This window comes from Entelurus aequoreus, linkage group LG02, assembly GCF_033978785.1.
Source record: "Entelurus aequoreus isolate RoL-2023_Sb linkage group LG02, RoL_Eaeq_v1.1, whole genome shotgun sequence".
In the NCBI taxonomy this organism is placed as follows: domain Eukaryota; kingdom Metazoa; phylum Chordata; class Actinopteri; order Syngnathiformes; family Syngnathidae; genus Entelurus; species Entelurus aequoreus.
In genome coordinates, this window is record NC_084732.1 from 44470284 (window position 1) to 44742783 (window position 272500).

At 40.0% G+C, this 272500-nt stretch overlaps 8 protein-coding genes across 14 annotated transcripts in view; 1 reads left to right on the top strand and 7 right to left on the bottom strand.

Annotated features, from left to right (window-relative positions):
- The window catches only part of LOC133642017 (stereocilin), a 69415-nt gene extending 35728 nt beyond the window's left edge, over positions 1–33687 (bottom strand). The window contains exons 1-14 of the mRNA XM_062036225.1: positions 33615–33687; positions 32418–33536; positions 27677–27701; positions 27043–27595; positions 24261–25145; positions 24128–24190; positions 23926–24051; positions 15171–15337; positions 14914–15100; positions 14717–14832; positions 14341–14473; positions 14088–14270; positions 2884–2922; positions 2624–2800 (exon numbers count right to left, since the gene is read on the bottom strand). Coding sequence (XP_061892209.1) covers positions 2624–2800; positions 2884–2922; positions 14088–14270; positions 14341–14473; positions 14717–14832; positions 14914–15100; positions 15171–15337; positions 23926–24051; positions 24128–24190; positions 24261–25145; positions 27043–27595; positions 27677–27701; positions 32418–33536; positions 33615–33687 — 3846 coding nt within the window. The remainder of the gene's footprint in view (positions 1–2623; positions 2801–2883; positions 2923–14087; positions 14271–14340; positions 14474–14716; positions 14833–14913; positions 15101–15170; positions 15338–23925; positions 24052–24127; positions 24191–24260; positions 25146–27042; positions 27596–27676; positions 27702–32417; positions 33537–33614) is intronic.
- A 15146-nt stretch (positions 33688–48833) lies between these two features.
- Positions 48834–70442, bottom strand: LOC133634313 (dynein regulatory complex subunit 4-like). Its single transcript, XM_062027416.1, has 11 exons — positions 70326–70442; positions 70156–70251; positions 61157–61354; positions 59979–60179; positions 59409–59463; positions 55576–55781; positions 50541–50696; positions 50374–50454; positions 50079–50288; positions 49916–49981; positions 48834–49850 (listed from the first exon to the last, which is right to left on the bottom strand). The coding sequence occupies exons 1-11, from the start codon at positions 70326–70328 to the stop codon at positions 49764–49766; spliced, it is 1359 nt and encodes a 452-aa protein (XP_061883400.1). The 5' UTR covers positions 70329–70442; the 3' UTR covers positions 48834–49763.
- A 256-nt stretch (positions 70443–70698) lies between these two features.
- LOC133634329 (transcription factor E2F5-like) lies at positions 70699–81087 on the bottom strand. 3 transcript variants are annotated; one of them, XM_062027419.1, is made up of 11 exons: positions 80960–81087; positions 74205–74370; positions 73724–73830; positions 73513–73638; positions 73311–73354; positions 71438–71502; positions 71336–71355; positions 71190–71266; positions 71070–71111; positions 70955–70999; positions 70699–70872 (listed from the first exon to the last, which is right to left on the bottom strand). In XM_062027419.1, the coding sequence occupies exons 2-11, from the start codon at positions 74367–74369 to the stop codon at positions 70784–70786; spliced, it is 780 nt and encodes a 259-aa protein (XP_061883403.1). In that variant the 5' UTR covers position 74370; positions 80960–81087; the 3' UTR covers positions 70699–70783. The 3 variants fall into 3 exon arrangements, with proteins under 3 accessions (XP_061883403.1, XP_061883402.1, XP_061883401.1); XM_062027418.1 differs by having other exon boundaries at positions 71070–71113; positions 71198–71355; positions 80960–81073; XM_062027417.1 differs by having other exon boundaries at positions 71190–71355; positions 80960–81073.
- si:ch211-122f10.4 (cathepsin A-like) lies at positions 81042–101466 on the top strand. 2 transcript variants are annotated; one of them, XM_062027401.1, is made up of 11 exons: positions 81042–81333; positions 87765–87876; positions 87946–88083; positions 88160–88318; positions 91743–91834; positions 92207–92291; positions 92386–92532; positions 92590–92735; positions 97815–97977; positions 98041–98141; positions 98198–101466. In XM_062027401.1, the coding sequence occupies exons 1-10, from the start codon at positions 81164–81166 to the stop codon at positions 98131–98133; spliced, it is 1305 nt and encodes a 434-aa protein (XP_061883385.1). In that variant the 5' UTR covers positions 81042–81163; the 3' UTR covers positions 98134–98141; positions 98198–101466. The 2 variants fall into 2 exon arrangements, with proteins under 2 accessions (XP_061883385.1, XP_061883380.1); XM_062027396.1 differs by having other exon boundaries at positions 81043–81333; positions 98052–98141; positions 98198–101463.
- Positions 98588–109246, bottom strand: slc38a7 (solute carrier family 38 member 7). 3 transcript variants are annotated; one of them, XM_062027411.1, is made up of 12 exons: positions 109092–109246; positions 107594–107934; positions 107386–107439; positions 106821–106965; positions 105893–106037; positions 103530–103628; positions 103339–103396; positions 103129–103243; positions 102870–103017; positions 101783–101982; positions 101652–101703; positions 98588–99562 (listed from the first exon to the last, which is right to left on the bottom strand). In XM_062027411.1, exons 2-12 carry the CDS (start codon positions 107846–107848, stop codon positions 99460–99462), a joined length of 1374 nt encoding a protein of 457 aa, XP_061883395.1. In that variant the 5' UTR covers positions 107849–107934; positions 109092–109246; the 3' UTR covers positions 98588–99459. The 3 variants fall into 3 exon arrangements, with proteins under 3 accessions (XP_061883395.1, XP_061883399.1, XP_061883398.1); XM_062027415.1 differs by having other exon boundaries at positions 107594–107911; positions 109092–109240; XM_062027414.1 differs by having other exon boundaries at positions 107594–108022; positions 109092–109237.
- A 2241-nt stretch (positions 109247–111487) lies between these two features.
- Positions 111488–124035, bottom strand: got2b (glutamic-oxaloacetic transaminase 2b, mitochondrial). Its single transcript, XM_062027420.1, has 10 exons — positions 123870–124035; positions 119660–119816; positions 119428–119556; positions 118243–118302; positions 118017–118178; positions 117682–117786; positions 117380–117530; positions 114430–114595; positions 114204–114354; positions 111488–111801 (listed from the first exon to the last, which is right to left on the bottom strand). Exons 1-10 carry the CDS (start codon positions 123950–123952, stop codon positions 111679–111681), a joined length of 1287 nt encoding a protein of 428 aa, XP_061883404.1. The 5' UTR covers positions 123953–124035; the 3' UTR covers positions 111488–111678.
- An 8196-nt stretch (positions 124036–132231) lies between these two features.
- LOC133634381 (calretinin-like) lies at positions 132232–178225 on the bottom strand. Its single transcript, XM_062027421.1, has 11 exons — positions 178039–178225; positions 152713–152789; positions 150273–150362; positions 150070–150150; positions 144590–144646; positions 143297–143374; positions 140285–140340; positions 140177–140216; positions 138060–138113; positions 133321–133392; positions 132232–133253 (listed from the first exon to the last, which is right to left on the bottom strand). Exons 1-11 carry the CDS (start codon positions 178127–178129, stop codon positions 133137–133139), a joined length of 813 nt encoding a protein of 270 aa, XP_061883405.1. The 5' UTR covers positions 178130–178225; the 3' UTR covers positions 132232–133136.
- Positions 178226–244836: 66611 nt separating this feature from the next.
- Positions 244837–253460, bottom strand: cmtr2 (cap methyltransferase 2). Of its 2 annotated transcripts, XM_062027423.1 has the most exons (3): positions 253394–253460; positions 251373–252650; positions 244837–249130 (listed from the first exon to the last, which is right to left on the bottom strand). In XM_062027423.1, the coding sequence occupies exons 1-3, from the start codon at positions 253400–253402 to the stop codon at positions 248066–248068; spliced, it is 2352 nt and encodes a 783-aa protein (XP_061883407.1). In that variant the 5' UTR covers positions 253403–253460; the 3' UTR covers positions 244837–248065. The 2 variants fall into 2 exon arrangements, with proteins under 2 accessions (XP_061883407.1, XP_061883406.1); XM_062027422.1 differs by lacking the exon at positions 253394–253460 and having other exon boundaries at positions 251373–253381.
- Between the last annotated feature and the right edge of the window lie 19040 nt (positions 253461–272500).

The following is a 272500-nucleotide window of genomic DNA, read 5'->3' on the forward strand; positions in this document are numbered from 1 at the left end:
ATGAGCATATATGAATGCAGTATGAACAAGAATGTTTTAATGTAGACACATAGAATCATCATACTGGTGTGATTATATGCATCAAGTGTTAATTCAAGGCTAAGGCAAAATATCGAGATATATATCGTGTATCGTGACATGGCCTAAAAATATTGCGATATTAAAAAAAAGTCCATATCGCCCAGCCCTAATGCGAAGGATGAACTCCTGCTTCTGGAAGCGAGCACGAAGAGAGGGTGAAACATTTGAGCAGACGGAAGCCGAGGGATTGAGGTCGGCGTGACTTTGACGCTGAAAATGTGGAACTTGGAGCCAAGCTATTTTGACATAAATGGAGTGCTTAACTAAAATCAACTGGAAACGTCCCGGCAAACTGTCAATCAAGTGAGTCACTTTAAAATTGTTCATGATATACGCAGCACGTCATGCGTGTTATTACAACTACATACGCTGCGGAGCTAGCTGTGTACAAACAAAACATTAAATAATACTTTACAGATACTGTAATATGGATGTTCATGTTTTTCAGTCAGTACAGATTGGTGTCCTATCGCATTGTGTTGTGCATTACAAACTCAAACACGATTCGGGTGCTGACGTAGAAGCTAGCTAATCTCTCACCGTAGCTACCTCAAGACTAATACCATAGCACGCTAGAAAAACAGTTCCTCAGTGTTAGCTCTTACATTAACTATGTCGCTACAGCTTGGTTATTATACAGGTTACGGAATGTAAACAAAGTATTGTTGGCGGGTTTTGGATGCATTTTCAAAGTGATTTAGAGGTAGAATTGATTGCTCCCGTTAGCTGCATTGCTAGCCACCTAGAATGAGCCGATGTTTACATGTAAGAATGCAAAAAAACAACCTTTTGTCTACTTGTCATTCATAAGTATCGTGAACAAATTTCCCAAAAAAGTGCAGTTCCCCTTAAAAGCTGAACAGTTAAATAATGTAGAGCAGTGATTCTCAAACTGCGGTAGGAAGCAGTATCATCATATAACAATAGTATTAAAAGCGCTATTGTCTGACAAATTCATATAATTTATATCAGTGATTCTCAAAATGTGGTACGAGTGCCACTAGAGGTACGCAGGCTCCATCTAGTAGTATCCCAAGTAAGTCGGTAAAATATTTACTGTATATGGTGTGGATCTAGAGCAATGATCTCAAATTGTGGTACGTGTGCTTAGTGGTACACCAAAGAAGTTAGTAAATATGTGTTGTATATGGAGTATTGTTGTTGATGTTTGTGCATTGTGTCTCATGTTACAATGGACAAAAATATGAAATATACTTAAACCTTCTGCCGTGTTTTAATGAATACTTAGGCCTACCACACTACAGTATTTTAATGTTGGTATTTATGGTGGGACTCGGCAAGCCAAGATTTTTCTGAGGTGGTACTTGGTAAAAAAAAGTTTAAGAACCACTGATCTAGAGACTTAAGCGTTGAAAGTAAAAACATGTGTGTCTTATTTTTAATACTATTATGAGTGGAGCCCTTTGGGATTCCCACACATTTTAGTCAGATGTTTTTTTTCGCAAAAAATGATAATGAAATAAAATCAATGGTATTTTGAATTATTGACCTATTAAAGGGTCCAATTACTTCAAATCAAATATTCCACTTTAAATTTTTTGGGAGGAAAATATTGCATATTTTGTATATTTGACAAACAAAAACAAAGTTTTCTTTGACAAAAAGGGAATAAAACAAACAAATAAAAAACATTTAAAAAAATAATAAAAGCTTATAATCAACGGATCGATCGGAAGTGGATCTAGAGCAGGGATTCTCAAACTGTGGCTCGCGTGCTTAGTGATACGCCGAAGAATCAAATCAAATCAAATCAACTTTATTTATAAAGAGTCTGTAAATATGTATTGTATATGGAGTATCATTGTTGATGTATGTTCACAGCCTGTAATATTACAGTGGCCCAAAATATAAATTTATTTGTTAAATAAAACTTCTGCCTTACTTTGATGATTTAGGCCTACCACGCTACTGTATTTTAATGTTGGTAATTATAGTGGTACTTGGAGGACCAAGTCTTTTCTGACATGCTACTTGGTGAAAAAAGTTTGAGAACCACTGATCTAAAGACTTAAGCGTTGGAAGTAAAAATATGTATGATTTATTTTTAACACTTTTATGAGCGTCGTCCTTTTGGATCCATCCATCCATCCATTTTCTACCGCTTGTCCCTTTTGGGGTCCCGCGGGGGGTGCTGGTGCCTATCTCAGCTGCATTCGGGCGGAAGGCGGTGTACACCCTGGACAAGTCACCACCTCATCGCAGGGCCAACATAGATAGACAGACAACATTCACACTCGCATTCACACACTAGGGCCAATTCAATAATTTGTGTGGTATTTTTGTTTGTCATATACAAAATCTAAGCTTTCATTGATAAAAAGGGCATTAAAAAAACATATTTAAAAAACCTCTGTCTTGTTTTTAATGAATATTGAGGCCTACTACGCTACTGTATTTTCTTCTTTCAGAAGTCTTTTTTTATTATTCAACAATACGCTACTGTTTCAATGTTGGTCATTATAGTGGTACTTGGCGAAAAAAGTTTGAGAAGCACTGATGTAGAGAAAGTAAATAGCATCACCTCCTGCATTGCATTGTACAGCATTGCTTTATGGCCAGGCTTCAGGTCAGTCAGCATGCTTTTCCAACACTGGCAGTGGGGACTTTCATTGATCTCAGACCAGTGGAGGTTGCTCAGCACAGCAGGGGACAGACCAGAGTGTAAAGGCTTCAGTTTACACAAAGTTTCCACTGTCAGCTGCCGGGGAGGAAAACACACTTGACACTCCGAGGGAAGCTGACCAGTGTTCAGCAAACACATTCTCTAAAATGTATACTTACATTAGTGTCTTTGGAAATCTTGGACAGTATTCGAAAAGCCTGGAAAGATGTTACAAATAGGGATCAAACCAGAAAGAAAAGTCTTCATCCAAAATGCCTTCATCATCTTTAGTCAGGATTACTTCAAGTGAAAGCCAAAGGACAGACTTTTAGTCCTCAAACATAGTTTATTGACTTACATAAAATACATTACTGTAAAAGCTGCATACAATTAGGAATGGGTACCCATTCCATACCGGATTCACATCAAAAGAAATGGTGCCATTTTTCGATACCTTTGTTGTACGTGACGTCACAACCAGTTTCAGACTCGGCACAAGCTCAAGCATTTGGCCGGGAAATATTTAATGAAGCACTCAAAGTGGACTTAGCCGCACTGCCTCTAGTTTATGTTACACTTTTTCATGTCAACCAACTAGAAGAAGGTGCTTAAAAGTACAGTAAGGCCCAAGGTTGCTAACTGTCCTTTGAAAAACGGAATCATCCCATATTGAGCTGTCAAGGGACGCCCTGTGTCCCGTATTTTTATGACCATAAGAATAATTAATTATCTGACAAATATAGGCTGACCATATTCTGAAATCCCAAAAAGAGGACACATATATGTGTGCCAAGGCGGGCAGCACACCAAGGCTGGGACTAGGTGAAAATTTGCCAATGATACTCGAACTTGCTTCATAAGTAATATATTTATTTAAATAAAGCATTTTTTCTCCTATGTTGACAGTAGTGTTGGCGCTAGGAATTTTCAAAATGGGGTCCCGGGGACCCTATCAAGTCATAAAAATGGGGTGCCACTTTTTTGTAAGCGTTTTGAAAATAAATGACAAATGTATGCATTATCCAGTTATATCTCACATTCTATGTTGTGTTTTGGAAAAAGGTTGTCATAAACGTTACTTCATTCATTTAAAAAAATAATACAAAAGAAAACAAATGTGTATACATATGTAAATGTATTCAGTTATAAACATTCATTCACTTTCTTCTTTCCTTCATGGATCTAAACTTTACCGCTGCTGCTAGTTTTTTCTATCTTTTTATTGAATAAATTGTAGGTGTATTTATTTCAGTATAAAAGTGTAAAAAGTGTTTTGCTTGGGTCATGAAATGATGATAATGGTGTGCCAGGGCATACATACATTTTATATTTAACGCTTAAATCTCTGGAGTCTACATCAACTTCACATCTATTCCTCATTTCAAAATGTTTTAGTTTTTTTATGTTGTGTTTTTTGTTTGTTTGTTCTCCGCCCTTTTTTGTCAAAAATATGCAAAATCTTCCACCAAAAATATTTTTCTTAGTGGAATATTTGATGTGAAGTAATCGGAACCTTTGATAGGTCAATAATTCATAATAACATTGATTTTGATTATTATTATGTTTTGAGCAATGACCGTTTGAAAGAAAAAAAAACATTTTTGTTTTATTAGTCAACATTGTAACTGTTTCTAAATTACATTTCACCTGTAAGCTTTTTTATTTCACTTTTGTTATGTTTTTGTTTATTTTAATAGTATTTTTAGAATGTGCCGTGGGCCTTTAAAACATTAGCTGTGGTCCGCAAATGGTAAAATAAAAAAAATCTGCGTCCTTTCTGATTTCAATGCGTTAAAAAGACACAAAAAGTGTGTTAACGCCAACACTGCTTGACAGTATAACAAAATAAGTCACACTTATATTCTGTAACATTCACAGTTTTGGAAAAAAAAGTGCAGAGGTAGAAATATTCAAAATAACCTCTTGTATATAATGTAAACATAAATAATGCCTCAAAACAAGTTAATTACATTTAAACAAAAAACAGCAGACGAGCTCTCGCCCTGCACAGCTGTTTTGTGCTTTGTAGTGTCGATATGGGCATGTAGATCGTTGGCCCCTTTATTTGCCACGGATACATACGTTCCTGCTTTGCACACAGTGCATTCTGCTTCCCATGTGTCACGGCCAGGACGAAAACACAAATACTTTTTCCGCAAATCATCCGTGAAGTTGCATTTACTTTTCGGCATTTCTTGTTTTCATGTCTGTCTCTCCACTCACTAGCTCTCTCGCTCTGTGTCTCTGCCCCTCCCTCACGAATGTTTCTGCGTGCGCACCTTCACAGTTTGTTTTGTTTAACCCCTTCTAAACTTAACCCTGGACATACATTGAAAATACACGCAACCCTAACTCAAAATGCCGGACATTTGAGGCATTTAAGAAACCCAGCAAAAGAGGACATGTCCGGGGAAAAGAGGACGTATGGTCAGCCTAGACAAATATCAATAAATACTATAAAATGACAACAGCTTCAAAAAAGTAAGCCAATCGCGTGTCTCATTGCAGTTTGACTTTTCCGACATCTTTGAGCAATAGCTTTGTCTTGGCTGTCGATCTGTCTTTGCTAGGCGTCAGCTAGGAAGAGTTGTCCGCCTAACGGGCAATCAATTAAATCATTCCAAATGTGACTTTATACCTCAGTGACATAAAAAAAAGGAACAAGTGCGGATGTTCAGAGATCGTTTTTGTTCAACGACAAAGCTACATGTGGCTATCATGTATGTTAGGCTGACCATACGTCCTCTTTTCCCCGCACATGTCCTCTTTTGCGGGTGTGTCCGGTAGGGATGTGCGTATCGATCCTGTGGTATCGATATATCGATACTCACACGCTACTCATTTGGCATCACTTTTCTGAAAAAAGTATCAATATAAACCAAAAAACGGCGTGTGGGGGGTGCAAGCATCACTTTCAGATGTTTTTGATGACTTACTTAACTTACTATGTGCTGGGACACCCCTGTACCTGGCAGAGTATAGAGCTGGCCCAGTCACGTGACAGGAGACAGCGAATGAGCGTCGTCAACGTGCAACACACACACACAGCCAGCCGACAGCGATGCAGCCAGGCATATCCAGTGTTGTCCAATTGTTGACTTAAAACAGGCATTGTTTTTTTTTTTTTAGTAATGTTTACTGAATTATTTTTTTTTAATGATTACCCTAAATTCAAATAATTTCCACACAGGGGAATTTACTGTTAGTTGAAAATTGCTTGAGTATTTAAAACAAGATAAGAAAGAGATACAATTTGGAGATTCTTCATCTTTGCATTACAGTTTTATTTTTTTCCAAGAAAATCTTGAATATATGATTGAATGTGATTTTGGTTTTAATCTCTAACATGATTTCTTACATTTCGAAAACATTAGCCTATTTCATATTTCATTAATTGCTAATTATATCACAAACCTTAAAAAATAACTGCAGCTTCTTGCAATTCAGATTTGACTGTTAATTGGAAAGCCCTAATATTTAATTATTATTATATATAATATATAGTTATTATTATATATAATATTTAATTTATTTTTCATATTTATACACGCATTTTAATTTTACTTTTATTATATATTGACCATAATAAATGTGGTATAAATGGTCTGTATTTGTCTTGTGATTTGTCTTAAATAATAACAATAGTAATAATATTTTTGACTGACAAAAAATTGCCAATAAGAAATTATTGGTATCGGTATCGGTATCGATGAAAATGCAAGAAAAAGTATCGGTATCGTATCGAATCCTAAAAGTGTGGTATCGCCCATCCCTAGTGTCCGGGGTGTCCGGGTGGGGTTTTTTAAATGCCTCAAATGTCCTGCATTTTGAGTTAGAATTGCGTGTATTTTCAATGTACGTCTTGGGCAGGGATGTCTTGGGCAGGGATCGGCAACCCCTAAGTGCCGTGATGGCATTGCATATATTATCCTCTATTACTTGCACAAACAGCATGCCAGTCCGGTCTCATGTTGTATGGAGCTTTAACTTGCACACGTGGGAGACAGCAAGGCTTACTTGGTCAACAGCCACACAGCTTACACTGTTGGTGTGGGTTCACAGTGTGGCGCATATTTGTAACGTAACAGTGTTAAAGTTGTTATTTACGGCCACCGTCAGTGTAAGCTGTGTGGCTGCTGAGCAAGTAAGCTTTGCTGTCATATTCGAGTGCAAGCAGAAGATGCATTCAACATGTGTCCGAGCAGGTAAGCTGTTAAAGCAGGCTGTAGAGGGCGCTAAAGGCAGTGCCATCACGCCCAAATTTCGGGTGTTTCCCGGGAAAAGTGGTAGGATCGGCAACTATGACGCTGTTGAACGCCATTCATGTAAATCTCGCGGGCCGCACTAACTTAAACTGTCATATTAAAGTGCGGGCCAGGGCGCGTCTCTGATACCCCTGGGTTAAACATAGCACAAAGCAATAAAAAGCTTTGTATACAGTGTTATTTCATTTTAAATTTAAAAAGAGTTTTGAGGCTCCCATTGTTTTCTTTCAATTGTGAAACTTGTCAAAATGGCTCTTTGAGTGATAAAGGTTGCCGACCCTAGACTCTAGGGTTAAGTTAAGAAGGGGTTAAACAAAACAAGCTGTGAAGGTGCGCACGCAGAAACATTGGTGAGGGAGGGGCAGAGAATCATAGCGAGAGAGCTAGTGAGTGGAGACAGACATGAAAACAAGAAATGCCGAAAAGTAAATGAAACTTCACGGATGATTTGCGGAAAAAGTATTTGTGTTTTGGTCCTGGCCGTGACACATGGGAAGCAGAATGCACTGTGTGCAAAGCAGGAACGTGTATATCTGTGGCAAATAAAGATCTACAAGCCCATATCGACACTACAAAGCACAAAACAGCTGTACAGGGCGAGAGCTCGTTTATGACAACCTTTTTCCAAAACACAACATAGAATGTGAGATATAACCGGATAATGCATACATTTGTTTTCAAAACGCTTACAAAAAAGTGGTACCCCAAAAATTTACTGTGGGACCCCATTTGTATGATTTGATGGGGTCCCTGGGACCCCATTTTGAAAATTCCTAGCGCCAACACTACTGTCAACATAGGAGAAAAATGCTTTGTTTAAATAAATATATTACTTATGAAGCAAGTTCGAGTATCATTGGCAAATTTTCACCTAGTCCCGGCCTTGGCGTGCTGCCCGCCTTGGCACGCATATATGTGTCCTCTTTTTGGGATTTCAGAATATGGTCAGCCTAATGTATGTGCTAGCTCGCTTTTTAAAAGTGTCATTTAGCAAACCTTCTCTTTTGTTGTCATAATGTCTTGTCCTCAAAACTCTAGTTGTGTACCTAAGTTGTTGAACATAAACATAGTGTGTCCAGCTTTATGATAATGACCCTACACTTTATGATAGTGACACAACTTTTTATGATAGTGACACAACTTTTTATGATACTGACACTACACTTTATGATAGTGACACTACTTTTTATGATAGTGACACAACTTTTTATGATACTGACACTACACTTTATGATAGTGACACTACTTTTTATGATAGTGACACAACTTTTTATGATACTGATACTACACTTTATGATAGTGACACTACTTTTTATGATAGTGACACTACTTTTTATGATACTGACAATACACTTTATGATAGTGACACTACACTTTATGATACTGACACTACATTTCATGATTGTGACACTACACTTTATGATAGTGACACTACAGGTAACTGGTGATACAGTAACTCACCAAAAGGTCAAATAATATGTCCTTCTACTTTTTGTATTTTTACAAGTGTTAAGTTTAGACATGATGATTTTATTTAATGTAATAATTACCACGATTTAGCATAAACACAATGAGTGGAGATCTGCTTCATGAATAAAGCACAAGTGAAATACAGTGTAATCAAAAGACATATAGCTCACCTCACCTTTGTTTTTGTCAAAGTAGCTCTCATACTGATGAACGTAGGAGATATGTTCTTTCATAAAGATGAACATTGAATTTGTTCGGTTTTAAGTTAAGCAGGACACATTTTTGTTTATTTTATTCTGTTAACTTTGTTATTTTTGCAGGCAAAAATTGATAATTTAACTTTTTACCACTTACTTATTATTATGTGTTTCTCATGTATTTATATTGCTCCAAGACTTATGCATCTATTTAGATTATGTCAAATAAAATAAAAAATATGTCTGTGTAGATTGTCAGTCATAATGCCATGTAATCCACAAAAATTGAATCAATGCAACTGGACTCATCTGAAACATATTCAACAGAGAGTCCAGTTGCATCCATTCAACATTTTGTGGATAAAATAAAAAATAATTTACCAAAGGGAACAATCAAAAAAATGTAGATCCCTTTTTTCAGGTAGTTGGCAACTCTAGGCTCCACTTTTCACTAGGGGTTATATAACAAATAAAGGATAAATGGGTTATACTTGTATAGCGCTTTTCTAGCTTCAAGGTACTCAAAGCGCTTTGACAGTATTTCCACATTTACCCATTCACACACACATTCACACACTGATGGCGGGAGCTGCCATGCAAGGCGCTAACCAGCAGCCATCAGAGGCAAAGGGTGAAGTGTCTTGCCCAAGGACACAACGGACGTGACTAGGAAGGTAGAGGGTGGGAATTGAACCCCAGTAACCAGCAACACTCCGATTGCTGGCACAGCCACTCTACCAACTTCGCCATGATACTTGTACCAATTCGATATTTGCAAAAAACAATGTCGGTGCTAAAAACTGTGCATGAACCGGTACTTGGAAAACGTGCACGTGATTGTGTAAAAGAAAACGAAATGCAAGAGCCTTTTCACTCTCATGGAATTTTGTGACATTAAAGTTGAACAGACCAGTTATTTAAATATTTCAATTATGATTAAGTAATACATTCAAAAATATGTAATATTCACAACAAATATTCATAATTACTGCAGCAATACAGAACATAGATAACGTGCTAAAGTGACTTTTGTAATGTTGATGCTCATAGTTCCAGGGGTTCGTGAATGCAACCTTGCTCGCTGGAACCTTCATTGGTGTATAATGAGGAAGTGCTGTGTTGTTGTGGCTACTACCTAGCTTTCTGTCGGGACGCTATATTACTTACAAAATGTTACTTGTACAATATCATCGCCAAACGCTTGTTGCAGGTGTTTAAGTCTGCATTCATTTAGCACTGAAATGACGCACCGATAGTTTCTTCTTTTTTTGGTAAGTGTACTACCGCTAATGCAGGCACAGGTGTCATTATGGAACCGAGTTTCGATGCCAATCCTTAATAACAACTGGACAGCACAGTTATCAATATTAGCTCACTGTTAAATATATATATATTTTTTAATTATTAAACAGTTAAGATGTAATAACACATTGAATACACATATAATTGGTACTGCTTAATACCGGTATCTATTGCCAGGTACCAGGAATTGGTACCGTGTCAATTCAAATGTGAAAGTTACCCATCCCGACATACAACAGCATTATATCAATGTTCATTGTTTTCTTTTCTTTAATTTGGTTTATATTTTTGATTGATTGACGATCAGCAAAGTGTAGTCTGCTGTTTGCCAATCCTTTACGGGAGAAACTATAGAAAGAAGCTGGGTGGACAGTTGTCAAAGTTAGCGTTAGGTAGCATTAAAGCGGGACCAGGTGACACACACACACCCATTGCTGCTCATGTCACCTTCATGGCCTCACAGACTGTAGGGAATGGTAAACTCTAACACTACGCATAACTGTCAGGTCGCTCCAGTATATAATTGATGGTTTGTATAATTGATAACGGTGACCAGTATTAAAAGGCCTGCCCCTGCATATTTGAACACACCTGTTTTTTTTCTCACATGACTGTAGATCAGGGGTGTCAAACGTACGGCCCGCAGGTTTTATCCGGCCCGCATGATAAGTTTGCCAAGTATAAAAATGAGCGGCTTTTTTTTTAACGAAAGAAACTGCTGTTCTAAATGTGTCCACTGGATGTCACAATAGCAATTCTGTTAGGCAAGCAAGCGGTTTATACCGGTGCCAAGCAGGAGGTACACAGTAAAGGGAGACTGTGGCTCCTCCTCCTCGACCCACATGAAACTTAAAACCTGCCGTTTTATGTCTTCTGCTTCGAGCACATTGTTATTTGGCACCCGCGTTGCCCCAAAATGTCTCTGTCAAACACAAAAGGTAACTTAACCCTTTTGAATAGTTTTTATCTCTGTTTTTTACAGTTTGTTGACATGATAAAGGAGGTATTTGATCACTCAAAGATTTTACAAGTTGTGCTTTGTTCAATCCCAGAAAAACTGTGATTTAAAGTTTAATCCTAGCTTTTTAAATACACTGAGACGAAGTCTAAGCTCATAGTGTTTTTGAAACTGCACCAATTTCCTCAGAATTTACAACACATTTGAAATGTTTTGGGGGGACGGTGTGGCGCTGCGTGGCGCAGTTGGGAGAGTGGCCGTGCCAGCAACCTGAGGGTTCCTGGTTTGATCCCCATCTTCTACCAACCTCGTCACGTCCGTTGTGTCCTTGAGCAAGACACTTCACCCTTGCTCCTGATGGGTCGTGGTTAGGGCCTTGCATGGCAGCTTTCACACACCATCAGTGTGTGAATGTGTGTGTGAATGGGTGAATGTGGAAATAGTGTCAAAGCGCTTTGAGTACCTTGAAGGTAGAAAAGCGCTATACAAGTATAACCCATTTATCGTTTACCATTTTCTCCCGAGGATTATTTGTGATTTGTACGTTTTCAGAACGTGCTTGTTCTATTTTTGGCCAAAGTAAAACAAAGAAAACAACCTAAGTTGTCTTTATAGTACAAGAGGTTAGTTCCAAAATATAAAGGAATTGTGCATTTTGTGATAAAAGCATGACATTTGGTACACTTATAGCCAAAGGCATTCTCAAAAGATTTGGATGTGGAGCCATCATGAATTTTCAACATGGCGCCCATGGCAGCCATTTTTCAAAATGTCCGCCAGCAACAACTGTTTTCTTATGAATGATGGATTTAATATGATATTTCAGACCTATTTACCATTCATACTACTTGGTAAATGTCTTTTGGATAGTGGAACATTTTCATTGAAAATTCAAAATGGCCGCCAACTGGTTAGATATGGATGATCTCTATGTTCAATTATACATGTATCAAGATGCAGAATTTGAATTGGGAACTTTGGAATTTCTAAGAATCTTCTTTCTATCTCAAAATACTCATGTTAAGCAAGGGAAACCTAGGGTCTATCACAGGGAAGACTAGTCACACTCGCCTTCACAGACACAAAGGACTGTGCACTGTAAGTGGGATTTGTTGCACTTACACTGCCCAACACAACCCTTCTTGCATTTGCATGAGACAAGTTCATAACTTGACTGGCCTGCAACTGGTGGGCATGTCCAGAAGGGTTCATAGTCCCCCTCAGGTGACTTTGGCCAGCCCCATTCGCACGGTGAAGGTAGTTCTGGTGTTGACACCAGGACTGTACCCCACACGTGCCCTCATTGGTATACATCTCTCTTAACATGCTCTTCTAGGGCAGCCTTGGTAGGGGGGATTGTTTGCACATTGTGCCTCTTTGCAAATAACTTCCTCCTTGCCGTATTGATTTCTGTACATGTGCTGGTTCGGTCATAGACTAAGATAACAAACCTCTCAATTGTGGCCATTACCTCCTGTGGTATGTCATCTGGGGCTGAAGACACTTTCAACAGGGCATGTGTAAGTTCTAGAAGCACAGACCATACAGCCCATGCAGTCTTTTTCCCATGGCCAACAAAGCTTGACACAGTGTCACAACCCGTCAATGCATGGAACACTGGTAGTGCACATGCTTTCTCGGGCCCGAGCCCTGCTGCAATTTCATGGGCTGCCAAATATCGAAAATTCTTACCAGTACCGAAAGCCAACCAAAGCTCATCCTCTGGTTGTAGAGTCTGAGCCACTGCCACAGCCAGCACCACAACATCAGTATCAACTGTTTGAATCATAATTTTGTGGTGGCCGTTTCTTGCTGCATGGGCTACGTGCAATAACATGCGACTATCCACTTCCTCATGCGTGCAAGGAGCAATCGATTTCCTATCTGGGAGAGGTGGCTTGCTAAGGACTTCCATGTCACTTGTGATGACAAGCTGTTTATCCTCCTGCACAAACCATCTGAGCAGAGCCTCCGAGAGAAAGGCAAACAACTCAGTCTTATTGCTGTCAACTCTAAGAAAGTTTTGCCAGTTCCTGGGAATGGCTGCATCACCTACCACACGTCTCTGAATTCCAGTGCCACGTTTTGCTCTCGTAGCAGCTTTCAGAGAGTCAGACAAGTAGCGGTCCCACACCAGATCAAGCCTGGACACAGTTTCAAACTTTCTGGTCAGATATGGAATGAAGATCACATGAGCATAGTCATTGAAGGTTTTTACTGAACTTGGTTTCAGCATCTGGATGATGGCTGCCCCATCTACAATGGTGCAGGTAACATTTGGACTGTCAGATTATGCACTGTGAACTTGTTCCAGGCATGGAAGCAGATCACTCTTCACTCCCAGTCGGAGACCTCCCCCATCAGAAAGCGCTGGTGGACATGGTTGGTTTTCATGTCGAAAGAACTCCTCTAAGTTTCCATCTCGGGTCTGGCAAGCAATGAATAACCTTGAAAAGAGCTCCATGTCCTGTTTGAGAGAGACCATTTTCTGTTTCGGTTTTGATACTCTCCTCACGGTTGAAGTACCAAACACCAGAAGCGTATTTCTTGGTATGGTGTTGTCCACTGTCTTTGTTCTCTCAACAAGGCGTTCTTTGGTGAAAGCTTCAAATTGGTGCTCTCATATCTGCTTCACCTTTCTGACTACCTCAGCAGCTGAAGGTCCAGCAAGTTCCTTTGAGTGGAGAACAATCAGGTCTTTGCTTTCCTCTTCAAATGGATTTCCAAAGTGTAAATAAGTCTGAAACATCATATTATATCCATCATTCATAAGCCATTTTGAAAGATGGCTGACATGGGCGCCATTTTGAAAATTCATGGTGGCTCCATATCCAAATCTTTTGAGAATGCCTTTGGCTATAAGTGTACCAAATTTCATGCTTTTATCACAAAATGCACAATCGTTATGGTTACCAGCTGCACTATTACTTTTAAATTATCATGCCATGATTTTACCATTCCGGCCCACTTTGGAATTTTCCTCCATGCTGCTCCTAGCTGAAATGAGTTTGACACCCCTGCTGTAGATGTTGCTCAATGTGTACAAATTGATGAACGTAAATATACCTAGTCCTATACATAATTTCTTCCTTGGCGATTCAGTTAATTTTGACACAGTTACACTAAGATCCTGTAAAGGTGGGAAATGGTAAAAAACAACAACACAGGGAATAAACAACCTTCCTGCTGACCTGTGCTGAAGAATATCTGTGTATTCCAGGTTGGGAGAGGAGCTCCAGGAGTTGTTGGGAGGGAAGCGATAGTGAAAAGGAGGCTCCTAACTTGGGGAGAAGAGCACTGAGACCAGTCAAGTCTGCAGGAGCCATACTGCTGGCATTCAGCCTCTGCACTGTCGGTATCAACCAGGACGAAAGCTATCCAAATGGCAAAGACAAAAAGGTAATAACATTCAGAGGATGTTTTTTTTTCTGCAGATGCACTCACCCTGCCACTGGCACTAATGATGCCCTCAGAGAGGCACTGGAGCAGCTGCCTCTGGAGAGTGGACGACACAGCTGACTCGTGAAGAAATGAATGCAGGTCAGGTGGATCTAGGTAGCATGCAAGGACGCCAAGTCTGCAAGACAACATTCAAACTATGACCATGACATACTGGAGGTATGATGCAAGCTAATTGCTGTATTGCACTTAAATGTTACCATGTATTCATTTTCCAGGAACCATTCATTACAAACTGTAAAAGTGTCATAGGTAGAAAAGCAGTACTTTTGTTTTGAAGACATTAACAAGGACATACTCAACAAAATAGTCGTTCTGTAACTTGTAACCATGGAAATGTGCAAACACTGAACTGCCTCACCTCATGACATCATTATCTGTGAGATTTTTATTCTTGGTAAAAATGGTCCGAACAACATGGCGTCCTCTCACACCATCCAGGCTACTGTTGCCTAGCAACTCCACCAAAGGGGTGAGCTGAGATAGAAAATAGTTCATATTACTTTGAAATGGCTGATGCTAAAGGAACATATGGAAAGAGTGCTAGCATCCCCCAACCTGTTGTGAGGTCAGTTGCTGAAAACAACTGATAGGAAGGTAAGGCAGAAGAGGGAGGATGGAACTGAGGAAGTATGGTGGCCAGGTGGGGACATCACCCAACACACTAGACTGCAGGAGTCTTTTCACAAATGCCTTTTTCTGTGGCGACTTCAGCCCTGAGCTGTGGTCACGAATAGCAGTCAGCCTTCAAAACAAAGACAAAAAAGTCTATCAGGAGGACACTGATTTCAACCTTTGCATAGTCAGCAACTTACACGCTGTCGTTGGCCATCAGAGAGGCTGGGAAGCTCATGATGTCAGAGACAGACATGAATGGGATGAACTGGGACAGGTCCACAAAGAGTTCTGGGGTCACTTTTTGGAATTTATGGATAAAAGCAGCAGTCATTGTTTCCAAGGCCTGCAGCTCTTTTTGAGAATCCTGGCAGGGGAAAATTAACAGGACAAAACAGATGTAGGTTCAAAAAAGATCACTGGTTATACAATCAAATTTGATTAACCACTTGAGAGTCTAAAGTTCAGCCCAGATGTATTTGGACAATTTTAACTTTATATACCACCACAATAACAAAAGAGGAGAAATATAATCTTAGAGAAAAATGTAATTTAAAACATTTGTACATATGTACAACACTTAAGACCTTCAGTATATCAGTATGTGGAATTAAATTATGGAATGGATTAAGCAAAGCAATCAAACAATGTAGTAATATGATCCACTTCAAGAAACTCTTCAAACTTAAAATGTTTACAAAGTACAAAGAAGAAGAACCATGATAAACATTCTGAATTTATCTCATCCATCCATTCATTTTCAAGATAATCTCACTATATGAAATATAACTATCTTACTTCACCAATTATTATGTATTTTATTAATTTATTTTTATTGCTTATGGAGTATATTGTGAATAAATTGAGAACAGGAAGTGAGCAAAAGTTTTAGCAACTGCTATGTAAAGGAAAAGGGGTAGGATAAAATAAGCTTTGCTTCTTCCTACTCCTTTTCGAACATGTTGAATAGAGGAATTGGAAATTGTGATGTATCATGTTGTATGCATGCATGTTCGAAATTAACTCAAACTCAACTCCACTCAACAATGTAATTTAAAAACCTCTCTAATGTGGATTTCTATTTTTGTTTTGATTTTTGTTTTAAGAGGTTTCACAAAAAGTGATCTACACAGTTGGGCATGTTCCATTGTGCAAAGTCGAATTGAAAAAGATGACGTTTTATGTCCCTTGTAAATTTGTCAAGTATGTTAGAAATAAACAGAATTCAAATAACAAATATATTAAAGTTAAGTTAAAGTTAAAGTACCAATGATTGTCACACACACACTAGGTGTGGTGAAATTTGTCCTCTGCATTTGACCCATCCCCTTGGGGAGCAGTGGGCAGCAGCGGCGCCGCGCCCGGGAATCATTTTGGTGATTTAACCCCCAATTCCAACCCTTGATGCTGAGTGCCAAGCAGGGAGGTAATGGGTCCCATTTTTATAGTCTTTGGTATGACTCGGCTGGGATTTGAACTTCAACCTACCGATCTCAGGGCGGACACTCTAACCACTATAAACTGCAATGGAAAAAACTTGTCTTTTTCCAGGAGATTAAATGTGAAAAAAGGTATCATAATTGTAAAAATAACATAATCCACCATACCAAATATAACATACCGGTATTTGTCGATACACAATTCTTATATTACACAAGAAGACAGACGTATTTATATTAAAAAATGTTCATGCATTCTAACTGGTGAATAAACGCAAATAAAGGTCCGCTTATAATGTAATCAATGGGAGGTCCTCTATTCCGCTCTTTAGACCCTCTAAAAAAACATCCAAAAAGCGACAACAATACTTCATTAACCAAGTATTAGCAATAGGGGTCTGAAAATAAATAAATCTTCGAATAAATCATGATTCTTACTTGCAACAATTCTTAACCATTTAAAAAAAAAAAATCTAAAATATATATATTTTGTTCCAAGCTGTCCTGTGCAGCCACTCAGGCAAATCATATTGTCGATGGAGATGCCAATATTTGCTGTACAGATTTACTTTAGAAATGAGAAGGAATACTTCTTGTGTTGCTTTATTTGTATTTGACTTTATTAAATGTTTGAGTAGAATTTTATTAAACTATCATTATTTTAAGTAATATAGAAATGTATCAGAGATGTTATTTATTTTAAGGAGAAATGTAGTTATAAATAGAACTGGTACCCGATGTTATTGAAAAAGTATGGATTTTGAATCAAAGGTCGTTTTGATCGAGAATCGATTCTGAATCAAATCGCTATCCCTAAGAATTAGTTAGCCAGTTAGTTTCAGTTTATTTTGAACATGCATACAATACAATTACAATGTAATGCATCACATATTTCCAGTTGTTTCATTACAGCATATAGGAAGAAGCAGAGTGTATTTAATCCTACTCATTTTCATATCATGGCAGTTTTATCCCATTTCTTTTTTCTCTGTAACAGAACAGTGAATAAATAAATTAGCAATACATTAATATACAATAAGAAAGTAAACACATATTAAATAAATAAATAAATAGATATCAGACATACAAATACATATGCAATAATTAAAGTACTCATAAATAAATAGTTAAGTAATTTATGGTTTGCCTAAATGAGTTATGTATTTTTATTTGTATTTTTTCAAAGGTTCAAGATGTTTATCATAATTGTTCTTCTTTGTACTTTGTGAACACTTGTAGTTTGAACAGTCTCTTAAACTTAATCATATTTAATCCAATTTAGACTCAGAAAGGGTGAGAAAGACACAAAAAGACGCTTCATCTGCGCTTAGCTCCACACCCTTTTTTCTTTGTGAGTATTATGAGTCATTTTTCATCTAAATGGAAATATATGAACATCCTAGCAGTCGGCTTCGTAATGACAGCAGACATTGTACAGTAAGTGATGTTTTATTATGTTTGTTGTCACTCATGATGCCCGTAATGACTGGTAATCAGTGATTACCAGTCATGAAGGAAAATGCGAACGTTGTGATGTTTTTGTGTTTTTTATGAATACGCCACTAAATTCTTAAACTGATCAAAATATGTCAATATTACATGTTATTATGACTTTGCCTTTTATTACATTACATATATACCGTATTTTTCGGACTATAAGTCACAGTTTTTTCCATAGTTTGGCCGGGGGTGCGACTTATACTCAGGAGCGACTTATGTGAATAATGGCAAAATGGCGGCGCACGGGAATGCAGCGGCTCTGCTAACGCTCTTGGGAGTGTAGTGCGATTTGGCAAAAAACACCCGTCATTTCTGTCAATTTCATGGCTGGCTCAAAGCGTGAACACTCTGTGATCACATACGACTGACAGAGAATTCTGGATGTGGATGGATCGGGTCGTTATAGACTGAAAGATGCATGTACGGTGGACCTCCTCGCTAGCATGGGAATACTTCGCGGGCTACATCGAGCGGCCTTTGTAGCAGCGGAGTCAAGTGCTAGCGGTGACCGCCAATGGAGACGACATAAGCGGTGCGAGCAGAAGCAGAAGCGGGGATGCCGAGCTGGGCTAACAACAAAGAGAAAAGCTAACCAAAGAAACGTGGAGTCTCCGGGTAAGAAGCCATTTAAACTAGAACTAGCCGGCGTCAGGCTGGATAATCCCTGCACACATAGCAATTCTCTTAGAATAAAACACAACTCACATAATGTTTTTTCTTTTGTGACCGTGTCAGAGGCAGACATACATTGTACTGAGGTAGCTAACTATGATGCGTTCAGTTTATCGCAACATCAAGCAAACAATCTGAATATCCCCGTCGTATCAATTCCTAGATATGGTCGAAACTATTTAAAGTGCTATACGCATAATAAACGCAACATTATTAATATTGCTACTTCGGATAATTTCAACAAACAATCCTCAAAACAGCCCACTACCTATAATATGGGCTTTTTAAACATAAGATCATTATCTTCCAAAACGTTATTAGTTAATGAAGTCATTAGAGACAACAAACTTGACGTCGTTGGTCTCGCCGAGACCTGGCTCAAACCAGACGATTTTTTTGCGCTAAATGAAGCATCTCCTCCTGGCTATACCAATACACATGTTGCCAGACCTCTTAAAAGGGGATGGGGTGTCGCACTAATATACAATGAAAACTATAATCTTACACCTAACCTAAATAATAAATATAACTCGTTTGAGGTGCTCACTTTGAGGTTTGTCACACCGCTGCCTCTCCACCTGGCTGTTATCTACCGCCCCCCTGGGCCCTATTCGGACTTCATCAGTGAATTCTCAGAGTTTGTTGCCGATCTAGTGACGCACGCCGACAATATAATCATAATGGGGGACTTTAATATCCATATGAATACCCCATCGGACCCTCCATGCGTGGCGCTCCAGACTATAATTGATAGCTGTGGTCTTACACAAATAATAAATGAACCCACGCATCGCAACGGTAATACGATAGATCTAGTGCTTGTCAGGGGTGTCACCACCTCTAAAGTTACGATATTCCCGTACACTAAAGTAATGTCCGACCATTACCTTATAAAATTCGAAGTTCTGACTCATTGTCAACAAACTAATAATAATAATAATAACTACTATAGCACCCGCAACATTAATGCTGCCACAACGACGACTCTTACTGACCTACTGCCTTCGGTAATGGCACCATTCCCAAATTATGTGGGCTCTATTGATAACCTCACTAACAACTTTAATGACGCCCTGCGCGACACCATTGATATTGTAGCACCGCTAAAGCTAAAAAGGGCCCCTAAAAGGCGTACCCCATGGTTTACAGAAGAAACTAAAGCCCAGAAATTATCATGTAGAAAGCTGGAACGCAAATGGCGTGCGACTAAACTTGAGGTTTTCCATCAAGCATGGTGTGATAGTTTAATAACTTATAAACGCATGCTTACCTCAGCTAAAGCTAAATATTACTCAAATCTCATCCACCTCAACAAAAATTATCCTAAATTTCTGTTTAGTACGGTAGCATCGCTAACCCAACAAGGGACTTCTCCCAGTAGCTCCACCCACTCAGCAGGTGACTTTATGAATTTCTTTAATAAGAAAATTGAAGTCATTAGAAAAGAGATTAAAGACAATGCATCTCAGCTACAACTGGGTTCTATTAACACAAATACGACTGTATATACGACGGACACTGCCCTCCAAAATAGTTTCTCTCTCTTTGATGAAATAACATTGGAGGAATTGTCAAAATGTGTAAATGGGACAAAACAAACAACATGTTTACTTGACCCAATTCCTGGGAAACTTATCAAGGAGCTTTTTGTATTATTAGGTCCATCAGTATTAAATATTATAAACATAACTTTCCTCTGGCACTGTTCCCCTAGCATTCAAAAAAGCGGTTATTCATCCTCTACTCAAAAGACCTAACCTCGATCCTGATCTCCTGGTAAACTACCGGCCGGTGTCCCACCTTCCGTTTATCTCAAAAATCCTCGAAAAAATAGTAGCACAGCAGCTAAATGAACACTTAGCGTCTAACAATCTCTGTGAACCTTTTCAATCCGGTTTCAGGGCAAATCACTCTACGGAGACAGCCCTCGCAAAAATGACTAATGATCTATTGCTAACGATGGATTCTGATGCTTCATCTATGTTGCTGCTTCTTGATCTTAGCGCCGCTTTCGATACTGTTGATCATAATATTTTATTAGAGCGTATCAAAACGCGTATTGGGATGACAGACTTAGCCTTGTCTTGGTTTAACTCTTATCTTACTGACAGGATGCAGTGTGTCTCCCATAACAATGTTAAGGTAACGTGCGGAGTTCCCCAGGGTTCGGTTCTTGGCCCTGCACTCTTTAGTATTTACATGCTGCCGCTGGGTGACATCATACGCAAATACGATGTTAGCTTTCACTGTTATGCTGATGACACCCAACTCTACATGCCCCTAAAGCTGACCAACACGCCGGATTGTAGTCAGCTGGAGGCGTGTCTTAATTAAATTAAACAATGGATGTCCGCTAACTTTTTGCAACTCAACGCTAAGAAAACGGAAATGCTGATTATCGGTCCTGCTCAACACCGACATCTATTTAAAAATATCACCTTAACATTTGACAACCAAACAATTAAACAAGGTGACTCTGTAAAGAATCTGGGTATTATCTTCGACCCAACTCTCTCGTTTGAGTCGCACATTAAAAGTGTTACTAAAACGGCCTTCTTTCATCTCCGTAATATCGCTAAAATTCGTCCCATTTTGTCCACAAGCGATGCTGAGATCATTATCCATGCGTTCGTTACATCTCGTCTCGATTACTGTAACGTTTTATTTTCGGGCCTCCCTATGTCTAGCATTAAAAGATTACAGATGGTACAAAATGCGGCTGCTAGACTTTTGACAAAAACAAGAAAGTTTGATCATATTACGCCTATACTGGCTCACTTGTACTGGCTTCCTGTGCACCTAAGATGCGACTTTAAGGTTTTACTACTTACGTATAAAATACTACAGGGTCAAGCTCCTGCCTATCTTGCCGATTGTATTGTACCATATGTCCCGGCAAGAAATCTGCGTTCAAAGAACTCCGGCTTATTAGTGATTCCCAGAGCCCAAAAAAAGTCTGCGGGCTATAGAGCGTTTTCTATTCGGGCTCCAATACTATGGAATGCCCTCCCGGTAAAAGTTAGAGATGCTACCTCAGTAGAAGCATTTAAGTCTCATCTTAAAACTCATTTGTATACTCTAGCCTTTAAATAGACTCCCTGTTTAGACCAGTTGATCTGCCGTTTCTTTTCTTTTCTTTTCTACTCTGCTCCAAACCCGGGGTGGACCGCTAGCCTGTTCATCTACGCTGCTGACCCGTCTCCACTCGGGATGGTTCCTGCTTACCCCACTATGGACTGGACTCTCGCTGATGTGTTGGACTTTCACAATATTATGTCAGACCCACTCGACATCCATTGCTTTCGGTCTCCCCTAGAGGGGGGAGGGGGGGGGGGGTCATATGCGGTCCTCTCCAAGGTTTCTCATAGTCATTCACATTGACGTCCCACTGGGGTGAGTTTTCCTTGCCCGTATGTGGGCTCTGTACCGAGGATGTCGTTGTGGCTTGTACAGCCCTTTGAGACACTTGTGATTTAGGGCTATATAAATAAACATTGATTGATTGATTGATGTGTGAAATTATTAACACATTACCGTAAAATATCAAATAATATTATTTAGCTCATTCACGTAAGAGACTAGACGTATAAGATTTCATCGGATTTAGCGATTAGGAGTGACAGATTGTTTGGTAAACGTATAGCATGTTCTATATGTTATAGTTATTTGAATGACTCTTACCATAATATGTTACGTTAACATACCAGGCACGTTCTCAGTTGGTTATTTATGCGTCATATAACGTACACTTATTCAGCCTGTTGTTCACTATTCTTTATTTATTTTAAATTGCCTTTCAAATGTCTATTCTTGGTGTTGGGTTTTATCAAATAAATTTCCCCAAAAATTGCAATTTATACTCCAGTGCGACTTATATATGTTGTTTTCCTTCTTTATTGTGCATTTTCGGCAGGTGAGACTTATACTCCGGTGCGACTTATACTCCAAAAATACGGTAGTTAGTGTGTATTCAAAACTTAATGGACGAGTTTAGATGTTTTAGAGCGCTTTATAGGCAGAATAAAGTGACTCACATGTGCTCCATTGTAAGCAGACTTTTCATTGCATTTATTTACCATTTAGAATGCATTAATAAAAAACAGATGTGTTCTTGTCTTACATGATTATGAAGGATTGGCAAAATTCCCCAAAAAGTGCAATTCCCCTTTAAATTTGGATTAATCCGAATTAATCACAGGCTATTACTTGTTTGCATAATTTCAATTAACTCCAAAAAGACTGTTTGGACACAAACACAATTATATTGTCAGTATGTCATCTAGGAAAATTTTTAAATGTTTTACTTGTATGCACATCATTTGCTCAACAGTTAATCTAAAGTTCAGTAGGGGTGTACAACCCCAATCCTGGGCAGATCTCGCATGAGAGGAAGAGAAGGAGCTGCTGAAAATGAGGGAAAGCACCACTCTACATAGCAACTGATGCTGCGGTCAAAGTTGGAATTGAAACAAAACACACTTTAAGATATCTACCCGATTGTAGCTGAGATAGGCTCCAGCGCTCCCCGCGACCCCGAAGGGAATAAGCGGTAGAAAATGGATGGATGGACTCCTATAACTCTACTGCCATCTCGTGGATAAAGTGGATAGTGCACTCCCCCAAATTGTCACGTTTCATGTGTCATGTAAATCGTAAAACGATCGGGCCATTTAAAACCCCCTTCTTACTGTATTTTGGACAACCCGACGATTGGGGCCATACAAACCCCCTTCTTACTGTATTTTGGACAACCCGTGCTGCCTTTCAGGTAACCATCTGCATGTGCCGTCAAACTAAATTGTGTGATTAATCTGCATATATACATGATTAACGTGATCATTTTTGCAATAATATACATACAGTACTCTTCTTTCTTGGGTCTCTTTTAGTACACAAACAATGTATTCATATAAATTAAAAATGTATATTTAATCCCAAATTATCAAAACTAATCCACACCAACCCTGTCATTAATCTGATTTAAAAACTGTATTAGAGTTTGGTAGCACCACTTAAAACATAAGCAATATGTTTGTTTGCCAGAGCTTCTATTCACAAGCATTCTGTTGTTTTGAGCACCTACTACAAAACACTAGTTAAAGATCCTTTATATGACAGGAGAGTTCTGCTGTTATTAAGGGATGACGTAAAAAAAATCTAGTCAAAGAATTTGTTTTTGACGGGAGTGCTCTATTTTTTAGAAACTGCAACAAAAATGTTAGTCAATCCCAAATGCTTAACTAAGTTTGCAAGTTTGTCTGACTTTATTTGTGGGTAAGATTTGGCATGCGAACCAGCAGTTGAATAACATGAATTAAAAATGAACTGAAGCGTTCAAACAAACCCGACTGGTTTCAACTTGAATGTGATCCCAGCTTCGATGCATATGAGAGAGGAACCTCTTGACTGCATCTTTCTCTGCAGACATCACCAGAGTGCGAATGCTCTCTCCTGGCATCCGCAGATATTCCTATAATGAGATTGAATAATTCACCTAAACAGCAAATTCAGTGCATGGAATGTACAGTAGATTGCCATTAGTGTACCTGCAGAAGAATCCTTAGAGCAGATGAGTTGTTGTCCTGCTGAATGAGGTCCCATAAGACAGGCTGATGTGCAACGACCAAAATGAGGAAGTTAGTGCCTCCTTCAGGAAAGTGTGTGCATAGATTGTCTTACACTGAAGCAGCTTAATAGGTCCTCTTTAAGAGTTGAGTCCCGTTCCCGGCGAAGGAAGACTTCCACGGTGTGAAGGACGCTTGTGGAGGCCTCTGGCTGCAACGTGCTCCAGGATCTGTTGTCAAGAAGACTGGAGAGGAGGATGGCCTGACCCAAACCTTGTCGGGCCTCCCTCTCGCCCTCATCCAGACCAGAAGAGAGGCCTACCATGAAGTCCAGCATCCTTAACACATAACCAAGTGCCACAAAAAACCCTTGGTTCTCCGCTCCATCTACCTGGCACACACTCAGTTTGTGCAAGACTTCCATGATCAGCGGTGCTGGGTCCACACACAGCTGTGACGTGTCAAACTCATATTGTGCAGGGAGCATGTCAAAGAACCGCCGAAGTAAGCACTTGCCGTCTTCTACCTGTGCTCGTAGATCTGCACAGACGTCAAACAAGTGGGGCATCGATTCCAGCAGCTGATGGTAGAGTGATGCGTTCAGGCACATGTACTCTCTCAGTCCATGTGTGTTCCCACACACTTCCAGCATGGTTATATTGAGGAAAGTCAGCGCAGGCCACTCCTGGTATTGGCAAGTCCTGTCAGGGGTATCAGTAATGGAGGTGTTGTGTTGTCTAAAGCAGAACGCTGCAGCCCAGCTGCCTTCTGGGAAGGACCGGATGGAATCTAGTGGTTCTCTTCCACACAAAGCTGAGATAAGGGCTGAGTTGTTGGGCAAAAAGCAGCGTCTGAAAGTCTGGGCACTCACCAACCTGCTACTGCCCAACTGAGCCAGACATCCTTCCACAGGCACTCGACTTACCGCTGCACCGCTTGATAGGCGCACACACAACTGCTCTATACTCGTCTGGTTAAACAGATTGTTTGCCCTGGCAGCCTGCAATTAGTGAGGGACAAGTGTTATTGTTTGGATCCATTTGTTTCGTAGAAGAAAAGTATTTATCAGCCTATTTGCGCACAAACACATCACAACATGACATGTTGTGTTGAAAATGCTGTATTTGACCATCATTTCGAAGCAATTAGGATTACGTTTTCAACCCTAAAAATGCATATTCTTTTTTAATTTTTTAGTAAGTAATATGCTTTAGTTGTCAACTAAACCCACTTCTCTGTGAGCGCTTTGAGTATCTAACAATAGAAAAGCGCGATATAAAATCTAAGCCATTATTATTATTATTAAACCATGTGCTCAAAGGCCATAAACTAGGTACACCTGCACAATATGTAGCATCTCTTGTATCATACATTCTGCAATTATAAGATAAAAGATACAAAAGTGATAACTGCAGGTAAGTAACCATGTTTATACCTTACATTGTAAATGACAAAAATTATGAAATGATTAATTAATTGGATGATTTTTTGTATTGTTATTAATTGTAGTAGTAGCAGCAGTGGCACTATAATAATAGCAACACAGTGGTACCTCAATTTAAGAGTGTGTTGAGATAAGAGCTGTCCCTTGGCTTATTGTAAGCAAGCAAACATTTGAGTTACAAGCATCCCCGCCATTAGTTGACATAGTCAATTTCACAGTGAACCCCGTAAGATCCAACCAAACCATCTAGTTTTACTTGCTAGCATCAGCTTACAGCAACAGATGGACATAACTTAGTTTTCTAACCATGGTAAGGAATTGTGACAATCATTGGTACTTTAACTTAAAGTGAGTGTGAAGGATAGTGCTGCCAAGAAGAAGTGGATGATATCCATTGAATTTAAGAAAGAAATCATCAAAAACATGATCTAGCGTGTCACCAACTTTGCAAAAAAAGTCAAGCGTAGCACTGCTAGTCTGCACCATACTGATAAGTCTAAGTGGCTGGTGGGTTTTTTTTTTTGACTGAGAAGCAATTAAAAGGACTTTGAAGATTGCTCTCCAAGCGGTACATTACTATTAAATCACTTCAACTACTGTAGTTGTTAGAAGTACATTTTAATGTATTTTTTCATATAATATTTATTATCTCAAAGTTTGTTTTTCTCTTTAAAAGGCTTCTGTTCTGTTTTGGGCGCCAAGCACCAAATAAATTGCTTTCAATAACGTTTCAATGGCAGACATTTGAGAGACAACTGTTTGGCGTGAAGAGCCGTCACAGAACCAATTAAGCTTGTTAATTGGGGTACCACTTACTGGTTTGTACTTTTTCTACCGAGGCTGTATCATTTCCTATCCTGGTGCTCTTATTTTGGTTTTACTTTCTGTTGGACTCCTTGTTTTGCTGCACCTTCACTTTCTGTTTAGTTTCCTTCCAGCACACCTGTTTTCTATTAAAAATCAATTCTACTTAGAGCCACCCGTTGCTCCTTGCCAGTGCTGGTTTATTGCCTTTTTGTCCGGGTGCAAATAATATAATACCCTTGCACAAGCCTTTTGTTTCTGCTGTTTATTGCACTCTAAGTAAAGAAATAAATAATTTGACCTGAACGCCGGCTTCTGTCTTTGCATCCTGTGGTCATGCCATCAACCAAGACGATTGTATTACTTTTTTAAATTCTTAAAGGTAAAACATACTTTTCGCTAATAAACCAGTATACATACTGTAGTAAATGTTGAATTTGCCAGTATTTCAAATAAGTGTCCTATGAAAGGTTAATAATGTCTTTTTAGTTTCAGTAGTGATGCAAAACAGCACTTTGTCATATTGTGTTCCTAATGATTTGACTAGCAAATGGATGATATTGTTTGACAGTGTCATTCTACAGGTGTACCTCATTGTGTGGCGGCTGGGTGCATATGCATAGTAGAGTCCATATGAGGCGGTCCTTACCTGGTGTGCTCTCTGCAGCCAGAAAGAGGAGTTGGTGCACACGGTGTTGTTGAATTCATGAGCAAAGTACTCACTGCACACACGGACCCAAAATAAGTCCTCCTCGGCCGCAGACAGGTACCAAGCTGCATCAGAGCAGGTGGCGAGCAGGTCCAGACCCATCTCAGCCACAACAGGACTAACTGAGCCATTCTCTCCTTCAAACAGTTTACAGTAGAGGAATACGGTGAAGTTGGAGACACCGGTCAATCCTGGGATGGAGTCATTGCACGCCGCCTCTAAGATTTCTGCAGTGGATGAGTACTCCATCTCTCTTTGTGTTTCACTCCTTGATCGTGGCTTAGTGGGTAGGTGTTGGCGACGTGTGCCAGGGAGAACACGAAGACGTTTTTTATTACTTTTTTTGGAATATTTAAGAGTTGAGTTGGCAGTCTTTTGTCTGTAGCCGTTTCCTTCATCGGGGGGACAAGACAGGAATGGCAGCGTTGTTGGGAGACCATGGGTGCTAACACCTAAAGCCTGGGTGTTCCATGTCACATTATGTCTTATACCCCTGCATTTGCATAAACACATGAGGAGAAGCATCAGTTATCTCACTCAGACAACTTGTTGCTAAACATATGGAGAACATTACCATAAGATCAGCTGCCTCAGATTGCCTTTTGGAGAGACATGAAAAAAAAGTATAATGAGTATGAGTTGGAAAAAGCTATAGATGAGACAAATCTCTAGATTCAATTTAGTTACAACAATAAAAAGCAAAAACATTAACGTCAACAAAAGATCCTCTCAGTAATCATAAATGCCGTAGATCTCTTTTTTATACAACTACTGGAGCCCACTATCAATGACCTAAAGATGTTATGTTCCATCTAAATATATACCAAATAGACTACAATATAATCCTATGTCCATAACCAGTATTGGAGCCCAATTACCAGGCTGTGAGAAAGTACAAAGTAATTAATAATTTATTCCAAAAAAAAAAATATATATATATATATATATATATATATATATATATATATATATATATATATATATATATATATATATATATATATATATATATATATATATATATATATATATATATATCCTCAGGCTTTTTTTAATTCCAATGACTGATCCCAGCCTGTGGAGACTTTTATTTTAATACAGTAGTGTACCAATATTTATGGAGGGCCAAATGTCAAAATTAAATAAATACATTTTCAAATAATTACATAAATGTGTCATTAAGTAATTATAATTTGAATGAAATACAAAAATGTGGTAATAAATGTCAAATTTATTGTAAGATTTAATTTAATGATTCAATTATTATTTCATTATTTATTGTTTTAATTGTTTATTTATTTTATTTTATTAATTAATGATGGATTTCATTTAATTATTTAAAGATGTATTTAGTCATCCATTGATTTATGTATTTAATTTTGTCCGATTTGGCCATCGCCAGCGCTTCATGAATTTATTTTATCCGTCAAAATCAGCCGTCAAAGTCTTCAATTCTAAATTAAATCGTAAAATAATTAAATCACAATATAATTAATTGCTTCTTGCATGGTCCTAGGTGAGGGATCAGACAAAGAGCAGCTCAAAGACCTCCATGAAAAATAAAAACGAAGGACTTAGATTTCCCTCGCCCTGACGCGGGTCACCGGGGCCCCGCTCTGGAGCCAGGCCCGGAGGTGGGGCATGATGGCGAGCGCCTGGTGGCCGGGCCTGTCCCCATGGGGCCTGGCCGGGCACAGCCCGAAGAGGCAACGTGGGTCCCCCCTCCAATGGGCTCACCACTAATAGCAGGGGCCATAGAGGTCGGGTGCAGTGTGAGCTGGGCAGCAGCCGAAGGCAGAGCACTTGGCGGTCCGATCCTCGGCTACATAAGCTAGCTCATGGGACGTGGAAAGTCACCTCGCTGGGGGGGAAGGAGCCTGAGCTAGTGCGCGAGGTGGAGAAGTTCCGGCTAGATATAGTCGGACTCACTTCGACGCACAGCAAGGGCTCTGGAACCAGTTCTCTCGAGAGGGGCTGGACTCTCTTCCACTCTGGCGTTGCACGCAGTGAGAGGCGACGGGCTGGGGTGGCAATTCTTGTTCCCCCCCCCGGCTCAGAGCCTGCACGTTGGAGTTCAACCCAGTGGACGAGAGGGTAGCTTCCCTCCGCCTTCGGGTGGGGGGACGGGTCCTGACTGTCGATTGCGCTTAGGCGCCAAACAGTAGCTCAGAGTACCCACCCTTTTTGGATTCACTCCAGGGAGTACTTGAGAGTGCTCCACCGGGTGATTCCCTCATTCTACTGGGGGACTTCAACGCTCATATTGGCAACGACAGTGAAACCTGGAGAGGCGTAAGAATGGCCGCCCGGATCTGAACCCGAGTGGTGTTTTGTTATTGGACTTTTGTGCTCGTCACAGATTGTCCATAACGAACACCGTGTTCAAACATAAGGATGTCCATATGTGCACTTGGCACCATGACACCCTAGGCCGCAGTTCTATGATTGACTTTGTAGTTGTGTCATCGGATTTGCGGTCTCATGTTTTGGACACTCGTGTGAAGAGAGGGGCGGAGCTTTCTACCGATCACCACCTGGTGGTGAGATGGCTGCGATGGTGGGGGAGGATGCCGGACAGACCTGGCAGGCCCAAACGCATTGTGAGGGTCTGCTGGGAACGCCTAGCAGAGTCTCCTGTCAGAGAGTTTCAATTCCCGCCTCCGGAAGAACTTTGAACATGTCACGAGGGAGGTGCTGGACATTGAGTCCGAGTGGGCGATGTTCCATACCTCTATTGTCGAGGCAGCTGATTGGAGCTGTGGCCGCAAGGTGGTTGGTGCCTGTCGTGGCGGTAATCCTAGTACCCGCTGGTGGATACCAGCGGTGAGGGATGCCGTCAAGCTGAAGAAAGGGTCCTATCGGGTTCTTTTGGCTCATAGGACTCTGGAGGCAGCAGACAGGTACCGACAGGCCAAACGGTGTGCGGCTTCAGCAGCCGCGGAGGCAAAAACTCAGACATGGGAAGAGTTCGGGGAAGCCATGGAAAACGACTTCCAGACGGCTTCGAAGCGATTCTGGACCACCATCTGCCGCCTCAGGAAAGGGAAGCAGTGCAATGTCAACACCGTGTATGGTGGGGATGGTGTTCTGCTGACCTCGACTGCGGCTGTTGTGGATTGGTGGAAGGAATACTTCGAAGACCTCCTCAATCCCACCAACACGTCTTCATATGAGGAAGCAGTGCCTGGGGAATCTGTGGTGGGCTCTCCTATTTCTGGGGCTGAGGTTGCCGAGGTAGTTAAAAAGCTCCTCAGTGGCAAGGCCCCGGGAGTGAATGAGATCCGCCCGGAGTTCCTTAAGGCTCTGGATGCTGTGGGGCTGTCTTCGTTGACAAGACTCTGCAACATCACGTGGACATTGGGGGCAGTACATCTGGATTGACAGACCGGGGTGGTGGTTCCTCCAACTATCGTGGAATCACACTCCTCAGCCTTTCAGGTAAGGTCTATTAAGGTGTACTGGAGAGGAGGCTACACAGGATAGTCGAACCTCGGATTCAGGAGGAACAGTGTGGTTTTTGTCCTGGTCGTGGAACTGTGGACCAGCTCTATACTCTCGGCAGGGTCCTTGAGGGTGCATGGGAGTTTGCCCAACCAGTTTACATGTGTTTTGTGGACTTGGAGAAGGCATTCGACCGTGTACCCTGGGAAGTCCTGTGGGGAGTGCTCAGGGAGTATGGGGTAACGGATTGTCTGATTGTGGCGGTCCCCTCCCTGTATGATCAGTGTCAGAGCTTGGTCCGCATTGCCGGCAGTAAGTCGGACCCGTTTCCAGTGAGGGTTGCACTCTGCCAAGGCTGCCCTTTGTCACCGATTCTGTTCATAACTTTTATGGACAGAATTTCTAGGCGCAGTCAGGGCGTTGAGGAGATCCAGTTTGGTGGCTGCAGGATTAGGTCTCTGCTTTTTGCAGATGATGTGGTCCTGATGGCTTCATCTGGCCAAGATCTTCAGCTCTCACTGGATTGGTTCATAGCCGAGTGTGAAGAGACTTGGATGGGAATCAACACCTCCAAGTCTAAGTCCATTGTTCTCGCCCGGAAATGGGTGGAGTGCCATCTCCGGGTTGGGGAGGAGATCTTGCCCCAAGTGGAGGAGTTCAAGTACCTCGGAGTCTTGTTCACAAGGGAGGGAAGAGTGGATCGTGACGTCAACAGGCGGATCGGTGCGGCGTCTTCAGTGCGGACGCTGTATCGATCCGTTGTGGTGAAGAAGGAGCTGAGCCGGAAGGCAAAGCTCTCAATTTACCGGTCGAGCTATGTTCCCATCCTCACCTATGGTCATGAGCTTTGGGTTATGACCGAAAGGACAAGATCACGGGTATAAGCGGCCGAAATGAGATTCCCCCGCCGGGTGGCGGGGCTCTCCCTTAGATATAGGGTGAGAAGCTCTGTCATCCGGGAGGAGCTCAAACTAAAGCCGCTGCTCCTCCACATCGAGAGGAGCCAGATGAGGTGGTTCGGGCATCTGGTCAAGATGCCACCCGAACGCCTCCCTAGGGAGGTGTTTCAGGCAAGTCCGACCTGTAGGAGGCCACGGGGAAGACCCAGGACACGTTGGGAAGACTGTCTCCCGGCTGGCCTGGGAACGCCTCGGGATCCCCCGGGAGGACATGGACGAAATGGCTGGGGAGAGGGAAGTCTGGGCTTCCCTGCTTAGGCTGCTGCCCCCGCGACCCTACCTCGGATAAGCGGAAGAAGATGGATGGATGGATGGATGGATGGATGGATAATTAATTGAATTGTGACATAATATAAATAATGAAAATATTCAATGTAATTTTAAATGAAAGATTAATGACACATTGAATAAAATATTTATGTATTAATTAAAATTACAGTAATTATTGCCACATTTCAATAATTAAAGATGTATCTAATTATCTAATTTTGTTGCAATTAGCCCTCCCTGTCATCTTTCTAATTGACACACAACGAACTCTAGGTCAAGGGTCAATTTACTCTAATACATATTCATACTAACATCTTTCAAGCTCACAATCATTAATGGCATGTCTGCAAGGCTAACAAGTTGCCATCTATGGAATGTGACAATCTTCACTACATGGCAGTATAAAGCTAAACTACTCTGTGTTTGGCCTGTGGCCCACCAGCACATTTTCACTTTGGCCCGTAGAGGCAAAGAAATTGGGCACCCCTGCTTTAGATATTATCAATACACGCAATATATATGATTTGCACTGCACTGAGAGGCTTTCAAATAAATTGCAAACACTGCTGGTGTAAAATGCATACAACCTGAGTGGCTATAACTGTATATTCTTTTATACAGCTACTTATGAGTGCATAACCTCACCTACTGAGCATTGTCCTCTTGCATTGGACTGCGGCACATCCACCAAGCTGCTGACATCCTCAAGCATAGCCATGGTAACTTGTGACACTTTCTTTCTCAAGTTACCGTACACTGAACTGCCTACCCTGTGCAGGAGGCCTGTCCTAAGCCCATCCAAACTTTGCACAAGTGCTATATTTTTTTGTCCCAAGTTGCCTCCACTCGAACGTGACAGTGCTTGCAGGAATAAGTGCCGCATAGAATCTGGATCATCCTGCGTTCCTTTTGTGTCCTCCAAAAAAGTATTTTCTGGCAATAAATCCTGCCTCATGGCTTCAGGAGGCAAGCTGAAGGGTTTAATGCGTCCACTCGAGCCTTTCCTGTGTTCCCCATCCTCCCCAGCTGAGTGCAAACTGACCATGGGCGTCCAGTCGAGTGTTTTCAGGAGGCGCAGGACATACTGAAGCCAGTTCACTCCAAAGGGACAGTCAGTACGACCTTTCAGTTCGCAGATGAAACCCTGCAGGCCTGCGCTGGCCTGTCCGTACGTCCCACTGATCAGTGCCTGCAGAGCGGCCTCCAGCACGGCGCTCACTGTCCTCCAGTGCTGAGACAACAAAGTCAGAAGGGGCTTGTGAGGCTGACGCTGAAAGAGGCTTGTCAGGCTCTGTAGCAGCCCCAGCAGCCAGTCCCAGTGCGGGCTGCCCCTCAGGGACAGAAACCAGTCCTTCACTTGGATGCTGGGTCGAGGCGGCACTCGGCCGTTCCACTGGCTCTGTGCAGCATTTCCTTCCGATTGGAGAACAAAATACAGCACTTTTTCCCACAGTTGGTCATCATTCGTACCTACGGGAGGCTCCTCTAGTCCTGCACTCATATCTTGGAGATACTGAGAAATGTTGAAGAGGAAGCCAGAAAGACTATGCCGGTCAATTGGCTGGTTTAGGGAAGCCAAACTCTTACCAGGAAGTAGACCACTCAGTGTTTGAAGGCCCCCCAGTAGACTATTCAACCAAGGGTGCAGAAACACATCCTTGACTGCTTCTTTAGGGTTCTGTTGCAGATTCCAAGCACCGTCTTTACTAAGTTTTGATAGGAGCTCCTTCAGAATGACATCTCTCTGGAGCTCTCTTCTCCTTCCTAAAAAGATTTCCATTAAGAAATATGTAAAGGTGTTAAAAACAGAACAAAATAGATATATATTATGAATGCACTGACCTGTTTTCTCAGAGGATCCTTGTCCGAGTAAAATAGCACAAACTAGGATGCATGTGGAATGAAGAACGGCCATGCTTGGCCTTTTGTCTGCAGTCCTCATTTCATTCAGTAAATCACAGTCGCATCTTTCCCTTCATCATCTTTTTGCTTTAGATTCACTGATTAGATGAACTTGAGGCATGAAAGGGAGAGATATGCTACACCTTAATAATGACAAGCTACCATATCATTGTACCATCTACAGTCCTAGTCAGCCTCAGATTTTACATCAAATGACAGATTTTTTAAAACAAATTCCGCCTATTTGTGGCCTAAATTAAGTGTTAAATTAAATCTTATTTATGTCTTATACATATTACAATGCAGTATGTGTCTTATTTTTCTAATATTATGTCATGGCAATTGATTAAGACAGTGTTTCTTAACCATAGGGCCGGGGCCCATTGTTAGGCCGCGAGCGCCTCCTAGTGGGCCAAAAATAGAGCAACCTCAGTGTTACAAAATTTAGGATATAAATTTACAAAGCAAATTAGAAGACATACAAATATACTAAGACACAAAAGGAAAACCAAAAATGTATAAAATCAACAGTATTATTAATATTAATAATATCAATAATAGTTGTTAATGTTGTTGTTTTTAATCTAAAAATTTATTCTTAAAAAAAAAAAATATTGGTTTTTTTTCAATCCATTCTCGAAAAAGTGAATTGAGTCAGAATTGAATTGCAATTTGGAGCACCAAATATGTATGTAGGCTGTTAGATTGGGTGAAAAAGTGTTTAGATGAATATATGGCTATTATTTTATGTTTCAAGGACTCTATGTTAAAAACAAACAGTATGTAGAAGGTCATAAACCATTTTTAATGCTCGAACTATGAAAATATTTGATATTGTAATATAATGATAACAATCCTACCTCACATAAATTAATTAAACACTGCCAGGCCTGAACCCAATTAGCTGTGATAGACGAGAGACGACTGCATTAATGTTCTTAGTATAATTCAATGGACCTGGCAGGTAGCCAGCCTGGTAAACGGTATTCTTTACTGTCGTCGTTCTTGCACCTGGCTTTAGAAAATGTGGTTAAATCGCTTTTGCTTCAGGCTGGTAATGACAGGTTGCCTTTCAAAATCCATTTGATTTTGAAATGAAATGCGCTACACTTTTCTAGACTGACATTATAAGATGAAAAACAAGCTGGGTACCTTTGTACCTATGAGCATTACATGCAGTACAGATTATGCACTTTAACACTTTAATTCTTGAAATATGAAAAACATATTTTCAAAGTTTAAGTGGGCTTTGACTTATAAAGTGCAAAAATGTGCACATACTGTAGATCGAGGCACTTTACTAGAGAAATAAGCTTATTTAGTCAAGATAGCGCATGATATGTTGATAAGGGGAAGAAGAAAAAGGGGAGATGAATTACACACAACTCTTAAGTGTTTACATTTGAACAACATCACGACAAGACATGATCTGATTCTAGTAGAAATGGGTATTTGACTAGTCAATCGATCATTATCTCTTTAATGGCAAAGGACAAACTATCTCTGAATGTTCTTTTCTGATGTTTGCGCCAATTCTTACTCAGCAATATTTTACCGCTTGGAGGAGTTGTGCCCCTATTGGAGGTTAGCATGAGTGTAGCATACTGTATATAACATGGATGATGTCTTGATAGGGCTCCACAATTCATCAAATTTTAATCACGATTACGATTTTGTCTGTCACGTTTAAATGAGGGTGATCGGCAATATTAACATTTAAAGATTAGGCTTCGCTGCATATCAAAACGAGCACTCTCACAGCTGCGACGCAGAACAGCAACAGAGGCTCGTCTTGAAGACCTTGAAGTGGCCCCCACCCACGCCAGAGACCATTGTTTGCGGGCCCACAGCTCCAAGATCACACCGACCGCCTCGCCTCATGGAGCTCTTACCAAACTTTTCCTAGGCTGCTGCTTCCGTTGAGAATTCCTCATAGATTAAGGACCACAGCACTGTTATTAAACGGCAACAGGTGTGGACGCCAGCACGACACTGCTCTGCTTCTCTCTCAGGAGTCGCGGTAGAAGGATTAACGGCTAGCCATCGTCCTAAATAGAGTTTGGAGACTCTTTTCCATTGAGTGCAAACACTGGCGAGATGCATTTCCTATTGGAATTGATGCACCCCCTGCATCTGCGCATGTGAATCATGGGAATGTGCAAATGTAATTGCGCATTGAAGGACTCTTTCACGTGAGTACAATTGTTTCACTAAATAACACCCTATTTTTGTATTTTGTTATTTAATAGACATGTTTCAAACTACAAATGATCAAATGTATGGTTAGATCAAGCGGGGTTGTTTTATTATGGCCCTGAAAAAACCCAATCAAAAATGGATAACTAGGGAAAAGCATCCATCCATTGATTCATTTTCTACCGCTTGTCCCTTACGTGGTTGCGGGGGGTGCTGGAGCCTATCTCAGCTACATTCGAGCGGAAGGCGGGGTACACCCTGGACAAGTCTCCACCTCATCGCAGGGCCAACACAGATAGACAGACAACATTCACACTCACATTCACACACTAGGGCCAATTTAGTGTTGCCAATCAACCTTTCCCCAGGTGCATGTCTTTGGAGGTGGGAGGAAGCCGGAGTACCCGGAGGGAACCCACGCAGTCACGGGGAGAACATGCAAACTCCACACAGAAAGATTCCGAGCCCAGGATCGAACTCAGGACCTTTGTATTGTGAGGCACATGCACTAACCCTTGTGCACAAAAAATAAATTTTGGATCGATAATGTTTATTTGGTGTTTGGTTTATTTATTTATTAGATTATTTCATTACAAATTACATGACGACGTCACCTTCAAAAACCCCCCGCCACCCTCACCTACGGGATCCAATTACTGCAAATAATAAATAATCAGGAATTCAATATTGGTAAAAAAATAATGGGGATTATTATTTTGGCCACACATACTTCAACTACAACACCGAAATAGTGGTGGATCTGAGAATGAGGGAGGCACCAGCCCCTGTTTCTATCCGGGGGCAGGGGTCGATGTGAACATTGTTGAAGATTATAAATACCTGGGAGTTCACATTGACAATAAACTGGACTGGCCTAAGAACACACAGGCCGTCTACAAGAAGGGCCTGAGGTGGTTGAGGTCCTTTAACATCTGCAGGACGATGCTGAGGATATTTTATGAGTCCGTGGTGGTCAGTGCAATCCTGTTTGCTGTGGCAGAAGGCTGAAGGTTGCGGACTTAAACAGACTCCAACTGATGTGCAAGACCGGTGACAATGTTGCGGGGGAGATGGACTCTCTGACGACAGCGTCAAAGAGAAGGATGCTGTCGACGGTGAGTAGCATCTTGGACAATGTCCCAAACCCACTCTACCAAGTGCTAGTCAAACACAAAAGCACTTTTAGTGCTACCACGATGCAAAACAGAACGCCACAGAAGGTCATTCCTGCCTGTGGCCATCAAACTTTACAACGCATCACTTTAAGAGTCTTGGACACTAGTCTATTAAGCTGGACATAATTATTAACTGTGCAATCTTTCCACTACACTTTTATGTTTAAGACGGGCAATACCTGTTTCACACAGCTCATCTGGTTAAATCATCATGTAAATATTGTCTCTCTTAAGATAAGGAGGGCCGCTGTGTTGTGGTTTCGGGAATGTTACATAACACACCCGTGATTTTAGTCTCTGTGTACGCCTGCAACCGCTCGCCATGTCATTGCGTTAACCACTCTGTTGTCTCGGCGCACAATTCTTTTTAAATGGAAACTTGCGGCTCCGCCGAGTCATACCAGTTGGATACAAGATGTTTTGCGGTGTCTACAATTGGAGAAGCTTAGGTTCTCGCAGATAGGATTTGTGACATCTTTCCATAAAACTTGGGGCCCCCTCCTAAACCTTATTAGGGACAAGCTTGTCATCACCCCAAGCGATGTGAGTGGCACGATTTAGACAGACTTAATCGTTGGAGAAAGACCCCAGACAGGCCCGACCCCCTTTTCCTTGTGTTTTACTTATTTTATTTACTTTTATTTTATTATATATTTTATATATTTGTTTTATTATTATTTTTAAATTTATTTTACCTTATTTATTTATTCATTTTTTTTTTTTTTTTATACTTTGTTAGATTGACTCTACGTTTGCATATATTATTTTGTGTTTGTATCTGATATAGGCACTAGGGGACAATTACCTGCATGGGGAACTGAGTGGGTGGTTACTGAAAGGGTGATGTAGGTTTGTAATTGATCTTGGGTTTATTATGTTTCATATCTTAAAATGTGCAGATGCCTAAACGTTGCCATGAGACACTATACTGTACTGTCTGCAAAATTCAATAAAAGTATTTTGAAAAAAAATATATATATATATTGTCTCTCTTGTGCATACCATAGTAGTCCTACTTTGTAATTTTTGTGTATTGTATTGCTCATTTTACTATCTTTTTTTAAATTTCCTAATACTGTATACGTGAAAATCAATGATAACACCCGAATATCCTCCGGGTATTAATAAAGTAATCATGTAGCCCTAGGTCTTGTTGTGCACTAAATGGCTGCTGATTGCAAGACATGATTAAACAGTTCCCCACAATCAAACAGATTCCATACAGTTAATTATTGCGCCCATGCCTAGTTTCTACACAGGGGGTTAACCAGGCTCCTCTAAAATGCATTCATTTTCTGTTCTTATTTTTGCATTGATGTTTTCTAAATATATGTGAAAGCACCTTGTAGTATTTTTTTTATCTGTAGATCCTTTGTATTAATTATGATCAAGTCAAATATATTATTACAGATAGTCGCTAGTGCACTTAAATATTTGGATAAACAATCATGTTGGAATATCAAAAACATTACAACTGCCGACACAAGCAATGAAGTTTAAAAATCTGCAAAACTTGTTTGTATTGTGTGTTAGAAATATTTGAAATAGAAAGAACTCACCCATGTCTTGAGTTGTTGAAGTGCAAAGTTTGTTCCATGGAGGTAACAACATCTAGGAGCTGGCCTCTGTCTGAGTACACCTTCTCTGTTACACCACCACACTCGCTTTCTTTCGTCTTCTCTCCAACTCCCTCCCACTGGTGCAGGTGTTAATTGCAGGTAGCCATCTTGGTTGACTTCTTTATTCCCACGGCATGATGGATTTTGGAGAATGTACATTAATATGTCTTCAAAACGTGAATTTTTGTTTGGTTAGTCTATGCTGAATAAAGATTATAAAATGGTCAGGTTATAAGAAGATCACAGCACAGGTTAAATCTGGAGGATTTAATCTGACTCAGGACATCCATCCTTGTCTGAGGACTCCCAGCGACTAATTCTTTATTGAGCTGTCTGTCAGCAGTGGCTCGCCGTGAGAGTTGGGCTTTGTTGGGGGTGTAGACTTACTGAGTGGTCTGTGGCCAGCAGGACTGAGCAGGCTGTCACCGCTTGGACTGAGTTCTCACTTGCCCAGACAGCCTTACAATTGAGGCCTGTGCAAAAGGTAAGAGCAGCCGACTCCCCTGAGTCCGAAAGCCCGCAGGCCCCCGAAACACAAGAGGCCTGAGTAAAAGGACCCCAAACCCCCCACCCCTTGCTCGACTTGCTGTAGCTGCATGATACTGTGATGCTCAGGGACAATAACTTCCTCCTTTATTATTAATACTAAAAGGAACAGCAATCGCTCAATGCAACCGAGCTCATTTGACTGCAGGAATATTCAATGTGCAACTAGATCCACCCTCCACTGCACTCCACTAGCAACAAGATGTTGAGATTGGAATCCTTGGGTTCATTCCAAGGTTTTTGGTCCCAGTGATGTCAACCTCATCATCACTGCATTTATGACACATGACTAATTGAAGCATCTTCAAAGGACTTGTGACTGCTGTCATCTAATGTGCACCATATCCTTGGAGTCACTAACTGACTTAAGAAACATGCAGTTTTACTAAAACATGAATAGCCAACTGCTTGTGAAGAAATACTTTATTCATGACATCTACAGAGGTCAAATTAGGCTATTAGGCCAATCAGCCTCATTTTGAAGCTTTGGCAAGAATTAAAGAAACTAAATTGAATTGAGACTGTGTACTAAATTCCAATTAACTTCCATTAATTTCAATTGAGTTTTAAAACAGGAAGTCAAATTGCAATTTAAATTCAAACTGAAATTCACTGTAATTCTAATTGATGAATGTGATGTATTCACAATCATGCACTTTACTGTATATTCCATATGCATATTTAATGGACTATAATTACTATGAACCTCATATAGACATGTGTCCACTTTCTTATATTCAGACACGTTTTAGGTATAATACAGTGGTATCAAACTCGCAGCCAGCGGGCTCATATTTAGTGGCCCTTTGCTTAACTTCCTAGTTTCCCGTGAGAAAGAACACTAAATACAACTGGAACGGTGCAGACACAAAAATTATAGCACAACAAACACATAACAAGCCACTTCCTGTAAGCATCTAAAGTGTCTTTGATCATCTCCTGGGAAACTCAACATAGTTAAAATAGAACATTATTATATTCAATTTTACATGTATTATGACTTAGTGGTGCATTCCATTAACCTTGGAAATTGGAAGTCGGAGCTGGGAATGACATCAGCCGAGTTATCAGCCTTCCAGTTACGAATTCGGGAATTCAAGATGGCAACATCCACGAAAGCTATTCTTTCACTTGCCTTATCTGAATATAAAAAACTTATGGAAAAAATATGTACTCCTTCTGCAACCTTCGAATACATTTTCAAATACATTTCCAATAATACATCGTCTACAGCTGATTTAGTCCAACAAATATAGTCCAAAGTGCTAATAACGGATATTACAAAAGCATCTATTATGGTTTACATCCAGCGCAGCCATCTTTGAAGCAAATTTAGGGGAGATGAGAACTTTCCGGGTAGGAAATCTGACCATGGAGGAGCGATTTCAGTTGAAACTTGAAAATTCCAACTTCCCAGTGCAAATGTAACGCAACATAAGGCATACAATAAGTCAAGGTCACTCGAGCTGCTATAAATAGTTAAACTCAATTAACATATTTTAATCACATGAATAAATGTTTTGAGACCCCTGGTATAATAGATGGAACATTTTTTTTCCTATGTACACATTGCAGTTTGATTACAGAAATAGTAGGGGTGTCGGGGGGATATAATATATTTACTTGATTTTTTTTTCACTTCCTGTCAATCATCGTCTGGCCACAAATCACCCACAGCACATTTTTTAAATTGGCCTGCGGCATATTATAAATACTGTATTAAATTCAACACATCCTGCATTTAAACATTACAAAGAAGGATTAGAACAGGTCTAGTCAACTGGCGGCCTGCAGGCCACATCTGGCCCACCAAAGCTTTTGATTTGGCCAGCCGAACATCACCCAAAGAGGCTTGATGAAACCATTAAAACTAGGGTTGATCATGTATGCAGTACTCCCGCCACCCCGCAGGGGGCAACAGCGAGTCATGTGTCACAGTGAAGCAGCAGCGGGGTGAGTAGAAGAATACACATGGAAAAAAAATCTAAATAAATAGCAAAAATTTGACTTTTAACAACGACTGGGCAACAAAGTAGGAATGTTCTACCCGGAGCAAGTGCTCAAGTCATTGTTTTCTGGTGGACCTTTTAAGCTGACACATTGATCCTGACACGCAGCAACAATGGTAGGAATCCCAGTGTGTAAGATTAATCCCCAAACTTGGTCAAACATTTGAAAGTAGACATAATTTGTGCATAAAGATATTTAGTTTGTTTTGTATTAATATTGCTGACTTTGTGATGTCTTCTGTATTCATAATGGACATTATGTAAAATACACAATGGACGTTATACTTTTATTTTATGTTTATATTTTCAGTCTTACAAACCTAAATGAAGGAATAAATGTAAATAAATAAAACTAAAGGAAGGAAAATAATTTAAAAGAAGGAACATCAATCTTCAACAAAAACTGGAGCTTCTTTTTCTTCATACTGTGAACTCGCTGCACACGCTGGCAATGGCAAAATCATAAATGTATTACCGGGGCAGTGTGAAAGTCAATGTGTTTACTTTGCAATTAAGTAAACACAGTCTCGAAGAAATGTAACCTGCGGAGGCACTTTCTGACAAAACATCCGCATTTTGATGTCCGACCCCTGAGCCCTTGGGCTCTTGAAACTGCGGCCCTCTTCATTATAAAGTTGAATAGCCCTAGCTTATAATTTCCTGCCCCATTACACTGATGTAGTAATAATAGTTAGCTGATTTTTTGTCAATAATACAATAAATATAAGATTGTGTATAACAATATTTGGTATATAATTACAAGTGACAAAGCGCATTATTGTTAGTTATTAGTATCAAAACATTTTTTACATTTTGACTTTCTTTTTTTTTTTTGACAATATGCTGCGGGCCAACCAAACTCGAGCTTCAGGGCCGCAATTGGCCCGTGGGCCACACTTTGGACACCCCTGCTTTTGAAGCTAATTGATATTTTTTCTTGTAAGCTTGATGGGTCAATATTGGACTTTCTATGCCTACCTGGTAATCATCAATGTTTTTAAGAAGTGAAAATACTGTACATCAAAACTGAATGATGTCACTTTGATATTCTCTAGCCTTTGTACACCAAACACACTAAAACATGTATTTCCCCTTCAGTGTTGCTCAAATCCAGGGCTATTCAACTTTATAATGAAGAGGGCCGCAGTTTCAAGAGCCCGAGGGCTCAGGGGTCGGACGTCAAATTGTAGATGTTTTGTCAGAAAGTGCCTCCGCAGGTTACATTTCTTTGAGACTGTGTTTACTTAATTGCAAAGTAAACACATTAACTTTCACACTGCACTGTTAATAAATTAATGATTCTGCCCTCGCCACTCGTTTCTAGCGTGTGCAGCTAGTTAACAGTATGAAGAAAAAGAAGCTCCAGCTTTTGTTGAGGATTGATGTTCCTTCTTTTGAGTTATTTTCCTTCCTTAGTTTTATGTTTTTACACTTCTTCCTTCATTTAAGTTTGTAAGACTGAAAATATCAACATAAAATAAACATAAGTATAACTTCCGTTTTGTATTTTATACAAATAATGTCCATTGTGTATTTTAGATTAATCAAATGGAAGGATTAGTGTTAAAGGCCTACTGAAATGAATTTTTTGTATTTAAACGGGAATAGCAGATCCATTCTATGTGTCATGCTTGATCATTTCGCGATATTGCCATATTTTTGCTGAAAGGATTTAGTAGAGAAAATCGATGATAAAGTTCGCAACTTTTGGTCTCTGATAAAAAAAAGCCTTGCCCCTACCGGAAGTAGCGTGACGTTGTCAGTTGTTCACTTCCTCATATTTTCCTATTGTTTTCAACGCAGCTAGAGCTATTCGGACCGAGAAAGCGACGATTACCCCATTAATTTGAGCGAGGATGAAAGATTCGTGGATGAGGAACGTTAGAGTGACGGACTAAAATGCAGTGAAATACATATCTTTTTTCGCTCTGGCCGTAACTTAGGTACAAGCTGGCTCATTGGATTCCGCACTCTCTCCTTTTTCTATTGTGGATCACGGATTTGTATTTTAAACCACCTCGGATACTATATCCTCTTGAAAATGAGAGTCGAGAACGCGAAATGGACATTCACAGTGACTTTTATCTCCACGACAATACATCGACGAAGCTCTTTAGCTACTGAGCTAACGTGACAGCATCTGTCTCAAATGCAGATAGAAACAAAATAAATAAATCCCTGACTGGAAGGATAGACAGAAGATCAACAATACTATTAAACCATGTACATGTAACTACACGGTTAATAATTCTCAGCCTGGCAAAGCTTAACAATGCTGTTGCTAACGACGCTAAGGCTAACTTAGCAACTTAGCAACCGGACCTCACAGAGCTATGATAAAAACATTAGCGCTCCACCTACGGCAGCCAGCCCTCATCTGCTCATCAACACCTGTGCTCACCTGCGTTCCAGCGATCGACGGCGCGACGAAGGACTTCACCCCAACACAGATGCGAAGGCGGCTAGCATCGGCTGGCGCGTCTGCTATCCAAGTAAGTCCTTCTTGTTGTGTTGCTAAAGCCAGCCGCTAATACACCGATCCCACCTACTACTTTCTTCTTTGCAGTCTTCATTGTTCATTAAACAAATTGCAAAAGATTCACCAACACAGATGTCCAGAATACTGTGTAATTATGAAATGAAAACAGAGCTTTTTGTATAGGCTTCAACGGGCTACCGATACTCCTGTTTCACTGGCTACGTCACGCGCATACGTCATCATCCAAAGGCGTTTTCAACCGGAAGTTTAGCGGGAAATTTAAAATTGCTCTTTATAAGTTAACCCGGCCGTATTGGCATGTGTTGCAATGTTAAGATTTCATCATTGATATATAAACTATCAGACTGCGTGGTCGGTAGTAGTGGGTTTCAGTAGGCCTTTAATATATTCACACAACAAACCACAAATGTTTACACATATAGAAATTCGGTTATGACCGAAAGGACAAGATCACGGGTACAAGCGGCCGAAATGAGTTTCCTCCGCCGGGTGGCGGGGCTCTCCCTTAGAGATAGGGTGAGAAGCTCTGCCATCCGGGGGGAGCTCAAAGTAAAGCCGCTGCTCCTCCACATAGAGAGGAGCCAGATAAGGTGGTTCGGGCATCTGGTCAGGATGCCACGGTGTTTAGGGCACGTCCGACCGGTAGGAGGCCACGGGGAAGACCCAGGACACGTTGGGAAGACTATGTCTCCCGGCTGGCCTGGGAACGCCTCGGGATCCCCCGGGAGGAGCTGGACGAAGTGGCTGGGGAGAGGGAAGTCTGGGTTTCCCTGCTTAGGCTGCTGCCCCCGCGACCCGACCTCGGATAAGCGGAAGAAGATGGATGGGTGGATGGATGGACAACATTAACAAACCAAACATTGTATGTGATTTATCACTATCAGCATTGCCGCCCTCTAGTGGTCAAATTTAGAACTGCATATAATAAACGAGACAAAAATCAACACAACCCAGAATACAAAATACATCACGAAGTCATCAATTTCAATACAAAACATACACGGTAAATATCTTTATGCACAATTTATATCTACTTACAAATGTTTGACCAAGTTTGGGGATGAAGCTTACACGCTGGGATTGCTAGCATTGTTGCTGCTTGTCTAGATCAATGTGTCCGTTAGAGATGCGCGGATAGGCAATTACTTCATCCGCATCCGCATCACAAAAGTCGTCATCCACCCGCCATCCAACCGAACTAACATTTTATCAAAGCCACAACCGCCCGCCACCCGCTCGTTGTTATATATATAATATAGACCAGGGGTCGCACCCTAACAGCAATAATTAAGGCATGCTGTGATGGTACTGTCTTTATTACCCTCTACAACATGTACAGACAGCGTGTCAGCCCAGTCACATGTTGTGTGCGGCTTCTGCTTGTAGTGTTGTCGTTCGCGAACGATTCGTTCGAAAGAACGAATCTTTTGAGTGAGCGTACTGAACCGAATCACTTCATGAACTGATTCGTTCGTTTCTCAGTTCAGTTGAGCTCCGCCGCGACCATGCCGGTATGAGTGGAACTGGCGCATTCTGTGACTCACTGAACCCTCGACGTCGGCGAACGACGCAGCCAATGAGAGGGCAGGGGGAGGGACTGAGCGAACGATTCGTTCACCGCGGTTAACGACATGAATCACTCAGTGAATGACAACGCTCTCACTCTCTGCTCTGCTTGCCCCAATGCCGCGAGTGATTCTCCTCCTGTCGCGGGGATATGTTTCATGCCATTGGCATCCGTTCTCCATTCATTCTCCAAGCTAATGGCTAATGTTGACTCAAGCTACATGAAAACAAACACACGTCCCCATTATCTCAACACATAAAGTTATGAGAGTAGAGGAGACAGAAAGAAAGTCAGTGCAGGCTGAGCAGCAGCGATGCGAGGGGGAGGGGCGGGGGGTAAAGTGTAGGGCAGGCTGTTTTGAGAAGATTTAAAATAAAAATAATAACTAATGTATGTACACATACATAGGCTATTATTTACACAGTTATTGTAACAAGAATACATTTCTCATTGGGGATCAATTCTGATTCATATTATTATTATTATTATTATCCCTTCTACTGCAACTGTTGTTGTTGTTGTTAGATTAACACGAGTTCACCCTATTTGCTGCTTCTCCCGCGAATGTCTGCACTGTACTGCACTACACACCCCCCCCTATTTTTTTTTTTGGGGTGGGGGGGATTCAGTGAACAAATTTTATGAACGAATCAATTTGAGGAACTGATTCTAGTGATTCAGTACAGTTAAAATAACTGCCGATCCCATCACTATCTGCTTGCACACGTAAGTGACAGCAAGGCATACTTGGTCCACAGTCATACAGGTTACACTGACGGTAGCCGTATAAAACAACTTTAACACTCTTAATATGTGCCACACTGTGAACCCACACCAAACAAGAATGACAAACACATTTCGGGAGAACATCCGCACCGTGAGATAACATAAACACAACAGAACAAATACCCAGAACACCTTGCAGTCCCAACGCTTCCTGGCTGAAATATACACCCCGCTACCACCAAACCCCACCCCCCCCTACACTGCGCCCCCACTGGGTAATGGTTGTGTTGTGTTTATGTTGTGTTACGGTAGGATGTTCTCCAGAAATGTGTTTTTCATTCTTTTTTGGTTTGGGTTCACAGTGTGGCGCATATTTGTAACGTAACAATGTTAAAGCTGTTTGATACGGCTACCGTCAGTGTAAGCTGTGTGGCTGATGACTAAGTATGCTTTGCTGTCTCCTGTGTGTGCTAGTAATAACAACATGCAACATGTGGCTGGACTGGCATGCTGTATGTAAATGCTATAGAGGACAATTACTGCAGTGCAATTAGGGCACCCCCTTTATTTAGTAATTAGAGTGTAAATGGGATTATTTTTCCCCTGGGAGTAATCTATGAGGGACACTGAGATCCATAAATCTCCTGGGAAAATCGGGGGGGGGGGGGGGGGGGGGGGGGTCGGCATGTATGTAGCTGAGCCGCATCAGAGTGGTCAAGGAGCCGCATGCGGCTCCGGAGCCGCGGGTTGCCGACCCCTGGGATAGGCGATACCACACTTTTAGGATTCGATACGATACCGATACTTTTTCTTGCATTTTCATCGATACCGATACCATTAATTTTCTTATTGGCAATTTTTGTCAGTCAAAAATATTATTACTATTGTTATTATTTAAGACAACTCACAAGACAATTACAGACCATTTATACCACATTTATTATGGTCAATATATAATAAAAGTAAAATTAAAATGAATAACATAAATATGAAAAATAAATTAAATATAAACAAAAATATACACATTTTCACTTTTCTTATTCCTCAAAAAAAAAGTCTTGGTATAAAAAGGTTAAAAAAAACAATTATTCATAACAATGTTATGTTTCAAACCTCTTTGTGGAAGTAAACTTATAACAGTTCTCTGAAGTAAACTTATAACAGTTCTCTGAAGCAAAGTCAATAATTTCCTTATCACAATAAACTAGGATTTCCTTGTCCTATAAACCTGCATACGAAAGACAGTTCCCTGAGAAAATGAACTTGGAAAAATGATCTACAAAAATGTCTGACACCATCACACCTTTAGTGTACTCGAGATATGTCGTCACACGTTACACTTTACTGTGTTGCACGTTGACGACGCTCATTCGCTGTCTCCTGTGACGTGACTGGGCCAGCTCTATACTCTGCCAGGTACAGGGGTGTCCCAGCACATAGTAAGTTAAGTAAGTCATCAAAAACATCTGAAAGTGATGCTTGCACCCCCCACACGCCGTTTTTTGGTTTATATCGATACTTTTTTCAGAAAAGTGATGCCAAATGAGTAGCGTGTGAGTATCGATATATCGATACCACAGGATCGATACGCACATCCCTAGCAAGCAGATGCTGCGTACATGTGGCTGGGCTAGCACGCTGGCCTGTACATGTTGTAGAGAGTGATAAAGGCAGTACCAACACGGCACGCCCTTATTATTGTTGATTGGGTGAAAATCAGCAGACATTTGAGAGAATTGGTTCAACCGCCACCCGCCCGAATCTAATTAAAATCTATTTTTTTCGTCATGCATCCGCCCGACCCGTGGACTCCGCGGTTGTGTCCGCAAACCGCGCATCTCTAGTGTCCATGGCTTAAAAGGTCCGCCAGAAAACAATGACTCCAGCACTTGCTCGGTGTAAAACATTCCTACTTTGCTGTCCGGTCGTTGTTAAAAGTCACATTTTTGCAATTTATTCTTTGTTGGCCCTGCGATGAGCTGGCGACTTGTCCAGGGTGTACCCCGCCTTCCGCCCGAGTGCAACTGGGATAGGCTCCAGCACCTCCGAGACCCAGAGAGGGACAAGTGGTAGAAAATGGATGGATGTATGGATTTAGATTTTTTTTCCAGGGTTGAACGAGTAGTAGTCTTCTACTCACCCCACTGCTGCATCAATGTGACACATATGCCTCGCTGTTGCCCCCTGTGGGGTGGCGTGTGTACTGCATACATGATCAACCCTACTTTCAATGGTTTCATCAATCCTATTTGGGTGATGTTCGGCGGGCCAAATGAAAAGCTTTGGCGGGCCAAATGTGGCCCACGGGCCACCATTTGAATAAACCTGTCATACGCTATAAAAATAAAGTTTAACTAGACTTGACTTCTCAAAGTAGCTGAAATAGTGATGAAAGTTGGAGACTGGTTTTTCAGAATTCACCTAACATGCATTTATTTTCATTTTGTTTCCTTTCCAACACAACAAACCAAAATTACTCTCAATCTACGAAATTCAAACAAAATACCATCTCCAATACTGTCATCTGAAAAAACAATAGCAATATAAAAAAATCAAACAAACAAACACGGTGTATGTCCAAAAAGGAGCAGGATGAAGCAAAGTTATAATGACCTACCCCAACAATCAGATAAAATAACCTGATCCTATGGAGGCTACAGGTGAAACTCAAAACATTTGAATATCATGCAAAGATTGTTTATTTCAGAAATTAGATTTACAAGGTGAAACTAATATATGATATAGGTTCATTCAACTCAAGATATTTCAAGTCTTATTTTGATATAATCTTAAAGATTATGGCTTACAGTTTATAAAAAACATGATCATCAAAATTATAACAAATTAAAGGCTTGACATATCTCACTTTACATGTAATGAGTTTACACTACATTTTAGTTTTAATTTTCAAGTTGAATTGCTGGCATGAACTTTTGCACGATATTCTAATTGTTTGAGTTTCACCTGTAATTGCAGCCATGAATACTCACATTAATAAACCCATTCATAATTTCATCAAATGTAGTTTATATAAATACATTACACCCTGAAGATAGTTTGTTTCCTCCTTGTTGTACCTATTAAAAAACATGTTTTTTGTATTTCTTTTTGAATTTAATTAAGTTTTTACTTTGTTTGATTTCCTCTTCTAATTGATTTCACTGAGTCACACCACAAACCGATGGCATTTGCAGCTACGGCTGTAGGCAACCTCCTTACGTAGTTGTACCTGCTCCACAAGAGAGCAGTACCTGCATTAAAAGTGTCATGAGTGATGTGTGTACAGTAGCTTTATCTTCTTTTGTTTGTGCTTTAGATGTTTATTGTGCTAATCAGCTGTTGGTTTGACACTCATGCATGTTACATTTACTGTACTGTAGTTTGCAATATACTCATCATCAGTAGTAATAATGTTGAATAGTTTTCTGCTTATCGATATTAAAACATTTGCTTTGTGGCTGCAATACACTTGTAAATGTGGTCATAGAGAATCTTTCCACTTTCTCCTGCATCCCAAATTATTATTAATATTAAAGGTATATGTATTTTGCCAATAAAAACATTGCTTCATTAGTGCCTCCTTTTAATTAGCGCTGCATACTGTTGCAGTTAAAGCAAATAACTTACAAGAAACAAAGAATTATAGTAGTTACATTCGACTTATTAAGTCAGCAAGAGGCAAATCGGCAGGCCAAGATTGTGCCTTTTGGTGATTTGAGGCTTGACACACAGCCAATAATTGATTGCAAAATCAAGAATACGTTACACAAAGTTGCTCCACAGGGACACCGAGAGTCAATTGCTTTGTCTCAAAGTTGAGCAGTAAATCCTGACGAGCCTGCCAAAAAGAACAGTTGTTTCAATATGACATCATGACTTATTTAGGTTGAATGCAACACTAACCTTGGAAATTTGATCGATTTTACGCTGTAGATCCTTAATGGACTTATTGCTGGAGTCCATCATGTCCTGTCAGAGGAAAAAATATATAAATATTCCGTTTAAGTGCGACAGAGTATGTGTTTTGACAGTTTTACTGGCGCTTAAAAGGTGTTGATTTCAGTACCTCCACTCTTTTTGTGGCCTCGCTCAGTGCAGTTGGGTCCACGTTGGAGACCAAGATTACGGAGGAGATCTTCACTTCTGCCGCGTCTAAGCTGTCCGTCAGGTCTTTGACTTTTTCCTCCAGCTTCACGTTCTTCTCGTTATCTTCCTGTTGAAAGCGCTGAACATTCTGACTCAGGCTCTTGTGCAGCTCGTCTCTCGCCTGCTGAAGCTAAAGAAATATTCAGCACAGGCCTACAAGGTCACTGACTTACTGGATTGGCCTTGAATGCAACACTAATTTTATTTAGTTTTACCTTGCTGAATTTCTGCTGCAGTTGCTCTAATTTCAGTTTCTGATCATGCAACTCTTTTTCTTTGATCTTTTCAATGGGGTCCTGTTGAAAGGCTTAACATCAAGCCACTGGTAACAACACATAAAGCGTCTATGTATTATTAAATATCCATACAAAATAAACACAACCTCTTTCCTTATGGGGTTCTTCATTTTTCTCTGAACCTCAGAATTTTTCTCCTGGGCCTCAAAGAGTAGCTTAGTGAGGGTCTTGTTTTCTGGTACAACCCTGGCCAGGTTCTTCTCCTTTTCCTTTTGTTTTGTCTTCAGGTCTTCCATTTGTTTCTAGGGGATAAACCGTGAGGATTAAAAGGTTAATTAAGGTGGTCAATTGTTTATTTGTGAACAAACGGTACGCTCAAGTTAAAGCCTTATTTTATTTAATACTAATATTTCAAGGAGACGTTGTAGTTGATTCTGTTAAAAAAAAAAAGATCACAACATTAGGTACACCTAGTTCATGGGTCCTCTATTACATCAATTACAATAGTCCAAGGTCGAGAACATTGAGTCTCAAACTATGGTACGGGGGCTACATCTAATGGTAGGCCAAAACATCACTTGATTAAATGTTCAAACACAGTGTTACTGTTCAAACCGTGTGTAATATTACAGTGGCCAAAATATTAAACATACTTGTTAAATAAAACCTCTGCATTGTTTGTAGTAAATACTTTGGCCTACTACACGACTGTGTTTTAATGTTGGTCATGATGGTGGTACTTGGAGAGCCAAGTGTTTTCTGAGGTGGTACTTGGTGAAAAAAGTTGAGAACCACTGGTCTAGAATATGTCTTAAATATTTTTGAAATATTATTATTTTTTTATATACAGTTATAGCAGTATGTATGTATGTTTAAACATTTGTGGTATCCAACTGACATTTACATTATTTGCTATAAATGTTGTTGTAATTTGTAAACTGAGCTATAATAAGGTCCAGAAGTATTTGGAGATTGACATTTTTTAAATTATTTTACCTTTACAGCATACGCATTGTTACACAACCACAATGGATCTGACATAATAAGTCCATAAACAATTGAAGTGTAGCGTTTCAGCTTCAGTTAAAAGGTTTACCATTTAGAAATTACAACTACATATATATTATGTGGATAACATCCATTTTATTTTTTCAACAGAAACAAATTTAAATATATTAATTATGTTTAATACTCATAATTTAATGATGCCCATGGGCTTCATTTACTGCAAATGATTTACATCTACGTGTTAAAAAGGTAGTTATATAACAATGTGTTTGGGCACACAATGCTGTCTTTCACCTGTAGCTTTTATTCCTAAATGCTAAATGACATTATTTTGTCATAGATTTGAAATTATTTCAATTGCATGCTGATTTAATTACTGATTGATTTGTAAATCATTGTGTTGGTGCCATACTTGCCAATCTTGAGACCTCCTTCGGGAGATAGGGGGGGGTTAGGAGGGGGGGGGTTGGTGTTAGCGGGGGTGTATATTGTAGCGTCCCGGAAGAGTTAGTGCTGCAAGGGATTCTGGGTATTCTGTTGTGTTTATGTTGTGTTACGGTGCGGATGTTCTCCCGAAATGTGTTTGTCATTCTTGTTTGGTGTGGGTTCACAGTGTGGCGCATATTTGTAACAGTGTTAAAGTTGTTTATACGGGCACCCTCAATGTGACCTGTATGGCTGTTAATCAAGTATGCCTTGCAGTTACTCATGTGTGTGTAGAAACCGCATATATTATGTGACTGGGTCAGCACGCTGTTTGAATGTAGGCAAAGCAAACGTGACGACAGGTTGTAGAGGACGCTAAAGACAGTGTCTTTAAGGCACGCCTCCAACATTGATGGTCGGGCGGAAATCGGGAGAAATTCGGGAGAATGGTTGCCCCGGGAGATTTTCGGGAGGGGCGCTGAAATTCGGGAGTCTCCCGGGAAAATCGGGAGGGTTGGCAAGTATGGTTGGTGCTGTCCTGGCAGAAAACATTTTAAAAAAAAACTCTTATTTTCCAAACATTTGTTTTTTTTTTGTTTTTTTTAATAATGTCCTGCCCAGCTTCTCGGGCAAATCATATAGCAGATGTAGATGCCCATATCGGCTGTTCAGATTTACTTTACAAAAGAGAAGTGTAGGATACTTCTCTTGTTGCCTTACTTGTATTTTGACTTTATTAAATGTATTTATATTATCATTTGGTGCAGCCGGGCCGGAGCAGGAGGGGATAGAAAGAGAGAAAAAGGAAGACAGAGGGGGGAATTGTGGGGACAAGAGGGGGATTAGACAGAGAGACAAAAACAACAACAGCAAACACAACAACAACAAGAACAACAGAGCAACATCAGCAAATACGACATGTACAAATACGATGGTAAAAGTAATAGCAAATAAGCAGTTAGCGAAAATTTTAAAAAAATACAGAAATGACCATGAGCATTATTACACTAAAAATGGAGCAATATGAATACCAATAGAAGTAGTGCTATTGATAATAAACAATACCAATACTTTACCTTTATTATCAACAATACAATTGTTCAAATGCAACAATACATATACGTAATGATAACTTGAGATATGAAAGAATGCAGAAAATTGGAGGGGAAGAAAGAGAAGCAACCTACATTAACCTTGTAGATTGTTATAGTAACAATAGGTTAAGCTTTGTCAGTGTGCCATGTGTTATACCCAGTTTACCCTAGGGCAACAACGTTAATATATGTTTGATGAAACGTGATTATGTGCATGAGTGTATGTGTGCATATGTACTTGTATATGTACAGTATGTGTATATGTGTGCTTGTACAGTGAATGTATATGTACAGTATGTGTATATGTGTGTACAGCGAATGTATATGTACAGTATGTGTATACAGTATGTGTGTTTGAACAGTGAATGTATATGTACAGAATGTGTATATGTGTGTTTGTACAGTGAATGTATATGTACAGTATGTGTATACAGTATGTGTGTTTGAACAGTGAATGTATATGTACAGTATGTGTATATGTGTGTTTGTACAGTGAATGTATATGTACAGTATATGTATGTGTGTGTTTGTACAGTGAATGTAAATGTGTAGTATGTGTAAGTGTGTGTTTTTACAGTGAATGTATATGTACAGTATGTGTATACAGTATGTTTGTATAATGAATGTGCGTGTGGATGTACGAACTTTGGGTGTGTAAATATGTACTGTATTTATTTGTATATGTATGTGGGAGCGTAGGTACCTATGTATGTGTGTATGTATGCAAGTGAGTATATGTGAATTTGCATGTACAATACATTTGACTCCCAGTGTGTGCGGGAGCCAGAGTACGGCCCCAGCCTCCCCGAGAGCCAATCCCACAAACAGTAGGTGTGGTGCCCAGGGAACCAGGGGCCACCGCCCCCACGCAGCCAAGCCGGACAGCGACAGGAACCCCAGAGCCTGGCACACCGCGCCGCCCACATTGGCCAGCAGCAGGCCGCAGACAGACGCACCCGGCAGAGGACAAGGCACGAGAAAAGCAGGGGGCAGCCAGACCCCAAGCCAGCGAGAGACCACACCCCACACGGACAGAAAGGCGGGACGCCCCGCCCGAGGGGCCCGGAGACCCCCCGCAACCGGACGGCAAGGCCGCCCCCGCCCCACCGGCAACGGGGCCCCCACGAGCCCCCCCCCCCCCCCCCCACCCCCGGAGAGCGCGGCGAGGCCAGCCCACGGCCACCCCACCCAAGCCGGCCGCCACAGGACCACCCAGCACGGGGCCACGGGAACCACCCACCCCACCCGCAGGGACCTCAACGATGGAGATGGAACAACCAGCAACCGCCCCGCCGAGTCCCCCCCTGAGGTAGGGGAAATAAATAAATAAAATAAATAAATACATAATAATAATAATAATAATAATATTAATAAAATATTTTAAAAAATAAGAATAAATAAATAATTAAATCTATTTATAAAAAATAAAAAATAAAAAAATAAAAAAAGAATTAAAAGAAGATCACAGACATGCTGACACACAAGGTCGCTACCCCAACAACTGGCCGACTCGCAGCACCTCGGAATACCCTGCAGCACCAAGCTACCACAGTAGACGCAGGGACCAGACCCAGCAGGCCCCAACCAAGACGGGCACCCGGAAGGGATGGACGGTGGGACCCAGGAGCTCCAGACACGCAGTCCGGATGCAGTAGCCTGAGGCGCCGACCCCCACCCGACAGGCAGGCCCAGAACGTACCCCCAAAAATATACATACATATATATATATACATACACATAAACATACACATGTACACACATACACATACACATATACATACATACATACACACACACATACACATACATATACACAGTTTGTCAGCCCCGACAACCACCACGCGCGCGCTGCCACCAGTCACAACATCAGCCACCCCCCTGCACCAGACCCAGCAGCCACGGGCGCCCACACCACAAACAAACGGCAGCAGAAACAGCAGCCACAACACCCCCAGACAGCCAGCACCACCCAATCAAATCAAAGCGATCAAAAAAAAAACGCGACCGGCAACCACACGCCAACAGGATCACAGAGACCAGCCAGCGCCAGCCCGCCAGCAAGCCCAAACGCCAACACGCAAACAAGAGACACCGACTGTAAGGTTCACAAATGTTTTTCCAAACATTTGTGAACCTTACAGTCGCTGAGTTTACAGAAACGGTGGTTGTAATTTGAAGCACCAGTGAAAGTTTTGGACATACTTATCACTATAATTGAGGTGTTCTACAACTTTTGATTGATAGTGTAGTGTGTATATGATGTCGTGTAGAACTGCAGTGAGTTATCATGATGAGTTATTTCTAATATCATGGTTACCTTAGGTGCAGGGCCTAACCTAAGGGGGAGCCCTCAAATATTCCGCCGTCAAATATGGGTAGGGACCCTTGGGCTTCAGCCCAGGTAAGCCCGAGCATTAAGATCTCCCTGCTTATGTGGAAACCACTGAGTATGATGCAGTACATTTATTCACCACTGCAACCACATCACTGACAGTGGCCTACTCTTTTTCAATATTATCATGGCAAAGGAAGTTTGAACCAGCACTTGGATTATGCAGGTGTACCTAATGGTAATTTCAGGTAAATGTAATAAACCCATAATCTAAACATAATAAGTTACAAATGTCACTTCGATATGTTCCGAGTACCTCACCTTTAGTGACTCAGTGAGATCCAAATCTTGCTCCACGTTTTTATTCAGAAGAACACGTGCGTCATCAAATATGCTGCGGTGGTCTCTGTTTACAGCACTGATGTGACTGTTACACTGATGCTCTCGCTCGCTCACTTCCTTTTCCCTCATGTTGTCCAATTCCTGTTGCAACAGCTCCAGCTGTTCCTTGTACTGGGCCTCCGTTTCTACTCCAAAGGGTTTGCAGAATGATGGAAGGGCGTAAACAAGACCAATTCACAGGACTCACAGGCATTCTGTAGTAGGCCTTTCTGCCCCCACAATGACACAGTATCTTTAGAGATCATTATTTTAGCAGTTGTAATACAAACCCCGTTTCCATATGAGTTGGGAAATTGTGTTAGATGGAATACAATGATTTGCAAATAATTTTCAACCCATATTCAATCAATGAATCAATGTTTATTTATATAGCCCTAAAGAATAGCATATTTGTAGCATATTCAGTCGAATATGCTACAAAGACAACATATTTGATGTTCAAACTGATAAACTTTTTTTTTTTGCAAATAATCATTAACTTTAGAATTTGATGCCAGCAACACATGACAAAGAAGTTGGGAAAGGTGGCAATAAATACTGATAAAGTTGAGGAATGCTCATCAAACACTTATTTGGAACATCCCACAGGTGAACAGGCAAATTGGGAACAGGTGGATGCCATGATTGGGTATAAAAGTACAAACCCTGTTTCCATATGAGTTGGGAAATTGTGTTAGATGTAAATATAAACGGAATACAATGATTTGCAAATCCTTTTCAACCCATATTCAGTTGAATGCACTACAAAGACAAGATATTTGATGTTCAAACTCATAAACTTTGGGGTTTTTTTGCAAATAATAATTAACTTAGAATTTCATGGCTGCAACACGTGCCAAAGTAGTTGGGAAAGGGCATGTTCACCACTGTGTTATATGGCCTTTCCTTTTAACAACACTCAGTAAACGTTTGGGAACTGAGGAGACAAATATTTTAAGCTTCTCAGGTGGAATTCTTTCCCATTCTTGCTTGATGTACAGCTTAAGTTGTTCAACAGTCCGGGGGTCTCCGTTGTGGTATTTTAGGCTTCATAATGGGAGACAGGTCTGGACTACAGGCAGGCCAGTCTAGTACCTGCACTCTTTTACTATGAAGCCACGTTGATGTAACACGTGGCTTGGCATTGTCTTGCTGAAATAAGCAGGGGCGTCCATGGTAACGTTGCTTGGATGGCAACATATGTTGCTCCAAAACCTGTATGTACCTTTCAGCACTAATGGCGCCTTCACAGATGTGTAAGTTACCCATGCCTTGGGCACTAATACACCCCCATACCATCACAGATGCTGGCTTTTCAACTTTGCGCCTATAACAATCCGGATGGTTCTTTTCCTCTTTGGTCCGGAGGACACGACGTCCACAGTTTCCAAAAACAATTTGAAATGTGGACTCTTCAGACAACAGAACACTTTTCCACTTTGTATCAGTCCATCTTAGATGAGCTCAGGCCCAGCGAAGCCGACTGCGTTTCTGGGTGTTGTCGATAAACGGTTTTCGCCTTGCATAGGAGAGTTTTAACTTGCACTTACAGATGTAGCGACCAACTGTAATTACTGCCAGTGGGTTTCTGAAGTGTTCCTGAGCCCATGTGGTGATATCCTTTACACACTGATGTTGCTTGTTGATGCAGTACAGCCTGAGGGATCGAAGGTCACGGGCTTAGCTGCTTACGTGCAGTGATTTCTCCAGATTCTCTGAACCCTTTGATGATATTACGGACCGTGGATGGTGAAATCCCTAAATTCCTTGCAATAGCTGGTTGAGAAAGGTTTTTCTTAAACTGTTCAACAATTTGCTCACGCATTTGTTGACAAAGTGGTGACCCTCGCCCCATCCTTGTTTGTGAATGACTGAGCATGGGAATGACTGAGCAGTGAGCAGCAGCGGTGGCCGCTGAGGACTCATTTTGGTGATTTAACCCCCAATTCCAACCCAATAAAGTTGCGTCAAAAGTTGCAATGTTTTGAGTTACATTTTTTCCAATAATGTTTGATCAAACTTGTGATTTTATGAAAGTTGTTATCAAAGTTTTAAGTGTTTCTTGTAACCTTAAGCCTCAAAAAGCACAGGTATGCAACAAAAATTGAGGGAAAAAATACTGTATTGATGTTTTACTCATTATATACCACAAATACTTAAAAGTAGACATTAGATACGAGTGAAACTACATACTCAGACTTCATTGTCAAATTACTTGACTGTTTTAATTATTCATAACTAGTAATGGTAATAGTTATAAAAATGACTAATAAGAGTAATGAATTTTAATCACAGAAAAGTAACACCTTGCAACTAGTGGACAAAAAGCGGACATTCATTCTTTTTTTTTTTTTCTTAGAAAGCGTTTGTCCATCTTAAACATTCACTAATGTTCCAACACATTTGCCCCCGCACGTTAACAGCATTTAAGAACTGTTGAGCGCAATCTATAGCGGTACTTTTCTTTGGTAAATGAGAAACGATAAGAGATTATCATCACACATCAACATCTCTGTCATCTGAATGCTGCCTCTTTGCTTGGTCAGCATTGCAAATGAGAATATGTTTTTAAATGCCTTACCCTGGATAAATAAAAAGTTTAAATGAATACATAACTACATGTAAACTAAGAAGTCAGGATGCCAGTGTATTGTTAAATGTTTGCATATTACATTACCCAGAAGGCTTAGCACTGTAGACAAGAAACAGAAGTAGACATTATTAACCGTATCCACTCGGCATCCATTGCACCGGTCACCCAGGTGGGGTCCCCACATCTGCGGTGCCTTCCAAGGTTTCTCGTTGTTCCCATTGGGTTGAATTTTTCTTGCCCTGATGTGGGATCTGAGCCAAGGATGTTGTTGTGGCTTGTGCAGCCTTTTGAGACATTTGTGATTAAGAGCTGTATAGGTAAACATTGATGGATTGATGGATTGATTGATTGATTAATGGCTATTTTAGCAACAAAGAGTTGATGTTGTAACACGTTGATGTTCCTGCTTTGCGCCAAAAAATAAATGTTTTGATTACAGCAGACGTGCGCCTTTGAGGGCCGCTCAGGGACATATTAGATTGGGGAAAATTACGCTGACTGGCCAAAACGTGTGAGGAAGTTGCAGGCTTTGGACAAATTTACAAGGCCGCGCATAATTTGCAGGGATTGGTTGAATTTGTGTGAATTGGCGTGAACGCGACATAGCTAATTCTTAGGGGGACTCTAGGCTACAATTAAAAATGATGGTAGACATTTTCCTGCATCTGCATTGTTTTCACCATAGCATTACTCTTATTGACAGTTATCGTTATAGCGTTCTGTCATAACCCTGTAGTACTGTAGGTGCTCTTGCTTCCAGAGCTGGATTCTCTTACATCTGCTATAACTGTTAGCAGTAATACTGTTGATAGTTATGCTATAACAAAATACTGATTGCTATCACTACAGCAGTATTGTTTTCTTATTCCTCCTTATACCTGCCTTCTGTCCATCATATCTGTCTCTGTATCTCAACCAAACTTGATGGAGGGTGATCTAGCTCCACAAGACTACTCTCTCACTCTCTCTCTCTCTCTCTAACTCGGTCTCTCTATTGAAATCCAATTGTTTCAAACAAGACAGCCCTGATACCGTTCGAGGTTTTCCTTGATTCTGTCACCAAATACTTGTTGAGTTGCTTTAATTAATCAATAAAGAGTGTGGTTCTAGACCTGCTCTGTGTAAACTGAGAGATGATGTGTGTTCTGAATTTGTGCAATACTTGACATTAGATGTTTACCTGCTAGTTTATTCTCAAAGCTCTTTTTTGTTTCCATCACTTCTTTATTGTGTCCCTGTTGAGATTTGACAGACTTAAATATTAGCATCCCATGGCTTGATAACAATTGCCTCAAAATACACTGCATGGCCAAAAAAAGGTGACCACCCGGAGTTAACTAACAAATATCGGTAAGATTCTTCCATTGGCTGATTATGTTTCAGATGGCAACATGTCATTTAACCCTAACTATGCAGTGACTGAGTCACTTCTCATTTGTTAAAATGTCAAGACATATCCTGTGGCCGTGGAAAAACAATTCTAAGGATAGAAATATTGGCATGCATCAAACATGAGAAAACATGCAAGGAAATAGCTGAAGATACTAAAATCGGGTTTAAAACTGTCTTATGCTTTTTTTTTTTAAGTGGAGGACAGTTGGGCAGCGGTCCGAATCTCCCTGCAAGACAACTCTGGATAGAAGTGATGTGAAAAGGATGCCACATTGAATGTGTAATAAAGTTAGAGGCGGTCCAAAATGTTTTGTATTATTTTTATGGCCAGGCAGTGTATACATGCATGCATCCCCACCTGCTCCAGGTTGCCGATGAGGTATTCAATGTCAAGCTCATGTGTGTCCAACCTGATGGCGGCCATCCTCCTGTGAAGGTCGCTCTTCAGTCGGGCTTGTTCTTTTTGCATCTCCTCAATGGACGCTAGACTGTCTGCTTTCAGCTCGGAGATGTTGTTGTGGTGCTCACACAACAGGTGCTTCATCTTCTGCTTATATACCTGACCACACAAAAAGTTGCACAGAATTACAACATGTTCATTAGTGTGGCTGTAGTTGATGGTAATGGAGAACTCTACGGTGGTGTGTTAAGAGCTGTGTCTAAGCTAATTGTTTTTAGTAGTCAGCAAAAATTTGAGTTACGAGAATCCCTCCATTAGTTGGTGTAGCAAATGTCACAATGAACCATGTAATTTCTGCCCAAAACATCTGCTTTAACTTGCTAACATTAGCTTGTAGCTAGAGATGGACATAACTCTGTATTCCAACCATGGGAACAAAGAAAGTGAATGTGAAGGACAGTGCTGAGAAAAAATGTAATAAAAATGAAATAAAATAAAATAGAATAAATATGACCCAGCATGTCGCCAACTTGGCAAAGTAGTTGGAGCGTATCACTGCTTGTCTGCACCATACTGAAGCAGAATGAGTCCAACGCCAGCCAAGAATGTTGAAATAATATTAAAACAGCAGATATTTATCCATGAAAATATGGATACGCTGCTGATTGTGTGTTTGATGGAGAAGCAGCTGGAAAGAGATACCGTAGAAGTCCACTCTCCAAGGTAAATGCTGTACATTCGGATAGACAGACAGACAGACAGATAGACAGATAGATAGATAAATATATATACATGATCAAGAAGGTGGTTCACCTAGGGAGGCTCAGCCATTGCACTCCGGCTGTGCTGACCCTTACGAATTGTATATAGATATTTAATTGTATTTTTTTTTTAATCTAGAAGTGTGTTTTTCTTTTTAAAAGGCATGTTACAATCATGGTGTTTTGGGGGGAGAAGCACCAATTAAATGTATTTCAATTGATTTCAATGGGAGACGATTTGAAATACAAGTGTTTTGAGTTAAGAGCTCTGTCACAGAACCAATCAAGCTCGTAATTGAGGTACTACTGTACTTTGGGCATGATTATCTTCATAAGACCATTATTTTTGATGATGACCTGAGAGCAGTTTCCTACCTTGATTTCTACCAGGTGGCGCCCCTCATCCTCCTCTATCTTCTTTTCTATGTTTCTGAGCTGGGCAGTGACCTCCTCCAGGTGCTTCTTTGTCACATCCCAAAAGGAGTGGATCTTATCTCGCTCTAGCTGGAAGTAGTTCCTCTCTTCCCGCTCTCTGTCCAGCTCTTCTCGCAGGACGACAATGTGCTCAATCATCTGAAAATCAGAAATATTTCATACTGTTTCATAGCGCACATACACTTCATTGCCACCTCATTGGGTACCTTAAAACATCCATCCATCCATCCATTTTCTACCGCTTGTCCCTCTCACAGTGGTTCTCAAACTTTTTTCGTTTTTTTTTAACCAATTACCACCTCAGAAAACAATTGGCTCTCCAAGTACCACCATTAATGACCAACATTAAAATACAGTAGCATAGTAGGCCTTAGTATTCAATAAAAACTAAATTTAATTTAACAAGTATATTTAATATTTTTGGCCACTGTAACATTACACACAGTTTGACCCGTAACATTGTGTTTAAATAAAGGGATATTAAACACTGTACTTAAAGTAATTATTTGGGTACCACTAGATAGAGCCCACGTACCACAGCTTAAATATCTAATGAGATCCAAAGAACTAATTATCATTGTAGCTTTTGTTTGCAATGGTGTACAACTACATATTATTTGTAATGGTATACCACCAGGGGCGGATTAAGAAATTTTGGCCCCCTGGGCCTGACATGGTCTTGGCCCCTCAACCCCCCGCGCGTGTGGGCGCACACACACGCACGCACTATGCAAGAAATACTGTATACTGTGAACAGACATGCACACTGTACTGTACAGAAGAGTGCACATACTGCACACACACTATTAGGTATACCACACAGACACTGACAAGCACAGGTTTCACACAGACACAGGGGGAGGGGATAAATGGCCTAAAAATAAACATTTTTGAAAATGATTACGCCCACTTCAGTGATGGTGCATTGGGTCATTTGAGAGATATTATGTATTGGAAGTTGGTAGCTATCATGAAATAAACCCCCCAACCCACCCAAAAAACTAAATCGGACATGATTTTTGCCCCCTTTTCCTCCCTTCTATCATTAAAAATAAAATAATATCTTAGGAAAACACATTGGCATAACGGCAGCTGTGCAGCAAATTGAGGCTCAAAGTCTGTATCTATTTGTGGTTAAGCTTGAGGAGAAGGAGAAAGGTAAAATGATAACATGCATCGGAGAGCACCACAAAGAAAGGTGTAGGCCAGTTCATGGTACAAGGGCTGCATGCAGGTCAAGATAGCCCATTTCCAAGAATGCTATAGTGGCTGGACAGGCACTGGACATGTCCTGAACTCAGTGTCAGACGTGGCTGCCGAATACTTGGATGAAGTGAAGCAGCTGACAGATCTCATGCTGCCCCATCTGAAGACTGTCCTGGCCAGGCAGAGGATGGATGAGGAGACCTTCCCAATGGACCCTGTCAGTGAACAGGCTAGTAACATTGATGGCACCCCTGTGCACAACATTGGGATGGAGAGACAATGTGGCAAGGTGGACTACAAACTGAAGAAGTTGGGCACACTGAACGCAGTCAATAGGTCAATAATTTTACAGAAGAGCCAGGAGCTTCAGAGGTTTCAAGGCAGCAGCACAAGCAAAAAGGGAGGTTGAACTCAACTGGAGTAAATTCATGAAGGCAAAATTCGAGAGTAGGGCAGATGAGAAACAAGAGATGGCTCAAAGAAAGGAGAGTAAGAGACTAGACATGCTGGACACACTGAAATCTTTTGATGGCCCCTTCACGATAGTGGGGAAGTTGAAAAGTTCCTTGTGGATGAAAGTCTGCACAAGAATGCAAAGCTGCAGAGAATGAAGCTTGAGGTTCAGTTTGCCAGAGAAAGCACCAAGCTTCTGCCTAAAGTCAATCCTATCTTCACAATCCAGGTGACACTTCCCAGAAATGGCAAAAGTGCAATTCTCCAAGTCATAATGGATACTTAGAATTTTATGGTGGTGGTAAGTATTCATGAAAACAGGTAGCCTAACATTAGTGAATGGGTGAATTCTGGAAATAACCTAAAAATCTTACACAGTGCACCTTTAAGCAAGGGGTTTCTTTCGTGCTTTCAATTTTGCAAAATCATCCACCACATCATTGAAGTCCAACTCTCTTGTCAGCTCACTCTCAATTGCCATTAGAGATAACGCATTTAATCTTTTCTGAGTCATTCTTGTGCGCAGCTCATTTTTTACTCTTGACAAAAGAGAGAATGAGCGTTCTCCCTCACAGTTACTGACCGGTAGAGTGAGAAAAATCTGTAGCGCAATGTATGTATTAGGAAACGTAGGCTGTAGTCCAAAATGTATTATTGTTTTGAGCAGTCCTGAAGGGGTCCTCTCCTCATCAGTGTTGTTGAGCTGTATAAAAGATTTGAACTGTATAAGCTCCTGTCCAAGACTTTCATTGAGGTCAGATGGGTATGATTCAGTGAGAATCTTGGCCTTGTGAAGGACTGAAGCATTGGACTCTGTATCCAAAGAGAAAAGGACACTGAACAAATTGTTCAGATGTTTGTAGGCCTCCAGACGGTGATTAAGCCTTGAACTCAGTTGATCAATAGAGGCAATAAATGTCTCTATTTGAAACAGTTGCCTTCCCTCAAGCACAACATCTGGGGATGCTGATTCATCAGCAAACTTTTTACGTTTCCTCGTCCGTTCAGCCCTGTAAGATGGGGTGCCACCCAACATGTTTAAGGCTTTCTGCTCAAAATGATCAAATAGATCTCTTTGGGAGAGAACAAAGGTGCGCAGAGATTCCAGCAATCTAACTGCTGTACCAAGGTCCATGTCTGCTTTTTGAAGTTGCAGACTTGTGGCCTGAAATCTGGACAGAACAGTGTCCCAAAAGCCTGCCATGAAGGCCATCTCAAGTGAATCCAGCTTCCGCACTGGACTGTCAGCTTCAGTTCGTGTGTCTCGTTTCTCTGTGTCATCAGTGGAAATAACCTGTAGTGCTGCTTTTATTTTACTGTAGTTCTGCCACAGTGCTTTGGTAGATTCTGCACGGCAACTCCAACGCGTGTTGGATAAAGCTTTAAGTGTGAGATCTATGTTGGAATTGCCAAATACCCTGTCCCATCGGTGTGTGGATGCAGTTGTGAAGTTGTAAATAGACTGAATCAAGTCAAAATACTTAGAGACTTCATTTCCACATCTGTCAATGCTGTTGACTCCCACCAAATTCAAAGAGTGAGCTGCACATGGAATATAGTGTATTAATGGGTTGCTTTTCTTTAAGTGAGCCTGCAACCCATTATACCTCCCTGACATGTTGCTGGCATTATCATAAGCCTGCCCCCTGCAATTTGACAGCTCTAACCCTAGATTTTCCAACACAGACATGACACAGTTAGCCAAACTTTCACCTGTATGGCTAGTAATGGGCTCAAAACCCACAAAGCGTTCAACAACACTGCCCTCTTTGCTAACAAAACGGAATATGAATGTCAATTGGTCCACATGAGATAAATCTGGGGTTGAATCCACAATGATAGAGTAGTATTTGCTTGCTTGCAGTTCATCTGCTATAGCCTGTTTGGTTTTTGCACCCATCAATTCAATGAATTCCTCACAAATGGTGGAGGACAGATATGAGGTATTACCTCGACCCATCTGCCCAAACTTTCTGATGTGATCCTTTAGAAAGGGATCAAATTCAGCCAGGACCTCCAGAATACCAAGGTAGTTCCCATTGAGAGGAGACCCTAACGATTCATTTTTACCCCTAAATGCAAGGCCCCTTTCTGCAAGGAATTTAATGACTGCAACAACTCTTTGTAACACCTGCCTCCAATAGCTGCTCTCTGCCTGAAACTGTTTGAACAGGTCTGCATCAACTGTGGCACCTTTGGCGCGGTTCAAGACTGCTTGCATGCAGGTTATGTGCTCAGCACTTCGCTCATGTTCACCAAATCTTTCTGAGTGTTTCCAATCACAATAGCCTGTCACAAAAGAATGCGTTTTTGGGGAAAACAGTTTGCATGCAAAGCAGTAAACATTACCAGTAGAGGGAGAGTACATCAGCCACTCTCTTTGTACTCGTTGTCCATTGGGCAAGTGTGAAGTAAAATGTTCATTGTTTAGGCATCGGGTTTTGCCTCCTAGCCCACTGTTCCTCACAGAAGCTGGATAATGGCTGTGACGGTTGTGAAATGATTTTGCACCTCTTTGAATAAGAACTTCCTTCATTGACTCAGTGAGGGTCTCAGCCCATTTAGCGGGATCACTAGGTAGAGTTGTCACTGTAGATGGTGTTGAAGAAAGATTCAGCTCATTTTCTATGCTGTCCAGAGGTGCAGTGACCTCACATTCATCCGAGCAACTGGCTACTGCTGAATTGGTTGAATCATAAGCATCAGAAGCATTTGGTTCAGTGTCTACACTTGTAGTGGTCTCAGGATCTTGGGAGCTACATGCTAGCTCAGGTGCATTGCTAACCTTAGCTGAATTTGCAGTAGCATTTATAGAATTGCTTTCAGCAGATGTCTTTGTACTGAAGAAGCTGGAGATATTTGGAACACTCTCAAGTAAAACTGATTCCTTTTTTTTCTTTTCTTGCTGAATTTTTTTTCTAGCTCCTCCACTTAAACGTTTATGATCCATATTTCCCTTCTTTCTTTGCACATTGGCTCTTTGCCTATCACAACAGATAAACCAACTATGTGTGTGTGTGTGTGTGTGTGTGTGTGTGTGTGTGTGTGTGTGTGTGTGAGTTTGTTTGTGTGTTTATGATCGGTGCTGCTTCCTTCAAGTGTGTGAGGTGATTTAGAAAACTAGCAACCCAGCATCAACACTCCAAAGCAGAGAATAACAGCTTACTAGCATAGACAATTGAGAGCAGAGAATCAACTGATTCGTCTGATAGACAGCAGGAGAGCAGAGTGGTCAGTGATGATCGAATCAAGAAAATGTCTAAATGGCAAGGGAACAGACTGATTTGTACTGAGGAGAAAGAGAGAGAGAGCCAATTACAGTGAAATATATTCCAAAAGAGCCAAGTGACTAGCTGAAGGCAGGGACAAATGCCTTGGAGTGACCAACAAGAGTGCAAAGTACCAAATGGCAAAATGTGGAAAGACCAACAGGCAGATCTGCTTTTACCTCTTATCTTCACAACCAAAAAGTTGCTAAATGATGTTTTCAGTCGCTAGCCAGGTATGGCCAAAAGACGCGAAATCTAGCGGCAAAGTCGGTCAATCACACTGACAGTGAAACAAATATTTTGAAAAGATAATAATTGTACACCTTTGTGCACTTTAGTCTTCTATCTAAATATTTTCACAAAGGACACCAAGGCAGCTTGCTAGCTATGATGGGAGCAACAATGTCTGATAGACAGCAGGAGAGCAGAGTGGTCAGTGATGATCCAATCAAGAAAATGTCTAAATGGCAAGGGAACAGACTGATTTGTACTGAGGAGAAAGAGAGAGCCAAGTACAGTTAAATATATTCCAGAGCCAAGTGACTAACTGAAGGCAAAGACAACAGCCAGATACCTTAGCAGAGACCAACAAGAATTCAAAGTACCTAATAGCAAGATGGCGAGACCAACACAATAAATTGTATTAGGATTTAATTTATTAACGTTAATCTTAACAGCCAAAAAGTTGCTGAATAATGTTTGTAGTCGCTAGCCAGGTATGCCCAAAACAAGAGTCGCTAAACCTAGCAGCAAAGTTGCTTAATTGCAACACACTCTAGGATTCAGGGGAATTAAGGATAATAAAGATATTAATTGTACAACTTTTTGTACTTTTTTTCTAGTTTTTTGAGTCGCCAGCCATGTATGGCCAAAAGTCGCTAATTGAATGCCAACGTTGCTTAATCGCCAACACACTGGGACTCACTGAAGGACTGACTGAATAAAAAAGATAATTAAGATAATTGTGTACTTTTCTCTTCTGATATTTTCTCTAAGGACCCCAAGCTATCTGCAAGCAGCAATAATGTCTGACAGACAGGAGAGCAGAGTGGTCAGTGATGAATGGCAAGGGAACAGGCTGATTTGTACTGAGGAGAAAGAGAGAGAGAGAGCCAATTACAGTGAAATATATTCCAAAAGAGCCAAGTGACTAGCTGAAGGCAGGGACAAATGCCTTGGAGTGACCAAGAAGAGTGCAAAGTACCAAATGGCAAAATGTGGGAAGACCAACAGGAAGATCTGCTTTTACCTCTTATCTTCACAACCAAAAAGTCGCTAAATGATGTTTTTAGTCGCTAGCCAGGTATGGCCAAAAGACGCGAAATCTAGCGGCAAAGTCGGTCAATCACACAGTGAAACAAATAATTTTAAAAAGATAGTAATCGTACAATGTCTTGTACTTTTGTCTTCTTTCTTAATATTTCTCAAAGGACACCAAAATGTCGCTATCTGCAGGCAGCTTGCTAGCTATGATGGCAGCAACAATGTACCTTAGAGTGACTGACCAACAAGAGCTCAAAGTACCTAATGGCAAAATGTGGAGAGACAGACACAATAAATTGCATTAAGATGAAGAGAACTGTTGCTATTATTAATCTTAACATCAACCAGAAAGTCGCTAAATGTCACCAGCCAGGTATGGCCAAAAGTCGCTTAATTGGCCACACACAGTAACAGAGAAACTAACAAAAAAAAGATCATAAAGATAATAGTTGTACAACTGTGTGTACTTTTGTCTTCTTTCTAAATATTTTCCCAAAGGACACCAAAATGTTGCTATCTGCAGGCGGGAGCGTGCCTATGTTCCCCGGGTCCTATGTTCCCCGGGTCCTATGTTCCCCGGTTGTTCCTGGGTCTTTGTATGCGACCGGGGAACTTAGGACCCTTTTTCTAAAAAAGGGTCCTATGTTCCCTGCATTGTATCTGGCGAAATTGCGAAATTGTGCCCTGACCAAAACCATCCCTAAACCTAACCTGTCACAGGGCGTTGTGGAGCACTTTTTTTTGGCGAAATTGTGCCCTGACCAAAACTATCCCTAAACCTAACCTGTCACAGGGCGTTGTGGAGCACTTTTTTGGCGAAATTGTGCCCTGACCAAAACCATCCCTAAACCTAACCTGTCACAGGGCGTGCGGCAGCAGATAGAGCAACTCAAACGCGAACTTCCTTCCTTCGACAACTTAAACGCGTCTCTGTCATGCGTGTCTGCGTGCGTCTTACTTAGTCGCGCATTGGAAGCAGCGGGGAACATAGAACCCTTTTCTGGAAAAAGTGTTGTACGTTCCCCGCAGCGGGGAACATAGAACCCTTTTTTTTAAAAAGGGTCCTTAGTTCCCCGGTAGAGGGGAACATAGGACCCGGGTAACATAGGGACGGGGAACATAGGGATGACCCGCTGCAGGCAGCTTGCTAGCTATGATGGCAGCAACGATGTCTGCCAGACAGGAGAGAGTGGTCAGTGACGATCGAATCGAGAAAATGACAAAATGGGTCAAAGACCAAAAAGTTATTAACTGACAGCAGTGACAAATGTCAGACTGTAAACTTTCTCGAAAGAAAAGGACAAAATGGGAAGATGCTGATAATAACAGCAAAATGGAAAATATAAGAATTTCCAAGTAATGCTCAACTCAAGTGTGTGTGTGTGTGTGTGTGCGCGCGTTAAACTTCTTGTTGAATGATTTCAAATTATCTCTGAGTCTGAACTGAGGGAAAGGAAACCAAATTTTGAGCAGTCTCTCACGAGTTCAAAATACCAAATGAGGAGATTCTAAAAGAACAGACCGGTTTATGAAAGACTTGATGGGGGAGGGGCACAGCTAAGAATACTTGAGTGAGATTCTGTGATCCAAATTCGAGATAGAGCTTTTTGATAATGATAATTTGTCAGAGTAAGGTTGTGTAATCAAAATTTGAGAATGAGCTTTGTCAATCAATCAAGAATATTTGCATTAAGTTCTGTGATCAAAATTCAGAAACAACCTTTAATAATTGATAAAGAATATGTGAGTGAGGTTGTGTGATCCATCCAATTTGAGAATTAGCTTTGATAATAATGATTGAGAGCCTCTGGCCCTCTGTGGATCATGGCCGCGGGGCCAATTTTGCCTGGCCCCTTGGGGCCTCTGTGGGTCGTGGCCGCGGGGCCAAGTTGGCCTGGCCCCTTGGGGCCTCTGACCCTCTATGGATCGGGGCCAAGTTGGCCTGACCCCTCGGGGCCTCTGGCCCTCTATGGATCATGGCCGCGGGGCCAAGTTGGCCTGACCCCTTAGGACCTCAGGCCCTCTGTGGGTCGCGGCCGCGGGGCCAAGTTGACCTGGCCCCTTGGGGCCTCTTACCCTCTATGGATCGTGGCCGCGGGGCCAAGTTGACCTGGCCCCTTGGGGCCTCTGGCCTTCTGTGGCTCGCGGCCGCGGGGCCAAGTTGGCCTGGCCCTTTGGGGCCTCTGGCCTTCTGTGGGTCGTGGCCGCGGGGCCAAGTTGGCCTGGCCCCTTGGGGCCTCTGACCGTCTATGGATCGTGGCCGCGGGGCCAAGTTGACCTGGCCCCCTGGGGCCTCTGACCCTCTATGGATCGTGGCCGCGGGGCCAAGTTGGCCTGGCCCCTTGGGGCCTCTGACCGTCTATGGATCATGGCCGCGGGGCCATGTTGGCCTGGCCCCTTGGGGCCTCTGGCCCTCTGTGGGTCGCGGCCGCGGGGCCAAGTTGACCTGGCCCCTTGGGGCCTCTTACCCTCTATGGATCATGGCCGCGGGGCCAAGTTGGCCTGGCCCCTTGGGGCTTAAGATTATTATTTTTGCAAAAGTAGTTTTGCTTGGGTCGCGGCCGCGGGGCCAAGTTGGCCTGGCCCCTTGGGGCCTCTGGCCCCCTGGGCCTGGGCCCGGTAGGCCCGGTCATTAATCCACCTATGTATACCACGCAGAGAAAGTTGGTTACTTTAACTACAGCGAGGCCAGCTCGTCTTCACAGCATGAGAAGAGTCACTTTTCAGTCATGTTTGAAATATTCTGACCTGCTCTTTGGAAAGCTCCTCCTTGGTGAGACCATCTATGAGTGCAGCAGGCTTAGCCTTGGCAGACCTTTTACCCGAAGCCTTCTTTTTAGGAGGCTGGACAAAGTTTTAATACAAGGATGATTCTAGTATTTAGTCTTAAACGGGAAATAAAAAATAAACATGCTCACCATTGTTTGTATGTAGTTTGCAGATATCAGCAGAAGAGCGCAAACGCCAACCTTCTCCAAACACTTGTTGCCATAGCAACATGAGCAAGCAGCTCCTTGGCTGGCTATTTTATTTTGTGTAGCTTCCAAGTCCGCCACTAGAGGACAGTAGATGATAGGCCATTGACACATGGCCATGCCCAACTTGTAATGCAAATCATTATTTTGGGTCTTCATTAAAATGTATTGAATAATTGATTTATTGATTAACAAGTTAGTAGTATGTTAAAAGAAGATAAATACAATAAATAATTCTATACACTTTGAGAGTCCACATTTCAGTGTAATCTTTCATTCTCATGGATGAATTTGGAAGAGGTAAAGACAATATTTTCAATTGTTTTATTAGTTCTTTAAATAAACAACTATTTTTAAAAAAAAAACACAAACTTACACAATCTAAGATAACATTGGATTTGTTAGGGGTCTGACACAGGAGTAAGTCTTCCATCCAGATGAGACACACAGTTAGCTGGAGGCCGAAAGACACGCCGTAACGGAGATAAAACTGAGGAGGACAAAAGGTTCATAAAGATTAAAAGTAAACAAGCAGTAAATCAACAAATTATCAACAGGTCAAGAGAGCTTACCTTCACATTTTATGAGCTCTGCTATTAAATCTGCACTCACAATTTCTACAGAAATGACATTTAAACACAACAATGAAATGATGGAGACAAAGACATACTGTAAAAGTCTGTTTACCTTTTTTAGGGACATGTAAGTCCATAGTTTCTTTTGATAAACCTTGTATTGGAAACAAAAGGGAAACAAAAAAATAAACATTGCATTCAAAACAATGGCAGTTTAGGAACTCTGTGTCACCTGAGGTGGACATGTCCAACTTGGCTCTATGTAAAATGTCATCAGGCGGCGGTAAGGACAACACGACAGGGACGGAGCTGATGGAGCGTTTGTTAAGAAGTACAACATCAATGGGGCCGTTGATGCTTTTTATGTAAAGCTGATACTTTGCAGGGCTGTTGTGAACCTGAAAAAGTATGCTTTCGTAGACTAAATTCATCATATTTAAATAACGGGACTGTAAAATGCTCTCGTGGCAAAACACTCACTGCTTTAGGTATGGGGACATCCATGCGTGTGCCTGAAGGCGCTCGTACTGCCAACACTGTGTTGCCTATAGGCAGAAGAAGACAGTTGGTTATGTTTGTGATGACAAAAAAATGACAAAGCAAAAGTAACAATTGGGAATTGTATCACAATTTTAAGTCAAAAATGGTAAATACCCTCCAAATACAATCCATTTCAATACACCTTTTGAAAATGACATTTCCCCAGAGGATATACTGGTACTTACTTTAGTATATAAGAGTATAGAAAATGAACGTTTTCAATAACTGTGAAATAAAAAAAACAATAATAAAAAACAATATTATGGCTATTCCTTAAAGTTAAAAGTTAAAGTGAAAGTACCAATGATTGTCACACACACACGAGGTGTGGCGAAATTATTCTCTGCATTTGACCCATCACCCTTGTTCACCCCCTGGGAGGTGAGGGGAGCAGTGGGCAGCAGCGGTTTCGCACCCGGGAATCATTTTTGGTGATTTAACCCCCAATTCCAACCCTTGATGCCAAGCAGGGAGGTAATGGGTCCATTTTTATAGTCTTTGGTATGACTCAGTCGGGGTTTGAACTCACAACCTACCGATCTCAGGGCGGACACTCTAACCACTAGGCCACTGAGTAGCCTGTATAACTGTATAACTACAGTTGTTTGATGACTCTGCTTTGTTGGTCACCATTATAGTAGTACCTCAACTTATGAGATCAATTGGTTCTGTGATGGAGCGCTTAACTCAAAACACATGTATCTCAAATCAAAGTCTCCCTTTGAAAATAATTGAAATATATTTAATTGGTGCTTGGCTCTCCCAAAACATCACCATTTTAACATGTAACATGCCTTTTTAGAATAAAGACTCACTTTTTAAATAACAAATACTCTATGAAAAACAATACAACTACAATAGTTGTATGAAGACTTCCATGATAACAGTGTGTTGTATTTACCTTGGAGACAAGAATTCTACGGCATCTCCTTCAAGCTGCTTCTCCATCAAACACACAATCAGCAGCTTTTAAATATTTTAATGGCTAAACATCCATTTATATTTTATTTAACATTCTTGGCTTGCGTTAGACTAATTTTGCTTTAGTGTGGGGCAGACAAGTATCGCTACGCTCAACCTGCTTTGGCAAGTTAGCTGGCAATACGCTCGGTCAAATTTTCTGATGATTTATTTCTTAAAAACTCAATGAATGTGTTAAATATACTTGACCAATAAAACTGATTCTGAATCGTATCCACTTCTTCTCAGCCCTTTCCTTCACACTCACATTATTCCTTCCCATAGATGGAAAAACAAAGTTATGTCCATCTCTGGCTATAAGCTAATGCTAAGAGTAAGTAAGACCTGATGTTTTGGTCTGATCTTATGGGGTTCACTGTGACATTTGCTACGCCAACTTAAATGGTAGGGATGCTTGTAACTCAGATTTTTGCTTGCAACCTAAAGCTAAAAGACAGCTCTTATCTCAAAACACAACTACTGTATTTTAAAATCAGCATCCTAAATCCTCGTGTTTGCTAACATGCCCAACCTCTTTCCCAGCAGGTATTTTTGTGTCACGCTTGCATCTCTTCACTGGCTTGTGTGAGTGACAAGAAAAAAGCTCTGACTCACTTAGTCATGTAGGTTTGTACTGCAGGTACAATATTGTATAGATCTCTGGACCCTGAATATAAAACAATTTATTTTTTTAGACTTTTTTGTAGGGCGAATATATTTTGATTTATACTGTTATCTGTTTCTGGGGTAAACATTCATTAACAAAAGCAAACGTAATACAAAGTAAAGGTAGGTAGGTAAAGTATTGGTGCAACTGCTTGCATGGTAATGTGAGAAAAAAAACACAAATTACCACTGAAGACATTGCAGACATCGTCATAGTTCACATAGATGAGCGTGGAGTTGAGTTAAGGTTCATTTCAAAACCCCATTTTGTCAAAATATTTCACAATTTTAGGGCAACAAAGCAAAGCAAAAAGTAAAATGTTGCACAAACTCTTGGAGAGAATATAAGACTAGTCAACAAATGCTGGATGCAACATTAGAAAGGATATGCTCGGTACTCTTCTAAGGTGTTTCGAACGCTTTGTTCCAGCCATAGTCTCTGGATGTCCAGCATGTACTCCTGCTGCTGCAGCTCCTTCAGCTCACACTTTAAACCGAAAGTGTTCTTTCCACCTCTTCATAAGGAAGGGAACGTATTATCATCTGAACTATATTTTTCAAATATAGTTGTACAAATAAACTTTTCTGACGCTGACTTACATCCACTTTATCAAGTTTTTGGATGTTTTCACAAGGCCGATGTCCTGTAGCACGTTGGTGATGTCATAAATGTGCCTTTTCTGTTCCACAGTGCACAGTCCAGCAGCCTGAAAAAAATTAAGAGACAAACACTTTATGTTAGATTTGTATTTTCTAAACCAAAAAACCCCACAAACAACAGTCGTAGAAAAATATTGTGATCAAGTCTTTAAATATGCCTTATAATACAAACATAAAGGGCTCTATTATTTTAATAGTTACCCCTAATATTTGTATTAAATAAATTATATTAGTACAAGGAAACAGGCAATTTATTTATTTTGCTTATTGAAAACTTATCATACACTCAGATGTATTCTTTGTTCACTCTACATCTTTATAATGGCACTACTTTATGAACCTGATTCTGCTGTATTGCAGAGTGTTTGCAACAGTTTTTTTATTTAGTCAATTTAAACACAAATATCAAAATATGACTGACTTGTCTGATATCCAATTCACCGCCTTCTGCTGCTTGCAGCAATCTTACAAACTGTGTGGCAATCCTGTGAAGGCTGTCCAGACTCCTCTGATCTTGGTCATTCTCTGACATCGGATCGAGCTTGGAATCTTCTTCAGGACTCTGTGTAATAATTTCACAGTCCATGCTGCTTTGCCAGGAGGAAAAACAAACATCAGACTTTGATTCTGTTAGATTCAGCTTAGTAGAGCCTGCCTCGTAAAACTGTTTGTTTACATGTTCTTCCAATAGCAATGTGTTAATTAAGTTTATTTAATCAACAAACCCGTATCCTGTTTATAAATTTAATTTCATATACACTACAGATCTTAATGTTGACTGAGAGTTGCTCAATTCAAAAGTTAAAGTTAAAGTACCAATGATTGTCACACACACACTAGGTGTGGTGAAATGTGTCCTCTGCAAATTGACCCATCTCCTTGTTCACCCCCTGGGAGGTGAGGGGAGCAGTGGGGAGCAGTGGGCAGCAGCGGTGCCGCGCCGGGAATCATTTTTGGTGATTTAACCCCCAATTCCAACCCTTGATGCTGAGTGCCAAGCAGGGAGGTAATGGGTCCCATTTTTATAGTCTTTGGTATGATACAATTAGGGCCACTTATTTTTTATTTATGCATGTACAAAAATCTGAACTAAATTGGAGGGGTTTTCAATCTGGGACCAATGTATTACATTTACCCGAAAATATATCAACATTTGAGCAAGATATTCTGAAAGCTGTCCAATTAAAGTAATACCTCAGTTTACGAGCTTAATTGTTTCTGTGACGGAGGTTTCAACTCAAATCACTCGTATTTCGAATTAAAGTCTCCCATTGAAATGAATTGAAATCAATTTGATTTGTGCTTGCCACCCAACAAAAAAAGCACAATATTAACATGTAACAGGCCTTTTAGAAAGAAAAACACACTTTTAGAAGAATTATTGTATGAAAACAATACTATAGAACATGGGTTGTTCACTTTTTTGACCTGTGGGCCCAAATGTTCTACTACAGATGGGCCTGGGGCCCACTTAAATATAAACGGGGAATTAGAAAATTAACTCTTGATTTTAATCGTATTCAATGATTATATCTAACTTATTTAGAGTTTAAAAAGTTAAAGTACCAATGATTGTCACACACACTAGGTGTGGCAAAATTATTCTCTGCATTTGACCCATCACCCTTGATCACCCCTTGGGAGGTGAGGGGAGCAGTGAGCTTAAGCGGTGGCTGTGCCCGGGAATCATTTTTGGTGATTTAACCCCAAATTCCAACCCTTGATGCTGAGTGCCAAGCAGGGAGGTAATGGGTACCATTTTTAAAGTCTTTGGTATTAACAGGATAACCCTTGCTAAATATAAACAAGCATGTGTTACTTACAAATTGATTAAAAATAAATATCAATCCAATATACTGCAAAAGAAAGGACTCATGAAAACTGATTAAAAATAAATGTACATACAATTACACAGTGCTTAAAATAAATGGTAAATGGATTATACTTGTGTAGCGCTATTCTACCTTCAAGGTACTCAAAGTGCTTTGACACTATTTCCACATTCACCCATTCATACACATATTCACACACTGATGGTAGGAGCTGCCATGCAAGGCCCTAACCACGACACATCAGGAGCAAGGGTGAAGTGTCTTGCCCAAGGACACAGCGGACGTGACTAGGATGGCGGAAGCTGGGATCGAACCAGAAACCCTCAAGTTGCTGACACGGCCACCATTCTACCACCCGAGCCACGCCTTCCCCAGAAAAGTTTGTTAAATACATCCAAACTAAATGAATAACAAGCATGATTCTTACATAAACTGTTAATAAAATTAAAGTGCAAATGAAAATACAATGTCACTACTTTAGTCATACTTTTTGCACATAAGAAACTTCTCAATGACTTTAGCTCCAGACTTTTGTTTCACAAACAAATATTTTTCGGCGGCCCCCGAGGGAGCTCTCGCCCGAGACCTATGGTTAAGAAACACTACAATAGAATGTACTACAAAGAACTACTGTAGTTTTATGAAGTAATATAATAATAATATACAGCATTTACCTTAGAGAGTTAAACCTCTACCATATGGCATTTGTTACAATAACTAATGACAGGTAGCTTGTAAAAACAATTTTTGGTTGCAACTCAAAGCATATACTAAATTAGCCGATAGTTCTTATCTCAAAACTCTCTTAACTTAGACTTAGACAAACTTTATTGATCCACAAGGGAAATTGTTCCAAACTTAACTTAACTTGATGCACTCTTAAGTTGAGATGCTACACAATGTGTTTTTATACACTTAATTTATGCACTTAAATGTAGAGTATATGTATTATACGTAGAATATATTTATATTATTTATATGTTATATATTATATATATATTATATATATATATTATATTATTATTATTGTCTATTGTGAGCGAACTGTGGTGCTGAATTTCCCCCAGGGATCAATAAAGTACTTTTTTTTCTATTCTATCTATACCTAATTACAACCATTGTTTACATCTAGAGTTACGTACAACTGGTTAAAAGTATTGATCACATACAGTCCACAATCTTGATTTGCCTTTGAAGTTAGAACTTCTTTAGAACATCTAGCCATACAATAATGTATGTACACCGACAAAATTTACCACGCTGTAAAAGCTATTTGGTACAACATACGCTGCCGAGTACTGACTAACGTACTTCATTCAGAGAAAACTCCAAACCCTATTAGTTAGCCTCATAGGATTCATCACACCAAAGGGTATGGTCTTAATATAGCTGCAATGTAATATTGTACCTCGGTAGACCCCTGCCGTCCGATAACTGATGAAAAAACCTAAATATACATTTGTCCCATGCTCGGAATTGTTTTCATGAAATATCCACAAGTAGTGCATTAAATAGATAAAGTAGTTTGGGTACAGTTTTAAAATTTCAACTGACCTAATTCTTTCACCAATGTCTAGGAGAAGCAAAGTCTATCTGCCCATATCGCTATGAATTTTATGTGTAATATTCCCATCAATCCATCTTCTTCTGCTTATCTGAGTTTGGGTCGCGGGGGCAGCAGCCTAAGCAGGGAAGCCCAGACTTCCCTCTCCCCAGCCACTTCGTCCAGCTCTTCCCGGGGGATCCTGAGGCGTTCCCAGGCCAGCCGGGAGACATAGTCTTCCCAACGTGTCCTGGGTCTTCCCCGTGGCCTCCTACCAGTCGGACGTGCCCTAAACACCTCCCTAGGGAGATGTTCGGGTGGCATCCTGACCAGATGCCCGAACCACCACATCTGGCTCCTCTCGATGTGTAATATTCATTTACAAACCCCGTTTCCATATGAGTTGGGAAATTGTGTTAGATGTAAATATAAACGGAATACAATGATTTGCCAATCCTTTTCAGCCCATATTCAGTTGAATGCACTACAAAGACAAGATATTTGATGTTCAAACTCATAAACTTTTTTTTTTTTTTGCAAATAATAATTAACTTAGAAATTCATGGCTGCAACACGTGCCAAAGTAGTTGGGAAAGGGCATGTTCACCACTGTGTTACATGGCCTTTCCTTTTAACAACACTCAGTAAACGTTTGGGAACTGAGGAGACACATTTTTTAAGCTTCTCAGGTGGAATTCTTTCCCATTCTTGCTTGATGTACAGCTTAAGCTGTTCAACAGTCCGGGGGTCTCCATTGTGGTATTTTAGGCTTCATAATGCACCACACATTTTCAATGGGAGACAAGTCTGGACTACAGGCAGGCCAGTCTAGTACCCGCACTCTTTTACTATGAAGCCACGTTGATGTAACACGTGGCTTGGCATTGTCTTGCTGAAATAAGCAGGGGCGTCCATGGTAACGTTGCTTGGATGGTAACATATGTTGCTCCAAAACCTGTATGTAATTTTCAGCATTAATTGTGCCTTCACAGATGTGTAAGTTACCCATGTCTTGGGCACTAATACACCCCCATACCATCACACATGCTGGCTTTTACACTTTGCGCCTATAACAATCCGGATGGTTGTTTTCCTCTTTGGTCCGGAGGACACGATGTCCACAGTTTCCAAAAACAATTTGAAATGTGGACTCGTCAGACCACAAAACACTTTTCCACTTTGTATCAGTCCATCTTAGATGAGCTCAGGCCTTTCTGGGTGTTGTTGATAAACGGCTTTCGCCTTGCATAGGACAGTTTTAACTTGCACTTACAGATGTAGCGACCAACTGTAGTTACTGACAGTGGGTTTCTGAAGTGTTCCTGAGCCCATGTGATGATATCCTTTACACACTGATGTCGCTTGTTGATGCAGTACAGCCTGAGGGATCGAAGGTCACGGGCTTAGCTGCTTACGTGCAGTGATTTCTCCAGATTCTCTGAACCCTTTGATGATATTACGGGCCATAGATGGTGAAATCCCTAAATTCCTTGCAATAGCTGGTTGAGAAAGGTTTTTCTTAAACTGTTCAACAATTTGCTCACGCATTTGTTGACGAAGTGGTGAACCTCGCCCCATCCATATTTGTGAATGACTGAGCATTTCATGGAATCTACTTTTATACCCAATCATGGCACCCACCTGTTCCCAATTTGCCTGTTCACCTGTGGGATGTTCCAAATAAGTGTTTGATGAGCATTCCTCAACTTTGTCAGTATTTATTGCCACCTTTCCCAACTTCTTTGTCACGTGTTGCTGGCATCAAATTCTAAAGTTAATGACTATTTGCAAAAAAAAAAAAAGTTTATCAGTTTGAACATCAAATATGTTGTCTTTGTAGCATATTCAACTGAATATGGGTTGAAAATTATTTGCAAATCATCAGTGTTGGGACTAACGCGGTAACTAGTAATCTAACGCGTTATTTTTTATATGCAGTAACTCAGTTACCGTTACTGCATGATGCGTTACTGCGTTATTTTACGTTATTTTTATGTAGTATCGGCTAGAAACAGAAGATCTGAGTGTGTTTTATTGGAGCGCTACGGTGGAAAATAAGAGGCGTGCTTTCTGTGGGTGGGGGAAAGCACGCCTCCCCGCAGGGGAGACGTTCCTCGGGAGCCGTACTTCGGGGCTAACAACCTTCACTTTACCCGGAAGAGGGTCTTTACAGCTGAGGGTGAATGATGAGACCGGCGGTTTGTTGCAACTTTGTGACTTTATTGGACGCAGCCATCCACCAAGCTAGAACACCTGCACGCACTCACTGTCGCCGCTCCCTCACCTCTCTTGCCCACTCACTCACTGACGTCACTCACCTCACATGTTGTCATATCTTAAAGGGCCACACACACACACACATACGCTACTCTCATAACAACTAACAAGACATCATGGTGAAGCCAGAAGTCGAGTGTCTTAACATTCTCACTACTTTTTTTTTGTCGAGCACAAAGAAAATAACATTTTAGTTAAATGTAAGTTGTGTCTTGGATCAAAGATCCTATCTACTTAGAGTTAAAGTTAATGTGCCATTATATTGCAGCTATTTAAAATAGTTTTGTCAATTTTTTCTGGCCTGAAATAAATTGGCCCTTTGAAACATATCTTTGTCTTTGTGTGTTGTATGTAGACCACATTGTTTGTGTGTTGTATGTAGACCACATTGTTTGTGTGTTGGATGTAGACCACATTGCTTTCTGAGTTCAGTGATGCAAATGCATGTCAAGTTGATCAACACATTGTATTATTCTCCAGTGCAATAACAGTACTGAAATGAAGGCTAAAAGGGCATTAATGGGAGCCTTAAAAAAAAGGGGGAAAAAAAGAAGTAACTAAATAGTTACTTTTCACAGTAACGCATTACTTTTTGGTGTAAGTAACTTAGTTAGTAACTGAGTTACTTTTGAAATAAAGTAACTAGTAATTGTAACTAGTTACTGGTTTTCAGTAACTAACCTAACACTGCAAATCATTGTATTCCGTTTATATTTACATCTAACACAATTTCCCAACTCATATGGAAACGGGGTTTGTAGTTAATGGCAGAAAAAGAGAATTACCCCCAAGTAATGGATCTGTGACTAGTTGCAATCAAAGTCAGATTATGTGACTAATTCTGGGATAGAACATTTGGATAATATAGGTCTTAGGTTTTATTAAAATTGAGGGATATCCAAAAAGAGACCCAATTTGTTCAAGAGCATTCATTACAGTTATTCATTCCTTTTTCTTTCTGATCATCTGAGCAAAACGTTAAATTTAATTAAAGGGGCTATAAGGGGGCATCATATTTGGTATTTATTCAAGAGGTATCAGTTTAATTATTTTAAGCATCTAACTAATTATAATCGCAGATGCACTTTGTGTGAAATAAAAAAAAAATTTAATTCCGGAAAACAAAGAAACTTGCAAGTGATTCCAAACTATTCAAGAGTAGCAAGTTCTTGGGGAGGGGGGTTGTTATTAATGTAACGCCTTTATAATGAATGTCTGTGTAACTTTACACCACTGAGAACAAATTCAAGTAGCCGAAGGTACCCTTAATAGCTGTTGTAATGTTTTGTTTAAGAGTTTATTTGAGTATTAGTGGGCAGCGTGGGTATAACGGGAACTCGTTAGTTTAATGAGGATCAAGCTAAAGTTGTTAGAGAGGGGCGAACATCGCTGCTAAAAGTCCTGTACTCGGAAATACTGGATTGGCAATTTACGAAACGTCAAATGTGATTGACCAAGTTGTAATGTCCACTGTTCCGTTCAATGTTAGTGTTTTCTTAATTAGTAATTAGGTGTATGACTTACCTGGCGTGTGCTTTCCCGGTTGTCTACTTTTCTAACCTTCAAAATAAAAGTACCGCCACATAAATGTACTGCCTCTGTCACGTGACAATCACATGACTTACACAAGGAAGTCATAAGCTACTGCATAAAACACGCCTCTCTGTTGGCTTTCAAACGCACGGATTTTTCATTTTGTTTCGATACCTTGTCAGTGAGGTTTTGAAAATGATAGACGCTGGCCGTTTTTTGTCCTTGTTAGCCGCCGTCCAGCTCGGCTCTTGGGCTCACTACGCCCCCGACGAGGTGACCTATCTCCCCGGCATGACGTTCAAACCCGGGTACAGGCAGTGGTCGGGACACCTCCAGGCACGGCCTGGAAAGTTTTTGCATTACTGGTACGTACAATTTCACGAACATGTTAACTATTTGTAGAAGCATAGTGTGTACATGTGTGTAAAACGGCGTCGCAGAAAATCATCTTAATTCTTAAAGCAATAAAATTGTGATTTTATTTTATTTTTTATTTTTTTTGCTGAATCGTGCTGACCGAGTTTATTTTTAAGTGTGCTGTACGAGGAAATGAGCAGCAAAGCACACGCCTAACCACCTAACGTAGCACCTATACTGACCTGTAAGAGGCAGCCATGAGCTATGCATCCTGCTGGAATGTAAAACGTACTTGTGGCAACTTGATGCAAGCATCATATTCCAACCCTTATTTGCCATAACTTAACACGTTGATCTCAATTTCTAAAGTCTCTCATGACAACGTTGTGTTGCTTTATCAATCCAAAAATGTTCAAAGATTCAAGGAACTGGGCAGCACGGTGGAAATGATTGTATGTCACGCCCACAATCCAAGATGGCAGCCATGTCTATTCTGTGTTCAGTGTGTTCTTACCTGAGGTCTGAGTTTTTGTGTTTTTATGTATGAGATTTTAATTGTTTCTAGTCTGAATGAGTGGTACTCTGCAAGATAAACAAATTATCTGCAGAGTGGGATTTCTGGTGGATAGTTTCTCATCAAATGTCACTGGATTGCCATAGACTTTGGCCTACCTATAATCCACCTGTTCAGGTAGCAGTAGCAGACAGCTAGCACCCTCGGCCTGCCTGCTAGCCTTCCACCATCGGCCTTCCACCATCGGCCTGCCTGCTGCTAACCTTCCATCCTCGGCCTGCTTGCTGCTAGCCATTCCACCATCGGCCTGCTTGCTGCTAGCCATTCCACCATCAGCCTGCCTGCTGCTGGCCTTCCATCCTCGGCCTGCTTGCTGCTAGCCATTCCACCATCGGCCTGCTTGCTGCTAGCCTTTCACCATCGGCCTGCTTGCTGCTAGCCTTTCACCATCGGCCTGCTTGCTGCTAGCCTTTCACCATCGGCCTGCTTGCTGCTAGCCTTTCAGCATCGGCCTGCTTGCTGCTAGCCATTCCACCATCGGCCTACTTGCTGCTAGCCATTCCATCGGCCTGCCTGCCTGCTGCTAGCTTTCCACCATCGGCCTGCTTGCTGCTAGCCATTCCACCATCGGCCTGCTTGCTGCCAGCCATTCCACCATCGGCCTGCTTGCTGCTAGCCATTCCACCATCGGCCTGCTTGCTGCTAGCCATTCCACCATCGGCCTGCTTGCTGCTAGCCATTCCACCATCGGCCTGCCTACTGCTAGCCATTCCACCATCGGCCTGCCTACTGCTAGCCATTCCACCATCGGCCTGCCTGCTGCTAGCCATTCCACCATCGGCCTGCCTGCTGCTAGCCATTTCACCATCGGCCTGCCTGCTGCTAGCCATTCCACCATCGGCCTGCCTGCTGCTAGCCATTCCACCATCGGCCTGCTTGCTGCTAGCCTTCCACCATCGGCCTGGCTGCTAGCATTCCACCATCGGCCTGCCTGCTAACCTTCCAACATCGGCCTGCCTGCTGCTAGCCATTCCACCATTGGCCTGCCTGCTGCTGGCCCTCCACAGTCGGCCTGCTGTTTGCCTCCAGCCATTGGTTTTGTCTACGGGCTTCCACCCATCGGCCTTGGTTGCTAGCTTTCAGCCCTGTCTGCTAACGTCTTCAAAAGTGGTAAAACAAGTGGAACTTCTCCTCTCACTATGTCACAAATCATTATATTGTGTTTTATACTTTTGTGTGGTTTTACTGGTGTCCCAAATGGGTCTGGTCACCCCCCCTTACAAGCTACGCTACTTCAAGATGACAACTTTGATAATTTGACATTTCATCATAGTGGCAACTATAAAATAACCTCGGCCTTATCTCAGTTGAAGATTTCTGTGACTTTGGACAAAACAAAATGGCTGCATACTATGGTAGTGTCCATTCATTCTTATTGTTTCCTTGTTTTGAGAGATCACATCAACATTACTGCATCCTCCCCTATTATAAGCACTTACTTTCACAGATTAAAGACAGACTCAAAAGATGGTAACTTTAACTGCAAATGTTTAGTTATGTTATTGTTATTGCTCTCAGGAAATGTTGAGACTAATCCAGGCCCTGATACACCTACACAATGTTTTACACCTGCGGATTTTAAAACTAGATCTGGTCTTGGGATTATTCATATCAATGTTCGGAGTTTACTCCCTAAACTTGATATGATAAAGATCTGGATAAACTCAACAAATGCTGATATTGTAGTCTTATCTGAGACTTGGCTTAAACAATCTGTGCTTGATAAAGATATTTACATTCATGGCTATAATGTCTATCGTACTGACCGACAAAGAAAAGGTGGCGGAGTGGCCATATATATTAAGCAGAGGTTTGATGTTAAATTAGTCCTCTCTGAATCAGTAAGTAAAGAACTTGAACTGTTAGCACTTGAAATTTAATTAGCTAGAAATCACCACATTATGGTAGTGGGGTGTTATAGGCCTCCATCTGCCCCTAGTAATTCTCTATCTACTCTTGTGAAGCTTCTGTCTCAACTGAAATACAATGAAATAGTGATGGTTGGTGATCTGAACGGGGACTGGCTCACATCTGTGTCTGACTCTTTGAAAGCACAGTGTGAATCTCTAAATTTAACACAATTAAATAACTCAGCTACAAGACCTAATCCTAAATGCCCTCAAAAAGCTACACTCATTGACTTAATTCTAACAAATATGCCCTTTAAATTTGTTGCATCTGGTGTTTTCCCTAATTATGTGAGTGATCATTGTGTGATTGCAGTAGTGCGAGACACAAGGATTCCTAAAAGCAAGCCTCGTCTTGTTGAAAAACGTAATATGAAATTATTTGAGATGCAAGCTTTTTTACATGACTTGCATCTTTTTAATTAGGATAGAATTGCTCTTTTTGATAATGTTGAACTGGGTTGGAAATATTTTCACGAAAACTTCTTGAGTATAGTGAACAAACATGCCCCTTTTAGAAAATTTTGGGTTAAAGGTCGTGACAATCAGTGGTTTACATCGGACCTGTCAGATGTATTGCATGAGCGTAATGCTGCTTGGGCCAGGGCACGCAAGTCAGGGTTAGAAGCGGATTGGTTGAATTTTAGACAATTAAGAAATCAATTTACTTCTCTCATTCGGAAAGTCAAATCAGAATTTTATTTCTCCACAACAACAGAAAACCTCAAACACCCAAAGAAGTTTTGGAAAATCATCAAATCTTTGTCCGGCTGCTGTAATTCAGTCAATCTCCCACCTAGTATACTTGTTGATGGTGTCAGAGTAAGTGACAGAAGAGAAATGGGTAGTCATTTTAATAATCATTTTATTTCCTCTGGTTTTCTCTACAATTCTGACAACTCTACTGAAGTTCCGCTAACTCCGGAAAGAACCGTTGAAAATACCCAGGTTTTTAACTTTACGCCCTTTACCACAACAGAGGTCATGAGGGCTCTAAAGCAACTTAAACCTAGAAAGCCAGCTGGCTCAGATAAGTTGGAGCCGATCTTTTTAAAGTTGGCAGCTGAAATTATAGCTGAACCACTGACTCACATTTTTAACCTTACTCTAATTTCAAATGAAATCCCTTTGGATTGGAAATATGCCCTTGTAATCCCCCTATTAAAAGGAGGTGACCCTAGTAATCTAAATAATTACAGACCGATCTCTAAACTCTCTGTTCTGGCAAAAGTGCTTGAATCCCTTATCAGTGAACAGATAAAAGACTTTTTGGACACCAACTTTATCCTGTCACCATTTCAGTCAGGTTTTCGCAGAAATCACAGTACTGTTACTGCTGCTATGAAGTTTATAAATGATGTAACTGAAGCTCTTGACAAGAAGCAGTGCTGTCTGTCCCTCTTTATTGACTTTTCAAAGGCATTTGATACTGTTGATCATGTCATTTTAATCAAACGTCTTTCAGCTATTGGTTTTTCTCAGGAAGCAGTTGGATGGTTTGCAAATTACCTCACAAGTAGAACTCAGGCTGTTCAGATAGAAGGTTCCTCCTCGGACGTACTGCAAGTGAAAAAGGGTGTCCCTCAAGGTTCTGTGTTGGGCCCATTATTATTCACTATTTACATAAATAATCTTGGACAGAATATTACGAACTCAACTTTCCATTTCTATGCTGATGATACTGTCATATACTGTACAGCACCCACTCCTGCTGAGGCCTTTAAATATCTACAACATGCATTTGACAGAGTACAAGAACAACTTTGCTATCTTCAACTGGTTTTAAATGCAGAGAAAACAAAGTGTATGTTCTTTACCACATCAAAAACTGTAAGATCAGCACTGTGTGAGAACATTTTAACAAGAAATGGGCAACAAATTATGTTAGTATGTGCTTTTAAATATTTAGGATTTTTAATTGATGACCACTTGAGTTTTAAGGAGCACATTCAGTATGTTGTAAAAAAACTGAAACTTTTACTGGGATTTTATTATAGAAACAAGTCTTGCTTTTCTTTTACTGTGAAACAGAAATTGGTGGAAACAACCTTCTTACCTGTTATTGACTATGGAGATGTGTTTTACATGAATGCTACTGCTGGTTGTCTCCACAAACTGGATAGTGTGTACCACGGTGCACTGAGATTTATCACCAACTGCGCTCCCCTTACTCACCATTGCGTATTATACTCAATGGTTAACTGGACATCTTTATGTGCTCGACGCCTCAATCATTGGTCTGTTTTCATCTACAAAACCATTCTGGGTATCACTCCATCTTATCTGTCTTGTCTTTTAACAAAGAAACAAGGAAGTCACAATCTTCGTTCAATGAATGTTCTGCAATTTGTTGTCCCCAAAGTAAGAACTGAACTGGGCAAGAAAGCATTTAGGTTTTCAGCAGCGAAGGCTTGGAATAACCTACAATCGAATATTAAACTTCAAACCCTTGTTACTTTGAATGAGTTTAAAGCTTCTGTGAAAGGACTGCAGTCTACCTTGTCTGTATGCACATGTGTTATGTGAGCAAGTTTTAATGTCGTAAATTTGATGTTTTATGTATTTGTTTACTGTTTTTAATGTAACCTTGCTGCTGCCCTCTTGGCCAGGTCTCCCTTGGAAAATAGATCTTTGATCTCAATGGGATTTTACCTGGTTAAATAAAGGCTAATAATAATAAATAATAACAGGGGTTAGGGCATGTGCCTCACAATACAAAGGTCCTGAGTTCAATCCCGGGCTCGGGGTCTTTCTGTGTGGAGTTTGCATGTTTTCCCCGTGACTGGGTGGGTTCCCTCCGGGTGCTACGGCTTCCTCCCACCTCCAGAGACATGCACCTGGGGATAGGCCCCTCCCACCTCCAAAGACATGCACCTGGGGATAGGCCCCTCCCACCTCCAAAGACATGCACCTGGGGATAGGCCCCTCCCACCTCCAAAGACATGCACCTGGGGATAGGCCCCTCCCACCTCCAAAGACATGCACCTGGGGATAGGTTGATTGGCAACACTAAATTGGCCCTAGTGTGTGAATGTTGTCTATCTGTGTTGGCCCTGTGATGAGGTGGCGATTTGTCCAGGGTGTACCCCCCCTTCCGCCCGAATGCAGCAGAGATAGGCTCCAGCAACCCCCGTGACCCCGAAAGGGACAAGCGGTAGAAAATGGATGGATGGATTCAAGGAAATTTGTCATACCAGAGATGGCATATTTCCTGCCTATTGGTACCTATTTTTGTATATTTGGAATCCACATGAGTCCCAAAAATGTGAAGTCATCAAGGGTGAAGTCACCCTTGATGCATGGCAAGGATATTTCTAAGAAACAATCCAACCTTTCTTCATGCTTCCTCCAAACAAGACGTTTGGAATTTTCCCCATTTGTAATGTTTTTGCAGTGTGACATCAGCGAATATCTCCATACATGGTAGATATTTACTTTGTGTCAAAAGGTACCTAATTTTTCTCTATCCTTTTTGTTGTAGGGCAGATTGGCTTGTACATGCATCCTCCACTGCTCCCATTTCTAATACAAAGTAGCATGTTCTAACTTATATCTGTCAGGAGACTCCATATAGAAGCGCTAAAAATTAGAACATGGCTGAGGGGGAGAAGCCTCAGTTGAAGTGAAGGCATGTAAATAAGATCGCCCACAAAACGACGCATCCTGAAGTGACGGTCAGAAACCAGCTTGAAAGTCTGTAAAACATAATCTAAGCAAAATTTTGACCAGAGAACCACCATTACATGTTATGTAGAGCAAATTACGATGAAGTATTTTCCTCTGGAGGCAGCCATAACTGCGATGTGGCTTTCAAGCAAAACAAGTTTGACAACCCTGCCATAGCACTTCCAGCAGTTAGGTTGCTGTGTTACTCTGACCCTTTTACATGATACAGTGAAACCACTTCTGGTTTTGATCACAGTACAATTTAAATCTGTAGCTATTTGATCTTGTGCAGGTTTGTGACCTCTCAGAGGGACCCGGTCAAAGACCCGCTGGTGCTGTGGCTAAACGGTGGCCCAGGCTGCAGCTCGCTGGATGGATTCTTATCAGAGAATGGACCCTTCCATGTGAGCATACTCCAAGTGTGCACAAGTTAAATACACTTACATGGATTTGATCATTGATTTCCCCCTCAGGTAAAAGACGACGGAGCCACTTTGTACGAGAACGCTTTCAGCTGGAACAGGATCGCAAACGTGCTCTATATAGAGTCTCCTGCAGGGGTCGGCTACTCGTACTCCAATGATGGCAACTATACCACTGACGATGATCAGGTGACTTTAGTTACTCATTGAATCATTGTGCAAAGTAATAAACATTCTTTTAACATCTCGTACTGCCCTCTGCTAGGTCGCCGACGACAATTACAAAGCACTGCAGAGTTTCTACGCCAAATTCCCAAGCTTTACTCGAAATGATTTCTTCATATTTGGAGAAAGTTACGGGGGAATTTACGCACCGACACTCAGCTTGCGTGTCGCTTCAGGAAATACCGATATCAACTTTAAGGTGAGTATTTTCATCGGTCAGCCTTTTACATGGAGACTAAAATTTCATACGTAATGCTACTTTATGTGAGGACCCAAGTATGAGACAGTATTTCTTCCCTAAAAAGGCTGAAAAATACGTCTTATATTCTGGGTATGGATATGTATACAGTAGTACCTTAACTTACAATATTAGTTGGTTTAGAGCAGGGGTTTCAAACTCAATTTAGCTCAGGGGCCGCATGAAGGAAAATCTATTCCCACGCGGGCCGGACTGGGAAAATCATAGCATTATAATGTTCAAATTAAGGACGACTTCAGATTGTTTTCGTTGTCTTACTTTGGCAAAAAAATAGAACAAGCATATTCTGAAAATGTACATATTACAAATAATCCTCTTGGCAAAACACTTCAAGTTAGTTGAAAATTCTGAGGAAAGAATTGGTGCAGTTCCAATAACACCATGAACACAATGAACTTAGACATTGTCTCTGTGTTTTTACAAAACCATTAAACTTTAAGCACTTCCTGTTTAGAATTGTCATGTTGGTAGTTCACCATTAAAAACATTTGTAAAAGCAATCAGGTGTTTCCTCAAACCGCCGCATTGGTGATATCCGCAACTTCCACAATGCATGCGTTTATCATCATTCAAATATTACAATATAATCAAAACAATTATCAAAATAACACCATAGCTGAAATCAAGGTAACATAACTACAAACTTAACCAATGTGAACATAGTGTATTTAAGCATTAAATAAAACAGAACAAACCGCAAATATAGAAACATACATTTTACAATGGAGTTCAGGGTGCGCATCGTGCATTCAACCAATTGCAAGCGGTGCATGGAACTCTTACTAAAAAGATGATGGTCAAACTGACTTAAGTCTTTGCATCTTACAGTTTTATTTTTTATCCGTTTAGTGGATAATTTACAATGAAAAAAGGTATTGTGCCGCCATCCCCAACAGGAGCAGCCGACTGCTTGCACCTGCGCTGATTGGAGTAGCGGCAGCCAATCCAGAGGACGCTTAGTCAGCTGACATGTAATTTTTAAACACTGTCATGTGTGATGTGGGTTACACCTGAATTGCTATTGCGACATCCAGTGGACACATTTAGAACAACAGTTTCTTTCATTAGAAAAATGCAGCTCATTGTTATATTTCGCAAACTCATCTTGTGGGCCGGGTTAAACGTGAATCAGACCCGCACGTTTGACACTCTTTTTAGAGTGACCAAGCTCTTAACTCAAAACACTTGCATCTTAAATCAATGTCTGCCATTGAAATACATTCAAATCACTGTCAGGGTTTCCCCCAGATTGTCAATATACTTGTGGGGGTGTGGTCAGTGTGATGTCATCTTACAATTTGCATAATAAGCATATGATGATGCATATTTTCTTTCAAAAGGCAAATAGAATATACCTACATTAAAAAAATAAAAAGTAAAAGTATTAGTATAAACAAACATTTTTTGATATATTTTTCAATTGTTGCTGCTGTACAATGCATTTGATCAAGAATTGTTCAAGTTTCTAGAGACTTTTGCAATCCTTGGACTTTTTTTGTAATAAAAACGACTAAAAACTAATTTAGAATATTTTTCTGGTGTTATTGGAGACTGCTCGTGTTTAGAGACGCTTTACTTCTGTGGCTCGATGTCCGTGAACAGCGAGCGGAGCCTGACGTCACACTTGCTCCGCGCTGCTGCTCCAACTGCATTTTCTCTCTTTGAAAGCTGCCACTGTCATTTTAATATTTGCACTATTTGTAGATCTGTCCGCGGGTATATCTCGGCTATAATAAAGTACGTCCACATCAGATATGATGCCTCCGCTCCAGTCAATCGAGTGCGTCTTTGCTACGTCATCACAACATACGATTTCGGCAGTGCTGTTTCGGTTGTCAGTCTTTTTTGTTTTATTGTATTTTTTTCTGTGGCAGATTTTTCGGTGCATCAGTAGTGATGTAGCGATATCAAAATCTGACTGTATGATATTGTCACAGTATTAATTGTGGTATTGTCCAAAAACAAGGCTTGATAAAAATGAAGGTGCAGGAATGTTTTGGATAAACACACTTACTGTAATTGCACACAAACTTAATTCTCAAATGTTCTAATCATATTTGTTACTATACTAATATTTTTAAGTTCATAGAAATGTGCGGGAACTTCCTCTTTTAAGCAAGTATTTAAAAATAAAACACACTTGGTGTTGGGTGTCTTAAAGCGACAATGTAAACACCCAGTGTAACAGTGTAAAACAATGTACAGTTTAGTGTCTTTCAAATGTTACTTTCTGAGAAGTGTCCTCTGTAGTTAACAGTTTTTGTATCAATTTGGAAAATGCTGTTTTTTAGAAAAGTTAACAGATCATTTAACTTTTAATCTAAATACCTCACAAATTGATGTTTAGCCTCACTGGCTTGAGATTATTTTCCGGGTGATAGTTTGTCAAGTGGCTTCTCATATTACTTGTATTCCCCATTGTGTGCAGTGTCTGCACTCCCACTGGGCACTTTCCCTTCACACAGTGCTTTGCTTTGCAGTACGCAGACTTAACCTCTTTTTCAGTGGTTATTATGTTTTCGCCAGGGTGTTTGTCTGTTAGTAACATTAACTAAAAAAATGTACGGATTTTGACGAAATTGTCAGGAAATGTCCCCAAAAAAACTATTTATCTTATCTACCACGTCCCAACCTTGCCGGTCCCTGCGCTGCGCAGAGTATCGTGTGAGATGTATTTTCGCCGGGGGGGGGGGGGGATTTCAGACCGGCCAACGGTGTTTCATGTTTTTCATGGTGTTCAACCATGTTTTGGATTATTTTCTTAATTCAATAATTATCATCCACTTCTTGTTCTCAGCACTGTCCTTCAAATTCACTTTTTTCTTTACCATGGTTGGGGGGGGAAAAAAGTTTTCTCCATCTCTAGCTATAAGCTAATGCTAGCAAGTAAGACCAGATGTTTTGTGCGGATCTTACGGGGTTCACCGGGACATTAGCTAAGCCAACTACGGCAGGGATGCTCACATTTTTGCTTGCAACATAAAGCATAGCAATTAGCCGAGATACAATGCTTGTCTCAAAACAAATTGAGGTACTACGGTACATACAAACATCTTCCTGAGTGAATCAGAGCTTTTCTTCCTCACAGCTGGAGAGATTTAAGTAGAGATTGCAAACCACGCACAAGGAGTTAGGATGCCAGTTTTAAAATAATGGTCATCAAATACCTTTTGAGCAGAAATATATATTTTTTTTATTATTAGCAGCTGTTATTTAACTGATATTAAAACATTTGTAAAAATGTTGTCCTGAAAATATATTTTTAAAAGGGGTTGTTATATACTGTATTCCGGGTGGTGTTACGGTATATTGGGCTTGATACAGTGGATTACCTATCAATCTCTGACATTATTTTGTGTTTTAGGGTTTTGCAGTGGGAAACGGTCTCAGCAGCTATGCCTTCAATGACCAGGCGTTAATATATTTTGGTTACTACCACGGCCTCTTTGGAGAAGAGTAAGTTGGCTTTTTATACGATTCATAGACTGCTGAAGTAATTGAACACCAGCCTAAGCACCTTTTTTAATGTCATATTGAGAGCTGTTTCTAATTTGTCGTTTTTATAAGGTTGACAAAATATCAACAAAAGTAAGACGCAGTAGAGTAATACACCAATGAATACTGAGCATTGTTATCTTTTGTAAATGCGATTTTTTTTGCCATTTGCTGTGTTGGAAGTGTCCATAATGTTGTGCCTGATCAATGTGGATCCAAGCATCCATTATTAAATACAAAAATAACTGAAGAAAGATGCTTTATTGATTTTAGTGAGTGGTCAAATCAGGATAATGGTTGTTGCGTTAATTAGAATTTGTGCTCCATATGCAGCTTGTGGCGTGATTTGAACCATTACTGCTGTGAAAATCAACGGTGTGACTTCTACAACTCTACTTCAGACACATGTGTTTCTCTGGTACGTGTGCGTTTTTTTTATTTTTAAAAAGTGGACATGTTGCCATTTTGCTTTTACAAAGTCCTCTTCTGCTCTCCTTGTCATTTCCCTGCAGGTGAACGTGGCCTTTAACATCGTTTATGATAGCGGCCTTAACGAGTATGCGCTCTACTTGAACTGTGAGGGTCGCCGAGGGTTTCACAAAGGCTACGAGAGGGCCATGAGTCACCTGTTCAAGGGCTACAGGAAACGCATCACACAGGTGAGTTTGTCATAAAATGTGGGTACAAAAGGAATAGTGATGGGAATCTTTTTGCAGATTTCAGGCGCAGCGTCGTTTACAATTTCTTTGGAAGAAGTGCCGCCCTGCATCAACAGCACAGCTCAAGCCAACTGGCTCAACAGAGGCGACGTGAGGAAAGCTTTGCATATTCCTGACACGCTGCCACGGTGGGACCTATGCAGGTAATACATTTTTATTTTTTGGGGGGTTCATTCCTCTATGCATGCAAGACATAAGAAAGGATGGAGATATATTTCTCTCTCGCCTTTACTCTGAAACAAATCTCCCAAGGTCAGGGAGAGAGGGGCCGACAAACGGTGTCATTAAAAAAATTATGCATACTTACTAGGGCTGGGAATCTTTGGGTGTCCCACGATTCGATTCAGAATCGATTCTTGGGGTCACGATTCGATTCAAAATCGATTTTTTTTTTTCAATTCAACACGATTCTCGATTCAAAAACGATTTTTTTTTTTTTTTAAATAAACAATACACAACAATACCATAATAATGCAATACAATTTCAAAACCAAACCCAATTTTGGAGTTCTGAACTTGTGATTTCTTGCAGTGATAAGTGGTAATATTTCACATTTGTCCCAATTGACTTTATACCCTGATAAACAGCCATATTCAGTGATGACATTATTGATATAGTGTAGAGAGGAGTTAACATGTGACAGGTAGAGAATTATGTAGTCACAATACATCGATAGCTTATTATACTGAGAGCCAATTTTTATAACATGAATATTATTTTCACTTTTTATTTTTGCAGCTAAGGGTTCAATAACCAAATTAAATATCAATCAATCAATCAATGTTTATTTATATAGCCCTAAATCACAAGTGTCTCAAAGGGCTGAATAATAATCCAGATGCAGGACATCCCTGTTTTACTCCTCTTTTTAATGAAAAAGGTTCTGAAATATGATTATTGGTTTTGACTGATGCCATGGGCCTTGTATAAAGCATCTTAATCCATTGTATAAAATTATCTCCAAATCCAAATTTACGTAATGTGCAAAACATAAATGACCAGTTTATGCGGTCGAATGCCTTCTCCGCATCAACAGTATATACTTCTGTGGGATAAGGGAGACTTCTAGCATAGTAAATAACAAACAATTTCCTTGTATTGTCTGAAGATTGTCGACCTTCCATGAAGCCAGTTTGGTCCGTATGAATTAATTTTCCTATTACATTTGATAATCGTGTGGCTAAGATTTTTGCCAAGTTTCAAAAGGATTCTCTATTCATTCAATACATAGATTTCAGCAGGATCTACCCCAGTCTGCTGACATGCAAGCAGAGTAGTAGATTTTTGTAAAAAGCTTTTATAATTGTAAAGGACAATGTTTTATCAACTGATTGCAATAATGTAAATTTGTTTTAACTATTAAATTAACCAAAAATATGACTTATTTTATCTTTGTGAAAATATTGGACACAGTGTGTTGTCAAGCTTATGAGATGCGATGCAAGTGTAAGCCACTGTGACACTATTGTTCTTTTTTAATTTTTTTTTATAAATGTCTAATGATAATGTCAATGAGGGATTTTTAATCACTGCTATGTTGAAATTGTAACTAATATTGATACTGTTGTTGATAATATTCATTTTTGTTTCACTACTTTTGGTTTGTTCTGTGTCGTGTTTGTGTCTCCTCTCAATTGCTCTGTTTATTGCAGTTCTGAGTGTTGCTGGGTCGGGTTTGGTTTTGGAATTGGATTGCATTGTTATGGTATTGCTGTGTATTGTTTTGTTGGATTGATTAATTTAAAAAATATATATATATATATGTATGTATGTATGTGTGTATATATATATATATATATATATATATATATATATATATATATATATATATATATATATATATATATATATATATATATATATATATATATATATATATATATAAATCTATTTTTTTAAAAATGAGAATCGATTCTGAATCGCACAACGTGAGAATCGCGATTCAAATTCAAATCGATTTTTTCCCACACCCCTAATACTTACAGTGGAACCTCGTTTTACTTGGTTTTCGAACAGGGTTTGTAAATCGAAAAGTTCATGTCGTGAAGCAACTTTCTCCATAAGAAACAAAGTAAACATGCATTTTTGGTTCCAGTCTCAAAAGTCCATATTTTACTTATTGTTTATCAAACAAAGGTGATTAGTGTACTTTTTCTTTATTCACAAGACCAAACAAACTGCTGTCCTGAATGCGTTACTCTGCCAACACTCGCACACAGTCACTATGGTGCTCTCACAAACGATCAGAAGTCATACAAATGATTAACTTTAACAACCATATTGCTACAATAATAACCATTTAAACTAGTATAATCCTCTTACAGTACATAAAGTTATTTCTGATTATCATAGTCAAAGTCCTCTTGTAAGCTGCTCCTCACGTACCTAACAGGGAGCGTGCGTGCGTGCGCGTACGCTTGAAAGAGGCTATGCTTAACAAAAGGTAGGCTTATGTTACGTTCACCCTCCAGGGTCGGATGTCCAGTTTGGATTTTTTTGTAAAATCTGATCTTTTTAGTGGCCGTTCACATTACAAAAAAAATGTGATTCCTAATGTAAATGCAATCTGACCTAACCTGACTCTCGCCAGATCCTTGTAGTTTGCTGAGCTCCACACAAGGATCTGGGAGTTCTCAATAGGAGATGTATTTCAGAAGGCGGGGCCTTGTAAAAAAAATAATTGTATGTGATTGGATAAACCACTTGTCCGTTATCTTGAATGACGTGCTACTTCAACCACTCACAACCAAATCAACCCGTGACGCTGAGAGCGACACTGGGAAATCCAAACCTGGTCGAAAGAAGAGCCAAAACATCCTTGCCACCAATAAATGCCTTCAAAACCGTTCTCTGTTCATTTTTTTAAAGAATGAATACTTGATAGATTCGACAAAACAGTTGCAATAGCAGAATCAATGTCAGCACACGACTCCTCGCTGCGTGCCGCCATTGTTGTTTAAATCAAACAGTCGCTTCGGCGCTACGTCACATCTATGAAATCCTGCCTGTCGATCCTGATTGGTTCATTATTTTTTGCTATCTTGAAGGAGTTTGCAATGGCCTCGATCCCAGATTCTTGTGTGGAGCTCAGCGAACTAAAAGGGTCTGGCGAGAGTCAGGTTAAATCTGACCCGCACGCGGACAAGATGTCTCATGCACTGCAATGTTTACAGAAGTAAACATTGCATTTTCTGAACCAAATTATGGCCTGTAGAAAATTTAGAAGAGGGCAAATATTTTGGCTCTGGTCTTTTTACGGGATATTTTGCTTTGATGTCTGCTTGAAGAGTGTGTCCGTGGGCGAGTAGTCGGAAACAGGTGGTGGAACTTTCACGTGAGGTCCTAAAACTTTTTTTTTTCCACTTGTTTTCTGCTCCGTTGTAAACTATTTTTTAACAGTCTATTTTGGCGAATCATTTTGACGCTTATCGCTTGTTTATGACGTTCTGGTCAGATGAATGCAACCTGATCACGGGAGCGTTCACATTGAGGACACACTTATTTCCACATACGAATGAGGTTTGGGTTGGATATGAAAAAATCGGAATTGTACTGTTCACACGGACATGAAAAAATGTGATACAAGTTGAATATGGGCAAAAAAATCATAATTGACCTGCAGTGTGAAAAAAAATCTTCACACCGCTGTAAAATAAGTCCACTTTGTCTTCGTTTTCTATCCATCCATTTACTACCGCTTGTCCCTCTCAGGGTCGTTTTCATTATAATTAAAAACTAGCTGTGGTAGGAAGCCGGCTTCCTAAATCTTCTCAATACGAGCAAGCACAAAATGGCTGCCAGCGGGACTCAAAAATGAACGAATTAAGCACTCTTACTCAAAGACATGGTTTGCACACAAAGGCACATTTGGCTTCATCTAAAAGTTTAACTGAAAAGTTGCCAAATAGGGTGGTTCGCAAATCAAGGTGCACTGTAACTTAAAACATGGGCATAAAGAGGTCATTATGCAAACCCACTTTTTATTTTTTTTTATTCGCACATGCCAATTGGATTACATGCGCCAGATTGAAATACATGTTTGCAAATAATTTTGCTTCCATAATACTTCCATATGTGGCAAAGCATTTTATTTTATTTTTTTAAACAAAGCTGTCCTATGGTGGATGTATAAAAGGAGCTTATTAATTCGTGAAAACACAGAATTTCAAATGCAATTCAAGCAAACCAGTGATGGAGAATCAAGTTTGGTGTTAAAATAGGGCATACATTAGTCCAGTGTTTTTCAACTTTTTTTTGAGCCAAGGCACAATTTTTTTCATTGAAAAAACGCGGAGGCACACCACCAGCAGAAAACATAAAACAATGAAACTCAGCAGCTGATATTGACAGTAAAAAGTTGTTCTGGCAATTGTTGGATATGAATTCAAACCATAACCAAGCATGCATCACTGTAGCTCTTGTCTCAAAGGTCTTGTCACGACTTGTCACATCACGCCGCAACTTATTTAGTTTTTTGGTGTTTTCCTGTGTGTAGTGTTTTAGTTTGTCTTTTGGTGGCTTTTACTGTTTTGTTGGTATTTTCCTGTAGCAGTTTAATTTCTTCCCTGAGCGCTATTCCCCGCACCTGCTTCGTTTTAGCAATCAAGAATATTTCAGTTTTTATAATTGTCGATTGTCATGTCATGTTTGGATGTACTTTGTGGACGCCGTCTCTGCTCCACACGCTGTAAGTCTTTGCTGTCGTCCAGCATTCTGTTTTTGTTTACTTTGTAGCCAGTTCAGTTTTTGTTTCGGTTTGCATAGCCTTCCCTAAGCTTCAATGCCTTTTCTTAGCGGCACTCGCCTTCTGTTTATTTTTGGTTTAAGCATTAGGTACCTTTTTGACCTGCACGCTGCCATCTCCATATTGTGATCACGACAAATCAATTAGCTACCTCCTGATATGGTAGAGAGTATTACACGGTTACTCTGCCGAGCTCTAGACAGTACAGACAATCAACAACGGCACATTGATTGCGGATTATAATTACTTGTGTGCAAAAAATATTTTTAACCCATTTGGGTGAAATGACCATCTCCCACGGCACACCAGACTGTATCTCACGGCACACTAGTGTGCCGCGGCACAGTGGTTGAAAAACACTGCATTAGTCATTAATGTCCATTCTAGAGGACCTTTAACCTACAGTACCGAGTAATGTTTTGCTCGGGTGATGTACAGTATTAGTTTGTTTAAAGTTGCTACTTTCCTTGTCTTTAGTGATGTTGTCGGCCAGAGTTACACAAACTTGTACCCGTCAGTGAAGGAGGTCTATCTGAAACTGCTTGCTTGGGGCCTCCGAGCGCTGGTTTACAACGGGGACACAGACATGGCCTGCAACTTCCTTGGAGATCAGTGGTTTGTGGAAGACCTCGGAATGAAGGTAGCGACCTATTATTGAAGATAATGTTGCCAAGATAGATTTAAAAATAAAAATAAAAATTAGATTTTTCCCAGGCCACAACAGAGTACCAACCCTGGCACCATGACCACCAGGTTGCAGGTTTCTACCAGCAGTATGGAAACGTCACTTTCCTGACAGTTAAGGTAAGCCAGGTCAACAACGCATGGAAGTTCCAATAATGAGCATGTTACTTTTTCAGGGTGCAGGTCACATGGTTCCACAGTGGGCTCCAGGTCCAGCGCTTCACATGTTCCAGTCCTTTGTAACAAACAGCTACTACTGAGCCATCTTTGATGGAGATGTGGAGTTGTCACTTTTTCAGGGATTTTGAGGGGAAAATACAGTTTTTGTTGGACATATTTTTGGTTATGCAGATAACATACTTAACTTACATTTTATGCAGTGCAAAAAATGTCTGTACACTCAAATCACAGTTTGCACTTTATAGTGATGCAGAGGGACTTGAAGCTGGTTGCATTCAAATTGTATTTTTAAGAAACCCAAGTAATAAATGCATTCTCATGTTTGTTAGCATCCATTGGCTGTTATTTTAATCTGAACTATAGTGTGGTTAAGAACACATGATAAATGCAGCTATTTATCAATTTAATTCAATAAACCGCAGACTGCAGCACCAAAAGGAAAAAAAAAAAAATCTGACACCAATGTTTAAAATTCAAGCAATGAAAACAATTCCCTTTTTAAATGTGATCTAAAAGACATACTGTATGTTCCCTTGTCAGTCCCAAGACAAATATTGCTTTAAAAGATCCAACATGAATGCTGTAGTGTTAAGTTCAAAGAGAAGCTCAAGACAAAAGCGTCCCACTTTGGTTTGAGCCTTCACACATATTTTGTACACTGAGATACTATCTTGTACATTAATGGCTTCTTAAATGTTAGCATTTTGTACTGTCACAGCAACATTATCAAGCCAATATTGGTCTGACATTGTGCTTGTCCTGCACAGCACCTGTGATTGCATCAAGGTATCGACCCTGCACATTGATGTTTACTTGGAAGCACCTAACCAAGTTAAAACAATAGAATGATGCATATAACTCTTACATGATTTCAGCTTGGACCTTATTTAGATGGACCTGTGATTACTACACTTGTTCCTGAAGGATAAACATCCACTTTGACATGCAATATATACAATTGGTTCAATTCCATTAAAAAAAAAATGTCTTCAATACAAAGTCCCTTTTTAGGAATGATTGACTAGTATGGAACCACAGCCTAAGTTGCTGGGGGCTGACTGCATTCACAAAACCGCTTCAGTTGCAGGTATAAACCAGCACTTAAAAATAAACATGCAATTTAAACATGACCCAAAAGGAAAAAGTGTCCAGGGTGTCTTCACTTTACTCCTTGTCCTAAAGTACAGATGTGCAATGACTTGGCTCATAAGAAGCATCCATGTTCCCAAAAGCAGCGCTGGATAAACAAATGTTCCTTTTAGCGGATAACGTCCTGATAGATGGAGTTTGTCGTAGTGAGGCCAAAGATGAATGCTCCCAGCGTAACCATGATGATGCCGAACACCAACTGTCCGTGCCAGCTGGGAATGAAAAGACCAGTCCATCATCTGTACACTATTATATACCATTAACCACACAGGTGTGTGGTCTACAATAGCAAATAACCACTGAGATTTCATGACATGTTTACATGACTAGATGTGGCTGTAGGAGACCAGGATGGCAGTAGCTAAATTTGAAGTGTCATTACTGGTCAGCGTCCGGCAGACTTATCTACCTCTGCATGTTCTTTATAATGTTGGTTATGCTGCTCAGCTGTGTTACTTGCAGTATTTTTGTGAAGAATAAACGCTACTTTTACTTTGTTACTCTGACTTTCAGATGTATTTATAATCTATTGATTACTGCTTGCAAAAAAGTATCCATCTGGCTTATTAGAGATCATTCTTTAAGCGGGCACCTTAACATGACTCCAATCCAACGTAAGTACTAGTGACCTTTGACTCCTTTTCGCCACTCAACCTGAGCCTGGCAGTCACGTGACCGCACTCATGCTATACACTGTAAAAAAGGACATAACAGCAGCACAACTCTTCAGTGTTTACTTACACACTAGAAAAAAGAACATTTATATCATGCGCTGTCATCTGTCAATAAAAATTAGGGCTGGGAATCTTTGGGCACTACACTATTTGATTCGATTCTTGTGGTTAACGATGCGATTCAGGATCGAATCTCGATTTAAAATCTATACTTTTTAAATAACATTGGGTGCCACTTATATGATGAACTACATTCCTCCATATAATAGACACATATCTCTGATACATTTTTATATTACTTACAATAAAACGGGTTTTGTTTAATAGAGTTCTACCCAAAAATTTAATAAAGTCACATACAAATAAGGCAACAAGAGAAGAATCCCACACTTCTCTTTTCTAAAGTAAATTTGTACAGCAGATATGGGCATCTACATCAACAATATGATTTGGTTGAGTGGCTGGCTGGAGAGGACAGGTTAGAAATATACACATATTTTTACAATTTTTTTTTTTTTGGCAGAGGGGTTAGTGCATCTGCCTCACAATACGAAGGTCCTGAGTAGTTGTGAGTTCGATCCTGGGCTCGGAATCTTTCTGTGTGGAGTTTGCATGTTCTCCCCGTGACTGCGTGGGTTCCCTCCGGGTACTCCGGCTTCCTCCCACCTCCAAAGACATGCACCTGGGGATAGGTTGATTGGCAACACTAAATTGGCCCTAGTGTGTGAATGTGAGTGTTGTCTGTCTATCTGTGTTGGCCCTGCGATGAGGTGGCGACTTGTCCAGGGTGTACCCCGCCTTCCGCCCGATTGCAGCTGAGATAGGCTTCAGCGCCCCCCGCGACCCCGAAGGGAATAAGCGGTAGAAAATGGATGGATGAAGAATCGTGACTAATTTGATTTTAATTTTTTTTACACCCCTAAAAGAAAGGTTCACATTTCAGCCTACAAGAATTGCACTTCCAACTTGATAAGCCTTGCTAAGTTGTAGATGTTTTTATGTTTTAGCTGGTCATATGCTAACATTAGCCCTGTTATAACAATCTCTTCTAAAGTGTGCATCTTTTGCAGTACATGCTGTAGTACGGTCTTTCTGTCGCTCTTGCACACCAACTGCAGTTATATTGCAAGTACCATTAAAAAAACAGCTACTAAATAAATCAGAAGTTATTCACCAGTTACTCAGTATTTTTTCACTTTATACTAACTCTTACACAAGTAATTATTTGGATGGCTATTTTGACCTTTACTCTACAGTACTTTCACTTGAGTACAATGGGCTACTTTACCTACCTATGGCAATGTACTTGTTTAATAAATGACAAAGTGTGGGCAAAGACAGCTACATTTTGTCTTCTACTTTCTTGTGCAGTCAAATGTTTTAATATTGTGTTTTTTTTTTAAATCTGGAAATAACAGCCCCTATCCAAGTATTGCCAGCTTCCTGGAACCTTAACCTCAGCGAACAGTGTGTATATTTTATCCAAATAGTGACCGCTCCATGAGCAGCATTGTTATATTTGAGGTGATGTAAAACTTCTAAACTGTATTCTATGAGGGTATATGTCATTACAACATGTTATTGTGTATAATTGTTTACCAATGTGAAAAATGAACTAACAACTCACCTGCTAGTTCGACGATCTGTCTCTGACAGTTTGACTTGCATTAAACACAAACCTGTGAAATAAAGGAGAACTTGAACATTACTATACTGTATTTAAGATGCACACACAAATAAACAAGGAAGCGACGCAACCTGGAAAGACAAAGATAAAGCAGGCCGCCAATCCTCCGATGAGCGAGATGACGCGGCCGATGTCGGGGATGAAGAGTGCGAGAATGAGAGTGATGAAGAACCACAGGAGCGTCTGCAGGATCCTCCGCCTCTGCTCACGCCGCACGCACACCTCCACCTGCTCGCCTTGCAAGCGCAACCACAGACCCTCGATAACGGCCCTGCAAAAGACGTAATAAGTGCGCACATGAAACGATGAAGCAGCAACATGTTGACGTTAATTTGTATGTGACTATTATCAGTACTACTATACAAATTTGTATGACTATTATTAGTCCTACTATACAATCTTTGTGCCATTTACAGTGTATACATTACAACCTATAGTTGGAACTCTTGATACAAGTTAAAATGTCCAGGCAACCTAAGGACCTTCCATGGTAACTAATGGTCAATACTTATGGTTTACAGTGTAAGTTTATTTCAAACATGCATACATCACATATTTCCAGTATTCTCGGTACAACATGTCCGAAAAGGAGTAGTAACAAGCAGGGCGTATTTAATCCTATCCCCTTTCCATTTAATTGCAATTATTAACACATTTGTGTACTTCCTGTTCTGAAGTTGTACACAATTTAAAACCATAAATAATAAAATTCTCAATAGTAAAATCAGTTGTAATTCACATACTTCTCAACGTAAATGAGACTTTCAAAAGTGAACGTTTGAGCCCACTTTTGAAAAGTTTCTATTTTTCTTGTTCATTTCGATAATTATGATGCATCATGGGTGGTTTTCTTATTGTTGCTGTATGATAATATAATATCAAATTGTGAGGAAGGACACTTCATTATGCACATATACATAAGCTAATAAAACAAAACCTGCATCACATAGGCAGATGAATATGTAAAATATTAGAAACAACCCTATGTGTGATGCAGTGCATTTGCATAGTAACATACAGTGACATAAGAACAACGGTGACAGTGTCCATCAAAACAGAATTTGTATTTTTATTTTTTTTACATACAGCTCTATTTCTTGGATTTCATTAGGATCCCATAACTGCATGGTAGCCCTTCAAACAGATTTATGTTCCTACCTGCCACAGAAATGTAAAATAGGGTAGGATGTGACCACGCAGACCACAATGAAGGCTCTGGCGATGGCCACGGCGATGTCATCAGAAGGATATGACATCAGCACATCCTGGCTGACAGTGGAGCCAAACGTTAGGAAGCCGCAGACACCTGACCAAAGGGGAATAAAGCAATACTATAAGAATAAGTAAGTATGAGAAAGAATAGTTCTGCCATTTTAACTCTTTATTCTGAGCCTTAAAAAAGGTATAGTGACAGTACCTGTACCCGTGTAAACAAAGAGGCAGATGATCATGCTGAAAGTAACAACAACTCCCCAAGGTTTGATGGCTCTTTTGCTCATGCCGTTGAACACGGGCACACAGCTGACGTGGCACTGTAAAGAAGATGACATGTTATCAACTATATCGTTTAAAATTCCAGTGCCGGAAAAACTGCATGATTTTTATGAGCTTAATTGGGTTGAATTACCTGGAAACCAAAGCATATGGTGGGCATTGCATTGAACACTGCAGTCCATGACGCAGAACTACAAGCACATCGACAAAGCATGCATAACAGAAGTCAACACTGTTTTCAAAAATGGATAAAAAAAATACGTAAATAAATTGGAAAATAGTATACAGCAAGAACATTTTCATTGGTGTTAGTGGCGCCCTCACCTGGTGGGAAAAACTCCTGGCATAAACTCCTTATCAGGCCAGATGTACTTAATGATCACTACTGTGGTAACATACCAAGTTCCCATCACACTTAGAGCACTGCAAAAAGCGAGAATAACAGTTGGGATTCACCAATAAGTTGCTAGTAAAAGACATTATAGCTAGTAGAGAGCAGCAGAGCAGCCAAACAATGGTTATTTAGATCGGTAGGAAATTCTATTTTAACCTGAATAAATAACCACCCCCTGAATATGCCTGTTTTGGTGCAATCTTGACTGAGAAATGTGAGTTATTATCTGAAGTGCAAAAAAATACTTGGGAATTTTGCTAAATAAATAAAAAAGCACCCATTTTGTGCGATTTTTTTTCTAAATTGCATGATTTTTTGGTAAAATCATTTAGTCCTGCAATTTATTTTTCACCGTACCAGCTCTTTTACCTTAACTGCTAAACGTCAATTATCAGATCAATGCATACATCAATGCATGAGTGAGGAGACTCCAACTTGTGTGCTTGCTGAAAAATGTCACTCCAAAATACAGCCTAAAAGAACTTTACATAAAACTGTTAGCAAGTTTTGTGAAAATAAAGGACATACATTCAAGTAAGACATTTACACATGTTCCTGTATGACATTCAGACAATAAAATGCAAGTGAGTAATCATCTGTGATTAACACACTAAATAATAATAATAATAATAATAATAACAATAATAATAATGGATAAGATTTATATAGCGCTTTTCCAGACACCCATCATTCATTCATTCCACATGTACACTATGGTGATGGTAAGCTATATTTGTAGCCACAGCTGTACAGGGGTTGACTGACGGAAGTGTGGGTGCCAATTTGCACCTACGGCCACTCTGAGCACCACCAAACATGTATTCACATTCATAAACGAGTGTGTGTGGCATTGAGAGCAAGGTGGGTGAAGTGTCTTGCTCAATAACACAATGGCCATAACTAGGATGGCAGAAGCTGCAATCGAACCTAGAACCCTCAAGTTGGTGGCATGGCCTATTATACTATTTATTTATTCATTCCCCCCACACTCAAATCTCATAAAATTACAGAAAATGTTTGGAAAAAAAAAATACACCAAATTCCATACTATTTGAAAAATACTTTTGGAAAATTCTTACATAATTCTTGGAACTACACCTTAATCAGGGTTAGCACAAGAGTTAATTGGACTCTTCTGTGCCTTAACTCCCACCCTTCACAAAGTCCTGTTGCAATTATCAAAAAATAAATCTATTTATTTTATTTTATTTGGAAAACAAATCTGACAAAATTGTTAAAAAAAAGTTTGGAAATTTGAAGAAAATGTATGAATATTTTTTTACCCCTCCCAAAATTCCTGAATATTTTATAAAAAATCTCATTAAATTCTAGAATGTCTGAAAAGAAATGTCACAAAATTCCTTAATATTTGCACATAATTTCTGCAACTAGACCCAAAAAGAAAACACACTTGTCCATGCCTAATCACACAATAATTGATGGCAATTCGACAAGGCTACCTTGTATCTACATGGCCTTATGGGGCTTAAAGGCCTACTGAAATGATTTTTTTTTATTTAAACGGGGATAGCAGATCCATTCTATGTGTCATACTTGATCATTTCGCGATATTGCCATATTTTTGCTGAAAGGATTTAGTAGAGAACAACGACGATAAAGTTCGCAACTTTTGGTCGCTGATAAAAAAAAGCCTTGCCTGTACCGGAAGTAGCGTGACGTCACAGGAGGAAGGACTCCTCACATTTTCCCATTGTTTACAATTCAGCGAGAGAGATTCGGACCGAGAAAGCGACGATTACCCGATTAATTTGAGCGAGGATGAGAGATTTGTGGATGAGGAAAGTGAGAGTGAAGGACTAGAGAGGCAGTGCAGGACGTATCTTTTTTCGCTCTGACCGTAACTTAGGTAAGAGGGTTCATTGGATTCCACACTTTCTCCTTTTTCTATTGTGGATCACGGATTTGTATTTTAAACCACCTCGGATACTATATCCTCTTGAAAATGAGAGTCGAGAATGCGAAATGGACATTCACAGTGACTTTTATCTCCACGACAATACATCGGCGAAGCTCTTTAGCTACTGAGCTAACGTGATAGCATCGGGCTCAAATGCAGATTGAAACAAAATAAATAAACCCCTGACTGGAAGGATAGACAGAAGATCAACAATACTATTAAACCATGGACATGTAAATACACGGTTAATAATTTCCAGCTTGGCGAAGCTTAACAATGCTGTTGCTAACGACGCCATTGAAGCTAACTTAGCCACGGGACGGCGGCGGCGGCGGCGGGCGTTGTAGCTTTCGACGACACTACGAGATACAGTACCTGGCATATTTTTGGAAGCCAATCTCTTTGGGGATGGACAAAGGGAGAATGACCAGGACTGCGGTGACAACGATGGTAAACTTGCGGTCGGTGTACCAATAGTTGGTGACGGCATCATCCCCCTTGTGAGCCACACCAGCAATCACTGACAACAAAAAAGAAAACACATGAGAAGGATGAGCAGGTAAAACATCACACTGTTTTAAAGAGGCCTACAAAAGGTCACAGGCTATTTTCAGACGCAGGCAATGAGACAACTTTAGTTGCTGTCAGCATGTTAGGACGCAATGTCACATGACGTGGTCACATGAGGAACACATTTGGATGAGTGGTATCGACCTATGTTACCACATATACATATAGCTCAGCGTTAACTTCCTGTTTAAAGGAAATAGAGGCAGGATGTATGAATCCTGTTCTAAAAAAGAAAGTTGTTTTCTAACATATTGCTGGGACAAATTACAGGAGTAATACATGTTGTTATCTTTGTATGTTGGGTCACCAGCAGTGCCACTGTACTTTGGCAGTCTCAAGTAGTTTATTGCATGGTTTTAGTGTTGTAGTTGTGAAAATCACACGACCAAATTCCCATCAATCCTGATATCAGCATTGAGATGATTCATGATAGAATAAAAGGTGAGCTGTGAGCAAAAACTCTCAAGCAAATTGTGACAGTAAAGCAACAGCAGGTCACTATACAGTAGGACTGTAACAATGTCTTGGCAGACTTCACACATGCGCTCGCCCACTTATCGCCAATATGGAGATATGTTCAGTCAAGTGACCAGATTGACTGTCGCCATACTTCTGCTTCATAAAGCCAAACTGTCAAAACATTTCCTCTTTGTAATGAGAAAAAGTGTTACTGCACAGCATGGCCAAAATATATTCAATAGTACCAAATAGACGGAGAGATTAGTTTACTTACAGCGGTCCAGCTGGTCTCCAATTACGATGAAGAAAGCGATGCATGTGCCAAAGGTGTAAACGGCGATGGCAATCTCACACAGGACTCCTGTGACTTTTCCACAAGTGGCTCGAACAACCTCCTGATAGGTGCTCTCGTTGCTGACCTGAGGTACACAAAACAGATCGTGACGTCACACAGCCAGCAATGTAGTTCTGCAAAATAAACTAAGATCCGATGCAAGAGCTGTAGAGAAGAACACTGTCATACTGAATTGTTATTATGGTGGTGTGGAATTTATAATGCAGATCTTGTTTTGGCCCTAAATAGATGGTGTACCTAATGTTGTGGCCGGTGTCATCGTAACAAACCCAATCAGTTTCATACTAAAACATGAACTACTATCTACTCCACCATTAACATGCTTGAAAAACGTGACTAATTTCAGTCAATGTGCTGCTTTGTTAGTCTTGCACAATGCTGCTTTCTACATTTTACTACTAATGGTGAGGTGGGGGGAGAGTATGTGTGAAGATGTGAGGAGGATATGACAATAAAGAGGACACATTGAAAAAATTTCACTTACCTGGGAGCAGTAGGCTAAGATTACTAGCCCACTGATGATGAAGATCAGCATAAACTGATGGAAAAAAAACATGGAGAGTTGCATTATAAGGTTAGAATTTTGCCAGCTCTAATGATCGGTTTAAGTTTAAAGTGTAAAAATATGATGAATCTGTTTTTTAATTGTCCTTATGTGGAATTGCAAAAAGAGAATTAAGGGTGGGTCTCACCATTTGAAGAATCACTCCCGCCGTGACTCCTCCAGCCATATTAAAGGCTGCTGGAAAGTTAAGCAGACCTGCTCCCAAAGCTGCGTTCACCACAATGAAGACGGCTCCCCAGGACGACACTCCTCCGCTGGGCCTTCTCTCCAACTCAAGATGCTCTGCAGAGTCCACGCTGGGGCTTTGCAAAAGCCACGCTCGCTCTCCTGAATCATTATTGCCTACCTCTCTCCAGTCCTCATTACTAGTGTTTATTGCCATCAGTTAATGAGACGTAGTTTGGGTTGCAGAGTCCTTTGCGCCCCAGAAATGTAGTATCCAACTCTGTAATCCAGGTTGAAGAATAACTGTTTGGATTGACAAGTAAATCCGGAGTGTTCAAAGTCTTTCACAATACGCCTTAGTATTAGTGAGCTAGTAAATCTATTTGGTAATCTGGAATGAAATAGTTTCCATTTAGACATTAGATCATCCATCCATCCATCCATTTTCTACCGCTTGTCCCTTTCGGGGTCGCGGGGGGGTGCTGGAGCCTATCTCAGCTGCATTCGGGCGGAAGGCGGGGTACACCCTGGACAGTGATTCTCAAACTGCAGGCTCCATCTATCAGTACACCAAATAATCACTTAATTAAATATTGAAACAGTGTTACTGTTCAAACTGTGTGTATTGTTACAGTGGCCAAAAATATTAAATATAATTATTAAATGAAAACCTCTGCCTTTTTTTTTTTGTGATTACCTTGGTCTACCACGCTACTGTATTTTAATGTTGGTCATTCTGGTGGTATTTGGAGAGCCAAGTGTTTTCTGAGGTGGTACTTGGTGAAAAAGTTTGACAACCACCGCATTAAACTATCCAATCCCATGAAAGCATAACATGTACATAAAGGTAAAGAAACTAGAAGTGTTTTACCGGTACATTGATCTACATTCAGTTTCATGTGAATAGCATGTCCAATTTTAAGCAAATGTAGAAATAAAACCTTCAAAACTGCCTTCTCATCAATATGTTGATATAATGCAAATACTTCTGTATGTGCAAGAAAACCACTTTATTGCCAAATTAGTCAGGAGTGAATACCATCATGGAATTCAGAAAAACCAAGTGTTAACAATTTAACACAATAATCATTCCTGCATGCTATAGATGTATAGCACAGGTCTATATTTAAGTAACCCAGAGATAATAACCAAAAAAAGATGTTACCTACACAAACCAGTAGATGTCCAGTGACAAGATGTAGAAGTAATAGAAGTGGAGCTAACATTACAGGGGACGTGGTTATTGACTAAAGACCACCGTGATTAAATCAAAACATGAAATGTAAATTAAATGTAGCACATCACTACCGTAACAATGGAGAGCTGTCAGTCCACAAAAACCCTGATTTTAATCAGTGTTGGCTGGGAGTTAGTTAAGCTACATTGCCCTACCCCTAAACGTCAAAGTTTACGTTTATTCATTTCAAGGTATGACAAACAAAATGTTTAAAAATACTTACAATGTATATCTTTACGAATACGGGGCCTCTTCGGCGGCATGGAAGAGATGAAATTGTCAACAATTATGCAACTAGGTAACAGCTCGACTGAGCCATTGTTTAGCAGCCTGATAGCATATTGAGGGCCACGTGACACTTTCTCACGTGACCGGGGGATTATGGGTATTGTAGTCTATAAAGTATTCGTTGATACTTGACTGCAAATAAGCCGAATCTGCCACAAAAGTACAGTTAAACTCAAAATTCTTCATATACCTGGAAATTTTGTAACAACCTTTTGATATAATGTAAATACACCTTGAGAAATATTGTTACCGCAATGATGCCTCTTCATCCATCCATCCATTTTCTACCACTTGTCCCTTTCGGGGTCGCGGGCAGAGGTGGGTAGTAACGCACTACATTTACTCCGTTACATCTACTTGAGTAAATTTTGGGATAAATTGTACTTCTAAGAATGCAACATACTTTTACTTGAGTATATTTATAGAGAAGAAACGCTATTACTCCGCTCCATTTATCTACATTCAGCTCGCTACTCGCTACTGATTTTTATCGATCTGTTAATGCACGCTTTGTTTGTTTTGGTTTGTCAGACAGACGGACCTTCAAAAATAGGATCTATCACATGCCAGCGTTTCACCAATCAAATACAGTCACTGGTGACGTTTGACTCCGTTTCACCAATCAAACAGAGCCAGGCGGTCACATGATTAACAAGCTTATAAGCTTACATGAACTCAACGTCAAATTTGAGAAAGCACATCTCGGTAAGTAACTTTAGTAGATATGTTGGCTGTCACCGTAGGCTGATGTTAGCTTCCCTGCTATGAATCACTGTCATGTACATCGTGTGGGGACATGTGGACCCCGACTTAAACAAGTTGAAAAACGTATTCGGGTGTTACCATTTAGTGGTCAATTGTACGGAATATGTACTTCACTGTGCAACCTACTAATAAAAGTCTCAATCAATCAATCAAACATTTATTAACGTACTGCAGCCTCATAGACACACACACACACACAGTCGCACACACACACACACGCTTGCATAGAAACACCAATCAGTGTCCCAGGTGCAGCCCACACCTATCAGTTTATGGTTAGCATAAAGGCTAACATTTTATTTTCCTTTGTAATCTCTGCCTACTGAGCCTATGGTGCTGTTAAGTTATTGTGGCGCAATTTGCCTTAATTTTTTTTATGTTAATGTATTATTATTTAATATATATTATTGTTTTAGTTGCTTAAGAGATATTCCTGGCTCTGAATTTGCTCATTGCTATTTTTATGTTTTTGTGCATTATTTGTTGCCGTCATCATTAAACAAACAGGTTACTCATCAGTTACTCAGTACTTTTTTCACAACATACTTTTTACTTTTACTCAAGTAAATATTTGGGTGACTGATCGATCCTTACTTTTACTTGAGTAATAAATCTCTAAAGTAACAGTACTCTTACTTGAGTACAATTTCTGGCTACTCTACCCACCTCTGGTCGCGGGGGGGGGGGGGGGGGGGGAGAGAGAGAGAGAGAGAGAGAGAGAGAGAGAGAGAGAGAGAGAGAGAGAGAGAGAGAGAGAGAGAGGAGGAGCCTATCTCAGCTGCATTCGGGCCTCTTCTTCAGTCTTATTTTTGTCTGAGACACCCGTGTCAACTATATCCAATCAAGAAATACTTTGCAGGTCGAATGAAAATAGCCATTTTATAATTCTTTATTCTGAGGATATTTTGATGAAAATGTGTTTCTTCATCACTTATTGTAAAGATGAATAAATACAAAGCAATCACAAGAGCAGATACTCTACAATTATTTATTGTAGTTCTGTTATGAACATGACCAATGTTTTAATGTGCAGAATACAGAGGCGAAAGGTGACTTTCAATTATACTCTCTACATTCAAAATGACACCAAAAGGCCCGCACTGAGACACCATAACTGTACCATTATTAAATACAAAGTCCTTATAATGGAAATTATTCAGAGTAAAGAAGAAGTGAAGGCTTACATGATTTGTTTGTTTTGAGAAATAACATGAAGAAACTGAAAAACTGCTGTTCCGCCAACAACTATAATTGAAAGCCCAAGTGAATACTACTCAGGATGCAGATTACTTTCCAAAACGACAGCAATAGAGTAGTGAATGATTGATTAGTTCAAATAATGAACTAATCAAATTCCCCATAATACATTAGAGCATAGCCAATATTGAAATTCAATATTCAATATTCACCTTTTAAAGACATTTACATTTTCTCAGAGCCAAGGAGCTCTTTACTTGTTCTTGAAACTTATACAGCTGAATTGACAGTTGACATTTAAAAGAACCAGCAGAACAGCCAAGTTTTTTCCACACAATAAATAAGTACACGTTTAATTTAGCAGGGGACTTGCATTTAATGAGATTTATTTCTGAGGAAACAAGATAAGTAAACCATTTTACCAGCAACAATAGTTGGACAGTAGACAGATAAAGTCCAACAAAAATGTCTAACTGTATACTAGAAGTAAATTGGAGGAGAAAGTGATTTCAAATCTCCTTCAACCTCACTGCTTGGATGTTCTACCAACAGGATCCACTCTACTTGGAGACGGAATGGATGGCCTCTGCCAAGTATCCCACGTTCCCAGAGGACACGCCTGCCATGGAGATCCTGCCGTCCTTGGTCATGTACACTGAAAACTCTTTTGTCAGGCGCTCAACCTGCAAAATAAATAATAATATTAATATTAATAATTAGGGATGGCTGGTATGGCCTGAAATCTATTTTGTTATGTATGTATATATATATATATATATATATATATATATATATATATATATATATATATATATATATATATATATATATATATATATATATATATATATATATATATATATATATATATATATATATATATATATATATATATATATATATATATATATATATATATATATATATATATATATATTGCAGGCTTTTACGATAACAATATATATCGCAATATAAGGTTTTGGCATGTAAATTATAATAGAACTATTTCAAAATAACTTACAAAGGCTCCTAATTAGGCTGCTGACATACAGGTATGTGGTAACATACTGCGGCATTTATGGTTGTATTAATAATCTACTTGTTAATATCTTGTTTATTTCTGTTGTTAGATGGTTCTATCTACACTTATGTTAAAATGTAAAAAGCACTTACTCTTCTGTTTGGACACTTTACCGGTACATTAGTTGCGGGAGATAGGACAATTGTGGGTATCAATCCAATATTAAATAGTTGCAGGGCCAGTATTGGTCACACCAATGCTGATACTTCAAATTTTCAAGATCATTTAATGATTTTTTATCACAATTATAATCAGACAAAAACATTTACCAATTAAATATTTGAATTATTTCCTACTATTGGCTCTGATTTAAGTCCTTTGGTTTTTGTTCTTAAAAGGGGAACTGCCCTTTTTTAAAATGTTGCCTATCGGTCACAATCATAATAAAATGTGTATTTTTAAATCTTTTTTTAAATGTATTCTAACCTATAAATAAACGTAAAAAAGTCTGCTTACATTGCAGCCAAAGAGAGGTCCTCGATTCCGTCCATAAAACCCGATAAATAACCATCCAAAAACCGCCAAAAATATTCATTTTACATTTCGTGACTTGAATTTTAACCAAGTATTAATGATATTGTTATTATAAGCGGTAACGCAGACAATTTTTTTATAGCGGCGCCGTGATCACAAGCATGTGCTCCTTTTTCGACATAATCAACTGAAGAGCTGCTTCCTTGTTTCCTTGCTAGTCAAACTTTATAGTAGATCATAAATCATGCCTCTCATCTGAATAGTAGAAGTACAATGACGTATTCCATCAAGTTGGTAAATGTTGACTGCTAATTTAGAGCCGGAAATGGCGAGAACGACACGAAAAGACGCTTGGTTCCACCCCCTTTTCTTCTCAAGGATGAGTCATTCTTCATCTAAATGGGAATATATGAACATCCTAGCAGTTGGCATCCTAACGACAGCAGACATTGCACAGTAAGTGATGTTCTGTTATGTTTGTTGACTAATGAAGTCTGCAGTGAGTAATAATCAGTTATGAAGAAAAAAAAAAACGTCATGAGTTCATGAAATTAATGCATCACAGCGTATGCTTAAAATGATCAAAATACATAAATAACGTTATTATAAATGTGCCCGTTCCTACATTACATATATACTTACAGCATGTATATAAAACCCTAATGGAGGTGTTTGGATGTGCTTTTAAAAGTGTTATAGGCAGAATAGAGCAGCCCCCATAGACTCTATTGTAAGCGGACTTTTGATTGCATTTATTTAATATTTAAAATGCATTAAAAAATATGACATCCATTGTCATGTCTTTGATAATGATTGTGAACAATAGGCAAAACATTTTTTTAAAGTGCAGTTCCCCTTTAAAGGCCTCCTATGTTCAGGGAATTATTTCCTGAGTTTGTAAACAAAAACAAACAACAAAATGTTTTGATAATAAAAACTATCGCTCTAATCACTGTTGTATCAACCATGCTAATAATATGCTTGGTATTGTTACTGTTGATATTTCTCTCGATCCACCTACGGTTGTTTACATTCAAGAGCTGTAGCTTAGTAGTTATCCTGTCTTCTTGCATCCTCCTACGGTTTGTAGTGTAGCATGTTTAGCTATTCCTTTTCCTCAAATGATAAATGACTCTTGTAAAAAAAAGTAATTTATCTGACGCCATAGAGCGAAGACTGCTGACTTAAAAGTGGCTTTGCACTGTTGAGGGACGTTAGCAGCTCGTGAGGACGTTACATTGCGTTGAGGACGTGTTCAGTCTCTTGTCACTGACAAATCTGAAGGACACAGAATGTGTCATCAACATGCATTGTCACATATAACGACAGTATTAAAAGCTGTTGTCGACCGAATTTATATACTAATTTATTGCAACCATAATAATTGGACCAGAACAGTACTTTATTTGTAATCAATGTTTGGCTACCGTCATGTTGTCACAGTGTGTGACAGTACATCTACAGATTAACGCTATGTTTGGACAGTATAATTTTGGAAAGCCTAACAATGCATATTTCTAGGGTGTGTACCTGTTCAGGTTTCAGGCCCGTGAAGCAGAACATGCCAATCTGGTCGATGACATGCTGCCAGTTGTGGGAGGAGCCATGCTTTTTCAAGCCGGCCGAAAGCTGTTCTCTCATCTTGATGATGCGATTGGCCATCCCATGGACCTCCTCCAGCCTGCCACACAGACAAAGAATGTATTTAGTTTTGACATACGCTATTATTTTTGCATAGGAACATTGCAACCTTTACCAAAGTGAACGCAGGTCAGGCGTGTTGAGAATAGTTGTAGCAATTCTTGCACCATTCATTGGTGGGTTGGAGTAAATGGGTCTGATGAGAATCTTTAATTGAGACTCGACCCTCTTAGCTTCCTCATTGTCTTTACACACCACAGTGAAGCCTCCCACACGCTCACCTGTAAACGGCAGTAAGGACACAGCATATGAGAATACTACTGTGACTACTAGGGATGCATACTAAAAATTGGTGCAATGTAAAACAGTAGTAACAAGACCAAAAAAAACATTAAATATCAATACTTTACTTTAATGTATGGGCACTGAAATGAAGCATAAAGAGTATGGTTACCACTAAGATAAGTTAGTTTTCCACTTACACAGACAACTGTGTGCATCTAGCTAAGGCAGTGATTCTCAAACTGTGGTACGTGTACCATTAGTCAGAGTCGTGTATAGAGAGAGTATGGTCAACCCAGTTTCAGGAGATCTCCTCAATGGTTGGTCAAAAGGCACTCACATGACTACAGAGCACCATGTTTGCTACCAACTTTGAGCATATGCTATTCGTCCGCGGCGCTTTCTCCTTAGTTTTTCGACGTGTAAAAATGCCCAATTGTACAGCATGTGACTACTCCACCCGGGATGATTGTAGAAAGCTTTTACATCGCTTTACCAACAACTCGGGAAAAAAGCAAGTATTGGAAGTTAAGATTTGATGTCAACACTGGAGAGGTAAACACACGAAAACTGTTTTTTTCAGGAGAGAACACACATAAGCTAATACAAATAATAGAAGAAAATAATAAATTTAGGAAATGGTTTGACAAAAACAGACTGTCCTTGAATCTCAGTAAAACTAAAATAATGAAATTCGGTTACAGCAGAAGAGAAAGTCAAACAAATACAAATGAAAGGAGTAATGGTAAATGGTAAATGGGTCCTACTTGTATAGCGCTTTTCTACCTTTTTAAGGAACTCAAAGCGCTTTGACACTATCTTCCACATTCACCCATTCACACACTGATGGCGGGAGCTGCCATGCACGGCGCTAACCAGGCCCATTCAATGAGTAGACATTGTAAGAGTAAAATAAACCACATTTTAGGTGTAATAATAGATGATCAAATGAACTGGAAATCTCACGTAGAAACTATACAACATAAAGTGGCAAGAAATATGTCCAAAATAAATAAAGCAAAATATGTTCCATGATTCCATCCATTTCCTACCGCTTGTCAATTTCAGGGTCGTGGGGAGGCTGGGGCCTATCCCACTGGACCAAAATCCCTCCATATTCTTTACTGCTCACCAGTGTTACCATATCTAAGTTATTGTGCAGAAATGTGGGGAAATAACTACAAAAGTACACTTATTCACTCACCATTATACAAAATACAAAGATCAGTTCGAATAATACATCATGTTGGCTATCAAGAACATTCAAACCCTTTATTTTTTAAATCAAAAATATTGAAATTCAATGATATGGTGCATTTCCAAACAGTTTAAATTATGTACAAAGCAAAATGAGGGTATTAAGTTATTTTTTGGTACTTCTGTGTATTTTTTAAAATTTATTGTGTTGGAAAGCCTGTTGGTCACTAAACACTGCATGAATGTAGCAGCAGAATGTGTCAAATACAGAAGCAAAATTGTACTTTGACGAAATGAAAGCTGGTTTTATTGAAAGTTTATGAGCTGGAGTATGTTTAGAACTATATTTAGACGTATTATCTTGGTTTATTTAATTAGGAAAACAAAGTCAAAACAACATTAAATGCAAGCTTCCGGGCAGAGCCGCAAACGTCCTTGTTAGCAAACATGGTGTCTGTTGTTTAGTTGGCCATACTCTCACTTTAAGTTGTATTGTCATGTGACTTGAAGTGGTGGGCCACCAAACCACCATGGCTACTGAGAAGCAAACAGAGTGAACTATCCGAGTAGGCAAGGGGCCTGGATCTTAACACTTAAAGTAGATACGAGCAAAATATGTAACTATTCAATGGAATCTACCCCTATAGGTTATCAGACAAGATTTGTCGAGTGATCTCAAAGATTATTCGTTGGTCACGTTTCCAGACAAATCGAACTATCTGGTGCTCCTTCTTTCTAAATGGCAAAACAGATGAAAACTTGGGAAAAGCATGGAGGGCTACAACTTCTTTGTGTGTGGCTGGGTGAAGGAAATTGCTATCAAGACTCCAAGATAAATCATGCACTGTTTTTGCTTAGGTAAGGTTACATTTCATGATTTAACTTTGTGTCTACATCCATGTTTGTTGCCATGTTGTTGATGCACGCACAGTTTACGAGTATTCATGGTTTTCCCTATCTTTATCAAAATATAACTACAGATGTCAACATTGTGTATGTGCTGAAAGCTTCATTTATGATTGTTGCCTTTGGTAAAAGCTTAACTCTTTTTTTGGTTTTGCTCACATTTGCTTTCTTTTAGACTTGCCGAATTGGTGCTTTAAAAACACTTGTAGCAAAAATTTGCTTTAAGAACGCTGAAACAAGATAAGATACAAATAATTTAAAGATAATAATTAAATGCGAAATAATAAACGTTAAAAGTATATTAAACAAACCTTTAACAAAGTGATCACTGCAATCTTGTGCGTTCTTCAACTCTCGTTTGGACTACAATGCGTGCCACTTTCTCGTCGTCTTCCGTGAAGTCTTTTGCCCTTATTGATTTCTTCTCGAGGAACGAACATTCATCCTTTTTTGCATAAACAATACCCAACCCTAGTGAGTGCTGCTTTCAGTATAACAAGATTTCACCACTAGGTGGTGGTAAAGACCTCATCAGTCACCCATGGGGCCATTACGATTGTCTGATGATACACTTTATACAAAAAAACTGATTATGAGAAATAAAAATGATAATTTAGGTTTTCTTTTAAACAGAGTTAAAAGTATTTTGAGAAAGGTTGCCGTGGTGCATTGACACTGACCATAGAGACCCATGTTCTTAGCAAAGGACTGGGACAAAAGGATGTTGTGGCCCTGCTCAATGAAGTAGCGCACAGCCCAGGCATCGCGATCTATGTCCCCACTGGCGAAGCCCTGGTATGCCATGTCGAAGAACACCAGCAAGTTACGTTTCTGAAAGGTGGGAGTACAAAGGTACAAGGATAGAGAGACGTCAATAAATCTGATCGATCCAGTTATCTGCAGTGTGCTGCCTTTGGAACCTTCACAAAGGTGATTGTAAATATATGAATGCAGACATTTTCTACAGATAATAACTACGCACTTTCACAATGTCAGAGATTTCCTTCCACTGTTCAGGCCTGGGGTCAACACCAGTAGGGTTGTGGGCACAAGCATGCAACAGGATCACGCTTTGCTCTGGGATTTTCTGTGACAAAACAAATGAACAAATTAGTATTAGTCACACTTGAAATGGGTCATGCAGCTAATCTTGGCCGACTAATCACTTTAACATAAATAGTCTTAATAATGGAGATGCCAAACATTCACACTATGCAAAATAATTTTCAAGTATACCAAATACATAGTTCCTTATTTATTTCTGTGATAAATCATGAGATCCTGTTGCCTTAAAAATAACTGTTCTTTGTATCTTACAGAAATATCCTCCAGAGCTCCACTGAAATCAAAGCCGCATGTTGAGGGATCGTAGTAGCGGTATGCTTTGAGCTGCATGCCAGCGTCTCTGAAAATGGGTGTGTGGTTGCCCCAGGAGGGTTTGGGAAGGTAAACATCTCTGGGACCTCCATGGAACCGAGACTGAACCAGAAAAAGGAATTGTGATTTAGTTTGCCTGGGCAGGTTAAATAAACAAGTGCATTACCAGGAAGTTAGCTCCGATGCGCAGAGATCCAGTTCCTGAGATGGTCTGGACAGTGATGTTCTGTTGGAAGATGACTGGTTTGAAATATTATGATCAAATACAATTATGTTTGACTTAGATTCGTATTGCTGTAATGTTAGTGATGTCACGTCCGGCTCACATCCCACCCAATGAATATGCGTGGTGGTCAAGTTAGCTGTTTTCAATTGGGTACAACGCGCCATTGAGCCTTTCTCAAAGAAAAAAGATCCTATGGTTGTGTTTTCGGCTGTACTAATCTTTAAAATCGCGAAAAGGATAAATATTTATTCAGAGTTCCCAGAGAGGTAATTAAAAAGAGAGGAAGAGTGCAGGATTTTAAGAAATGACGACTAAAAAATAAGCCCACACTTTAGTCCAAGGTAGCAGAGTAGAAAAATGCACTAGTTCGCAGTGATCACTTTGTTACAGGTTTGTTTGATATACTTTTAATGTTTATTATTTCCCATTTAAGTATTATCTTGATATTGTTTGGATTTTTTTACCCACGTTTGGTACAAGTGTTTTGAAAAGCACCAACTCGGTGAGTCCAAATAAAAGAAAGCAAATGTCAGCAAAACCTAAAGGAGTTGAGTTTTTACCAAAGGCAGCAATCATAAATGAAGTTTTCGGCATATACACAATGTTGACATCTATAGTTATATTTTCATAAAGACGGGAAAAATACGCTATTCGTAAATGGCGCGCGCAACAGCAACAAACATCAGTAGACGCAAAGTTAAATTATGAAATGCAACCTTACCCCAGCAAAATCAATACATATTTATTCGGGAGAGTCTTGATACCAATTTCTTTGGTCCAGTCACATACAAAGAAGCTGTAGACCTCCATGTTTTTCCAAGTTTCCATGTGAGAATGGCGTCTGGAGCACAAAAGTTCGATTTGTCTGAGAACGAGAATGACGTATAATCCTTGATATCACTCGACAAATCTTTTTTTTGATAAAGTATACACATCTATTCCTTTGCATAGTTTGATATTTTGCTCCTATCTGCTTTTTGCAGGAAGATTTAGGCCTCTTATGTACTCTGATAGTTCGTTTGATGCTTGCTGTACAACAGCCATCTTAGCTTGGTTGACCACCACTGCTTTTCACTTTCGGGAAGAAGTCACATGTCGGAATACAATCAATACGCACTCACTGACCCTGCCACTCTTCAAAACCTCATTATCAGCACCAAGAGCAAGCTGGGCACAAGCTTTCGTAAAATCTCCCAAACCGCCAATGGGAAGATATTCCTTGTCCAGCTGTTTTGCTGCGATCAAAGCCTCTGCCTGAGGGACAAAATTGAAAATATACATAGAAATACATAAATATATGGAATACAAAACACTTCATAGTGAGAAGGTGCAAGCATGTGTTTATGTGCAGTGTTACCTTGCGAACACAGCTGAGAACAAAAGGCTTGCCCTGGTCATCCCTATAGGCTCCGACCCCCAGGTTCATCTTCTTGGGGTTGGTGTCCCTCTTGAAGGCCTCGGACACCCCCAGGATGGGATCGGGGGGACCCATCTGCACTCCGCCCCACCATGAGCTGCGAAGACGTAAAGATTAAAAAATATCACGCACAGAATCACTCATATGAGCTTAGAATGTGCTACCTCTTAAGTAATGCTAAGTAGACTGGTCATGCCAATGTAACAGTAATAGTAGTGTGACCAGAGCACCATGTGGACCTAATGCTTGAGCTTAACTGATCATGTGAACCACACTGACGAAGAAACTTGTGAAAAACACATGAAGAATAGTAATCAATACAAATATTGGAAACAACATTATTAGCCTATCCACTGCATTTTGATGATAGTGAACTACAAAAATGTTGAGTTTTTATTGCTAGTAATGTGTATGAAACATTTGGTTGTTCTTGAATGTTGCTACCGTGAAGCTCATGTCTTAGGTTTCATCTGCTTTGTAAACCCTCTTCACTTAGCAGCTAAAATTAGGATTGAAATATCTGCAAAGGGCAACGGTCTCCAATCACTTCCAATAAATATTATGCTTATAAATAATTAGACAAATCACAAAGATAGTTATGCATTAAATGGGGTAATTATTCAAATAGTAATAACTGCTCCAAGGAAATATACATTTCACTATTTTGCATCACTTTAATAAAATCCTAATGGCAAAGTATTTCAAACATTGACAGTTTAGCACATAGAACCTTTGAACAGATGAAACAAATGAACCTCAACTTTTAAAAACATCAGACAAGCTATCTGGGATCAACAGACCAAAGGCCAAGCTGCGGTTACCACAGCATTCATGTCTGTCAATAAAAATATCTACAAACACCACTTTTGAGGCCCAACTAAGAAAAATACTAGGTACGTGACTATCGGCCACTGACCTAATTATCTGTATTGCTACGGCGGCTTGTGATTTGCGATGTGTGTCGTAGTTTTCTCTGTTTAGGGTTATTTTTTTTACCAGTTGACGAGTACATAGGTTGATGGCGTAATTCACATTTTCCGGAAGTGCCTCAACATTGAAACTTTCGGGTCTGTATGAAGACGACAAAAAAATCAACACGTGAAATCACAAGATCGTAAATAAATATACACAAAGATAAGTTAACTTATATATCCTTTTATACTTACTTTTGTATATAGGTTTTTCTTTAAAATCCTGAAATATGAAGTAAGTCTGTAAATTACATTATCATTTTTTAATGTCCTTTCGAGGCGGCAGCCATGATGCTCGTTGCCCTCATTTGACGCTTGCTGCCGTAATTTGTTAACATTTCATTCAGAAAAGAACTCCACTATAGTCAGATAGTATCATGGTATAATGCGCAATTATTCGCTATAAATGGCATTTTATGATGTTTTTTTAATGTAAATTGGTTTTTAGATTGTCTTTTCAAAAAAGGTACCCTCTGTTGAAAACCCCATTTGGAAATTCCATGAAATATGGACGTTAAGAGCTATGTTTCTGGTAATTGTAATATTGCTACTCAACTTAATTAAATAATAAAAAATTAAACAATAAAATCTTCATTTTTTTTCCCCATCAAGTGATTTTCTACGGGTTACATAACTATCATATTTACTTTTTATTTCATGCATTTATTTTTGTGTGGAGTTTGCATGTACTCCCCGTGACTGCGTGGGTTCCCTCCGGGTAGTCCAGCTTCCTCCCACCTCCAAAGACATGCACCTGGAGATAGGTTGAATGGCAACACTAAATCGGCCCTAGTGTGTGAATGTTGTCTGTCTATCTGTGTTGGCCCTGCGATGAGATGGCGACTTGTCCTGGGTGTACCCCGCCTTCCACCCGAATGCAGTTGAGATAGGTTCCAGCACCCCCGCGACCCCGAAAGGGACAAGCGGTAGAAAATGGATGGATGAATGTTTTAATGAATGTTTTATCCAGACGCATACATTTGTCCAAATGTGGCCAAGTAGACGCATTGTGGATTTCCTGGACGTCGTCTACATTGCTAAAAGAAAAATCTAAAGAAGAGGATCCCTCCGCCATCTTTCACTCGTTTTTTAAATATATAAATCGCCCGCTTGAATATTCCCTCTTCTCTTCTACGACTCTCCCATCATCATTTGGGATGTCTGTTGTGATTTCCCTTCCTGGTTCCATGGCCCGCTCTATGTTGCCTCTGAATGGCCTGTCCCTAATGTTTTGCTCAAATCTCAACCAGTCGTGACTCATCATAGTAAACAACCAACCAATCATGGATGTTCTTATAGTACAAGCACGTCTTGGAAGGAGGAAGAGGAGGGGTTAGTAGCCCATAAAGTGTTGAGAGGGAGTGGGAAGCGGGGAAGAATCAAGGAACACAACAAATAAGTGGCGTTTGGTCATTTTAACGTGACATACATTATATCAATATTACGATATTTTCTTAATTCATATCTTCTTTAAAAATATATTGATACAACTTACAAACTCGATGTATCACCCAGCCCTTATGTAAAGGAAAAGGGGTAGGATTAAACAAGCTCTGCTTCTTCCTACTCCTTTTCGAACATCCATCCATTTTCTACCACTTGTCCCTCTCGGGGTCGCTGGAGCCTATCCCAGCTGCACTCGGGCGGAAGGCAGGGTACACCCTGGACAAGTCGCCACCTCATTGCAGGGCCAACATGTTGAAAAGAAACAACTAGGAATTGTGATGTATCATGTTGTTTGCACGCATATTCGAAATCAACTCAAACACAATCCATAACAATAAGGCAAATAATTGTTGAACTTCAAAAATTCATGGCTCTTTCATTTTTGGCCTATCACAATGGTCCACATACATTTTAAAAATGTTTTCCTAGGTCTTTGCAACAGTGTAATTTCTAAAATATATCTTGCATTTTAAATGGTTTGTCACGGACCTATAAATTCCACTTTTGAAGTAAATAAACGTTACAAAATGACAGATTGAAGTAAGAGAAAAACACCCAAAACCACCGAATACCAGCAATGGCTAGTATAAAAAAAACATCCATTCATCCATTTTCTACCGCTTGTCCCTTTTGGGGTCGCGGGGGGTGCTGGAGCCTATCTCAGCTGCATTCGGGCGGAAGGTGGGGTACACCCTGGACATGTCGCCACCTCATCACAGAGCCAACACAGATAGAAAGACAACATTCACACTCACATTCACACACTAGGGACCATTTAGTGTTGCCAATGAACCTATCCCCAGGTGCATGTCTTTGGAGGTGGGAGGAAGCCGGAGTACCCGGAGGGAACCCACGCAGTCACGGGGAGAACATGCAAACTCCACACAGAAAGATCCCGAGCCCGGGATTGAACTCAGGACTACTCAGGACCTTCGTATTGTGAGGCACATGCCCTAACCCCTGTCCACCGTGCTGCCCGGCATAAAAAAAAACAACTAGATTTAAATTGGAGACTAAATGAAAACAGAGCGCATTTTATTCAACACTAAAAACGTAAAAACGTGATTTGTCCTCTAAATAGAAGCTAAAAGGACAACAGCACTAGCATGCACGCCACGCTACAAATCAACCAATCACCGAGCGATAGTGAAATGCATTAGCCAATCAGGTTACACTAATCCGCCAACTACGGCAAGTCGCCTGGCTCAAGCTGCATGTAGGGTTCGTCTTCATTATACTACCTACGCAACGCTTAAGATAAGCTTGATTGCAGACAATAAACAAAACAATTGTTTTTCCAGTTTTCAGCCTTTATAACTAAGCTATCGTAATGCAGCAATATTGCTCAACCCTTTCTCCCTGCATACCTACCAGCTAAACCGGAAGTGGCGCTGATTCCAACGTGACTTTCATTATAAGCAAATCGACATCGATTATTGCAATCAACTTAATTCCCAACAGGTGGATGCGGAATTCATGCTGGAAAGACCCCCAATTGGGGACGCATGCTGCAAATACACTGACAGTTCAGATAGGAAGGCCTGCTGTCACCCTATGACCCCTATCTGCTCATGCTAGTTGGCTAGCATTAGCTATTCCGCGTATACAAGCTCGTAATGCCAGTGGGAGTTTTGACATAACTGTAGCCAAACACGCTAATATGAGCGGCAAAGACTACCATGGCTAAGACATGCACAGCTAAAATTGCATTTCAACACAATGTCGCTTTTTACCTGCTACGGGCGGACAGAACCCCGAGAGAAGGGGTGATGTTTCCCAGACAGGAGAACACCTTGTTGGACTTGAGCAGGGCCATTGCTGTGTGCTTGCTTGGGGAGTGGAGCCTAGCGGGAAGTGGACGGATGAAGGGCGGTCACGGCCACGGTGAGACTCTAGGAGGGCTTGGTGACGTCACCAGGCACGCAAACGCATGGAGGTCACGTGGGACGTTCGGACTTTGAAATATTAAAATATATATTTTTTTTAAATCGGCATGATTATTTTGATGTCGATTACAACCATTCTGTTTTAAACATATATGGGCCGACAAGAAATAGCAAATATGAAACAAATAGCATTATAGCATGCAATGGCACAATTTGACCGTTAAAGCCAGCTCGCAATCGCACATGACAATATACACTGTGTTGTCTGTCTGTTTGTAAATAATCCAGACGAGGCGTGTTGGCTGAGTTCTAAACGTTTACTCATAAAGCGTGCTCATCACAACATTCTAGCTGCCAGCATGGCCACATACAACACTTCTCCGGCTACCGCGCATGCTCATAACTCCCCTTGCATGCTGGGTAGTGTAGTTCTTATATTACCTGGAACACAACATCACATACACTACCTCCATATTTGTTGAAATTGTTATCATGATGAAAGATCAGTTAGTTTTTATAAGCTAAATTATTCTTCCCGTTTTGACTTATTTGATTAGTAGCGTGTACTTGGCTTTATGTATAGTGTTTGTTTATCCACCAGTAGACTCAGTGCTTGCAGTATCTTTCCACCAGATAGAGCTATTTATCATTTAGAAGTTGCGACTTTGAATGTCATACACGTTGGGAAATTGGTATTGTGCTGACCTATATCTGTATCCTTGAACTTTTTGCGTTGAAAGGTTGGGTAGTTTGCATTTTTTCCCCCCACAGAATTCCTTAACTTAACATGATGCATCAAATAGCTCCCAACCACACATAATTTGAAATGTTGAGCTTTTGTAGTTTACATTATTATCAACACAGCAATTTGGAAACATATGCAAATGTTGTATGTTTTATTTATTTGTGCCGTATTTTAAACATATAGTACTGATTACTTCTCAGGAGGCAGGCGCAGCAGGTTGAGAATAATAAAGAAACACATATTTTTCATACCTACTAAAATCAGTTGTTTAAATGCAAAATTAGTGGATGTTTGGTTCCTATTTTGAGTGAGTAAACTTGGAACCAACCACCAAATATGGTAAATGGGTTGTACTTGTATAGCGCTTTTCTACCTTTTTTTTTAAGGGACTCAGAGCGCTTTGACACTATTTCCACATTCACCCATTCACACACACACACACATTCACACACTGATGGCAGGAGCTGCCATGCACAGCACTAACCAGGCCCATCAGGAGCAAGGGCGAAGTGTCTTGCTCAAGGACACAACGGACCTGACTAGGATGGTACAAGGTGGGGATTGAACCAGTAACCCTCAGATTGCTGGCACGGCCACTCTCCCAACTTCGCCACGCTGTCCCCCAAATATGCTCCAGATAAAGTTTTTGGGAGATTATATGAAGCCCGAAAGCACATATTCTCTACTTGCAGGCTTGTTACTGTTTAATGTGCAGTCACAGGGATTTTTGTGAACTTTTCTTACCATCCTGTAATACCTGCAGAGTTTTTAATGTTTTTTATTTACTTGCTAAAGCGGCACAAGCACTGGCAGAATGCAGCATATAACGCTTGGTTGACATTTATAGCAAATGAAATATTTAAAGGTACTTATAGTGTCAAAATAGAGGTCGTTTTTGAAGAAATGTACATTAAATGAAGTATTGCTGACAGATGCAGAAAAATGAAAGTGCTGCAGAAAAACACGAATTAGGACAAACTGATAATCCAATCCAATCCAATCCACTTTATTTATATTGCACATTTAAACAACAAAAATGTTTCCAAAGTGCTGCACAACAATATTAAAAACCGTATTAAAAACAATATTAAAAATAATAATAAAATATTATCCTTAGCTCCACCAATGACTGAAGAAAAACAAAAAATAAATAAATATAGAACCAATATAAAAACAATATAAAAATAAATATGAATAAAAACAATTTTAAAGGGAAAAAACCAATTAAAACAGTAAATAGAAATCAAAATGTATATAAAAAAAAAAACACGGAGGACAACAGAGGATAGAGGACCACACAGGTCACGTAGTGTTAAAAGCCAAAGAATAAAAGTGGGTCTTAAGACGAGACTTAAAACACTCCACTGTGGGGGCAGTTTGAACATGGAGGGGCAGAGTGTTCCAGAGCTTAGGGCCGACCACAGAGAAGGCCCTGTCTCCCCTGGATTTAAGTCTGGTCTTGGGCACCACGAGCTGGAGCTGGCTCTCGGACCTCAGAGCGCGCGCAGGAGTGTAAATTTGGATGAGGTCCGAGATATACTGAGGTGCCAGTCCATGTAAAGTTTTAAAAACAAACAGCAAGGATTTAAAATCAATTCTAAAACGAACAGGGAGCCAGTGCAAACTCTGAAAAATTGGGGTTATATGCTCGCGTTTCCTGGCCCCTGTTAAAAGTCGTGCTGCCGCGTTCTGGACTAACTGCAACCGGGAGAGAGCTTTTTGGCTAATGCCAGCATAAAGTGCATTGCAGTAGTCCAGGCAACTAGAAATAAAAGCATGCACGATTTGTTCAAAAAAGTTAAAAGATAAAAATGGTTTTACCTTTGCTAAAAGACGAAGATGATAAAAACACGATTTTAAAATGCCATTGACTTGTTTGTCAAGTTTAAAATCGCTGTCTATAGTGACGCCAAGGCTGGTGACTTTGGGACGCACATAATTTTGCAATGGTCCCAAGTCAGTGAGGGTCGGACCAAAAACTGAAATTTCCGTTTTTCCCTCATTCATTATTAAAAAATTCTGGGCTAACCAAGCCTTGACATCGCATAGACAGTTGAGAAGGGGTCTCAGGGGGCCGTGGCCTTTTGAAATTGGCATATAAATTTGGCAGTCATCTGCATAAAAGTGATAGAATACTCCATGTTTCTTAAAAATCTCTCCAAGAGGGAGAATGTGTAAGGAAAACAGAATGGGGCCTAAAATAGATCCCTGGGGGACACCACAGTAGAGCGGAGCAGAAGAAGGTGGCGTCCCCCAGCCTGACAGAGAACGACCTCTCTGACAGGTAGGATCTGAACCACTCTAATGCAGTACCCTTGACACCCACACAGTCTCTCAGGCGATCTAAAATAATTGTGTGGTCGACTGTGTCAAAGGCAGCTGTAAGATCTAAAAGCATTAAAATGGCAGAGCTGCCAGAATCAGACATTAAAAGCAAGTCATTAAAAACCTTTAAAAGTGCAGATTCAGTACTGTGCAAAGCTTTGTATCCAGACTGAAATGGATCTATAGTGCTATTTTCATCTATAAAATGTTGCATTTGCTCCAAAACACATTTCTCCAAAATTTTGGACACAAAAGGTCATTTGGAAATGGGCCGATAATTTGACAAACATGTAGGATTAAGACATGTTTTTTTAATCAAAGGCTCAACAACAGCTCTTTTACAAAAGGAGGGGATACAGCCAGAAATCAAGCTGCTGTTGATGATGTCCCTAACAGACAAGTCAACAGTGTCCCAGATTTCTTTAAAAAAGCGAGGGGGGACTGGGTCTGTGGGACAGGACGAGGGTTTTAGCTTGTCGACTATTCCTGTAAGCTCAGGCATGGACACAGGCTCAAACTGACTAAACACAGCCAAGCACTGAGTGGCCACATTAAAACTCAATGGAGAACGAGAAAGATTGATAAGGGACAAGCGGTAGAAAATGAATGGGTGGATGATAAGTGAGAAGAAGCCTTATTGACTAATGCCAAAGGAAGTGTGGTTTATTACTTAAAAACATCCTTCAGCACCTTCTTTATATTTCAGCATGACAACACTGAAATAACAAATGTGGCATTTCAAAGTATAATGTTAATGATGTGTCTGTAGACATATTTGACAATTAAATTATGTGTTTTCAAACTATTACATCTCATTTCCAGTAATGGAACCTTGTGTGAGGCAGCAATGTATGAGTTTACCTCACTACTATCAGAGCTAGTCAAGTGCAGAAGCTACATAATTTGTGAAATGTTATATCACTTGTTTGACGGTTTGATTCTCATTTGTGGAAATTTATGCTGCTCTAATGTGTGTTTATGGATGACAAACGTATAAATATAAACATAAGAAGTTAAATCAATCAATGTTCTACCTTCTTACCCTGTTCAGGTTCACCTATGTGAGACATACGGCAATGCAATTTAGTCCCCAAAAGAAAAAAGTCCTAAATCAAGGGAGGGCGGAGGGAGGACTTGATGAAGGGTCGCTACTCTGTGCCCCCGCTGCGAGCGATTGTAGGGAAGACAACCTGTGTCGACGAGGAGGAGGGATACGAGCGCCAGACAGGTGCATCTTCAGTAGGCGAAAAAAAGCAAGCGCACGACGGGCACGGGTTGCGGCGGTGGACTCACGCCTGCTGTTGTTGTTGTGTTGTTTTAACAATGAAAATATTGTTGATTCATTTCCCCCTTCTTATGTTTGATATATATATATACCACCAGGTGTGAATGAATGATGGGTTTTTAACATGTAAAGCGACTTTGGGTACTTAGAAAAGCGCTATATAAATCCCAGGTATTATTATTATTATATATAAAAGCTAACTATGGCACTTGATAAGCAAGCTTCTACGTCAGCACCCGAATCATGTTTGAGTTTGTAATGCACAACACAATGCAATAGGACACCAATATGTACTGACTAAAAAACATGAACAACCATATTACAGTATTTTTAAAGTATTATTCCATGTTTTGTTTGTACACAGCTAGCTCGACAGTGTATGTAGTTGTAATAATAATAACACACATGATGTTCTGCATGTATCATGATCAATATTATAGTCACTCACTTGATGGACAGTTCTGTGTTTGGTCCAGCTGGCCAGGGAAGTTTTTTCCGGTTTATTTTGGGTAAGCACTCCATGTATGTCGGCATAGCTTGGCTCCAAGTTCCACATTTACAGCGTCAAAGTCACGCCGACCTCAATCCCTCGGCTTCCGTCTGCTCCAATGTTTCACCCTTCCTTGGCATGCTCGCTTCTAGAAGCAGTAGTTCATCCTCATCTGAGGAAGTTCCAGCAATGCTTAAATTAATGACCAAAATACAATAAATATTGAACATATTACATATTGTTATGAACATGTCTGTTACTACATCATATATAGACTTGCAGTGTGTGTATAAAATGTTAATGGAGGGTTTTGAAGGCTAAAATCCTTTTTTAAAAAAAGAAAAAAAAAGATGTGTATTCTTGTCCCTCGTAATGATTGTGAACGATAGGCAAAATTCCCCCTTTAAGGAGTATGCACGTAACTTTAGGAGACTCAAAAATCTGCAGCAGGGGCGTCACTAGCTTTTAAGGACAGGGGGGGCTTAGCCCCCAGGAGATGCACAGGATGCGAGCGAACGTAGCGCACGAGCACAAAACTTCACAAACGGCTAACAAAGACTTAGAAATTATTAATTGTTATTATTATTATTTCAGTCGCTTTATTTTCAATGTGTGTTCAGTACAACAACAAACGTGGGTTTGCACAGTGACATTTTATTTACAGCATCAACAAGAAACACTTACTTGCATGATCCTTCAAGATACACTGAAACACAATGAAAGTCGTGGCATTAGCCTCTATGTTATTCATTCACAACATAAAGGCTAATGCCACGACTTTCGCTCACAATACAATAATTGTTTGTTCCCAAATATTTTGAAGTTGCACAGATTACATTTTGGGCACATATGTGACTAAAATGGTTGTAAATTCAAGCCCTGGAAATATTACTTAATTACTTGAATTAAAGTAATATCTGGATCGGGATAATTTGGCTTATATACAATATATTTATATATATATATATATATATATATATATTATGGCAAGCCGTTAAGGAAATTCAATATATATGGAAGTCTGAATAGAAATGAGAAACGTTTATATATACTGTAAATAAGAAAGACTAGAGTCCGTCTGCTGATCTGAAAAAGAGCCAAAGCTGTCAAAGAGCTGAGGGACCATCTTCAAAGTGCAATGCTGAAACAAATAATGCAAACAATAAAATGTAACTTCCAGGGCTTGAGACTAATGTTGTCCCGTTGTCCCGGGGACGGTAAAAAAATGCACGGGACGATGGCTTTTAACCATTTTTTTTCTTTTTCTTTTTATGTATTTATTCATTTTACATTTTATATTAAATGTCTTGGTTTTTCCTCCCTCTGAAAATCCTATGAAATGTTTAACAAGCCATCCTATAATAATACAACAGCTATTAATGTAACAATACAATAAAACAAATATATTTAATTATGTTTTTTTCATTATTTTAACAATAGGCTAATGTATATTACTTTATATAGATTCTACAAGAAACACAAAACTTAAAAACTAAATTATTTACAATTGCAGACACAAGGTTTCGTGCAGCTTCACTCATTGTAAAGGAAGACGGAAGTCCACACAGGACAAAAATGACTACAAAGATGGTCCATCCATCCATCCATCCATCTTCTTCCGCTTATCCGAGGTCGGGTCGCGGGGGCAGCAGCCTAAGCAGGGAAGCCCAGACAAAGATGGTGTCTGGGTTTTTCTTATATATATATATATTTATATATATATATATATATGTATATACATATATATATATATATATATATATATATATATATATATATATATATATATATATATATATATATATATATATATATATATATATATATATATATATATATATATATATATATATATATATATATATGTATATATATATATATATATATATATATACATATATATACATATATATATGTATATATATATATATATATGTATATATATATATACATATATATATATATATATATGTATATATATATGTGACTTTTTCATCCCTCTACTTCATGTCATGTCACAGTTCTTTGCCAAGTAAGTTTTGTTCATTTATGCCACAGTTAGTGTTTTTGTTTTATTGTTCATAGTTTCTGCCTTTGTGCAAGTTTTGTGTTTATACCCAAGTTTTGTATTTCCGCCTTTGTGCGCGCCTTTTGTTTCCATAGTCAAGTTTTTACCTCCGTTGTGAGCGCTTTTTGTTTATTCCTTTTTTATTGTTAAAATTAAACATGTATTTAAATTCACATCTTGCACGCGCCAATTTTCCGTTGCCTTCTGGGAGAACAAACCACGCCATAGACCCAGTCATGACAATATGATTATTTATTTAAACTCATATTCGGCCACTTTATAATGAATATGTCGGCATGCATTTGTAAAAAATAAATAAATAAATAAATTTAAAAAAAATAATTTATATATATTTTTTTAGGGGGGCTTAAGAATATTTTAGGGGGCTTGAGCCCCCCTAAAATAGGCCTAACAACGCCAATGATCTGCAGTGTGTTCTTGTAACAACAATCATATGCACTCTTTTTTGGTCCACTGCGTGTGCGTGTTCGTGTGCGCGTGCGTGTGTGTGTGTGAGTAGGGGGAGAATCGCATCTGTTTGTTTCGGCCTCTCGTCTCATCTCCCTCGCTGCGAGTGGCTGATGTGTGTGTGAAGGAATCAGAGCGGATATAAGTGTCCTTCCTTGTTGTGAGCAGTTAGCAGCTTTGACTACACTGAGTTGTGTCACCCACTTCCCCCTCTTGTATTTGTGTGTGCAACGTGCATTTGTACAATCCACAAAGTGTGTGTGTGTGTGTGTGTGTGTGTGTGTCAGTAGTGCTGTGATGGTGTGTGAACGAGAGGAATGCTTCAAAAATAGTGAGTTTAATTAAAGATGAAAGTGCTGATGATTAATTGATGGAAGATAGACTGCTCCATAATGTAGAAATGTGTGTATATATATATATATATATATATATATATATATATATATATATATATATATATATATATATATATATATATATATATATATATATATATATATATATATATATATATACGTTAGGTCATGAAAAAACACAGAGGCTATTTCATCCCTACAAATCTTCTGGGAAAGAGTGGAAAATCCCCAGAAGAGCGGAGAAACCTGCGAAACAGGCTTGTAGGGATGAAATAGCCTCTGTGTTTTTTCCTGACCTAACGTATACTCCGCTCTACCCCGGCATTGAGCACTGTATAACAGATTAACCACAGAAACCTCAACTGTATGTATATATATATATATATATATATATATATATATATATATATATATATATATATATATATATATATATATATATATATACGTATTTATATATATATTTGGGCAGGGGTTCTTTCTATATAGCAGTCAAGAAAGGTAATAACTGAAAGTGTGTTGCAAATGATACTAATAGATTTATATTCCAAAACCTAATTCAAGTATACTGTGTGTATAAGATAGTTTTCTATATGACACAGTGACAATTGGTGTGATTGAGGTACACACATGTATAAAGGAATGCATGCCAAGTTGTCTACTCATGTTTTGCCGCATTGTTGGTATTCATGCAGCAGGAATGAAACAATCCCACCCCGTGCTCACACGGTTTTTGCCCACTCGGCTCACTTTTATCTAAAAGTGTCACAAAAGCTTTTGCTGCATGAAAAATGGAGGAGCTCCAACTCGGCTGCGTCCCGCTTTCTGTTAGCCGGAGATTGGACAGTGAAGTTGTATCACTCCTCCTGCCGCCGTGCTTATCTTCCTGCGCTGGAACTTTAATCTGCGCTCCATTCCTCTGGGATGAAATGATTTCCTTGCACATTGCATTGTTACAAGGTGAAATAATCCTCCTGCATGGCGCTTGAGGAGAATTTGGAGCAGGAGACTGTTGTTATATTTATTCATTCTCTCTGTAATATATTTAATTGAACAGTACAAGCCTCACGAAATAAACAAGACGGCATTGAATTGAAGTAAAATAAATAGAACACATGAACAGAAGTGTTTAGTGGGGTCGGAGACATAGATGGATTAATGTAAAACTGCATATACATATTAAAATGGGTATTCAAAAATAAAGAAGTACACAATATTGCTAGGGCTATTTCACTATGTAAAAAAGAAGCTTAAACATCAGGACCAGCAATTCACTGTGTGCTTTTAGGAGCACTTTTTGTTTTCTCTCTAGCAGTGTAAGCGGGGTTAAAGGTCACACATGCACAGGTAGGAAGGAGGCAATGGGGGGCAGGCGTCTCACAGCGTGGAGTCCATACACAGGACGATCTCCAGTTCGGCGCGAAATAGTTTCCCTCCATCTGACAGAGCCATGATGCTCTTCTTGTAGCCTGACAGTCCTGTTACTTCCACATCCTGTCAACATGAACTCTGTTAGTCCGGGGGGCGAGGGTGAGTGTGGGGGGGTGTACATCTCTATTACCATTTTGTTCTTGTCACAGAGGTCCTTCAGCAAAGCATCCAACTCCTGCTCGTCTATGTAGCCGTTACCGTCCTAATAGATAAACACATGAAGTGGATTCTCATTAGTTATGCATTGTTTATGAAGAATCCACAGCTGTGCTGAGGGCAAAGGACAAAACAAACATCTGGATGTACCAATGAGCTTAGATGCAGCAACCAGTTTATTCCAGTATAAAGCTGGAATATAACTTAGAGCAGTGATTTTCAACCTTTTTTAAGCCGCGGCACACTTTTTACATTTACAAAATCCTGCGGCACACCACCAACCAAAATGACACTCTAACACAGTATATAATACATATAGTTAATAATATAGTTTTCTAAATGTATTTATACTCACTACTATTACAATGGCTTTACAAGCTCGCAGTATTAATGTTTCTGCCACAGTGTGGGACTTTTTTGATTTAGCTACGAGTTCAACAACAAGGTAGCAAGCTTTGAGGGCTCTCTTGTTTACCTTTGTGGTTTTTCTCAGAAAAGTTGCCTGTTTCTCATTGTTTGTACGTAAGCGTACAAAATAGTCCATCTGGGTGTTTCGTTTGGAGATGGCGTTTAAGCTTGCTTGGCACCGTGGCGCTATTGGATAGCTTCTCACCACACACCAAGCACTGCAGAGTCGGTGCTGTCGCATCCCCGGTGAAAGTTAATCCAAATGAAAGATAGCTTTCGCTTTATTGCCTCGAGCTCACCGTCTTTTTTTATTTTGTAGACCACTCATACTAGGCCCTTCATCTGGGTCAGAATTTTGTCCAGGACCCTGTTCGCCATTTGCATTTTCCCTTCTCAAAAACTTCTCCATCACTGTCACTTGCTCGCCTCCTCTTGCTGCGATCCCAAACTGTCACTGTCACGTGATGCGCAGCGCTAACTCGATTGTCTTTACAGGTATTTATCGCCCTCTGCTGCCACGTACTGAAATAGATGAGTATTACATTATCTGCCGCACTTTATTATAGCACGGACACCCGACAATGGTTAATTAGGAGATATTAAATAATTTCTCACGGCACACCTGACGATCTCTCACGGCCGCGGCACACTGGTTGAAAATGACTGACTTAGAGGACTCAGTGTACAGCTAGCAAAGCAGTACAGAGCAAGGGCATAGAAATAGGTTTAACATTGAGGTAGACACATACTGTATTCACAAATCGTTGGAGCAGAAATATATATACTGTACACCATAGGTGGGAATCTTTTGGCACCTTACGATTTGATTCGATTTTGATTTTTGAGGTGACTATTCAATTCAGAATCGATTCTCTATTCAACATGATTCTCGTACTGTATTTAGTATATCAATTGTAATCAAACCTTTTCAAAATAGGTTACATTTTACAAAAGCTCCTCTTGGCTGCTGACGTATGGCTTATATACTGTTACAGTGTCGGGACTAACGTGTTACTTTGGAACGCGTTACTGTAACAACGTTAGTTTCTGTGGTAACTAGTAATCTAACGCGTTATTTTTTATATTCAGTAACTCAGTTACTGTTACTACATGATGCGTTACTGCGTTATTTTACGTTATTTTTTATGTAGTATCGGCTAGAAACAGAAGATCTGAGTGTGTTTTATTGCAGCCCTGCGGTGTCGGAAAAGAAAAGGCGTGCTTTGTGTGGGTGGGGGCCGGGGGGGCCTATGTACTTCGGGGCTAACAACCTTCACTTTACCCGGCAGTGGGTCTTTACAGCTCTGGACTCGAGGGTGAATGCCGAGGCCGGCGGTTTGTTGCAACTTTGTGACTTGGTGTCTTGCACCATGCACACAGCCATCCACCAAGCTAGAACACCTGCACGCGCTCCCTCACCTCTCTCGCCCACTCACTCACTGACGTCACTCCCCTCACATGCTGTCATGTCTTAAAGGGCCACACACACACACGTTCTATACTCTCATAACAACTAACAAGACATCATGGCGAAGCCAGAAGTCGAGTTTCTTAACATTCTCACTACTTTTCTTTTGTCGAGCACAAAGAAAAGAACATTTTAGTTAAATGTAAGTTGTGTCTTGGATCAAAGAGCCCATCTACTTAAAGTTAAAGTTAAAGTGCTAATGATTGTCACACACATACTAGGCGTGGCAAAATTATTCTCTGCATTTGACCCATCAACCTTGATCACCCCCTGGGAGGTGAGGGTAGCAGTGAGCAGCAGCAGTGGCCGCGCCCGGGAATACTGCCCAAAACAGCAATTCAAATCTGCTGAAACAGCTACAAAAGCAACATGCTTCGACGAAGCTAGTAAAGAGAGACACAGACTCCGATGCCACTTCAGCTCCACTTAAGGATTTTAACGAGGCATTGCTAGCCAGGACAACATTGATAGAGACATTGCAGCGTATGTGCTAGAAGATATGCAGGCTATTTCTACAGCGGATTCACCCGCTTTCAGGCAGCTAATTAGCATGATACCGGCGTCAAATAGCAAATGGCACGGAAAACACGTTCCAAGTACCTGGACAGTGAGTACATAAACATGGAAAGCGAGCTAAAGAAAACACTCCAAACTCTGCCTCTGCTCATCATTCATCACTGAAGGTACACACTCTGTCAATTCTCTTATATACTCTTTCATTCTAAACTTCTAGAGTGATTGATTATCACATCACTCTAAATGTATAGACTATAAAGTTCACAAACATAAAGAGGGATCCTAGTGGGCCAGGGCAATCTTTCCTTATCTCTAAACTAAAACTGGGGAAATGTGTAGAGTGTTCTGGGCTTCAGTACAGTGTTGAACCCCTGAATACATTGCATTGCCCCACTTATTAAATACAAAACTAAAAAAAAGGAAAAAAACAACCTTTTTTTTTTAAAGGCAAAAACATCAATAATAATAATACTTATATCAATTACAGTTGCTTTATGTATGTAAATCCAAAAATGTATTCTTAAAAAATATTTTCTGTTTTTGAATCGATTCTTGAAAATTAGGAATCGATTTAAAATCAGAATAAAAAAATATTGCAATTTGGATGCAAATTGATTTTTGAGCCCCCTTACTATACACCACAAAACATTCACAAAATGCTATGTTACATTAACTGTTTTCTTGTCCCAAGTATTAATAACCCCCGCAACCCTGAGAGGGACAAGCGGTAGAAAATGGATGGATGGATGGATCATTGTTATCGTGTAGTGCTTTAATCAACTTGGACATGATATTGACCAGTTGCAATGGAATCTTCTTCCACTCCTCCATGATGACATCACTGGTTGCAGTTCTCCACCTTCTGTGTTCAGGTCTGAAGTTATACTACACCTCTCGATCATCTTCACCTTCAGCTTCCTCAGCAAGACACTTCTCATCTTGAAAGGGCTCCCTATCATGTTAGGAACCTGCCATTTAGCCAGTGAAGGGATAATGCTCTGTTTCAGAATAAAACAGTACATGTTGGAATTCATGTTTCCCTCAGTGAACCACGGCTCCCCATTGCTGACAGCACTCATGCAGCCCATAACTTCAGACTATGTCACTATGATTGGCTGTACAGTAGTCAAGACACATTTATCTCGCTACTCATTTGTACTGCCCGCTACGGGGTACGTGCCCCCCCAATATTGGAGACAGATTAATTTGTCCTACCCAAAAATGTACTGTACTACATAGAAAAAAAACATTTTATTTAGAAATTTGGAATAGGTATTTTAAAAAGGTGTGAGGTATCACACGTATTTAGTTTTGTTCTTGTTGTTCTTTGCCACCGGTGTCAAACTCAAGGCCCGGGGGACGGATTTGGCCCGCCACATAATTGTATGTGGCCCGCGAATGCCTGGAATTAATATGCATTAATAAAGTACTTTATCTTTTCTTAATAAATGTACTCTTTTTTTCCATTTTGACGGAAAAAAACATATATACTGTACAAAATTGCATATCTCTTAAACTTTACCATTATCCAATATTGCAACAAATATAATATTACTGTGTCATACTTCCCAAACACTTTTTAGTCAAAATTAAAATTAATACCTAAATATCTGCTTGACTTACGATTTCAATGCAAGTTACCAATCAAATTGTAGATTGTAAAAATGAGAGATTTTACGGTAAAATGTAAAGTAGTTTTTTACCATATTCAACTGTAAATTGAAAATACTCTACCAAAAAATTTTGTCGATTGAGTTGGCAGTAGTTTTTTTTTACCGTAAACTCTACAGTTGTTGTTATTACGGTGCTTTACTGTAAATGGAAAAATAGTTTAAAAATTGACATAAAAACTGGCAGTTTAATTGTCAGAATAAAAAAAAAAAACGCAATACTGTTTTTCCAGTAATATGTTCTACAAATCACTGTCAATTTTACAGTAACATTCTGGTGACTAAGCTGCCAGTAAAACCGCTTTTCAATTTACCGTAAACAAAACAACACTATATATTTTAAAATTCTGTTGCCAGTTTTTTACTGTAAAATCTACAGATTTATTTTAAAAAATATGTATAATAATCAAATGCATAGGCAAATGTATATAATATTTGCTGTTACAAGCGGCCCTCTAAGTTCAGCCATAACTGATGACTCAATGACACCCCTGCTCTATGCCCTTGCTGAGACCTCACAAATGTTATCCTAGATTAATAGACAACATATTGTATAAAATCCTCCCCATATTTTCTTTAGATGTCTCATTACTGAATTCATTAGTCAGGAAGACATGATCCGCTTTAACATAAACAACAAGTGTTTTTCACCTTATCATAGAGTGTGAAGAGGGAGTCAAATTCCTTGACGGTGAGCCTGATGCCCTGTGCGCATTAAAGAGGGAGAAGATTGTTAGAAGCCGGAGGGACATTTCTAGAGAGCAGTAAAAGCCCCAGCAGAGCCAACAGCTGATATTAATCCATGCAGATTATGATAACTGGGACTAGCGTTGAATTAATCCCGATCAGACGAGCTAATCCTTTGACAGAATGGAATTGTTGATCTGCTCTCACAAACTGGAGTGTGTATGCATAGGAACATACCATCCATGTGGAGGATCACCATTAGGCCTATGGGAAAGATTAACATTGACACCGTGCAACAATCTTTGAATTTTTTCCATATTTATAACCAAATAGGGTGTACAGTATGTTAGCGATCATATCTTGAAGGCAGAGGATATGCATTAAAGTGATTGGATATTTTTAGTGGGATTTTTAAGATAACTGGAATTAGGGTCTCCAGCAGTAAGTAACTACCTGATTTTCAGTAGCTCACCAAAGGGTCAAATAATATTTGCCTAAACTCCTTTTTTAATACAACTGTTCAATTTGGACATTGTGCCTCTAGTTACCGGTAATGACAAATTACCACAAAATAGCATAAAGAAAATGTTTGGGTGGGGTCTGCTTTGTAAATAAAGTACAATTTAAATGTTGCCAGTCATAAATAAAACACAAATAGCTCACCTTATTTTTTTGGGGTCAAAGAGCTCTATTGGTAATGCCCTATTTTTGATGTATATGATATTGAAACAATGTGCGGCTTGGTCTAAAATAAATTAAACATTTAATTTAAATATAAATGCATTTTGGACGTTTTTCCACACATACATTGTATTTTGTTATTTGAATTTATTATTAAATTATTTTAATAGTCTAAACAAGGTGAAGAAAATGTGTTTGGGTTGAGTTTTTTCTTCAATTGTCCTGATAAATAAATAAATAAATACATATTAAGTAATCCCTTGTTTATCGCTGTTAATTAGTTCAGGGCCTAACCATGTTAAATTATTAATTATAAATGTATTCTTTTCAAAGATAGAGCATCATAAATGTGTTTAAAACATTCTAAATGGGTGTTTTAACATTATGAGAGTCATCTATACATGAAATAACACTCCCATAGTCACATTTACACTCATTTAATCTAATATAGTAAAGCTGTTTGAGGCTGAGCCAAACAGTAGACACAATACTGAAAAGTGCGCTCTGATGGGTTTAGTGTCATCTGGTGGCCAATACTACTGTACCGTAGTACTGTATTTTCACTTACCGCAAACTTTGAAGCGCGATGTGGCTGATTTCCTTAGGTTTATTTCTATTTCTTTTTTATTTAAGCATGATATTCAGCTTTTCTTCTGCTTCCCTATTGTTATTGGCTTCTGATTGGCAGTAATGACATTTTCTTTTCTTGCTTCGAGCGCCAACTTGCTATGACAAGCAGTAGTAAGCTTGTAAAAGTGTTTTCAGAAAATAATGTTATTAGTTTTTTGTAACTTCAAAGCTTTTGAGTGACAGCAATGTCACAATCTCACATGCACCGAGCGAGTGAGCGGATGAGACACGTCTTAACCTCTGGCTTATCATTACTGTGTGCTTATGTAAATTATTTTGCGTGGTGTCAAAAATATAGAGGAACAACAGCTAGTCAGAAAAGTAACTCTTACTATGTAAATGTTTTTATGTTCCTTCTTGAGGATCCTTGCACCTTTTATCTGTCAATTTACGATTCAATTGTTGCACAATGTTAAAGAAAGACAAAAACAACAATTTGTGATTTTTAGACCATATTTGTGCATGTGAAAACCCTAATTGCATCATCTCGCTAACGAAGAGACAAACAACAACCTTCTAGGCAGACGTAGTAATATTATGAAACATGATTACTGCAGGATTTAAAGTAACCATGCATTTGTGTCAATGTGCCATATGTCCATTCAGCACATTATTGACATTTAATCCTCTTTTAGGGCTGAATCGTGTTATTTCTAACGTCTGCTCTAGTTCTTTGCGTCACACAAGATGTTTTAGTCACTCAACAGTAACCATTAATGAATTCATATCAAAGTGTTTTCATTACGATCCTAATGTGTGTATTGTATTACCTGAAACTTCAGCAAGAAGTTCTCCTGCACGGGCAAGAGCCTGCAGTGACACAAAGTGTTAATGTTGTCTTTATGAGGGTTTCTGAGGTTTTTGAATTAAAGACAAACCTTGCCATCTCAGAAAGACCCAGCTTCCCATCGCCATTCAGATCAAACATCGTTAGCTGCAGGGAAAGAGGATTAACAGAGAATTTTATCAGGAAGCATAGACAGTAGCCACTCTACATTTATGTTACATGTGTGCATTAGAAAGTGCCTCAAGTGAGCACACGCTGATGCCTCAATCAATGTATTGGCTTTAGGATATCCAATAAGAGCGCTGAATAAAGAATACCTGCCTTTTTACATGAATACAGCTCAAGTTGACAACATAAGAGACATCATAAACACTATGTTTATTATTGTGCATAATGATAATAATAATAATACCTGTGATTTATATAGCGCTTTTCTAAGTACCCAAAGTCGCTTTACATGTAGAACCCATCATTCATTCACACCTGGTGGTGGTAAGCTACGTTCATAGCCACAGCTGCCCTGGGGTAGACTGACGGAAGCGTGGCTGCAATTTGCATGTAGTTCGCAGTGGTGTACAATTACAATGCATGCATGAAGGGGGCAAAATATGAAAAATGCCTCTTGGTATGATGCATTGCAGTTCTACACCACTGCATATGCACATATTGTTAAATTCACATTAAGTTGTTAACACATTTGATACAATTCTTGTCAACCAGTGAGGTAGACTATTCAATTATGTTGTGTCTTACACATGTTTTATCAGTCAAACAAAACATTATTTAGATAGCACTCTTCATATCCAGGCAAGTTGCCACACACAGTGATTTAAACCAATTTAACAGGGGGAGAAAATAAAACACACACACAGCTACATTGACAATAACAAGACATGGCAGTGAGTGTTGAGGAAAACGCCACATTTGAGGCGTTCACACAGGAGAATAACTAAAAATTATTCATGTAAAATTAAAATAATGTACTCTAAAAACATACACACAAATAAGATAAAAAATAAATAATGTATTAATACATAAATAAAAACAAAGTAGTAAGGGCAGCACAGTGGGGCAGTGGTTAAGGCTTGTGCCTCAAAGCGAGGGTCCAGGGTGCACCCCGCCTTCCGCCTGAGAGCAGCTGGGATAGGCTCTAGTCCCCCTCTAACCCTGAAAAGGACAAGCGGTAGAAAATGGATGGATGGATAAATAAAAACAAAGTAGTAAGGGCTGTACGGTGGCGCATAAGTACCGTATTGCCATTCTGTCAGTGTGCACGGGTTACTCTGCTGCCGCTACTGCCTTGCACTAGCCTTTAAAGGCCTACTGAAATGAATGTTTTTTTATTTAAACGGGGATAGCAGATCTATTCTATGTGTCATACTTGATCATTTCGCGACATTGCCATATTTTTGCTGAAAGGATTTAGTATAGAACAACGACGATAAAGATCGCAACTTTTGGTATCTGATAAAAAAAGGCTTGCCCCTACCGGAAGTAGCGTGACGTAGTCAATTGAACATATACGCAAAGTTCCCTATTGTTTACAATGATGGCCGCATGAAGTGAGAGGGATTCAGACCGAGAAAGCGACGATTTCCCCATTAATTTGAGCGAGGATGAAAGATTTGTGGATGAGTAAAGTGCAAGTGAAGGACTAGTGGGGAGTTGAAGCTATTCAGATAGGGAAGATGCTGTGAGAGCCGGGGGTGACCTGATATTCAGCTGGGAATGACTAAAACAGTAAATAAACACAAGACATATATATACTCTATTAGCCACAACACAACCAGGCTTATATTTAATATGCCACAAATTAATCCCACATAAAAACACCTAGGTGTTTGCTATGCTAGCTCCTAGCTACTAGCTTAATTAATATGGACGGGATCCCGTGTATATAACCCGCCAATACAATTCAAACACCTGCACAACACACACACTCACTCAGCCCAAAGAACCGTTCACCTAACCCAAGGTTCATAAAGCTTATATATTTAACCAAAGTTACGTACATGGCACGCACGTACGGGCAAGCAATCAAATGTTTAGAAGCGCGCGGGTGGGACCTGATATTCAGCTGGGAATGACTACAACAGTAAATAAACAAAAGACATATATATACTCTATTAACCACAACACAACCAGGCTTATATTTAATATGCCACAAATTAATCCCGCATAACAAACACCTAGGTGTTTGTTATGCTAGCTCCTAGCTCCTAGCTACTAGCTACTAGCTCGAGCTAGTTATAGCAAGCGATCAAATGTTTGGAAGCGTACTCACGGTATCGCGTCTGCGTCTGTTAACGAAGTCAAAGTCCTCCTGGTAAGAGTCTCTGTTGTCCGAGTTCTTCGATCTTGACTGCATCTTTCGGGAATGTAAACAATGAAACACCGACTGTGTTGTGTTGCTGACTTCCCTCGCAAAATACTCCGCTTCGCACCGACTTTCTTCTTTGCTTGCTCAGCTTCTTTCTCCATAATGCAATGAACAAATTGCAACAGATTCACCAACACAGATGTCCAGAATACTGTGGAATAATGAGATGAAAACAGCTATTTCGTATTGGCTTCAATGGGGAAGCCCTACCTGTGTTCTACTGGCTACGTCACGGGCATACGTCATCCTCAAAGGCGTTTTGAACCGGAAGTTCCCCGGGAAATTTAAAATTGCACTTTATAAGTTAACCCGGCCGTATTGGCATGTGTTGCAATGTTAAGATTTCATCATTGATATATAAACTATCAGACTGCGTGGTCGGTAGTAGTGGGTTTCAGTAGGCCATTAGTTTCTGCTGTTTATGCTATCTAAGTAAATACATAAAGGTTTTACCTGTATACCGGTATCTGTCACTGCATCCTGGGGTCATGCCATCAGCCAACATGTGCCACCGTGACAGTGTGCCTTTAACCCTTTTTTTTTTTTAAGGTTTTGCAGTTAAAGTTTCCAGGATTTAAGATCATAGTTGAAGATAGAATTTAATGCAATGCCATTTGGTAATGATGCTTGATTAAAAATACAAGCTGTGAAATGATTTCCAATGTTGTTGTGTTTTCCTAAATAACAGAAAACAATGGCATGTTTTTGCCAAATAATACTCACAATAGTGTGTGTGTACTCATGGAGCTTCTTGTCATCATAGCTTCTGTTAGCTTTCTTCAGCAGGTCTGTCAGAAAACCCTGAAGATATTTGTCAGTCAGTGAATCCATCATGTAGAGCAGGCATATTCAACTCGATTGGTTTGAGGGCCAAATTTCCAGAAAGCTAAGGACCGGGTGCATAACTTATCCCTTCACTGTTTGTCTTATTCTGTCAAATTCAGAGAACCAGCGTCCTTTACTGTAGAAGTAAAATTTTTGTCAATTTGTTTGGTCAGAGTTACAAGAGCGCTCTGCTGTTTTTAAAAAACTTATGCAAAAAAGCTAGTCAAAGATCATGTTTATGACAGCACTCTAGTGTTTTAAAAATCTGCTGCAAAAATGTGAGTCTCACAAGTTTTTTAACTTAACTCGTGGGCCACCAGTTGAAAAAGAGAGCACCTAAAATGGAACCTTGGGGAACACCACCAGTATAACTAAAGATGTTTAACAAATGCTTATACAATGATCTGAAGTAAACAAACAACAGTCACACCTTAGTTACATAAGTCACACTAGGAAAAAACATTTTAACTGACAAAAAGGAGAGTACTTAAAGCGGTGCCTTAAGGAACGTTTCAGTTATGTAAATCACAAGTTTGATACCCCAGTGCTAGCAAGGTTTAAATGTCATTGCAAGGATCTGCCAAGTTCCTCTATGCAACCGGAGCACTAAAGTGTTTTTAGAAATGTGCTGCAAAAATGTTTATCCCTCAAATTTTGAGCTAAACTCAGGGGCTTTTATGGTATTATCTCCGTGCCAGATTTGGCCCCTGGGCCACCAGTGGAATAGCCCTGATGTAGAGAATTTACTGATAATTAAGTAGTTAACGCCACCACTGAAATTATGTTCATTAATGCCGTCAAACAAATAAAACTTTTGATCAGTGAAGAAGAGGTCCTGACTGGATGCTCTCACAAGAAACTGCAACAGAGACAGTTGCACCAAATTATGACTCTACATAATGGTTGAAATCAGTGGTGTGAAACAAAGTCAAGTTTTAACCAGAAAAATCTCAGGGTCGCTCTGTAGATTAATTCTGTTCATCACGATTCACTTTCATTCATTGTTAATCTATATTGAGCATGTCACATTTTGCATGAGCGAAGAGACTGAAAAAGAATGAATTATACATGCACTTGACATGTTTATCAAACACCTTAAACATCATGTTTTGTTTTATTCTAAACAAACATTTATCCAAATTAATGTGAACCTTTTACTCCTTTTGTGTCAACAATGTAGTATTGATTTACCTTCAGTTCATTTGACTCGATATATCCACTGCGGTCAGTGTCATACCTCCGCCAGGCCTGCAGGGGAGAAATGAAGTTAGACTAGAGCAGTGGTTCTTAACCCTGTTGGAAGAACCGAACCCCACCAGTTTCATATGCGCATTCACCGAACCGTTCTTTAGTGAAAAATAAAATGTTTAGTTTTTTTCAAATTCAAGACAAAGTTATGTTTTGTTACTGGTGCACAAAATGAACCGTGCATGAACATCACGTTGTTCAAAGAACAAAACCAACACAGTGCATGAACTCACAACAAATTACACACCTGCAAATCAGTGTGACTTCTGCTGTTGCCGTATCCATAGTACGCCGATAGGGCATACTTGCCAACCCTCCCGAATTTCAGTGCCCCTCCCGAAAATCTCCCGGGGCAACCATTCTCCCGAATTTCTCACAATTTCTACCCGGACAACGTTATTGGGGGCGTGCCTTAAAGACACTGTCTTTAGCGTCCTCTACAACCTGTCGTCACGTTCACTTTTCCTCCATACAAACAACGTGCAGATCCAGTCACATAATATATGCGGTTTTTACACACACGAGTGACTGCAAGGCATACTTGATCAACAGCCATACAGGTCACACTGAGGGTGGCTGGAAAAACAACTTTAACACTGTTATAAATATGCGCCACACTGTGAACCCACACCAAACAAGAATGACAAACACATTTCTGGAGAACATCCGCACCGTAACACAACATAAACACAACAGAACAAATACCCAGAACCCCTTGCAGCACTAACTCTTCCGGGATGCTACCACCAAACTCCGCCTCCCCTAAACCCCACCCCCCATCTACCGAATTCGGAGGTCTCAAGGTTGGCAAGTATGCGATAGGGAGAAGTTTTTATTTACACGATGAGTCGGGTGTGTCTTGACCTCCGCGGTGGAGACTCCGCCGAACCCCTGAGGCCGACTCACCGAACCCCTAGGGTTCGATCGAACCCAGGTTAAGAACCACTGGACTAGAGACTCGGCAAACACAACAACATTTCTAAAACAGTCTTCAAATGAGGAGAGGCAGCAAGTCTGGTAAATTGTATATACAAGTGAAAGGTTGGCAGCCATGAGATTTTGTTTGAATATAGAATTTGTCCAAGATGGATGCCTAAACCCATGTATACACATGCCCACAACACACACACACACACACACACACACACACACACACACACACACACACACACACACACACACACACACACACACACACACACACACACACACACTGGCGTTTCTCTGATGGAGGTAGTGGTCCATCCATAATTTATGCTTGTCTTAGAATAGGTTTTAATGCCCAAGAGCAGCATGAACATTTTAACATACGCTTGGAAGAAGACTTGACCAGGGTTTGCTTTTTGCAGATGAGTGAAAGAAGACTCTACACTAAACTATTCAACAAATCAAACAAATGAAAGAAAAGTAACGTTTACATCACAAATCGAGGCAAATCTCAAACATACTTGGAAAGATAACAACAAATGCAAATGCCACAACTCCAACATAAAGCCACAATACAATAACATTAAGGAAGAACGAAAGTGACAAATACAACGAAAGTGACAGCGGACTAAGTTTCGCTGACAGACCAAGTGCCTTAGGCGGAATGTTGAAGAAGTTTTAATGAACAAAGTTGAAAAAGTAAGATGTTATGATCAAAGTCACTTTCATTGTGTACGTCACTTAAGTCGCTTAATGTTGTTGTGTGGCGGCTTTATGTTGTTGTGTTGTGGTGTTTGCAATAGTGTTGTGGCTGAAAGTTATAACACAGTGCCTAGGAACTTCAATTTAAGAGTGCTCCAACTTGAGTGTTTTTAGGTTAAGGCTGTCTCTCGGCTAATTGTTACGCTTTAAGTTGCAAGCAAAAATGTGAGTTACAATCATTCCCGCTAATAGTTGGTCTAGCGAATGTCACAGTGAACCCCTTAAAACATCTGATCTTACTCGCTAGCATTAGCTTATAGATAGAGATGGATGTAACTTTGTTTTCCAACAATGGAAAAGAAAAAAAGTCAATGTGAAGGACATTGTTGAGAAGAAAAAGTGAATGATATTAATTGACTTGAAAGGCCTACTGAAATTAATTTGTTTTATTTAAACGGGGATAGCAGATCTATTCTATGTGTCATACTTGATCATTTCGCGATATTGCCATATTTTTGCTGAAAGGATTTAGTATAGAACAACGACGATAAAGATCGCAAATTTTGGAATCTGATAAAAAAAGGCTTGCCCCTACCGGAAGTAGCGTGACGTAGTCAATTGAACATATACGCAACGTTCCCTATTGTTTACAATGATGGCCGCATGAAGTGAGAGAGATTCGGACCGAGAAAGCGACAATTTCCCCATTAATTTGAGCGAGGATGAAAGATTTGTGGATGAGTAAAGTGCAAGTGAAGGACTAGTGGGGCGTTGAAGCTATTCAGATAGGGAAGATGCTGTGAGAGCCGGGGGTGACCTGATATTCAGCTGGGAATGACTACAACAGTAAATAAACACAAGACATATATATACTCTATTAGCCACAACACAACCAGGCTTATATTTAATATGCCACAAATTAATCCTGCATAAAAACACCTACGTGTTTGTTATGCTAGCTCCTAGCTCCTCTGCTAGCTCCTAGCTCCATAGAACACGCCAATACAATTCAAACACCTGATCAACACACACAATCACTCAGCCCAAAAGACCGTTCACCTAACCCAAGGTTCATAAAGCTTATATATTTTTAAAAAGTTACGTACGTGACGCGCACATACGGTCAAGCTATCAAATGTTTAGCAGCCAAGGCTGCATACTCACGGTACCTGATATTCAGCTGGGAATGACTACAACAGTATATAAACACAAGACATATATATACTCTATTAGCCACAACACAACCAGGCTTATATTTAATATGCCACAAATTAATCCTGCATAAAAACACCTACGTGTTTGTTATGCTAGCTCCTCTGCTAGCTCCTAGCTCCATAGAACACGCCAATACAATTCAAACACCTGATCAACACACACAATCACTCAGCCCAAAAGACAGTTCACCTAACCCAATGTTCATAAAGCTTATATATTTTTAAAAAGTTACGTACGTGACGCGCACATACGGTCAAGCTATCAAATGTTTAGCAGCCAAGGCTGCATACTCACGGTACCTGGTATTCAGCTGGGAATGACTAAAACAGTAAATAAACACAAGACATATATTTACTCTATTAGCCACAACACAACCAGGCTTATATTTAATATGACACAAATTAATCCTGCATAAAAACACCTACGTCTTTGTTATGCTAACTCCTAGCTCCTATGCTAGCTCCTAGCTCCATAGAACACGCCAATACAATTCAAACACCTGATCAACTCACACAATCACTCAGCCCAAAAGACCGTTCACCTAACCCAAGGTTCATAAAGCTTATATATTTAAAAAAAAGTTACGTACATACGCAAAAAAAAAGTTGCGCACATACGGTCAAGCGATCAAATGTTTAGAAGCCAAAGCTGCATACTCACGGTAGCACGTCTGCGTCTTTGTCATCCAAATCAAAGTAATCCTGGTAAGAGTCTGTGTTGTCCCAGTTCTCTACAGGCGTCTGTGTATCGAAGTCAAAAGTCCTACTGGTTAGAGTCTCTGTTATCCGAGTTCTTCCATCTTGACTGCATCTTTCGGGAATGTAAACAAAGACGCGCCGGCTGTGTACTGTTGTTGCTGACTTCGTTCGAAAAATACGTCCGTTTCGCACCGACAACTTTCTTCTTTGCTTGCTCAGCTTCTTTCTCCATAATGCAATGAACATAATTGCAACAGATTCACGAACACAGATGTCCAGAATACTGTGGAATTATGAAATGAAAACAGAGCTTTTTCGTATTGGCTTCAATGTGGAAGGCATACCCGTGTTCCCCGGGCTACGTCACGCGCATACGTCATCCTCAGAGGCGTTTCGAACCGGAAGTTTAGCTGCAAATTTAAAATGTCACTTTATAAGTTAACCCGGCCGTATTGGCATGTGTTATAATGTTAAGATTTCATCATTGATATATAAACTATCAGACTGCGTGGTCGGTAGTAATGGCTTTCAGTAGGCCTTTAAAGCCGAGCTTCTCAAATATTTTCTGTTACGCCCATTTTCGGTCACACACACCCCTCCTGGCATCGCACCGCGATGAAATTATTGAAAACATGACCGATTGTGTAGCCAATTTGGCAAAGCAATTTGAGCGTATCACTGCTAGTTGGCATCATACTCAAACAGAATTAATCTAATGCCAGCCAAAAACGGTTAAAAATAATATGTAAATGGCAAGCATTTATCCATGAAAATATGGGGAAGCTGCTTATGGTGTGTTCGACAGAAAAGCAGATGGAAGGAGATACCGTAGAAGTCCACTCTCCATAGTAAATGGCATGCTGTACATTATTGTAATATTACTTCACAAAACTACTGTAGTTTTTAGTAGTGCATTCTATTGTGTGGTTTTTATACAATATTTATTATCTAAGAGTTTGTTTTTCTTTGTAAAAGACATGTTACATGTTTAAATTGTGCTATTCTGGGGGGCCAAGTCCCAATTTAACTGAATTCAATTAATTTCTTGAGAAATGTTGATTTCAGATATAAGTGTTTTGAGTTAAGAGCTTTGTCACAAGCTCCTAAGTTAATGTATTACTGTGTAAAGTTATGACTGGACAAAAACAAGATGGGGAATACAGAATAAGGACAGAATACAGAAGTTATTAAGAAAAACAGGTATTGGGTTCTTCCACATCAAACTCATAAAACATGCATATAAGGATCTTGTTTTTTACACTGAGAACATGAAAAGGGCTTTTATCAAAATGTTCTGACAAAATGGAAATCATAATATTCAGAACCTATCGTTAAAGAGGAACTGCACTTTTTTTAAATGTTGCCTTTTGTTCACAATCATTATGAGAGACAAGTGGACAAAACATTCATTTATATTCTGTAACCTGTATAATAACCAAGCTGTAGCAACATTGTTATTGTAAGAGCGAATTATGAGGAACTTTTTTTTGGTAAGCATGCCATTTATGTCGAAATAACAAGGCTCCAACTTCCACATTTATAGCGTCAAAGTCACGCCAACCTCACGTGTCTGTTACTACATTATACCTGTATATATACTTGCAGCATGTTTATAAAGCTTTGATGGAGGGTTTTGAAATGATTTTAGAGGGCTTTGATGGTTACAACAGCAAATCCAATTAGCCACATCTTCCAAACGTTTTTTCACCATTTTTAAAATCTCCCCTCCTCCCCCAAAACGACAAGACGTGTGTTCTTGTCGATAGGCAAAATTCCCAAAAAAGTACAGTTCCCCTTTAATATGAAAAATTACCAGTCAACACCTGATGAGAGAGGTGTGTCCAAAAACGTGTATACATTCAGTATTGTGTTGACTCTTACTGCCATAAATTCAGCACTGGATCCCACAAACTCTCTGAAACACAGCAGGAAGTTTTCTTCTGTTGGCAGAAGCTGAGCCAACTAAAAAAAAGAGAAAAATGAGAGCTGGATGGGAAGTCTGATGTTATTCTCTTTATCTCTACTCCAACAGACATCAATTTATACGAGTCTCATGTTTCATCATGTTTCATCATAGCGTTCACCTCTGCCATCTCAATCCTCCCATCGGAATTCTTGTCGAAACTGGCCATGAACTCCCGCATCTTTTCCTTGAATGTTGCATGTGATGTATCCTGCAGAAAGCAACATGTACAGTAAGATAATGTAGAGCCTGTTTTCAAAATAAATATGCAGGTAAAACATAAAGACACGTTGGAACAGAATGCTGACAATAGAGTGCTTAACATCATCTTTTATACATTTTTATACTATTTGTATGTACTCAACCTGTATTCACATGATTTTAGATTAGATTAGTACATAAATGTATCTTTTGACAAGCATAGAAAAAAAACAAAGATTTTTGGTGACCCCATTTTGGACATTAACATTACGTATTTATTATTACTGTTAGAGTCCTGAATGGCACCCACCCCACCTTAAAGCCAACATTATCGGCTCACATACACACTCAGTTAGTTTACATTCACTAAAAAACGAATTATTGACTTAACTTAGTTGAAATTAGCTTTATTAAACACATAAAAAATAAGGTGTTTGCAGCATGCAGCTTGTAATATATTTTACATTTGTGAGTTTTACTAATCATACAACCTGTCATTTTACACTTAAATGTGATTGGGGTAGCATGGCTCACAATGGTACAATGCTTGACCCCAATCCCGATGTTTGTTGGTTTGGTCCTCGGTCACCCTGTGACCATGTCGAAGTATCCTTGAGCAAGATACTGAACCCTCAGTTGCTCCTGTTGCTGCGTCATCAGGAGGTGAATGTGGTAATAGTGTCTAAGCACGTTGACTACCTTGTAGATAGAGAAGCACTATACAAGTATAATCCATTTATAAACCTGCCAAGTATTACTTTGTTTCTTCTTCATGCATCTTGCTGTCTTTAAAATTTTGTGACACCTCAGTTTTGAACTTAAATCAAGGTTGCTTGAACACACCACAATTATGTGCTATGAGGTGTAAAAATGAAACTTAAACATAACTTTGTCCGATGCTGCCACAAATGCATTAGTTACATTTTTCCTGTCTTCTATCATATCATCCTGGTTTCCATTTTTGGCGCAATGTATGAATGTATAAAGGTGAGCTTTGAAGACGTTGCATGAAGTGTTCAATCCTGAGTTTGAGGCTACCAGAAGGAATGCACCATTTTGCATTTTTTTAAGGAAGTGTACATTGTGTTACACATTCCTAATTTGATTATATATTGGCAACCTTGTCATTGAACTTTGCCAGCAAAATGTATTTTTATCTGAACTTTTATGATGTTGTATTTTATACCTGACAGATTTAAATCAGATAAAAAAAATATTCAAATCTGTTCCAATGCCTATATGCCCAGAGTTGTGTATAAAGAGAGTATGGCCAACTAAACATCAGGCGCCATTGACTGCTACCAAGGATGTGAGCGGCTGTGCCCTGATGCATGCAATTGCTGTCGTTTAGACGTTAGTTTTTCTGATTAAATAAATCATAATAATACGTCTATTTATAGTTCCAAACATACTTCAACTCAAACTTACAATAAAACATGCTTTTATTTCATGAAAGTATAATTTTGTGGGCGTATTTGACGCACTCCGCTGCTACATTTCTGCAGTGTTTCATGACCTGCAGGCACTCTAACACGCACCCGACGGCGCAATAAACGTAAAAAAATTCACAAAACGACCAAAAAATAACTCTCACTTTGCCAAAATCGTCATTAGCTTCAGACTAGTAATCACGGAGAAATTGTGACTTTTATGTGAAGTATGTAACCTGTGGTGGCTGCCTCCAATGTATTTGTAATCACTGTATGTATCACTCATTATGTATTATTCTAACTCATCTTTATATTTTGTAACATGGTAAGTGAATAAGTATATTTTTGTAGTTTTTTTGCCCTTATTTCTGCACAATAACTCGGATATGGTAACACTGGCGAGCAGTAGAGAATATGGAGTGATTTTTGGTCCAGAACATATTTCCCTTTATTCATTATTGACATGTTTCTTGCCACTTTATGTTGTATATTTTTTATGATATTTAATTTCCTTTTCCCATCTATTATTACACACCAAATTAGTCTTTTTTGTTTACACTTCCAATGTCCCATCTATTTTGTGTTTGAATGTCTGTTCTACTATTACCGAATTGCATTATTTTAATTTACTGAGATTTTTGTCAAACCATTTCTTTAATTTGTTCATTTCTTTTGTTATTATTTGTATTAGCTTCTGTGTGCAACCCATTTCACAAACAACACTTTTTTAATGTACTCTAGAACAGGTTTTCTAAGTGCTACTTTTTGTACATAATCCTGCTCCTTTACGTTGACACTAACCAAAGTTAATAAAAAATGGGGAACGAGGCAGGGCACTCTGCAGAATAGCATTTATGAACAGTCTTGTGCTCAAAGTAGCCTGAAGCATTTCTTGATGATGAAAAATGCACCCTAGCAGCAAACACTCACCACGCCTGCTCCTCGTCTGGCAGTCTCCAGCTCTCTGATGAAGTTTTCCAGCTCTTTCCCTTCAATGTATCCATTTCCTGTAACCAACACCAAAGGAACTAATCAAGTGTTATGAAGCGTTTAGATAGCTTCGGGCACTTTTTGAGGCATTTAATGAAAGATGGACATATTTCTACTTTATAGTATCTAAACCTTGCATGCTTCTGCCTCCAATCCGTAGGCATACAAAATGTATGTACAGTATTTTTCGAATCCTAGCTGAAGGAGGCATCTATTTGAGAAGGTGTTTATTACAAAAAATTAGGGATGTCCCAATTAACATTTTTGGCCTCAGATCAGATCCAATTTTGAGTCCCGATCCGATACTTTGATAATAGATTATAGAACTGAAAAGATTTTAAAACAAGTAACCAAAGTAAACAAAAACATGTTTGTGTCGTTTATATCACATATGTTAAACATAAGGCCCGGGGACCATATCTGGGCCGCCATATCATTTATTTTGGCCCACCACATCATTTAATTGGCCAGCCATATCCTTTAATTGGCCTGCCACATCATTTAAAGTGGCCCGTCACCTTATTATTAATGTATTGTTTTCTTTCGATTTTGAAAATATACTGCACACAATTGCATGTGTTCTACACTTTAATATCTGATCATGCAACAAGACGCTCTAAGCATTTTTTTGGTTATCAAATTTAAATACTTAAATATCTGCTTGTCACCTTGACTTACAATTTCAGAGTAAGTTATCCATCAATCTGTTCGTAAATTATAATACTTCAAATAAGTTGCCTATGCAAATTGTCTAAAAAGGTTATTATACGTTTGTATTCATATATATTGCAAGCAGCCCTCTGATGGCAGCCATAATTGCGATGTGGCTCTCGGTAAAAACGAGTTTGACACCCCCTGTTTATATACTGATATTAATTAGGGATTTTATCAATATCTGGATCGATCACTCCTACTTTAGATTGAAGCTTTAGCGGTTAGTTTCTTGTGTTGTTCCGCTTGGTGTGTGAGTAGTATTCTTAGCCATTCCTTTTCTTCCAGTACTTGGAAAAAACTTAGTTTATTTAGTATCTCAGAAGTGGCTTGGGACTGTGGATAGAGGATGCATTTGTTGCAGCATGCTCTCAAATTTGAGCAGGTTTTCTGGCAAGACACACACCCTCCTGGAAATCATGCAACTCCTGCATGTGTGTAACAAGTAATGAAATATAATTGTGTCTCCCTGAGCGTACATCTCTCTTAAAGGAATCTTTCACATGAATACAATCTTTAGCCAGGTAAACACATCGCAGATCAGGTAACAAAGGCCCTGATCCCATGGCCGGGATCAAGAGATCGCTACTAAAAATGCTTGTTGCAAAATGTCAACAGAGAAGAATTCTGTGTTACAACTGTAATGGAGCACTTTAACAATGTATAAGTATGTTGTGTTGTTATGATCAAGATGTAAGCTGTGTTCTGATTAAAACGATATAATTATCTCAAAATACAGTCAAATGTCTTTTTCCACTGTAAATCTGGCAATACATGAAGTCTAATTTGGGAACAGGAAAAATGCAACAAATGCTATTTTTCAATGTTTAAGGTAGTTTAAAGTTGTTGTTTTTTAATTGTATAATAAATATGCAATTACATCAATGTGAAGGACACTTTGCTTGAGTAAAAAATATTTACTGTTAATAAGGCAGGGTTTTTAATGCGTAAGTTTAGTGTAGATGCTGCAGCTTGAGAAACATAAAGAAAATTATACTTTTTTAACTTCAGTTACTGGCAACAAAATAGATTTTTTTAGGCTCCAGCACCATCTGTGACCCCGAAAGGGAAAAACGGTAGAAAATGGTTGGAGTTTAAAGAGTAAACAGAGTTTGGAGTGAGCAGAGAACATGGTCCCAGAATATATATATATATATATATATATATATATATATATATATATATATATATATATATATATATATATATATATATATATATATATATATATATATATATATATATATATATATATATATTTTAGATAAGATATATATATAAATATTATCGTGTGGCGTTAAATCAACAGAAAATATTATCAACATATGTTAATGCTGATTTTTTTGTAAATGTGTCTAAAAACTAAAGATGTGACGACTCAAAAGCAAAACGACAATAGTCTATAGAGATCATCATGTCTTGACAATATGATGTTGCATGTCAAAGTGGCATTTGCAGCGGCAGGGTTTGCTGTAGCAGAAGAAATGAATCACAGACTTGGGAGCAGTTGGAGTGTGTAATGAGAGTGTTTTCTTGACTAAGAGAGTGAAAGTGGGCAGTCAGATTGATGCTTACTGAGGCATTCTGTCCCTTTTTCTACATAATTACGAGGATGAGTCACATGACCGGGGATCATACATCATTTAGTCTTCTGGGTCGCCCGCAAAAAACAAACAGGACAATGAGAATGACTTGAATAACTATGTATAAAATATACAGTAAGGTAAAGATTTAGCCACACCCCCTCTCTCTTTTTTCATGGGTTTCTTTTAATTGCTCTTCCTTTGTTATTACTCTCATTCACCTCCACCCTTTCCCTCCCTTCACCACTCTGCCTCATCTGGACACTATACGGTATGACTTTGGTTCACCATCTGTCCTTGTAGACATACACACATTACTGCAGAAACATCCATTCATCCATCCATTTTCTACCGCTTATTCCCTTCGGGGTCGCTGGGGGCGCTGGAGCCTATCTCAGCTACAATTGGGAGGAAGGCAGGTTACACCCTGGACAAGTCGCCACATCATCGCAGGGCCAACACAGATAGATAGACAACATTCACACTCACATTCACACACTAGGGGCCAATTTAGTGTTGCCAATCAACCTATCCCCAGGTGCATGTCTTTGGAAGTGGGAGGAAGCCGGAGTACCCGGAGGGAACCCACGCAGTCACAAATATACCCAAATCATGCTTTGATATTGCTGAAATTTATCTGCCATTCAATTTGTCTTGCAATGCAAAGCCTTGACCTCACATGCTAGTATTATTGCAACTTATTTGAATACCGTATGTTTATTGTGTGCTTGTGGTTTGCAGTGGTTGGAGACTTCACTGCAACATAGCTCAAAGGTGTTTTTCATATTTTGACTCTTCCACGTAAAAAACATATTGTTAAATAATTCCCTATCTGACAATATCAATCAATTACAGTATCTCTGGAAAGAGAGAATTTGTCTCTTTTCTCTTTTATTGATTTAACGTGTGTTTCAAGTGTTAACTGTGTGTAAGAGATAGCAGTCTTCTCAGAAATAATAGATAGATGAACGTGGCAGCTGCATTAGGTTTGTATGGGAATTTAAATGTAAACTAAACGATGAAAAAGAAGGAGGAAAAAAACTAGTATCATGGAAGTTGTTCTTTTATCTTGTGACCCCTCAGGGCCTCATTAGCACACTTCGCAACTGGATCCAGTGAAGTAAGACTTAGGTAGATCAGCTGTGATCAAACATTGTGCCTATACAGCATATAAGAAGTAGGTTAAACTGAAGGACAATGCCTCTTTATACCGCTAATATTATTTAAATGCATATTTGTATGATTTTGAAGAGGCCTTCATCCTTGGTTAGGATTTATCTAGGCAAGGCAAGGCAAGGCAACTTTATTTGTATAGCGCTTTTCATACACAAGGCAGACTCAAAGTGCTTCACAGACAACAAAGTGAAATGAAAGAAAATAAAAGCAAAATTAAAATGCAGACAATAAAAATAAAAACAGTGCAGACGTTAAAAGTTAAAAGATTAAAAGATTTAGCTGAAAGCTAAGGTGAACATAAAAGTCTTCAGTCTAGTTTTAAAAGTAGTGAGAGTTGGGGAGAGTCTGACATCTTCAGGAAGTTTATTCCAGCTATGTGTTGCATAGTGACTGAATGATGATCTCCCTTGATTTGAGTTTACTCTTGGAACCGCTAACAGATTGGTCTCAGAAGATCTTAGTGATCTAGAGGGCGTATATAGTGGGAGCATATCAGTGATATACTTGGGCCCTAGACCATGTAGTGATTTATATGTGAGCAGGAGGATTTTGAAATCTATTCTCTGATGTACAGGGAGCCAATGTAAGGATTTAAGAATTGGTGTAATGTGCTCACATTTTTTGGTCTTTGTTAGAACTCTAGCAGCAGCGTTCTGAACAAGCTGTAGCTGCCTGACAGTTTTTTTGGGAAGACCTGCAAGGAGACCATTACAATAGTCTAGCCTACTGGTAATAAAGGCATGTACAAGTTTTTCTAAGTCTTGAGCTGACATGAGCCCTCTAAGTCTTTTTACATTTTTGAGGTGATAGTAGGCCGATTTTGTTACTGATTTGATGTGACTGTCGAAATGTAAATCAGAATCTAAAATAACCCCAAGATTTCTGGCTTTATTTGAGGTTTTCAGGGACAGTGATTGAAGGTGTTGGATGACTTTAAACCTTTCTTTTTTAGCACCAAAAACAATTATCTCAGTTTTATCTTCATTTAGTTGTAGGAAATTTTGGCACATCCAGTGTTTGACTTGCTCAATGCACTGGCACAGAAGATCTATGGGGCGATAGTCATTTGGTGATAGCGCTACATAGATTTGGGTGTCATCGGCATAGCAATGATGGTCAATGTTATTATTTTGCATGATTTGTCCTAGTGGGAGCATATAGATGTTAAATAAAGTCGGCCCCAAGATTGAACCTTGGGGGACTCCACACGTTACGTTGGTTGGTTCTGATACAAAGTCACCAATGGAAACAAAATAGTTCCTATCTTGTAGATATGACTTGAACCAGCTTAAAACTGTGCCTGAGATCCCCACGCAGTTTTCCAACCTGTCCAAAAGTATTGAGTGGTCGACAGTGTCAAATGCAGCACTGAGGTCCAAAAGCATTAATACTGAAGTTTTGCCAGAGTCTGTGTTTAGACGGATGTCATTTATAACTTTAAGAAGGGCCGTCTCTGTGCTATGAAGAGGTCGAAATCCTGACTGGAAGTTGTTGTGGCAGCCAGTAGAAGCCAAGAAGTGATTTAGTTGTTGGAGGACAACTTTCTCAATTATTTTACTTATGAATGGTAGATTTGAAATTGGTCTGTAGTTGTTGATAACAGAGGCATCTAGGCTCTGCTTTTTTAGAAGAGGTTTAATGACTGCAGTTTTGAAAGCCTTCGGGAAATTGCCCGATTTAATAGAATTATTAACTATTTGCAAGATGTCTGTTGATAGGCAGTCAAAAACATTCTTAAAGAAGTTGGTAGGTAAAACATCAAGGCAGCAGGTGGATGACTTTAGAGCTGTCACCGTTTCCACTAGAGTTTTAGAGTCTATGGCATTAAAGCTTGCCATCATTGCTGTGTTACTTTTGCCTAAATGGGGTGGTGATCCAACTTTTTTACTTGAGATATTGATGGTGCGTCTGATGCCTTCAATTTTATCAGTATAAAAGAATGCAAAGTCATTGCATTTCTGCGTGGAATGGAGTTCGGCTGGTATTTGTGTTGGGGGTTTAGTCAGTCTGTCAACGATTGTGAATAGGGTTTTGGCCTTATTTGTGTTGCTGTTTATGATATTGGAGAAGAATGTTTCTCTAGCACTTTTTAAGACTAAATTGTAGGCCTGGAGGCTCTCTTTATAGATGTCATGGTGAATATGAAGTTTTGTATTCCGCCAGATTCGTTCAGCCTTCCTGCACTCTCTTCTCTGGGCTGTTACAGCAGCAGATTTTCTCCAGGGTGCCTTTTGCTTGCCAGAAATCGTTTTAACTGTAACAGGTGCAATGATATCTATGATATTCACAATTTTGGAATTAAAGTTGCTTACAAGATCATCAGCATGACATGGGTTTAGAGGTGGTAGTGAGGAGATGGCGTTTTTAAAGAGGACATTAGCATGTTCATTTATGTACCGCTTTTTGACATTCTTTGATTCTGTTTGTGTGTCCGGAATTACAGAAATATTAAAGAAAACACAGAAATGATCAGACAATGAAGGATCAATCACAAGAACATCAGAAACATTGAGACCTTTTGTGATAATCAGGTCCAGGGTGTGTCCCTTATAATGTGTAGCCTCTTTCACATGTTGAGACAGTTCAAATGTGTCTAAAATAGTAAAAAGTTATTTTGCGCCCTTGTCATTCAAATCGTCAATATGAAAATTAAAATCACCAGTTATAACCAGGCAGTCAAAGTCAGTGGAGATGCTAGACAATAGTTCAGTAAAATCATCAAAAAAATTTGCAGAATATTTAGGTGGCCTGTAGATAATTAACAAGAGAATTTTGGGAGAGCATTTCAACACAGCACACAGGTATTCAAATGATGTAAACTCACCGAGTGACATCTGTTTCCCCTGAAACATGTTTTTAAATATAGCAGCAACCCCTCCACCTCTTTTCCCCGATCTACATATATCAATGAAGTTATAGTTGGGGGGTGCTGTCTCGATCAGAATGCTTGCACTGTTATTTTGTTCCAGCCATGTTTCAGTTAAAAACATAAAGTCAAGTTTAGAAGTGCTAATAAAATCATTGACTAAAAATGATTTGCTATTCAGAGACCTGACATTGAGCAGACCCATCCTGATGGTGTTATTGACAGGCTTCGATGTTGGCTTTGATTTGGAGATAATAGGAATGAGATTGTTTAGGTTAGCAGGGTGGCTAAGTTTCCCAATGTTTACTCTCTTGGTAGTCACAACAGGGATGTAGAAGGTGCCATGATTTGATGTAGGCAACCTTGGGCCCAGCTGATAATGTGGTCTACTGCTGAACCCTTTTCTGTATCAGAAATATTCAGGACTGCTGTCAGGGCGAGGCGGGGTTTGCCGTAAGGGGGAGGGGGAGTGAGCAGCGTCAGAGCTGGGACGAACTACTGAAGGTGGACGTTGAGGGCGTGTAAGGGGTTGGCGTGAGAAAGGTGAAGTATGGCTGGGGGGTTGTGGAGCACGCCTTCGTGGAGGGGGTGGTGGAGGTGAGCGATGATCTAGGGGGGTAAAAATCTGAGTAGGGTGGGGCGTGAGTGGGGGTAGCTCCCGGAACTCCAAGGGGGAGAAGGGGGGAGAAAGGTCTACTTGAGGGAGGGAGAAAGATGGAGACGTGGATGGCTTGGGGGATGTGGGGGAGGGATCTTCACATGCATTCAGAATGGAGGGAGGGGCGGTAGAGGAGGATAGACACCTCTCCTCTTTGCTCTGGTGTATCTCATGGTCGACGTTCTCCTTTTGCAGTGGCGGTCCTCCTTCGACGTTCCTGATAGGCTGTGTTGTGTCTTCCTTCCTCGGTGGCTCCTCTTGTCTCTTGTCCTTGGCAGTGATGATAGATGCAAGATGCAGGAAGTGAAACATGTTGTTTATGAATAGCTTTACTCCCATCTTATTCAGGCAAAGTCCGTCTGCCTTAAAAAGATGCCTGCGGTCCCAGAAAAAGCTAAAATTGTCAATAAAATGCATTGAACGAGCAAGAAGTGCACTTGATAGCCACTCATTCAGCGAGTAAAGTCTACTGAATCTCTCAGCTCCTCTCCTGATTGGGGGTAGAGGACCACTGATAAAAACGTCAGCATTCACAGCGCTGACTGTTTCAAAGAGTTTATTGAAGTGCTCTTTCAGCTCTCTTGATTGTTGTTTTACAATGTCATTAAAACCAATGTGCAGGATGATATTTTTCACATTTGGGTGTGCAGCGACAATTTCCAGGATTCTTTTTTCCATGTCAGATACCATATCCTTCGGAAAGCAGAGTACTTTGGTGTTATTATTGCTTTTCATATCTTTTACAGAAAAGTCCCCCACAATCAGATTTTCAGGAGCTCTCGTTAGCTTTCTCTGTGGTGTAAAGTTAGCAGGTCTTACCCTTCTGCGTGGTGATGGTGGGTTATTCAGGCAATCAGAGGGGGATCCATTGTCCATCAACAGTGGGGCAAACCTGTTCTTTAGTTGGACACTTGCTTGCTGGGGAGGTTTATTGGTAGTTCTCCTCTTCTCAGCTGTCCGCTGCTGTGTCCTACGTGGCAGTGGAGTTGATGACGCAGTATGCCTGGCTGAAGATGGTAGCGCAGGCCAGCCGGTCAGATCAGAGATATCGGGGCGCTGGGTCCTGCCAGATATCCATTCTCCCTTGTCGCAGGGAGGTGGTCTTCTCTTTGGCTTTGCACCAAGTGTGTTCCAGGGAGGATTTTCACTGGTAGATTTATTACCCTCTACAGGGACCTCCCGTTTCTTCGTAGCTTCATTGTTGCTAGTTAGCTGGGTTGTAGCATGGTGCTGTCCAGTGTTTTCAGTCGACAGGAGTGCTAGAGTGGTGTTGTAGCCACATTGTCCATTCACTTCTAAATTCACTTCCAACCGATTCATTTTTATTTCCAACAGTAAAATCTTCTTTAGCAGATTGTGGTAATCTTCCGTAGAGAAAGGAGGCATCTTATGCTGATTACCTTTAGCACTGTAGCACAGGCTCGGGCTCAGGCTTATCTTGAATGGTAGGCCTCCTCGCGTAGTGTTGAGGACGTCGTAAAAATATTGAAAAATGCCTCTGTTATCTAAAAGAAAATATAGTCCCACTGGTTTGGTAAGTATCCAAGAGCTGTTGCTCTTTGTGTAAGAAAATAGCAGCAGATAGTAGCAAAAAATGCAAGCAGAAGCGAGAGCAAGCGAGAGCAAGCAGAAAAGCGTCCATCCAGCGCAGAGGACGGACTAGAATCTAGGATTTAGGGACTAATTTTGACTCCACATTCCTACACAGTGAATATGAAATATTGTTCAATCTGCTCACTCATGGGGTTTACCACCATGCTCATGTAATGAGATCTAATATGTGAACGATAATATAGTATTTAGACTAGAGATGTGACGTTCCTGAACGAGTCGAGTCGTTGGAACAGCTCTTTCCAGAGAACGACGAGAAACAGATTCGCAGTAGCAAGCCATTCGTTAGCAAGATGTTGTTTTAATGCAAATTGCCAACACTGCCTTTCTAATGTGCGCCACCTGACTGGGCTGGAGTCACACTGTCTGAAACCCACAAAATGAGCCAGAGTCAAACGAAACAACATCTGGATGCATTTTTCTGTTTTGTGAAGTACCCTCGTTTAGGTGTACACACACTAGGTATGGAAGTGCAATTGTATATTCACTTTATTCACATATTGTGAACATTTCTTTGGTCTTGTAATGCTAGTATTCTTGATTTATTATTTGTAGGCTATTTTTCCCTGGATTGTTAAAATGTGGACAGTTTACCAGTAAAGTTGGTTTGCATGATGGTTATCTGTAGCCTCTGTTGTTTTTATTGTGCCACAAAGTTTCTTATAGTCAACAGAAAATTCTAAATAATGATCTTACTGTCAAAGACACTCAGCATCAAGGGTTGGAATTGGGGGTTAAATCACCAAAAATGATTCCTGGGCGCGGCCACTGCTGCTGCTCCCTGCTCCCCTCACCTCCCAGGGGGTGATCAAGGGTGATGGGTCAAATGCAGAGAATAATTTCACCACACCTTGTGTGTGTGTGACAATGATTGGTACTTAACTTTAAAGCATGGGGATAATTATGGAATGACTACAATGAAAACACAACCCAGATGAAATTAGAATTAATATTTTAGAATATTTCCCACAAATCGAGTGTGAACATTTGAATTATTCAGATACAAATTTTATCTTAAAACTTCTACAAGTGATTATATATAACATAAAAACAATTACAAAAAACAATTTCGCTATTTTATCCCCCACGTTTTGAACTCCATGGTTAATAAAACAGTACGGCTGATTTATGAATTTTCCTTTGCTCGCAGCCGTAATGTTTTGTATTCAACAAGTCTTCATATAACAGAGACACTGAAAAGGTGTGTTATTGTTTGTGCTACCGTGCAATCCTTTGGACGCGTTCGCTCACTGCAGGTGCTGTGGGTTGAAAATGTACTTCCTGTTTGGTTCCTTGAATAGGAAGTATTTGTCCATAGCGTTTCGGCACTAAAGGATTCTTCATTCATCACTCATGATTCATCACTTGTAAGATTTACAATATAACTAAAACAATTCATAGTTACTAAACTGTCCCATGTGTGATGCCTGTAAGAGTGCAAATTTTTACGTGCTATCATAATGTAATCAAGCCAGCGTCGTTAGCATTAGAAAATATGCTAACACGTTCACAAGTTTCTGTGTTAGTATTACTAACTTAAATTATTTTTGTATTGTTTCAGTTTTGTAAATTCCCCGAGACGTCACCATTGTGTCTGTTTAGCTGATTGGAGAGCTAGCTTTCGCAGATAGTGGGTCCATGACGATGACTTCTGTTTTGTTTAATCAGCCGTTTTACTGCTGTGTGACAGGCACCATTTGGAAACAATTAAAGTATCTAAATAAACATCTACAAAATCTTTCGTAATGGAATATATCTGCAGTTTATAGTCCAATCTGTACAAATGTATTTATTCTAAAATTGTGTTTAGAGTGGCTTAGATACCGGTGCCCTCTATAGCCGGGAAAATATGGTAACTTCTGAAACAAATTGTAAAAAATAAATATATCAACAAGCCAGTCTTTTGAGAGGCTCTTTAAAAAGAACGTTTTTTTTTCTAAATTTGATTCCCTTTAGAGAGCCATAAATTCCATCTCTAATTTAGACTGCCAGAGAAGTATTAGGTACTTTGCCTATAAGGTGGCAATCTTGAGCCATGCAGGGGATGGTCAGGGGCACTTTTGCATTTATGCTCTTTTATAAGGCCAATTAATAGCCAACGATGACTTTATGATAAGTTTGACATACAACAGAACAAACAGTAGGGTAACTCGACAGAACAGATGGGATTTATGGCTGACTGAAGGAAATTGGATATTAAAGAACCGTTCCTTTTCAAGAGCCATTCAAAAGACTGTCTCGTTGGCATATTTCTTTTTTAGATTTTTTTTAATAATCATTGGTAATCACTGGTAGCAGTTACTTTCAACAATTTATAATCTATTTGTGGGAATTTTTATCCATAATAATCCCCCTGTTTTGACAGCTAGATCAATATTTTGATTTTTTTTTCACCTAAGAAAATTTGTGGCACAATAAAAACTGAACAGGCTACAGATAACCTCCATGCAAATCAACCTTACTATAACATTTTCCACAAAAAAACATTTGAACAAAACAGGGAAAAATATTGCCTACATAATACATCTATAGTTCTCTGGGTATAAAATGTATAAACAAAAATAAAATAACAATTAGCACAATATATACAAACCCCCTTTTCATATGAGTTGGGAAATTGTGTTAGATTTAAATATAAACGGAATACAATGATTTGCAAATCCTTTTTAACCCATATTCAATTGAATGCACTACAAAGACAAGATATTTGATGTTCAAACTCATAAACTTCATTTTTTTTTTTAAAATAATAATTAACTTAGAATTTCATGGCTGCAACACGTGCCAAAGTAGTTGGGAAAGGGCATGTTCACCACTGTGTTCCATGGCCTTTCCTTTTAACAACACTCAGTAAACGTTTGGGAACTGAGGAGACACATTTTTTTAAGCTTCTCAGGTGGAATTCTTTCCCATTCTTGCTTGATGTACAGCTTAAATTGTTCAACAGTCCGGGGGTCTCCGTTGTGGTATTTTAGGCTTCATAATGCGCCACACATTTTCAATGGGAGACAAGTCTGGACTACAGGCAGGCCAGTCTAGTACCCGCACTCTTTTACTATGAAGCCACGTTGATGTAACACGTGGCTTGGCATTGTCTTGCTTAAATAAGCAGGGGCGTCCATGGTAACGTTGCTTGGATGGCAACATATGTTGCTCCAAAAGCTGTATGTACCTTTCAGCATGAATGGCGCCTTCACAGATGTGAAAGTTACCCATGTCTTGGGCACTAATACACCCCCATACCATCACACATGCTGGCTTTTCAACTTTGCGCCTATAAAAATCTGGATGGTTCTTTTCCTCTTTGGTCCGGAGGACACGACGTCCACAGTTTCCAAAAACAATTTGAAATGTGAACTCGTCAAACCACAGAACACTTTTCCACTTTGTATCAGTCCATCTTAGATGAGCTCAGGCCCAGCGAAGCCGACGGCCTTTCTGGGTGTTGTTGATAAACGGTTTTCGCCTTGCATAGGAGAGTTTTAACTTGCACTTACAGATGTAGCGACCAACTGTAGTTACTGACAGTGGGTTTCTGAAGTGTTCCTGAGCCCATGTGGTGATATCCTTTACACACTGATGTCGCTTGTTGATGCAGTACAGCCTGAGGGATCGAAGGTCACGGGCTTAGCTGCTTACGTGCAGTGATTTCTCCAGATTCTCTGAACACTTTGATGATATTACGGACCGTAGATGGTGAAATCCCTAAATTCCTTGCAATAGCTGGTTGAGAAAGGTTTTTCACAGTTCTGGGTAATGTATACAAATCAGGCTGATGACGTATGGAGGAGTGGTTTACTATGTTTCTAACCTGATGTCCATCCATCCATCCATCCATCCATCCATTTTCTACCGCTTGTCCCTTTCGGGGGATGTCATGTAAATAAACAGACAATATTAGGACACAGTTCTTTTACTAGAAAGTAAGTAATTAAAATACAAAGCCACCACATACAAAACGATATAATTTAAAAAATAAAGTGTACCGAAATGTCTATAAAAAGTCAGGCATTTGTTCGCAATGTCAATCGGTCAGAAAGTCGTCCTCTCGGTAAATGATGAATTCATGAGGGTCAAGCGATTCCTATATATATAGTTTAAAGGCTACGGCTGAGTAAAAACTCTCCAAAATTGTTCCACTGATTAGCGTTCTTCAGCACAAAGATGACCCACAAAAATTCCTGCATTTCGAAAGTTCCTTTTGTTGTTCTTTCTCTCTGTTGTCAAGTTTGGTGTGATAGAAATACACAAGAATATGAAATAAACAAGTGGCTGCGTATATTCCAATGGCGGTCGTGTGTTTGAAAGAGAAGTTTTAGGAATGCCCCCAATTGTGTTCAACCAATTAGCATTCCACAGCACAGCCCGCCCCCGAAAAGGTTCCCGATCACTTGGAAAAGTCCCAATTAGCTGTGTGGAACTTAGAAAAGTTCCTAAATAACTAAATCTACCTGGGTAGTTTTTGGTGGAAACACAGGGGGAAATTTATTTACCTGGGTAAGTGGGGAAGTTCCTGCGGTGGAAAGGGGCCTAATATCAACATAAGGACAGCACAATACGTAACAGGGAGGTAAAACACACACATACTACTACTAGTACTACTACTGTAATACTACTACTACGGGGAATAATGACGTCAACGGTAAATACGTAATTTTTAGAGGCTTTAATATGATTTATTTTCTACATAACATGTAATGGTAGTGCTTTGGTCCAAATATATATCATGTTTTACAGACCATCTTCAAGCCTCTTCAGAATGTGCCGTTTTGTGGGCAGTCTTAGACTATATTGCCAAAAGTATTTGGCCACCCATCCAAATGAAGAGAATCAGGTGTCCTAATCACCATTACCTCCCTGCTTGGCACTCAGCATCAAAGGTTGGAATTGGGAGTAAAATCACCAAAAAGGATTCCAGGGCGCAGCCACCGCTGTTGCCCACTGATTCCCTCACCTCCTACGAGGTGATCAATGGTGATGGGTCAAATGCAGAGAATAATTTCGCCACACCTAGTGTGTGTGTGACAATCATTGGTACTTTAACTTTAACTTTAACTTGGCCCTGCTTATAAAATCAAGCACTTAGGCATGGAGACTGTTTCTACAAACATTTGTGAAAGAATGGGCCGCTCTCAGTGATTTCCAGCATGGAACTGTCATAGGATGCTACCTGTGCAACAAATCCAGTTGTGAAATTTCCTCGCTCCTAAATATTCCAAAGTCAACTTTAATATAGGCCCTGCGATGAGGTGGCGACTTGTCCAGGGTGTACCCCACCTTCCGCCCGAATGCAGCTGAGATAGGCTCCAGCACCCCCCGTGACCCCAAAAGGGACAAGCGGTAGGAAATGGATGGATGGATGGAACTTTAATATAAGAAAAGTGAAGAGTTTGGGAACAACAGCGAGTCAGCCACCAAGTGGTAGGCCACGTAAACTGACAGAGAGGAGTCAGCGGATGCTGAAGCGCATAGTGCAAAGACTTTCTGCTCAGTCAGTTGCTACAGAGCTCCAAATTTTATGTGACCTTCCAATTAGCCCAAGTACAGTACGCAGAGAGCTTCATGGAATGGGTCTCCATGGCCGAGCAGCTACATCTAAGCCATACATCACCAAGTCCAATACAAAGCGTGGGATGCAGTGGTGTAAAGCACGTCGCCACTGGACTCTAGAGCAGTGGAGACTGTTCTCTGGACTGATGAGTCACGCTTTTCCATCTGGCAATCTGATGGACGAGTCTGGGTTTGGAGGTTGCCAGGAGAACGCTACATTTCGGACTGCATTGTGCCGAGTGTGAAATTGGGTGGAGGAGGAATTATGGTGTGCGGTTGTTTTTCAGGAGTTGGGCTTGGCCCCTTAGTTCCAGTGAAAGGAACTTTGAATGCTCCAGGATACCAAAACATTTTGAACAATTCCATGGGATGGCACTTCAAGTTCATATGTGAGTAAAGGCAGGTGGCCAATTACTTTTGGCAATATAGTGTATTTACGTGCCAAAGCTCTCCTCCAGGCCAAAACCCCCTTCGACTGGGTCTTTACGCCATCAGTCATGTTGTCGTTTTTGGCGCTTCCATATCGAGTCTACTGACAGATATAAGAACAATACTCTGATTTATATTAGAAATGGCAACAACGGAGGATATATGTGCATCTACAAGCCAGTTTGCTCCACAACAAGAGGATAGAGAAAAATAATGAACTTATTGACTACAACTTTGGACTACAACTGAATAAAAATTGCGGACTTGCGCAAATGTTTTCAGGTAAACTTCTACCATATATGGAGATAGCTGACGTAACTAAGACAAAATACATCACTAAAGTCTCAAATTCCAAACGACTTATTTGGAGCAAGTTTTGAAAAAGGCAAGATTGTTTTATAAAGATGATTTATGCGTAACTGATCATTCTATCCGTATGGTGAAGAGTATCTCAATTAGTCAATCCTGAAAGACTACAGGGTTGTCAGTAGATTAAGGCTTTCTGCAAAGTGACACAAACAGACTTGTGTTAGTGCGCACTAGAGAGCAAGTACAAACCCCCTCGATTGCATCATGTTATAAAAACACGTCAACACTTCCTTCTTGTCTCTCACCGGGGATTGTGGATCTGTTAGATAACTGCTTCCAGTGATGAGGTACTCATCAGAGGGCGAGAATAAACCCAACATACTTTTATTGTCGCATTATTACTAAGAACAAAGCAATTCATCCAGCATGCAACTTTACTCTATTTGTCACAGTTTGTGTAGCAGGTCCAGGCAATGTGTCACAGCTGTGATGACAACATTCCTTAACTGAACTGACGCCAGCAAATATTCCCCAGTATGCAGGCTGGACATGAAGTTGACAGGCCCCTCCACCCCACTCCCCCTACCAAAGACACAGCTTTCTCCTGTAATTAACAATTGAGAGTGTAGCACATGCTTGTTGACTTATAGTGAATTTAGAGTACGTTGATCGTCAGCGTCCAGCACTTTACCAGTCAAAATGTGTGTTGTTTGTGTTGCCATGCAATGAATGAAGATGCTTTTAACAGACCTCATGTCATGTGATGTAACCACTCAATGGGTCCACATGAGATGCTTTAGCCTTGCTCCAGGACTAAGCTTCTAAATGACCCCAACATGTCCTTGGGTCTAGAATTCAAAATACAATGTATTACGTACACCTCTGTCATGTTGAGTTAATGTTATTTGGCTCGCACTTGTCTGTCTTCCTTCCATTTTGTTCTTCAGTTCATTAAAGTTATAGCCGACCGTTACCTTTGGGTCCTCCTGCCTCCATTAAAAACCAACAAAAAAGATGCAATCAACATCAGATTGTTAAATGGGGCTCACCCATTTGCGTTGAGGTGTTTTTTCACATGCTTGAAGTTAAGCACGTTTCTCTTGTTCGTATTGTCCCATCCAGCCTGTGGAAACGCCCATTAGGCGCAAGTGCTTAACTTGGGAATGAAGGCAGGCTCAATACTAATGAGGCGGACTTTGGCATGACACCGTTTTTTGACTGTGTGAAAATCATGCAACATGGAGTAATACTAAGACATATGAATGTCATTGAAATCCATCAAAAACAACACTTTGAATTTCAATCCAGGCAGTTCTTGTCATGTGTACATGTGTCATTATGGTGATGCACTGCGTGTAGCTCGCGCCACAGCGTCTTCACCTGGCTGGATGTAACTACGTGGGTGAAACTTTGTTTACTTCTTATAACCACCCTGATGTTATTTGTGATGTTAAAGTCATGTTTTGTGCAATGACATTGTCATGGACATTTGTAAATGTTTATCTGTATTTTAATTTAAGTATTTTCCCAGTTAGCTCACACTGTGGTTCAAAGTGAAACGTTTTTTTTTATGTTCCTGTTTGTCAAGCACATTTTGAAAAATTGGCAGTAAAGATAACTTTGACTTTGATGTTGGTGAATCCATGACATCACAATGGGCTTGACAGCTGTGTGTGTGTGTGTGTGTGTGTGTGTGTGTGCGTGCGTGTGTGTGTGTGCGTGCGTGTGTGTGTGTGTGTTTGTGTGTGTGTGTTCTTGTATTTCTCCTCTTCTAGAGACATCAGCAAGGAAAAGTACCTTCTATATTAAAAAAAACAACAAGAGCTCGTGCGTTTTCTTGTCACACATCGTCATAATAACATGAGTTAGGACCGAAATCATGGTCCCAATACAGAAAACCATTGCATCTAATAGAGAATGTTTCATTTGCACCCCTGGTGGTGAAATCTATCCAAATTAGGGTGGTCCAAAAAAGGAGGGATTTTTCAAATTGACTGTGTCTCGGTTTTAAAAGTGCTCCCCCTCTGGTCAACATATGAAATAACAAGTGTGTGTAAAAATTAGAAGTGCTCCCCCTCTGGCCAACATATGTAATAACAAGTGTGTGTAAGTAATTGAAATTCACCCCCTTTGGCCAAAATTGATTAAAACAAATAACAAACATATATATATATATATATATATATATATATATATATATATATATATATATATATATATATATATATATATATATATATATATATATATATATATATATATATATATATATATATATATATATATATATATATATATATATATATATATATATATATATATATATATATATATATATATATATAGGGCAGCACGGTGGAAGAGGGGTTAGTGCGTCTGCCTCACAATACGAAGGTGCTGAGTAGTCTGGGGTTCAATCCCAGGCTCGGGATCTTTCTGTGTGGAGTTTGCATGTTCTCTCCGTGACTGCGTGGGTTCCCTTCGGGTACTCCGGCTTCCTCCCACTTCCAAAGACATGCCCCTGGGGATAGGTTGATTGGCAACACTAAATTGGCCCTAGTGTGTGAATGTGAGTGTGAATGTTGTCTATCTATCTGTGTTGGCCCTGCGATGACGTAGCGACCTGTCCAGGGTGTACCCCGTCTTCCGCCCAAATGCAGCTGAGATAGGCTCCAACGCCCCCCGCGACCCCGAAGGGAATAAGCGGTATATATATACATATACATATATATATATATATGTGTGTGTGTGTGTGTGTGTGTATATGGAGACATACTGTAATAACTTGATGTAAATAATGAAGATTAAAAACCAATTGCAAACAAAAAATCCCCCCCCAAAAAAAATGTTTACTAAAAGCTTACCTTTTTTATATTTGCATAGTATGTATATATTATTAATGTTGTAAATACAAATCTTTCTATGTCTAGAAAGGGTGGTCCTAAAGAGGTAGGCATTCAAGAAGGTAACAAATACAAGAAATGTGTGTGTGTGTGTGTGCGCGCGTGTGTGTGTGTGTGTGTGTGTGTGTGTGTGTGTGTGTGTGTGTGTGTGTGGGTGTGTGTGCTTGCAAGGTGGGGGCGTGGCAGCTGACAGTTAGATTATAACTGTGAAAAATCGATCTAGTCCATTAATAGATGCTACATTATATGAAAAGGCTCCAACATCCCCCGCTTCCCCCAGAGGAACAAGCGGTAGAAAATGGAGGGATGGCGTTAAGGCTTAAAAAAACGATAAACACCATTCCGCTGATTTTGAGCTGTGAGAATTAAATTTCTCGCAAAAGCGACTTATCTTTTGCATTTCACTATTAAATATTCTGTTTTACTTTAGCAAACCAACAAGCGCCCTTTCTCTTTGTGGCACAGACAAATCCATCAGGACCAATCAGTGCATTGAAATTTGATGGCATTTGATGGCGAACTTGCTCAGTGGCCTTGTGGTTAGAGTGTCCGCCCTGAGACTGGAAGGTCGTGAGTTCAAACCCCAGCCGAGTCATATCAAAGACTATAAAAATGGGACCTCCCTGCTTGGCACTCAGCATCAAGGGTTGACATTGGGGGTTAAATCACAAAAATTATTCCAGAGTGCGGCCACCGCTGCTGCTCACTGTTCCTCTCACCTCTCAGGAGGAGAACATGGGGATGGATCAAATGCAGAGGATAATTTCACCACACCTAGTGTGTGAGTGTGTGACAAACATTGGTACTTTAACTTTTTTTAAAGGCCTACTGAAACCCACTACTACCGACCACGCAGTCTGATAGTTTATATATCAATGATGAAATCTTAACATTTCAACACGTGCCAATCTGACCGGGTTAACTTATAAAGTGCAATTTTAAATTTCCCGGGAAACTTCCGGCTGAAAACGTCTAGGTATGATGACGTTTGCGTGTGACGTCAAGGGTTGAAGCGGAAGTTTTCGGACACCATTGTATCCAATACAAACAGCTCTGTTTTCATCGCAAAATTCCACAGTATTCTGGACATCTGTGTTGATGAATCTTTTGCAATTTGTTCAATCAACAATGGAGACTGCAAAGAAGAAAGCTGTAGGTGGGATCGGTGTATTAGCGGGTGGCTGCAGCAACACAACCAGGAGGACTTTGAGTTGGAGAGCAGACGCGCTACCGTGACTACCTTGACATCCTCCGTCTCCGGGCCACCGACCGCATCGATGATCGGGTGAAGTCCTTCGTCGCGCCGTCGATCGCTGGAACGCAGGTGAGCACGGGTGTTGATGAGCAGATGAGAGCTGGCGTAGGTGGAGAGCTAATGTTTTTAGCATAGCTCTGTCGAGGTCCCGTAGCTAAGTTAGCTTCAATGGCGTCGTTAACAACAGCATTGCTAGGCTTCGCCAGGAGGTACAGCATTAACCGTGTGGTTACAGGTCCAGAGTTTGGTAGTATTGTTGATCTTCTGTCTATCCTTCCAGTCAGGGGCTGTTTCTATATGCAGTTAAGCACGATGCTATCACGTTAGCTCCATAGCTAAAGTGCTTCGCCGATGTATTGTCGTGGAGATAAAATTCACCGTGAATGTCCATTTCCTGTTCCCCCACTCTCATTTTCAAGAGGATATAGTATCCGAGGTGGTTTAAAATACAAATCTGTGATCCACAATGGAAAAAGGAGAGAGTGTGGAATCCAATGAGCCCTTGTACCTAAGGTACGGTCAGAGCGAAAAAAGATACATCCTGCACTGCACTCTAATCCTTCACTCTTACGTTCCTCATCCACGAATCTTTCATCCTGGCTCAAATTAATGGGGTAATCGTCGCTTTCTCGGTCCGAATCGCTCTCGCTGCTGGCGGCCATCATTGAAAACAATGGGGGAAAGGTGAGGAGCCTTTCAACCTGCGACGTCACGCTACTTCCGGTACAGGCAAGGCTTTTTTTATCAGCGACCAAAATTTACGAACTTTATCGTCGATGTTCTCTACTAAATCTTTTCAGCAAAAATATGGCAATATCGCGAAATGATCAAGTATGACACATAGAATGGACCTGCTATCCCCGTTTAAATAAAAAAAATTAATTTCAGTAGGCCTTTAACTTTATCTAACATTAGTGCCCATGTCTGCTCGCTTTGTGTGTTTTGCCATGATTGTAACTAAATTAAAGCATCATTAATGAGTAACTTTGATCAAATCAGTGAGTGTGTGGTGCCATCGCCAACTGGCCACAAAAAGAGACGTTGTCCTGATAAATCTAAGCGGCCCAGTCCGTGAGAGCAAGAAAGGTCGACATAGTGCGCTGGAAAAAATCCTGTCCTGCCTGTGTACATATTATACAGCAACTACTCTCTCCAATGACAAACTGAATCGTGTGGTTACTCTGCTGTTGCTGTCTTGTGATGCAGCTGTCAATGTAATGATGTCATGATTGAGCGATCAATGTAAACCTCTAACACCCCTGTCCAGGGATCACTCATAACAAGGTGTTTGTTTGGATAAAATTAATTCATTACAGTAACGGAATAAGCATTCTTCTGAAAAAAATTATCTGCTTTCACTATTTTTTATGGACAGGCAGGCACCATATAGGATTAGTCTGCAAAGAATCGTTTGGAGTTATCTGTTTTTGCTGCAAAATTTGAAAAAATTATCAAAATTCAATTTTTGTAATTAATGTGCATTTTTCAAATTGGGAGTTTCATTTTGGTGTAAGAAACGATTTAATTGCAACCCACATCAGCAGGATGTTTCATGAAAAGCTCCACAAAAAGCATTGATTTTTTATGGAGCTGCTGACTATGGTGCGGTGTGGTGCAGGTGGTAGATTGGCTGTGCCAGCAACTTGAGGGTTCCAGGTTCGAATCCAGCTTTCACCATCCTAGTCACGGCCGGTCCTTGGGCGAGACACTTCACCCACCTTGCTCCTGATGGGTCGTGGTTAGCGCCTTCCATGGCAGCTTCTGCCATCAGTGTGTGAATGTGTGTGTAAATGGGTGACGTATGATGCAAAGCTCGCTGGGTATCAATACAGGTATAGTAAAGCGCAATATAAATACAAACTATTTACCATACTCAAAACAAGGAAAATGGAGATATCTGTTTTGCGTCCAAATTCTTAATATGTACTTTCTGTTTGACAGTCACATAGTTCAATGATGACCTCACGGTCCAGATGAATTCGCATATGCATTTTCAGCTTTTTTCACTTCGGCACATGTGAAAATGGGGCATACAGTGAATTATAGGAATTATTATTAAGGGAATGGGAACTGATCCCACACTGGTTAAACAATGACCAGCTTCGTGAACCACTACTCTACTTGACATTGCTCAATGGATGTTTAATTATGTTGGCCAGTCGCAGCATCAAAGCATAACATCAATTGGTCTTGTTTCAGGGGTGTCAAATTCATTTTCATCGCAGTTACGGCCACTTGTATCTGCAAAACCGTGTAACTGTATGATCGCCACATAAAAATATAGTACATTTGCCCCTATCATTTAATTATTGTCATATGTATGCTAATGAACTAACAGAACATTTGCTTTGCAACCAAAAGTCAGTGAGTAGAATTCATTTCAAAAAGGCTTTCAAAGACAAAAAAAGAAAATTGAAATAGCTTTTTGCATCAAAAAAGAACTGCAGTTACATGCGGTACCATTTTTTTCTGTCAAAATTTAAACACATTTAGTAAAAATGTCAAAATGCATTATCGCCACACATTTCCAGGTTTTTGCGGGCCACATACAATGGTGTAGCCCCTAGGCCTTGAGATTGACACCTGAGCTTTAAATATACAATTGCATGGCCATTGGGTCTTGATTCAACCCATTCTGAATATCTAAGGGCCTGATTTTAGACCAGGGGTGTAAAAACTATGGCCCACGGGTCAAGTGGGGTCCGTCGGCGTGTTCATTCTGGCACGTGAGACCTCAAAATATTATTAAGGAATCTAACACGAGGGGTGCCTCAGATATGTAAAACGCTCTCCACACTTAACCATATTTGGCGTATTTTAGCTGCTTGATATTTATAATTGATTACAAACCTTTAACAGTGGCGTGCGGTGAGGTTCATGGCTGGTGAGGCACTGACTTCATCACAGTCAGATTTACAAACATATGAACCCTAAAGAGTATCTTATTCACCATTTGATTGGCAGCAGTTAACGGGTTATGTTTAAAAGCTCATACCAGCATTCTTCCCTGCTTGGCACTCAGCATCAAGGGTTGGAATTGGGGGTTAAATCACCAAAAATTATTCCCGGGCGCGGCGCCGCTGCTGCCCACTGCTCCCCTCACCTCCCAGGGGGTGAACAAGGGGATGGGTCAAATGCAGAGGACAAATTTCACCACACCTAGTGTGTGTGACAATCATTGCTACTTTAACTTAACTTTAACTTTACACATACAAACTGTAGCACACAAAAAAGCACATTTAATAAAAATAAACGTTATTATGGTCTTACCTTTACTTATAAATGAAGTCCATGCGCAGCTCATTTTGAACAAAAACATCGATAACTTGTTTATAGAAGTCTTCCTTATCTTGCTTCAGTTTTAAAAGTCTCTCTGTCTCGATGGAGATGATCCTTTAATTATTACCTCCTGCTTCGATTGAAAGTCCAGTTTAGAAAACTGTTTTATTTTAGATATGTAATCCTCCATGTTAATAGTCCAGACAAGAGGAAAAAATAAACGATCGCTGCTAACTGTTGCTGCTTATTGTCACTTCTTCTGCAGCCGAGTAGTCGCAAGAATGATCTCTGGGATCACTACCGCCCTCTACCACCAGGAGGCGCGATTACTGCGAGCCTCACACAGTGCGTCTTTTGCAGCCGTTTTAAGATTGCTCAGCACAAGAAATACGTTACACACATACAGTTGTTGACAAAATACACTGTACATTATATACCTCAGCTAACTAAACTATGGAAATGTATAATATAATTCATATAGCAATATGGTCTCACTGCACAGCAGGCCAGCAGTTAGCCGAGTCATTGCGTAATCCATGGTGAGGCTCAACTCAGTGACGTGCCTCAACTGGCTGGTGACTCACCGCAAGTCTCTTCTCAGTATTTGAACGACAAATGTGAAAATTCAGCGATTTTGAATAAAAATAATCTAAAACTGGTGAAGTTAAATGGAAAATAACTTCATAGTATAATCACTGGATACATATAACAATAAAATATATATTTTTTCTTTTTACATTTTTTTTCTTTCCATGATGGCACGTGAGGCCCCGCCTCACCTGCCTCCCCTTACTGCACGTCACTGACCTTTAAGGAGGTCGTCACGGAAGTAAACGAGGTAGGAGTCGAACTTTCACATACTCTTAATATAAAATTATAATAATTATTAATTATACAGTATATCCATTATATCAATATATATATATATATATATATATATATATATATATATATATATATATATATATATATATATATATATATATATATATATATATATATATGAAGCACGGTGTCACAGATGTAATGGCTGGTGCCTCACAATAAGAAGGTCCTGCGTTCGATCCCCAGGCTCAGGGTCTTTCTGTGTGGAGTTTGCATGTTCTCCCCGTGACTGCGTGGGTTCCCCCCGGGTACTCCGGCCTCCTCCCACCTCCAAAGACATGAACCTGGGGATAGCTCAATTGGTAACACTAAATTGGCCCTAGTGTGTGAATGTGAGTGTGAATGTTGTCCGTCTATCTGTGTTGGCCCTGCGATGAGGTGGCGACTTGTCCAGGGTGTACCCCGTCTTCCGCTCGAATGCAGCTGAGCTCATGTTGCTTCATTAAAGCATATTTATTTAAAAGTGTAATGCACTGTTGTTCTTTTTTTTTGCTTTGAGTGTCGTCAGAATTGATACCAAATCCTTTTTAAAAAGCACAATTTTTTGCACAAGCATGCTAAAAAACAATCAGAACCTGGATCTTCCTCGATCCCCTGTTTTGAGACAAATCTGCATGGATAATAGTGATATTTAATATATACTGCACCTCTGAATAATCAGTAAGACTCTGCTTGGTTTAACAGTAGAGGTAAGGGTTTTTTTATTTTTTTTTAATCACAAGAGAAGGTAATCCTTCCATTTATTTTGAGACATGCAAATCAGAGTGGCTCGCAGCAACACAAAGCGGGACACCAGTTGGCATTGTGACCCATTGACATAGCAGCTACTATACACATCTGGCTGGTTTGTATTAATATTTATTTTAGAAATATATTTTACTGTATTTCTTTTGTTCTTGCAATTGCATAAATATGTGTGTGTGTGTGTGTGTGTGTGTATATATATATATATACAGTATATATATACACTTATATACAAATATATGTATATGTACAGTATACATATGCATTTGTACATATATAATATATATATATATATATATATATATATATATATATATATATATATATATATATATATATATATATATATATATATACAGTACATAGTAATATTAATTATTTGGCTAGCAGCAATATTTATTTTACAAATATATTTTACTGTATTTCTTTAGTTCTTGCAATTGCATATATATATGTGTGTGTATGTATATATATATATATATTATATATATAATATATATATATATATTTATATATATATATATATATATATATGTATAGATACAGTATATATATAGTATATGCACTATATATGTATACATACAGTATATATATATATATATATATATATATATATATATATATATATATATATATATATATATATATATATATATATATATATATATATATATATAGTGCATATACTATATATATATATATATATACATATATATACATATATGTATATATATATATATATATATACAGTATATGCACTATATATATATATATATATATATATATATATATATATATATATATATATATATATATATATATATATATATATATATATATATGAAAATCGTTAACAAAAAAAGGTGTTTTTGTGCATTTTTATGTATTTACTGTGCATTCATGACCAAGAATTTCACTATGAACATTCAGCTCCTCGATTTTTTTTGCATCATTTTCACTGACACCCCCCACCATCTTGTTGAGATATAGCCCCCAACACTCTTGTTTTTCTTTGTAAAAATCCCACAAGCGCTTTTCCATTCACACACCCTTCAGTCCTAAATACTCAATTTAACCACTTTAAATCTTACAAGTTTTACACATGCAATAATAATCAAATTCTAATATTGAAATACGATTGACAGTGGGGGTTTTTTTTTTCATATGTCCTCCAAAACAGATCATTATTGCATGATTTTCACTAGAGAATCATTTATTGGCTTAATATGTACTTAAACGGACGTTTCATTCGAAAAGACTAGTTTCATATTTGTATAAAACATGCATTGAACTTGTGAGTCACTGACCGTCAGCATCAAAATGTTTCCAGATGTCGATGAACTGGGCTGCGGTGAGCTCTGCAAGGTGCAAGTGAGGCTGCTCAGTCTGGGCTGCCATCTCTCTCTGCTGCTTCTTCCTTCTTCCTTTCAGTGCACTTCTGCAGTGGAAGAACTTTTCTCCGCGTAGCTCCTTGATACTCTGCGCCGCTCCTCCTCACTCGCAGCTTTTAAACCCCCCCGCGGCGCACGCACTTCTCCTACTCGCCACCAGGGAGCGCCTCAGCTGTGATGTCTTCGCCCCCCCCTCAGGGAGACCACTTTAGCAGCGGGAGGGAGGGAGGGGTCTCTCCTGGGCATTGCATAGGACTTGCCATGAAATGATGGCCAATATGCTGGTTAGATGATGCATCATGCAACGCTGCTGCTCTTATGAAGAGAAAATGAGCCTGTTAGACATGTTAAGCCCTATTACTCTCCATGGGGGGGTCCTGCACGCTTCTTTCTTGCTGATCAAACAGACAAGGAAGAACGTCTCAAAAGAGTAATGCATTATCATTGACAATATTAAGCCAACAAACCTTCTGGGGTGTCAATGGATTTGTTGTTATTTGTGTTACGTACGGCGGGGGAAGGAGAGGACACCACGGCAGGAATCAGTTCAATAGGTTTATTGAACTTAATGAATGTGTGGGGTGTGTATGCTACTCTAAGTGAATGGTGCAAAACGATGTGTAGAATTAACCATGTAAATGTTACCAGAGTTTGTTGTATGTGCGTGTTGGATGAATGCTTCGTCAGACCAAAGGGGCAAGGCGAGAAGGCAGTCCGTGGGCAGGCAAGCGGTCGGGGGCTGCAGGGAAGCAACGAGGTTCGTGTCCAAACAGAGGTCGTGGATCGAGGGAGGCAGTCCAGAATCCGGAGGGAAGTCGAGGCACATAGCTCGATCACAGGAAACAGGGGAGGCACTGCGGGGCACGTAAAGGACATAAGACATGGGAACAGAGAAGGCACAGAGAGAGAGCAAGCATGCAGGAGGGAAGCCAGTGACGGGACGCTTACTACAAGGAGTGAACTACGTTCCGGCACTGGATCCTCTGGTCCGCTGGTCTTTATGCTACCTGCCCTCATTAGTACCAGGTGTACTGATTACAGATTGCCTGCAGCCAGAGTGAGCAGGGGCGTATCCTGGCGCGCTTCCAGCGGAGGTGCCAGCCAAGCTTGCAGCAGAAGGCATGAGGGATTGCGCAAGCGCCGTGACAATTTGTTAGTAAAAATAGGATGTCCATATTGTTCTCGTTTACAATCACCATAAATCAAACAAAAACACGCAGAGAAACAGAGGACTAGTTACAAAAGTAGTTTGCATGACCTCCCCTTACGATCAAAAGCAAACTGTCACTATCATATAGGTAAAAAAATTACCTAAAAATGATTGTGATTGTGTACTCACTTGAATTTTTACGGAAGGTTACTACATGTGCTTGGAGGCGAGTATGTTCACACATATACTATACCCATCTAATGTTTCGGTATAAATTCAGTTCTTCTTTGAGTCTTGATGTTGAATTCATAGTAGGGTTGTCAAAAGTTAAATTGTGTGATTAATCACCAAAAATGATCGCAATAATCATGTATATATGCAGATTAATCACTTAATTTATTTTGACCGTACATGAGCCACACTAAATTGGCCCTCGTGAATGTGAGTGTGAATGTTGTCTGTCTATCTGTGTTGGCCCTGTGTTGGCGACTTGTCCAGGGTGTATCCCGCCTTCTGCCCGAATGCATCTGAGATAGGCTCCAGCACCCCCCGCGACCCCGAAAGGGACAAGCGTGGATGGATGGATGCTCTATCCGTACATGCTTCTTTACCTTAAAGGGCGACTGCACTTTTTTTTATAATTTTGCCCATTGTTCACAATCATTATGAAAGACAGGACGACGGATGTATTTTTTAAATTCATTCTAAATAGTAAATACATGCTATCAAATGTCTGCTTACAATGGAGCCCATTGGAGCTTTACTCTGCCAACAAAGCCCTTGAAAAACATCCAAACACCGCCATTAGGGTTTTATATACATGATGTAAGTCCATATGTAATGTAGTAGCAGGGGCGGGCCGTGCATTTCACACCTAGGCCTTCATTGATGTCGTACTTAGTCTGACTTTAAGAAATACCTCTCATAATACCATAATGTATGTGGCCACATGACCACGGCTGCAGAATTACTATACAGAAACATACATGCGCACAACTGGGCATTGAATCAACTCTATTTTCCAGCGCATTTAAAAATCAAAAACCCGCATCAGCAATTAAAACGTATCTTTACGTGGTACTGTCAAAATGAAAATAATTGTAAAAACATATTAAACGTGAGGAAATAATGAAAGAAAAATATTTGAACTCACAATTTGCAGCACTCATCGGAAGCTGGAAGCCAGGGGTTTATTCGATTGGAAGTGGCGGACAAACCATTTCACCGGCTGGCACAAGTTAGCTAGCTCAAGGGTCGGCTGACCTTGTCTCACGAGATTGAGCTTCTCTTGAAATGTCCTTCTTGAGTATGGCCTTGCAAGTATACAGTATATCTGCAACCTAATCAACGTTTTGCTCTTCTTCGGCCATCGTGGGTTTAAAAAAGCGAGTCGATATCAGGCTTCTCTGCGAGCCAAGCGTGTTTCCGGTGCGGCTCTGTTGATTTGGTTAGCACTTCCTGCTCTGGCAACTCACAACTAATGATTACATACTCACTTGTTATTCTCAAGTGAGTATGTAATCACAGGACGCATAAATGTCTCGTTCAACGTTAGGCCAGCTGGAAAGCCTTACTGACAACAACTCGTGATCTGATTGGCTATCGCAATTATCTATCAACTGTATGTGTCCGTTCACTTACAGTGCATAGACGCCTGCATTGTTGATTCTGAAATCCCCGGGCAGATTTGGGACAGCATGGCAACATAAGCTAGCTGAATTCTGATTGGATAAAAACTCTGACCTAAAAACAACAGCACTGGAAGGAGCATAATATGACATGAAGAGAATATGAATAATTTTAGATATTTGGGAAAGTAAATTTAAAAATACTTGTATCTTTAATTATGATCATGATTTCTGGTTATGTTAGGCCAGCAGAGAAGGCCTTGCTGGCCCTGACGGCACACCACCCAGGCACATGTATAGTAATATTTAATATTTACAGATTTTGCTCATTTTAAGCATACGTTGCACACACTTTTTTTTCAACAACATCACTGATTATTACTCACTGCAGACTTAATGAAAGCCAACAAACGTAATAAAACATCACTTACTTACTCCTCTCATTAGGATGCCGACTGCTAGGATGTTCATATATATACCCGTTTAGATGAAGAATGACTCACAATCCTCGCGAAGAAAAGAGGGGGTGGAACCAAGCGTCTTTTCGTGTTGTTCTCGCCATTTTCTCATCATTCTACTATCCAGGTGAGAAGCATGATTTTTGATCTAAAATAAAATTGGACTAGCAAGGAAACGAGGAAGCAGCTGATCAGTCGATCATGTTAACATTGGCACACAAACTCGCAATCCTGGCGTCGTTATAAATAGTTTGTCTGCGTTAGCGCTTATAATAACAATATCACTAATACTTGGTTAATATACAAGTCACATAATGTAAATAGAGTATTGTTGGTGCTTTTTGGATGGTTATTTATTGGGTTTCATGGGCGGAATAGAGGACCTTCCATTGGCTGCGCTGTACTTTTATTTACATTTATTTACGAGTCGGAATGCATTTGAAAAATACATCCGTTGTCATGTCTTTCATAATGATTGTGAACGATAGGCAAATTGCCCAAAAAGTGCAGTTCTCCTTTAACTGCAGATGGTTTACCTGAAAAGCAGCGCAGGTTGTTATATGGATAAAGCTGTTACCAAGTTTTGAACAAATGAATTATATGCATTCAAGTCAACATTTTAAAAACGGTTCCTGTTTGACATTCTGACAATAAAATTGCATTTGTGTTCACATATTTGGCGCTTTTTTCAAGTTGATTTAAATGATACAAATGAGTAATAACCTGTGATTAATCATGAATAGAATCTTTTGACGGCACTACTTTATAGTTAACTCAGCCATGTGGAACTGACCAGCCAGGACAGAGATTGTTGCAGTAAGTTCCACTTTAGGTTCTGTGGCCATCATCATACTTTTTGCTCTTAACTATCACCACTACTTTTTGCAAACACACACAGACAAGGGGGAAAACCGCTTAGTTTTTCAGATGCTCACTGACCTAAATATCACAATGACGTCATGGATGATGGCAGTATGACCTCTGAAGTTTGATGTGATGTTAGAGGTGTATCTTGCTCGGTAAAACAAAAAATGTAAGCAAAAACAATTGAACAACAAATTGCAAAACAATTAACAGTTGCAGGAATCCGCTATTCTCCAAAATCTCCCCTGAAAGGAACCCTGGTATTACTAATGCACGTTTCTGCACTTCTGTGTACTGTTTTACTATGTCAAGATTAATGCTGTGACATTAAGATATTTTTGTTTGTGTCTAAACTCTAGTATTCATGTTAGAATGATAAACAAGTCTGAAGCTGGGTAGTGGCAGTGCTCAATCTAATCAACGGGCTCCCTGTTCTACCCAGTCAAAGTAGTCCTGTAAATTCAAGGATTCAAGGACGTGTGTCATATCAGCACACATGAGACCCATGAGATGGCACATAATTTAGTACCTGAGGTCCCAGATTTATCTCAATGACACAGTGATAGTTTGACCATAATATTTTGAATAGAATAGGATATAAATAGAGTAGCTTATAAATAGCATAGGTTCATAGGAATATTTTATAAATAGAATATAATAAATAGAAAAATAGAATAGCTTGCGATCCTGTAGTGCAAATAGATTAAAATAAAATACAGCAAATCAAACCTACACGCTGTACACAAGAACACACATGTCCATGAGCATAATGTACAATACTTATGGAGGCGAGGAGTTTGTGACAGCAATGAAAATAAATTAAGTGAAGTCGTCAGCGGCAAGAAAATCAGGTGACGATAACCAGAATTAAAGGATGAAGGATACATAGCTTTTACAGTACGAAATGAAGAGTGACTAGTATGTGCTTTATACCATTCTACTACACTTTGCTACACTCTCCTACATTTCTGTGAGGTGTTTGTTTTTGCAGCTGCAATTAAAACAAAATACAGATCTCTGTAATAATACAGTATAGTAATATCATCTTTGAAGCCCAGATTTAAAAGGATGTGCAGTGCAAAAAGGAGAGATTATGTGCATCTGGCAAAGTGATGGCAAATTGCATTGAAATTAAATGTGCTCATATAAAACAGATAAATGCTGTGAAATAAGTTAGAAATAATTAGTAAAGGTCAATTGTGTTTCATGATAAAATGCTAAAAGTAGTTGACAGTTAGAAATGTTGCAGGATTCAAGGCTTTTTCAATCGTCTTCTGTATAATATGTTCAGGATGTTCAGAATGCATATGCACTTTTATCCCTTCTGATAAGCTACAATATCAGTATTAGTTTTGCAAACTTTAAATAAAAAATCATAGCTCTTTTTGAAAAAGAAATAAGATCAGAAAGCTGACAAGTGACCGGTGTTTACAGTTTTTAAATATTTTTAATGTTACTGTGTTAGCTTTATAAAAATGTACAACCAAGTGAGGTTTCTCATTGTATCCCATTGGGTTGAGTTTTTTCTTGCCCTGATGTGGGATCTGAGCCGAGGATGTCGTTGTGGCTTGTGCAGCCCTTTGAGACACCCGTGATTTAGGGCTATATAAGTAAACTTTGATTGATTGATTGATTTACACTTTTTTCTGTCTATTTAGAATCACACAGAGTCACATTTAGAGTCTTATGTACATTTTACCAATTCACTTAATAATAAGGGTGTAATGATTGATCCACACATCGATAGATCAATTTATATTCCTAAATTTCAAGTATACACAATAATATAAAGCCACAACTTAACTTTAAGCCACAAAAGACACGACTGACAAAACGAAGCGGAGAATTTTCTAAATGTTAGCCAACTTCCGCCAACAACTAACAGCCACGAGAAGTCATTTCATGAGAAATAAATAAATAGAAGAGATGGATGAAGGATTCTCTGTAAATTAGGAAGCGAGGGGCCAACACCATCAACAGGCATGAGAGGGCATACATGCTTCCTTACACACGGGACGCTGTCTGTCATCGGTGATGCCAGGGCGGAGAACAGATACTGTATGACCGGGTCAGGGAACTTTATTTAGCAGGTAAATCTAATGTTAATTACTGTACTTTTATTGAAAATTGCTTGGCCCCGCCGTACTCTCCGGGGTGTGGGGGTTGGGCTCATTGGGGCCCGGTTGCTGGTTGGGCGGGGGCGGTCTTCCCGTCCGGTTGCGGGGAGTCTCTGAGTCCCTTTCTGCCCGTGTGGGGTGTGGTCTCTCGCTGGCTTGGGGGCTGGCTGTCCCCTGCTTCTCTCGTGCCCTGTCCTCTGCCGGGCGCGTCTGTCTGTGGCCTACTGCTGGCTCTTCCGGACGGCACAGTGAGCCGGGCTCTGGGGGTCCTGTCGCTGCGTGGGGCCGGTGGTCCCTTGTTCCCTGGGCAACATCACCTGCTGTTTGTGGGTTGGGCTCTCTGGGTGGCTGGGGCTGTACTCTGACTCCCGCACGCACTGGGGAGTCAAATATATTGTACATAAAAAATACACATATATACTCACATACACACAGTTATTCATACATACATACATAGGTACCTAGGCTGCCACATACATACACAAATACAGTACATACCTACACACTCAAAGTTTGTACATCTACACGCACATTCACTGTACAAACATACACATACACATTCATGTACATATACATTCACTGTACAAACATACATACATACTGTACATATACATTCACTGTACAAACATACTATACATATACATTCACTGTACAAAACATACATTTACACATACTGTACATATACAAGTACATATACATACATACACTCATGCATATAATCACGTTTCATCAAACATATATTAACGTGGTTACCCTAGGGGAAACGGGGTAACACATGGCACACTAACAAAGCTTAACCTATTGTTACTATAACAATCTACAAGGTTAATATAGTTGGCTTCTCTTTCTTCCCCTCCATTTATCTGCTTTCTTTTGTATTTCAAGTAATCATTACATAAATGTATTGTTGCATTTGAACAATTGTATTGTTGATAATAGAGGTAATTATTGTTATTATTCATTATCAATAGTGCGATTTGTATTGGTATATGTATTGCTCCATTTGTAGTGTAATAATGTTCATTGTCATTCCTGTATTATTATTTATTTGACTAACTGCTTTTTTGCTCTCACTTTTACTATCATATTTGTAAATATCTTATTTGCTGATGTTGTTATATTGTTGTTGTTGTTGTCATATTGTTGTCAACAATATGATTTGCCTGAGAAGCTGGACAGGACCAAAAAAATAAAAAATAAAATTATTTGCTTGAATATTGAAAATGGGAGCAGAAAAGGTTTCCTTGTGTTAATTCAACCTAAAGTGTTGGTTGCACTTTATTCAAATAATATGTGAATAGATTGGCCATTAATTGTTGTATACTTGAATGTTTGTATCTATAATTCATTTATATTTAATACCCTTACAAGAAATAACAGGAATATAGGAAACTTTGCCTGCGGTGTCCAGTATCCAGTATTTATTTCACAGTCACATGAGTTGATTTATTTTGCTAAAAAGTTACTGAATCGATTTCAACTCACTGAAACTTTTCGGACCATATCGTTCTACAAAAATGAGATTGTCCCTGAATCGTATTGCAACCACAAATATCGAATCGAATCGAATCGTTAAAACGAATCGTTACACCCCTACTTAAAGGCCTACTGAAACCCACTACTACCGACTACGCAGTCTGATAGTTTATATATCAATGATGAAATCTTAACATTGCAACACATGCCAATACGGCCGGGTTAACTTATAAAGTGCAATTTTAAATTTCCTGCTAAACTTCCGGTTGAAAACGTCTAAGTATGATGACGTATGCGCGTGACGTCTATCGTTGAAACAGAAGTATTCGGACACATTGTATCCAATACAAAAAGCTCGGTTTTCATCGCAAAATTCCACAGTATTCTGGACATCTGTGTTGGTGAATCTTTTGCAATTTGTTTAATGGACAATGAACACTGCAAAGAAGAAAGTTGTAGGTGGGATCGATGTATTAGCGGCTGGCTGCAGCAACACAACCAGGAGGACTTTGACTTGGATAGCAGACGCGCTATCCGACGCTAGCCGCCGACCGCACGGATGATCGGGTGAAGTCCTTCGTCGCTCCGTCGATCGCTGGAACGCAGGTGAGCACGGGTGTTGATGAGCAGATGAGGGCTGGCGTAGGTGGATAGTCAATGTTTTTAGCATAGCTCTGACGAGGTCCCGTAGCCAAGTTAGCTTCAATGGCGTCGTTAGCAACAGCATTGCTAGGCTTCGCCAGGCGGCACAGCATTAACCGTGTGGTTACAGGTCCAGTGTTTGGTTCGGTGTCTCCTGATAGTAGTATTGTTGATCTTCTGTCTATCCTTCCAGTCAGGGGCTTATTTCTTTTGTTTCTATCTGCATTTAAGCACGGTGCTATCACGTTAGCTCCGTAGCTAAAGTGCTTCACCGATGTATTGTCGTGGAGATAAAAGTTACTGTGAATGTCCATTTCGCGTTCTCGACTCTCATTTTCAAGAGGATATAGTATCCGAGGTAGTTTAAAATACAAATCCGTGATCCACAATAGAAAAAGGAGAAAGGTACAAGGGCTCATTGGATTCCACAATAAGTTACGGTCAGAGCGAAAAAAGATACGTCCTGCACTGCACTCTAGTCCTTCACTCTCACGTTCCTCATCCACAAATCTTTCATCCTCGCTCAAATTAATGGGGTAATCGTCGCTTTCTCGGTCCGAATCGCTCTCGCTGCTGGTGTAAACATTGGGGAAATGTGAGGAGCCTTTCAACCTGCGACGTCACGCTACTTCCGGTACAGGCAAGGCTTTTTTTTATCAGCGACCAAAAGTTGCGAACTTTATCGTCAATGTTCTCTACTAAATCCTTTCAGCAAAAATATGTCAATATCGCGAAATGATCAAGTATGACACATAGAATGGATCTGCTATCCCCGTTTAAATAAGAAAATTTAATTTCAGTAGGCCTTTAAGAAAGCCTCATTGCAAACTGCCATCAGGTGTGAGAGGTACCTCTCTGGAATGCTAGAGAGGTGCTGTAAGAGAAGGCAGACAGGCGGCAGGCTGGCGGCAGCAAAGCAGCGGACACAAACACCACGGTACCCCACCTCATATAAAGCGACACCTGGCGGCATACCTGGCTTAGACGGAATGGAAGGAGTGGAAGTCGCAGACAATCGACGACTTGAGGATACAGGAGCGGGAGACCCATAAGCGCTCCTCCGGCTCGCACCTACTCTGTCTTCTGAAGTCCAAAATTCCCTTCACAGTGCATACTAGGTGGCCATCGATCATGCGTGGGGGAGGAGGCAGGACAGTTGGAGGACACAGCGAGCTTGAGGTCACAGGCTTGAGGCTGGAGACGTGGAACATCGGATGATGCTAAATGGAAATTGGCAACTCGAGTTTGACGGATGCAGTAAAAATGACCTTGTCGATCCTGAAGGGTCCGACAAATCTTGGCATCAACTTTCAAGAGACACCAGCCAACGGTACGTCACGGGAGAAGATGGACTGAAGGCACGGACATGGCCGATTCCTGGGAAGGAAACCAAGGAGGATGATAACATTACGCGGACTTGAATGGAAACATACCTGTAGCTGAGCAGATGAGAGAGTTGTGCCCGGAAAGTGGGGGGACCAGGAAGAAGGGTGTTGGGGGCATACACAGCGGAGGTCTGTTTCCAGGTCTTGATTTGCCCGCTCCGTCTAGTCGTTGGTCTGGGGCTGATATCCTGACGAAAGAATCCTAGATGCTCCTGGTGCCCTTCAAAATACCTTGCAGACTTGGGACACGAATTGGGGCCCCCTGTCGGAAAGCAAGTCCAAAAGAATTGCATGGATGCGGAAGGCATGTCTCACCAGCAGCTGAGCTGTCCCTATAGACAATTTGGGTAGTGTAATAAAATAAGCCATCTTCGAAAACCGGTCAAACACATTGAGAATTACGCTGTTGCCACTGGATACAGGAAGGTACGTGATGAAGGCCAGTGCAAAGTGGGACCAAGGTCTTTGGAGGAATGGGAAGAGGACGCAGTAGACCTGCTGGCCGGTGATGAGAAGCAAAGTGGCGCAGACGAAGCAGGCGGTGACAAACTCATTAACATTGGTGCTCATCAAGGGGCCACCAGAACCTCTGGGCGATGACGAACATTGTACGCTTCACACTGGGATGGCAGAAGACCTTGGATGCGTGTCCCCACTGAAGGGCCTCAGACCTCAGCTCAGGAGGAACAAAAAGTCTATCAGCAGGGCAGTTCTTGGGAACCTGAGAATTAGCAATTGCGTCTGCACCCTTCTCTTCACCTCCCACTGGAGTGCTCCCACCACCTGGGCCACAGGTATGATGTTTCGGCAGTGCAATCCTCTGTAGTAAGACTGTAGGACCTGGAGAGAGCATCTGGTTTGATGTTATGAGAACCGTGTCTGTAGGTGATGAAGAAGTTAAAGCGTGTAAAGAACAAGGACCAATGTGCCCAGTGTTAGTTAAGTCTCTGAGCTGTTCTGCTTTCGGCCAGGTTTTTGTGATCAGTGACGACCAGTAGTAGGGTTGCCATGGCCTCCAGCCAGTGCCTCCATTCCTGTAGCGCAAGAACGTTGGCCAGCAGCTCTCTATTCCCCACACCATAATTCCTTTCAGCAAAAGTGAGGCGACATGAGAAGAAAGCACATGGGTGGAGCGCTGGGAAAGGAAGGCTCCCACTCCTGTATACGACGCGTCAAACTCGACAAAAAATTGCAAAACTGGATTAGCATGAGTGAGTACTGGCATTTTGGTAAACAACTGTTTTAGCGTAGAAAAAGCCATCTCGGCCTCTGGGGTTCACACAAAAGGTATTTTGGTGGATGTAAGCCTTATCAGATGTTTGGCCTTGCTGCTAAAACTACAAAATAGAGCGCCTATAAAAGTTAAAGAACCCCAAAACCTCTGCAAATGCATCTTTGATGTAGAAGAAGGCCATTCGACCACTGCTTGGATTTTTGCAGGATTGGGTTTCAAATGGCCCCTCTCCACTGTATACCCCAGGAACGAGACCGAGGAGAAATGAAACTCACATTTCTCTGCTTTGGCGAAAAGACGGTTCTATAGCAGCCGATGAAGAACGAGCCGTACATGCTGTACAGCTTAAAGCTTAAGGCTTAAGAAGACCTAATTGCAACTGCATGTGTGAGAGGTAGTGGCTGCGCCCCAGAATGCCAGAGAGAAGCTGCAAGAGAAGGCAACAGGCGGAAGCAGAGCAGTGGAGACAAACACCACAAATGTGTTATTATCATTTTATTATTACTTTCAAACAAATACATCATATGGTGGTGCTGTTAATAAAATCTAATTTGACCCCTTAATTCAGGTTGACTTAAAACTTCTCACGCAACTCAATGCGCTCTACAAAACTCCCATTGTGACTTCCAGGCAGAGTGTCCAAAGTGGGGCCCATTTCTGCCTTGTTTAAAAATAATAAAATTAGCTAACTAGTTATGAAATATTAGATGTTATACTAATTTGATTTGTCACCTATAATGCAAAGCTAAAATGTAAATGTTTTCTTCAGATAGCTTAACATTTATTAACCTACTGTCACATTATGGCATGGTGCGTGACCCAAAGATGCAGAGACAAAAGCAATGTGCCGGTAAAAATAATGTTTAATTATTATATACATACATATATACATATTTATATACAAAATATATATATATATGTATTTATATATATATATATATATATATATATATATATATATATATATATATATATATATAATATATATATACATACATATTGAGAGTATATACCAACATATATACATAGTATATATACATATATATATAGCTACATATGTAATACATATTTTATAATATATATTATATATATATGAATACATATATACAGTATATATACATATATACACATATATACATGTGTACATATATACATATATATGTGCATATATATGTATGTATATATGTACACACATATATATATATATATATATATATATATATATATATATATATATATATATATATATATATATATATATATATATATATATATATATATATATATATATATATATATATATACATACATACATACATACATATATGCAATATGCATATATACATGTATATGCATATATGCAATATGCATATATACATATATACATATGTATGTGCATATATGCACATATATACATACAGTACATGCGGCTGTGAATCTTTGGGTGTCTCACGATTCGATTCAATATTGATTCTTGGGGTCACGATTCGATTCAAAATCGATGTATTTTTCAATTGAACACGATTCTCGATTCAAAAACGATTTTTCCCCGATTCAAAACAATTCTCTATTCATTCAATACATAGGATTACAGCAGGATCTACCCCAGTCTGCTGACATGCAAGCAGAGTAGTAGATTTTTGTAAAAAGCTTTTATAATTGTAAAGGACAATGTTTTATCAACTGATTGCAATAATGTAAATTTGTTTTAACTATTAAATTAACCAAAAATATGACTTATTTTATCTTTGTGAAAATATTGGACACAGTGTGTTGTCAAGCTTATGAGATGCGATGCAAGTGTAAGCCACTGTGACACTATTGTTCTTTTATTTTTATTTTTATAAATGTCTAATGATAATGTCAATGAGGGATTTTTAATCACTGCTATGTTGAAATTGTAACTAATATTGATACTGTTGTTGATAATATTCATTTTTGTTTCACTACTTTTGGTTTGTTCTGTGTCGTGTTTGTGTCTCCTCTCAATTGCTCTGTTTATTGCAGTTCTGAGTGTTGCTGGGTCGGGTTTGGTTTTGGAATTGGATTGCATTGTTATGGTATTGCTGTGTATTGTTTTGTTGGATTGATTATAAAAAATAAAAATAATAATAATAATCAAAAAAATACATAAAAAAAAAAAAAGATTTTTTAAAAATGAGAATCGATTCTGAATAGCACAACGTGAGAATTGTGATTCGAATCGATTTTTTCGCACACCCCTAATATATATATATATATATATATATATATATATATATATATATATATATATATATATATATATATATATATATATATATATATATATATATATATATATATATATATATATATATATATATATTCATACCTGCATATACATATATATGCATACTGTATATATACATGTACATGCATACATGTATGTATATATATATATATATATATATATATATATATATATATATATATATATATATATATATATATATATATATATATATATATATATATATATATATATATATATATGTCTTAATTCGATTATCCAAAAAAAATAAAAAATAAAAAATAGTGCTCGATACTGTGGTAGAGCGTAATATGTGTGTGTGGGAAAAAATCACAAGACTAATTCATCTCTACAGGCCTGTTTCATGAGGGTTTCCTCAATCATCAGGAGATGATGATTGAGGAAACCCTCATGAAACAGGCCTGTAGAGATGAAATAGTCTTGTGATTTTTTTCCCACACACACATATTATATATATATATATATATATATATATATATATATATATATATATATATATATATATATATATATATATATATATATACATAATATGTGTATATGCGGACCCCCATGGGCTGTCCAAATGACTGAGTTAATTGGTACACTTTCACATATTGTAACTTTCAGAGCAGAATGCCTTCTTACAGCGTGGGAACACATCTGCACATTAGTCTATTTATTAACCCTGTTAGTGTAGATTGACATACCCCTTATTAGAAAAGTGTAGCATTCAATCATCTTAAAAACTGACTCCGACCCACCCAAGACAGCAAAACATCTGAAGAGGGCAACACAGAAGATTAAATTATGTGTTTAATGCATCACCCAGTTTTTATTTATGGGAACATTTTCTTACACTCCACTTGTTTCTTCCCTCCGCTGACTTTTGATTTGAACTCTCCTGCAGATGAGACTTACACTCTTCCTCCATACTATTTAATACTTCCAACCACTTCGTCTCACACTCTACATCACTCTCCCTGGCCTGCAGAGGTCAGAGAGGCTCATTTTCCTTGCTCAATCAAACCCACTCAAAGTATAAATCTAAGCAGCGCTCAGAGTTCAGTCATGGTGTAGCTCCTAAATCACTAACATGCCTTTTCTTCTGTTTGCTGCACAAGCTCCACTATCTTTTTCTAATCTCCTGCCTCAGACTCGTGGTGCTTCTCACACTGTGAAATGTTCCCTGGAAGCATGTGTGAAGGATGGGTGAGGGGAGGGAGAAGATGCCGAAGAAGACGATGAACACAGTTTATCTCCACCCTGCAGGGCTGCGCGCTAATATCAGAGAAAAGGAATAAAACAAAAAACAAAGATAATTGGTGCAGGCAGAGTCTGTGTGTGTGCACGTGTGCGTGTGCACGTGTGTGTGCGTATGTGTGTGTGTGAATTTAAACGTGTGACGGGGACAAAAAGGAGCGATAAAGTGGCACTAGGCTAAATTTATAAGAGCTTGCACCATATGAATAATAATTACCCAATGTTTGCAGAGCCCTGATTGCTCTCATTTTTTAATAACAGCTGCAAAGCGACGGGATCAATCTCGGAACAGTGCGGAATATGAAAAGGACAATGATGGATAAGGGACACAGCTGTTAATGGAGGCCCTGATCATGTGATTATGAACAGGCACACGCTCACATTCCCTGAGTGGATGCTGATCAGCGTTATCCTCCCATACTATATATATACATATATATATATACATATATGTGTATATATACACTACCGTTCAAAAGTTTGGGGTCACCCAAACAATTTTGTGGAATAGCCTTCATTTATAAGAACAAGAATAGACTGTCGAGTTTCAGATGAAAGTTCTCTTTTTCTGGCCATTTTGAGCGTTTAATTGACCCCACAAATGTGATGCTCCAGAAACTCAATCTGCTCAAAGGAAGGTCAGTTTTGTAGCTTCTGTAACGAGCTAAACTGTTTTCAGATGTGTGAACATGATTGCACAAGGGTTTTCTAATCATCAATTAGCCTTCTGAGCCAATGAGCAAACACATTGTACCATTAGAACACTGGAGTGATAGTTGCTGGAAATGGGCCTCTATACACCTATGTAGATATTGCACCAAAAACTAGACATTTGCAGCTAAAATAGTCATTTACCACATTAGCAATGTATAGAGTGTATGTCTTTAAAGTTAAGACTAGTTTAAAGTTATCTTCATTGAAAAGTACAGTGCTTTTCCTTAAAAAAAAAGGACATTTCAATGTGACCCCAAACTTTTGAACGGTAGTGTATATACATATACATACTTTATATATATATACATATATAAACATAATACAAGATCAATCAAATACTTACACACACACAGACAAGCTCACATACAAATACATGCATGAACACATTCTGAATGTTATACAGGCTGAGGTATTAGTATTGCGTGCCAGTCGCGACATACTGTACATGGTGTAGGTCACAGAGTATGGAAAACTGTGCAATCTGCTTTAGTAAATAGATCATTGAAAATTAATATAAGCTAATGTAACATAATGTGCATAATTAACTAAGAGATAAATACAGGAAATGTTGAAGGGTGACCAGGTGTTGTAGCAGCTTTGCTGTGCATGTTAATTTTGCGAAATGCACTCATAATGAAGCTTGTTTGGGATTATGTAGAATTAGGCAGCATCCAATTCTGAAATGTGGATTGAATATACTTTGCATCAACATACATAATGAGATGCATTGGGATCTACCTGCTTTATGCTCCACTTACTGAAAGTATCTGCTTGCATTAATCACTATCAGAGTTCACTACTTTTACATTTATTCATAATACATAAACAAGTCTTTTGTGGCAGCAATGTTTTAATAATTCATTAAAAGCTTGTGGTTTTATTGCCTCTCAAAATAACATTATGTTGTGCTGTAACACAGCCTCCGAGGATGAGCCTAATTTATTTTCTTACAGACGCTGACATTTAATCAAAAGGAACCAACTTTTTGAAAGAGTCTACACTGATTTTAAAAGTGAAAGTGAAGAAAGTGTCACCAACGGCTGTCTTCTGGTGTGCTTCCTTTTTTGTCTGGGACGCTGTTTGATGTTTACATGGCATAGCTCCTTTTTGTGTTTGAAACAAAAGCTTTACCGCATAATGTTAAAATTAATGTCTTCTAAATAATGTCCTAAAACATATCTTACTTATTTCACATTATCAATAAAAGCAGGAAGGTTAAGATGCCCCGGCAAACAGCAAGTCTTGGGAATTACACAAATCATGGCTTACTATTCTCATACAATACAGACATCCTACATGGTGTATTTAAACTAAAATGCTGTTGTTGTAGCAATGCTATAATTAATTTTTGTAATATGTGGTAAAGAACGTACGGAAAAAAAACTACAGTCAAATACTTTACTATAAATACACACTCCTTAATGAACTGGTTGTTAATTCCATCCATCCATTTTCTACTGCTTGTCCCTGTCGGGGTCACAGGGGTGCTGGAGCCTATCCCAGCTGTACTCAGGCGGAAGGCGGGGTACACCCTGGACAAGTCGCCACCTCATCGCAGGGCCAACACAGATAGACAGACAACATTCACACTCACATTCACACACTAGGGACCATTTAGTGTTGACATACCAATTGCCAATTATTTCATGTTTTTATCCATTTACTTTTACATTTTAAACATTAATTTCAGAGTTTGCACTGGGGATGGGCAACGCGGCCTAAAATCTATATCGCAATACTTTATATATTGCAGCCTCCTGCAATAACACTATCACAATATATTATTTGGTATGTAAATATAATAGAACTTATTCAAAACAGGTTACGAATTTGGCTGCTGATTTGCTGTAACATATTGTGTCATTTCTGGTTGTATTATATCTCTCAAAACTATTAGTAATCTACTTACTAATTTACTGTTAATAGTTGGTTACTTTTCTGTTGCAAGATGGTTCTTTCTTCAGTTCTGCTAAAATGTAATAAGTACTTATTTTTCTGTTGTTTGGCAACTTCCTGTTAGTTCAGATTCTGGGTGATACTACACATTTAAGTATTGATCCACTTCAAAGTACTGTAGTTGCATGGGCAGTATTGGTCATACCAATGCTGATACTGATACTTCAAAGTTTCAAGATCATTAAATGATTATATTTTTTATCACAATTGTAATCAAACAAAAAACACAGGATGGCGGTGTAACAATATCAATTAAATATTTGAATTATCATTTAGAATTAGACTTAGACTTCCTTTTATAGTCATTCAAATTTGAACTTTACAGTCCAGATACGAACAAAATTCCGTTGCATTAGCTCATGGTAGGATAAAAGAGCAATAAGGTGCAGATATAAATAAATAGGTTACACTGTAAAAAAATTCTGTAAAAAAACGGTCATCTACTGGCAGCTACGGCTGCCAAACGAAAACCATAAAATTAAAGTAAAACATTGTAAACCAAATAATGATAAAAAACATTATATTTACAGAAATTTTCATGAAACGTTTTGCGGAAAAATATCGTAATTTTACAGATTTTTACTAAATTATTAAGATCAACCACCTTTAATAAAGTGACAATACAGACAGTTCTGCAGAAAAATACCTTTATTCTACAGAGTTTTTCCAAATTATTACGATCAAACACTTTTAATGAAGTAACAATGCTGGCAGTTCCACAGAAAAATACCATTATTTTACAGATTTTTTCTGAATTGTTAAAATCAACCACCTTTAATAAAGTGACAATGCAAACAGTTCTGCAGAAAAATACCTTTATTCTACAGCATGGGTGTCAAACTCTGGCCCACGGGCCAAATTTGGCCCGCCGATCCTCCAGGGAGTCTTCCAGCCAACCAGCCAGCCAACCAGCCAACCAGCCAACCAGCCCACATAACATGTGCGGCTTCTGCGCGCACTCACACACACACACACACATTAGAATGCAACGCATACTTCATCAACAGCGATACAGGTTACACTGAGGGTAGTCGAATAAAAAACTTTAACACTGTTAGAAATATACGCCACACTGTGAATCCACACCAAACCAGAACCCTTTGCAGCACTAAGTCTTCCGGGACGCTACAAGGTGTGTGTGTGTGGGGGGAGGTTCGGTGGTAGCGGGGGTGTATTTTGTAGCGTCCCGGAAGAGTTAGTGCTGCAAAGGATTCTGGGTATTTGTTCTGTTGTCTTTATGTTGTGTTACGGTGCAGATGTTCTCCCGAAATGTGTTTGTCATTCTTGTTTGGTGTGGATTCACAGTGTGGCATATATTTCTAACAGTGTTAAAGTTTTTTATACTGGCACCCTCAGTGTAACCTGTATGAAGTATGCGCTGCATTCGCTCGTCTGTGCGTACAGGAGCCGCACATATCTTGTGACTGGGTCTGAACGATGTTAGAATGGATGAACAGCGGACGTGACGATAGCTCGTAGAGTACGTTAAAGGTTAATTTGTTCAACCTTGGCCCGCGGCTTTGTTCAGTTTTAAATTTTGGCCCACTCTGTATTTGAGTTTGACACCCCTGTGTTATATTGTTAGTATGGACATAGACTTTTATATAACAAGCTACATATTTAATGAAAGATAATTACTGTAATTTTACATGAATTTGAAAGTAATTTAAGAAAACGCTATGTTTAAATAATTTGGTATTTTTCTGTAAAAAAAATAGAAATATACATAGTTTGTCATTACTGGAATATTACTTAAAATAACAGGCGGATTGTTTATTTACAGATAATGTCTTCAATTCTACAGTTTTATAAACCATTTTTTTTAAAAATAGAAAAATTACAGTAGAAATTTAGAGTAAATTAACCATAAAATTAGGATTTTTTTTTTAAAGTGTACTGTACAGATAAATATATTGCACTTTTGCATATGCATCCACGTTTATGGATGTATCTTATACTGTCTTTATATTCCATTGAGTTAATCCATTTTTTGGGGGAATTGAAGGGATTATTTTAATGCGTCCAAGAGTCTTACGGCCTGAGGGAAGAAGTACTGTAGTTACATGGGCAGTATTAGTCATACCAATGCTGATACTGATACTTCAAAGTTTCAAGATCATTGAATGATTACATTTTTTATCACAAAATCCTTGGTTTTTGCCCTTAAAGCCCCCCCTGTGTCCAAGGACAAATTTCCAGATTTTATTAAATAATAACAAAAACTAAAAAATATTTTTTGATAAAATAAAATATCAATCTAACCCCTGCTGTATCACTGACATTGTGACACTGTGCCTGGTATTGTTCCTGTTGATATTTGAATCGCTCTACCCACCTTTGTTTACATTCAAGAGATCGAGCTTGCGGTTGGCAGTTAGCATATCCTCCTTAAGTTAGCATATCCTCCGGTGATAAATAATACTTGTAAGAAACATACTTTATATGCCGCCATGGCTGCGAGGTTTGCTGACTTAGAAGCGGCTTTCCACCGTGGAGAGACGCTACAGTGCGTTGAGGACGCATTTGTTCGCTTGTCACTAATAAATTTGCGGGACACAGCTAGGATGCATTATCATGATATAGCATTAGTATTCAAAGCGCTATTGGCAAATTCATATAATGTAAATCAGTGATTCTCAAACTGTGGTACACATGCCATGAGAGCTTCATCTAGTGGCACGCCAAAGAATCACTTGATTAAAAGTACAGCGTTTTATTTTCCTATTTCCTACATGGAGAGCCAAGTCTTTTCTGAGGTACTTGGTGAAAAACATTTGGAGAACCACTGATTTATATTATATATCGTCTCTATCACGCAACGCTAGTTTGCACCAACAGTACATTTTCTGGACTCCTTATATCTTTAACCACCCACCCCGATTGTCCATTTGTCCATTGGGCTGGCAAAGTTTAAACATGATTTGTATCTTCGGGTTCTTCCCAAAGGTCACATGCAGCACATCCAACCAAGCAAATGAATCACATGGACACACACATCTGCTGAAGCACATCTGATTGTGTGCAAATTAGGTCAGCAGCAGAGGACAAACTATAGTTTATTTCACAAGTTTTAGAAGGAGACCTTGTGGTTTATTTCATATTGTCATATCCTAGATTTGCCTTTAACACCAGCCCTCCTTACATTTTATGCCCTCCTAGTGCTCGCTACCTCTAAACTACACCTGACTAAGTCGTAATCTTCTTCTCTCCACGTGTCAGGTACTACGTTATTTGTCTCTTCTGGTTGTTTGCTGTTGGTTGAGCAGATATTAAAGGGCAACGCTGAGTCTTGGCCACCGGGTGGGAGATATTCACTGCACGCAAAAATCTGCAGCCAGCTCATCAGGCAGCAGCTGACCTGTACTCTGATAAGAAAAAACAGAATTGCCTTACAAAATGAAACTCTTAGGCGTGCACTAGTTTGGGAGATCGAACAGGACTGCAAAAAGGTACCTGTGTGTAAGGTAAATTCTTGCTTTGAAATTTACAATGTCCATGTTGTTCGTAATTTGTGTCACATCTTTCACAACATTCACATATATAATATAATATACAATATTTAGGCGATCTTATTTAGCTGCACTGAAACATCACTCTGTATTATGCAGGGCAGTTGTTTACCACAACAAACTACACTGTACAGTCGTCCCCTGCTTATCGCAGTTAGTTGGTATCATACTTTACCGTGAAAAGGAATTTCTGCAAAGCAGGATTATTATTAACAAATTCAATATTTACATATAGCATAAAACACCTTCTCAATGATTTTTTAAACACAAATAGAGCCCTCTAAAAATAAAATAACACCCTTAATGTGACCTTTACCCCAAAGCTGCCACAAATGATTGTAGGACGCGGGCAGCGCTTTGGGCACTCAGCCTTTTGTGATTTTGGACTGAATCACCAACTGGACAACATCTCGAAGATGTCGTCTGCTCTGCATTGCAAAGTATAATGAAATAGACAATTAGAGTGAAAAGTTTTAATTTGTTTTCGTCTCGCTCAAACAAAAACATTCTAATCTGGATTGTTTTCCCTGGCTGTAAGCGTTGTTACTTTGAGTTTCTCTGAGAGAACAGTGCAGCGAAGATGGAAAAAACGCCTTCCCTGTCTCTCATGGATACACACCTGTTGTTTGTTGACCTTTGTTGGACTAACTGGCGGTGTTATCACGTTTGCAAAAGCACCAAGGTTGTGGATCAGAGCCACTGTGCAGGCTTACACACACACATACGCATTGGCGGAAAATACAAGCCACATACACGTAACTAACCCCCCACATCCCACGCCTTCGACGCTTCACCCCACGTGGTTGGACGGAAAATGGAGCAGCGCCCCTTATGGCTGGCAGCTCCCCCCTCCATCCTCATTGCAAGTCTCGAGTTGTATGTCGCAATATGTATATATGTATTTAGGTATTTTGCTTCAGGTTTTGTTTTTTTTACTGGTCTCTACTAATCCCCTTTCCCCAACGAGGAGTTTAGTTTGTGACTTGCTTTTTTCCTCCCCATTTCCCCCCAGTGTTTACCATTTTTCCTACCTTTTTTACTCGATCAGTGTTCCTGTTCTGTCCACCCTGTAACTGTATGTCTGTCCTTAGACCGGTTTGTGCACAACATGTAATTTCAAGGCCTACTGAAATTATTTTTTTTATTTATAGGGGACGGCGTGGCGAAGTTGGTAGAGTGGCTGTGCCAGCAATCGGAGTGTTGCTGGTTACTGGGGTTCAATTCCCACCTTCTACCTTCCTAGTCACGTCCGTTGTGTCCTTGGGCAAGACACTTCACCCTTTGCCTCTGATGGGTGCTGGTTAGCGCCTTGTATGGCAGCTCCCTCCATCAGTGTGTGAATGTGTGTGTGAATGGGTAAATGTGGAAATACTGTCAAAGCGCTTTGAGTACCTTGAAGGTAGAAAAGCGCTATACAAATATAACCCATTTATCATTTATCATTTAAACGGGGATAGCAGATCCATTCCATGTGTCATACTTGATCATTTCGCGATATTGCCATATTTTTGCTGAAAGGATTTAGTATAGAACAGGGGTCTCAAACATGCGGCCCGCGGGCCAATTGCTGCCCGCAAGACGTCATTGTGCGGCCCGCACCTTAATATGAAGGTTTAATGTTAATGCGGCCCGCGAGTTTTACATGAACGGCGCTTGACAGCGCTGTGTGCGGAGCTGAAGCATTCTTGCAAACTCTACCAAATTTCCCCCATCAATAATACTGAGGACAACAATATTGAGTCAACAATACTGAGGACAATAATATTGAGGGCACGAGGTTTAGCGTCCACTTTTTCTCCATACAAGTAATGTTCCTGCACAGTCACATGTTATATGCGGCTTCAATGGACACACGCAAGTGACTGCAATGCATACTTCTTCAACAGCCACACATGTTACACTGAGGGTGACCATATAAAAAAAACTTTATCAATGTTACAAATATGCGCCACAATGTGAACCCACACCAAAAAAGAATGACAAACACATTTTGGGAGAACATTCTCACATAACACAACATCAATCAATCAATCAATCAATGTTTATTTATATAGCCCTAAATCACAAGTGTCTCAAAGGGCTGTACAAGCCACAACGACATCCTCGGTACAGAGCCCACATACGGGCAAGGAAAACTCACCCCAGTGGGACGTCAATGTGAATGACTATGAGAAACCTTGGAGAGGACCGCATATGTGGGTAACCCCCCCCTCTCTAGGGGAGACCGAAAGCAATGGATGTCGAGTGGGTCTGACATAATATTGTGAAAGTCCAACACATCAGCAAAAGTCCAGTCCATAGTGGGGCCAGCAGGAACTATCCCGAGCGGAGACTGGTCAGCAGCGTAGAGATGTCCCCATCCGATGGACAGGCTAGCGGTCCACCCCGGGTTGGGAGCAGAGTAGAAAAGAAAAGAAAAGAAACGGCAGATCAACTGGTCTAAAAAGGGAGTCTATTTAAAGGCTAGAGTATACAAATGAGTTTTAAGATGAGACTTAAATGCTTCTACTGAGGTAGCATCTCTAACTTTTACCGGGAGGGCATTCCATAGTATTGGAGCCCGAATAGAAAACGCTCTATAGCCCGCAGACTTTTTTTGGGCTCTGGGAATCACTAATAAGCCGGAGTTCTTTGAACGCAGATTTCTTGCCGGGACATATGGTACAATACAATCGGCAAGATAGGCAGGAGCTTGACCGTGTAGTATTTTATACGTAAGTAGTAAAACCTTAAAGTCGCATCTTAGGTGCACAGGAAGCCAGTGCAAGTGAGCCAGTATAGGCGTAATATGATCAAACTTTCTTGTTTTTGTCAAAAGTCTAGCAGCCGCATTTTGTTCTATCTGTAATCTTTTAATGCTAGACATAGGGAGGCCCGAAAATAAAACGTTACAGTAATCGAGACGAGATATAACGAACGCATGGATAATGATCTCAGCATCGCTTGTGGACAAAATGGAACGAATTTTAGCGATATTACGGAGATGAAAGAAGGCCGTTTTAGTAACACTCTTAATGTGCGACTCAAACGAGAGAGTTGGGTCGAAGATAATACCCAGATTCTTTACCGAGTCGCCTTGTGTAATTGTTTGGTTGTCAAATGTTAAGGTGGTATTATTAAATAGATGTCGGTGTTGAGCAGGACCGATAATCAGCATTTCCGTTTTCTTAGCGTTGAGTTGCAAAAAGTTAGCGGACATCCATTGTTTAATTTCATTAAGACACGCCTCCAGCTGACTACAATCCGGCGTGTTGGTCAGCTTTAGGGGCATGTAGAGTTGAGTGTCATCAGCATAACAGTGAAAGCTAACACCGTATTTGTGTACGATGTCACCTAGCGGCAGCATGTAAATACTAAAGAGTGCAGGGCCAAGAACCGAACCCTGGGGAACTCCGCATGTTACCTTAACATAGTCCGAGGTCACATTGTTATGGGAGACACACTGCATCCTGTCAGTAAGATAAGAGTTAAACCAAGACAAGGCTAAGTCTGACATCCCAATACGCGTTTTGATACGCTCTAATAAAATATTATGATCAACAGTATCGAAAGCGGCGCTAAGATCAAGAAGCAGCAACATAGATGACGCATCAGAATCCATCGTTAGCAATAGATCATTAGTCATTTTTGCGAGGGCTGTCTCCGTAGAGTGATTTGCCCTGAAACCGGATTGAAAAGGTTCACAGAGATTGTTAGACGCTAAGTGTTCATTTAGCTGCTGTGCGACAATTTTTTCGAGGATTTTCGAGATAAACGGAAGGTGGGACACCGGCCGGTAGTTTACCATGAGGTCAGGATCGAGGTTAGGTCTTTTGAGTAGAGGATGAATAACCGCTTTTTTGAATGCTAGGGGAACAGTACCAGAGGAAAGTGATAAGTTTATAATATTTAACACTGATGGACCTAATAATACAAAAAGCTCCTTGATAAGTTTCCCAGGAATTGGGTCAAGTAAACATGTTGATTGTTTTGTCCCATTTACACATTTTAACAATTCCTCCAATGTTATTTCATCAAAGAGAGAGAAACTATTTTGGAGGGCAGTGTCCGTCGTATATACAGTCAAATCTGTGTTAATAGAACCCAGTTGTAGCTGAGATGCATTGTCTTTAATCTCTTTTCTAATGACTTCAATTTTCTTATTAAAGAAATTCATAAAGTCATCTGCTGAGTGGGTGGAGCTACTGGGAGGTGTCCCTTGTTGGGTTAGCGATGCTACTGTACTAAACAAAAATTTAGGATCATTTTTGTTGAGGTGGATGAGATTTGAGTAATATTTAGCTTTAGCTGAGGTAAGCATGCGTTTATAAGTTATTAAACTATCACTCCATGCTTGATGGAAAACCTCAAGTTTAGTCGCACGCCATTTGCGTTCCAGCTTTCTACATGATAATTTCTGGGCTTTAGTTTCTTCTGTAAACCATGGGATACGCCTTTTAGGGGCCCATTTTAGCTTTAGCGGTGCTACACTATCAATGGTGTCGCGCAGGGCGTCGTTAAAGTTGTTAGTGAGGTTATCAATAGAGCCCACATAATTTGGGAATGGTGCCATTACCGAAGGCAGTAGGTCAGTAAGAGTCGTCGTTGTGGCAGCATTAATGTTGCGGCTGCTATAGTAGTTATTATTATTATTATTAGTTTGTTGACAATGAGTCAGAACTTCGAATTTTATAAGGTAATGATCGGACATTACTTTAGTGTACGGGAGTATCGTAACTTTAGAGGTGGTGACACCCCTGACAAGCACTAGATCTATCGTATTACCGTTGCGATGCGTGGGTTCATTTATTATTTGTGTAAGACCACAGCTATCAATTATAGTCTGGAGCGCCACGCATGGAGGGTCCGATGGGGTATTCATATTGATATTAAAGTCCCCCATTATGATTATATTGTCGGCGTGCGTCACTAGATCAGCAACAAACTCTGAGAATTCACTGATGAAGTCCGAATAGGGCCCAGGGGGGCGGTAGATAACAGCCAGGTGGAGAGGCAGCGGTGTGACAAACCTCATAGTGAGCACCTCAAACGAGTTATATTTATTATTTAGGTTAGGTGTAAAATTATAGTTTTCATTGTATATTAGTGCGACACCCCCTCCCCTTTTAAGAGGACGGGCAACATGTGTATTGGTATAGTTAGGAGGAGATGCCTCATTTAGCGCAAAAAAATCGTCTGGTTTGAGCCAGGTCTCGGCGAGACCAACGACGTCAAGTTTGTTGTCTCTAATGACCTCATTAACTAATAACGTTTTGGAAGATAATGATCTTATGTTTAAAAAGCCCATATTATAGGTAGTGGGCTGTTTTGAGGATTGTTTGTTGAAATTATCCGAAGTAGCAATATTAATAATGTTGCATTTATTATGCGTAGTGCACTTCAAATAGTTTCGACCATATCTAGGAATTGATACGACATAAACACAACAGAACAAATACCCAGAATTCCTTGTAGCCCTAACTCTTCCGGGCTACAAGGAATCTACCAATCATGGTGTGGTATATGGCTTTCGAGGGCCGAACATTGACGTTCACGCTGAGTCTGAGCCTTCCACCGAACGTGCTCATCCTCCCCGCAAGGTCCGAGTGTAGTGGGTGGGAGGTGTTGTCCATAATGGCTAGGAATTTTGCTAGACTTCTCCTCTCTTGTTATTACTTATGACTGATTTATTTACTTAATTCTCATTTTGTTCATTTATATTTTGATTTGATTTTGTGTTAAAAATTAAAAAATAAAGACATTTCAAAGTAATTATTTTCAGAAATCTTTTCTTGCGGCCCAGTCTCACCCAGACTCTGCATCCAGTGGCCCCCAGGCAAATTGAGTTTGAGACCCCTGGTATAGAACAACGACGATAAAGTTCGCAACTTTTGGTCGCTGATAAAAAAAAGTCTTGCCTATACCGTGAGTAGCGTGACGTCACAGGAGGAAGGATTCCTCACAATTCCCCGTTGTTTACAATGGAGCGAGAGCGATTCGGACCGAGAAAGCGACGATTACCCCATTAATTTAATGGGGGTGAAAGATTCGTGGATGAGGAACGTTAGAGTGAAGGACTAGAGAGGCAGTGCAGGGTGTATCTTTTTTTGCTCTGACCGTAACTTAGGTACAAGGTCTCATTGGATTCCACACACTCTCCTTTTTCTATTGTGGATCACGGATTTGTATTTTAAACCACCTCGGATGCTATATCCTCTTGAAAATGAGAGTCGAGAACGCGAAATGAACATTCACAGTGACTTTTATCTCCACGACAATACATCGTTGACGCACTTTAGCTACGGAGCTAACGTGATAGCATCGGGCTCAAATGCAGATAGAAACAACATTTTAAAAAACCCTGACTGGAAGGATAGACAGAAGATCAACAATACTATTAAACCATGAACATGTAAATACACGGTTAATAATTTCCAGCTTGGCGAAGCTTGACAATTGAAGCTAACTACGGAGCGGCGGCGGCGGGCGTTGTAGATTTCGACGACACCGCGGCCGCCATCAGAGTCGGCAAGAAACATATATTTCCCCAAAGTTACGTACGTGACATGCACATAGCGACACGCACGTACGGGCAAGCGATCAAATGTTTGGAAGCCAAAGCTGTACTCACGGTAGTGCGTCTGCTATCCAGCTCAAACACAACACAACGTTATCATTCCAGATAGCATGTCAAAGCTGTTTCATTGAGAAAGTTCATAAAGAGTCAATCCCCACTTTGCTGATAGCAGTCTCAGTTAGGTGCCGCGCCGAATGTCCGATGCTACGTCCTGCTATCGTCTTTTGATAGGACAACGTCTTTAACTCCTGAGGCAGGAGTGAAAGATGTTTAAAGAAAAGTTGTTCTGCCAAAAGTTTTAAAAACTTGAGATTGACGCAGTTAAGATAACACAAAGATAAACCAGCTGTCGTGGTTAGTATTGTCCCCCTTAGCCCAAAAACAGAGGTCCCGCTTGGTGAATATCTTAAAAATAATTTTAAAAATGCGCTATGGTGCATATATTACATAAAAACACAAAATCTAACACTTAATTTAGACCACAAACATGTAAAATATGTCCAATTATTTTTTTATTTTTTTTACTTTTAATTTGTGATGTAGTCAAGCCACGACATTTGCATGATTCAGCGAGAAACCTGTACTTTGAGCTTTGGACGCCACACTTTTTGTAGGAGTTGGTTTTCCCCAAAAATGTTAGATACAAGTTTGCACCTGTTTTTAAAGTTAAAGTTAAACTTAAAGTCCCAACGAAAGTCACACACACACTAGGCGTGGTGAAATTAACCTCTGCATTTGACCCATGTTCACCCCCTGAGAGGTGAGGGAAGCAGTGAGCAGCAGCGGTGGCCACGCCCGGGAATCATTTTGATGATTTAACCCCCAATTCCAAGCCTTGATGCTGAGTGCCAAGCAGGGAGGCAATGGGTCCCATAGTTGTTGATATGACTCGGTCGGGGTTTGAACTCACGACCTTCCAGTCTCAGGGCGGACACTCTTTTCTATGCCATCTCGGTTATCAGACAACCACACAACAAACTAGTCCATTTGCCCGCTTGCCATTCCACAGACTCATAGTCAAAGAAGCAAAATTCAGACGCTTAGCTTTGCCTCGTTTTACGATGAAATCATACACTACCTGTTTTGGGCCAATGAAGGCGCACTCAGTCTAAGCAGACAGTCTGTCTTCTGAATGGCGAAAAAGACATACAATCAAGCCTGATGTGACCCACGGGGATGCTTGTCTCACCTAGCCCAGATCTTTAACTCCAGAGCAGTTCAAGACAAGTTAATGGGCTCTCTAATTACCAGGAGATCTCGAAAACCTCCTGTCACTTCTTTGCACTAGGCCAGGTGATCATTTGCAGCCCGCAAGTTTTGTTGGCCAGCAACATATTGTCGGAAAAAAACAACAGTAAAAATGTAAGAAAAAAAGAGCAAAAAGATGAGAAAAATGTGATGAGAGAAAAGCAAAACAATTATACAAAATTTGAAAGTCTAAGAATGTGGAGGCCATTTTTGATATTTTTTTATATTCTAAAAAAAAAAAATCTACAAAGTAGGGTTGTACGTTATTTCGGTACTAATAAAGTACTGCGGTACTAATGAATTAAAAAACGATTCTATACTGCCTTTGAAAAATACCGGTTCTCTTTTTTCATTCCCATGCTGCCGTGCAGCGGTGACTACAGAGCCGAGACGCATGATTTTGAGCATGTAAAAACGCACACACAAAGCGCATAAAAGCAGAAACAATGTGCAGAGGACGGATGGCAAAAATGGCATTTGTACTGGTTAATAAAGAGGGTGGTATTTGGGCTTCAAAATCTACAGACAAAGGTGATGCTTTAAACACAGAAGCGCTGCTTTAAAACTTGCCTCACCAAAGGTGGCATGATTCAAGTATTACAATCTTTGCTTCAAACTTAGGTAAAGATCCAGGGGGAGCTCCACTAACCACGTTAAACCCAGATTCCGAACTAACAAAGGTCTTAACTCATTCTCTTTCTATGCCACATCAATGTGGAATGCGCTCCCAACAGGTATAAAAGAAAGGGCATCTCTATCCTCCTTCAAAACCGCAATAAAAGTTCACCTCCAGGCAGCTACAACCCTAAACTAACACCCTCCCCGGATTGCTAATAATCAAATGTAAACAATCAAATGCAGATACTTTTTCTTATGCCTTCTGATCTCTCTCTCTTTCTCTCTCTCTCTCTCTCTCTCTCTCTCTCTCTCTCTCTCTCTCTCTCTCTCTCTCTCTCTCTCTCTCTCTCTCTCTCTCTCTCTCTATGTCCACTACTTGATGTCCATATCCTACCCCCCCCCCCCCCCTTCCACACCCCTGACTGTAAATAATGTAAATAATTCAATGTGATTATCTTGTGTGATGACTGTATTATGATGATAGTATATATCTGATAGTATATAGCTGTATCATGAATCAATTTAAGTGGACCCCGACTTAAACAAGTTGAAAAACTTATTCGGGTGTTACCATTTAGTGGTCAATTGTACGGAATATGTACTTCACTGTGCAACCTACTAATAAAAGTCTCAATCAATCAATCAATCAGATTTAAATAACAATCATCGAGACCTGCATAATGACTTTAAAGGTTATGTAGTTAACCAACTCCCCTGCTGTGCACACATAGATACGTAAACGTGCACACAGCTGGCTTCTTGTCAATTATTAGCGCAGTCAAAACCGCCCATGTTGCGTGTACTAATACAAAAGAAATGACTGAATTCTGTTACAAATTCCTACAATTTGTGTTTTATCTTTAACAATGTGTGTTTTACCTGCTACATGTCTTAGCTGTATAGTATCAGCCATAGTATTGTTTTTAGTATTTACTAATGATTTTACTTGTCTTAAACAACAGACCAAGAGTGGTAATCATAAATCCTGAAGCATTTAATATAATGTCAATAAATCTTTCTATTCTATTCTAACCTAATCATAGATTATGGCAGACTATATGTAATATATACACTTGTAAATTGTTTTTGAGTGCAATAAGAAACATAGGTTACATTTTTCATAAGATTTTCTGTAAAAATAAAGCCAATATTGACAGTTGTTTGTGGTCCCCTTTATTTTGAAAAGTATCGAAAAGTATCACAATACATTTTGGTACCAAAATATTGGTATTGGCACAACCCTGCTACATATATATATATATATATATATATATATATATATATATATATATATATATATATATATATATATATATATATATATATATATATATATATACAGTGTTGGAAGTAACGCGTTACTGTAACGCCGTTAGTTTCCGCGGTAACTAGTAATCTAACGCGTTATTTTTTATATCCAGTAACACAGTTACCGTTACTACATGATGCATTACTGCGTTATTTTACGTTATTTTTTATGTAGTATCAGCTAGAAACAGAAGATCTGAGTGTGTTTTATTGCAGCGCTGCAGTGTCGTCCTTCTGAATCTCTTTTGTCACGAGGAAGAGGCGCTGTGTGTGTGTCTGGGTGTGGGACAAATTTTCAAGCTACAAAAAGGTTGGGGACCACTGATCTATAGCAGGGGTGTCAAAAGTGTGCCCCGGAGGCCATTTGCGGCCCACAGCTAATGTTTTAAAGGCCCACGGCACATTCTAAAAATACTATTAAAATAAAAAAAAACATAACAAAAGTGTAATGTTATTATGAATTATTGACCTATCCAAGGTTCCGATTACTTCACATCAAATATTCCACTTTGAAAAATATTTTTGGTGGAAGATTTTGCATATTTTGTGTGTTTGCCATTAAAAACATAGTTTTGTTTGACAAAAAAGTGCGGAAAACAAACAAACAAAAAAACAACATAAAAAAAACTAAAACATTTTTAAATGAGGGATAGATCTGAAGTTGGTGTAGACTCCAGAGATTTTAACGTTAAATATAAAATGTATGTATGCCCTGGCAAACCATTATCATCATTTCATGACCGAAGCAAAACACTTTTTTACACTTTTATACTGAAATAAATACACCTACAACTTATTAAATAAAAACATAGAAAAAACAAAGATCAGATCCATGAAGGAAAGAAGAAAGTGAATGAATGTTTAGAACTGAAATACATTTACATATGTATACAATTTATTTTATTTAATTTTTTTTACATTTTTTTAATGAATTAAGTAACGTTTATGACAACTTTTTTCCAAAACACAACATAGAATGTGAGATATAACAGGATAATGCATACATTTATCTTTTTTTTTTCAAAACGCTTACAAAAAAGTGGGGCCCCAAAAATGTACTGTGGGACCCCATTTTTATGACTTGATGGGTCCCTGGGACCCCATTTTGAAAATTCCTAGCGCCAACATTGCTGTCAACAGAGGGGGAAAATGCTGTATTTAAATAAATATATTATTTATAAAGCAAGTTCGAGTATCATTGGCAAATTTTCACCTAGTCCCGGCCTTGGCGTGCTGCTCGCCTTGGCACGCATATATGTGTCCTCTTTTTGGGATTTCAAAATATGGTCAGCCTAGATATCATCACTGCTTTTCTTTTGTCGAGCACAAAGAAAAGAAAATTTTAGTTAAATGTAAGTTGTGTCAATTCAAATCTGCTGAAACAGCTACAAAAGCAACATGCTTTAACGAAGCTAGTAAAGAGAGACACACTTCACCTCCTAAGCAACAGCGGCTGGATTTTAACGAGGCACTGCTAGCAAGGACAACATTGATAGAGCCATTGCAGCGTATGCGCTAGAAGACATGCAGGCTATTTCTACAGTGGAGTCACCCGCTACAGCTCCTGGACACAGTGGACAGTGAGTACATAAACATGGAAAGCGAGCTAAAGACATACTTGCCAACCCTCCCGTTTATAGCGGGACACTCCCGGTATTCAGCGCCTCTCCCGATAACCTCCCGGCAGAAATTTTCTCCCGACAAACTCCCGGTATTCAGCCGGAGCTGGAGGCCACGCCCCCTCCAGCTCAATGCGGACCTGAGTGGGGACAGCCTGTTCTCACGTCCGCTTTCCCACAATATAAACAGCTTGCCTGCCCAATGACGTCATAACATCTACGGCTTTTAGAGAGTATAGTGCACAACTGCGCACACAACAAGGAGACGAAGCAGAAGAACGAGGAAGTTACAGACATGGTGACGCCGTCGACGAGCAAGATGAAGAAATACGCTTGCAAGTTCCAAAACGAATGGAAACAAGAATTTCAGTTCATCCAGGACAGTTCGAAGGGGAAGGGGTATGTATGTTGCCTGTACATTTTGTAGAACAGACATGGCCCTGCGATGAGGTGGCGACTTGTCCAGGGTGTACCCCGCCTTCCGCCCGATTGTAGCTGAGATAGGCTCCAGCGCCCCCCGCGACCCCGAAGGGAATAAGCGGTAGAAAATGGATGGATGGATGGACTTCTCCATTGAACACGGTGGCCGAGTCATGAACGGAGGAGAAGTTAAACAGGATAATACTGCCATCTACTGGATAGCCCCCGGAACACTGAAATTCAAGTATTTATTTTATTTATATGTATAATAAAATAAATATATATACATATATATATATAGCTAGAATTCACTAAAAGTCAAGTATTTCATACATATATATATATATATATGTCTGAAATACTTGAGTTGGTGAATTCTAGCGGTAAATATACTCCCCTATTAACCACGCCCTTAACCACGCCCCCGCCCCACCGCCGACCACGCCCCCACCCCCCACCCCCACCTCCCGGTATCGGAGGTCTCAATGTTGGCAAGTATGGCTAAAGAAGAAACTCCAAACTCTGCCTCTGCTCATCATTCAGCACTGAAGGTACACACTGTCAATTCTCTTATATACTCTTTCATTCTAGACTTCTAGTGTTTGATTATCACATCACTCTAAATGTATAGACTATAAAGTTCACAAACATAAAGAGGGATCCTAGTGGGCCAGGCCAATCTTTCCTTATCGCTAAACTAAAACTGGCGAAATGCGTAGAGTGTTCTGGGCTTCAGACATGATTTTATTTCAGAATTCCTTGAGAGAAATAACGCCTGGTTAGGCTTTGTGTATGTAAAGTTAAAGTTAAAGTACTTCCTTGGTTTACAGGTATGTTGCTATTATGCAGTTTGTTACTTATGTATGTTATGTTGCAGCTATTTAAAATAGTTTTGTCAATTTGTTCTGGCCTGAAATAATTTGGCCCTTTGAAACATATTTTTGTCCTTGTGTGTTGTATGTAGACCACATTGCTTAGCAAAGTTCAGTGATGCAAATGCATGTCAAGTTGATCAACAGATTGTATTATTCTCCAGTGCAATAACAGTACTGAAATGAAGGCTAAAAGGGAATTAATGGGAGCTTTAAAAAAAGAAGAAGAAAAAAATAAGTAACTAAATAGTTACTTTTCACAGAAACGCATTACTTTTTGGTGTAAGTAACTGAGTTAGAAACTGAATTACTTTTGAAATAAAGTAACTAGTAACTGTAACTAGTTACTGGTTTTCAGTAACTAACCCATATAATATATATATATGCAAAGTTAGTATAAGTTTTGTGTTATAAGTGAAAACTTTTATCATAATTTTACTATATTTACTATCAAAATTTCAGCTTTTTTCTCATTACATTATGTCTTTGAGCTGCTGTCCGCAAATGGCCTTGGACACACTTTGGACATCCCTGAAACAACTAATACACTTTGTCAGCACGATTATTTTTTTTACAAAATGAAAATAATATCAAAATGGCCCCCCCATACTTTGACTTTTTGTTATGCGGCTCTTTGTGGAAAAAGTTTGGACACCCCTGCACTATAAACTCATAGTGGAGCTAATCAGGAAGATCAGCTGAGCCTCTGTCTAATAACAAATCACACAGCACGGTCCTCCTTTCTGGTGCACACCCTTTAAAACTGCATAATGACATGCTCAGACGGGCAATAAATACCCCAGCGTGCACATTGTTGGTAAGAATGAAAATCCCAGAGTGCTCTTATTTGTGTGGAAGTGTGCAAGCAGATCAAATTAGACTTTGTGGCTTTGACTGCCAGCAACATTTGCTCCGGCGTTAATGCGCTGGAGCAGCAATCAGAGTGGGAGTGTATGATTTGTGTAAATGAGAGTGACAGATTGCTTCATTGCAGTAATCAGCCGTTTTATCAGCCACACAATGCAGTCTGATAACAAGTAGTTTAACTCTCCAAAAGGCAAGAGAAACTGCTGTAAACAGATAAAGCACAATCCAATTGTCAATCCATTCCCCAATTGTATTGTGTTTATTTTGCCACAACACCCTACAATGATAGCATCTAACTAATCAAATCTCAGGCCATTCAAACGATCGCAACTGGACTGTTTGGTTTGTCTTAGAAGATGTTTCACCTCTCATCCGAGTAGGCTTCATCAGTTCATGCTCATAGACTTAGTTTGGTCAGATCTAGTCTTTGACTTAGATTGGTCACATTTAGTCTAGCGGCTGGTGCCAAAACCCAAAATATTTATATTCCAACATCAGGAGGGTGTGCCTGGGCAAGGATCTTTTCGCCCTATGGTAGTGAGAAAAACAACTGTTGAGATGCAATCAAGCAAGCCTACTGTCAATGCTTAGGACGGTGGTTGAAATGTAATTTACCCGAGTTGGCATTGAGGCATTGTTTGGCAGAACGATCACTGTGGATCGACAACTAACCACCTAAAATAGTCGGAATCACCCATGTTTGCATTCCATTCAGTTGTAAACAAAATGGCAAAAAGAACCATCTGTGACCAGAATGTTTCTAACTCCTGTTATTTGTTGGAAGCTAAGCAGAGTGTTTTAGGAATGGTTGAAAGGACAGTGTTGTATGTGGGAAACAGGTGGTGTCGCAGACCACCTCCTCTGTATTGTTGGAAGCAGATCAGAATCATATCCATATTTAAGTGTTACTTCTTTCTAAACTCCTATAGTCATATAAAGAATAGCTAGTATTCTTCCTTCTTTTGAGTCTCATAGTAAGGTGTCGGCCTTCTAGATTGAAATGTGTCAGAGTAGAGATAACTCGGAGTAGTCTAAACAACGGGAGTGGGGGCGAGGGACAGAGGGAAGATCACAGCACTTCCGTGGGTTGGGAGAGACCGAGCTAGACCGGGCGAGGGAACGCTGGTGTACTAGATTGGTCTCACGTTTGTCCTCTAAGCTTGGAGAATAAACCACAAAATACCAACTGCTGCCTGGTGATTGAATATAAACATCAGCTTATTGCCATAAAAAGAATCTGGGAGAGACTAGCAATTTGAATTCCCCATTGGAGGAATGCTGGTCAACGTAACAATTTGGGGGCTTCGTCCGAGATGGCACGCTGTTGATTGATGACTTCTTGCAATCTTCTGGACAGACTCAATCGGCCAATACAAGGTAAGCAGAACCTTTTTATATAAAATCTGCTTTAGGAGTCTGTCCTGAAGTCTGTAAGTCAAACACTGTTTTGTAATCCCAGGCACAGAGTGGGGATTTTGATAGATTGATTGCATTTTTGCCCTGTCCGCCATTTTACATAATAGTTGTACATAGTGGTCAACTCATGTCATTGTGTCTTGAATCTTTCATCTGTGCCTGATAAAGTTCTTGGTTAAAGTCCGTCCGTATATTAAATTCGCAAGGTTAGAGTCCTTCTGAATAATACGGTAAAGTTATTGGTTAAAGTCCGTCCGTATATTAAATTCGCAAGGTTAGAGTCCTTCTGAATAATACGGTAAAGTTCTTGGTTAAAGTCTGTCCGTATATTAAATTCGCAAGGTTAGAGTCCTTCCGAATAATACGATAAAGATTACCGTGACGGGCTGCTTCACCGACGAGTAAGCAAATAGTTGGGTGTGGCTCGCCCTGGGGATTTGGACACCCCTAATAGAGTTCAAGGTTAAAGTCCTTTTGAAAAATACGAGAAATACATTCTCGGGTTACGGATGGGGCATGAGAGACACAGTGACCACGGGGTTTGACAAGAACAGGTGTGACAGATAGAAATGTGATGGCGGTCGGGGAGGAATGTGATGAATCATTACTGTTCAATGATCAATTGAATGTACGGTTGTCGACAATGGAATTAGCAGGTATAGTAGACAAAGAAAAAAAAAAGAACATTCCTTGAAAGGGTTAAGAGGGAGTTAACAATACTCGAAAAGTCGTGAACTCAAACGTCTGGTAAATTAAGAAAAGTAACTGGAAGTTTTATGGTAAAGTGAAACGCAGAGATAAGGGTAGGTGCAGCTTTTTCTTGTGTGTGTGTGTGTGTGTGTGTGTGTGTGTGTGTGTGTGTGTGTGTGTGTGTGTGTGTGTGTGTGTGTGTGTGTGTGTGTGTGTGTGTGTGTGTGTGTGTGTGTGTGTGTGTGTGTGTGTGCGTGTGTGTGCGTGTATGTGTGTGCTGCAGGTTGCGCATGCTCGTGTGTGTGCGTAAGCGCTTGCTTGCTCATGTGCTTACACGTGCGTGTGTGTGTGTGTGCGTGTATGTGTGTGCTGCACGTTGCGCGTGCTCGTGTGTGTGCGTAAGCGCTTGCTTGCTCATGTGCTTACACGTCCGTGTGTGTGTGTGTGTGTGTGTGTGTGTGTGTGTGTGTGTGTGTGTGTGTGTGTGTGTGTGTGTGTGTGTGTGTGTGTGTGTGTGTGTGTGTGCGCGCTGGTGAAAATGGAACAGGGTTGGTGCTCGAGAATTTAAGAGTTTGGCGTATGATAAAAGTAAACGGGGATTACGTGGAAAAAACGAAATGCAGCAAAAGAACCGATGATTAATGAGACAAATAGGACAGAATAGACTGATTGAGTGAAATGGGAAGAAATCAATAGGAATAATTAGATGCAAAATGGAATAAAACTATGACTGCGATAGATAATGAATGAATAAATGAAATAAGTTTATTTTGGTCATATAATCAACCATCAACCATTTTGAGTGAGCAGTTTAACAGTACAGATTAGACAAATTAACAATCATACACATTTACACACAAAGAAAAAGAACGACCGAAAAACGAATAGGCGGAAGCCAAAGCTTATATTGGCCTATCCTATACATTCACTGAACATTAAATTACCTGGAACATCAACGTTAAAAGAGAAAGTATTAACCCCTTATTTTGCACATCTGACCATTTTCCTCCAGTAGAGGGCAGTGCACACCAGACATTTTTGACACATGACATTAACAATAGGGGCCTACTTCAATATAAGTCTCTTGCCGATGCATACATGCAAGCCATTGTTGACCTTGCTTTCCCACCTGTACCTCAGGGAGGGAACCTTTGGCCAAACACTTTGGACAAAGTTAACCCTGATAAACACGGTGCCAAAAACAACATATGGCAGGGACATTTTATTCATCCCATGCAAAATTGGGCTAAGCAAAGATGAGAATGATAAGGTTAATGACAGAGCAACAAGGAAACGACTACTTAAATTACAGATCGCTGAAGATAAAAAGTTAAAAGAACCAAAAGGTCAAAGATCAGCTAGGGTATATTCAGCAGTGGGTGACCTTGCTTTTGAGTTCCAACGGGTGGAGGAAAGAATCCTCAACAGACGTGCGACCAGACGGTTGGACTCGGGTGGTGGACAACGAAATGCTTCAAAGCCAGTATGGGGTAGAAACTGTTTCGGCTGTGACCAGCCTGGTCACTGGAGTCGTGACTGTCCGAACATTTCCGAACAGGAAAGGTTCCGTCGTGCCAACAAACGAACACGAAGGCGTGGCAGAGGACGCCCACATCAGGAGCCCCAGCAGGAAGTACCGACAGGACCCCTGGACATGAGGGCCAACGGCAGCCGCCCATTCGATTCTGAATGCAGAGGTACAAAAAAAAACTGTGTGCTTCCTCTTTAAAGGTCGAAGGCTTCGCTGGGGTCACAAGAAGGTTACCTGTCACCAAACCACTTCCGGTTCAGATTGCTGGACCTCCTTTACAGACTGTAACCTGACATTCAAATCGCACAGAAGGAACCTTCCTGGTGCTCCCTGACGGCTCAACCACCAGCTGAGACACCACTATCAAGGCTCCTCCATGAGCTCATACCACAACCTGAAACAACAGGAATGGCTGACATCCAACTGCTCTAACAGTGAAAACCCTGGCTGGCTGAGATGCTTCCGTGTGTTCTGCCACCCGACTCGCCATATGTTATGATTACCAGTTAGACACTCATACCAGGAGACCTTTGACTCCTTTTTATATTTATACATGTTGGAACTCAAGGTGTGGCTGCTCATGTTGACCTATCTTTGCAACAGCCAGCATGGTATAAGATGGACACAATTGATGTCCCACATTGTTCCCTTGCTCTCTGTCTCGCCTACAAAACCAAAGAACTTAGGTCCGATGATAAGACACGGCTTAGCTGCCACACATTACACCGACACCCAAATACCACATTTTCAATTGTTTAGGTTTAGCACATAGTTGTGTTAAACACATAACTATGGGCTGCACTTTAGACACCTGTAGGCTACGAGGAGCTAGCAGCTACACAACAACTGAGCTAAAATGACACATTACACATTTAAGCATATCAAAGAATTATAGTTGCTCATTGCATACACAAAGTTGCCATAGCAGAAGTCTGATAGAAAGTATTCAGTAACAAACATGTCCGCATCATTCGACTTTCTACAACATGAGCTTGACTTAATGAATTATTGGGGCCACCAGGTGTGGTAAAATTTCAAAAATACTATTGCTAAAGCATCCGCCATAAGGGTAGTATTTTTCTAGTATTGGTGACAATATAAATATAAGCATATTTTGTTACTTTCACCATATTGAATAAGTTACATAAAAGTTAGGGTTTAGTTGAGTTTGAGTTATTTGTGATATTGCTAAGGGGTCCCCTACTCTAACACCACCCCCCAGTGGACCATAGAGGCTGAAGAGACAATCATTGACCTCAAACATGACCTGTCCTCCGCTACTTGAAAGCTGACCTTTTTCTTAGATGTTTCTGAAAGTGATAGCATTACTAACACAGTCCTTTTTTCAGAAACAGAAGGGGGTGAGTGAGGGTGGATACAGACTCCTTGGAACAAAATCGACAATCATCCGACTCTGACACATTCCATAGTTTTAACATTTTTCCCGTGGTAAGAAGTTATAACTAATTTTAATTTGAAAATAACGATTTTACACATCGATAGTAGTTTAGTAGATCAAATTTAGAATATGGAGGAGGTGAGAGTGAACCATGTATAGTCTTTGATTTCACTGATATGATCAATACTGTACAAGGGAAAGGTACGTAATGACTTGTGTTGACAATCACAGTGGTTGGCCAGAATCAACAACAACCTCAAAAGAGGATGCAATATCAGTAATTAAATGACTTGTGAATGACCTAGTACCCCGACATGGTTTCCCCAAAAAGATTAGGTCAGACAACGGCAACCATTTAAAAAAAATACTCACTTAGCCTTGGTCGAAAAGGCTTTCGGACTAGAACACAGGTTTGGGGTACCATCGTCAGTCCCAAGGTAAGGTTGAAAGGATGGACCAGAACATCAAAAACTAATTGGCTAAAATCTGTGCACAGACCAAATTTAATTGGATTGACATGTTGCAATTAGCGTTAATGATCATTCGAAGGTCCGTGAATAAAACTGTTTTACTGCCCTTAGAGTTTTTCACCCTATGAGGTGCATACAGGTCAGCGCTTCGCAGGACCAGCAGCCCCATGGAAGGAGGAATCAGCGTAAAACCAAAATGGTATTTTACACAAAAAATTGCAGAATTTGTGTGCCAGTTCTTCTGTACAGATTCCCTTCCGCCCGCTGAGAGGGTCAAGATCAAGGTCATCAAACGCAAGTGGACGGAGCCCAGGTGGACAGGTCCCTTCAAGGTCGTAGAACGGACGTCCCACGCCCTTCGACTGGCTGGTAAAGGGGACACCTGGTACCACCTCTCCCTCTGCACTACTGCTGAAGAACCTGACAGATTACCAGCGGATGTCATTGCTGACATCGCCACAACATCTGCCCCTCTTGACCCCCTCGCCACATCATCTGCCCCACAGCCCAGGAGACGAGAGAGATTTTCTACCTACATTACTCTTTTCAACTTCTATATTGTATATCCTTGTGTGAGACCAATCCAGTATGCTAAATGTTTCTTAGTTTTTCTTGCTTGTTTTCAGCATAACTATATGTGTCGTTACATTAAGTGAAAAGTTTGATGTTTATCCCCGTTTTGTTACCTAAATTACTCTGATATTGATAGACGAAAGGCAGGATGTTACACCCGACTAGTATTCCCTGACGGACTGGTGCTTGGGCGTGTTCTACTGTCTTTGTGTCTCAGTTCATCCTTCCTGACGACAGTGACTGACAAGTGTCTAAGAACATACAGCGGACTTTAAATAGACTGGGTCAAAGGGGATAGCAAGACTTATTTTTTGACCTGCGCAGTGTGATTAAGTACGGGGGACACAATAGCTATTACCGTGGTAATAACCTCTATATTTGTTACGACCCAACCCTGAACCATTGGTGTCGGATGCAGACAACATACTATGGTAAGTGGTGCCCATCGTCCCTTTTATGTTGTTTTTGGGGTTGACCTGACTGATACAGACTCTAAAGGAATTATTAAAATTAATGTCCTTGAGAGGGCGTTAACTACCTCTACACCCTCTGTAGCACCTAAAGTACCACCCCACCTCGGTGGTGTTTCAAAGGCTCTCACATCTGTGCGTGCTAATGACATCACCACCGAAGGCCTGGTAACTTTGACCTTAGGAGCGGGTGCAGACAACCTGTGGCTCAGGTGGATGCCAAAACCTGGGTGACTGTGTTGCTTCTTCCGCTGGACGTCCCTTTTCCCACACTTACCCCGCCCCTTTTAAGTTGACTGACATGTGTACCCTTCTGTTGACAATGCCACCCGACTTCTTCCCTTTGTGGCCCAAAAGCTGAATTACACACGTTTTCAAATTACAGGACCCTCTTCGTCCCCCCAACATATTGGGTGACATTAACCGTTACTGGTGCACCACACTGATAGATGGCTCTAGGATAGGCCCTTGGGCACGAGCTGACTTATTCTGGTGTTGTGGGGAGCACAGATTGTACATTAGAATCCCGACGTCAGCCGTTGGGCTTTGTGCTATGGTTAGACTGGTGACCCCAGTCACCAAATTAACACCCCTTGGAACTCCTGTTTCAGCGGCCTCTCTAACTCCCCGCCGCCGTTGAGACTAACCAACCTGACTCGTGACGCAGTTGAGGGACTTGCTGAACAACTTGCCCCGACCTCCCTCAAGACCATCCAGAACCGCACAGCCCCTTGTGCTAAGTGTCACTAAAGGGGGTCTAGCAAAGTGGTAACTTTAAGACTTTAATGTGGGGCGTGCTATATAAGTTTTGTACAAGTAATAAAGATCTTACTAGAAGATCTTAAAGGGGGACTTGTTGGAAGCAGATCAGAATCATATCCATATTTAAGTGTTACTTCTTTCTAAACTCCTATAGTCATATAAAGAATAGCTAGTATTCTTCCTTCTTTTGAGTCTCATTGTAAGGTGTCGGCCTTCTAGATTGGAATGTGTCAGAGTAGAGATAACTCGGATTAGTCTAAACAACGGGAGTGGGGGCGAGAGACAGAGGGAAGATCACAGCACTTCCGTGGGTTGGGAGAGACCGAGCTAGACCGGGCGAGGGAACGCTGGTGTACTAGATTGGTCTCACGTTTGTCCTCTAAGCTTGGAGAATAAACCACAAAATACCAACTGCTGCCAGTTGATTGAATATAAACATCAGCTTATTGCCATAAAAATAATCTGGGAGAGACTAGCAATTTGAATTCCCCATTGGAGGAATGCTGGTCAACGCAACAGTATCTGTACATTTTTGTTCTCAAAGGAGTGCTGTTTCTATAATATCGGCCATCTCTGGTGTCAACTAAAAAGATTTGCAGGTAGACAGCTGAGTACCTGCACCTCAGGGAGAAACAGCACTCCTTTGAGAACAAAAATGTACAGGTATTCTGGACAGGGAGGACGGCTGGTACAAAAGAGGAGTGAGGGAAGCCCTCTATGTCAAGGTTGAAAAAACATCCTTGACACTACCTGTCTCCCACATACAACACTGTCCTTTCAATCAGTCCTAAAAGACTCTGCAATTTAGCCTCCAACAAATAACAGGAGTTAGAAACATTCTGGTCAAAGATGCTCCTTCGTGCCATTTGTTTACAACTGAATGGAATGCTAACGTGGGTGATTCCGACTATTTGGGTGGTTAGTCGTCAACCCACAGCAATCATTCTGCCACACAATACCTCAATGCTAACGAAGAGAAATTACACTTCAACCACTGTCGTTGGCTTAGAGAGTAGGATTGCTCGTTTGCATCTCAACAGGTATTTTTCTCACTAGGATAGAGCGAAACCATCCTTGCTCAGGCACACCCTCCTGGTATTGGAGGAGTATACATATTTGGGGTTTTGGCACTAGCTGCTAGACTAGGGCCCCTTCTACACTAAGCCGGCTAAGGTTATCCAGGGTAAATCCCACCTAACCTTATCCTTGTCCATACACACATTGGTCATTTAAGACCAGTGTTGGGTTGATTACTAAAACGCAGTAACTAGTTACAGTTACTAGTTACTTTAGTTCAAAAGTAACTCAGTTACTAACGCAGTTACTTACACCAAAAAGTAATGCATTACTGTGAAAAGTAACTATTTAGTTACTTCTTCTACTTTTTTTTTTTTAAAGCTCCCATTAATGCCCTTTTAGCCATCATTTCAGTACTGTTATTGCACTGGAGAATAATACAATAATTCAAAGGGCCAATTTATTTCAGGCCAGAACAAATTGACAAATCTATTTTAAATAGCTGCAACATAACATACATAAGTAACAAACAGCATAATAACAGCATAGCTGTAAACCTGGCTTCACCCGAGGAAGGCACACATGACATACACAAAGCCTAACCAGGCATTTTTTTCTCTCTCAAGGAATTCGGAAATAAAATGTATTCAGGGGATCAACACTGTACTGAAGCCCAGAACACTCTACACATTTCCCCAGTTTTAGTTTAGAGATAAGGAAAGATTGCCCTGGCCCACTAGGATCCCTTTTTATGTTTGTGAACGTTATAGTCTATACATTTAGAGTGATGTGATAATCAATCACTCTAGAAGTTTAGAATGAAAGAGTATATAAGAGAATTAACAGTGTGTACCTTCAGTGATGAATGATGAGCAGAGGCAGAGTTTGGAGTGTTTTCTTTAGCTTGCTTTCCATGTTTATGTACTCACTGTCCAGGTACTTGGAACATGTTTCCCATGCCATTTTCTGTTTGACGCCGGTATCATGCTAATTAGCTGCCTGAAAGCGGGTGTATCCGCTGTAGAAATAGCCTGCATGTCTTCTAGCACATACGCTGCAATGGCTCTATCAATGTTGTCCTTGCTAGCAGTGCCTCCGTTAAAATCCTTAGGTGGAGGTGAAGTGGCTGTGAGAGTCTGTGTCTCTCTTTACTAGCTTCGTCGAAGCATGTTGCTTTTGTAGCTGTTTCGGCAGATTTTAATTGCTCTTTTGGGCAGTAGTCCCGGGCGCGGTCACTGCTGCTGCTCACTGCTCCCCTCACCTCCCAGGGGGTGATCAAGGGTGATGGGTCAAATGCAGAGAATAATTTTGCCACACCTAGTGTGTGTGTGACAATCATTAGCACTTTAACTTTAACTTTAAGTAGATGGGATCTTTGATCCAAGACACAACTTACATTTAACTAAAATGTTCTTTTCTTTGTGCTCGACAAAAGAAAAGTAGTGAGAATGTTAAGAAACTCGACTTCTGGCTTCGCCATGATGTCGTTAGTTTTTATGAGAGTTGCGCATGTGTGTGTGTGTGTGGCCCTTTAAGACATGACAGCATGTGAGGTGAGTGACGTCAGTGAGTGAGTGGGCGAGAGAGGTGAGGGAGCGCGTGCAGGTGCTCTAGCTTGGTGGATGGCTGTGTGCACGGTGCAAGACACCGAGTCACAAAGTTGCAACCATCCGCCGGCCTCGTCATTCACCCTCGAGTCCGGAGCTGTAAAGACCCACTGCTGGGTAAAGTGAAGGTTGTTAGCCCCGAAGTACATAGGCCCCCCGGCCCCCACCCACACAAAGCACGCCTTTTCTTTTCCGACACCGCAGCGCTCCAATAAAACACACTCAAATCTTCTGTTTCTAGCCGATACTACATAAAAAATAACGTAAAATAACGTGGTAACGCATCATGTAGTAATGGTAACTGAGTTACTGAATATAAAAAATAACGCGTTAGATTACTAGTTACCGCCAAAACTAACGGCGTTACTTTGTAACGCGTTAGTCCCAACACTGTTTAAGACCTCCTCCCCCCCTTCCGTCCGCCGACGCAACGCGACCTAGCTCGCGGGCCCTACAGTTCACACAGTACAGTACATGTTCCAAACAAAAACATTATGCAAGTAGGGGTGGGGGGTCTCAGCTAAAATTGGTAGACTACTACAAGCAGTAGCCTAAATGTAGGATAAATAGCCCAAAAGGGAAAAAGCATGTACTGACCTCCTGTAGCCTGGGTCTCCCTTCTTTTTGGAGTCAGATTTTAGGTCGAACCATTTCTTTTTAACGTCCTCAACTGTGCGGACCTCGCCGCTTGACACCATTTTTACTGCATTCGTTATAGTGCCCCAGATTTTAGCTTTATATGTGCCCTTAATCCCCGAGTTTGCACTGCTGAGTATCACTACTTTGTTTTTCTCCACTTCCTGCAGTAGAACCTCCATTTCTGAACTCGACCAGTTGTTCTTCCGCTTCGGGGCTACCTCAGCAGTCCCCCCTTTCTTAAACTTACGTTTTAACATTATGTATTTCCCCCGCGGGATAATACAAATTTCTCTTCTGTAATCTGTTTGTGTGTTCTCTGTTTGTTTGATGTTCGGCTTTTCCGCCGGAATTGTGCCCTTATATGGGGAATAAAAGGCGTTCACCTATGCAAATTACGGAATTAAGGGTCAGACACGCACACGCTAACCAATTGGCATTCAGCAACTTAAGAACAGCAGGTGGGAACAATGTGGCCGTTTAGAACACGTCATGAATTTGAATGGACTCCTCTTAGGAAATCACTTAGGAAGAAAGATAAGAGGAAAAGTTAGGAACTTTTGCTGAATGGGGCCCATTGTGAGTAACACACAGCAGAAGACGGGCTTGACCAGTAGAAATGCCCTTTTGTACAGTTCGGAGAGGACCCTCAATGTGTCTATGTATTGCGCAGAAAGACATTTGCTGTGTGCCCCTCCCTCCACGGGGAACAAATAATATATTGGACCTCCAGAGTGCACACCTGTAAAGCGCAAAAACAACTCCACCTCCAGTATTCACCTGAGACAACAAGTGATGCAATCCTGTCTTCTATCAGGGATACAAGTCAACAAGAGGATGGATGGAAGTCTAAGAAATAGTTCAACATTACCGTTCATACATCTGCACATTATCATGACATTCAATACAACTACTGAAATGATTTTTTTTAATTTAAACGGGAATAGCAGATCCATTCTATGTGTCATACTTGATCATTTCGCGATATTGCCATATTTTTGCTGAAAGGATTTAGTAGAGAAAATCGACGATAAAGTTCGCAACTTTTGCTTGCTGATAAAAAAAGCCTTACCTGTACCGGAAGTAGCGTTACGTCACAGGAGCTAGTATTCCTCACAATTCCCCCGTTGTTTACAATGGAGCGAGAGATTCGGAGCGACAAAGCGACGATTACCCCATTAATTTGAGCGAGGATGAAAGATTCGTAGATGAGGAACGTTACAGTGTAGGACTGGAGAGGCAGTGATGGACGTATCTTTTTTCGCTCTGACCGTAACTTAGGTACAAGCTGGCTCATTGGATTCCACACTCTCTCCTTTTTCTATTGTGGATCACGGATTTGTATTTTAAACCACCTCGGATACTATATCCTCTTGAAAATGAGAGTCGAGAACGCAAAATGGACATTTAAAGTGACTTTTATCTCCACGACAATACATCTGTGACACACTTAGCTACTGAGCTAACGTGATAGCATCGTTCTCAAATGAAGATAGAAACAAAAGAAATAAACCCCTGACTGGAAGTATAGACAGAAGATCAACAATACTATTAAACCATGGACATGTAACTACACGGTTAAAAATTCTCAGCCTGGTAAGGCTTAAAGGCCTACTGAAATGATTTTTTTTTATTTAAACGGGGATAGCAGATCTATTCTATGTGTCATACTTGATCATTTCGCGATATTGCCATATTTTTGCTGAAAGGATTTAGTATAGAACAACGACGATAAAGATTGCAACTTTTGGTATCTGATTAAAAAAAAAGGCTTGCCCCTACCGGAAGTAGCGTGACGTAGTCAATTGAACATATACACAAAGTTCCCTATTGTTTACAATGATGGCCGCATGAAGTGAGAGAGATTCGGACCGAGAAAGCAACAATTTCCCCATTAATTTGAGCGAGGATGAAAGATTTGTGGATGAGTAAAGTGCAAGTGAAGGACTAGTGGGGAGTGGAAGCTATTCAGATAGGGAAGATGCTGTGAGAGCCGGGGGTGACCTGATATTCAGCTGGGAATGACTACAACAGTAAATAAACACAAGACATATATATATACTCTATTAGCCACAACACAACCAGGCTTATATTTAATATGCCACAAATTAATCCTGCATAAAAACACCTATGTGTTTGTTATGCTAGCTCCTAGCTCCTCTGCTAGCTCCTAGCTTCATAGAACACGCCAATACAATTCAAACACCTGATCAACACACACAATCACTCAGCCCAAAAGACAGTTCACCTAACCCAAGGTTCATAAAGATTATATATTTTTAAAAAGTTACGTACGTGACGCGCACATACGGTCAAGCTATCAAATGTTTAGCAGCCAAGGCTGCATACTCACGGTACCTGATATTCAGCTGGGAATGACTACAACAGTAAATAAACACAAGACATATATATACTCTATTAGCCACAACACAACCAGGCTTATATTTAATATGCCACAAATTAATCCTGCATAAAAACACCTGCGTGTTTGTTATGCTAGCTCCTAGCTCCTATGCTAGCTCCTAGCTCCACAGAACACGCCAATACAATTCCAACACCTGATCAACACACACAATCACTCAGCCCAAAAGACCGTTCACCTAACCCAAGGTTCATAAAGCTCATATATTTTTAAAAAGTTACGTACGTGACGCGCACGTACGGTCAAGCTATCAAATGTTTAGCAGCCAAGGCTGCATACTCACGGTACCTGGTATTCAGCTGGGAATGACTAAAACAGTAAATAAACACAAGACATATATTTACTCTATTAGCCACAACACAACCAGGCTTATATTTAATATGACACAAATTAATCCTGCATAAAAACACCTGCGTCTTTGTTATGCTAACTCCTAGCTCCTATGCTAGCTCCTAGCTCCATAGAACACGCCAATACAATTCAAACACCTGATCAACACACACAATCACTCAGCCCAAAAGACCGTTCACCTAACCCAAGGTTCATAAAGCTTATATATTTAAAAAAAGTTACATACATACGCAAAAAAAAGTTGCGCACATACGGTCAAGCGATCAAATGTTTAGAAGCCAAAGCTGCATACTCACAGTAGCACGTCTGCGTCTTTGTCATCCAAATCAAAGTAATCCTGGTAAGAGTCTGTGTTGTCCCAGTTCTCTACAGGCGTCTGTGTATCGAAGTCAAAAGTCCTCCTGGTTAGAGTCTCTGTTATCCGAGTTCTTCCATCTTGACTGCATCTTTCGGGAATGTAAACAAAGAAGCGCCGGCTGTGTACTGTTGTTGCTGACTTCGTTCGAAAAATACGTCCATTTCGCACCGACAACTTTCTTCTTTGCTTGCTCAGCTTCTTTCTCCATAATGCAATGAACATGATTGCAACAGATTCACGAACACAGATGTCCAGAATACTGTGGAATTATGAAATGAAAACAGAGCTTTTTCGTATTGGCTTCAATGTGGAAGGCATACCCGTGTTCCCCGGGCTACGTCACGCGCATACGTCATCCTCAGAGGCGTTTCGAACCGGAAGTTTAGCGGCAAATTTAAAATGTCACTTTATAAGTTAACCCGGCCGTATTGGCATGTGTTATAATGTTAAGATTTCATCATTGATATATAAACTATCAGACTGCGTGGTCTGTAGTAGTGGGTTTCAGTAGGCCTTTAACAATGCTGTTGCTAACGACGCTAAGGCTAATTTAGCAACTTAGCAACCGGACCTCACAGAACTATGATAAAAACATTAGCGCTCCACCTACGCCAGCCAGCCTTCATCTTCCCATCAACAGCCGTGCTTACCTGCGTTCCAGCGTTCGACGGCGCGACGAAGGACTTCATCCGTGGGTTTGGCGGCAAGCATCGGCTAGGCGTAGTAAGTAGTCCTTGTTGTGTTGCTGTAAGTATTGTACTTAGCCGCTAATACACCGATCGATCCCACCTACAACGTTCTTCTTTGCAGCCTCCATTGTTCATTAAACAAATTGCAAAAGATTCACCAACACAGATGTCCAGAATACTGTGGAATTTTGTCAAAGAAAACAAGAGGTTTCTGTATCGGGTCCGATGGGGTCCAACCACTTCCGTGGATTTTGTGACGTCACGCGCATAAATCATATCCAAAGGAGTTTTTCAACCGGAAGTGTGGCGGGAATTTTAAAAATGCACTTTATAAGTTAACCCGGCCGAATTGGCATGTGTTTCAATGTTAAGATTTCATCATTGATATATAAACTATCAGACTGCGTGGTCGGTAGTAGTGGGTTTCAGTAGGCCTTTAAGTACAACACAATTTTACAAATAAGACATCAATATTTCTATTAGTGGCGTTATTTACACACTAAATTATGCCCTATTTGTAAGAAGAACGTATTGTTGGGAGGAGCTTTACAATTGATAAAAGGGTTGGTTGACACACTTTTTACTCTGGTGAGAATTGCTCACCAACAATTGCTTATAAACAATGTTATTTAAATGGGGAAACATATTTTTAAAAAGGCAAGAAGGCAGAACTAAATTTTAAAGTTGAATTGCATTGATAAGTTGACAAATACATAACTTGATGCATCGTAACACAAAAAGTGCAAGGAACATGAGCAGGAAACACATCTTAAGGCCAGCCCCTGTGTATATAAAATCAATGTGAGTACGACCAACCCCAACTGGATGTTTTCGCTATCATTAGGAATACAACCGTGTAACAACTAGTTAGCTAGCTAATTACAATCTAAACTATAGCTTTCCCTTTGCACTTTTTGATGGGGAACAATTGTTTGTTTTTCCCCTACAAAAGCCTAAAAGACAAATACTAAAGAGTTGAACATTTACAACTTGACTTGAAAAACACAAAAATTCTAATTGAACCATATCTTTCTCCAGAGAAGACTATCTAGGTGTATGGTCCAAATTCTGTCAATTTTAATTTGACCATCTGAGAGACAGCAAGCTCTGGTAGAGAGATATAACGAGTAGGTCTGAGCGGTAAGGCCCAAAAATAAAATTAAAGATTTTTTTCCCATATTTTTTAAAGAAACAAATGATTACAATGACAAAGACAATTCAAAACAAGCTTTTTTATTTATTTTATTTTGTCATGTCTGTTCATGTTTTTGTTTTGGTCATGCGTCATGTCTGTTCAGGTTTTTGTTTTGGCAATGTGTTTGTTTTTTGGACTCTTTTTAGTTCCTGGTTGCACTTCCTTGTTTGGTTTGGTTTCCATGGTCACCCATTAGTTTTCACCTGTCTTGTCACGCACCTGTTTCACGTTTCGAGTCACGCACCTGTTTTCACTGATCACGTCACTATTTAAATCTGTCTGTTTCTGTTGTTCGTCCTGGCGTCCTCACACTATTTCATCACTCTGCTCCATGTCTTGTCACAGTTCTTTACCAAGTAAGTTTTGTTCATTTATGCCACAGTTAGTGTTTTTGTTTTATTGTTCATAGTTTTTGTGCCCACGTGCATGTCTTTTGTTTCATAGTCAAGTTTGTATTCCCGCCTTTGTGCGCGCCTTTTGTTTGCTTCCTTTTTTTGTACTTTATTAGTGTTAAAAAAATAAATCATGTATTTAAATTCACGCCTTGCCCGCGCCAATTTTCCTTTGCCTTCTGGGAGAACAAACCACGCCATGAACCAAGTCTTGACATATTTGATCAAAAACTAGTAGTTTGAAATGACACTGCACACACTGCATCTTACTCTCGGCAAAATCCAAATGTTTATCATGTTGTTCTTTTTAGACCAGATATAAATTGTACTTTTCATGGAACGATGTTCAAAGAACTAAATGAAGAGCTTCCTCTGGGAGGCAATACTTCTGTTTTGATCAAATGACTTCTGCTAACAAAAATGTAGCATTGCACATTGCAGGCAAATAAATAATCTCCAACATTGAGATGAGTAAAGTGCAAATTTAAAACTTCTGTCTTGAATAAAATATTTCTGTATATAAAATGTAGTATTGTGAATTGTATGCAAATATATAATAAAGTAAAACATTGAGAGCGCTACAGTTTTAGTGAGTGGATAAAAGCAGGCTTTTTCATTGTATGTGCACCATCTTAGCGATGTGCAGAGGGACTGCTTTAGTGATCGTTCTCCACTGTGCTTCTTTCTCATCATACATTGTACCTTGTAATGTGTAAATGATTCCACCACAGTAAGCTGCTTTTTCGCCAGAGTTGGTTTGTTGTTGCGGTCTTGTTCGCCTCGTAAGAGTTGCATTTCCTACACTTGGCAGGAAGCTTCGATTTCAGATGTTTGTTGAGCTGCTGCCTTTTTTAAAGAAACTTTGCAGCGTGCAGTTATTTGTTCCACACCTGTTGCCACAAAACTAAACCACGGACAACACTTTTCTTTTCTTCGAAACAATCTTCTTGCTCTCGTTTGTGTTAGCATTAGCCATAACCACAACACCAGGGGGAGCTCCACTAACCACGTTAAACCCAGATTCCGAACTAACAAAGGTCTTAACTCATTCTCTTTCTATGCCACATCAATGTGGAATGCGCTCCCAACAGGTATAAAAGAAAGGGCATCTCTATCCTCCTTCAAAACCGCAATAAAAGTTCACCTCCAGGCAGCTACAACCCTAAACTAACACCTTCCCCGGATGGCTAATAATCAAATGTAATAGTAAGGTGATCTTATGGGATATTGTGCAAATCTGGGAACTAAATCGTTACCAAGAAATCTCTTCACCAATGTGTTTATAAAGGTGTCTAGTAACATGTCCTAAAAAGTTGAAATTCAACTCCTGGGGGAAAGTTAGTAAAAAACTGCACAAAGTCGGGTACCATTAACCGATTTTTGAAAATTCAAAAATGCTTAATTTGGCCTTAAGTAACTCGTGAGGGGTAAAACTAGGGGTTCTTCAATATTCTGAGTTCATTGCAAGTATTTATTTTTCACCAAGACCACTCCCTGGTGGAAAAATGGCCACACCTCCTTTCCCAGGTTATCGTTCATCCCGACAATGCCCCCTACTCACACATACCATGCAGGGTATATGTAAAAAAATAATAATAATAAAATAAAAAAGATAATAGTTTATTCTTTAATGTTTGACATGATGAAGGGGCCAAGTCAGTGTTTAGTGATGGTTGCTGTAGTTGATTGGCATTTCAATGTGAGGATGTTATGAGTTTAACATTAGCACCAAACATGCTGGATCCATTTGCATCCCTTTTCTTTGTTGAACATGGGTGGACACAATATACTGCTTTTAATGTCAGCTACGTAAGTATTATTGAAATATTTTTCTATCAATTTGAAATGTTTCACTTCACTGCATTGATTATAAGGTTAGAACTAAATGTTGTCATTACTAGTATTAAGAATTTCCTAAGCTTTATGTTTAACAATTCTGTTTTAATCTGCTTTTTTCTAAGAAAGAGTGTACCTTTGATTTCTAAACTGATGTGTTTTGAGGGCACAGTAGTTGATTGCTCATTTTGTTGCACCTGCAGTTAAATTGATTAGTGATTTTTTTGCACCTGTACTAGGAAAGTGTTTGTCACTGTCATTCTTTCAGTTCTTGTGCAGAGAAAAGCAGCTTTAGATTCAGCCACGATTGGAAGCTTGAACTTAACAAAATGTGAAATGTGTGTCTTATTTGTGTTTGTCCATCTGTTGTTTAGTTATCAAGCTACTTCCTGTTTCATGAAGGATGCTGTCAAACGTCACAACTAGACTATCGGCCAAGTCATTTTTTCTTTAATGTGCGACGTGTGGATGCTGTAGCAAATTCAAAGTGCAATGCAGGGCTTTTATATACAAAGCCTCACTTGCCGTGATGAAAAAAAAACAAAAATAATGCTAACAACATAAAATAGATACAGAATATTCGTCAACTAAAGAGGTCGGATCATGTCTATATACAGTGCATCCAGAAAGTGTTTACAGCGCTTCACTTTTTCCTCATTTTGTAATGATACAGCCTTAATCCAAAATGGAATAAATACATTTTTGTCCTCATAATTCTACACACAATACCCCATATTGACAATGTGAAATTGTATTTTTTAGACATTTTTGCAAATGTATTAAAAAAAATAACAAAAATGGAAATCACATGTAGATATGTATATACAGCCTTTGCCATAAATCTCAAAAGTGAGTGAAGGGCATCCTGTTTCAACTGGTCATCCTTGAGATGTTGTGACAGCTTAATTGGAGTCCACTTGTGGTAAATTCAGTTGATTGGACATGATCACCTGTCTATAAGGTGCCACACTTGACAGTGCATGACAGTGCACAAACCAAACATGAAGTCAAAGGAATCACCTGTAGACCTCCAAGACAGGATTGTCTCAAGGCACAAATCTGGGGAAGGGAACAGAAAAATATCTGCTGCCTTGAAGGACCCAATGAGCACAGTGACTTCCATCATCCATAAATGGAAGAAGTTTGGAACCGCCAGGGCTCTCTCTTCCTAAAGCTGGCCGGCCGTCTAAACTGAGTGATCAGGGGAGAAGAACCATCGTCATGGAGGTGACCAACAACCCGATGGTCACTTTGTATGAGATGCAGGTCGCTACCTTGTTTTATCAGCGAGGAATCCAGCGTTTGTGGCTGTGAATGAATGAATGAATGTGCCCTCCAAGATTACCATACTTTTCAGACTATAAAGTGAACTTAAAATCCCCTCATTTGGCGGTCCCCGGCGCTGTGGCGCTGGGCGTGGTCGGCATGTGTGTGTCCAATGGCTCAATTGGCTGGGCAGTGGATGGATTTGGGGTCGGTATGTTGGCGGCCTCAGTGGTAGCCAGGTGTGTGCGTTGTTGCGGTTTGTAATGCGAGTGGGCGTGGGTGGTGGTGGCTGCTGTGGTGCTATCGGCGGTTGGCGTTGCTGTATTGGGTTGGAGTGGTCGGGGGACCGGGATTGGTGGCTGTGTGTCGTGGGGGCTGGCTGGCGTTGGCTTGCTGGCTGGCTGGCGGGATGCGTGTATTTGAGATCTGCATAAGATCTGAAAATTTGAAATCAAACTGTGGGAGTATTATACGGGGTTGGGGGGACGGCGTGGTGCTGTTGGGAGAGTGGCCGTGCCAGCAACCTGAGGGTTCCTGGTTCGATCCCCAGCTTCTACCAACATAGTCACGTCCGTTGTGTCCTTGAGCAAGACACTTCACCCTTGCTCCTGATGGGTTGCGGTTAGCACCTTGCATGGCAGCTCCTGCCATCAGTGTGTGTGAATGGGTGGATGTGGAAATAGTGTCAAAGCGCTTTGAGTACCTTAAATGTAGAAAAGCGCTATACAAGTCCAACCCATTTACCATTTATAAAACAATCTTACCTTCTTTCATACTTCTTCAAAATGAGCCGGTGCTGTGACGTCTCCAGTTGGAAAAACCGTCACCGGTTGTTCATATACGGTATAAATGTACCCAAAGTGCTGAGCGCGTCCGCCATTGGAGTCCACACCTCAGTCAATAAGCTCCTTATTTTTCGCTATCCTCTTGTTGTGGGGCAGACTGGGTCGCACATGCACATGCATCTTCTGCTGTTACCATTTCTAAAACAAAGTAGCACATAGTTTTAACTTATATCTGTCAGTAAACTTGCTATTGACGCGCTACAAACCACAATAAAGATGACAGGCAGATGACACAGTCGAAGTGGAGGCACGTAAATAAGACCACCTACCAAGCGGCACATCCTGAAGAGACGGCCAGAGTGGGGCTTGAAGATGGTCTGTAAAACATAACCTATGGAACATGTTGACCAAATAACCACCAATACATGTTATGTAGACCACAAAAAAGTGTTTTAAATGTAGAAAAAAAAATCATAATATGACACTTTTAATGCACCTTATTAGACTTAGACAAACTTTAATGATCCACAAGGGAAATTGTTCCACACAGTAGCTCAGTTACAAATGATGGAAAAGATGGAAAGGACAATGCAGGTATAAAATAGACTAAAAGCAATATAAAATATAACATATATACGTAATATTTACATAATATATGTACAGAATAGCATATATACTGATATATTATATTATATGTTTATATCATATATACAATATATAACAATTACCATGTACAATATTACAGTATATGTAACAGCTGCAGCATAAAATAGAGAGTAAATCCAGCAGAAAATAGACATTATAAACAAAGAGAAGTAGCTAACATAGAAGGTGTCAGGTAATGACATCATCTATTGCTGTATGGCGAGTGATTATGTATGAAAATAGACCCGTTCATTGACAGTGTGCCTTAAAATCTGGTGCGCTTTATAGTCCAAAAAATGCCGTGTATATAAATGATAAATGGGTTATACTTGTATAGCGCTTTTCTACCTTCAAGGTACTCAAAGCGCTTTGACAGTATTTCCACATTCACCCATTCACACACACATTCACACACTGATGGAGGGAGCTGCCATGCAAGGCGCTACCAGCACCCATCAGGAGCAAGGGTGAAGTGTCTTGCCCAAGGACACAACGGACGTGACTAGGATGGTAGAAGGTGGGGATTGAACCCCAGTAACCAGCAACCCTCCGATTGCTGGCACGGCCTCTCTACCAACTTCGCCACGCCGTCCCTATATCCAAGATCAAATACTTCTCTATACTGGACTTTCACACAAAACAGATGAGAAGATACAAAGTACAAGTTTCATGGAGGATGGTGCATTTACTTCACATACAAAGTAAGGTAAAACCCTAAATATTATTTTATTTCATCCAAGCACCCAAGCAAAGAAATGGGACTACGAACTATTTGATATAACATTTTTATGAAAGTGAATTGCTCCCTTCTTTATCTTGTTATCATCTTAATGAGTAACCTATATAAATTGTGATTAAAGCATAACAATGTATGTTAAAGACAACAACAAAACTTCCAAAGGCATCAATGCTTCACCTGCAGGAAGGTCCCTGCACATCACAGCTGTACACTTCTCATGTTAGTTACAGTTTTCATTGACGTTTACAAGAAATGCCACACGATTGTGCATGTTTCAGAAGGGGACAGACAGAAGGGGGAAAAATACAAAAATGAGAGTGAAAAAAGGATATCAACAAAGATCTCTGCATGAATGAAGGCGTTCCACCCGCTACACTCTTCCACATCAGTGCGGTTTTTAGCAGGGTAAAACTAAGCCCCCAGTTCTAGGAGGTGAGATGAATTATTGAGGTTGACAAGCTCCACCCTAATTAAGTGCACTGAGGCATGACAAGCACATGCATATAAAATGCTCTAAACATACGCTCCCTGTGTACTGTAGTTGTGTGCGTGTGCAAATTGTATGTCGACAACTTGCAGCCTCCATGGCCTGATTTGTGTTCTCCTCGCCCACCTCTGTCCCAGCAATCGCTTCCACTGGGTCAATTCAATTTAGCGGTTGAACTGAAGTCCATTGACGTGCCTCCGAGCAGAATGCAAGAAAAACTCTGATGTAAAGAGTTAATCTATCAATCTATTGATTCGCCTGCTTCTCAATAGAGTCGTAGAAAAAGTGATGTCAGTGGAATCGCTCGCTCTGATTACAAACGGAGACACAAATTAATCAAATGAAAAGAAATTTGATGCCGTGCCCATCTAATGAGCCACCAAACAGTGGCTTCCCACCAATGGTCTGATTGCAGCACAATCGGTGGAAAATGCAAATTGCACATTTGGAAAAAAGACAAAGCATTTTTCCTTAAACCGGCAGTATATGTACGGTGTGTATTTGTAAAGCCTAAACTACCATATTTTTCGGGCCATAGGGAACACCGGATTATACAACGCACTGCCGATGAGTAGGTCTATTCAAGTCTATTTTCATACAAAAAGCACACCAGATTATAAAGCGCACTAAAAGGGTCATATTATGATTTTTTTTTTTCTACAAACCCCGTTTCCATATGAGTTGGGAAATTGTGTTAGATGTAAATATAAATGGAATACAAGGATTTGCAAATCATTTTCAACCCATATTCAGTTGAATATGCTACAAAGACAACATATTTGATGTTCAAACTCATAAACTTTTTTTTTTTTTTTTTGCAAATAATCATTAACTTTAGAATTTGATGCCAGCAACACGTGACAAAGAAGTTGGGAAAGGTGGCAATAAATACTGAGAAAGTTGAGGAATGCTCATCAAACACTTATTTGGAACATCCCACAGGTGAACAGGCTAATTGGGAACAGGTGGGTGCCATGATTGGGTATAAAAGTAGATTCCATGAAATGCTCAGTCATTCACAAACAAGGATGGGTCGAGGGTCACCACTTTGTCAACAAATGTGTGAGCAAATTGTTGAACAGTTTAAGAAAAACCTTTCTCAACCAGCTATTGCAAGGAATTTAGGGATTTTACCATTTACGGTCCGTAATATAATCAAAGGGTTCAGAGAATCTGGAGAAATCACTGCACGTAAGCAGCTAAGCCCGTGACCTTCGATCCCTCAGGCTGTACTGCATCAACAAGCGACATCAGTGTGTAAAGGATATCACCACATGGGCTCAGGAACACTTCAGAAACCCACTGTCAGTAACTACAGTTGGTCGCTACATCTGTAAGTGCAAGTTAAAACTCTCCTATGCAAGGCGAAAACCGTTTATCAACAACACCCAGAAACGCCGTCGGCTTCGCTGGGCCTGAGCTCATCTAAGATGTACGGATACAAAGTGGAAAAGTGTTCTGTGGTCTGACGAGTCCACATTTCAAATTGTTTTTGGAAACTGTGGACGTCGTGTCCTCCGGACCAAAGAGGAAAAGAACCATCCGGATTGTTATAGGCGCAAAGTTGAAAAGCCAGTATCTGTGAAGGTATGGGAGTGTATTAGTGCCCAAGACATGGGTAACTTACACATCTGTGAAGGCGCCATTAATGCTGAAAGGTACATCCAGCTTTTGGAGCAACATATGTTGTCATCCAAGCAACGTTACCATGGACGCCCCTGCTTATTTCAGCAAGACAATGCCAAGCCACGTGTTACATCAACGTGGCTTCATAGTAAAAGAGTGCGGGTACTAGACTGGCCTGCCTGTAGTCCAGACCTTTCTCCCATTGAAAATTTGTGGCGCATTATGAAGCCTAAAATACCACAACGGAGACCCCCGGACTGTTGAACAACTTAAGCTGTACATCAAGCAAGAATGGGAAAGAATTCCACCTGAGAAGCTTAAAAAATGTGTCTCCTCAGTTCCCAAACGTTTACTGAGTGTTGTTAAAAGGAGAGGCCATGTAACACAGTGGTGAACATGCCCTTTCCCAACTACTTTGGCACGTGTTGCAGCCATTAAATTCTAAGTTAATTATTATTTGCCAAAAAAAAATAAAGTTTATGAGTTTGAACATCAAATATCTTGTCTTTGTAGTGCATTCAATTGAATATGGGTTGAAAAGGATTTGCAAATCATTGTATTCCATTTGGGCAGCACGGTGGAAGAGGGGTTAGTGCGTCTGCCTCACAATACGAAGGTCCTGAGTAATCGTTAGATCAATCCCGGGCTCGGGATCTTTCTGTGTGGAGTTTGCATGTTCTACCCGTGACTGCGTAGGTTCCCTCCGGGTACTCCGGCTTCCTCCCACCTCCAAAGACATGCACCTGGGGATAGGTTGATTGGCAACACTAAATTGGCCCTGGTGTGTGAATGTGAGTGTGAATGTTGTCTGTCTATCTGTGTTGGCCCTGCGATGAGGTGGCGACTTGTCCAGGGTGTACCCCGCCTTCCGCCCGATTGTAGCTGAGATAGGCTCCAGCGCCCCCCGCGACCCCGAAGGGAATAAGCGGTAGAAAATGGATGGATGGATGGATGTATTCCGTTTATATTTACATCTAACACAATTTCCCAACTCATATGGAAACGGGGTTTGTACATTTAAAACACTTCCTGGTGGTCTACATCACATGCAATGGTGGTTCTTTGGTCAAAATGTTGCATAGTTTATGTTTTACAGATCATCTTTCAGCCGCTTTCTCATCGTCTCTTCAGGATGCGCCGTTTTGTGGGCGGTCCTATTTACGTGGCTCCACGTCTTCCAGTCATATTTGCTGTATTGGTAGTTTTTAGCACTTCCATAAGTCTACTGACATATACAAGTTAGAATTGTACTTTATATTGGACATGGCAACAGCGGAGAATGAATGCACCACAACAAGAGGATAGAGAAAATGAAGGAGCTTATTGACTATGACACGGAATACAATGGCGGATGCTGGCAAATTATGCAGATCCCAAATACACACAGGCAGGTACCTATAGGCAGGGCCGGCCCGTGGCATAGGCCGTATAGGCAAATGCTAAGGGCGCCGTCCATCAGGGGGCGCCACGCCAGTGCCACAAATGTTGGAGAAAAAAAAAAAAAAAAAAGTTGGTACTATTATTTCTAAATACAAAAAATAATCCCACGTTAATTAAAATGCAAAGTAAAGCCTATTTAATAGAAATATTATTTGTTACAACATTACGCGCCCCCAATCCCCCCGCACGGTGCGCCCCCTCCCTTCCCGTATCATGACTCTTACCACATCAAAAAATCAACACAAGATGTCAAAACGGCCAAAACTGTCAGGTGCCCAGGGAAGAAAAAATATAAAAGAAGAGGAGGAGAAACGAGAAAAAGACAGAGGTAGCAGGTAGGTAACGTTACCCTACATGAAATTATTTGTCTGTTACAGAATGTGATAGTAACCTGGCTTTAGCATTAAGCTAATGTTACATGATTCGGCAATTGCTAATCAATAAATAGCTAGTTCTGTTTTAACGTCGGGTTAATATTGTGGAGGGGGCTAAATTGTTATGGAAAATAATAATGTAACGTTAGGTAATTACAGTACTCCCACCTTACATTCCTCAGGGACATTTGTATTAGATCTTTTAAGCAGGTGTTTTTGCTTACATTGTTATTGCCTTCTGGTTAGCTAATGTTTGCCCTGCAGGTAATAGTCACTTCTCCACCCCTTTATATATTAGGTATAGTTGTAAGCCTAGTTGTTAAAGTGCACATCATTAATGTTAATTAAGCAATATCACATGAGAGGGAATGCTGTTTTTTAATGAGCACTGCTGTGATTCGGTTAAAGATAATCATAACATAACATTCTCATATAAAATGTTAATTTGCTTTCTTTAAGTAAAAAAAAAGGTCGAAGACAAAGCTATTCGGTTTCTTGTGAGTATATACACTTCACTGCCGATGGGGGGGCACCTAAAATCTTGCCTAGGGCGCCAGATTGGTAAGAACAGTTGGTTTTGCATAATATTGCAAAACAAAAAAACAGATTATATGTCTCCTAACAAGTGCATTTTTGGGGTCCTTATTCACACGCCATAATAATACTTGTATGTTGAAGCACAGTACGTCTGACTACGGTAGCCGTAATGCTCCAACAATCCATCAAGCGGTGCGACTTCTTAGCTCACCAAAGTTATACTAAAACATTTTGACAGATATTTGAGCGCTGTGTGTAATCTTCTATTTTGTCAATGAAACTTCAAAGTTTTGGGATTGCTTGCTAGTGTAATTTATTGAACAGGCGTCAACCTGCAGTCGGTACGTTTCTCTTATGTGTGACTGCCATCTACTGATCACACTTATCATTACACCGTGTACCAAAAAAAAGTTGCTCTGAGGTCGGTAAGCACAACCAGAATTAATACATACATTAGGCAAACTGGGTTATAAGGTGCACTGTTGATTTTTGAGAAAATTAAGAGATTTTAAGTTTGCCTTCAGTCCGAAAATACGGTAAATGGTTTTAGCAGGGACACAGGGAGGGGGGGAAAGGAGAACGGTAGAACGGTTACTTTAACATTTGCAGGGATTGTTTAATAATAGTTTGATCTTGGCTTGGCTGTTGTAAAACTCCTCAAGGATCATTAGTATATAATGATAAATAGCACCATTACAAGCACATGTGAACATGTAACACAGTACCTAAATATTTCTTTAGACAGCTGTAATTTTTCCCAGCAACCCTTCTATATCATTCATTTAGACAGCTGCCTTAATGGCCCATATATTTAGCTAGTGACAGACATAAGGAACATACATTATGACAGGGTTTGTGGGTCCCATTTCATGACACATCGTTCCTGCCAGTTCATCCCTTTCACAGGAGTGGAACTCATTAGCATTTTATGAAGACAACCCCAGAGACTATCAGGCATTAGATTAGGGATCGTCCAACATGATTTACACACAGAGATCACAAACACTGCTGTAAAAACAGGAACTAAACAGCAATATTTCCACCTAAAGACACTCCAGTTCTGGTCAGGTGTCAGGGGTTAATTGTTTGTAGTTGTTTATGAACATAACACAACACTGACCACAACCGGTATAGCTCGGTTGGTAGAGCGGCCGTGCCAGCAACTTGAGGGTTGCAGGTTCAATCCCCGCTTCCGCCATCCTAGTCACTGCCGTTGTGTCCTTGGGCAAGACACTTTACCCACCTGCTCCCAGTGCCACCCACACTGGTTTAAATGTAACTTAGATATTGGGTGTCACTATGTAAAGCGCTTTGAGTCACTAGAGAAAAGCGCTATATAAATATAATTCACTTCACTTCACTTCACATTGACAGATTTATGATCCCATATTCCTTTTTTCCCCTTGGGTAGCTTTTTATTTTTTTCTCTAGACAATAAGGTGTAGCCTGCACGTACAACCTTGGGATTTCACAGATGATAACCCTTTTAAATGTATCACATTGGACATGTTTAAACTGCATTGAATATTTACCGTCTACTTATTTTTTATGACGGGGTCTTTAAGGATTAACATGGAAATGTAAAAAAAACCAGATTCTTTAACATTATCTGCAGGTTCATATGCACAGCAGTGTTATTCCAGATGATTCAGCAGCAAAAACCATTAAGGTTTCTTGGGATTATGTGTCGAAAGCGTTCATTCTTATCTATGTTCTTTTCAGCATTGTCCATTATGACATCTCGCCAAAGACAGCAAAAAATAGCTGAGATTAATCTGATATATGAAAGACCCAATATTTAGGAATTGTATCGAATTCAGTCGGAAATAATACTTTATAAAAAGATAAGCACAATAAATAACTGGACTATTTCAAGGTCTGCCTCGGCTGTAAAAAATAAAAAATAAATAAAGATTTTGTCCTCCATATAGCCAATATGAACCGGAAACTATCTGGCAATCTTTTTTTTTTTAATTCTTCATAACAATATGTTACTTCCTATCCCAGAACAGATTGTCTTCTTTCTGTTTTGTATGTGTTTAACCCAGTTGCTAAAGATTAAATTACATCTGACCAATAGGGAGAGCCCTAACAATATTTAGAATGAAACTGTCAGTGGGCCTGCAAACACAAATTAAAATATAGCTTTCAATTTTATTTTATTGGGTGCGTCCACCCCGCCAGATGGTACCAGCCGCATATCTTTTTTTTCTAATACAAAGATTGATCTCCCGTTGCCCTGTTTCCAAAGCCTTTTTTTTTTTTAATTGTATAATCATAATTGTGGTTATCAATAATCAATCAATGTTTATTTATATAGCCCTAAATCCCAAGTGTCTCAAAGGGCTGTACAAGCCACAACGACATCCTCGGTACAGAGCCCACATACGGGCAAGGAAAACTCACCCCAGTGGGACGTCAATGTGAATGACTATGAGAAACCTTGGAGAGGACCACATATGTGGGTAACCCCCCCCCCCCCCCCCCCACCCCCCCACCCCCTCTAGGGGAGACCGAAAGCAATGGATGTCGAGTTGGTCTGACATAATATTGTGAAAGTCCAACACATCAGCGAAAGTCCAGTCCATGGTGGGGCCAGCAGGAACCATCCCGAGCGGAGACAGGTCAGCAGCGTAGAGATGTCCCCATCCGATGGACAGGCTAGCGGTCCACCCCGGGTTGGGAGCAGAGTAGAAAAGAAAAGAAAAGAAACGGCAGATCAACTGGTCTAAAAAGGGAGTCTATTTAAAGGCTAGAGTATACAAATGAGTTTTAAGATGAGACTTAAATGCTTCTACTGAGGTAGCATCTCTAACTTTTACCGGGAGGGCATTCCATAGTATTGGAGCCCGAATAGAAAACGCTCTATAGCCCGCAGACTTTTTTTGAGCTCTGAGAATCACTAATAAGTCGGAGTTCTTTGAACGCAGATTTCTTGCCGGGACATATGGTACAATACAATCGGCAAGATAGGCAGGAGCTTGACCGTGTAGTATTTTATACGTAAGTAGTAAAACCTTAAAGTCGCATCTTAGGTGCACAGGAAGCCAGTGCAAGTGAGCCAGTATAGGCGTAATATGATCAAACTTTCTTGTTTTTGTCAAAAGTCTAGCAGCCGCATTTTGTAGCATCTGTAATCTTTTAATGCTAGACATAAGGTATATAGGTTATATGTAGTTGAACACAGTAAAGTCAGCATAACACTAATCAATCTATGAAAAACACTAAATGCTAGGTAACCTGTTCATTATAGAGCAGTGGTCCCCAACCACCGGGCCGAATTGGTACCGGGCTGCACAAGAAACTAAAAAAAAAATGTTTTTTTTTTTTTTTTTTAATTAAATCATTATAAAAAACACAATATCTACATTACGGTATATATCAATATAGATCAATACAGTCTGCAGGGATACTGTCCATAAGCACACATGATTGTATTTCTTTATGAAAAAAAAAGAAAAAAAATACCCCCCCACCCCCCCGGTCCGTGGGATAAATTTTCAAGCGTTGACCGGTCCGCAGCTACAAAAAGGTTGGGGACCACTATTATAGAGTAGCTACAAACATTTACATATCAACCTCCATATACCGTTTTATCTTTCACAATTGAAAAACATTTATGTATCTTGTGGCCTCCCAACATTCTTTACAATTATACCAACAAATTGTGTTTATCTTTTGTGATTCAACAAAAGCATTCCTAACACAACTTAACTGTGAAGATACCCATAGCATGTTATACTGGCTATATATTCGGCCATCAGGCAAATGAACAATAACTCCTAACAGCAGCTCCTTGAATTCCTGATAGCTCAGTTACAGCTCTTTGTTATTACCAAATATGTGTTATATGTGTTTTATGTCGCACGTTTGCACCAAGAAAAATTCCTAGTTTGTGAACCCGTTCTCAAACAATGGCAAAAAACTATTCTGATTCTGATATTATGTCACAATGAAAACATACAGTAACTGTCTTCAATAAATCTTCATCAAGCATCCTCCAAAAAAATTTATATTTTTATATTTATACTGTATCACGGTCTCTGCAGGTTTCAACATGTCAAATGTAAGATTTTTTAAGACATTTTTAAGAACATCTTGAAAATAATTTAAGACCATTTCACATCCATACGGACAAAAAAATACAACGACAAAGTAAAATCAGAGGTCCAGAATTAATTTGAAGTATATGGATTAATTCACTGCTCTTCCACATTGGAAAACAAAATGGTTAAACTAACTAAATACACCAGGAGCTTCTGTAGTCAAAACTAATTGAAAGAAATATTAGCAAACATCCTAACAGCCAATTTTCAGATTTGCCATACAAGTGTTTTCTTGCAAAAGGTGCAGTGTGCTTCATATCAAGTGTTTTCATGTAACATCAACATCAGCAATGGTAGAGGAAAGCACAACAATATATTCTCTGTGAAAGGGACAGTTAGCATATCTGCTAAAGCTAAATGGTTAACTTTGGTAATGTTTTTTTCGGCTGTCAGAATTGAGCCAACGGATAAAAACATCTACAGTACTACTGTATCTGCACAAAGTTGTGAAAAACAAAAAGTGCAGACAGAGCAATTGTCTAAAAAGAAAGAAGGTGATTATGCAAGCCGCAAACATAATTTGGATGTGAATAATGTGGATAACAAAAAAATTTCTCAGCTCATTTTGTATCTGGTGTGTATGAATACATTTTTACCTGTTTTTGTGACTTTTTTCAAAACATATGGCTAATACACAAAGATTAGTTTTTATTTAGGCATGACAAGATGGAGTTTGCATGTTCTCCCCGTGACCGCTTGGGTTCCCTCCGGGTATTCCGCCTTCCTCCCACCTCCAAAGACATGCACCTGGGGATAGGTTGATTGGCAACAGTAATTGGTCCCTAGTGTGTGAATGTGAGTGTGAATGTTGTCTGTCTATGTGTTGGCCCTGTGATGAGGTGGTGACTTGTCCAGAGTGCAGCCCGCCTACCGCCCGAATGCAGCTGAGATAGGCTGCAGCGACCCCCCGCCATCCCGAAAGGGACAAGCGGTAGAAAATGGATGGATGAATGGAAGATGACATTTGCAAATCTCCCTTGCTTTCCTCGCCCCACAATAAGATGAGTGTAAACACTAAACAGACCACATGTATAGCTTTTAATGTCGGTTGCCGTGTAAACTTGGAGAAAAGATTAGGCATGAGAAGCTGACCTGAAATGATTGGAACAAATAATAGAAATAATATAAGAGAATTCAGTTTTTTCTTTATATATATAGTTTTACTGCTGAGTACACTAATACCACAGCGAAATGAGCGTGTGCTTACTGTATGTAGTAGTATGATTTCACTAATAGAAATCTCATATTGATCTCCTTCGGCAATTGGCGCCACTTAACCCAAATAACACTCCTGTGAGGGGGCGTTAAGTTGATCCTTGTATAGTTGTGCAAGTGTTTGTAGCGTTTCAGCATCTTTTAACATGGACTTATCCCAAATTTTTGAATTTTACATTAACATTCCATTCACTTTCACTGTCATGTTTACAAACGCCTCCTTCTTCGATGGCTGCACATCTGGGTACTAAACACTTTATACGTTTCAAATCCACCGGCTTTAACCATGCATTAAATACATCGATCAGGAGACAAATCGTTGAACTTTTACTTACCAATCTTATGCAAGTAAATTGGCTTTGTTGTGGGCTTTCCTTAAGTTTTCTCCGCTGCTATGCTAACTGAGCTGTCAACACACAGCTGCGCACACAAAGCAATAGCTGCTGGTGTTCCATAAATTCTGACCGGGCAGCACAGTTAGTTCCGCTGTGTAGTTACGTTATAGCGTCCTCAAAAATCGAAATATTTTAAAGCGAGACTGAAGTTTATGCATGTTTTAAATAAAAGTAACGTCAATAGATCAAGACCTTTCAAAATCGTATTTAAGACATCCATCCATCCATTTTCTACCGCTTATTCCCTTCGGGGTCGCTGGAGCCTATCTCAGCATGCGATATTAGGAGAATTTTAGACATTTTAAGGATTTAAATTCAAATGATTGGATTTAAGACTTTTTTAGACTTCTTAAAACCCCGCGGATACCCTGTGTAAGCAGTTTTACCTTGAAATTGTGTTAATTTGCCATGTTTTTGCCATCACTCTGCAACTGAGCTATGACGCGGCTAATGCTAACATCTACATGCTAATGTTTTAAATGCCATGTTTTCCGTTATATCACAATTAAAACCAGAACATTATGGATTATTGGTTTATGGTCATGGTTTATTCCAGAGGCTCTTTACCTTTTTGACCTCGATGCCCAACTTTTCCACTACAGAGGGGCCCGAAACCCACTCAAATATTAACAGTGAATTATTAATCTTACTTAATTTTAAATTGTATTCAATACCTACATCTAACCTACTTACAGTTATACAGGATAAACCTTGTCAAAAGATATGAAACCATGCGTTAATCACAAATATTAGTATCAAGGCTTAGGACAGACTGATTACAAAAATAACAATAAATAAATAATAAACTAGGCAAAGCAAGTTAATCTAGAGAGCACAATTGGTACACAAAGCAATTCAATGTGCTGTACAGACAGTCCCAGGAAGGCAAAACCAAAAATAAGATAATTAATAATAATAAATACATTCTAACGAAATATACTGCAAAAGAAAATTACATGCAATTATTTTGTGCTAAAATAAATGCATTCCATCTAAATAAATAACGAGACATATGTTTCTTAAATAAACAGTCAATAAAATTAAATGTTCATTAACAATACAGCTTCACCAGTCATAATTTTTGTGCTTGGGAAACAAACTTCTCTATGACTTTAGCTGCAGAGTTCTTGTTTGTTTGATATTGTCATTACTGCCACAAATGATGGAAAAGTGTATTACTAGTGAGTACTGCTGCGGCCCTTAGGGCCACAGTTGAAAAACACTTCCGGCGGCCATCTTGGGGGGGCGCTCCCGCCCTAACAATGGTTAAGAAACACTGGTTTATTTTATTCTGGCTAAAGTTTTTAATTTTCAACTATTAGCATCACACATCACAATCTCTATGAATCTAGCATGACATGCTACATGAGCATGCTAACGTTTCACTAGCAGTGTTCTGCATTATGTGACATTCGAGACAGTCAGTCACTTTCAAAACATGTATCCATCATCAATCAATCAATCAAAGTTTATTCATGTAGCCCTTAATCACAAGTGTCTCAAAGGGCTGCACAAGCCACAACGACATCAACATATTATACTATTCATTTCCCTCACAGAACTAATTAAGGTCTCGATATCCATCAAAATTCTATTGTATGCCAACATCCAATAAAAAGGAGGAAGGAGCAGGCGGACTAGTACATTGAGAAATGATTAAATCTGTGGTCTGGAACAAACTAAAATCAAATCTCTCCTGTCAGCTCTTTGTAAACAATGATTATGTAATTATTCTCCGTTTGCTTGAATAAAGCTAAATCTCTTAAACCATTTGTATTAATCTGAGTGATTTGTTTGGGTGCATGGTTGAGGTGTCAGATTAGTGATGATTGATGACTTTTATTTTTGCATTAAGATCTACTTTTTAACTCGAATCTATAATATTGAAAGAGTCAAGATCCCAAGAGCATTCTGCTGACATATTATAATTATGTGATCTTGGAGAATTTCGCAGGGAGCGCATGGAGGCAAAGTAACCCTGCAACACAAACACTTGTTTCTTGATGGAAGTTCATAAAACAGGAATGCATTGAGTAAACCCATCACCAAGCAATTCTACAGCCAAAAGCTCCAGCACATCCTGGGACAAAATAACACATTGCTGGAGACAAGCAGCTCTACAGGGTAGGCCGCAGTAGCTAACTAACCATCTGTGATGACCGTAGGCTCTGCATTCAGCATCAGGGACTTTTGTTTATTTAAATCTTCCCTAAAAGCCTTCAGTTCTGATGAAAGAAACTTTTTGTTATCACTCGCGCACATTAGAGTTATAACGCTAACTCCAGGATAATGGTGATCAATTAAGCAAGCAGGTACAAAATGTGCTATCTTCTTTATTGCAAATCAAAATCTTGTCTTAAATGTGTTTTCCAAAATGGATTTTAAAAAAGGGGTCTTATATTCGAGTCAATAGGGTCTTTTGTTTAAGCTCTTTTTTGACATGTATTTTAGAAATAACTCACAGCAGTTTTTGAACAAAACAAGGAACTGATGGAAAACAACAAATACTTATAATAATATTCACAATGTATAAGGTGTTTCTTTTTATCTTTATCCAAACACAATTGCAACAATATTGCTATTGAATCTTGAATATCTGTAACCCAAATTGTTCATTTTGATCATTAGTAGTAACCCACATATTGTTTTTGAAAATCATGACATCAACTTAAGTTAAAAAACAAAACAATAAAAAGTCTGTTTAAAAATGCACAGTAACACAATAGAACCTCTAAAGTCAATTGCACATGAGCACTAACAGTTTGCACTTTAATCAAACACATTGAGGCAAAGTATGACTCCTACACTCAGCAGTGTTTTGCTTTTGATTTATGTGACTTTCTTCCGACACTTATTCCCAAATTAGGAGTAGCTTCAGCAAATGATTTTAGGTGAAGACCTTGAGGAGATGAAGAAAATATGCACATTCAAAGTAAGAAAACTGAATTTCAATTTAAACTCAAGTGTGCCAAATTATATAGTCAGGTTTATTTTTATACAATACACTACCATACATGGTGTTAGCCGATTTTCACATTTGTTTATTGTAAAGAATTTTAAAATGTAACTTTAAATATTGCTTTTACAGTTAAAGGTTATAATATCGGGACAGTTAAACTCTGGAACAGTTTAAGTTGATATTTCCATTAGGGGTGCGCGACATACACAATATAAATGATATAAATTTGGCCGACGATAGAACTTTTAATACCATCGTCATATCGTGAAAATGCATGTTGATGACACATGCCCCAAATTTGACAGCTCAGGAGAACGACCGCTTCCTCAAATCACTGTGGCGTCCTCGCTGGCGGATAACTTCCTTCCAGTGCAAAGCTGCTTTTCAGTAGGTAATCTTCGCCTCCATGGTAGCAATTAAACTATGTTTCTTCCATGTACTGTTATCACTGGAGGACGAGGAATAGCTGAACATGCTAAAACTACACAGCGTAGGAGGATACAATAAGCCATGCTAACTGCAAAACTGGAGCTCTTGAATGTAAGCAAAGGTAGGCGAATCAATATAAATACAGGCAGTTACGATACCCAGTATCAGTATATGGTCGATAATACAGTGATTAGATGGATATCTTTTATCATCACAAAATGTTTTGTCATTTTTGTTATTGTTCACAAACTCAGAAAATAAGTCCCTGTACACAGGAGGACTTTAAAACCAAAAAAACGAATTACTTAAATCAGAGGCAAAAGATGGAAACAATTTAAATATTTAAACTATATTGTTACGCCACCATCCTGTTTTTATCTGATTATAATTATGATCAAAAATGTAATCATTTAATGATCTTGAATATTGTAATTATCAGTATTAGCCTTGATATAGCCAATACTGCCCCTGTAACTACTACAAATTGGTAGTACCTCCCAAAACTAAACAGAATAACGAGTTCTTATTACATTTTAACAGAAGTGTAGGTAGAACCATGTTACGACAGGAAGTAACCAGATATTAACAGTAAATTAACAGGTAGAATAATAATAGCTTTGAGAAACTAATACAACAGGAAATGACACAAAATGTTACCTCATACATCGCCAAATTAGGAGCCTATATAACCCATTTTACAATTGGTTCTATTATTATGTACATACCAAATAATATACTGTGATGTAAATGGTTATCACAGGAGGCTGCAATATATATTGCGATATAGATTTTAGGCTATGTTGCCCCTCTTTAACTTTTACAATGGATTGTTTCTGGCCTAGAGTTTTCACTATATGTCGATTATGGACTAAGCCTAAATCTGCAAAAGTAGTATTAAAAAAGTCTCCCCAAAAATTATTTTGTGATCAAAAATTAAAAAACATGGCGTTTTAAAGTCCGTCCTTTGCCTGCATGAGCAAATGCAGCCTATGTCGAATGATTTCAGAGTTCATAGTCCACAAGAAGTCGGTCACTCCTCCAGTGAGCATTTCCTCCATGGGCACAAATTGGAGCACCTGAGTGTCACCCTCCGACTGTCTTTCATCTGTATCCTCTCCTTTTAGCAGCCCACTAATACGGTTCTGGACATCAGTCAGTGCTGGGAGTACATGGCTTGCAGCTTGGGGGCAAAAGCCCACGCAGACAAGGACCGCTCCGACCAGGCCGGAAGGGGGCGGGGACCTGAATGTCACTAAGCGAAAACAGGCGTGCAAGCAGAGCACCAGCGCGGCCGAGACACGGCTGAGTGCAGACGACACAGGCAGCAGCAGTGCGTCCCCAGACGTCAGCCTCTGCAGTGACAATACAATGCAGCTAACGAGCTGATGCTGGTACTGGGGCGCGGCGTCATGCAGTACGCTGTAACTTCCTTGAGGATTCGAACACTCCGATGGAAACATTAGGACCAAATCCCCATTACAGATGCCACAAGCTTCCCAAACTGAGCGGCTGCCAAACACCAGACAGTGCCTTTTCTTTGTGTTCCTTTCATTGTCAGTACAAAGACCTGCCACGTCCGACAAGATGGAAGCGGCATTAACCGTGTGGCATGATTTACAGGGAGGCAGATGATTCAAGTCCACTGCTACGTTCCCAGCTGAGGCCACCAGTGTTTCATTCAAGTGATTCAACAAGACTGTAGCACAGAATGGAGAGTTTTTGACAGCGGGCAGTGCTGCACCCTCAATAACGTACCAGGAATCCACGTGAGAGCTGACCAGTGGTCCTTGCAGCACGCAGGGCGGCCCATCAGTTGCACCGCCGTGTTGCTGTATCCAGCTGGCATGGCAACCCCTCTCCACACGCTCCCTCCAGCTCAGGGTCTGCAATTCCCTCCGCTCATTGAAGGAGCCTGTTTGCTTCTTCTGTCCCAAAAGGCTGTCTGCAGAAACACGGCAGCAGGCAGGTCTGATGGTGTTACGGGAGATCCACCGACTTCGAGGGAGGAAAGTCACCTAAGCACAAAGACACCTTATCACTCAAATGTTAGAGTGGCAGTGAACCCCTAGAGCAAACCCTGACACAAATACTACTATAGGGCTGAAGCTATCAATTACTTTAGTTATTTATCGATTAGTTCATTGATTGTATGTTCATTATTTTAATATAATAAATGCACTTTTAACATGTGTGCATAAATGAAAAATTTTAAATACAAGAAAACTCAAAGCTGTTTGCCGCCACACAGATCAAGGCACCCAGTAGTGCAGAAACTATGTAAGCATATTTTAAGTTGCAGGGACTCTACATTTGATACATTTTTATTAGTTACACTCTTACATTAATTAAACTAATTCAATTCAATAATTGAAGCAAAAAAATATAAACCTAAGCTTTTTTCTAATATAATTAATTGTTGCAAATATCGATTATTTTAAAAGGGATCATATTATGATTTTTTTTCTCCATTTAAAACACTTCCTTGTGGTCTACACACCATATAATGGTAAATCTGTGGTCAAAATGTTGCATAGGTTATGTTTTACAGACCATCTTCAAGCTACTTTCTACTCTGAACTTCTTTTCAGGATGCGCCGTTTTGGGGGCAGTCTGATTTACGCGCCTCTACTTAAACTGCGTCTTCTACCCTTTAGCCATGTTGAAGTAGATGTATTTTAGCGCTTCCATATGTAGTCTACTGACAGATATAAGTTAGAGCTATATGCTACTTTGTATTAGAAATGGCAAAAGTGGAGGATGCATATGCATGTACGAGCCAGTGTGCCACACAACAAGAGGAAAGAGAAAAAGAAGAAGCTTATGGACTACAGCGCTGGATTACAATGGCACACTCACGCAAAGATCTTTGTTTATATTCCTACCATATATGGGGATATCCGCTGATGTCACAACTGGGAAAAACGTTACTTATAAGGCAAAATCCAAACAGCTCGTTTGGAGGAAGTATGAATGAAGACAAGATTGTTTTATAAATATCTATGCGTCTATGGCTTATTTTCACATTTTTGGGACTTATGCAGACCCCAAATACACAAAAACAGGCACAAATAGGTAAGAAAAGTTATAGTTGACTTGTCAGCGATCATTTTTTTCGATTAGTCGACGAGTCAAACGATTATTGCTTATGATCTGCTTTACATGTTCAAGTTTGATATGGAGTCCGTGACTTAATTTGTACTCATTTTTAAAACATATTAGAGTACATTTATTTACAACAAAAACAAATGGGTTTAATTACAAAGGAGATAACCACAGTGAAAAATACATCTAGACTTAAAGTGCAGTATTTCCTGTAAACATAACTTTTAGTGTGAAAGGTATTTTTATCCAGTATTGTTTGGGTTATTTAGCCGCAATTATTTGCCTAAACTAGATCTATCAAGTTTGTCAATTTTGGCATCCACTTCAGACCCGGAAATGGCGAGAAAGATATGAAAAGACGCTTGGATATACCCCCTTTTTTCTTTGCAAGTATTATGAGTCATTCTTCATCTAAACGGGAATATATCAACATCTTATCAGTCAGTATCCTAGTGACGGCAAACATTGTACAGTAAGTGATGTTTTATTATGTTTGTTTCCTCTTATGAATTCTGCAGTTAGTAGTAATCAGTGATGTTGTCGAAGAAAAAAGCAAACGTCGTAAGACTTGTGATTTTTACAAATAAAGCCCTACAGTATGCTTAAAATTAGCTAAATATCTTAAGTATTACATGTTATTATAAATGTGCTTGTTATCATAAATGTGCTCGAGATTACATGGCATATATACTCAGTGTGTATATAAAACATTGATGGAGGTGTAGGGATGTTTTTTAAAGCACTTAAGAGGCAGAATAGAGCAACTCCCATAGTCTCAATTGGAAGCAGACTTTTGATCGCATTTATTTACTAATTAGAATACATAAAAACTCAAAACATATCTGCTTGTCTTAAATAAGGATTGTGAATGATAGGCACAATTCCAACAAAAAGTGCAGTTCCCCTTTAAGTGTCATGATTACTTGAGGATGAGGTTGAACATATTACACACAGAGGAAGAGAATAAGGAACTAGTTTAAACTAGTGTTTTGAATTTGTTATTCTGTCAATAGGACTCACTATAAATGAATTTTAAAAATTACAGTTAATACAAGTGATTTTTATCGGTATTGGTATTGACCGATTTCACTCATGAATGATCGGAATCGGCAGCATAGAACTCCGAACGGAACACCCCTAATACTCTGACTGTACCTGGAATCGCTGCAGGTATTCCTGAGCCGTACAATCCCTGATGTAGTTGAGCCTCTCCCTCTGCTCTGTGCTCATTCCTTCAAACAACTTCAAGTTTTCTGTGATGGTCTCCACCTGCAGAGAGTGAAAGTATGTGCACATCTCCTCGTGCTGTGTAAGAAATGACGGTGGAATTGAAGATTCTGGGAAAAGCGCATCTCGCCCCGCCAGATGTGGTCCGTAATTCCGAATGATTTTGGAGAGCAGGGGCCTCACAGCTTCTTTGCTGTCATAGTCAAGGCACACAACGTAAACTTCTGAGTTCCCCGCTTTACTGGTAGCAGGTTTGAAGACGCTGACAGAGCGGAAACAGCAGTTGAGCAGGTAGAGCAAGCACATTGAAGAATGCTCAAACAGAGTGAACATTTTGACCACAAAGGAGCCACCAGGGCTCAGGAGCAGCAAAGCGGCTGTGACCTCGCAGTAATGCAGTGGGGCCACCAGCGCCTCTTGCTCATCGGGATTCTCCTGACAGTTAATACTACCATCTGCCGTCACCAAATCAACTCTACGCATGTTTGCTACAAATGTCTGCAACTCCAGAAGATGCTTCTGGACCATGATGTCGCCCGTGTTATCCGAGCCAAAGAACCACCATGGCAGAGTGTTGGCAATCAACCGATCATCTGTGATGGTTGTGCCCCCCGCATTGGCCTCGTGGTAGGGGTTGAGCGTGTTGGCGGCCCAGCTCCAGTCACAGTAGCGTGTGGACTCGCTGGTTTTGATGTAGTGGTTCAGGGCGCTAATGAAAGCCCCGGGCGCTTCACACAGGTGAACCGTGTTTAGCTCCCCAGAGTGGAGCGCCACCTCAGGAAGAAGACGGAAGGTTCCAAGGATCTCATAGAACTTGCACCATGCCTGAGTGCAGATTTCCACGTTGGCAGTGGATCGAACGGTGGCAATGACCTTACCGGCCCGGTTAGTAGAGTTGGTGTGCTCATGCCAGACTTGGATGTTCTTATCACTGAGCTGGTTCTTCACATCATTAAGTGACACCTTCAGGGCTTGAAGGCGGCAATTAGGAACTTTTGCAGAATAGCTAAAGGTCACGCTAGTATTTGGGATGCACCACTCGCCATTGGACGGTTTGAGATAGGTTCTAAATTTACTGAACAGACCCTTAATCTCAGTCAGTGTATCAGCATCACAAGCGACCATGTCGTTCACTTGACGCTGCTGCCGTTGCTGCCTGCAGACTTTCTTCTTTGTGCCATTCCCTGAGTTCATCCTTCTCACCCGCTGTGTGAGAACAACACATTTGTTAGAATACAAATACGCTGACAAACACATTCATTTTACAAGGAAATACACAAATGAAAGTAATAATTTTCCACAGCATGCATGACTGGTGGAAAATAACTAAGGAAGTCCATTGTAATGTGGCACCCTTGAGTAAAAATGCAAACTGCAATTCCTGCTCCTTTCACATTAAAAGGAGTTGTATTTCTTTGCTTAAGTGCACTTGAGTTATATGACCGTGCAACAACCAAAAAAGTTAGTTTGACTCTGCAGTAACCCAATATGGATGATAATATGAAAAAAGCATAACGTGTAAGATATACAGGCAGCACGATGAATAGTTTCCAAGTCATAATTGATATCTAGTCATTGAGCAGTTGTATTTTAAAAGTAAAAAGATTTACATGTCTAACACTAGTGTAAGCAGTCAAAAGGCTATGCTTAATCGTGGTCATATCCACGAATGTTAGCTTAGACTAGAGTATCTGGTGGTTCTTTATCTGTTGTATAGAGGCGCCGTGAACCCAACGTTATCTTAATTTAACACTCGCAGCCAGAATTTAAAAAAAAAAAAGAAAGGCAATTCAACGGACAATATTTCGTATCAGATACACAATAAACATAGCGTATAACAAAAGCAGCTAAATATATCATATTAGATTTTCCTATACAGTCATTTGTATCATTGTCTTCAGAGCAACGTCTTTGACTGGTAAACACGACGTAAATACGCAAACAATTACCGGGCTCATCTGCAGTACAAAACCGGAAGACGCGCAACCACGTGATCATTTGAGTTTTCAATGAGCATGCGCCAGCCAGCGCGTCGTGGGCGTGTCCATTTTCTTAAACACAATTCAGCTGTTTTGTATAATAAGAAACCCAGATTATACCATTAGATTAATGATTTTAAAACATTGGTTAAATCTTAGAAAATGTAAAGAAATAAAAAAAAAAGTACATAAATGATTTTATATATAAATATATATATATATATATATATATATATATATATATATATATATATATATATATATATATATATATATATATATATATATATATATATATATATATATATATATATATATATATATATATATATACACACACTTTTTTTTTTTAGATAAGTCCAGTTATTTTTAAATTTTATCTGTATTTTGTTTTGTTTTACTTTTCACTCTTAAACAGGTTTTGTTTATATGGTGATTGTCCAAATGTAATATATTTTATTTCATATTGGTATGTAAATTGCACAACCTATTGTCAAACATTGTATTGGAAGTGCCTTATTTTGTTTATATACTAATTGTTGTCTTTTCAATTGTTCCCTAAAATTGATTTTTTTTTAAATAAAATGTTGCTCTTTTGCAGCTAAATTTTGACAACTATTGAATGAATATATTTTTATGATCATATTGCTACAGTCCTAAAAGCATATTATTGATGTATAGTATTATCTTATAATGAATTATTCTGTACTATTATCATTGAAATAGAGTTTTGTTATGTTGTTTTAATAGCTTGTAAAGAGTACAGAAAATGGGAAAAAGTAACATTACCAAATATTAGTTTGATTGATGTGTAGACAGATTTGGTCATGCATGAGTTTGGTGTCAAATTATTTATAGTAGATTATTTAAAGTAATTTATACATAAAAATATAATAATCTAATGCATAGGCAATTGTGTAATAATATTATGAGGTGATTACACGTTTGTATATTCACATACATTCACTGTTGCAAGCGGCCCTCTGAAGGCATATTTGAAAAAAAGTTTGGCACCCATGCTTTGAATCAGTGCGTTTTAACCATAGGGACGGGGCCCATTGTTGGGCCGCCAGAAGCCCCTAGAGGGCCGCCAAAAAACATCTTATCTCAGCTGTGGTCTATGTGCGCTGCAGCAGTACTCAGTTACCACTTGTGGCAGTAATGACAATCTCAAACAAACAGAAGAAGTCTGGTACTGATGTCTTTAGAGAAGTTTCCTATCGTCCACAATCAATCGTTTTTGTTGTTGTTGTTTTTGCATTCTAACTCGTAAATAAAGGTAATTAAAATTCACCTTAAAATGGAACCAATAGAAGATCCTCGATTCCGCCCATAAAATCCAATAAAAAAAAACCTCCAAAAAGCGCCAACAATACTCCATTTACATTACGTGACTTTTATATTAACAAATTATTAGTAATATTGTTATTATAAGCACTAACGCAGACAAACTATTTATAGTTTGTGTGGCTATGTTGACATCATCGACTGGTGAGCTGCATTCTCGCCTCCGAGCTCATGGAAGTTTATTCTAAATCATAAATAATGCCTCTAACCTGGATAGTAGAAGGATGAGGACGTAATCCAACAAGTTGATACACTTTGGCATTGAATTTAGACCCGCCAAAAGCGAGAAAGACTTGAAAAGACGCTTCGTTCCCCGCTCTTCTTCTTCGTGAGGACTATGACTCATTCTTCATCTAAATGGGAATATTACAAGATTCTAATAGTTGTCATCCAAATGACAGCAGACATTGTACAGTAAATTATGTTTCATTATCTCAAGGCATTCAATCGATCACAACTGGACTGTTTGGTTTGACTTAGAAGACGTTTCGCTGCTTATCCGAGTAGGTGTCATCAGTTCATGCTCATAGACTTGGATTGGTCAGATCTAGCCTTAGACTTAAATTGCTAGTCTAGTGGCTGGTGCCAATACCTCAGTAGGCTTTATCAGTTCAGGCTCATAGACTTGGATTGGTCCGATCTAGTCTTAGACTTAGATTGGTCAGATCTAGTCTTAGACTTAGATTGGTCAGATCTAGTCTTAGACTTAGATGGGTCAGATCTAGTCTTAGACTTAGATTGGTCAGATCTAGTCTTAGACTTAGATTGGTCAGATCTAGTCTTAGACTTAGATGGGTCAGATCTAGTCTTAGACTTAGATTGGTCAGATCTAGTCTTAGACTTAGATTGGTCAGATCTAGTCTTGCAGCTGGTGCCAAAATCGCAAATATTTATACTCCAATACCAGGAGTGTGTGCCTGGGCTAGGATGGTTTCGCTCTATTATAGTGAGAAAAACAACTGTATTGATAAACGAGCAATCCTAATGTCAAAGCCAACGACAGTCGTTGAGGTGTAATTTCCCCTCGGTAGCATTGAGGTATTGTGTGGCAGAACGATTGCTGTGGATCGACTACTACCAGGCTCGGACTCACCCCCGTTAGCATTCCATTCAGTTGTAAACAAATGGCACAGATGGCATTCTGGTCACCTTCTGTAAACAGAACGTTTCTAACTCCTGTTATTTGCAGCGTCTTTTAGGAATGGTTGAAAGGACAGTGTTGTAGGTGGTGTCGCAGACCACCTCCTCTGTTTAGGGATGGTTTTTCAACCTTGACATAGATGGCTTCCCTCACTCGTCTTTTGTACCATCCGTCCTCCCTTGTCCAGAGTCTGAACATTTTTGTTCTCAAAGGAGTGCTGTTTCTCCCTGAGGTGCAGTTAGACAGCAGAGTCTTGGCCTAAAGAGTTTGCCCAGCTATGCTGTGCTATGCGTCGGCTTAGTGGTTGTTTTGTTTCCCTGAAATATGAATCAGTGCATTCATCATTACACTGGATAGCATTTATCAGATTGTTTTGTGGGTCTTTAGGATGCACTAGTCTCTTTCTCAGCATGTTGCCTGGTTTGAAGTGTGCTGGGATGTTTTGTTGGTTAAAAATGATTCTGAGTTTCTCAGATAGACCTGATACATATGAAATGACAATAACTTTGCGTCAGTCACCTTTTTCCTCCTCATCCACTCTGTTCTTGTTTTTTCTGGAACTGGATGCACTTTTCACAAATGACCAGCTGGGGTAACCACAGGTTTTGAGGGCTTCCCTCAAATGCCTATGCTCTTTCTTTTTGGCCCATGGACTGGTAGGAACATTATTAGCTCTGTTTTATAGGGTTCTGATAACGCCCAGTTTGTGTTCCAGTGGGAGGTGTGAGTCAAAAAGTAGGTATTGATCTATATGTGTGGGTTTTTGGTAAACTCCGACATGGAGGCCCCTGTTTTCTCCAATGTGGACATCACAGTCCAAAAGTCTAAGACTATACCTGACCAATCTAAGTCTATGAGCATGAACTGATGAAGCTTACTCGGATGAGAGGCGAAACGTCATCTTAGACAAACCAGTCAGTCCAGTTGTGATCGATTGAATGCCCTGAGGTTACAATTACCTGGATGAACGACAACTTCCATAGACGTGTTTTATTATGTTTGTTGGCTCTCATGAAGTCTGCAGTGAGTTAAAATCAGCAATTTTGTTGAGGAAAAAAGCGAAAGTTGTGATGGGTTTTTGAAATTAATTTGCCGCATACGCTTAAAATGAGCAAATACGTAAATATTACAAATTATTATGAATGTACCTGTTTAGTAACAGGTGCATTCATACATACATATATTCATATGCACACATTACATATATACTTACATCATGTATATAAAACCTTAATTTTTTCGTGTTTTTAGGGGCTTTATAGGCAGAATAGAGCGACTCCCATAGGCTCCATTGTTAGCAGACTTTTAATCGTGTTTATTTACAATTTAAAAAAGAAAAACATATTCTTCTTGTCTTACATAAGGATTGTGAATGATGGGCACAATTACAAAACAGTGCAGTTTCCTTTGAGCACAAAATATATGACTAGAGTGATAACGCTTTATTTTCATTTGCAGGTCAATCTTATTGACAATTTATTTAAAAAACAATTATTATTATTATTTCTTTTTAATATTATTAATTTAGTTAGAATGTATTTATTTTATCACCGTTTATCGGTTTTATGAGTCTTCTTCTTTTACACTATAGTTGATTAATCCTTTTTTTTTTTTTTTTTTTTTTAATAATGTCCTGCCAAGCTTCTCGGGCAAATCATATAGCAGATGTAGATGCCCATATCGGCTGTTCAGATTTACTTTACAAAAGAGAAGTGTAGGATACTTCTCTTGTTGCCTTACTTGTATTTTGACTTTATTAAATGTATTTATATTATCATTTGGTGCAGCCGGGCCAGAGCAGGAGGGGATAGAAAGAGAGAAAAAGGAAGAGAGAGGGGGGAATTGTGGGGACAAGAGGGGGATTAGACAGAGAGACAAAAACAACAACAGCAAACACAACAACAACAACAACAACAGAGCAACATCAGCAAATACGACATGTACAAATATGATGGTAAAAGTAATAGCAAATAAGCAGTTAGCGAAAGGAAAAAGAAAAATACAGAAATGACAATGAGCATTATTACACTAAAAATGGAGCAATATGAATACCAATAGAAATAGTGCTATTGATAATAAACAATACCAATACTTTACCTTTATTATCAACAATACAATTGTTCAAATGCAACAATACATATACATAATGATAACTTGAGATATGAAAGAATGCAGAAAAATGGAGGGGAAGAAAGAGAAGCAACCTACATTAACCTTGTAGATTGTTATAGTAACAATAGGTTAAGCTTTGTCAGTGTGCCATGTGTTATACCCAGTTTACCCTAGGGCAGGGTTCGGCAACCCGCGGCTCCGGAGCCGCATGCGGCTCTTTGACCACTCTGATGCGGCTCAGCTGCATACTCGCCCCCCCCCCCCCCCCCGATTTTACCAGGAGATTTATGGATCTCAGTGCCTCTCCTATACAACTCCCAAGGCAAATATAATCCTATTTTCACTCTAATACCTAAATTAAGGGCGTGCCCTAATTGCACTGCAATAATTGTCCTCTATAGCATTTACAAACAGCATGCCAGCCCGGCCACATGTTGTATGTAGCTTTTACTTGCACACGTAGGAGACAGCAAAGCATACTTAGTCATCAGCCACACAGCTTACACTGACGGTAGCCGTACCGTATAAAACAACTTTAACACTGTTACATTACAAATATGCGCCACACTGTGAACCCACACCAAAAAATAATGAAAAACACATTTCTGGAGGACATCCCACTGTAACACAACATAAACACAACACAACCAATACCAGAATCCCATGCAGCCCTAACTCTTCCGGTCTAGATTATACACCCCGCTACCACAAAACCCCCCCACACATCAAACCCCCCCCCCCCCCCCTCCGTGCGTCGGTTGAGCGGAAGAGTTAGTGCTGCATGGGATTCTGGGTATTTATTGTGTTGTGTTTATGTTGTGTTACAGTGCAGATGTTCTCCAGAAATGTGTTTGTCATTCTTTTTTGGTGTGGGTTCAAAGTGTGGCGCATATTTGTAACGTAACAGTGTTAAAGTTGTTTTATACGGTACGGCTACCGTCAGTGTAAGCTGTGTGGCTGCTGAGCTAGTACGCCTTGCTGTCACTTACGTGAGCAAGCTGAAGCTGCATTCTACATGAGGCCGAGCAGATACACTGTTTGGGCAGGATGTAGAGGGTACCAAAGGCAGTGCCATCACTCTCTGATATTCGGGAGTCTCCCGGAAATAATGAGAGGGTTGGCAAGTATGACGCTATCAAGCGCCATTGATTCAAATCTCGCGGGCCGCACTGACATCAAATTTCCAAATTAAAGTGCGTGCCGGTGCGTGTGTCTGAGACCCCTGGTCAACATAGCACAAAGCAATTAAAGCTTTGTATGCGGTGTTTTTCATTTTAAATTAATTTTTTTTTTGTGGCTCCCATTATTTTCTTTAATTTGTGAAACTTGCCAAAATGGCTCTTTGAGTGGTAAAGGTTGCCGACCCCTGCCCTAGGGCAACAACGTTAATATATGTTTGATGAAACGTGATTATGTGCATGAGTGTATGTGTGCATATGTACTTGTATATGTACAGTATGTGTATATGTGTGCTTGTACAGTGAATGTATATGTACAGTATGTGTATATGTGTGTTTGTACAGTGAATGTATATGTACAGTATGTGTATATGTGTGTTTGTACAGTGAATGTATATGTACAGTATATGTATGTGTGTGTTTGTACAGTGAATGTATATGTGTAGTATGTGTATGTGTGTGTTTGTACAGTGAGTGTATATGTACAGTATGTGTATATGTATGTTTTTACAGTGAATGTATATGTACAGTATGTGTATACAGTATGTTTGTATAATGAATGTGCGTGTGGATGTACGAACTTTGAGTGTGTAAATATGTACTGTATTTATTTGTATATGTATGTGGGAGCATAGGTACCTATGTATGTCTGTATGTATGTGTGTGAGTATATGTGAATTTGCATGTACAATACATTTGACTCCCAGTGTGTGCGGGAGCCAGAGTACGGCCCCAGCCTCCCCGAGAGCCCATCCCACAAACAGTAGGTGTGGTGCCCAGGGAACCAGGGGCCACCGCCCCCACGCAGCCAAGCCGGACAGCGACAGGAACCCCAGAGCCTGGCCCACCGTGCCGCCCACAAGGGCCAGCAGCAGGCCGCAGACAGACGCACCCGGCAGAGGACAAGGCACGAGAAAAGCAGGGGGCAGCCAGACCCCAAGCCAGCGAGAGACCACACCCCACACGGACAGAAAGGCGGGACGCCCCGCCCGAGGGGCCCGGAGACCCCCCGCAACCGGACGGGAAGACCGCCCCCGCCCCACCGGCAACAGGGCCCCCACGAGCCCCCCCCCCCCCCCCCCCCACCCCCACCCCCGGAGAGCGCGGCGAGGCCAGCCCACGGCCACCCCACCCAAGCCGGCCGCCACAGGACCACCCAGCACGGGGCCACAGGAACCACCCACCCCACCCGCAGGGACCCCAACGATGGAGATGGAACAACCAGCAACCGCCCCGCCGAGTCCCCCCCTGAGGTAGGGTAATAAATAAATAAAATAAATAAATACATAATAATAATAATAATAATATTAATAAAATATATTTAAAAAAATAAGAATAAATAAATAATTAAATCTATTTATAAAAAAAAATAAAAAAATTTGTAATCAGTCTGACCTAAGCCTTGATAATAATCTTTGTGATTAACACATTGTTTCATATCATTTGACAAGATTCATACTGGTACAGTGTAAGTAGGCTAGATATCATTATTGAATATAATTAAAATCAAGAGTAAGATTATTACTTCAGTGTTATTATTTGAGTGGGCCCCGGGCCCCTCTGTTGTGGAAAAGTTGTGCCGCGAGGTCAAAAAGATTGCGAACCCCTTCTTTAAATCAGAGTAAAATATATAATAGTTGTAGAACAGAAGCAAAGAGCAAACATGTCGATGCTAAATGTAAATTGTAAGTACTTACTGGAGCGGTTATTACATAAATCTTCTATTTTTCTGAGTTGTAGGACGCAATCAAGCTGGAAGTAGCTCCATAAGAACAGTTTTACCCACAATCACCTAATGAATCATCACATCTGCATGTTTATAGCCTTCTTAATACGTCCCCAATAGCCTTCTTAATACGTCCCCAGACATTTGTCGTCAGAGCTTCACTAATTTGTAGATTCATTAACATAAATCTGGACTGCATTATGGCGTCAAGTCACTTGACAAATCGCATTGTTTACAATATGCCTGACAAATAGTGCAATATGTTGTGCTATAGTTCATATGTAATTTTCTTCTGATAGACTTATGCTCTTTTTGTACTTGTTAGGCTTGTGCGAGCAACTTTACAGACTGTGAGCTCACTGAGCTGAGCTGTGTGAGCATGTTACATAATTAGAGCTTCCCGGCATGTTAGCTGATGCAAACCGACTTTTGCGTATAGTCTAGCAGAGAATGAGCATTATAGATGTTCATTTCCTCTGCTTCAGGGCTATTTCTTATATGGATACACACAGCGGAGTGTACTGTATGTGAGGATATTAGGTTTTGGTAAGAGATGAAGGACTTCCGGGCTTAAAGCAAAAGCAGGACACCCACACAGGGAGACTTATTCATAAATAATGGACCTCTGGGATTTACAGGTGCAATTCGGATTTCCAAAAATGGTGGCTGTAAACATTTTTTGTTTCCATTTGCAGCTATGCCAGTGGTACCTCTTGTAATATTAATGTGTGCATTATGAAGTACACTTGAAGTCCCCTTTCTGTATTGTACAAATACAAAAACTGTAGAGGAACTTGTTGTTAATTACTTGATATGATGGTGGTTTTCATATATTGTGCTGCGACAGTACTGTGCTAATGCAAGTTTTATCCAGGTCTATAGATAGTTTTGCTAATTAATAACAAACCACTTTGTACATGCAACCTTCTGTGAGGCCTTGTAGAAAAGTATACTTAGTACAGTAAAATGTTCCTCTCAAGGGTCAACAAAAGAGGTACTGTACGTAGGGCAGGGCTACTCAACTGGCGGCTCGTGTGCCAAATCCGGCCCGAGAATGACAACAAATCTTGGGAGACAAACATTTTGCAAAAATTCCTAAAAAACACGACAGCGCTCCTGTTGGACTTGGAACACTGTAAACACATTGGCAGATCCTTGCATTGACATTTGAACCTTTCTAACATAGAATACTGCAGTCCAAACTTGATTTTTACATTACGAAGGCATTCTCCAACACACCCCTTTCTAGTCTTCTCCTTTTTGGCAGTTACTTTTTTTTCCTAATGTGATTTACAGTATGATACTAAGGTGTTGCTGTAGTTTGTTAACTTCAGATGCAGTCGGTAGTCACTTCTTTAGTTATACTAGTATAGTTCCTTATGGTTTCATTTTCGGTCCTCTCCTTTTCATAATTTGGTATATTCAATTTGTGGCCTGCGAGTTCATAAAAAAAAACTTGTGAGAGACTCACATTTTGGCAATAGATTCTGAAAAACACTCTACAATGCTGTCATAGACATGATCTTTAACTAGTTTTTTTCGCACAAGTTCCTTAAAAACAGCAGAGTACTCCTGTAACTCTGACAAAATAAAAATACCAAAGTCAAATGTCTACTGTAGAGGACAATGGTTCTCAGGAGTCTGTCCTTAGCTTTCTAGAAATCTGGCCCCCAAAACAATTTAGATGACTATCCCTGCTGTATGGCATTGACATGACAATACAAACATGTGTAACCTGAATACTGAGTATGGATTTTTTTATTGCGCAGTGTGTGTGCTTGTGTATCGCAACTGATACTAAGGAGATTGAGGTTTTAAAGGTCATGCGTGTCCATAAAAAAAATTAAATGTACTCTGCAAATATGAGAAAAGCCAGCAACTATCATGCCTGTGGTGGATTATTACTTATACATACGGTTGCAACCCCTCCATATACTGTATATTACACAATCACACAGGCAATCGTACAATTCCTGCAATAAAAACAAAACGTTAAGACAATATAGCAGTTGATCATGCATTGCACATACAAGGTGGGAGATGTTCCTCCTTCATCTGCACTCATTGCTGCTGAGGTCATTACCATGCAAGGTTCACACCACAGGTCAAAGACCTTCTCTCAGCACTTCAATAAAGGCCAGCTTCAGAATGATGGACGCATCCTATCTACCTCCATGAGGATCTTATACCCTTGACGCTTAGAAACAAAGGTCATGGAGATACGTGTACATTATGTCATGCATACAACATACAGGAAGGTTAACAAATCCCTTATATATCACCTTCTAACACACACATGCATAGTAATGGAACTGCAGCCACATCCATTACAACCACGTCCCTTTTTCTGACATTCTTATCAGGGACAATTAAACATTTAAGAGACATGGCGCCACAAATTAGCACCGCAAGAGGCGGACATTACGAGTAATTTCTCGATAACGCAGTAGCTACAGGGGACGGCCCTGTAATGAATGCTGCAAAAGAAAATGAAAACATAATCTAATGTAGAGAATGAAGGATGGCTTTAGTGGTTGCTGTGAGATGCTAATGACCTGTCTGTCCTCTTTGATTGAAGTATTTCTGCGTTTGATTAGACTTTAAAGGTTGACTCTTGTGGATTATTGTTCATTTATCCACTACACTCATGCTTCTCAATGATACACAGTAATGTGCAAAGAGTCTTAGTCCTCCATTAGATCTGTTGTTAAAGCCATGCTTTGAGGATCACATAGGAGTAGGTTGTTACTCAATAGCATGCAGACTTCAACCAAGGCTGCACTGTTTTATGTTTATGATCTAGTCAAAATGATGCAATAGTGTAAACTGACTGGTCACAAGGTGTCAGTAATATCACATGAAGTAGCCCTCGCACGTACAGTATATATCCAGTGCATTCGGAAAGTATTCACTTTTTCCCAAATTTTTTATGTTACAGCCTTATTCCAAAAGAGAATAAATTATTTTTTAATTTAAATTTCTACAGACGATACCCCATAATGACCGTGTGAAAAGTTTTTTTTTAAACATTTTGGCAAATGTATTAAAAATAAATAAAAAATCACATGTTCATAAGTATTCATAGCCTTTGTTCAATACTTTTTGATCCACTTTTGGCATAAATTACAGCCTCTAGTCTTTTTGAATACGAAGTTTCAAGCTTGGCACACCTATCTTTGGGCAGTTTTGCCCACTGCTCTTTGTCCATTACTGTTTGCAGCACCTCTCAAGCTCCACCTGGTTGGATGGGAGGTGTCGCAACATACCTACTGTACGGCTCAGTAGCTATTTAAGGTGCCTTCCTCCCACGGAGGTTGGAAGGGGGTTCGATATTAGACAATTAAGACTGCGAGGTTGGTAGTTGAATCGTACTCCTTCGACTTGAATCTTCGAATCTTCAACTATTTTAAGACAACCCTATTGCGCAGCATAATATGTGTTTAGGTTGCATCTTCATCCCAAAGCATGTTAATTTTGCACAGAATTTGAAAAAATTAGTATAATACCCATGAGGGAATTATTTGTTGTACAAGTTTTGGCCACCCTTTGCCAGGGTGGTGTCACCAAGTCTTGGCAGTTCCTTCATGGATTACACACAATAGTAGCGCGCGTAATCGAGCTTTTTCATCTCTGTGGATGCATGCGGTGGTTTCTTTGCGGCTCCTATTTGGCTTAGAGCAGACATACCAGTGGCTACATTATGGAGCTCAATAATATTCATATCTTAAACAAGGCAGTGTAGGTCCGCTTTATGCTCGCAGCAAGGGAGAAAAGCTCAGCCACGGAGCAGAGAAAAAGGAAAAAAGAAAGAGAAGGTAAGTCATTATATTCTATTTTGCCTTGATGTTTTATTGCTGGAATCGTACCTTAAAGGAGCCGTTTGTAAGAATTTCATATCAAATCATCATCAAATGGCGCTGATATGTCAAAAGGCATTAATAAATCATATTCTTTTCGAATACCTCTATAAATGATAACAGTAGTTCTGCCGGGATGTGCCCATTTCAAAATTAGATTAACAGCCCTGAAATATTGTTATTGTTTTCATTTCAATGCCCCGCCCTCCACTGTTTGACCAATTAGAAAGTCTGTGAGTGTGTCACATCCAGGTTGCCAGTTACGCACCACCATCTTCGTTGAGCTACTGCCACTGGTAAAGTTACTAAACATGTCTGACCTTAGTAAATCTAAAAGGCGTCGTTACAATTCTCAACTTATTCAGGACAAAGCCAGGAACAAAACGAGGATTTGTATCGGGATGCCTTTGAAAGATGAAGACGATTGAAGGCGGAGAAGATTATTTCATTTAACGCCAAACTTGCTAATTTCCTCCTTGATAGGTAAGTAAGGTATATACATTTTTCTTATTGCTTGTAATAAATGGAAATGGACATTTCGTATGTAAACTATATTGTCCAATACAATCTATGACCTTGTAGCTAGCATGTTCGTGCAACAAATGCTTAACATGTTAGCCCGGTCAATGAAACACTATCGGGGGAAATATATGCCCATTAGCCTGTATGTCGATGTGTAATCCAACTGACAGGGCAAAACATCTTTTCAACAAATAAAACCTATGTGGATATGTGTAGTGTCAGTGCCTATTTCGTTGTCAAAATGCTGATACGCTGAGGAAATGGGTTCCAACATTAGCACGGCTGTCATGGCAATGTGAAATGTATGGATACAGCCAAATCACATGATAAAATAATTCCTCATTCGTGTTTGCATATTGTGGACTACATGTACCAAGTTATATGGCAATCTAAAAAGTTTGAAACAGTAGCCTATAGGCATACCTTGGTAAAATGTTCCCTCTTTAGTTTTGGGCGTACATTAGGCTGCTAAGCATGCTCTGCTTATTTTCACCACAATAACCATTGCTAACGTTGGTTGTAATTTGTTTTAGTCGTTGTTTTCTGATAGTACTGACAATAACCATATGATTGCCATTTGTTGTGATATTGTACGCAGGCATGACGTATTTCTTCCTGAAAAACAAAACGCTTGTCTATTCAGATAGTATGATCCCAACACCTCCACCCCTAGTAAGAAGCAGTGGAAGTTTGAAGTTCCTTGGAGTAGCCCTGTCGATCGAGCTGGATTCGGCTGCGTATCTGGCAACCTCAGTCAGGGAAAGGGGGAGGGGACTACAGAATTTTGACCGTGATTGCAGTACCATTTCTGGCCAGATTCTTACATATGGCTCCTTTAAGTTGAGTTAAGTGTGAGTGAGAGTGAGAACATGCTGAAAGAACATAGATAGATTGATACTTTATTCTCCAAATTCCCATTTCTAGCAGCTTCATGAGTGGAAACACAAAGGGGCAGTGTTAAAATGTGATTAATAATGTGAAAACTGCACCACTGTGATTAAAACCCCTAATTTCCTGATGAGAATAGATATTGGTAAACGGTATATAAATGAGACTTTATTAATATACTTTTAAAAAGGATCTTTTAAAAACTTAATATATCATTCTAGAAGCATTTTTGTTGACACACTGAGCAGCCAATCGTGTCATAGTATTGGGATCAGAGTAAGCCAATAAGATCAAGTGATCCCTTCCCATGTCTGTGCGTGGCCTGTCCCTGTTGATTCAGACCGTCAAAGACCCGTACTGCGAGAGGCCTTGTTCATGTGCTGGGGAAGCTGGTGTGGTATTAGCAGCCGTTATCATGGAAAATACACAGAGATTGATGTTGTAATTCTGAAGGTTGTAAACCCACTCAAGTTGGGAACCCCTGTGCTACATGTGTGGCCTACTGCATGGTCAAGTTCGGTTTCCTGGATTGCATTCTTTTTGGACTGGAATATTCCATTGACTGGATTCCAGAACACCACAGATTTTCATGTTTGGATGGCAAACTGAGCCCGAACGTACCAGTATTTGTGACCCGACTGGTCACGTATACAGAGCATCTGGAAAGTATTCAGAGCGCTTTACTTTTTCCACATTTTGTTATGGTATATTCCAAAATGAAATAAATGAATTTTTGTTCTCAAAATTCTACACACAATAACCCGTGATGAAAATGTGAAAAATTTTGTTTTTTAATTGCAAATTTGATGAAACCAAAAAATCACATATAGATAAGTGTGCACAGCTTTTGCTCAATACTTTGTTGACGCACCTTTGGCAGAAATTACAGCCTCAAGTCTTTTTGAATAGGATGCCACAAGCTTGGCACATCTTAGACAGGGTCATCGTAGGTCAGAATCACAGCGGGGTTTCATTGCTTGGATTTCAACACGTGACTTCTTCCCGGAAGTGAAAACCAGTGGTGGTCAACCAAGCTAAGATGACTGTTGTACAGCAAGCAACATGAAAACTATCTGAGTACAAAATAAACTTAAATCTTCCAGCAAAAAGCAAATTCGAGAAAAAAATCTAACTATGTAATGGAATCGATTCATATATTTTATTAAAAAAAGATTTGTTGAGTAATATCAAGGATTATGTCGGTCGCGTTTTCAGACTTATCGAACGAATGAAACTTGGAAAAGCATGGAGGTCTACAACTTCTCTGTGAGTGGCTGGGTCAAGGAAATTCATATCAAGACTCTTCTGGATAAATATGCATTTGCTCGGGTAAGGTTGCATTTCATGATTTAACTTCGCTTCTAAGATGCCATGTCCATTGCTGTTGCACACGCTGTTTATGAGTAACATGCTTTTCCCCATCTTTATCAAAATATAACTATAGATGTCAACATTGTGTATGTGCTAAACGCTTCATTTATGATTGGTGACTTTGGTAAAAGCTTTACTCTTTTAGGTTTTGCTCACATCTGATTTATTTTATTTAGACACGCCGAGTTGGTGCTTTTTGAAACACTCGGCAAACATGTGTTTTAAGAAATACAAATAACATCAAGATAATACTTAAATGGGAAATAATAACCGTTAAAAGTATATCAACCAAACCTTTAACGAAGTGATCACTGCAAACGAGCATTCTTTGAAAATGCTCCCTTGGACTGGAGTGTGTGCTGTTTTTCTTGTCGTCGTTTCGTAAAATCTTTCACTCTTCCTCCCTTTTTGATTACCTCTCGAAGAATTACCTCTGGAGAAACATTTATCCTTTTCGTGATTTGAACGGTACGTACAGACAAAAACAACACAAGCATAGGGCATTTTTTTCTTCGAGAAAGTCTACATGGCGCCTAGTACCCATTGAGAACACAGCTCGCTTGACCACCACGCATATTCATTGGGCGGAACGTGATCCGACGTGACGTCAGTAACATCCCAGCAATAGGCATATCATATATGACTTTTTATTTTATATTCTATTTTATAGGCATATCATATATTACTTTTTTGCTTGTAATAATTTTTGGTGGTAATTGACCTCGCCCTTACTGTGCAGGAATATCAATCAATTTGCAGCAACGTAGGAAGGGGATTCGTTTGACCCCATTTGTTACGGTTTACCTGATGTAACGGTACAGCGGGAGAAGGAGACGGCAGGGAGACAGTGACTTTGTTAGCTGACAGTGTGTTTATTAACACAAGAGAATGCATATGGATTGTGTATGTAATCCAAATGAATGTAGTGTGATTATGTGTGGTAAGTACAGTATATGTGGGTTGTTACCAAAGGGTGTTGAAGGTACATGTTGGAATCGAGGTGGAAGTCCAGATAGGGAAAGGCAGGCTCGTAAGTCCAGAGACAGGCGGAAGGTCAAGGGCTGGAGCGAGGCGTCGTGGTCAGAGGGCAGGCATGAGGTCGATATCCAGAGAGGCAGCAGAGAGTCCAGAGGGGATCCGGGAAGACGAGACACACAGCTCGACAACAGGGAAGGTAGACGGGAAACTGGATGATGACACAACACAGGATACAATGAGCACGACGGGGGAAGAACACAGAGAGCGATGAAGCACATGCAAGGAAAGCTGGAGACGTAATAGGCTTACTGTACTGGTACGAGTAGCTATGTTCTGGCACTGGACCGCAAGACGTGCTGGCTTAAGAAGGCAGGTCTCTCATCACGGGTAGGTGTGTTGATTGCAGACTGCCTGCAGCCGCGCGGAGGCGCGACCGCAGCCTGACGGGAACGCCCGTGGGCGTGTCCCGCGGTGTGCTCAGTAGAGCGCACAGCAGGAGGAGAGGCGACAGGAGTGTGATCCGTAACAGGACCCCCCCGCCCCACGCCCCCCCTATGCGAGACTCCCGACAAGCGTCGTGGTGCCTAAGGTATACCCTTCATGAATTGTGGTAGGGAGAGACGTACCGCAGCAGGATTGACGATGAACTCAATTGGGAATGCACCCACGTAACGTGGTGCCAACTTCTGAGAGTATATCGGGAGGTGGAGGTCCTTGGACCGTAGCATCAACTGCTGTCCGGGCTGATCGGTATGTGCAGGAATGCGGCGCCCGTCGGCGCTGTGACGCATCTTCTTTTACGCTCTCAATAATGCCGTGCGAGCGGACTTCCAAACTCTGCGGCAGCGCCTCAGGTGGGGCTCGGGTAGAGGGCACTGCCGCCTCGATCTCTTATAGAGGAAACAGAGGGGGTTAAAATCCCAGAGAGCACTTGAAGGGGGACATTCCCGTGGCTGCGCTGGTCATGGAGTTGAAGACGTACTCCAACAAGGGTACGTATCTGCTCCAAGAGGTGGGTTGGCGGGCAGCCATACAGCGCAGCATGGTCTCCACCCTTTGGTTGGCCCTCTCGACTTGACCATTGCTTTGGGGATGGTAGCCTGAGGAGAGACTGACCGTGGCCCTGATCCCTTTGCAAAAGGTCTGCCAGACCCGGGAAATGAATTGGGGACCACGGTCAGATACAATGTCCAAGGGGATGCCATGGATCCTGACCACATGTTGGACGAGCAGGTCAGCAGCGTCGGCAGTCGAGGGAAGCTTGGGCAGGGGCACACAGTGGGCAGCCTTGGAAAATCTGTCTATCAGAGTGAGAATAGTGGTGTTACTTTGTGACGTGGGAAATCCTTTGATGAAGTCCAGAGCAATGTGGGACCATGGTCGACTAGGAATGGGGAGAGTACATAGGATGCCTGACGGAGGACTGTGGGCAGCCTTGTTGCGGGCGCAAATGCTGCAAGCAGCGACAAACTCGCGGGTATCCGCCTCCATGGAGGGCCACCAGAACCGATGTCAAAAAACTGAGAGGGATCTATGGATTCCGGGATGACAGGTGAGTAAACTTGAGTGTGCCAAGTCCAGTACCTTGGGTCTCAGCGGTTGGGGAACAAACAGATAGTTCGGGGTCCCCCGTCGGGACCAGGGTCGGAGCGCAGGGTCGGAGCACAGGGTCGGAGCGCAGGGCCGTCTTGACTAGGCTTTCGATCTCCCACGTTACCATCCCTATGACACGGGCAGTGGGTAGGATGGTCTCCGCTGTAGGCTTACTGGTGGGCTCCTCCGAGAAGAGACGAGAGAGGGCGTCTGCATTGACATTGCACGAGCCAGGTCTGAAGGAGAGAGTGTAATTGAATCGTCAAAAAAATTGTGCCCAGTGTGCTTGTCGATCATTTAGCCTTCTGGCTGAGCGAATGTGGATGAGATTGGGGTGGTCGGTCAGGACCAGGAATGGGTGTTTGGCCCCCTCCAGCCAGTGCCTCCATTCCACCAGAGCATCGTGGACAGCCAGCAGCTTCCTGTTCCCCGCATGGTAGTTCCGCTTGGCCGGGCAGAATCGTCTGGAAAAGAATGCACATGGGTGCAATACCTTGTCATACTTGGAGCGTTGGGACAGCACTGCCCCAATACCAGAGTCGGAGGCATCCACCTCCACCGTGAAAGGGCTGTCTGGGTCTGGGTGGACCAGCACAGGAGCGGAGCTAAAGCTCTTCTTGAGGCTTTGAAAGGCCTGGTCAGCTTCCTTGGTCCAACAGAAAGCAGAGTGTGGAAGTTAATGCATGGAGAGGTGCAGCTACCTTGCTGAAGTACTTGATGAAACGACGGTGGAATCCGGAGAAACACAGAAATCTTCTGAGTTCCGTACGGGTGGTGGGTTGTGACCACTCCACAACTGCCTCCACTTTCTTGGGGTTGGCTCTGATGTTTCCCCTCTCGATAATGTGGCAGAGAAAGCCGACAGATGCTGACGTGCTGCTGATGTTCCTGAAGATTGCGAGGAAACACAAGAATGTTGTCAAGGTACATAACAACAAACTTCTCGAGCATGTCTCGCAGAACGTCGTTGACCAACGCCTGGAAGACAACTGGGGTGTTGGTCAGGCCGAATGGCATGACCCGGTATTCAAAATGGCCCAAGTGAGTGTTGGAAGCTGTCTTCCACTCGTCTCCCTCCTTAATCCGGACGAAATGGTAGGCATTACGGAGGTCAAGCTTGGTGAAGACGGTAGCTGGGGCTAGGAGAGGCGGCAGGAGTGTGATCCGTAACACCTGACACATGAAACATGACAAACTAGGGAGCGCATTTTAGCTGCCAGATGGCTGTAGAGTGTTGAGTATCCTAAAATGGGTTTTGTGGCAATTCCAACTTTGACCACAGCGTCAGTTTATGAGTAGAGTGGCGCTTCACATAATTTTCAGCAGACTGCATGGCAAAATTATTACCCCCGCCCCCTCCTCTCACATGAGATCCACCCAGAAATGGGACCATATGAATCCCCTTCTTACTGTTGCGTCATAAACCTAAAAATAATTATGTATAATACCATACTGGTCTACGAAATAAACCAACAACAAAGACTCATCTGCAATGTTAATTGTCAATGTCATACATGACGACACAATGTACATTTTAGTTATATCATATCAAGTGGTTGTCAAGATGACTGCTACATCAAAATCAGAGGTAGCTTTGACCTGTGCGCACAAAACTCCCTCTTCCACCAGTTTTTTGGAGGGTGAAACATCTCACTTAACTTTTCCAAAAGGATTAAAAATGAGTCATGCTGATCCTTGTAAGTCAGAACTTTTCATAGAAAAACTTGGGCCAGTTTACGCAAAAGCAGCTAAGGAAGTCACTAAGGATTTTTTACGCATTTAGTGGATTAAGTCATGCAGCCAGCAGGTTGAAATAATGTATCACCTCCCATGGGCTCAACACAAGCAGCATTTAAGTATCTCGTGCATGAGAACCACACAGGATGGATGGTTTATAGTTTAATTATAGTAATTACTCTACTGTATTTGTGCTCAGCCAGAGATGCCTTTTGTATTTCTTAGCCTTGATCTTGGATAAGTTGCCTCTCGGCAGACTTGACAATAATGATATATTTTTTTCTTCTGAGCATGGCAGAGACATTTAGCATACAGTATTTCATGCAGTTTTGGCCCAGTGATACTAAACAAATATAATGGAGAGAAAATAGTTACAGTATATTTGCAGTTGTCTTATCATAAAGTGTTATCAGTCAAGAGACGATAACATTCTGATCACTTGTGAAAAAATAAAATGCTCACGTTGCCATAATAAAAGGTGTGAATGTTGCCTTACATGTATGATGTAAATCAATAAAAGATGCAATACTGCCCCCTGGCAGCCCCGAGATGAAAACCTTTGTTTACATTAAATGTACTGTATAGCCACATTAAATAGAAATACAACACCTCAAGCATTTGATATGT

Excerpts from the sequence above, each read along its gene's own strand:
- LOC133634381 (XM_062027421.1), bottom strand. The coding sequence starts at position 178,129 with ATGGCAGCCCAGACTGAGCAGCCTCACTTGCACCTTGCAGAGCTCACC. Across the intron at positions 143,375-144,589 it reads TCGAGTCAAATGAACTGAAG|GGTTTTCTGACAGACCTGCT; the intron begins GTAAATCAATAC and ends AAATATCTTCAG. Across the intron at positions 140,217-140,284 it reads GGTCTTTCTGAGATGGCAAG|GCTCTTGCCCGTGCAGGAGA; the intron begins GTTTGTCTTTAA and ends GTGTCACTGCAG.
- LOC133634329 (XM_062027417.1), bottom strand. The coding sequence starts at position 74,369 with ATGGACTGTGAAATTATTACACAGAGTCCTGAAGAAGATTCCAAGCTC. Across the intron at positions 73,639-73,723 it reads AAAAACTTGATAAAGTGGAT|AGGTGGAAAGAACACTTTCG; the intron begins GTAAGTCAGCGT and ends TTCCTTATGAAG. Across the intron at positions 70,873-70,954 it reads AGAGCTCATAAAATGTGAAG|TTTTATCTCCGTTACGGCGT; the intron begins GTAAGCTCTCTT and ends TGTCCTCCTCAG.
- si:ch211-122f10.4 (XM_062027396.1), top strand. The coding sequence starts at position 81,164 with ATGATAGACGCTGGCCGTTTTTTGTCCTTGTTAGCCGCCGTCCAGCTC. Across the intron at positions 92,533-92,589 it reads ACAGGAAACGCATCACACAG|ATTTCAGGCGCAGCGTCGTT; the intron begins GTGAGTTTGTCA and ends ATCTTTTTGCAG. Across the intron at positions 98,142-98,197 it reads TCACTTTCCTGACAGTTAAG|GGTGCAGGTCACATGGTTCC; the intron begins GTAAGCCAGGTC and ends TTACTTTTTCAG.
- slc38a7 (XM_062027411.1), bottom strand. The coding sequence starts at position 107,848 with ATGGCAATAAACACTAGTAATGAGGACTGGAGAGAGGTAGGCAATAAT. Across the intron at positions 107,440-107,593 it reads CGGGAGTGATTCTTCAAATG|TTTATGCTGATCTTCATCAT; the intron begins GTGAGACCCACC and ends TTTTTCCATCAG. Across the intron at positions 101,983-102,869 it reads ATTTTACATTTCTGTGGCAG|GGCCGTTATCGAGGGTCTGT; the intron begins GTAGGAACATAA and ends CGTCTTTTGCAG.
- cmtr2 (XM_062027422.1), bottom strand. The coding sequence starts at position 252,701 with ATGTGTTTGTCAGCGTATTTGTATTCTAACAAATGTGTTGTTCTCACA. Across the intron at positions 249,131-251,372 it reads AATACCTGCAGCGATTCCAG|GTGACTTTCCTCCCTCGAAG; the intron begins GTACAGTCAGAG and ends CTTTGTGCTTAG.
- got2b (XM_062027420.1), bottom strand. The coding sequence starts at position 123,952 with ATGGCCCTGCTCAAGTCCAACAAGGTGTTCTCCTGTCTGGGAAACATC. Across the intron at positions 117,787-118,016 it reads GAGCTCTGGAGGATATTTCT|AAAATCCCAGAGCAAAGCGT; the intron begins GTAAGATACAAA and ends GTTTTGTCACAG. Across the intron at positions 111,802-114,203 it reads CGGGCCTGAAACCTGAACAG|GTTGAGCGCCTGACAAAAGA; the intron begins GTACACACCCTA and ends TTTATTTTGCAG.
- LOC133634313 (XM_062027416.1), bottom strand. Across the intron at positions 60,180-61,156 it reads GCCACCTGGTAGAAATCAAG|GTATATAAGCAGAAGATGAA; the intron begins GTAGGAAACTGC and ends TTGTGTGGTCAG. Across the intron at positions 55,782-59,408 it reads CTTTGAGAATAAACTAGCAG|AAACGGAGGCCCAGTACAAG; the intron begins GTAAACATCTAA and ends CCTTTGGAGTAG.